The following is a 265,528-nucleotide window of genomic DNA, read 5'->3' on the forward strand; positions in this document are numbered from 1 at the left end:
TAGATCAGTTCAATGTCAAGTTCAGTCCAAGCCATCGAGAAATTGGGAATAAAAACGCTAATAAAGAAGTGGCAAAAAATGTTGGTGGTGAATTTGCATTTTTTTGCCAAATCATTATTTACCGCATTTTTGAGATTGTGGATAAAATCTTTGCACTTGATTCGGATTCTCACTGTATAGAAAGCTGCAGTGATGCAATTTGTGTTTGTTGAATTTTTTTGCTAAGAATCCGGTCTTACATATTCCGGATTCGAAAATTTTTCTATCATTCTTCGTCTGCGTGTTTAGTGATATTTAAATTTCACGGAAAATAATACTTTTCTATCTTACAAATTGAATGTTATAAAATTGATATTTTTGTAACAATTATAACTTCAGATTCAGTAGTTATCATAAAAAATATCCAGAAATTTTATAACCTCACTAAAAGACTTAAGAGATAAAGAGTAATTGCCATACAAAACGCTATTTGAATTAACTTATAAGCTTCAGAAAAACACAGTTGTTCAACTATATTATATCGATAAGATAACAGAGAATCCAATAGTTTCTGTAATCAGAATCAAAGTAAATATTGTAACAATGTAAATTGCTGAGCAAACGTCAGATATTACCATATTTCACATTTAGAAATTTTTAACAAGATTGAAATTGATTTTGATGTAACGAAATTTACTTGTATAGTAACAAAAATTGACCTAAATAGCAAAAGAGGCAAATTTTAAAAATTTCAATTGAAAGATCCACCCTTTCTTCATTACAAAATGGAGATCCACCCTTTGTTCATTACAAAATGGAGATGTGATTGAAATGGAATTAAAACGCAAAAAAGAATTCATTTAATATTGGCTCGCATTGGTTTTATCAAAGCAGTTTTTATAACAAAAAACGCACCGAAACAACCCACTTGTTCGTATCTTTCCATTCATTGGTTAGATGACGAAAACTGTTGTTTATTGGAGAGATTTTTGAGCTAATTTAGTTGAACAAAAAAAAACGCATAAAACGTAACTTTTCATTGGCATTTGTTGATTGGATGGAGGAGACAAAATTCATATTATATTTGGCACTAAAAAATCGAATCTTCAAACCACCGTCTATCAAACTTTAAAAGTTTTATGAAAGATTGGCGCCACCACGCTGCTATTTTCTCCCAAACATGAATCAATTACATAACGCCACATGTTTTCTCTCACCCATCAACTTAACGGGTCACCAACAATTGATAATAAGATTATCAAGCATTTGTAATGAAACTTTTATCAGCACTTAATCCACACGTTACGTCATTTACAACAACCTCGACCCAAGCATATAAATAAAAGCCGGATCTTTCACAATTCATAACATTTGCAAAATGGAAGCCCTTCGCTATACCGCCAAGTCCAAAAAACTCCAACTTTGCAAAGTCGAAGTACCCAAAATCACAACTCCTGATGGTATTCTAGTGAAAGTGTCGTACTCTGGGATTTGCGGTACTGACTTGCATATCATTCAAGTGCGTTGTTGTTTGTTTAACCTTGCCAGTACTAAACTCTGTTGATAGGGAGAGTTCCCGTGTAATCAAGAGAAGACTTTTACTTTGGGGCACGAATTCTCAGGTACTGTTGTTGAAGTAGGAAAAAACATCAAAACTTTCAAAGCAGGCGATAGAGTTTCTGTGGATCCCAACAGGTAAGTCAGTAGTACCACTTTCACCATTACAACGCCGAGTTTCAGTGGATGTAAATGCTGTAATTTCTGCCACTCGGGAAAACCCCATTTCTGTAAAGTTGGGGGGATCAACAACACCATTGGAATCTACAGAGATGGAGGGTGGGCAAACTACGTCGTTTGTCCGGAAGAACAAGTCCACAAGCTCCCGGACTCCATCACTTTGGAGCAAGGTAAACTGAACAACCCCCTCAAAAAAAACGTACAAACGAATACTTTTTAGCGGCGCTCACTGAGCCCCTTTCGTGCTTGGCCCACGGCTGGGACATCATCAGCCCCATCCACGTCGGAAATAAGATCCTCATCACCGGAGCCGGCATCATCGGCAACTTGTGGGTCTGCGCCCTCCACCTCCAGGGTCACAGAAACGTGACGGTTTCCGAGCCTAATTCTGCACGACTCGATATGCTGAAAAAACTAAGTCAGTGGTACCAACTCCCTCAAATTCAACTAATTGTGGTTTTTTAGACACGGGCTTCAATTTGTTGACACCCGACCAACTGAAAAAGAACCAAGCTGCGGATCCAAACTACTTGTTCGATGTGGTTATTGATTGTAGTGGATTTCCCCCCGCGATCGAGCACGCAGTCTCCTTGTTGAATTCTGGGGGAAAATTGTGCATTTTCGGGGTGGCACCCCCTCATGGACGGATTAGTATCGCCCCGTTTGATATTTACATGAAAGAGATGAAGATCTTTGGGGTTAATATTAATCCGTTTAGTTTCCCGAAATCGCTCGGCTTTTTGGAGGCTATGGGCGACAGATATTTGAATTATGGAAATTTGGGTATTAAGACGTTCTCTTTAAATCAGTACCAAGAAGCAATTGAACATTTGAAGAAAGGTACCATCGCTAAGGCCATTTTCAAACTGTAAAGACCGGAATAAACAATTTTTAACAATCTAGTCAGTTCACATCATCTGTCACCACCACCATGAACGCCCTCAAATACTCCTACCAAGAAAAAACCCTTGAGTTGTCCCGATTAGAAATCCCTGAAATCAACGACCCTACGGAAATTCTTATTAAAGTAGCCTTCACTGCGATATGTGGTACCGATCTCAATATTCTTGCAGTAACATGTTTTTACCCCAATTCTCCTTCATGACCCCTGAATTTTAGGGTAACTACCCTTGCAGACAGACTTTGGATACAGTCACTCTCGGCCACGAAATCGCGGGAGTTGTCGCGAAACTCGGGCGCGACGTCATCAACTTCCTAGTAGGAGACAGAGTTATTATCAACCCCAATAAGTACCTCTCCAAATAGTTAATTTTTCTTAAAGAAAGTATTTAGCGGGTGCCAGAAGTGTGCTTTTTGCCAGGCAGGAACTCCGCAGTTTTGCAAAATCGGATGTCTTGAGAACACCATCGGGATCTATAAAGATGGGGGTTGGGCGGAGTACGTGTTATGTCCCGAAGAACAAGTCTACAAGTTAACATCAAAAATTCCTCTGGAAATTGGTAAGGTTAAAGCACCACTCGTGAAGTAACTATGGTGGATGCGCCGGGCGATTTGCAGCAGTCCTCGCAGAGCCTTTGTCCTGTTTGATCCACGGGTGGGATGTTATAGCCCCCGTTTCTGTAGGCTCGAAGATTCTTCTACTAGGAGCTGGAATTATGGGGTATTTGTGGGCGTGCGCTCTTCACCTTCAAGGACACAGAGATGTGACCGTTTCGGAACCGACTGAAGCTAAATTAAAACACATGAAGAGACTGAGTATGAGACTTAAATTGTACTGAATTTTGTCAGATTTAGGTTGTAGATACTGGTTTTAAAATGGTGTCTCCGAGTCAATTGGAAATGAATATAAAAAATGATCCAGAAAAGTACCAATTTGATGTGGTGATTGATTGTAGTGGCTCTCCTGAAGGGATGGAACAAGGGATGTCTGTTTTAAACTTTGGAGGAAAGTTTTGTGTGTTTGGGGTGGCGCCACCGAAGAGTAAAATTAAGTGAATTGAATCGTAAAGAGTGAGAGTTGAAAGTAACAAAAATTTTCTAGCATTAAACCTTTCGATATTTTCTGGAAAGAACTAAAGATTTTTGGGGTCAAAACAAATCCTTTTACTTTTAAAAAAGCGATCGGGCTGTTGGAGGCGATGGGGGATAGGTAATTCATTATTCTGCTTTCCGTTTGCAATTTTAACGAAAAAAAATTTGGCCGGAATTTTGTTCTTACCGAATTTATTTTGTTTCGTTTTGTGTTTCATTTATCGCACTATAAAATCAGTTCTTCTAAACCCTTCAGATTCTCTCTATTTGCAATTTTTGACATTTTTACCTCATTTTTTAAACAGTCCAAATACCCAAAATGTCAAAGTCCAAAAGACGATTAAATTTTTTAGGAAGCAGACATTTAAGAACTTTTAAACTCAGCTCATTTATGTATTTTAAGTCTCTCATTTTATTTTAAAACGGTCAAAAGACTGTCTTAGACGAAAAAAAATTGCTTTAAATTGTATTTTTGCTTTTGTTGCCATAACTTCAAAACCATATATTCTAAAAGCTGCAAAGTTTGCTCATTTATGTATTTTAAGTAGGGATTTTTATTTCCTTCATTTTCATTTTCAAGCTCAGAATGTTTCAGACAAAAAGAAAAATTTTTATTTTCGAATGCAATTTTTTTCTCGTTTTTATTTTATTATTTGTCACAATTTCGAAACCAGGCATTTTAGAACTTCCAAAATTTGCTCATTTATCTATTTTGAGTTGGTTTTTTAATATTTGAAACAGTTAAAAGACTCTGAGTGCGTCAGACAAAAAAACATTTTTTATTTTAGAATGCAATTTTTTTTTCATAATTATTTTTGTTTCATTTGCCCTAATTTCGAAACCACACGTTCTAAAACCTCCAAACTTCTCATTTATGTATTTTGAGTTGCTATTTTCATTTTTAAAACATTCAAAAAGCTCAAAATGTCTCCAATAAAAAGACAAATTTTTATTTAAAATGCAATTTTTTTCGTTTTCATTTTGTTTCATTTGCCATAATTTCGAAACCAAACATTATAGAACCTTCAAACTGAACTCATTTATGCATTTTGAGTACCAATTTTTATTTTTGAAATAGTCAAAACCCTCAGAATGCCACAGACAAAAAGAAACATTTTTATTTTAAAATGCAATACATGTTTTTTTTCTTTTGGTTTCTTCTGACCTAAATTCGAAGTCAGTATTTCTAAAGCCTTCAAACTTCACTAATTTACGTATTTTGAGTAGTTTTTTCATTTTTGAAACAGTCAAAACATTCTGAGTGCTTTAAACAAAAAAATATATTTTATAATGCATTTTTTTTCGTTTTCTTTTTGTTTCATTTGCCATAATTTCGAAATCAGACATTCAAAAATCTTCAAACTTTACACATTAATGTATTTTAAGTTGCTATGTTCATTTTTAAAACAGTCGTGCAGCTCAGAATGTCTCAGACAAAGAGACAAAATTTTGTTTAAAATGCATTTTTTCTCGTTTTCATTTTGTTTCATTTGCCACAATTTCAAACTAAACATTACAAGTTTCAAAATTTGGTCATTTATGTAATTTGAGTTGCTATTTTGTTTTTTAATACAGTCAAAAAACTCTGAATGTTTCAGACAAAAAAAAACAACTTTTATTTAAAATGCGATTTTTTTCGCTTTCATTTTGTTTCGTTTGCAATAATTTCGAAACTAGGCATTCTAGAACGCTCAAAATTTGCTCATTTATGTATTTTTAGTAGCAATTTTCATTTTTGAACTAGTCAAACGGCTGAGAATGCCACAGACACAAAGAAACATTTTAATTTTAGAATGTAAATTTTCTTCGTTTTCTTTTTGTTTCATTTGTTATAATTTCAAAACCAGACTTTCTAGAACCTTCAAATTTTGCTCACTTATATTTTTTGAGTTGCTATTTTTATTTTTGAAACTGTTAAAAAGCTCAGAATGCCACAGGCAAAAATAATATGTTTGTTTTAAAATGCAGGTTTTTTTCATTTCTTCATTTCTTTTTGTTTCATTTGGAAAACCTTCAAACTTTGCTCATTTATGTATTTTGAGTAGCAATTTTTATTTTGAAATAGTCAAACGGCTCAGAATGCCACAGACAAAAAAAAATTAATTTAGAAAGTATTTTTTTTTTCGTTTTCTTTTTGTTTAATTTGCCATGATTTCGAAGCCAGACTTTCTAGAACCTTCAAACTTTGCTCACTGAAGTATTTTGAGCTGATATTTTCATTTTTAACACAATTAAAATGCTCAGAGTGCCCCAGACGAAAAGAAATTTTTTTATTATAAAATCCAATTTGTTTTTTCGTTTTCTTTTTGTTTCATTTGTCATTTTAAATCCAGACGTTCTAGAAACTTCAAAATTTGCTCATTTATGTCTTTTGAGTTGCTATTTTCATTCTTAAAACAGTCAAAATGCTCAGACGAAAAGAAAAAAATATTTTAGAACTTTTTTTCAGGTACCTCAACTACACCATTTTAGGAATGAAGACCTTCGGCCTGAGCGAATACCAAGAAGCCATCACCAGCATGAAAAATGGAACAATAATAAAAGCAGTCTTCAAAATAGTTTAACCAATAATAAATAATTTATTCAAAACAGAAAACAATAGAAATTAAACAATTTCGTCTAGAAGCCCTTAATCACGTCTTCACCATCTTACTTAGCTTCTTATGTTGAAAAACATGTCTGCTGTACGCTTTTTCATTAGAAAGAGTCTTCATACAATACACACAAAAATAAACCCTTCTTTGTGCAGACACCCTATATTTGAGTATATCAGACTTCTTATATTTTTGTTTCAAATTTGCACTTTTGTGGGCCCCTAATTGCACTGCAGGTACTTCAACACCACACTGCCCACAACGACTGGTATGTGTGTTCAGATGGTTGTTCAAACAAGAAGACGTTAGAAATCTCATCGGGCAAATACAACAATGCACGTCGTTCTTAGTGGTGTGGAGCATCATATGTTTGTTAAAGCTAAATAAATTATCAAAATTATATCTACAAATATTGCAAAAGTGCTCCGAATTCAAGTAGAAACACGCAGGTTGATGAGCCAATGAATAATTATGTTCCTTAAGTAAGTCTTCAGTCTTGTCCAAAAGATGGTCTATAGGCCTCACATAGTTATGGTCATTAAGATAAAAACCACGAAGATCACAGATGGGGGGTGCTAATTTTTGAATTAAATCCATCTCTATTTGTTTCTCGTTAAATGTTACTCTATCTAAGACAATGTAGTCAGGTACATCAAACTGGACAACAACATCTGGTAAGTTCTTTATGATAGCGTCCACAGACTCATCTTTCTTTATGCAATAAACCTAGAAACAGCGTGGAGTTAAGTGGAAAACTCCAATCACACTCTGTTACATTCTGTGGGAGGTTGATGCTGGGGACCCAGTCTGTATCATAAACACACTCTTGCCTTGCTGGGTGACCTAAATAACCATCAGATTTTTGGTACTGCACCTTTACAACGTACCTTTGACAAAATGTTTGGAACAAATCGTGTAACTCCTCGACGGACCGTCATCTCGGTCAGATGCCTGTATCAATTTCAACCATTCAAGTCTTCGAGTGTTTTGAATGGGGTCGATCACCCCATTCGCGTATTTACTAGGAAAACTGTAAAAATGTAACTTCTGTGACTTTGTTGAATGTGAGTTGCAACCCGGAACACAACAGATTTTCATCGTGTGCGGAAAAACTACTCGGGGAAAATGAACGTGTTTTTGTGGTCACAGCTGATCATTTTTGAAATGTCAAAAGAGAAACGTCAACCCAAAGGAGGCGGGGGATTTGAAATTCAAAATTTATTTCACGTTCAAAGGGGTTTTCAGCAGCACACGATTGAAGTTGAGCACAAGAAGAGTTACCAAATCGATCTCAATCAATTGCGCGTCTTAATAAAAATAATTTAATTAATTTAAAATTAATGGTTTGAAGGTCGCCACCAGGTAGCGCAAGCGTTGCTGTGCACGAAATTTGATTCAAAATTCGAGGTGGCTTTGGGGCGCCATTTTAATTTAATTGTTGTTTGAAGAACAAGTGGCGTTGTTGTGGTGGTGGTTTAGTGCAGACATTAAAACAATGCGTAAAAAGTGCGTTTTGGTCTTCGGGGATGAAAACGGGCGCAACGGGAAGATCCTAACCTATTTTAGGACGCATCAGTGCGGGGGGTAAGTGTTTATTTTTAAGATACATTTTCAAACCCAATTAGTGGTGGACGATAGAAATTTGCACAAAATGGCGACCAAAATCGGCAAACGCAAATACAAATATAATGAGAATTTGCCCCAAAATGGCGATCAAATTCGTCAAAATTTCCTTTTTCAGGACCAGATTTCAAGTTAACTTGCGGCAAATCACTGTGCGTCATGTTACTCCAGCGCAACTTGAAATTAGCTTAACTCAACGAGATGTTTCAGTTTTTCCTCATAACATTATAAACTGCCATTAACAAACTACCTAAAACAGCAAGATTTATAACAAATTTACCTCACCTTTTTTTTATTCTTTCGTAATAAATAAAGTTTTATCTTACAGTGGATATGAGACAATGACTAACATAGATTCAAAAGCGTCTTCACAGCTGCGACTACAATAAAATATGCATGACGTCATTAAAGGAAGTACAGTAGGGCCTCGTTAATCCGGAGAGGCAAAAACAAGACCCTTTCCGGATTATCGAAGCGTCCGGATTATAGTATGCCATATTTGACGGTACTAAAACACATGTTTAACTTTAGTTTCTTTAATCAATTTTTAAATGAAAGCATAAAGACAAAAATGTACATGTTCATGTAGAAAAACAGTAAGTTAAATTACATAAAACATTAGACTTTACATAAACAAAAGACTGACGACGCATTGGCTCATGGCAGCCCGCACCTACACCCGCCCCCGCCCGTCCCCCCGCAAAGCTCATTGCCCGGCCGGATTACAGCGATCACCGAATTAGCAGGAGTCCGGATTACCGAGGCTCTACTGTATTTATAAGACGTTATTTCCGATTGAACGGCAAAACATATGAATATTTTATTAAGCAAGGAGCAGAATTTTTTTCAAGAAAAGTCGTTAATAAATCTTTAATGCACATGCCTACTCTTACTTTTAATTACAGTCTTGTAATTTGTTGTTAAGAAAAATAAAGTTGTTTTTTGTTTATTGACTGCCGTCTGATCTAATTCAATTTCAGTTTGAATCTTATTATACCACCTGCGACTTCTGAAAAAGCCAGACTAATGTTATCTTATTACTTATTGTACGGCTACGTTTTGTTTGTCACGACGACAGCTTGAGGTTTGAGTTTTACAATTTTTATATGTAATGTATCGATGTTTGTCTGGGCGCATCCACCATTTCTTGTTGAATGACAGCAGCGCATTTTACGGTGTGTGTTCAAACTGCTGTAATATTTTTAGCAACGACATCTATACGTAAAGTACACTTTTATTTACAGTTTTGTTCCAGTAGATAAAAAGGTTTACTGCAGGAAAGAAAAATCGTTTATCTGAAACTGTTGTTTTTTTTTTAATTCTTCAGGTTCAATTTTACTGATAATAAGTCATTATTTAAGAACTTGTGACTCTGAGATGAGGAATATATGACCGAATCATACAAAGTAAATTTAAGCATCCGAGATTTTTAAAACCGTTACTAAAAACTGAGGAAAATCGAAAACAAGATCAATTTCGCACGTGTAGAAAACAAGACTTCTACAAATGTTAGTTGAAACATAGAAACCCACATTTATAATGAGCGGCAAATTTCTTTGACATTTCATAGCCACCCTTGATGCTAAAAACATTTATAAACACCTGTAAAACGCCTGTTTCGTCAATATTGTATATATTTTGGGGCTCAAAAATATGCCTTTCCATAACTGTTTCTAGTTTTTTAAAGAAGTTGGATACGTTTTCTCTATTAAAATTCATGGCACGCGAGAGGCTAGTAGCTTCTGGAGTACGAAGAGTTTAACTAGGGTTGCGTTTTATGAAAGCCACAAGCCAATCTTCACTTGCGTATTTAGTTTCGTTTCATTTTTCTGGATAAGAAGCTTTCTTTGCAAATTGAAAGGCTAATTTGCACAGATCCTTTGTGCTAAGACCAAAATATAAATCGACACATTTATATTTTATATTTTATATTACATTTATATTAAAAAAAAAATAAATTAGGGGTTGATTTTACAAACGCGCGCGACGCCAAAACAATCAGTGATAATAAACAAATTTTTGCGTCAGATTCTAGAACTTTGTCGACTATGAGCGACGCAAATTTTCTAAATTTTATCTTTAAAATTAAAGACGATTTTGGGGGTGGACATAAGTGTTGCCGGATTCTGTATTTAACGTCAAAATAAAAGATTTAACGAATTGTTGATTTTAAGGATTATCCTGATTTTAGTTTTAGCAGTTTTTGTTAATAACAAGCAACTCAAAAAAATGCTATTTGCCCAAACTTCATTGCTATAACATTAAAATTGCCAGAGTCAAATTTAAAAAAAAAATTGTTTCGGGCAGAAAATTTTGAATTTCAAAATGTTTAACTCTTCATATCTCCGAAACTACGACAAATAAAAAGGTGCGACACTGTTTTTCAAGCTGATATATTCCTAACTCAAAAACTCGTTTTTTTTTAAACAATTTCAGTTTTTTGATTACTCACTTTCTTTCAATTGTTTCAAAAATATTTGGTGGATGCGCCGGGAGAACGTTATTAAGAAAAAGTCTACTTAACTTGTACATAGTGAATTTATTTATTTTGTATGTTTTTATAGTTAAATAATTTTAACAAATTTTTTTTAGTGTAATTTCAAGTATGTTCTAGTGGTTTTCTAAAACAGCCAACAACGAATACGACTTTTTCAGCACCTGAAATAAACTTTAGTCGCATCAAATTAAAACAATTTTAACTTACTTCTGTAAATGTACTGAGCGATAAATCAAGCAATTTTCCAGCAGTCACAGTCGTAGGAACTTTAGCACGTTCCATGAATATAAGTAGAGCTTTTTGTGATTTTATATCGTACTCATACCATCGCCCCAAATACGCAGCAGTGGCCAAAGTGTTACTCTAAAAGTACAAGTGACTTCTTGTTACTTGTTAGAAAGTAAATTACCTCTTCGTATAGCGCCGTACCATAGTAGCAATACAAATAAATTTGAGTCAGTGCAGAAATGAGGTAAAATGACGCTAAAAGAAAATTAACACTTCCTGGTTCGGCCTAAAATGAGACGTAATCGTGTGCTCCGATTTAGTCGTTTTTACCTGGCTCGGTAGAAAACAACACAAACAGATGATAACGATGCTTCCAAAGAACTGACTAAAGACGACCCATGAGAAGCAGTCTTCGATCTTTTTAACAAAACTACAAAGAAATAGTAGACGAACAATTTGTTTTTGTTTTACCTTATAATATGCTGGTGGTGCTGGCTACACTCTCGAATCTTTTGGAAAATAACTTCGTCACTAACTTGGGGGATTTTCATTTCCGCGTAATCCAACAAAAACTCCAAGTTGTCTTTTAAGATTTTTATTTGACCAGCGGCATGGAATACCAATCCACTAATCAAAGTATCCACGGAAATATTTGTAAGCACTGTATAAATAGCTCCTGAAAAATATAATCATATCTGTAGAATCTTGCAGTGATATTTTACCTATTACTACGAAGAAATAAACACAGTAGAACATCACTCTATGAGTCTCTGGGTCAAATGGTACCCACACATCCATGGGAAACTCACGTTGCGGTAAAAAGAAAGGACGAAGAGTCCATGGTAAGTTGTCACCAATTCCACAGACGATGAAAAGGCGGAAGTTTCTCCAACAGCCCCAGATGCAATCCTCGATGATGTTCTTCTGTTTGTTGTTGAGAGTGACGTTGAAGGAGATATCTAGGTCGTAAATGCACTCGTTGATTTTTTTACCATTGGCGATAAATGGTAGCATCTTCGGAATATAACCTACCATGGCAAATATTAAAACGAGATCAAGTCCAGCATCCATCAGAGTTAACTCTTCGTTGCGGAGGTAATACAGTGTACCAAATATTGGATCTAATAACAGAGAAGAAAACAGAAAGATATATCCGTAAATTAGATACAACTTTGACGGATTGTTTCGAGGAAACATGGTCAGATTCATACTGAAACTGCGTTTAACTAAACTGTTCATGTCTTCGCTGGGTGGTAGCGAATGACTAGTTGGATTCTAAAGAAAAAGGATTTTTTATTTACTGACAGGTGGTCTGTAATTATAAAGAATCAATTAATGTTTTATCAAAGAAAAAATGTTATTGAAAAATGCTGGCTTCTTTAAATATTCATGTCGATTGCAGTTTTCAGTTAACGAGTTTCTCATGCATTCTTTAATTATAAATTTTATATTAAGATTGTGGTTCCGGGAATTTATTATTGGAACTTTACCGCTTACATTTTTGTTTCAAATTGGCGATTTGGATTAAAACAGATTTTGATTCCGAAAATCAGTCAAGCAGGGCCTTTGTATAATCAAAATCTATCGCCTGTGATATGAGCATCGGGATCGTCTGAGTATCGTCGAGATATTTCTCTAAGTGTTGAGGAAAACATAATAGGACCAACAGTTTAGAACTATTTTGGAAACTCCTCTACTTCTAGGTTGAGGACACAAATTTAAGTTTATAAACTCGTTTCAATTTCGCACGTTAAAATTGATTTGTTTTGTGATTAAATTCTAAAAAAAATATTCAAGTGGTATTTTTCTTTCTTTGTTCAATTCAATTTTTTTAAAGTCTTTTATCAGTTATCCTTTTTTTTAAATACTTAGTAAAATTATTTTTTTATTGGCCTAGATTGTCTATAAATTTTCTTAATAAAAAAAGATTTATTTTATTATTTATTTTAGATTTTTTCTAGGTTCTCTACATTATAATTGCTTTTTTAGATTATTATAAAATTTTCTGTTCTATTTAAACTTTTTAGACTGCTTAAATTTTTATTCTTTTTATTCTTGAAATTTCCTAATTTTTTTTTGAATTTTTTGTTCATTTAAAAATTTCTATTGTTTTATACCTTCTTTTAGGTTTGTTAAATTAGCATTTAATTGTTTTATTTGACTTTAAATTTTTCTCAAATTTTTTAAATTGAAAAGATAAGATAGGAATAAATAAAATAAGAATACTTAATCAGATATTTTTTATATTTTGCTTTTAAACTTTTAGATCTGTTTATATTTTCTTGATTTTCTAGATTTTTCTAGAATTTCTATACTTACTGCGTACAAAATTATTATCATTTTTATTAAATTACATTTTTTTAAATTCTTTTGATTTTTTATTAATTAAAAAAAAATTTAAAGCACCGTCGCAAGCAAACAATTTTGGTGGATTAGTATCGCTGATTTGACAAGTTTTTTGAAGACGAAAATATTTAGCGCCTGCGATGTGTTTTATTATTGTTTTAGTTTTGCAATGTTTTTAATTATTTTTTTAATTTAACTTAGATTAGATAAATTTTTAATAACAATGTTTTCCGGCGCATTCACCATTTTTAAACACGATATTTTAACGAGATTATTGTAGTGCACTTTGCGGCAAATATTGGAATATAATGGATTTTTTTCTAGGTTCTCTACATTATAATTGCTTTTTTAGATTTTTATTAAATTTCTAGACTTGTTTTTTTAATTTTCTAATTTTTCTAAATATCTTTTTGACTTTTTACTAGATTTTTGAATTTCTATATGTATATTGTCTTCTTTTAGGCTATTTAAATTATCTTTATTTTGTTTTAACTGACTTTAAATTTATCTAAAATAATTTCAAGATAAAATAACATAGAATAAGATAAGATAAAAATGTATAAAAATAAGAATACTCTATGAGATATTTTTTATATTTTCTTTGAATACTTTTAAATCTGTTTAGATTTTCTAGATTTTTTAGATTTTTTTATACCTATTTAGTACGCACAAAATTATCATATTATTGGATTGAATTTTTTTATAATTTATTTAAATATTACATGATAAAATTTTGTCAGTTTGTAGTAAAAAGCTTGTAAATTATGAATGTAAACTTTTTCAAAATCTGTCTAGAACCAATTAGTCACAATTACCGAATTTATATTGATGTGTCAAATTTTGGCCGGATGCAGATGTCGGGTTTTGCATTTAGGCGACTGATGTCTTCCGGCGCATTCACCATTTTTTAACACGGTTTCAAAATATTGGAACCTAATGGATCGATTTTAGTGGCGACATCTATTGGTACATTTAAGGTCCGGTTTACGTGTCGTGTTCTGGAGGATTAGAAAGAAACTCACTGTCTTCTAGATGCTTAATTGACGCCATTATTATCTAGTAGATCATATAATCTGTAATCACTAATTTTTGGTAATCTTAAATAGTGAGGAACGAAATAAAAACAATTTTATTTACAAGTATTTTTTATTTCTTAGATTATTATGATTTTAGTTTCACCAGTGTTAACATTTTGTATTCAATTCTTAACATTCTGTATATGTAGTTTTAAATACGGGAACAAAGAAAATTCGCGGCTTTCTAGATATCTAATTGACGCCATTATTATCTAGTAGGTATGACGACACCACCCGTCGTAGCATCAACTGTAATCACTATTTTTTAGTAATCTTAAATAATGAAGGAAAGAAAAAAATATTTATCTACAAGAATGATTTATTTTTCAGATTAGTTTTTGGCAGTTTTTAAATTCTTTACTTTCTGTGTAACCAAACATTAAAACTAGTAATTTCTTAACACAGCCAACAACGAATACGACTTTTTCAGCACCTGAAACACACTTTAAACCTGTTAGTTACAAACACGACAAACTTACATCAGTAAAAGTGGTCAACGACAAATCAAGCAATTTTCCAGCAGTCACAGTCATAGGAATTTTCGCACGTTCCATAAACAGAAGTAGAGCTTTTTGTGATTTTACATCGTACTCGTACCACTTTCCCAGATAGGCAGCCGTCGCTAACGTGTTACTCTGGAAGTCAGGGTGATACTTTTAGTTACATTAGACTGTGCTTTACCTCTTCGTAGAGTGTTGAGCCGTAGAAGCAGTAGAAATACATTTGAATGAGCGCGGCAGTGAGATAAACGCCTAGAATAAGAAAATTGCTGCTTCCGGGTTTGACCTAGAATTTTTGGTGATCAAAAAATATTTTTTCATATAAGAACTTTAGATTTTTTGTAATGATTCGCCCTGTATATTTCCCATGTAAATTTATTTTTTAATAGTCAACTTTAAGAAAAGACTACTTACTTTGCTAAAAATGATTATAATTTAAGTTTTATTTACCAAACTAAGCTGGAAACAACACACGCAGATCATGAACGTACTTCCAAAGAACTGACTGAAGACTACCCACGAAAAACTATCTTCAATCTTCTTAACAAAACTAAAAAAGAGCGCAATTAAATTGTCAGAGCCACTGTTAATTTTACCGAAGAATCTTATGGTGGTGCTGGATACATTCTTCAATCGCCTGGTAAATAACTCGGAACTTTTTACATTTATCGCTGGTCTCTGGAGGAATTTTTATTTCAGCATACTCGAGCAACAACTCCAAGTTATGTTTTAAGATTTTGATCTGACCAGCTGCATGGTACGCCAATCCACTAATTAAAGTGTCAACAGCCGCACATGAGAGCACCATGTAGGTAACTCCCATCGCCACAAAGACGTAAAAAAAAATAGTAAACTACGTCGTTCTTTGTTGGATCGAATGGTAACCACACATCCATAAGAAACTTTCTTTCTTCTTCAGGAGGAGAAAAAAATGGTCGACTTATCCACAAAATATTGTTCAAAACGGTTAAAAACAAGAAGCATCTCGAGTTTCGTTGGCAAATCCAGACGCTGTCTTCACGAATTTCTTTCTGTTTACCTTGTAAAACGACGTTGAAGATCTCGAGGTAAAAGATACACTTTTTGATTTCTTTGTTGTTGATCAGAAATGAGAGCATTTTTGGGACGAAGCCCAACATTACCACCATCATGAAGAGATTAAGACCAGCGTCCAGAAGAGTTAGTTCTTCGTCTTGAAGGTAGTAAATTGTGCCAAGAATTGGGTCTGGTATTAGAGTACAAAACAATAAGACGTACCCATAAAGGAGATAGCACTTTGACTGTGACTGAGGATACAAGCCAAGAAGACGTAAAATTTTTATGTTCACGCTGAAACTACTTTTGACTAGACTCATTTCTTCGATGGCTAAAAAGCGAATGACGCATCATCAAGAAAAAATTCTTACGTGTAATTAAAAGGATTCATGAAATTTTAATCAAAGGAATGTCTTTCCGGAGGAAAAAATATTACTAGAAACTTGGTGGAATAAAATATTCATGTGCTTTGCAGTTACATTCATTTACCGCTCTGCACTCTTTAATTAAAACATACATTTTTTATTGCGATCAGTGCTTTCTTAGAGGAATTATTTATATTAAGTCGTTGTTGTTGAGAAACGTTTGCGGTGGTAAGATCTGAAGAACCGGAGACAAATGGTTTCAGTCATGAAAATTTGATTCGAAGAGTTTTTTGTTCTGATTTTCGTCTAGAACTTGTGTGGTACTTTGTTCTAAAAATAACTCTTATCTAGTGTTGGCAAAATAATCAAAATTAACAATTTTGACACTTACAATAGAAGTATTGCTGCATTTTTGACAAGGTGCGAGAAAATTTTCAAATTATTTTCTGGTGTTGGTTTTATCAACGTTTTTCTTTTGATAATTGTTAAGACTGTCAATTTTCTTCCTCCTTAGCCTCGCTATCTCTTGTATTTCTAGTTCGATCATATTCGCTTCTTGCAAAACTATTCTCAGCATTAATCCCATTTTCTTTATTGTTTGTTCTATTTTCTTGATTTTTTATCTTCACTTTCTGTTTATTTGTCTTGTTTTTTCCTGAACTCTGAATTTTCCGAAACTTCAAATTATGACAAGATGCGATTTATAGCATCGTTTTTCTCACGCTTTTGTTATGCCAGGCTCTGGCCCGATCTAACTTTTACCAAAGTTAAAAATTCAATTTATTTGAAAAAAAATGTTTTAACTCAAAGTATGTAAATATGTATTGGTACTTATTTTACGCAGAATTTTATGCAGAATTCAACACATGCATTACTTTTAACGTGCGTCAACAAATAAATGTATTCGAACCGATTGAAGTTTCGAATTGTGAATTTTTAGTTCGTTTTTCTCGCGCCTTTGTTGCTAAAATCCGCTCTCAGATATCCAAAATTCAATGGTGGATTTTTTATGGGAAAAACTCAAACGATGACAAATTTATTTAATTTATGGTTTTTTGACCGTTATTCGTAAACCATTAGAATTACCGATCTAAGATTTGGCCAGTAGATACTTCTTGAGCCGCTCTTTTCATTGATGTAAAACTCAGGTATTCAACGCCGTTTTCATCCCAAAAAAGTGCATTAAAAATGCCCTAAAATGACTCTGAAAACTTAATTCGATCAATTTCTCATTTATTTGTAAAGCAACTCAAACTCAAGCAAGCTCAAATAACGCTGAATGTCACACAGAATATAAAACTGTGCAATTTTTTAGACTTATAAGCGTTTGAAGTTTTGGGTTATCCCTACAGGGATAAAATTTGAAGCTCTTGAATATTTAGTACTCGATATTTCCGGAAATACGGCATATAGAAAGATAGGGTTTTTACCATCGTTTTCTTCGCGCTCTACTATCCGGGCTGAATATCATGATTTTGAAAATAAAAAATATAACTCAGAAGGTGCTTACTTTACGATTAGGTAGATTTTTTTCAATATTTGAAAAAAATGTGTTTTTTTTTTCAAACGTCACAAAAAGTAACTATTTTTTAGTCGTTTTTAGACAGTAAAGTAGGCAATTTTGTTGTAAGTTATGAAAAGCGCTCGTTGACAAGGAATTGCCTAGGCAGAAAAAGTACTTTATGTAGCGGTTTGGTACTATTTGAAACCAATATTTTTCACAATAAATGCCATCAATAACACCATGCATAACCATCTATGTTTATAGTTCAGTTGCGTTTACTCATTGTCGGTCGTGGAACTGAATCTTTCGTTTGGAGAAAAAGTAGTATTTGTTACTTGGCCGAAAATAGGTTTTTGCTGTCTTGCAATTTTGCATACGCTTGTCTAGCTACTACAATTTAATTGCTCGCCAAAAGGTACCACTTTTCTGCCGTATAACAAAATCTACTATTCTAAATCTAGTTTTGTTGATATTTTGTTTATTTGCGGAGCAAACGTCAATTATTAGTGCTCCTTGTACGCAGACTTTTAAGCAAAATCTAAAACAATGTGAATTTTTACTAAAGGTCTACAAATAATTGAATTAGAAGCGATCAAAATTCTGATTGTCCCCAGAGGGCAAAAATAGTTGAGTTTGGGAATTTTTTGCCTCACATTTTTAGAATTACAACAGATCGAAAAATAAAGTTTAAACTATTCCTTTTCTTCCATTTTTTGTTGAGAATTTTAAAAATTTTAATTTAATTTTTGGTGGATGCGCCGGGACACTGGTGAAAGAAAACAATTTTTACTGGTATGTAATGAATTGATTTATTTTGAATAATTTTACAATTAAGTCATTTTAAGACTTCAGTGTAATTTAAAAGCACTATCTAGTGGTTTTCTAACACAGCCAACAACGAATACGACTTTTTCAGCACCTAAAACAAACGTTAATCACATTAATTAAAAACAATTGAAACTTACATCTGTAAATGTACTGAGCGACAAATCGAGCAATTTTCCAGCAGTCACAGTCATAGGAACTTTGGCACGTTCCATGAATACAAGAAGAGCTTTTTGTGACTTTAAATCGTACTCGTACCATCGCCCTAAATACGCAGCAGTCGCCAAAGTGTTACTCTGAAAGTAAAAGTAACTATTTGTTATATGTTAGACTTGTGAATTACCTCTTCGTATAACGCCGTACCATAATAACAATAAAAGTAAATTTGAATGAGTGAAGAAATTAAATAAAACGTCGCTAAAAGAAAATTAACACTTCCTGGTACTGCCTGAAACGAAATTTAAACATAGGCATCACTTTAGTCTTTTTTACCTGGCTCAGATGAAAACAACACAAACAGATCATGACGGTGCTTCCGAAGAACTGACTGAAGACAACCCACGAGAAGCAGTCTTCGACCTTTTTAACAAAACTGCAAAGGAAAAATAGACAAAAAGCTTTTTTTGTTTTACCTGATAATGTGTTGGTGGTGTTGGCTACACTCTCGGATCTTTTGGAAAATAACTTCGTCACTAACTTGAGGGATTTTCATTTCCGCGTAATCTAACAAAAACTCCAAGTTGTCTTTCAGTATTTTGATCTGACCAGCAGCGTGGTACATCAATCCACTAATCAAAGTATCCACGGAAATATTCCCAAGCACTGTATAAGTAACTCCTGAAAATTACAATCGTATCTGTGGAGTCTTGCTGTGGTATTTTACCCATTGCTACGAAGACATAAACACAGTAGAACAACACCCCATGAGTCTCTGGGTCAAATGGCACCCACACATCCATGGGGAACTCACGTTGCGGTAAAAACAAAGGGCGAGAAGTCCACGTTAAGTTGTCAATAGTCACACAGAAGAAGAAGAAGCGGAAGTTTCTCTGACAGACCCAGATGGAATCTTCGGTGATGTCCTTCTGTTTGTCATTGAGAGTGACGTTGAAGGAGACCTCGAGGTCGTAGATACACTCGTCGATTTTTTTACCATTTGCAATAAATGGTAACATTTTCGGGATAAAACCGACCATGGCAATCATCAAAATGAGATTAAGTCCAGCATCCATGAGAGTCAACTCTTCGTGGAGGAGGTAGTATAGCGTACCAAAAATCGGATCTGATAACAGAGAAGAAAACAGAAAGACGTATCCGTAAGTTAGATACAACTTTGAAGGTTTGTTTCGAGGGAACAAGCCAAGACACCGCAACGTGGTCAGATTCATACTGAAACTGCGTTTAACTAAACTGTTCATGTCTTCGCTGGGAGGTAGCGAATGACTTGTTGGATTCTAAGGAAAAAGGACTTTTTATTTTCAGATAGGTGGTCTGTAATTATAAAGAATCAATTAATGTTTTATCAAAGGAAAAATTTTATTGAAAAATGCTCGTGGCTTTATTAAATATTTATGTGGTTTGCAGTTTCACAGTTAACGAGTTACGCCCTCGTGCACTCTTTAATTATATTATTAATTTTATATTCGGGTCGTAGTTCTATGGAAATCTTATTTGGAACTTTACCAATTACGTTTTTGCTTCTAACTGGCGAATGAGATTAATACAGATTTTGAATTCGAAAATCAGGTACCGCCTCCATTGTAGAACTAAAATTTAGTGACTGTGACGTGAAAAGTTTCCAAAAATTCAGAACTGCATAATATTTTGGATTTCACTCGAGTTCTAGATTGGGTAGGAAATTTAAATTTATGAAATTCATTTCTATTTCGCACTTTTTGCTTGAATTCTTTTCAGTTTGGATTCTAAAAAAAAATTAACAAAGTGGTTTCCTTCTCTGTTCAATTTTTTTGAAATTCTGTATCGGTTATTTTTGAATTTTTTAAATAGGTAGTTTGTAAAATAATTTTGACATTTACCTAGATTTTGTATAATTTTTCTTATATTTTAGAATTTTTCTAGTTACTCTACATTTGAATTGGTTTTTCAGATTTTATTTAATTATTGGTTGCACTTAAAATTTAGACTAAGCTTACATTTTTTCTTAGAATTTGTTTTAAATTTTTTTGTGCTGACTTTGGTTTCCGATTTTTTTGGTATAGTAGAATTGTGGCTGCTGCTCTTTTTCATTTTAGAAAACTTGAAGACTGGTTATTGAGATTTTTTTCGCGAAATAATTTCATTCGTTTAATTATGACAATAAAAACTAAGTAATTCGGTCACGTTTTATTTATCAAAATTGTGTAAGTGCAGCACTTTTTTATCTATTAATTTCTAATTGCATCATTTCATTACTTAAAACGTTCGAAGGAAACATAAACAACTCCACTTAATATCTAATTAATTGCCGTCAATTTTTTACCTTAATTCTTTTTTTTGCGATTTAAATATGTGGTGTTCAAAAATTCTTGATGCATTTTGCGCAATATTAATGTTTATACCTTCGCTTCATTATAAAGGAATTCAAAAAGTTTTCGCTGTTATCTGCATTGCTATTATCACCCCTTTTTCTACGATTTCTTGCTCAACAGAAACTTCTGTCGCCGTGAAAATTACATCAAAACGATTGTGGTGTTGGCTTCTGAATGTTCACGTTGTTATATCTTCGTGTTTCTCCCAGCGAAAGAAATCGAAAAAAAAACTGAAAAATGTCCACACAATGACTGGGGAAAACAGTTCGAGAATAAGCTCAAATGTTGTAGCTTTCATTGTAGTTTTTCTCCAACTTTTGATAATTACAGGAATGATCATTTTCTGGTTACGAAAATATGGATTTAGTTACCATTTTATAAAATACAACGTGCAGTATTTGGAGCTCGTTTTCTTCTGCATTTATGGTGGTTTTCTAAGTATGGTTTTAAATATAGTTCTTCTGCAGTACAGAAATGTGAAGCGTCAACCTATTCAACGATATCTTTGGATGGCCTCTCTTTTTAATTAGGTATAAAAAAACTCAATTTTGACTTTGATTTTTAGGTTCATGTAACAACTCCTCTTCTCTTTTGCGATTGTATTTTTAAAGAATCTCCCAAAATTTGTGTAGAAACTCTGTTGATCGTTACAAAAAGTGGAATTTGACAATGGTTGCACAATAATTTTGAAAAAGTTTTTTGAGATTGACAGATCAACGGTTTTGAAAATTTTAGAGACTGTGGTTGGGTTTTTTATTGTAATGACTCAAGTTCGATCGGCTAAGTAACTTTACTGGATTCCAGTCACATTGCGAATCCAGTCAACGTAATCGTAAGTTCTTGTAAATCCTGATGGTTCCGGCGTATCACATCCAAAGTGACTGATAAAACTTGCAATGCCCATGTGAGTTGTCCGAGGACCATTCGTAACGCGAATTAACGGAATACCATTGTCGCCCTACAAATAAAATAAAAATCAGAAAGTTGTGGTACCGTTTTAATTACATGACAAAAGCCTTCGTCTAAATTTCCAGCAGCACAAACCATTGTGTCTTTGATTTGATCACCGAAACTTATTTTGCACTCCTCGTTTGAAATTGGTAGCAAAAAAACGTACCGCAGTTCATCTTCAAGACTTGCAGATTCTAGGTACAGAAATGAGTACTGGTGTTAACTGAAGATGTTTTTTTACCATCACTTGTTTGTCCCCAACCCATAGTCATGATACCACCAGTGTTAGGCAAAAGCTCGTAAGTTGGTAAAGCGTCAAACGGTTTAATGTAATCTGGAAAAAAGTAGAAATGGTTGAATTCAGTACCATTTTGTCCTACCCGTGAATGATATTGGCATGCGAAGTTTAATGAGACCGATATCATTGTCTAACACGTCTGGATTGAAATCTGGATGCACAAAATAAGTGTCAGTTGCTAATTTTAGACTGCCTGGATCTGGATTTTTCACATTGGTAGTACCTAACAAAATTGTAAATAAAGTGGCACTAAAACCAAAAATTAAAAACTGAAAGTATCGTACGAAATTTACTTATAAACGCAATTTCCTGATGTTATTATCCATTCGTTGTTCAGAAGACCTCCACCACAGAAGTAGCTACCATCGCTGGTTTGTTTGTAAATAGCAGCTATGTAAGGAAATTGACCAGCGTTCGCCTTCTCGCCCCCAATAATACGAATAGAATTCGGCTAATAAATTCTTTGAGATAAAAACCATCCGAAGAAAATTAAAGGTACTTTACGCTTTTTGAAGTACTGATGGACACAACGCCGAGTAAAACCAACAAGACGTGAAGATTCATAGTAGGGCAAGAAATAGCGCAATAGTACTGCGGTTGGTATCACTTTTCAATTTGATCAATATTATCTTTATTGCCAGTAAAACTTTATTTCCTGTCATTTAACTGCGAGGAGAAGAGTACGCTTATCTAGAAAAAAATTTTGTAAAATATAATTCAGAAAAATGACGATGGTAGGTACAACATAGAATTTTTAGTATAAACACAATGTCTAAAATAAATAAAAGTATACGCTAAGATTTGTAAAGTACTGTTCAATACAACCAACAGGAAAATGTTTTTAGTACCGTCTTTTCAATTTATCAATATTATCTTTATTGTTGTTAAGCTTTTAAATCCTGTCATCAAACCGTCCAGCATTTATTATTATTTATTATTATTTATTATTATTTATTAAGGTTTCGTAGGTACTTGACTTTTCGTCATTTCGTAAATTTATGTAGTACCATCATGTAATCTCCAGAATCACTGATAAAGGCAATAAACAGAAAAAACAAAACAAAATTTATAGAAACATTCGATTATTAACTGGCGAAGTCAAAGTGTGTGTTAACAATGAAGATTCTGATTTTTTTCAGTGCGGTACTGGTACTGGTACTCTCTAAATCTGTAAGCATATCTTACTTTTATAGGTATTAAATAAAAATAAAAATTTCAAGACAACTCGCATTATTGGAGGAGATCCAGCCTTCGCCGGCCAATTTCCTTACATAGCTGCCATTTACAAGCAAACCAGTGATGGTACCTACTTCTGTGGAGGAGGTCTTCTCAACAACGAATGGATCATAACGTCTGGAAACTGCGTCTATAAGTGCCTAGTTCCATAAGTGTTCTGCATCAAACAATTTTTTTTTCTTTTCAGCGCGACTTTATTCACAATACTGTTGGGTACCACCAACTTGAAAAATCCAGATCCAAACAGTTTGAAACTGGCGACAGATCAACATTTTGTACATCCAGAATTCAATCCCATTACTTTAGAAAACGATATTGGTCTAATAAAGTTACGCTTGCCAATAACGTTCACTGGTAGGTTCAAAGTAGTACTGTTTCCTCTACTGTCTTATTGTTCCAGACTACATAAAACCCATTGATTTTTTGCCCAGTTCCGAACTTGTACCAAATCAAGGTGGTATAATGACCATGGGCTGGGGACAAACCAGTGATGGTAAAATTGTTTTTTTGTATCAATTGTATCAAACTAATGTCAAAAATGTAGAATCTGGCAACATTGAAGATGTCCTCCACATAGTCCATCTAATCCCAATTTCAAATGAGGAGTGCAGATTGGCTTATGGTAGTCAAATTAAAGACACAATGGTTTGTGCTGGGGGGAATTTCAATGAAGGATTTTGTCATGTAAGTGTGGTAGTACCACTATGTTAGTACAGGTAAAGTTGTAGGGCGACAATGGTATTCCTTTGGTACGATACAGCAACGGACCTCGTACCACCCACGTGGGTGTCGCTAGTTTTATCAGTCAGGCTGGTTGTGATACGCCGGAACCATCAGGATTTACAAGAACCTTCGAGCTTGTTGACTGGATTCGAAATGTAACTGGCATTGTATAAGTGAGATTATGACACTTGCAATAAACATAATTTCTAAAAACTAAAAATAATATTTTGAGTGAATGTGTTGCCTATACAAACAAAATGTATAAGAAATATAAGAAACTAAATAAAAAAATACGATTATTTTATTAAACGACAAAATTGCATATTCTTACACTTTCACATACGTAGCCATCTCAAACTGCATCATCGTAATAATCGCATTGACCACCGCCCCCAGGATATCTAAAATCGTCGTTCTACTAACAACAAAAAACCTCGCCGCCGAAACACACGGAAAATTAGCCAACACATAATTTGTAAACCTTTTCAAAACCCTCAACTCTTCTTTATTATGAACAAACTCCCTCATCTCCAGCGACAAACTCACAATCTTCTCCGCTTCTTTCAAAATTGAATCACACGAGAAAATCATCCACGCTGTGCTGCCCTATAAAATGAATAAGTAACGTCGTGTTGTTTTCAAAGAAGCTTACTGTAGTTGCAGACAAGTTTAGTACATGGGAAATTTGAACTTTAAATCGGATGTGTTCTTCGTACCAGGCGTTTTCTCCAGTCAACACGAAGTAATCTAAGTTGTTCAAAATGGTCAAACCGTTCAAGAAGCAAATAAGGGCGATGGGCCACCCGAAGAGGTCGTTAAAAGTGTTGAGCGTGCCTTTAAGAATGTTGACAAACTTATGGCTTCTTTGTAAAACGCGACGAAGACTTTGGCTTGTTTTGGTTTTCAGTTTGAGGTTTTCCAGCTGGAGATGGAGGACCGTGTTTAGAAGCTTGTACCGCGAGAGAAGAATATTCATGATGAGACACAGAAGGAAGTTGTACAAATAAATAAAATAGAACTGTAAATAAAGGATTCCGTAGCGTTTCATGTAGTTGAAATAGGTAACAAAAGACCAAGCATAAGCATTAAAACTTACTACAAAAATGAAGTTAATTTGCCACGTCACAAATCCGAGGTAAAACGGAATTTTCTTTTTTCTCGTTTGGAGGACTGCCGCCTGTTTTAATTTTACAATCAAAACCGACCATTGCTCCGTTTTTAGAAAGTTGGGCGAAAGGACGATGTACACGTGAAAAAGTACTAAACCCGCGTCGACCAACAGACATAATATTCTTTTCAAAAGAATGAATTCACGGTAGAAGTCTCGATCGCTTATTCCCATTGCGATGCCATAAAACATGAGAAGAACTGTTAGCAATGAGTAGATTTTTTGCCAGATGGTTATTCTTTTACTCTTTATTGACAAAGGAGTTATTGCTAGCAAACTGCAGAAATTGTAAACAATATTGAGGAGCCGGAAGCTCATTTCGAAATGTTTGCGTTTTAGTTTTGTTCTCGTGACAAGTAATAATTAATGAAACTTTACTTGATTGATGATTTTTCTATTTTTAGAATGAAGGTACTAACAGATAAGCAAATAAATGCAATTTATTAATTTATTAAATATTTTAGTTAGGTAAAGACAAGTTTTATATAATTTTATTTGAGGATCCACCCTTTCTTCATAACAAAATGGAGAAGATGATTGAAATCAAATTAAAACCAAAAAAAAAAACGGATTCTATTGGCTGGCGTTGCACTTATCGCTGCAGTTTTTATGGCAAAAAATGCACCCAAGGAACCCACTCCATCGTAACTCTTTGTTCATTGGTTGGGTGTCCGAAACTGGTATTTATTGGATAGATTTTTCAAGAATTAAAAGTGATGCGCAGAAAAGAATTAATTCATTGGATGATGGAAACAAAAACGCACAAAACAAAAGAAATGGTGCTCTGAATTTGCTGTGCAACTGTGTTTCTGAGATGAAAAAGACAAATTTGACGTGATTCTTTGTGTGAAAACAAACGAACTCAGATTATTATGGTACCATCGCCATTTTACTGAATTATATCTTCCAAGAATTTTTTCTCGATTTATTTTCTTCGCATTTAAATGACAGGAATTAAAGTTTTAGCGACCATAAAGATAATATTGATAAAATTGAAAAGTGGTACCAACCGCAGTACTGCTCTATTCCTTGCCCCATCATGAATCTTTACGTCTTGTTGGTATTACTCAGCGTTGTGTCCATTGGTACTTCAAAAAGCGTAAAGTACCATTAAATTTCTTTAGATTTTTTTTATCTCAAAAAATTAATTAGCCCATTTCTACTCGTATTATTGGGGGCCAGAAGGCATACGCTGGGCAATTTCCATACGTAGCTGCTATTTACAAGCAAACCAGCGATGGTAGCTACTTCTGTGGTGGAGGTCTTTTGAACAACGAGTGGATAATAACATCCGGAAATTGCGTTTATAAGTGAAGTTCGTACGCTACTTCCATTTTTTAATATTTTGTTTTAGTGCCACTTTATTTACAATTTTGTTGGGTACTACCAATGTGAAAACTCCGGATCCAGGTAGTCTAAAATTGGCAACTGATACGTATTTTGTACACCCGGAATTTAATTTGGACACGTTGGAAAACGATATCGGTCTCATAAAATTGCGCATGCCTATAACATTCACAAGTAAGAAAAAAACGGTACTATCGCCAAAAATTTGATTATTTTCCAGCTTACATTAAACCCATCAATAAATTACCAAGTTCCGAGCTCGTGGCTCATACCGGTGGTATAAGAGCCGTGGGATGGGGACAAACGAGTGATGGTAAGAAAACTGATCTTTCATCATCATAACACGCACTAATTTCTGTACCCAGAATCTAGTAGTATTGAAGATGCCCTTCACTATGTTTTATTGGTACCAATTACAAACGACGAATGTAAATTATTTTTTGGCAATCAAGTCAAAGATACGATGGTCTGTGCTGGTGGAAACTTCAATGAAGGCTTTTGTCATGTAATTATGATGGTTCCTGGATTCTTATGGAAGTACCTTTTTGTAGGGTGACAATGGTGTTCCTTTAGTACGACTTACTAATGGTCCTCTGACTACAATTATGGGTGTTGCAAGTTTTATCAGTCATTATGGATGTGATACGGCCGAACCATCCGGATTTACAAGAGTCTTCAATTATCTTGATTGGATTCGGAATGTGACTGGGATGCCATAAACGTATACTTTTGTTTTGTTTTTTTTTCAAATTATTCAGATCAAATTAAATCAAAACAATTGATTGAAAATTAAAACAGGCTCGTTTTTCCGTACGCTTTTGAACCATTTTGAAGGTGTTTATTTTTATTGGATTTGTGGTAAGGTTAGGTACTAAACAAAAAACGTACAAGAGAGTTTGGTGTAAACTGTATACATGCATTTATCATTATCAGTTTGTTTTTAACCAAAACATCCGGTGTTGCGGTTTTCAATTATTTATTTTAACATGTAACGATAACATTTTTACGTGACCAATTTCGCACGAGCGTGAATGTAGATATTACACGAGTACAAGAAAAACTTTCCGACGAGTTAGTACACTATTTTTTTACGACCTTCCATCATCAGAAAGAAACCATAAGTTTCGACAATAGTTCATTTTATATCTATATTTTTTTTTTATTTTCTACGACCTCATTTAAAAGTGACGTATTCCACATAGTTAGATGGTAATGTTTTCGTACATCCATTTATTATAAGGCCAGAGACAACATATTATCTCTGCTAATACTCAATCAGTACTGGGCTCGATTTCTCGGTTCAACATCCTGCCCCCTCCTGCAGAATTATAATTTTAAAGCCACAATTAATTCAAGTGATCGTCAGTTGAGTTTGTGCTTCAGCGTGGGAAACATCAACATGAATCTCGTAAGTACCATTGCAGTTGATAAGAAATGCAGGTCAACGATTGTGCGGATGCGCACTGGTTTTCTCTTCCTCTGTTTTTGAGCCATTTCTTGCTTGGTTCTCGGGGTGTTGACGTCGGTCCGGTACTACCAAGTACTGCAGTTCGGTAGCGTTTTCTCGCACTTCGCTTCAAGTTCGTGGACCTGTATTTAGGTACCTAATTTTGTTTCAAAGACTTCTAACATTTTTTTTTTAGTTTTTTGTCGGTGAAGATTTCTCCAAGTGGAATCCTCTTCATAGAGCCGCGTATGAAGGAAAACTAGACGAGGTGATAGCCTTAGTGAAAGAAGGGGCCGATGTGAATTCCATCAACAGCGGAAGCTATCTTTATAGAACTTTTACGCCTCTGCACTGCTCTTCTTGGAACGGCCACTTCCCCGTCACAAAATATTTGCTGGACAACGGTGCCTATCTAAACGTTCAAAACGAAAAAGGCTTCACTCCTCTAAACGGCGCCATCTGGAACAACCACAAAAAAGTTGCTGTTTTGCTTTTGGAACATGGCCCTAATATCAATCTATGCAACGGTCAAGGGTACACCCTGTTAATGTCCGCTTGCTTGAAGGGCGATTATGAAATCGTAAAGACGCTGTTGGAAATGGGAGCGGATGTTAACAAAGTTGCACTTAAGAACTTCGAACAATGGACGGCACTGCATGCGGCTGTTGAAAACAAAGATTTGGAGGTTTTGGTCGCTGTTATCAAAGCCGGAGCTGATTTGGATCGTTGGGGGTTCAAACTTGTGGAATATGCTGCGTTAATGGGACAGAAGCAACAAGAAGAGTTCCTCAAGGGGATTTTGCAGACTTCAGTTAAAACAGAATTATCCACTAACTAAAATTGGATAATTGCTCGAGTACTGTAGCACCCATCAATAGCTATGGAATATTTTTAGAAATAAGAGAAAATTCCTTATGTACTAATAAAATTCCTTTGAGTAATTTAACTTTTTGTTTTTCTGCGGGCTGTGAAAGTTAACCAGTCTACCACTTTTCAAGGCTAGGAAGGTTCTTCCTTCCAAGGTCTAAATTAATTATTATCTTGATCCGATGGGCTTGTAGGGCGTTGTTTCTTTTTTTTTATTTGTATGTGTTTCAAAGGGTGTTATCAAAAACCATTCAACAAAAATACTTTTATTTTTTAAATATATACAAACGGAGATTACATATAGTTTAAGCACCTCTGAAGTACTATATTGTGATGGTACGACTCTTGCATAGAAAAATTACATAAAAAAGAACTTACAAATTTCATCCATAAACAGATCAATCCGATTAAAATACGTCATCTGGGATACAATAAAATGATGCTTTGATATCACAATATAACCGACTTAAGTCTTAGGTAGTTTAAGTCATCAACGGCTCACGAGCGCCCCCTTTCCTGTCAAACGTCGTTGCATCCTCGTCTAAATCATTCGATAACAAAAGCTGACGTGTGCTTTTCCTCCCAAGGAACCTATAATTTGATAAGACACTGATAAGACGGCGATAAGAACTACAGAGGTATAAAAGTGCGGGGAGCAATGAGGTGAATCAGGTGAAACACACACAAACAATTAAAAAATAAAAACACACAGTATTCGTCACTGTAATTAAAACCAAATAAAAAAAAAAAAAATCACAGAATCATGCTTTTGATCAAAACTTACATCAAACCAGTTTGGTAAAATTATCAGTTCTAAGAAATTATAAGTTTATATAAGATAATCGTCGCAGTTTCTTGTATACCTTGATATGGATGGCGTCCCGTTTAATTGTTCCATGTCATCCAGACCTCTGTGGATGGAAACAGTGTCCAGTTCGCCGCTGTTTCTACAAGCGAGATATTCTTCGGTTTGGAGGTCCCTCATCGTTGGTTTCTTCCAGAGCTTGAGGAGGAGACTTGAACCTACGACGGAGACACTACTCAGGGCCATGGCGGCACTGGCCATCCACGGCGCCAACATAAAACCGATGAAACTGAACGCCCCCGCCGCCAGTGGAATGCCTACAAATCAAAAAGTTTTGATTTCGCGATGATCACATTGAAGCCACTGAAAAAGCGACACTCACCTAACAAGTTATAAATGCTAGCAAACATAAAGTTGAGCCGTATCCTATTGACTGTCTTCTTCGACAGTTGCAAACACGCCACCACGTCCAAGAGATCGTTCCTCATAAGTACCACGTGTGCGGCTTCCACAGCGACGTCGGTCCCTGCAGCTATGGCCATTCCAACGTCCGCTTGAGCTAGAGCGGGACTGTCATTGACGCCGTCTCCGACCATCGCCACTTTGATCCCCTTTGCTTGCAGTCTTTGTACTCTCGCGACTTTATGGGAAGGAAGAACTTCGGCATAAACTTTGGTAATGCCAACTTGCTTGGCAATATTGGCGGCAGTTTGGCGGTTGTCGCCTGTCAAAAGAATGACGTCCAACCCCATTTTCTTCAACGAGTAGACGGCTAAATGCGCTTCTGGTTTTACTATGTCTGCTACGCTGATCATCGCGACCATGTCGCTGTCGATAACGCAGAGAACTGCAGATCTTCCTTGTTCTTCCTCCGCTACCATCTTTCTGTTGATTTCGTCCGAGACGGTAAAACCGTTGCGGTTCATCCATTCGCGGTTGCCGATAATGATTTCGTACGTCCCCGCCCCTTCGTCACTATCTCCGCCCATTCCGATTAGTTGGCCGAGTTTGAGGGTTTGGTTGCTGCTGACTTCCACTTCGACACAGTTGAGAGTGAACAAACCGGAACTTCCCGAAGACACCAAAGTCATAAAGTTGTTCATTTCTTGATTGTTTTTCGCGTTCTTCACGAGTGGCCCCAAGGAGGAGACTGTACACTTCATGCCACACCCTGGCACCGCCTGAAAATTCGTGCTCGTCCCATTTAAATCCGAACCAATAGCGTCCCGGACGTACTTAATGATCGCCGAGGCAATTGGATGTTCGGAGTTTGTTTCGGCACAACCCACCGCCGCTAGAATCAAGGCGGGGCTTAACGAATCTTTAAGCCACACCCTCGTGACTTCAGGAACTCCCTTGGTTATCGTCCCAGTTTTATCAAACATGATCGCTTTGACTTTGTGAGCGTTTTCCAAAGGCTCAGCCCCTTTAATTAAAATTCCGTTCACTGCACCAATGCCTGTTCCGACCATCACAGCCGTGGGAGTGGCCAAGCCTAGAGCACACGGACACGCTATAGCTAGCACGCTCAAAGCGCACCGGAAGACAAACTGGAGGATAATTTCCGTGTTTGTAAATCCGTGCTTCTCGTGCTCGGCCACCGGAAGAAGGTCGATGTTAACAGCGCCGATGATGGACCACACGATGAGGGTGAGAAGCGAGAGGAAGACGACAGTGGGAACGAAGTAACCAGCGATTTTGTCGGCGAGCTGTTGGATGGGAGCTTTGGAGGTTTGCGCTTCTTCGACTAGTTTCACGATTTGGGAGAGGGTGGTGGCTTCACCGGTGTGGGTCGCTTCGACGATGAGGAGACCATGCTGGTTGATGGAGCCGCCTATAACACTGCTACCGATTTTCTTAGAGACGGGCATGCTTTCCCCGGTGATGAGGCTTTCGTCGCACATAGATTGGCCCTGAAAACGAAAAAGTTCATTGAAACTGAAGTAGCGAACTGACGGGAAGTACCTGCAAAACTTTACCATCGACTGGTACTTTGGCCCCCGGCACCACCTTCAGGACATCGCCCCTTTGTACCAAATCGACGTGCACTAGCGTCTCACTCGAAACTTCACCTTTCGAGCCCAACTTCACTAGCACCGCGTCTGTGGCTTTCAATGAGAGCAGCTTCGACAACGCTTCCGAAGTTTTTCCTTTGGCTACGTGCTCCAGCCATCTTCCCAAACTAATAAAAACCAACAACATAGGTGGCGTGTCAAAAAAAGTCTGTGGCGACGTCTTTTGTCTCAGGATCATGGCCACCACGACGACGATCACACTGTACGTGTATGAGATCGAAGTAGCCATTGCTATGAGGACATCCATGTTGGTTGTCTTGTGCTTGAGGGCTTTGTAGGCTTGCACGAAGAAGTGGCGACCACCGAGGAGGAGTACAGGAGTGGATAATACCCACATGATCAAATTCTCCAATGAGAGGCCTGGAATGACGCAGCACATGTCTTCGTGTGACATCCCCGTGGTCATGAGGGTCATGAAGTACATCATGGCGATCATGCATGGGCCACCAAAAGCGAGCGAGAAGAGGAAGGCGGTTTTCCAGCGTCGGATTTCTTCTTTTTGTTCTAAGTACTCGTTTCCGTGGTCTCTGTCAAAGAGTTTTGCTTCAAATCCTAATTTATTTATAGCCTCTATGATGTCCCGAGCTCCCGTGATTTCAGGATCAAACTTAAACTTCCCCCTTTTCGTTGTAAGCGCCACCTTTGCAGAAGCCACGCCCGCTAACTTCACCACGTTACTCTCAATTTTATGCACACAACTCGAACAAGTCATTCCTGAGATTTCTAAGTCCACCACTGACTCCCCCGCCCCTGCTTGCTGTAACACACTGGCCGGAAATCCCAGTTCTGTGATTGACGCAGCCACTTCGTTGGGCGTGATCAGGGAGGGGTCATAATGAATCTCCGCCCTCGCGGCTAACAACGACACCAAGATCTTGTGGCAGCCGTGGAGTTTTTGAACGTGTTTTTCGATGGCCGCCACGCAACTCCCGCAGGTCATTCCTTTGACGTGAAGTTGGCACTTTTCGAAGTTGATTTCTGTGGGCGGGGATTGGCGAGTAGGCGTGGATTTTGGCGATTTTGATGATGTGGGTTGAGAGCCTTTGACGTAGGAGTCGAAGCCCATGTCTTCTACTTGCGCGGCGATGTCGGAAGGTTCGACGAGGGCGGGGTCGTACTCCACCACGCCTTCTTTGGCAGAGAGATCAACTTTAACTGAAGTCACGCCTTTGTTGGTAGATAACATGCCTAAAAAAATACATTAGTCTTCGTCTACACTTTCAAGCTCCGCCTACCTTCAATACTCTGTACACACGACTGACACGTCATTCCTTCTATGTGTATCCGACACTGTTTTTTCGCACCATCGCCAGATGTTGGCAGTGACGCCTCGAAGCCCATATCGTCGATAAATTCGCATATTTCTTCCGGAGTCAACTGTTTAGTATCGTAATGCACCAGAGCCGCCTTTTCTTGGAGGCTCACTTTTATACTGTAGATACCTGGCTTGCGACTTAGATTGTCTTCAATGCTTCTGACACAGCTCTGACAGGTCATTCCAAGGACGTTGACTTTGATGGTGTCATCTTCAGCGATGGTAACTACCACAGCCTCAGACGAAGAGTAGTCGCCGGTGGGAGCTAACAAGGAGACAGCCTCACTTTCCGTTCGGTCGTTGATGAGGGGTTCGAAGCCCAAGGACTCTGTGGCGTCCCTGTGGAGAGAAACAAATTTATGACTTAAAGTTCTACAGTGCTCCTTCTCGGAGGTTAAATTTTGCTCAGGAGTAAAAAAGCTTTTTACGCCCTCGTTACATAAATAATTGTTCGTAATTATTTGAAACGAAAAGTAATTGTGTTACGCTACTTAAATATAGTGCAATTATGTTTTTTTTCTGTTGTGATAAGAAATGTGGTCATTATCTGCGATAGTTTTAACGAGATTGGTCAACTGTAGAACTTTTTGACGTGTATTTTACAAAAATTGTCCTCGGTATTAAATCACGTCTTCAACGTCCCATATGCATAAATAACAACGAAATAAAAATAACAAAATCAGAGTCATGAATATAATAAAAAATCAAACGAATAAAATGTCATCAATTCTGCTTCATCGAGATAAGAACAATAAACTAGTTTCCCTTATCTTACGTCATGCCCAGCATAGAATTACATTCGAATACCAGCCAAGAAAATACTTCTAATTATCGTCCTCCGTAAATACCTTCATTAACGATAACAACACACGGCACCTTGAAATTTTTGATAAAAAAACCTGAATACAAATTTTGGGGGGAAAAACGCCACAATTCCACACCACTATTTTCACGCACCATGACCTCCTCCGTGCAATTTTCTCGAACAACACTCTGAACGACATCGTGAAATAAACTAAAAACTTCGCGAAGATGGCAAAACCGACGACGAAACGTTGCATTCGGTCGCCCGTATGCATTTGCGTTTGATTATCGCTTTTTCGCAAATAATATACCCAACTCACCATTCATCATCCGATAATAAGAGCGCCTTATCGTCCATAATTGTTCACTTGTTTTTTCCGATCGGAAACAATTAGAATATTATTAAAATCACGACCGGGACATGTTTTCGGTATGAGTGACGAAGGAAGGATGAATTGTGAGGAGTGAGGCGAACGATAAGAATTCTTTCGTTGATAAGTAAACGGGAAGATAGTGGGAATTGAAGCGTGTGTTATCTGTGGATTTTGTTTGTTTAAATAATTCAATGTATGTAGTACCTTATGGTTCAAATGTTAAACGGGACTTTACTATTAATGGATTAAATCGATGGGATTTCCTGATTATGTCAGATTATGGAAATATATGCGGTTTAGCCAAGTCATTCTTAGTAAACGAACGTTTAGCTAATTGAAGGCAAATAGTAACTGTTACACAAAGTACAAGGTGTTTATAAATGTTTCTAGCATCAAGGGCGGCTCTGGAATTCCCGCCATGGACTATTTTGCCGCTTTGTTTTCATAGTGAACATAACTATGTACGATTTTGTGTCAAAGTCTTTGATTTTCAGGTTTCAAACCATAACTAGAATAGTTTTTTGTTAAAAGTAACTTTGCTCTATGATTGAGGTTGACTGCAAATGTCAGTTGAAAAATCTAAATCCACATTTGTAATTTGACATTTCATAGCCACCCTTGACGCCACAAACATTTATAAACACCTTGTATGTGTTAAATTAGGGGCATATTTGAAATCTCTTAATATTAGCCATTACTTCAGTTGTTTTTAATTATGATTATTATCACAAAGTAATTTTATCACCTTAGAAGATAACATGACAATCTTCTAAAGGCTACAAATGGTACCGAAAACAAGTCTAATCTCTAAAAAATCGTGCTCAATAATTTTTTTGTTAGATTAGCGGTAAATTAAACTTTTATGTTGGTATGCCTGAATAAAGTTGTTTCGTTGCTTGTCGTAATTTGCATTAATTAAAATTGATACGCGAAGTGCTTACGAGTACCAATTAAAATTGTTTCGGGCTACATTTGATTTTGAAACAGGTTGGTAGCCCTGTGTAAATGCGCAAATGTTTAACTTCGAAGTGTGTGCCTTGACATAACAGAGCTACCAACCAGTTTCAAATTCCAAAGTCTGCTTAGAGTAAAAAATGTTACTATTTAACTGCAAATTGTTACATAAAATTGGAGCAAAAAACTTGTCAATTTCGTAATATTAGTGCATATTAAGGCGCGTTTCACACGTTAAAATTCGTGATTCCGCGAGTAAAAGTAGAGCAGCAAAAATCGAACAAACGGTTGCAACAATATATTGATTAAATTGGTTATTATATGTATAGTTTTAAGTGTTCATGATAAGACTTAATTGATTAATTCTAATTGAATAATAAAAACGCTGAAAAAATTAGTCATTCTTTGTTTTAATAAACTCGGTAATGGACTTGCAATTGTTTGAACATGTCATTGGTTCCCAAGGTTGGTAGGTATTACAGTTTCGGCCATTTTGACCTTGACTGTTTTAGAAATACGTGCAGTGCAATCTCAGACATTCCAAAAAAAATTCAAAGCTCACCCAATCACTAAGTTTCACGCGTTCTCAATAGAGTTCCACAGACTAAAATAAAAATAGATATCTCAGTGTTGGCTAATAGTTTATCAATTTAGTTTTATTGATGGCAGAGCTTTAAAATTTCGAATATTTATGTATTAGGAATTGGACTTCGCGTTTTTAACAGAATCCTCAACGAAGTTTCTATTTTCTGTGAAATTTCATATGAAACTTTACCAAGAGTATAATTTAAATATCACCGACTGTAACAACGAATTTCTAAACTTTCATAAAAACGACTTTCTTTGAATTTATTCCGAATAAGTTCCAGATTTCAGCGTGAAACCAATAATAGACTTATCAATTAATCAACTAATGCACGATAAGAACTAAACCAAATATTTATCATGCGCGAGGTAGCAAAATCCATAAAAGCAACAATTTTAATTCCGTGACTCTTCTTTTTTTACCATGATTAGATAAGAAATGAACGTGTGGGCTCTCAATTCCTTAATTAGCCCGTTCATTGTTCCGATAAGCAAACAAAAAGGACTCACCAAAGCAAAACGAACTAGTGCCTTTAAAAGAACAAAACTAACTAACAACCAGCCGCAATTTCCATAATTTGACAAACAAGATAAAGTAACCACAGAACAAACAAGTGACCCTTAAAACAAAGCACATACTTCCTGAACCCAAACATTGCCATATTCACGCACTGCTTTCCATTCTAATATTTGCAGCAAACTGAGGTGAAAGTAATCAGATCTGTCCTCATTACTCTCATTAGAGGAAAGGAAAAAGAATGACCTCGAAACATTCAAGGCTACAATAGAAGACTTACAATTTAGATCGGATGTAACGCTGGAGCCACATCTCTGCACAATAAGAGCGGTAATGAATTTATTACTCAAAATCTAATCTAGGGATTTAGATTATACTTACTTTATTAAGTAATAGTTCCCTTCAGGTATTGTAACTTCGATGTACGATTGATCGGTGGGGATCTTGACGGTGCTCCCATCAATCCTAGCGATTTGGGCTCTGAGATTGTCCAGCTTTGTGGGGCTGCCCTTGTCACCATCTGGAAGGGTTATAATGACAGAATCTTATTGTTATTTCATCAAAAACCCTTACCTTTAGCCACGAAACGTACGACACTGTTCTCCATTGTTACACACACAAATCTTGATATTTATATCAAGATGAAAAACTCTTTGTTTGTTGTCACCAAGTCATTGTTTGAGCCCACGCCCCCACTCTCTCTAGTACCATAAATCACAGACTTACTTATCGAGACGGTTCCGAATTTTGATAAAATTTCATGTCAATTTTAAATTCTAATCTAAATCAATCAAAACATTGACATGCGATCAGCTGGCCGTAGTAATTTTCATTGGAAATGTCACACTGACAGTTGACAACTAACCTTAAAATTTAAAATGACGAAACTTTTCGAGTGGGTTGCACTATTCGCGACTTTGGGGGCCTTGTGGTTATCCCTAGTCACAAACAAGCTTGAAATGAGTTTTAGTAAGCAGTACCCAAACCTGATTCTGTGGTCACCTTTGATTTTCATCGTTTTATTCGGGGTAAGAAAAAGTGAGGTTATTTCACTGATTTACGTGTGTTTTTAGTTGTATGCAGCCACGGTGGTTTTGTACAGAGTGTTTACTTTTAATAACTGCGAAAAAGCAGCAGCTGAATTACAAGAGGTGCGTGGGGATGATTATACAGGGTGTTTTCTAACTTGTGTTTGTAGGAGATCAAAGAGGCACGCGCTGATCTAACAAGGCTCGGTTTCGATTTCAAATGATTCAAGACTGTACCGTAATAAATTTATTATAAAATTACACGCATAAAAGTATATACATCAGAAGTGTAAGTTCGGTAAGCAAGTACAAAATCTCTCATGCACCACCCGACACAGAGGGTGACTCTTCAGATATTTTTGGACCCCCTCGAAAGTCACGCTCGTGTAAGTGACATCGAGTAACTCCAAATCCAAGTCGTTAATATACCCCAGGGCAACATTGGTGATTTTTTTGTACCCCCGCAACGACAGCCTCCGCAGTGGTATTTTAACGTCTTTATGAATATCTTTGATGTTTTCAATCTGGACACTTTGCCAGTCTCTGAAGTAGATTCGATAAGAGGCGCTTCTTTCGTTGAGTGGGTTGTTCACAGCAACATCCGGATGAGGTGTGGGCGGTCTGTGCACAGGAGGCGTGTCTTCCTCCGAGTCGGAACTCGCTTGGTTGGCGTTGAGACCACTGGGGCCAGCCGCGGGGTCTTCAGTTCGCATTCTTTTCGTGGGAGGTTCTTCAGAAGTGTCGTCTTCTGACGAGGGGGCTCCCCCTTGGTGATAGAAATACAGTCTGAAATGATTCATTACTTGTTTGTTTGGCCGGGATTGTTACGTACTTGACCACAGATCGGTTGTTCTCGTTTCCATCCTCCGGTGGGGGCGGGGCTTCGTTTCCCCGCCTATTATTACCACGATCCAGATTCATACAGACCACATGACCGTTGTAAGACGCGTCGAGATTGGATTCGAACAGTGACATTAGAGCGCTTGAGGGCGTGCGGGGGTGGGGCATCCCTCGATTACAGTTTCGAATGTTGCGACGGATGCCGCTTGATAATTTGGCAACTTTCCGGGATAAAAGGCGAAGAGGAGAGTGGTCATCACCGTCGTCATCATCATCATCACTGTCACGAGGATCACTGTTGGTAAAATCGCGTTTTCTTTCAAAACCACAACTGCATTGGTTGTATGCATCCAAGTAGAGGACGCTCAAAGGCATCTTCAGGTCTTTCCCGTCGCTTTGGACAGAGAGGTAGTCCACCAGACCGTGGTCATCCAGAGTCCCGTGGTCTCCATGAGTGAAGCCGTTTTCTTCATTCGCGGAGTCCTCCAGATCGAACTCTTCGTCTTTAATGAAGAAGTCTCTAGTGGGGCTGCCTTTGAGGATCTCAATCTTGCGACGAAAGTAGTCTAGTTTGTAACTAATATCTTCGTTTTGAAGGTAAATCGCAAGAAGCGACTGGACTTTGTATATGGCTCGGACGAGGGTGTTGCCGAGAGCTAGAAAAAGGCGCAAAGTTGCGTCGACGCAAGTAAACTTGAAACAAATTAATTACGTGATAGTCTCGCGTCCAGGATTTTCAGCGACTTGAATCCTTGCCCTGATAAGCTCAAATACGCGATGGAGTTCTCCAGATTTCTGCATTTATAAATAGATAAGATCTCCAGACTCTTGTATTTAGAAACCGGCATAAATGCAATACTAGTCAACCAGTCACATTCATCTAAAATTAAGACTCTCAGATTTTTGAAATGGTCCCCTGAGCCTTTGAAAAACTCCAAGGAGTTGGTGACGGCAGTTTTCTTTAGACTCAGCTCGTGCAGTTGTGGAGGAAACGCCATAACGTTGTACTAAAACACAGAAATATTGTTGTTTTTTTTTTGTAAGTTCCTCAAAGGCTTACTTTTGCTCCATCGATTGCCTGGTTCTCGCAAGCTAAAACTGTCAGCTTCGAAAAAGTATTCAGTCTCGGAAAAAATGCAGAAAAAATGAGTAATTCATCCTGACTATCCCCCCGAAGGAGTAAAGAATGAGTCCACGTATTCCCATCATCATAGCACCGGTCTAAACAATACGTGATCTTCTCTGTGTTATTAGGGGCGCGGCGAGCATCAATACGCCTCCAGAGAGTAATGTCATCCTTTATTATCTCATCCAAACGAGTGCAAGTCCTGGAACACTTCCTCTGAATCTCCCCAAACTAGCCCCCATTCTTTACCTTCCCAATAAATACAAACTAGTAGCATCCAGGTAATGCAAAAGTGCACAAATAACCTCCTCGGGGAGATCGAGGAGGCTCAAGGACCCCTGCATCTTCGAGTTAACCTCAAAATTTGCTTGGCCCTAAAGCTGTTGGTTATCCATTGTGAGGACTCCTCCGATACTTTGCGGGTTTCAATGAGCCACAAATCAGACCGTGGTGGCTCAAAAATTGAAAAACCTGCTAGAAAAACATTATTTTTGTAGTTGTGGGTGTTGCCGCGATCGCGTGGTGGCAGCACTGGAGAGTCCGAAATGTCAAATTTAAATCAAAAAAATGAGGCGATTCTAATTAAGTTTTAGCCAAAAATTCACTTTGAACGGTTCTAGAAGAGCAATGCTGTTGTTTAAGACAGCGCAGCCCTTGATAGGGGGCCCGGGGCCAACAGTTTTCTTAGAAACACACTATAGTACTTTTTATGTCGTAAGGTTGGTACCCTTGAGTGTCAAATTATAAATTCGAAAAAGTACACATATTTTCAGTTCAGTGTGATGATAATTACTCGTCGTGTGCCTTTCTCAATTTGTGGAGGATCTGCTGCTTCCGGTAAAATAACGAAGATTTGTTGTGAAATATGAGGCTAAAGTGAGGTTATGTTTATTTTTAGCCCTATAACCTCAAACTTGGAGCTTCGCAAAAGTCCTTTTTCTTAAATATGGTTGATTTAAAGTGCTGCGTGTGCTTGACTTTAAATGAGAGCCTCGAGAAACTCTACTCGACAGATTTTAACAAGAATTGCTCTCTCATGAAGCTCCAAAACGTCGTCCCTGAAGTGGTAAGACTCAGTCTTTTAACAGCCCCATTTAGTATTTTTTTAATTTTAGGATTGGTCTGAAGACCATGTTATCTGCACCGCTTGTAAATCTCTGTTGGACCAAGCGTACGACTTCAGACTTTTATGTATTAGTCTCAACTTGGAGCGACAAGTGGCCCTTTGTCCCAAGCCCCCCATTGAGGTTTTTACATGTTTTCACTGCGATACGACTTTTACAAGCAAAGACACTTTGAGCGACCACATTGTTACACATCAAGAGAGGGAGCCCTCACTGACAAAATTTGATTGTGATTCCTGTGATAAATCCTACTCCACACAGAAAGTGTTGAAAGCACATCAAAAGAAATGCAAATCGGAGAACAAGAAGGTCCGGAAATTTTCTTGTGAAGTGTGTCAATTGGAGCTGAGACATGCAAAACAAATTGTGGAGCACTGTATCAGCGATCACTTAATGGATAGGAAGGTAGTGAAGCCATACACTTGTGATGAGTGTCCCATGCGGCTTTCTTCGTCGGCGAATTTGATCCAGCATAAGAAGTATCACAATGGAAGTCGCACTCATATTTGTAGCTTTTGTGGGAAGTCTTACATCACTAAAAGTGATCTGACTGTCCACGAGTATATCCATTTCAATAGAAGGAACTATAAGTGCGAGTTTTGTGATAAAGCTTTTAATACTAATAAGAATCTCCGCTCGCATATTCTGGTAGTCCACACCGACTCAAGTTTATGGAAATACGGCTGTGACCTCTGCAGTCGTCGCTTTCCGTTAAAATCAGGATTTGAGCAACACATGCGAAGACATAACGGGGACAAACAGTTCATTTGCCACATTTGCAGCAAGTCTTTTGTAAGCAGAAGCGAATTACAGAAACACATAGGCTATCATTCTATGGTAAAACCCTTTAAATGTGATCACTGTGATAAAACGTACCGTGAGAAGCGACTTCTCGACATTCACTTGACCAAGAAACACGGAATTGGTAATGCCAAAATACCACAGAAAACAAAGAAATTCGCTTGTCACGTTTGTCCAAACACGTTTTTTGATAAACAGAAGTTAGAGCGGCATTTACGTACCCACACAGGAGTCAAACCGTACACGTGCTCGCAGTGCGAGAAGAAGTTCTCGGACAAGTACTACTGGAAGCAGCATCTGAAGAACGTGCACAATTTGGAAGAGGACGATACGAATTTTAAGACGAATGTTTGAAAAGTCGCGCCTGAACTGTTACGAAAGCATCCGTTTCATTGGTGTTGCTATGACAACACACCACAGATCAAATTCTATTGGTTCCACTTTCCACCAGAGTTATTTTGAGGTGGTTGTTTTTGTCACTTAAAAGTGTGGTTCTAAAAACTCTTAAAATATCGTCAAATAACAACAAACTTTTTTTTAGTGGCGTGAAACGAACAGTATTTATAAAGACTGATGTTGTGATAGTAGGGTTATGTTAGATCAACTGTCCTCTGATGTTGTTTTCTCACCTTCATGATGGTTTTATTTGACTGAAAGTGCGCCTCAATCTCTCAAGTACTATTGAGAGTGTAAAAAACACCAAATTGTCTTGTAGTGTTTTCGAAAAGCCCCCAAGAATGAAATTTTAAATTGAGGTTATGTCTGAATCAAAACATGGGAAACTGGGCAAAAACCTGCAGCGTGTGCCTCAAAACAACTGAAGACTTAAAGCAGCTCACTTTGACTGATGGAAAGAACGTGTCGCTGCTCAGTAAGCTCCGATCCTGCGTCCCCGAAATTGTATAACCCTACTTTTTCTTGACTCTGTTTTACCCGTTTGTTTTCAGGATTGGAAGGACGAATTTTTGCTCTGTGTGCCTTGTAATGTAGATCTTGACTTAGTCTACGAGTTTCGTGAAAAATGTATCAGTTCTGATACTGTCAGAGCCCAAGAAGTGGTGGCATCAGAGATAGTCGTCCCTCAAAAGATCTCTAAAAAACCGCTCTTGTTCACGTGTGAACAGTGTAATGAGGGCTTTGCCACTAGTACTCAGATCATTTCCCATTTCTTGAAAGAACATAACGTGGAGAATTACAAGCCGTTCTTTTGCCACATTTGTACCAACAGATTCAGACGCTCTTCCAATCTCATGCAACATTTGAAGTACCATGATGGAAACCGTACCCACGTTTGTTCATTCTGTGGTAAAGGCTACATCACGAGAAACGATTTAAGTATTCATGAGAAGATTCATTTAAACAAGAAGGAGTACAAATGTGAGGGCTGCTCTAAGTCTTTTAACACTCATAAAGACTTGCGCTCCCACAAGTTGGTAGTGCATACAGACTCGAGTTTATGGCCCCACGTCTGCGAAGTCTGTTCCAAGAGGTTTCCGATTAAGTCGAATTTTGATGCCCACATGCGCCGACATAACAATGAAAGACCGTTTGCGTGTCATTTGTGTGATAAGAGATTTATTGATAAATGTGTCTTACAAAAGCACATTTTGAGACATTCCAACTTTAAAGCCTTTGTTTGCGAGGTCTGCAAGAAAGAATACAAGGACGAGCGAGTGATGAATATCCACAAAAAAAAGATTCATGGAATTGGAGATGTGAAACTCCCAGAAAGAGTGAAGAAGTTCTTGTGCCATTTGTGCGCAAAGTCGTACTTTGATAAGAACAAGCTGACGAGACACTTATTGAGCCACAGCAACGAGAGGCCCCTGTTATGTCCGAAGAAGTCTGCAGACAAATTTAAGATGATGAAAATGAATGAAAATAAGAAGACTGAGGGTAAATTATTTTATTTATTTACTGCGATCTTCGGGTTTTTTGAAAGGGTAACCAATACAATCAAAGATGTCCTTCTCTGAAGTGAGTTCCACCGGTTCTCCCGGAACTCCCGTACTCCCCACAGGTCTTAGGGTGTACTCGTTTAACGTGAACCCCATTTCTAGAGCGTGCGCCCTCATCTCCTTATTAAACATATCAGATCCCGTGAAGTACAAAACAGCGCAGTAATACTGATCCTCCGGTGTCAACCTAATATCCAATCTTCGAGTGATGGTGTCGAGTTTGCACGCCCCCATGAATTTCGTGTCGCCTAGAGACAGCGTCTCAGTGATGAGATTGCACTCCTGGAGTGTTGAAACGACCCGTTTTAGGATCTTCTTATCCTTTGACGTGCTGCTGTGGCTTGGGTGAGTGATGAGGGCGTCGATGTCGCCACTCTCTTCCTTTCCACGGCGGTAGCTTCCACAGATTGTTATCCGTATCTTTGGGTCTAGGATTTCGAGTTCTCTTTTGATGATTGCTTCAATCTGCTGGATTTCTTGTCTTGGGATTTTCTTCTCAAAATCCTCAAAATACCTGAAAAGTGAGATTGTTAACCCCGGCAATGTTAAAACAGCGTGTCACTTTAAGCCGATGATTTGGTGGTGGTTCAACTTGTCTTTGTGGTTCTCCAGCTCCTCTAAAGTTGTGATGCCTTCATTCACTAGACTTTGGGCTTTGGAAGGTCCAATTCCAGACACTCTGGTCAATAAAGCAATAGCCGCGTTCTTCGAGTCCCCGTGAATCTAAAACTCACATTTTAGACAGTTTCCACTTCGTTTTTTCCTGTTACATTTTCGAGTTTTTGTAGTTTTCCCGTTTCCAGAAACTCATCGATTTTCGTCGCAATTTTCTCTCCTATTCCGTTTAGTCTTTTGGATTCTTTACCGGAAGTTATTCGGGTCGGATGTGCAGATAATACACTGGCGGCTTTCCTGTACGCGTTGTATTTATGGATGTTTCTAGACACATTTTTCTCATAGTCTGCCAGCTCTAAAATGGATGTTATGATTTGTTTCAGGAGAAGAAGAAGAAATACCTAGAAGAAATTCGCAGAAGTCGTGATTCGGATTGTCTTCATCAGCGGGGGCTTTTCTTTTGCCCATTTTTGTGTGGAAAATTTGAATCTCACATAACCTCAAACGTCACTTTGACAGCTATATTAACCGTTCATCGAATATCATCACTTGCCTTGCATAGGATATCATCACTTGTCACCCAGCGGATGCTTGATCCTAGCGCTGCCTAGTCTTGTCGAACGTTTTGGAAGTCTGTTTTGTCGTGTATGTTTAAGATGTTTTAAAATGAAATGTAATATTTTTAATTACAATAAATCTTTGAAAATATTTTCCTTTTTTGTTCATTTTTAAAAAATGTTTTAAAGTTGAAATTTACTTCTGTTTTTTGTTTTGTTTAAAATTTTCATCGCCGACTTCATCTTATACGAAGCCTGTTCAATAGCTTCCGAGGTCTGTTTCCGCGAAGTAGATATGAGTATGTGAGGAGTGCGATTTTTTGATACAGTTTTTTTTTAATTTTATATTTCTGATTAGAAGCCGTTTCCGCGAAGAGAATGATCTGATTTCTTTATGTAAATTTGGTAAAATCACTTTCCTTGCATTCCAGGGGTCGTAATTTTTGATGAATTTACCTGACATACCTAACCTATCATTAGCTTAACTTTTAAAGTGACGGAAATGTCACCAAAATGAAAAAATTATCACCAGAATTTGATAGGTTTTCACGTCGTCGGGGTCGCTGGCGTACGTACGGCGAAAATTTAATCAACTTAACTGTACAGCTGTTAAATGTGAATTCGTTTCTTGTCTTTGCCATAGATTTGCTACAAAAATTATGTGTGCTGAGGGGGCCTAACAGGAAAAAATATTTTAACTCTTGAGTTTAGCTCAAACGATAAGAGAGATACTTTTTGTAGAGCTTTTTAAGTTATAGAAAATTAAACGTTTGAATTCTTTTTTTTGTAGCATATGTGAAAAAAATTCATCAAATTAAATACGTTTATTAAGTTCTAGTAAATACTTTCTACAATGTACTTGAATCGGCTAAATTCTAACATATATTTACATACATTAAAACATGTTGTTTAACAACATTCACTGAAGTTTTACATTAAACATACAGTTATTAAACTTACAATAGCAACATTGTCATATAAAATATAAATCAAACTTAATTGATAAATCTGCAAGTGTCACGTAATTTGGCGCTGACGAGGTGAATCCTCCCGCATAAAACATTTTTGCAAAAAATCACATCAAATTATCCTACAGTGATCGAGAAAACCCATCATAACTTACAACAAGAGATAAGGGTTCAGCACACAAAAATAAACAAATATTTTACTCTGTTAAAGGTACTCGCAATTACGATACGTTTCATTCAGGCACTACAGTTTATCTTTTTTTTAATGTTTGTTGATTTTTTTAAAATCTACACGAATCACCCGCCTTGAGGGGAAAAGTTCCCCTTCGATGACCAGTCCCTTGTTAAATATGTTACAACAGATAAACATTGAGGGTTTTCCGTTAAAATTGCCACACATCGGTTGTTTTTTTGTTTCTACATTAACAGCAACAATCGATATGAAAATACAAGTATATCGAAACTATCGCTATTTTGTTTTAAGCAAAAACACACAGAAAGACGGCGACGTCCAGCGCAAAATTTGATCCTCATTTGTCTTTGATGGTTAACCTCTAAAAATATTCTATACACATTTATTATAAAGCGTGTCTGTCGTTATACTTGTAAACATATACTTATCTTCTTTTAGAAATAATTTGAATTTGCCGCGCGCCAACATCACATCGATCACAGATCACGTGACCTACACCATCTGGCGGCGGGTTGCGAAAACAAGGGGATGTGTGCGAAATCGATGTGACGCTCGCTCCAGAATCCTAACAACTAATAATATTCACATGTACAACAGTATTAACGCTACATTTTAAGGTATCACAAAAAATACTTGTCGTTTTATTTTAATTTCGCGCAGTTCTAAATGACTTTGTGCTTCTGAAGTAATTGCGAAACTCTGGATTTGACGAGAGGGAGAACCAAGATGGCGGCCGACTCCATTTTCTTCTATGATTTATTGTCACGTGGTGGGGAAATTTTTGGAGGTTCTTGCTATGACCGAATTTGTTTGAAGCGAAAAAATGTGATGAAAATGTGCTGCGACTTCCCCTTTACTCGGGTTTAAGTCTGTGCCATTGAACGATGGTCTGTCGAGGCTTCGTTATCATGTCTTGCCAGTGCTTCGTTTCGGAGGCGCCGGAGCCGTTCTTGCCTGACAAAAAATTTATCAAACTCACCGCCTCCATTCTACTTATGACTGTTTGCTCACCTGCCAGCAGAATCCTGCCGATCAGCTCGTTCCTTCCGATGTTGTCAAAGTCCATAACCATGACATCCAGCGAACACTCCCTGATTTTCTCCCATGGCACGTTAAATGAGAACGTGTCGTTGAAAACGGGGTTGAGTGTACACTTGAAAATGGCCGTTTTGCGTTTCTCGATGCGTTTATCGCCGAATTGTAGCCAGACCTTGACGTAGGGATCTGTACGAAAAATCGTGCATTAATGACACTCATTAACCCATTAACGCCCGCTACCCGAAATAATATTTTCTTTTATAAATTTTACATATGAGGTTTAGTTTAGATACCTAAAAGTGATCCTACATAAAAATTTTGAAATTTTGAAAAAAATGTCTTCTATTTTTTGTAAGATAATTTACGACCTATTATTACTATATAAAAAGCAGAAAATATGAATCGTGTGATCAATATTGTTTGTAATCGAGTCAGCCTTGCAAATTAATTTGTCGATATGTCTTTGATAGACTCGTATCTTTTTGCTAAAAACTGAAACAACCATTTGATTGAAAAAAAAAAGAAAAGTTAAAAAACAGTAGATTATGGTAAAAATTAAAACATACAGAAAAAACAATTCTAAAGTACTTAAAAAAATTGTAAACTGACTGTCCTATATACAGGGTCCGGCAACACTTGTGTCCACCCCCAAAATCGTCTTTATTTCTAAAGTTACAATTTTGAAAATTTGCATACGCTCATAGTTGATAAAGCTCTAGAAACTGATGCAAAAATTTGTTTTTTATCACGGTTTGGTTGGCGTCGCGACTCCTAAAAAGTATAATTTTCAGCGATTTTTGAGTTTTGCCGAAATATTCGCGAATTCAATTTTTTTTCAACATAACTGTGATACAAATATCTGAGCTTTTGTTTTAAATCTAATGCAAATTGTGTTTAAAATTTGCGAAGAAAACGTTGTTTTATCAAGTTAGTTTTCAAAATTATAACAGCGCACCGACAAACTACGTTTACACCAAAATTTCACAAGTCACTTCATTCACTCTTATAAAGGCTAATTTTGATTAACACGGGCATGTTGCACTTTATGGACACCAGAAATCATTAATTAACATCGACAAGACGACAATTTTACCAAGTAAGACTTTTGTTACAATCTAAAGTAAGCCAAAGGATAGATGTCATTTGACACAAGATGCTGACAGATGGGTGTAAACGTAGTTCCCAATTTTGATGTACTGAAATTGGAAACTAACTTGATAAAACAGCATTTTTTTCTCAAATTTTGAAGACCATTTGCATTGAATCTAAAATAACAACTGAGATATTTTTAACACATTTATATTGAAAAAAAATTAAATTAGGGGTTGATATCACAAACCTTCACAATTAACTAAAAATTATATTTTTAAGGCGTCGCGACGTCAAAACTATTAGTGGTAAAAACATATTTTTGCGTCAGCTTCTAGAGCTTTGTCAACTGTGAGCGTATGCAAATTTTCAAAATTTTATCTTTAAAATTAAAGACGATTTTGAGGGTGGACACAAGTGTTGCCGGACCCTGTATAGTTAATAATGGGTTAATAGACGCTCACCGGAAACTACCGAATACTAACCAGATTTGCCGTTGATGTCTTTGGCTTTGAGATTCCTCGCTTTGAGCAATGTCAATGTTAAAATGCTGTTGCTGGGGTGATAACACAAAGAGGTTAAAAGTTCACCGCATTTGTCTTTAGCGGGTGGTTTGAGCGCCTTCCAGAACGCGGGTTTCTCACTCAGATCCACCTAAAACAAATGAAAACGTTAATCGATCTCTGAACGGAAATTGCAATCAGGTGGCGCTGCTATCGCCTTAATGGTACGAAAAACAAAGAACCATTTACATGGGGAAATAACGTCATTATCGGCGTCTTTTCCACCGACAGGTGATGGTTATTGAAGTCGTTGGAACATGGATGGAGTCTATAGCAGCTGCGGGATTCCCCGGATATTAATTTTGGAACTCTATTAATTTTTATTACAAGAAAGCGTGTGTTAAGAAAACAAGAAACTCGCTGTGAAGACGCAAAGTTGAATTAATGAGGTCACAAAGAAAATAAAACGGAAGGTCCAATCATAAATCGTTATTATGATAACAATGAGCGAAAGAATTAATGAAGCTTTCGTTGACTTTGTTTTGTTAACGCGTTTGTAAAGGGGAGTTACCTGACAAAGCGGCAAGAACACCTCCCCAATGGAATCATCCCTCGAGAACCTGTCATAATCGAAAACGTGCAGATGCAACACCCTCGACTGCAACTTCTGAATGGGGAAACCTTCGAAGTAGAACGTTTCGTTCCATCTAGGATTTAGCGTTCGCCGTTTGATCTTCGTCTCCAATCGGTGCTTCTTGTCCGGGAGGAGGGTAACACGGACGTAAGGATCACTGGTTCCTGATAGATCTTTAGCCGGTAAGTCCTTGCCCTGCAACACGAAGAAAAAGTCTTCACGATCGCTGGACGGCCCAGTTAAAAGGACAAGGTCGACGCGATGGGCCGAACAGAGGAGCGTTGGAGCGTGACTCATCGATTAGAGGATGGCCTTCGGGTTGCACTGGGATGGGGATGGTGCAAAAAGGGATGCAACCGGTGGCGGATGATGTTTCTATATATAGGTACAAGGGTTGGATTATTAAACATTTATGGAGGGCGCCATTTTGGGATTTTAGGGACAATTCCACTTCTGGCTACACGTGCACTTTCAGGTCCTCAAACGTTGGGCTATAGGGGAGACCGGGGTAAAATGATCCTTCGTGGTAAAATGATTCTGTTTGATTCCCAAACTGCCCTTAGTTCTATCTATCAATGAAATGATTAAATATGTTGCTGAACCTGCGGATATTGCAGACAAGCACCTGCATGCAGGTCGGTGGAAATTCAAAAAAAATTACAGCGTGTGTTTTTCTTTGGTTCGATATAAGCTAAGGCATTTTTTAATCAAGTGTATTTTACCTTTCAAATTAAAATTTTAAAATGACACCTGTGGTGTTTTAAAGGATTAACATTAAAACGATCACTTAGGTACTGGGCAAAACAAGCTGGGTATCATTTTACCTCTAATATGAATAATTGTATGATATTTGACAAAAGACAGTAATAAAAAACTAAAGCAAAAAAAAGAATCTTTTTTAGGCGACTTAAACTGAAAATGAAATTTTTAGGCCTTAAAATGAGTCTTTTCTGGCCGCAAACATTTTCGGCCGATCTATGGTGGCGCCATCTATCCATAGATTTGCGTATTACGTCAAGATACCGATATTACCCTCAATTTTATAATTATTTGGGTAAAATAAAATCGACAAACTGCTGTAAAGTGCAACAAAGACGTGTTGAATTATTGAAAATGAACATGTCTAGCAGTGCTTCTGCAACAACATTAAAAAACACATTAAACCTAATTCATACAAATTGTGAAGCTACACGTGCTGAAACTGCAAATGTAAATAAGGAAAATATGAACTTTTCTGAAGGATTTATAAATATTTACAATTATTTAGTTGTTATAATTGATTAAATCAATAAATCATAAATAAAAATTAATTAACTTGTAAATTTAATGATGTCGCCTAAAAAATCTTGTGTGTAACACGGCCAAAAAGTGCCATTTTGCCCTCGCCTTCTTTCTGGCCTCGGCTAGCGCCTCGGCCATTAAAAAAAGGCTCGGCCAAAAAAGAACCACTTTTTGGCCTTGGTACACATGTAGCTATTTAGAATGTATTTTTGTTGTAAAAAATATATTCACTCTTCAAAAGAAGAGGATTGGATTAGATGCAGTGTGTGCTAAAAATGAGCTCATGATCAATCTGCAAGGGTAGACGAAGAAAAAAATATATTCACTTGCAATTTCTTTTTGGTGGAATTAAAAATTCTTTTAAATCAGAAACACTTTTCGTTTTTACAAAAAAAAAATGTAACTTTTTTAATGTTTATTTATATATTCAATAAGAGTCTCTATTTTGTTGTCACTTCTTGTTATTTAAGTTTATTTTGTTTTTATTTCAATGCTTAAAAATATTCACTGTTTCTACTAACTTTTGCTTAACTTATAAAACTTTTGAACATAACACATCCTTACGATGGAAAGGAATCATTTTACCCCAACCAAGGGATCATTTTACCTCTACACCATTTCCAAGTGTATTTCAGAAAGCGTCAATTGTAATTCAAATTATTCAGTTTAATTTCAGAAAGCGTCAATTGTAGTTCAGATTAGTCACATTAATATTAGAAAATGTCAATTGTAATTCAGTTTGGTAAATTGTATTTCAGAAAAGATCACTTGTAATTCCGATTTGATATGATAAATTTCAAAACCTCATAACGATGCCGGTCCACGACGAAATATTGCAATGAAATCTCACTATAGAAAAATCTGTACTTTTTAAGATTATTTAAAATTTTATACTGATTGTGAGTAAATCAATTTGAAATTTGTTCATTTGACAGATGTTTGAAAAAAAGTCATTGAAACTCCGCAGACGGCACAATTGTCTTGTAAATTTATTGTTAAAGGTACAGACGCACTACCGAACTTGAAAAATTTCAAGTTTGCATGACGTTCTGGAATTTATTTGATCAAATCTGAAATACAAATGATCTTTTCTAAAATATAATTTATGGGAGAGGGGGGCATAGTGGGGTACCGGGGCATAGCGGGGCAACACTGCTGCTGCTCAAATCAAACGCCCTGAAAAAAGTCGAATAGCATGTTTTGATTGGTTGTCAGTTGACAGTTGACCATCTGTGTTTTATAAAACAAAGTGTGAAAACCTACAGTATGTCCCCGGATTGAGTTCACAAGAGGAAAAAAAAGTTTATTTTCCATTTTACAAAAAAACGACAAAGGAATAACATTTTTTGCTTATTTCAAAACAGATAAATCTGCAATTAAAATTTCAAAATTATTAGTTTCTACTCTTAAAATTAATTTTTTCATTATTTTTATTTATTAAATTTTGTAATCGTATTTAAATAATAGCAGGCTGTGGATTCACAATATCAAATAATGCGTTAAATATTAAAGAAAAATTTACCCAATAATGTGTAAGCATTAAAAAATTCAAAAAAAAAATGCAATGCAACCTTAACAATAATTGAGAAAATTCGAAACAGTCTTAAACAATTACGACTTAGAATTGAACTATGTGCTAAAACAGGTAATGGGTCAATCAAATAGTGAAAATTGGTTGAGTTAAGGAACAAATTTCATTCCATTGACATTTTTTGCAAAATTAAAAATAAAAAAGTTTTTCGTTATTTTTTGTTTTTTTTTTGATTTTAAGAACACAGATTGATAATATTAAAGTTTTAATTGAAGATTTATTTATTTTAAATTAAGCAAAAAATATTACTCCTTTGTCATTTTTTTGTAAAATGAAAAATAACGTTTTTTTTCCTCTTGTGAACTCAATCCGGGGACATACTGTATATGTTTTATAAAACAAAATGTGAAATTTAGTGTTTTCGTTAAAAAATTCGCGAAGTTAAGGAGCAAATTTTTTTAAAATTTAGTCATACAAATGTAGTGGCTAAAAATGATGAACCTACTCATTTATGTGCAATAAGCGTTGATAACTAAGTAATTTTAAAATGTTACTTTTTCTAAGTAAGTACACAGTTATCCAAAAATATGATTGCCCCATAGGGTACCCCACTTTACCCCTATATGCGGAGCAAAGCGGGGCAAATTCCATTTTTCAAAATAATGCTAACATGTCGCAAGTTTTTTATTGTAATAAAAAAAAGTACAACAAAAATCATTCGCAATACATTAGTCTATGATATTTAGTAAAAAAATTTTGTTAATTCCTATTATTTTAGGATGCGTGACTAATTGATTGTTAAGTTCCCCACTATGCCCCCCTCTCCCCACTAATCTGAATTACAATTGATATTTTCTGATATTAACTTGACTAATCTGAACTACAAATAATATTTTCTGAAATCAAGTTGATTCTTTCTGAAATTCACTTGGAAATGGTGTAGTCCATGAATAAAATGATCTTTCTGGAGTCCTGCACTTAATTAGTATTTTAATGAAAATTAAAAATTTCGTATGCATTTTTAGGCGGACTTGTAGTACATTAGTTGCCAAAGCTCCTGCATAAGTGGTGGATTTATCAATATAAAAGTTTTATAGCTATGGTGTTAAAGATTTTAGGGGGATCATTATACCCCGGTCTCCCCTATCTTCTCAGTATCAATCTAAATTTCCACTTTCCCGTTCAGAATCAGTCTCTATAATCCCTCCGAGTAATAACCTGTAAATTCAGTCAGTCGCGGCGACCACAATACATCGCGCTCATATTAAGCTCTCTAGTTCAAGTTCGTTAAGCTGTTCGCCGCCCTCAATAATTAATAAGTTCGAATCCAATCGGAAACTAGCATCCTAGCATCGTCGTTCCGGTTTAATAGTTGTAAACTAATTTCACAACCATCCGAAGGAATTTCCATCTTTTCGACATAAAAACTTTTAAAATGAAATTAGTCCGGGCATATGACTCAAATGAGTTAAATAGTTGAAATGTAATTTCCAAGTTTTAAAAGGAATTTTGAAAGCTGCGCGCCTCCCGTAATGATTCAATTATTTTCGCCTCGTTCCGGTAAAAACTTCAAATTTCGCGCCACTGTCATAAAAACTACATGACACAGTTATTTGACCGGAATTTAATTAACCGGCGATAAATATACTCTTTACCACTTCTTTTGATGTAACCCGGAACAAAATTATCGGCCCGGAACCCGGAGTCGCTTCCCTATTCCCCTAGTAACGGCACCGTCGCGACGCTGAAATATTCATGTGGTTGCTTCACCGTCTATCTAAAAGTATAATCACTCCTGTCGAAATAATTAATTTCATGGGCGGCGGCGTTAGGGGGGGAAACGTATGCCGGTGAAAAGGTGGGAGTTACTGACCTGTATTATCCTCAAAATGAGCGTTGTGTTCTGGAAATCGTACTCGAGGGAGAAGTGGATCTGGCCGACGTTTTCTGACGGTTCAGAGTTGTCGATGTACATGTCCACCAGAGATATAGAGCGGTTCTGCAGGAAGGCCATCTGAAACAGAGGTTGGTGATGGGGGCGGGTCGAAATGTGGCGGATGTATGTTTCAAGTGTGGAGATATGGGGCATTCTAAAGCTCATTTTTTAACTTTTTTAACTGCCTGTTCGAAGAATTTGGAGAAGCTGAAGGGGTTCATGGAATACTAATTTTATTAGAACGTCCTTGGGACCCTAAGAAAGAAGTGGAGAAATTCTTGGATTTTCGAAAATCCCAAAGAAAAATCCTAGAATGTCGGAAAATTTGATAGAATTTAAGAAAATCTCAGACCAAAGAATATAACAGACCTCCCAGCGAATAAAAATGTCGAAGAATCTTAGATAAACTCAGAAAATCAGATACAATTTGTGAAAATCACTACAGACAAGTGAATCTTTGAGATAATAAAAATTTTATAGAATTCGAGAGGGTTTTAGAGGATCTGGAAAAATCACAAAAAACTAGGAGTACAATAAATCTCAGCAAATTTTTGAAAATCCTAGAGAATTTTAAAGATTTTGGTATCAGAATGTTCGAGTTCTGGAAAATCTTAGGGAATAAGTGCGGAGAAGCCTGGAGAAGTCGGGAGAAGCTCAGGGAAACCCAGAGAGCGTTGGGGAATCTAAGAAAATCTCAAAGAATCACAGAGAAATTCATGGAAACATAAAGTATTTCAGAGAAATTCAGACAATCTTATTAGCGAAATTAGAGGGCACCAGATAATCCAAGAATAGTTTTTAAAATGTCGGAAAATCTTATAGAAACTCAGATACTGTCAATATCCAATAAAATTCCAGAGATAATACCAAAGTAGTCCAGAAAATCTTACAGAATCAAGGCGACATTAGAGAATTAGGGAGAATACAACATCATCCTGGAAAATCCTAAAGAATTCAGGAAAATTTGATCAAAGATTCACATAAAAGTCCAGAGAAATGCAAAGAAGCTCAAAGGTTCTTTAATAAACAACTCTAAAAACGTGCAGAAAAGCCTAATGAAGCCGACAAAATTCAGATAATCCCACAGGATACAAGAAAATTTTAGAAAACATGAACTTTCAGAGAATGAATGCCCATAGAATTTTAGAAAATCACATAATCTTAGGGACGTCCATATAATTGCATAAAGTTCGACACAATACATAATTCCAAAAAATCTCACTAAATAGGAGGAAATATTTAAAAATCCAGAATCCAGAGAATCTTAGAGGACTCCAGAGAAAACTGTACAAAGCCCTAAAGAAGATTAGAAAAACCTAAAGTTTTGGAAAATTTCACAGGATTCTAAATAAACTTAAAGAACAACTCATAGAATTCCAGAGAAATCTCGATGATTTTATAGAATGTTACAGAAACTCCATAGTCTAAGAGGATTTGAGAGAAACTCAGAGAAGCCCAGATATTCGAATAAAATTCGATAGAATCCTAGAGCAGCCCAGAGAACATTGAATCTTTCAGAGAATTCTCAAGAATCAAAAGGAAGCCTGCGAATAAGAGAAGCTTAGACAAGCTTAGAAAACTTCAAAGAATTTTAGAGAACCGGAAGAATGTCATCGAATCTTAGAGAATTTTAGAAAATCCAGAAAAAGCCCAGAAAATCGTAGAAGAGTGCAGGCAATCTAAAATGATTTTGAAGATACCGACCTAGGCAAAATCACTAAATAGCATTCAGAAATTTAGAGAATCTAGAAAATGTCTTAATTCCCAGAAAGTTTTAGAAAATCTCAACGGTATTTACCAATTTTCCAATTTCCCACTCAATAAGACAGAATCCAATGAGAAAGTTACGCAGCCAATCGCAAATCTCATTTTCTACGTTTTTTGTTAACAACCAATGAATTGATTTTTTTTCTCCACAAGTTAATTGCTTCGAAATGTATCCAATAAAGTTATCTAGCCAAAGAAAGGAGAGTTACAATCGGGTGGGTTGTTTTCGTGCGTTTTTTGTGGTAAAAACTATTGAAATGAAGACAACGCGAGCCAATGAAATCGTTTTTTTTGAGTGTTACTTCTATTTAAATTGCATTCTCCATTTTGTTATGAAGAAGGGCGGGGCTTTAAATACAAATTTCTAAAATTTTTGGATATTTTGACTTTTTTTTAGAAGACACCTCACAATTTTGTCGTGTCTAGAAGCATGAAAGTAGCATAGTCTCCAAATTACATTGCTTTAGCGGTAAAAATAAGGAAGTTCTGGAGTTAATCAGAAAACTCTTAGAAGCCCAATGATTTGGACCCTAGAGAATCTTAGGGAAGGTCGTAAAATTCGGGGAAACCTCACATAAATTTAGACCATTTCATAGAATCGTGGCTAACGTCAAAGGAGTGCAGATAATCCAAGAGAATCGCAGGCAATTCCCAATAATCCCGAAGGATCTTAAAGAATATCAAAAATATGGATGATTTTCCGTGGATTTTTGAAGCTCCACTAAATTATATAGAAGTACATTGGCAGCGTGTCGCTTTTTTATGGAATGCCCCATATGCAGCGATCCGTCTCCACGTGTCCACCACGGCAATTTCCACCAATCAAAACAATTTACACCATTTACCGTTTATCGTCGTGCATTATGCATGCCGGGATTTGTGTGTATATTTAGAGCAGTATCATTGTCAACGTAAGGTTTTAATTGATAGCAGCCGCGAGCTGTCTCTTTGTGTTTACGGACGGTGGTTGTGATTTCAGAGCGTCCTGTTAGCTTGTTCCACATTCGTCTCTTTGATCTGTCTTTGCTATTGTTTACAATGAGGGTTTCAACTAAAATCATACTTTATGAAAAAAAACTAAACTTGTTGCTTTGTAACGGAGCCGAGTGGGAGTTGTTACACAGCTTGGAGGTGACAACTGGATCCGGAGAAACCAAAAGACGATTTGCTCAAACGAATATTTATGACAGTTGTGAATTTTAGCGGGAATTGTCTACACAAGTCGAGACGGGGAAAAACCTCCCCTGTAAAAATTTAACGAGAGTGTTAAACCCGGGTATAAAACACACGTTCTCGCCCGGAAAGTCATTAACCCCGTCACTGTCCAATTTGCTCGTCGCTCCAAAATCACAGACCTTTAGAATTACCGTCATTTTTCGATAACGCGAAAAAATTCCGCTTTCCTGTTAATTTCGCGCTAATACTTCATCACTCTCCGAAATGACGGACATTTATCTCCGTTTCCAAACGTCCGATAAACAGTTTCTCTCGAACTCGACCCAACTTTAATTAAAAAACTTCATCCGTTGCGAATTTAGTTATGAAAACGCGCCAAAACCTCTCTCTCCGCTCGTTCGGATACATCAAACAACCATATCCACATAGAATTTACACGTTTTTTTTACCATGCAACGAGTAATTTGTTGGAGAAGTATAGAATTGCTCGAGGTTCATTGGACAAAGCTTTACTTTCCAACTTTACACAGTTAAGCCTCCTTCCTACAATCCGTTCTAGAGAGAACCGAATTTGATTTACGATGCAGTTGAATTATTGCACCATATTTTGCGGTCAGAAAATTTGCAAATCTTATTGCATCCTTGGTTTACAATCCTCTGTTTAATGACATTCGATGACAACCAACAGATTTAATTACTCCAATTCTTTTAATTTGAAAACAAATTTTTATTACAATGTTAATAAGATAAAAAACACATATAAATGTGGATTAGTTTTAACAAAGATAGCGATAAATAATGTAGATAAACCTATTTATTTCCTGCATTGAAATTTACAGAATCATTGTTTGAAAACAGGCGGGAATGAATGCAGGTAGGTGCGTTTCTTATCTCTGTGAGAGTAACCGACAGGTTTGGTCAGGAGATTTCAATTTTTATTTTGGTTCTATGAATTAAATCTTCTGAATTTTAATGAAAGTTAACATACCAGACATATGCACGTAATAAGCAACTTAAAGTACAAGGTGTTTAAAAATGTTTCTAGCATCAAGCGTGGCTTCGGAATGGAGTTCGGGCACTACCGCCTGTAAAGTATGCAACCTCCCACTCTGGAGGATCAACAAATCGTGTCGCTCCATTTAAATACCATTGAAAGCGTTGTTTGGATGCAGTATTTAATTATTTTTGACTGTGTTTTTACTATGGTTGGGTTGAAATCTTTTAATATGTATTATCTATACTGCCATTGAGTAGTAATTGTTTATTTTAGGACACTTTTGGCGTAATTAGTGGCCCAAAAACGCCAACGAATGACGACTTTCCAAATTTGATATTTTAAAAATCGCAAAAAAAAGTTACAGGCGTTTGTCGCGTAACGATGAAAATTAAAATAAAATTAAAATATCTGCAGATTAGACAAAAAAATAATACAGTGCTTTGTACTTTAAATGAATAAGCTTTTATCTTCCTTAGTTTTAGAAGAAAAAATTTGAAAATGATAGATTGTCCACGAGTTTTTTTTCCTTGGTGTTGGACATCTTCGATTTTTAAGAAAAGTTGCTCAGAATACATTCCTTACAAAATTTCAACTTAAAATTCTTATTTCGATTTTTTTTAAAATACTGAAATCTTTAAATTCGATCGTTAATTATTGATAATGAAATATTATTATTTTGTTCATTTCTGCTAAATAAATGATTTTGTTTATTTTTTAGTTCGCATACAATTATACTTAATGGGAACTGAAAATTTAAAGTTGAAAGTGGTTCAACATTGTATGTACTAAAGAACTCAAGGCTCATTGTGGTTGGCCAATTCTTATTATACAATGTATTAGTGCTTAAAAGAACTGTATGGGATAAAATAAAAATTGGAAATTTTTCGTTGAAAAACTCATTTGGTACAAATGAATTTAAAATTCGATTCTAAGCAACTTCTTTTAGAATAACACCTAACTTTTAGAGATATTCCTAACGCGAAATAAATTACAAGAAAATAGCGTTATTCAAAAAATTCTCATAGATTGAATTTGGCATATCTGCTGTATTTAGTATCGTCATGGATTATGCAAAGTTGCAAGTTGCATATAAATATCCCTAAAAAATAAATTTACGATTTTATCAAAATTTAACAAAATATGCCAAAAATTAATAGAGATAGCAGCTTGTATTGTGGCTGAAATTAAACATTTATTATTCACTGATCAAAATTATCATTAGGGCAATACATTTTAAGTCGTTGCAATCCAACTACAATACAAAAAATAATTAAATACTGCATCTGAGCGGCACATTTCTTTGACATTTCATAGCCACCCTTGATGCTAGAAACATTTATAAACACGTTGTATTAATAAAATGTAATAAATTCATGATCATTCTGAGCTGATTCAACTGAACGAACCATCTTGTCTATCTGAAATCGGTTCGGCGAACATTTCAACACAGAACCGAGACAAAACGCACAGAACCTAATTAATTTTTCTGAATTTCACTTGATGATTGGTGAAAAAGAAAGTTATTTTAACATTAATCCTAAAATCTAGCATATTCAATTTACTGGACCAAATAAAAAATTAACACTCCAGATAATAAACCAGAATAAATCCACAGGAATACAGAGGCCTGTCGGTTACTTGAAAAGGGTTAATCCACTTACATAGATAAGAAACGAATCTGTTCTTATTCACTTCTGTTTTCATACAATGATTTTGTAAATTTCAATGCAGGAAATAAAATAGGTTCATCTGTATTTATCGCCATCTTTATTAAAATTAATCCACATTTATATGAAATGATTCCCAAGCTGCCCTTAGTTCCACCTATCAATGAAATGATTAAATATATTACTGAACCTACGGATATTGCAGATTGCATGCAGTTCGGTGGATATTCAAAAAAAATTACAGCGATATTTGTGTTTTTCCTTAGTTCGATCTAAAGTAAGGCATTTTTAAATCAAATTGGTTATATTTTTGGAATTAAAATTTCAAAATGATCTCTGTGGTGTTTTAAAGGATTAACATTAAACTTTCAATTTTTTGTAGATTCAGTTGCAGCATTGCATGGATTATGTTCTTTGTTCTTATTGCTCTTGGGGTAAAACGATCACTTAGGTACTGGGTAAAACGATTCCGGGATCATTTTACCTCTAATATGAATAATTGTATGATATTTGACAAAAGACAGTGATAAAAAAACAAAAGCGACAGAAAGAATCTTTTTAGGAAGTATTTTTTGTTGAAAAAAATATATTCACTCTTCAAAAGAAGAGGGTTGGATTAGAAGCAGTTTGCGCCAAAAATGGGCTCATGATCAATGTGCAAGAGTAGACGAACAGAAAAATAAATTCACTTGCAATTTTTGTTTGGCGGACTTAAAGATTTCTTAAATCAGAAAAGCTTTTCGTTTTTACAAAAAAAGTAATTCTTTTTAAGTTTATTTATGTTTTCAATAAGAGTCTCTATTTTGTTGTTTTACTTCTTGCTATTTAAGTTTATTTTGTTTTTATTTTAAGGCTTAAATATATTCCGTGTTTCCACTAACTTTTGCTTAACTTATAAAATTTTTTGAACATAACACATCCTTACGATGGAAAGAAATGATTTCACCCCAATCGAGGGATCATTTTACCTCTAGTCCATGGATAAAAATGATCCTTCTGCAGTCTTCCACTTAATTCTTATTTTAATGAAAACGGGTCAAAATGTCGGATGCATTTTTAGGCCAACTTGTAGTACATTAACATTAGTTGTCAAAGCTCCTGCATAAGTGGTAGATTTATCAATATAAAAGTTTTGTAGCTATGGAGCTGAAGACCTTATAGGGATCATTATACCCCAGTCTCCCATACCTTATTAACATTATGATAAAAAATTAATGTTCAAATTAAAAGAATTGGAGAAATTATACCTGTTGGTGTTTCAACCATAGTGCATTAATTCAAACCCATCGTAAATCAAATTCGGTTCTCTCTAGAACGGACTGTGGAAAGGACGCTTTAGATCCGACAAGAAAGGACGACAATCAACAGATCAAGGCTAACAGAGAGAAGGGCGCGAGGAGAAAGAGGCGGATGAAATTACTTGATCTACCGCAGCGGTTAACGTGGTTGCGGCTCGCCCGTGATTTACCGTGTAGTGTCTTGTGTGTAAAAAGGTAATAAAACATTGATCATGCTTACATCCTGGCTTACCGATGGATGGTCCCCTTTGACATTTTGAAGGGCCTTGTTGGCGGGAGCCGTAGGCGTACGAGCTTCTGGTGGCAGCGCTCCTGCGCTGCTCCCGGCCGGCGACTTCGCCTGTGGACTTCCTGTCGTCCTGAAATGGACAATCACATAAAGATTTTATAGGATCGATTGCGAAATTATATGCAAGTTCGGTGGGCGGTGAGTGGAATTTCAATAGAAAAGAGAAATGTCAACGCCGTGGATTATTCATTTCACGGTTTGAGGAGTAGCGCTTTTCAACGTCGTTTTAATCTGATTATTTACGAGGATTTTCGAGTGCTAGTTCGAAGAATTTAAAGAGACATCTAAGCTATGTGTGTTCGGAGGAGGAGGAATATGCGTTATGATTTTAAGTGGAAGAATTGGGGTAATGCGGCGTTTAGTGTTTTTTTTACCGGTTGGTAGCTCTGAGAAGTTTGACATTTTTGTCAAGAAAATATAAATTCTAAAGTCTCTCCGAGTTGTCTGATCACATAGAGAATTTGGTTTAAAATAAAGTTTAAAATTATTTGAACTGAGCTAAAAATGCTAAAAATTCTAAAGAATCTTGGAGAATCCGAAAGAATTTCAGAAAACAGAGAATCCGTAAGGCTGTAGATTCGCAGAAAAGCCCAAATTTGAAAGAAAATTAGACAAAATTCGGGAGAACCGAAAATCACAAAGGATTTTAGAGAAACTGAATGAATTCCGAATAACAGGAAAAATAGAAGCACTCTAGGGAAATCTAGAGACATCAGGAGAAGCTCAGGGAATTTCAGAGTGTTGGGAAATCTCAGAGAATCTCAAAGAATTCCAGAGAAATTCAGAGAAACCAGAACACCATATAATCTTAGAAAAATTCCTAAAATACCAGATAATTTCTGAAAAGTTAATAGAAACTCAGATATCTCAGGATAAAATTCCAGAGAATATTCCCAAAGTAGATAGTCCAGAAAATCTTAGGAAATCAAAGCGAGTTTAGAAAATTGTGGGAGAAAATTAGAGAATCATACAATTATCTCGGAAAATCATATAGAATTCAGGAGAAATCTAAAGAATTCCAGAGAATTTTGAAGAAGATGCAGGGAATATCACAGAAACGCGAAGAAGCCCAAAGACAAAAAGAACAATAAAAATGTCCAGAAAAGCCCACAAAATCAAAAGAATCCCACAAAAGAATGATAGGGAACATCATCGAATTCCAGAAAATCTTACTAAAACCCATATAATTTTAGCGACGTTTAGATAATTGGATAAAATTCAACAAAATGCATATTTTCAAAAATTTCACTAAATCTTAGAAGAGATCCCAGAAAAAGCCAAATTATAGAAAACTCCAGTTGAAACCCACAGGACTCCGGAGAGTCTAAAAGAAGTCTCCAAATCACAGAATACTGTGGAAAAGGCTAAAGAGTTTTAAAGAATCTCACAGGATCATCATAAAATTCCAAACCGCTCTAGAAAATTTCATACAATCTTACAGAAATCTTTATAGTCACATTGAATACAAGATAATCTTAGAGAAACTCAAATGTTCTCAAAAGTAGAAGCGAATCGTAAAGAATCTCAGATAATAATCGGATGAAATTCGATAAAATAATTTCAGAGGAGGCCAAAGAACAGAAAATCGTTCAGAGAATTCTGGAAAATCGATAGAGAAACTTAAACAATCCTGGTGAGTTTAAGAGTATAATAGGTACTAAAAAATCTTAGATAGTTCTAAGAATTTAAAAAAAAACAGAAAATCTTGAAGAATCGGAAGAATGTCAACGAATTTTAGAGAATCCGAGAGGAGTCCGGGCAATCTAAGAAAATTTTAAAGATTCCGACACATACCTAGACAAAATCACTGAGTATTATCCAGAAATTTAGAGAATCCGGAAGAATCCTAAAGAATATCAAAGAATCCCAGAAAATTTAAAGGAATCTTATCCGTCCTTATTAATTTAACAATTTTCCATCCAATAAACACAAACCAATGAGAAAGTTACGCAACAAATCCCAAGTCTAATTTCTTTTATTTTGTAAGTTTTTTGTTACCAACAACCAATGAATTGATTCTTTTTTCTGCACAACTTAATTACTTATAAATACAGGAATTTAGCAAGAAATCTTGGAAACTATCTTCAAAATAAAAATTGAAAAAATCTGTCTCAGGACATAAAATTCTGCAATTTGGTCCAGATACCAAGAAATGGCTCATCTCAGTGGGGCCAATGAAGGGGAATTTCCAGGGTATCCCAGAGACCCAGAGAATATTAAAAAATCCCTGAGGTTAGGGACTAATGATAAATATAATAAGAAAGAATCCCAAAAAATTTTCGAAAATTCTAACAGACAATAGAAAAATCCAGGGAATACCTAAAAACAAGTGCGTAAAAACCCATAAAAGGTTAAGAAATCACAAAGAATTTTAGAAAAGTCCAGAAACGTTCAAATAAACGCAGGAACTCTCGACAAAAAATAGACAATAACTCAACAAAAATAGCCAAGAAAAGCTTATGAATTCCAGTCTACTCAACAAATAAAGAAATTTAAAGAAGATTCTTCGAAATCCTGCAAAGTTCACTTCGTATCCTTATATCTAATTCGCAATTTAATTAATAATTTTAACTAAGAATTAATTATGATGATGAGAGAGTCAGTTTCATTTAACTAATTAGCCGTTCCTAAAAGCTCAGTGCTCGGTCCCACTTTTTGTAATTGCATGCATGAGCACACACTTTTACACGTAAAGATTGTAATCTTAAAATTGTAACTCTTGCAGTCATTAAAAAGTTATGTCCGATTAGATACTTGTCGCGTGTTCATTTCGATTTGTTTTATTATACTCGTAGAATTAGTGTTATCATGTCAATCGCATCCTTTACTGACACTAAATCTGTTTTGTACTTACAATAAACTCCATTTATTTATATTCACTAAACATTGATCGTGTCGCGTTACAATATTCAATTCCTCGAAGATTCTTATCTTGGAATTCTTATTTTACCTTTCTACATTCTTAATGCACAGCGATATTAAATCCTCGCGTTGTTCACGTAACAAAATGAAGAAGCGAGCGTTTGTAAATTAGCTTCTCCCATTTCGGTCGGAGTGGATTTAGAGCTATTGGGATTTGATGGTTGTTTAACGAACAAGTGTGTTAATGAAGGTGATTAACATATGAGTGGGTTGCATTAAACGGGGGTAAAGTTTGGGTGTTTCGTTGTGAAGTAACACTTAACCTAAATTCTCTCTGAACGTACAATTATATTCAAATATTCCGTCAAATCTTGTTCCGCCATCTAAACAATTGAAAAGACAATATTGAATGTATGTCTCGTTTAACAAATGAAATGTCATTTTGAAATGGATGATGTGAGCAACGCCAGCTGTGCTATCAGTTTCAATAACAAAAAAAGGTACAGTGGGGATTTTAACAGCTCGATTTTGTAATGAATCAATATTCAGTTGGCGGGTCAGTGCTAAAGATAGGATTTATGTAGTTTTTGTTTGCGATGGACCGGACTTTTCCGGGGTTTAGAGAAATTCCAAAGTATTTATAAAAGAGAATTATTTTAAAAAATCTCATAAAATGGCACTTAATGTTAGAAAATCCACAAATTCCTCTTTTACAGATTTAAGAAAATTTCGTGGTTTTACAATGTCGCAATTTAGGGCCGTTGAACATGCTGCCAAATTTTCTTGTTTTAGCTTCAAAATTGTCAAATTTCGAAATTAAATGAAAATTGTTATATCGCTATAAAATAAAATTTCTTGCGCCAAAATTTTACAATTTTGCGAAATCAGTAATTGTCATCGAACAAGTAATTCTTCAGAATTTAGTTATTTTACCTTCAAAATTAAATAGAAACTTTTGGAAAGTTTTAATTGGTCTTGAAACAAAAATTTCTAAAATTGCTGTTAGTGGTCCTTAAATCATGTAGTTTTAAGAGGTCAGTAAACATCTCAAAAGAAGTAAGACCACTAAATTTTATTGTTTTAGCTTGAACATTTTTAAAGTCACGAATTGAAATAAAAATTTTTGAAAATTTTTGAAAATTTGTATGTCCTTGAAATAAAATTTCCAAAATTGCTGCTTCTTGTGCCAAAATTTTGCAATTTAGTGGGCTCAATAAATAACTTCGAACAAGTAATTCTTCTCAAATTTGTTATTTTATCTTTAAAAATTCTAAAGTGACGAAATTAAATAGAAAATTTTAAAAATTATTGTTGATAGACTATAAAATAAAAATTTCTAAAATTGCTGTTTGTTGTTCTAAACTCTTAAAATTTTAAGGAGTCATTATTAAACATCTCAAAGGAAGTAATGCTGCCAAATTTCATTGTTTAGCTTCAAAACTATCAAAGTTTCTGAATTAAATAAAAAAAATTTAAAATTTTTATATTGTTATAGGTAAAATAAAAATTCTTAAAAATGTTGTTTCTTGTGCCAAAGCCCAGCAATTTAGCGGAGGCAATAAAAATCACCGAATACGAAATATTTTTAATTTTATTATTTAATGGTTACCAAAGATTTAAAATTAATTAGGAAATTTCGAAAAATCTTAATTGGCCCTAAAATATAAATTTCTAAAATTGACAAATGAAGATGTAAAGCTTCCAAATTTTATATTGTCAAATGAAAGTTAAAACATTGTTTTTAAAAAGTGAACGTTATACAAAGTTTCAAAAATAATTTTGAACAACTGAAAAAACTTCTCAATTTAACGAGTAATAAGAACACTGCAAAGAATGAATTTAAAAATTAATATTTTAGACAATATTGAAAACTAATAGCATCAAAATAGTATTTTCCAAAACAAGTTGCTGGATAGCCTAATTCCAGCACGAAAGCGAAATTTGGACACGAGTGGCAAAAGGATTCCCCGCAAATTCCAGGTGTTCTTAACGATTTTGTTTCATTCTTACGACACAATAACTTTGTGGCAAAGTGATGACCGTTGCAGGAAATAATAAAAATGGAATTACTTACTCTAACTGCGCCCTGTTGATTCCAAGTCAAGCGAAGACATGAAAGAGAGAAAAAGACAACATTAGTAAAACTGAACTTTTCATACACATAATGGCGACATTTTCATTGTGAAAATGGCGGAAGTGGCAGGGGAGGAAATTCATTATTCAACGTTGTTTACGGTTTTTAATTAGCAATGAAAGGTTTTGTGGGTTAATTACATTTGAATAAAATAAAAGGTGATATTTGGAAGAGATAAAGTAAAAATAGCAATGAGCAACATGTGGTTTTAATCTGTGGTCGCCATGATTTATTATGTAATTACAAATATTTACGCGTTTCATTTATCATAACGGTTTTCTGTTAGAGAGCTAGAAGTAGTAAAATTAGACGCATTCGTACCACCTAAAAGCACAGAAATCCGATCTAGTTTACTGTTTTCCGATATTCGTCCTAGTTCCGGAGATATGGGATCCCGGAAATGGCTAGAAATCGAAGTTTTGAAGTTTAGAAGCGAAGCCATGTGGTCATCGCTGGATTATAAATTTCATCCTCTGAACACTTTCTAAATGAGTTTCTATATTACGGTTTTAGATCGACTTTATTTTAAAAGCTTTATTTTTAAATGGTTTTTAAAGACTTTCATTCTGACACCAAAAATCGTGCTGCATTGAGAAATCACTAGAATCTTTAAGGATGAAAATTATGTGTCGGGTTCATTGACATTCACTGACATTTGAATAAAACATGGAAATAAAAACCGGAATATTGAAAATATCGTAGTATTTAAAACTCGTTGCAGAGGCCAATCCAGCACTCGTCCGAATTTCAAACTCGTGCTGAAATAGAGCACGTTCTGCAATTTGTTTTATAATATACTATTCTCACGTTTAAAAATTTGCACCCCATTATAAAATTATGATAAAAATTAAAATTTAAATCTGGGTATACTTTAAACAAAATTCAACAAGACAAAAATTTACAAATTAAGCTTTTTCGAAAGCCCTAAATTTTCTAAACTAAAACGCGTATTAGTAAAACTCAACCACTTAATTTAATTTTTAAATTTTCTATTTTTTTAAAGTTATGCTCTTTGGCATAGTTAAAGAACATTTTAGAGATACGAATCTCCTCAAATTTCATTGTAACAACTTCAGAACTGACAAAAACGCGAATTTCAATATCAAAATGTTGAAAATATTTGGTTCGTCTTAAAACAAATTTTTTTAAAATCTGTATTTTTTGTTTTAAAATTTTGCTTTTTAACACAGTCAACGAACACTTTAGAATTAGTAACTTCCACAAATTTCATTGACATAACTTAAAAACCAACAAAAATACAAGTTTTTATAACGAAAAGGTTGAAAATATTTGGTTCGTTCAAATTTTATAAAATCCTTATTTCTTGTTCTAAAATTTTGCTCTTTGACACAGTTAATAAACGCTTTAGAAGTAACAACTTCCAGTAATTTTATTGCCATAACTTAAAAACTAACAAAGATACGAATTTTAATAAAAAAAGTTGAAAATTCAAAATGGAGAACAAAAATGGGGAGGGTGCAAGACGTTTGAACGTTAGTGTGTTTTAAAGTGATTCAAAAATGCAAATTTTTACATTGATTTAGACGATAAAAACAGAATTCAATCGCAAATCCGAATTTTGGAGATTTGAAAAATGGTGGATGCGCCAAATTATTTCTCATCTACAGAATTAGGTACATATTCAGTAAGATTAGAAGAAATAAGATCAGAAAGTTATAAAACAGATCTTTGAGATTCAAAATTTAAGACTGTCAGTGCGGAAAAACTGTAGCAGAGCGATTTAAAAGAAAAGCCGTCTTTACCTCAACAAAGATATACACCAAAGTATTATATTCACAAGTTGTTGTGTGATTCAAGATGATTTCCATCTTAAATAAAATAAAAATTAATTTTATTAGTGGTGCCATCTATTAGAATATTCAAAAATTACAAGTGACATTGTCAAAAAATTGTCAGATATATCACACCAACATTTTTAATTGAGTTTTCGAGGATTTATTAGCCAAAAAGCATTTAACAAATCTCGCAGTGTCTCTCCAGCAAATGCTGCCTTTGCCTTGCACTCGAGTCGTAAATTCTTACTGACGGTTCCTCAAACGTAAATAACTATTTCATCTGAAAAGTCTCAATTTCCAACACCGACGCCATTTCAGTGCAATTCCTTCTAATTGTACCAGCAGCGGAAATAGTAACGATTTTCTAAATTAAGCGTAATTACGCCAACTCTTGTTTATTCTCTCGAATATTTCAAAGAAACAACGTTTGGTGCTCACATTAACCGTATAATTTTAACTACGTCTGAGCCAGAGATAATTAGAGAAAGTAAATACGAAGAAAGGTGAATCCTCCTTAGAAGTGGGTGTTTGGCAGATTGATTTCCACTTTTTCCTGCGTAGGCTTAAATGGTTTTGTTTTAGGAAAATGTTTGGTCTGAGCTCGCTTAATCGCCAAATTGGATTATAATTCAGAATGTGTATTTTATAAATTGGAAACCACGCGAAGAAATTGATGAGGTGGATGAAAACAAAAATGGATTTTTTTATATACACGGTTTTAATTATTCCATCCCCTCCTGTTCAATTTATTTAATGTGCAACAATTTCCACTGAACATCTGCTTTGCGCCCGCCGACGCGACGACTAATAATTTATTCCTGTTATGATTTACGCACCCTCCGTGTTAACAAACATAATCCCATTAAAATAAATTCTCTTTCTAATTCAAATATGGAATAACCACTACAAACTACTACTTTCCACACGTCGGACTTTCCCTTTTACCGCAGAATTTTTAATTTTCACTCGCACAGAACACGATTTTCCCATTTGAGCTCCGGACGATTTACTCGAATCATCGCTCAGAGTCGAACGTTTTCTGACCTTTTCTCTCTCGCAATTAAAGGGTTGAGGGTGATGCACGAGTATCTTACTTTAGAGGGTTGAAAGCGAGGCGAACTTGTGCAGTTTTGTTCTTTCTTATGTACTTTTGGGCTTACGGCAGCTGATTAATGAAGCCAGAGAAGAATTTATTTCGAGGGAAAAGAGGAATTTGGCGTTGGCAAATATCGGCTAAAACGAGGGGAATTTAATCCTACATTTAACTGTTTTATACTGTTTTAAATTTGTGACCGGAATTTCATATTTGTCTGATTAGATATTGCCTCTATGTTTTATTTCCAGGACGGCTCTAATTTAAATGTGAAATTGCTGCGACTGATTGATTTTTATGAACGCATTTTAAATATTTTATTGAAATAATTGAAGAGTAAAAAACATTTTTTGCACTCTATTTTTCAAAATGTCTATTTTAGCGCAAATTAAAAAAACGGACCTGGCGCATCCACCATTTTTCAACAATGAAAATGAAAATTCGAGATTTTAAAAGTTTGTAAACATTTTGAGGATCTGAATTATTTACTCATTTTCTGTTCAACAAAACCACCCCCTCCGCAAACATCCCCAATTCCCGAAACACGTGACTCTCCTCCCTTGGAACAGCGACATTAAATTATCCTTTCATACGCCACCAACTTTGAAGGAACTGAAAAATTCCGGTTCAATTTCCGTCGCCGTCCCGACGCCCCTTTTAATCACAGGTGTCTGCGATTGTTATCGCCGAATTAACCGAACTGGAACGTCGTTCCGGTTCCGGGGTATTGTCCACCGTCGCGACGCCACCGAATGCATTTCCTGGCGCCGCCAGGTAGAAGCGCCCAAACTGATAAATCCAACTGTCCGCGTTTTGAAAAGTCAATTTTGTGTCGTGGCGTTTTCATTTCCGTGGCGCGTTTTTATTACGGATTTCTTGTGGTTGTAAAAAGTTTATGGGGCTGCTGCAGAGGGTCATTTTATATGCTTGAATATGAGATTAATTGAGATGGATGAGGTTGAGGTTGTGATAAGAAAATTATTTGGAAACATTGCAAAATTTCATTATATGGGTCCGTCATGCTCATAACTTATCGATAACATGGAGGGTTGTTCGAAATAACACCATTTCCCATACGTACGATTACGGTTTTACAATTTGAAATGTCTATAACCAGATAGGTAGATAGGGCTTTTGTTCGAAATTCCATTTAGCGCGACATCGAAATGTTGTTTATTTAAATTTATTGTTTGCGAAGCCTTACCTTGCCGAATAATACTCGAAGAAAGCGACGAGTATCTCGATCGACCTGGAGAAAGCCGCCCACATTGTCAATCATGATTGTTCACAACAGTTCCAAGTTTTCGACGATGCACTCTTTGTCCTGAACGGACGCCGTCATTTCCTTACATAGCGACTAAAACAAGGTTGCAATGCTAAAGGCACTTTTCAACGAGATTTGATTTGGTCGGGCTGTTGTTTTAAGCGGAAAGTGAGGACAGAGTCCATTTATCATTGCGATTTTGCGCCAGCTCAGACATTCTTAGCGTAATCTGACAATGCAGCGAGTGTGTGCTGGTGGTCGTAAAATGTAAAAACTTCGATATTCGAACCGACGGGAATTCGGGAAAATGGGGGTAAACGCACACGGTCTCAAAACTGACACTCTGAGAATTTGGGAACTCGAGAGTTTGAACATTATAAAACGGATATTTTGTCGAAATCGAGAAAGGGATTAATCTAAAATATGGGAATTTGAATCAAAAGTTTGACAGTCTGAAAATCAGGGATTTTTAAAAACATAAATTTGGATTCGGGGGTTTGAAAGATTAAAACCGTAAGTTTAGAAATGCTTAATCCAAAATTTAGTGAAAGTTCTGAAATTTAGAATTTCGGGAAAATGGGAGACCGATCTCAAATGAGAAAAATTCGGAAACTTGAATAAAAAAAATTGAGAATATGAAAGTTTGAAGATATGGGAATTCTAAAATTGTAGCTCTTAGATATTTGATCATTTAAAAATTCAACCATTCTGAAATCTCAAAATGTGAATAAATGTACAGAAAAATTGACAAAAGTTTGACGTTCAAAATAAAAATCTCATTGTGGTGAATTTTTGAGTATATGGGAATTTGGAAAAATTGATCTTAAAACTTAATATTTCAAGAATATGATTGACATTCTGAAAATTCGGGGATTTGGGAGTTCGAAAAATTAAAACTGTACGTTTTGTCAAAATGAAGTAAACGCTATGAATTTTAGGATTTCAGGAAAATGGGAGATGCAAATTGAATGCAAATATTTGAAACAATAGGAGAATAAGAAAGGCAATGTTTCAAAAATTTAAGAATATCAAATTTTGAAGATATAGGAATTATAAAATTGAAATTCTAAGAACAATAATCATTTGAAAATTTGAAATTTATAAAATCTAAAAAATTTAAAAAATTGACAGTAGTTTGAAATTCAAAATAAAAAACTCTTTTTAACATTTTTTCTTAAATCTGGGAATTCAAGAAAATGGGTTTTAAAACTCAATATTTCAAGAACTTGATTGTCATTCTGAGAATTCGGGAATTTGAAAGTTCAAAAAATTAAAACCGTAAGTTAACAAAAGTTTTGTTAAAAATCTGTACAATGTTCTAAATTTTGAGATTTCGCTAAAATGGGACATTGATCTTTAATACAAAAAATCGAAAACTTAAAACATTAAAATTTGAGAAACTTTGAATTTATGTATTGAAGTTCTAAAATTGTAGTTTTAAGAAAATTTGAAAACTTAAAGAAATATATAAAAAAATGACAAAAGTTTGACGTTTAAAAAAACTCATTGTAGAGAATTTTTGAATATATGAGAATTTGGCAAAATGGGTCTAAAAACTCAATATTTCAAGAACATAATTGACATTCTGATAATTCGGGGATTTGGGAGTTCGACATATTAAATACGTAAGTTTAGAAAAGAATTGTCAAAATAGAGTACACGTTCTGAGTTTTAGGATTTCGAGAAAATGGGAGATGGATCTTGAATGAAAATATTTGAAACAATAGGAGAACAAGAAAGTTATTGATTAAAAAATTTGAGAATATGAAAGTTTGATGAAACGTGAATTATAAAATTGTAGTTCTAAGACTTTAATCATTTGAAAATTTGTAAATTATAAAATTTAAAAATAAATAGCAAATTGACAGTAGTTTGCAGTCAAAACTCAAAAAACTCATTGTGACGGATTTATGAAAATATGGAGATTTGAAAAATGAGAATAAAATATAAAAATTTTTGAACTTTAGTTTACGCAGAAAAATTTATATTTGGATGGTTCGAAAATTTGGTAATTTCAGGATTTGAGAATTTTATAATTACGAAGCCAATAGACAATTTGAAGATCAATTAATTATAAGCAATGAAGCAAATTTTAGGAAATATGGGAGTTTGACAATATTGAATTCCGAAAAAAGGGGAATAACAGATTATAGCATTCGAAAAGCACTTTAATTTCTCCAAATCCCACTCAAATTCCCGAATATCTCTCGCTAATAGGCTACCGGACCGTTTTTTTTTTATTTCAAAAAATAAATCTGTCCAGTCTGAAAACATTAAAAATCAGTGTCCATTTTTTTTGTGCACTTTATTTATACCAAAAAAAATTATTTAAAAAATAGATAGTTTCAAACACGCGCCTTGGTGACGTAACAACTTCTTAGTCGACGCCTATTGGGTGTAGGTAATGCCGAGGTCATTGGTGAAAACGATGAAGTTGAGTTTGAATTGAGGTTATGAATGCATAAAATGTGTGTGCAGAACGTGAATTGCTGTAGTTTTTGTATCTTTCTTACTTTAGGGCTGCAATAATCGAAAAGCGAAAATGGACAGATGACGTTCGGTGCAGATGATTCCTGAGCTGACTTATGAAAACAAAACTTCTGATTGGTTGACGCAAGTGTGCTATAAATCGGAAACCAGTTAGGAATTATAACGATTACTCTATCTCACTCTCACCAATGCAACATTCCGTTGACGTATGCGTTTTCTCAATTCATATGCATAGAAAGGAGTTATGACGTAGTCACTAAAGACTTATTTAAACTAACAGCGCGAAGCTGGATTTCAAACGAATATTTAGCTAATAATTCCGACCTTTGGAGAACAAAAAATCTGTTTGGTAATTGATTCATGTGTATACGTAACTCATAAGCATAATAAAGTGCATCGATTTTTCTGGTGTCCGGTAGCCTATTTCTCTCATCCCAACTTCGCCCGTCTCCTAACTTCCCCACTTTCGAGACATATTATTATTACAAAGTTATTTAGAAGTTCAGCTCGATACAGCCTCCCGTAACAAGTCCATTTCAAACAGTTACCCAACTTGTCTTGATCAAGAAACAGAACTTGGAAATTACTCGAATTTCATGGTGCAACATTTTTCAGTTGGCGCTGGGGGTTGTTTCATCGATTATTAAAATGCTTTCATTAATGCACCCTCGACTTGTTGCTAGGTCACACACTCTCGAGTTTGTTAAGTCGACGTGGAAACAATCCACTTCGTGGCACCGGTCTGAGCCTTGTAATTAACCGGACGTTTCCGGATCCGGGGAATTATTTATAAGATGCGATATGTGGGCTATGATATAACACGAGCTTGTTTCGACGGATGGGATTGGGTTATATCGTTTGGGGTGTGAATATTAGAATAGTCGGCAAAGGTAATGGAGAATATGCTAATGAGGGAGGCTTTGGGGTAGTTAGCTAACAACTTGAATTGATGTTTATAGCTGCTTTGTCGGGATGAAAGCGAGCGCAGCGAGCTAATGCATCTCTCGGGGTGGAGCCTTACGTTTGTTATTATTATGCAATGAAATACGCATTTTCTTTTCGAGTGCACTTATAATTAGTTAAGGGCGAAAAATTTCTCTTCGGAAAATAAATTGGAAAAGTTACCGAGAACTGAACGGTTCGTCTAAATAAATATTTAATGTTACTCTGTATTCGAGAGCGCACTTAGTTTATTTAATTCTATCAGTACACATAAATTCTGTACGGGTTTACAAGTTACCTGAAATTTTCTTACTCAATTCAATTGAATAAAAACGTGATTTTTCTTCTTAATCGCCCTTAAATCGCATTACTCCTCCTTCAAAGCATCGCCTTGTTGATTTTTTAATCAAACTTTGGAACCCTTCTTATTAGTAGCGTAACTTTTAATTATCGGTTTTCGGTTTCTCCGCCAGAAGTGAACGATTTTTCGCACCCCTCGAATGCACCCTTGCCGCCCCACTATCATAATACACGTCGTTTTGTGTAAAGCGCCTGAGAACCCAAATAGCCCGGAGTGGAGCGCACAAATAAAGGGAGGAAGGCCCCGGCCGTCTTGATCGATCGCATCTACAAAAGCAAGCGGGCACACAGTCGAATATTTCGGATTTTTGTCAACTTTCCGCAGGGACCCCCACTTAGGGGAAAAAATCCGACCAAGAAATCGCCAAAAAAAATCAAGAGGCCCTACGTCAGCATTGCAACCGTGTTTTGTTTTTAGCGACCTTCAACCTCCACAAAACTGCACTGATCGTCGACTGTTAACACTATCGAGAGAGTCATCAAAACGCGCCACTTTACGCCGAGCGTCGCGACGCGCAACTGTCTGGCAAATGCAAAGGCATGGCCAACTACCACTTGTAGCGCGTGGTGGGATGCGGTGGCGCTGATGCCCGTTTTATACCGATCATCCGGGCAACGGCCTACTTGGTCGCTAAAAATGCAGTAAAACTAGAAACAAGCTCTGATTGGTCGATACCGCCTCGGTAAAAACCGAAACAGCCACTTCTCTCCACCGGACGCGCTCCCCTTTCAACAGCTGATTGTCCCTGCCACCCCCACCCCCAGCTAATTACGCTTAGTGTCTCAGGTACGGTATAAATGTGTAAAATGAGGCGTTAAAAGGAAGTAGACGCACACGAGTACTATGTTACTATGGCAACATCGACCTGGTTGCCGCCGCCGCTGCCGCCACCGGTCCGGGCTGCATGCAGCGAGCGCTAAACCGGCACCGGCAGCCCCCTTTGTTCTATAGCGACACTTTCTTCTCATCCTAATTGTAAAAACATGACGAGTCGGGTTTTTCAATTACTGACGACAGATTCGGGGGTGGGTGGAGGCGGCGCACATACAACCTATTCATGTGACGAAAGAACACTGACGAGGAAATTAAAATCGCTCTATGGACGCGGTGGTTATTAAAATTTTTATTCGAGCGCCAAAATTGCTAAAAATCAAAGAAAGGAGCGGTAATTCCGCCGAGATGACAAATTCAAGTTTCAAAAAGCTTAGAAGTGACAGTTATGAGCGAGGAAGAACGAAAATGGGCCGCGGGATATTCCTAAATTATTATTATTTGGGTACAGTAGCGCCCATTTAAACAGACCCGGTTCAATTACAGTTGGAACTACAGTACCTCTCCTCAATTAGCGGTGCTTTTAACGTCCCGTTAGCGTGCGACGGCCCCGTAGCCGCAATCGCATCAATTTTTTTCACATTTTTTTCCTGAAAGTATGACAAGGGTTGAACAACACGTGTGTTGTAATTGCGGTGTTTTATCGCACGGCTTAATAGGTCATGCGAGGGTGCATGTGTTTCTTACAATTAAAAATCGTTAAAAATATTGCGGACTTGGTGCGCAATATCGAAGTTTCCTAGAACTCGAGAATATGCATGGAATAAATGTCTAAATATTTGGCGCGGAAGTGAAGTTATAAATTGAAAAGTTTTGCTCGTTTTTTAATTTGAGTGGGAGAGTTTCGTTGTTTACATCGCCTCGAAATTGTTTTTGGAAATAATGAAACGCATTAAAACGCTCGTTGCTATAGTAAGGCTTTGTCGGAATGGTCAATATTGGAGTACAAGAGGAGGGTAATTTTTGTCAATGGAAACCTGAGGATAAAAGGACAAAAAGAGAAGAGGATTTGCTGTTCAAGTTACAAGAAATACACGGAGAGAGACTCTAAAACGTGGAGCGTTAATTTATCTTTTAAAGCCTCTCGACTTGAATCTTTTAAGGAAGTTTGAGAAATATTGCGGGAGTTTGTTCATATAATTAAGAGAACGGGATTTTTACAAGTCGGAGTTGCCGGCAAGCGACTAAAAATACACCTTAGAACTATCTAAAAACAGAAAGCGTCACCGTAAAATATGGGTTAATGATACCCCGTTATTGATTCTCTCATATAAACCTGTTGCTACCCGGAGCTTTCTTCCTTATTCGGACGCCACTGACAGTTTTATTGTTTTGCTTATATCTATGGTAACTGATTTCCAAGCAACATTCCGGAAAACGTCCTTTCACACTGTTGGCTCCGCCTAATAAAAACGGCAAGCTCTGTTGAATTTTTTAATTAAATTCGCATGTCTGATGTAACAGGTTGGAAGGACCAAATTTTTACGGACGACATATTCAGACTTGTCCGTTAATCACGCGAAAGACGAAGGTTGGGGGAGGAAAATGTTGTGAATATTTTAAGGGTTGTGGACAGAAACCCGAAGTGAAAATATGAAGAGTTGCACAATTGCGTAAATTTAGTTTAAATGAACGTAAACATAATTACTGATTATATTGTAATAAAAGAATTTCTGATTCAAATCTCAAATTGTCAAGAAACAAGAAACAAAGGCGTTCACGTTCAACTTAAGTGAACACTTTTCCAATGTTATCAGAACACTTCATTACGTTTTCAGGCTATTTCCATTGATTTCGCCAATCGCATGATGATCTAAAAATAACCTAGAAAAACACCGGTCCAGGAGCACGCTAGTTTTATAATACCAAATGGGGCCAGCTTCGATTTTTGGACAATTATGTCATGTAAAAAAAAAATCGAGCTCGGCGCGCTACCGCTCGCGCGTTGCTATTTTTAGTTCAAGGTGAAAAATACGATACTTCTTGGTAAGATGAGAGTGCTTACGATCGACACTTGAAACTAAACACGTAACTTTACTATAAATTGGCAGCGTAGCCTCTCATTCTAATTAGAAGTCATCATGAAGAGTATAATCGTCCTTTCCTTAGCAGCTGTCGCCACCTTGGCAGTTCCAAAACTTTCCCTCCGCGAACAATGGGCAGGATTCAAAGTAAGTTCGACTATTAGGAAAGGAACCCCTAAAATTGTTTTTAGGCCACCCACAATAAAGTCTACAGCAATGCCGTGGAGGAAGTTCGTCGGATGGCCATCTTCCAAAGCAATGTGGCGAAGATCGAAGCACATAACGCTTTGTACGAAAAAGGAGAAGTTACGTTCTCCAAAGGAATAAACCAGTTTGGTGATTGGACCAAAGAAGAATTCATGGAGTATGTCAACCGAGGTAAACTCACGAGGCCACAAAGCAATGAAACAATGGTACGTGCAGCACCAGCAGCTAAAAAGGCCACTGCCACTAGCGTTGATTGGAGAGGTACTGCCGTGACGGAAGTGAAAAGTCAAGGATCATGTGGGTCTTGTTGGAGTTTCAGTGCTGTAAGTACCCAAAACCATCTGGTTCCTTTCATTTTGTTGTCTTCATAGACTGGAGCGATCGAAGGCGCGCTCGCCATCAACGGAGGACGTCTCGTCTCTTTAAGTGAACAGAATTTGATGGACTGCTCAAGAGACTACGGTACTGCCAGCTGCAACGGTGGTTGGATGGCCAGTGGATTTCTCTACGTACAAGACAACGGTATTATGTCCGAAAGCGACTATCCATACGAAGCTAAAGATGACAGCTGCAGATTCGATCAGTCGAAATCTGTGACAAGTTTAAGCGGGTATTACCAACTTCCTGTGAAAGACGAAGCGGCAGATTATGCTGCTCAATACGGCCCGATTGCCGCCGCTGTTGATGTTACTGACGAAATCCAATTTTACAATGGTGGTGTTTTCTATGATAGTACTTGCAGTCAGGATACACTCAACCATGGAATTTTGGTGGTTGGTTATGGGTCTGATGGTGGTGACGACTATTGGATCGTGAAGAACTCTTGGGGAGAGGCGTGGGGAGATCATGGGTACTACTTTACCGCTCGTAACAGAGGCAATGACTGCGGTATTGCGACAGCTGGAGAACTTCCGTATTTGTAAAGAAATTTACCCTTACAATAATAAAAAAAAAAAATAAAACGTGCGGTATAGTTAGATTGACAACATATGTTAAGTAAATTTCAATCTAAGAATGACTGTAAACTAACAGTCAAAGCAACCCTGTTTAGTTCGGTTAGTTCATAAAGCCTAATGACGCAGTAATGAACAATTACGACCCATAGATTTAGTCAATATAACTCATGTCCTTAATCTGCAATTAGCAAACGGTGTAATTAATAGTATAAAAACAATGTCACAATTTAGAGTTAATACTTCTTTATTTCTCTGTGAACCAAATATTTTTCGGTGAATTCTTTTGAAAAGATGTAGTTAGCACGTCCAAACTTCTTTGAAGTTGCTCTGACAATTCTGGTCTGTGACCTGAAAGTTTCAATTTCCTCCGATCGATGATGTGTCGTATGAATTAAAGCAACTGGTAAAAAGTGCTTGGTCGAGTTTTTTATAATTTCAATAAAAGCACGTTTTTGCATCAATTTAGGTAATACCTATATAATTTTTTCATCTCAGTTTTCGAAAAATTGATGAAATCTTTATCGATTATTGCCACCAGATTCCCCGGAAAAAAATGAAGAAGCAAAAATAAATTTTCAAGAACATCTATATCTCAATTTCCCAAAAAAATCTGAACAATTCCTTTTCATAGACATCCAATCTCTAATTTCTTTTTAATCCATAAGCAAACTAAAAATTCTTCATCAAGAAGTTTTCTAAAATGTATTATTTTGCGCTGCGTTAACATTAAATTCACTTGAAAACTTATAGAATTTACGATTTTGTAAGCAATGGTATTAATTTTTCGATGAAATTTTTAACAAATAACACAAAGTTTTAATTTATTGCCGCTCGTTTTTTATAAACTTGGATTCGTGCCTTAAAATTTGCCTCATGAAACTCGGTGTTTTAATATACTAATTTATTTAGGACCAAGTGCGTAAAAGTGACATAACATCGCGAAACAGTGAGCAAACAAGTGCGTAAAAGTATGTCACTTTGACAGGAAAATTGTGTCACGTCTTTGTCAAGACCGTCACTTTTTATCATTAAATTTTGCATTTTGCTGCAATTGTAGAAAAAATCTTGTTTGTTACTCATGCAAAATGGATGTTAAGCACACGATGTATAGTTCACACTTGGTTACAGCCTCGTTGGGCAAACCACGTCTAGTGCGTAAAATATTGTCATTTCGCAACTTAAAACATAAAATTGCTATTCAAGGATAAAAAATACGATACTTTTAAGAACTCAAAAGGACGTCCAACATTCCGAATTTTAAACAAAATATAAAGTTACAAATCCTTGAGACGAAAAATAATTTTAGGGTTGGCAATAAAACGCGACCTGAGAACTATAAGGTTCTAACTAACATTTGCATTAAATTGATCCAGTGTTCACGTTATCAGTGATATCTCTTTAATGTATTAAGCATTTATTTAAAAAAATGACAGGAGATATTAAAATCATTTTGCCTTGTGAAAATATTAACTCACTTCTTTTTTATACATGATAGAAAATGTTTAAAAAAATCGCAAAACAGACAATTTAAATCTTCACAAAAAATCACTTAGAACCTTATAATTTTCACGTCGCGAAAAACCGTCAATTGTGTCGATGGTTGACTCCGACTGAATGCAGGGCTCGTTAATTTAATTAATAGTTATTTACAGTCGCGTGTGGTAACTTACATTTTACAGCGCGAAATCAGTTTGAAGCACGACGGCGTAGCCGGAGTGCTTTAATGATTGAGCGGTGTAAAATGGTTAACGCACAAGAGTTGTATTAAACTTTTTGGCCGAAAAATTTTAATTTAAATAATTCGGTTTTTCAAAATTCGTGAGAACTGTCACATCTGACATTTATAAATTTCATCATTTGTCAATTCTGTCAATTTTGTAGTTGGTGCACAAAAGTACACAAGATGGCGCTCTATAAAAAACGTTTTAATATGACTTTAAAAATAGAAATATTGTCTTAATTGAGCTAATAATTTAGGTAGATTCCACTTTGGTGATCAATCTTCATTATGGTTAAGTGATTTTAATTTATAAACGCATCTGAAGAGCAGACGATTTGGGCATTTTTACCGCACGGCGTGTGTAAACGTCCAGGGCGCTTGTAAATATAATGTTTCCAAAGATGTCAATAGAATGTTAATTTGACGTTTACAATTCATGAGGCCAAAAATAAAATTAAATAACTGAAATACATAAATATTTAATGTTGTGCTTGGTTTAATGAAAATTCTCCACATTTTGTAAGTAATTTTTATTTTATTGAGCAAAGTAGAAAAAATACCCTGTAATAGCTCGTTTATAATAAATTTTGTCGCACTTACTTTTTTATGGCACTTCTAAACCCGTGCGTGCGACAAAATGCCGATTATTACACTCTCGAATCATAATATACAAATTTGAAGTTTTATTAAACGAGTTTTTATGCTATTTTTTCGAATTTGCATAGTAACGAAGCTATTAACACATCCGATGTGTAAATGAGTTATTAACGCATTCTAAACTCTGTTATAGCAACAAATTAGGAAAAAAAATCTAAACGCGTTTAGTCGAAAAAACGAAATTAGAAATCGATCGAACATTTCAGTTTTTCTCGACGAAATATCCCGCCTCGACTCCGTCCCCATTAGAACGTATAAATCCGGGCCAACAAACGATTTCGCATCAAGCCCAAAACCCAACAAATCAAATATTTATTTAGTTTCACGAAAACTTATACCGGATCTAGCCAAATACCAGCTGGTAATTTGTAAACGTGACCTTTTCACGAGCCATCTATAACGAAAATATGACTTTGACATTTCAGGTATGTAAAATACGCACTTGCAAAGTCAAGACCAAAGCCTAAATAAATATTGGTACGATGGCAGAAGTCGCCAGTGCTGGCGTAACGAAATTACGGAGGAAATTACAAATGAAGCGCAAAAATTTAATATTCAGAAGCGTGTCAAGGGGTTGCTCGGTTTGTTTGTAGATTTTAAATGGCAGATAATTCGTTCGCTATTTGTAATAATGGAAGAAATGTGAATAATGCAAGTCGCAGGACCGGATTCGCCCGGCGCATCCACCATTTTTAAAGCTCGGAAATCGATGTCTTTCGATTAATTAAAAAACGTGGTACGGTGTAAGATTGTCCTCACACCCGTTCCTAAATGGAGTTGTTAAACTCCCTTTCATCCCTCTCACGGTAAGTTCAAAGCGCCACCAAGAATAATAGTAGCCACTTAGTCAGGATTGAAATTTCTTGTAATCTCGTCGATGCATTTAATCGGGTTTTAGTAGATAGAACGACTGATTTAATCTCACCCTCGTCTCTCTTTCAGGATTTCCAAAAGTTAAAAAATTACATCGAATTCACGTCTTGAAGCTCTAGAATTTACGTGATCAAATTAAAAGAAAAAAACGGGAAAAACAGACCTGAGAGAAATTTATCTATTTTTCGTAGACTAGCTTCGGATAAAACCGAACAAATAAAGCGATAGATCAAGGGTTGTTTACAGTTAAAACTTCGCAATTGGGGTTGAAGTTAGTGAAAACGTCGCATAGCCATCTGGTGGTTGATTCTGGAACTTATCGATTGGAGTTGTAGGTGTTTACGCTCGGACAACTTCGGTGGGACATAAACCAGTGGCGGAGAGAGGAATGCTAATAAACGTGGCAAGGGAAATGTAGTAATTTGTTGAGAAATACGTTTGGAGTTGTAAAATGACAAATGTTACGAGGATGGAGTTTTACTGTCTGAAATAAATAATAGGGTAAAGTGGTGAAATGAGACACGTTTTGGAACACGGCGTGTAGTCATAAATCTGCTTGTGCTCAGGAAAATTTCAGCGGTTGTGCGCAAATTTGAGAGATTTGTGGGCTGACAGTCGTCCGTTTTTACTCGAGCAAGGCTCTGGATTACAATTTAATCAAATTTATACTTTGAATTTTAAGGCAGTTTTGGGATGCTGAAAAACTCAGTTTCGTAGTTTTTTCGTAATTCGAAAAATCCATCGAAACCAAAAAAACAAAGAAAACAAAATTTTAAAGAAAGGGAATTAAAAAAAGACCTAAAAAGTCCGAAAAGTTAGAAGGATACAAGGAGTTAAATTAACAGAAAATCCAATGTAGTCAAAAAGCCCACCGAATAATAAGAAATCCAAAAAAAGAAACAAAAAATCTAAAACTTGTGAATGATCATAAAAATCGAATAAAATCTAAAAAAATAAATAAAAACAATACAAAAATTACAGATTAAAAAAAAATCTAAAAAAAATTGAAAAATCTTAAGACTCAAAATGCATATAAATTTAAAAAAAATTAGAAATATAATCCACCTCGAACTAAAGTAATCTAAAAAATCTACATAGAATCTAAAATACCAAAAAAATCTTAATCCAAAATTGCAAAAAGGAATCCAAAAACTGCTCCTAACTTCTCAACCTGAAACCTTATTCATCTAAAATTTTCGTTTCGTGGTACTGAAATCGTCATTTCTTGCTTCGCTTCCTCATTAGATATTTTTATATAAATGACGCCTACGCAGAGCTTTTATTTGCACTAAAGCGCCTACAGCGCCTGGTCCGGCATAAACTGTTTCCCTCATAAAATGTTTTTTGTTTATATCTCATTCCCAGCTCTCTTTATAAATTTAAACTGTCATTTATCCCTTAAAACCTCAAAGTCCGTCCGTGCTATTGTCCCATTGCTTCGAATAAAAAACCTTTCACGCAAATGACACCTGTGCGCGCTTTTACCCTCGATTTTATTCCTTTGATATTAACACGTCCGTTAATCGGGGAAAATTTATGGCCACAGCCATCTCGAATTGCCCCTTTTTACAACTAAACCACTCTCTGTTTCCCTTCGTCTTGAGTTTTTATTACGATCCTGCAGCGAATGTGCTTTTAAAAGCTCAATTGTCATCAATCTACCGTTAGAATTAGAAGGAAGACAAACAGAAATACGGCGAATCGGAACATTTGCATTTTTATCGAACGACAACGGACCGGAAGTGGAGAAACGAGGCCTTAGAACTTTTTTAAATTAGGTTAGGCGGCTTTCGCCGGCCGCTGAATTTACATGACGTTGATGGATGGACATGTAACGATAGGCGGCGTGTAAAATAACGAATTTACCACCATGTTGACATGGTTGTAATTGCAGTTTTTTGTAAGAGGAGGCCATGACACAACATTAGTACCTCGCGCCAGAGTGAATTTCTCGCCAGAAATGTCACACTTTCCAGCTCACTACGTTAAATCCTTTTTTCAGAAAGAGTTCGAAAATGACCCGTACATAAAATATTTATCAATAAAGCTGTACGTGCATCCCGTCCTCCCCGGAATGCCCCACATATTCCTGAAATAAACATAACCTTCATCCCTATTTTTCAACCTCTTCAAATATTTATACCCGCTCTAGTACACGAGGGGTCGATTTGAGTTGGAGTGGCCATAGATGGCGTCAAATCGATACCGAATAAACACATCGTCGAACTTTTATTCCGCCTTTTTATGGAATCCGGAAGATGGCGCAATTATTACGGTCGGAGAAAAATCCAGATGTGCCCTTAACTTAATTAAAGTGTCAAAGAAGATTTATTTAAAGTTATTAAGTTCAAAGGAGGAACGCCAGTTAATAATTAATAAGTACTACAGAGGCGGTTTTTTATTTTTTCCACGACGCGCCGTTTGAGATAAGATTCAGAACATGCTTCGCGGAGTTAACTTGGTTTCCATTAGTGGGCGAATTTTTTTATTACAGCGAAGCACGCGTGATTTCGTCGCCCGTGAGCTCAAATTTGAAATTCTACACTTGAGCAAAACTTTTCTCATTTCTCTATTTCGCCATTAACGTATCGAAACTCCTCGAAACTACACAATTGAGCTCAAACGTGGCTCTCCCAATGCAAATGCGCAGGCTACATTACGTGACTTGGCGCTTTTATATTATGCCCGAACCAATTAAAATGGTTATTAGGCTTCGTATGGAAAAAGAAATAAATTTCAGTTATTTTAAGGACACTAAACGACAGAACTTGGATCCTTTCCAGTTTTCCGAGCGTTATTTATTATGCCGAGCGTGGAAAAATCGCAAATTTAGGGTCATAATATAGATGGATATTTTTAATAAAAAGATTAGGATACAAAGGAAAGAAATGGAGTCAGCAGGTGGTTTGTTCCGAAAAAGGAATTTTTAAATTGCGGCTTGGAGGGAAATATGTGGTCTTATAAGGGACTGTTTTTTTTTACAGGTCTGAGTCAGAGATTATAGAAAAAAGTTTATCGGAGAAGAGAAAAGCTCATCAGTTTTATTAGATCTATAGACAAGTAAGAAGCTTTGGAGTTTGGAAAAGGCTCATTTAAGAACTTTATTTTTGTTTTAATTTCGTTACGGTGTTTTCGTCCATGCAAACAAAAATTAAAACATTAGAAGTGCAATGAAGCTAGAAACTTAAAACTTAAAGAACTTAAAAAATACAATTTTAAAAATAATTATAAAAATAATTAAAAAAAAAACATTTTTGGTCTCTTGAATTGTAAATCTCACTTTTTCGTTGAACAAATATCAATGTTAACACTATACTTTTGCATTGTCAGTATGGAAAATTTGTCGCAGTGCGGCAAAAACTCACATTACATTGGGTGCTCAGAGACATTTAAAAACAAAGCAATCTTTACTACAACAAAATATTATTTCAACAATTCGCTTATTAAGATGATTTTTCCACTTTAAAATCAAACCAGTTATTTGGATTACAAGGCCGAAAATGCTATTTTGGAAGTCACTGAAATTGCGAAGACGAGGCGAAGCCGAGTCGTAGCAACACGAAAACTTCTAAAAGCATTTTCGGACGTGTGACTATTTTTTAGACCAAAAAAATTTTGAAAATAAAAAAAATCTGTTGTAGTGACTTTTACTCTGCCAGGTTGGTCGTCTGGCGACTATGTTAGAAATAAAACAATATATTCCTCTTTAGCAGACTCCTGTCTATTGATAACAGTGCGATACTAACCGTTAAACAATAAAACTAATTAGCTTCCATTTTTGGAGGCCTAGGCCACCAAACGCCGTTGTTCGGCCTATTTACAAGTCTCCAAAAACGTTAAAAATGGACGGCGGCCGAAAAAATTAATTATATTGGTGACGCTATCTGTTCGAAGATTCGAAAATTGCAAGCAACGTTTTCAAAAAATTGTCAGATGTGTCAGATCCACATTTGTAATTCAGTTTTAGATCTTTTATCAATCAAAAAACTTTTTACAAATCTCGCATTATTATTTTATGTCTCTCCAGCAAATGCCGCCTTCGTCTTTCGGTCGCGAAGTAAAATCCCGCTTACAGTTGCTCGAATGTAAATAACTATTACAATTCTAGGAAAAAAGATTTAAAAAAAAGTACGAATCGAAAGAATGGCAAATATCCAAAGGACAAGAACTGTAAAATATTTATAGGCTATAAAATATAAATAAAATCGATTTAAGCTTTTTTGTAACATGCAGTAATGGAAGTTGCAAAATATATTGCTTATTTAAATACCCACAAATGTAGAAATGTTGTTATAAAGCACAAATATAAATAAAATGTACTGCAAAACAGAGCTGATAAATTCTAACTAATGGAACATCACAACGTTAAATTAACATAAAAGTGCAAAATAAACGAAAAATTGTTGAAAAAATTTAGTAGAAACAACCACTTCAGAATTTGCATCGCATTTACACATTTTTGAATCGATCCCGCTTTACATCAGAAATAAATTCAAACGGCGGTGTAATAAAACTCGTCTTGAAACATATCGTAAAAATTTCATCGTTTCAGCCGCACTCTCAAAAAATCAATAATCAATCCATGCACAGCTCTTATCTTCAAGCTAATTGGATTAAGTCCAACCCTCGAACTTCCATCATGCTAATCAAAGCTCTAGACGTGACAACTCTTAACATAATACAGCGAAAAGCTCAGCTTTTCAACACAATTTCTATTGAGCTTTTCACGTGACCTCGTTATTCAAGATGTGGAGGAAAATGTCAGCGACACACTTTCTGAGAGCTTTACCTTGATGATTTTATCTTTGGAAAGTTGGAAACTGTGAGGTGAGAACAATGACCGATGAGAAACGCAGCTTTTGTGCAACTGGTGCATTTAGAACGAGGGGGTGACAGTAAACATTCATATTTTGAAGGACAAAAGCGTGGGAATATGCTGACATTTTTCAATTAAAATTAAAATGGTTGCAGGGTGAAATGTTTATGTATTGTTTGTCGTTGGGAGGGTCACAAGCAGATTGGATTCTTTACAAAAAGATGCGGTTTTTATGACTCGGACGAGTTTTTGTGCTGTTTGGCGACTGAAACGGGACTATGCTAACGAAGGTTTTTTACTGGTTTGTTGGAAAGGGTTTTAATAGGCTCGTATACACAACTAATTGTTGGTATTTTTCAAGTGGCACCCTTAAAAATAAGTTATAAAAAATTCGGGCTATTATGATAGTATCCTGCACAGACAATTTAATTTTCCTAATTTGAACTAATTGACACAGCCTCAATCAACGTTACAAATAATTTGATGGCGCCCAATCAAACTATCACACTAGTTAATACAACCGAGCTAATTATAATTTATTTAATTAATTGAAATGCTCGTCCATTGTCAATTCCATTTCAATGTTTTTTTTCAGCATTTGGTACACAAAGTTGATATTTTGATTGATCATTTTAATTTCGAAATGTCATTATTTGTAAACAAAGTGCGTAAAAGTATGACATTCTGACAGGAATTGCAAGTAAGCAATTGTTTTGTTCATTTACAGATGATTTCTCAAATTTCAACCGTTAAATATATGTAAAAAACATCGAAAATGTGCTGAAATTCTGTCAAGTAAAGTGTAAACATCGTTAAATTTGGCATTTTGCTGCGATCGAAGAAAAAATGTTGTTTGCTACTTGTGCGAAATTAATGTTACGTCTAGTGCGTAAAATATTGCCATTTCGCAATTTGTTGCAAAAAAAGTTATTTTGTATTAATGATTCACGTTCGATAGATAGAAGTAACTAAATTTAGTAACTTTTATTTTTGAGCTGTGCAACTAAAGTTATAACTTTTCTAGTGTAATGCCTTGTAAAACAGATGTCATCAAAATGATAGTTTTTAGTTTGTCATTAAAGGTAAATAGTTATTTTCCAAACGAAAAAGAAGAAAATCATCAGAGCTCTGAATCAGATTCAACTAGTTCATCGATTTCATCTTCTGAATTTGACTTTGTAAGTGTTACAATGATTGAAGAAACATTGTCTCCAGCTGCGTCTCCCATGAATGCTAACCAGTCTTGCCAAATTAATTTTTCGCAGTGTGAAACAAAGTTTTTCCGGTTGTTTGGTGTGCATTGCGAAATTGATTTTAACCATAAATTTCTGACTTTCTTCCTTCCGATTTCTGCAGGAAAATATTCTGTTTTCTACCTTTTGAAACTGGTTGTCTTGTAATAGTTGATTCCATCTCGTTTTATTGTCAAATTTGAATGACAAATTTATTTGACCGACAGTGATGCCAATGTTTAATTCATAGTTATTTAAAAAATCCAACGTGGCGACACGAAAGTATCCGTTAGTTACTTCTACCGAACGTGAATTGCTAATATGCACCACTCTTCCTATCACAAATTACATAGTTTTCAGAAAACTAACATTTAAGTCGCTTCAAAAGTCATTAGAATATATTTCAAAATTCATGTTTGTAACTAAATCTGATTTTAATAACACTGAATTAAACAATAGGCGATCGTTTTACTGTTATTGAAACGCTAGAAAGTTGGTAAACATGAATGTTATGTCAGATATGAGGCATCAAAAATACGCAAAATGAATGGAGTTAGTTTGTAATTCAGCAGAATTCAAGAGCTATTGAAAAATTTAATAACAATGCTGAGGGAGATCAATAGCTATTAGTGGAATTTTTCAAATTCAGGTGGAAACTGGTGAAAATATTTAATCTGTACATGAAAACTGCAACTGTTTCATAAATAAACAACTTATTTTGGACATCAAATTTGCAACTTTTAAATCAGCAAATTACGTACTACTTTAAAGTAACTATTAGTTATTAAAAAGTACCTATTAGTATTTTAATAAATAGTTTAGCTGACTCCTTTGTTTCCACTTTTGCGGACTAGGACCGTAAGAAAAAAAAACCTCTAAACTAAGTTTTCAGACTACAAAGAGATTTCGGGAACTGCAGGATGACATCCAAACGGTTCAAGAAAGAAAATCTATTGCATATTTTAGCATACTAATTGCCTCCTTTTACATATTTACTTAGAGTTCCTTACTAATCGTTTTTTTACTTTCCATAATCTGAGTTTGAAGCCCCATCAATACGCCATTTTTTTAACATTGACCTCAAATCGATCCCTTTTTTCCCAGGGGTAGGTTTAACCACCAAACTACAAACCTAATCTAGAACGCACTCTCTTTTACATAATCTGATTATCTATTTAAAATTTAGCAACCAACCGGAAATCGAAAAATCTCCATCCCCTGCTTATCATATTTATTAAAAAATCCGATATGATCACATCGAAGAAATTCTCGCTTCTTAAATATTGATATAATTTCCTTGACTCTCATTTATAATCAGGTGTTTAAACAACCCCGGAAAAAAATCTAATTTATCACTAATACAAAGTTTGTAATTTTTTCCCGGAGTTTTAACCAGATCCGGATTTAATTAAGACCCTCATCAAACTTTCTTGTTTTGCTTTTTTTTAAAGAAATGCAACTTTGATTGAGCTCCATCGAACCATGTCAGGGAAAATGGAGTTGTTTGCTTTATCACTAATTAGGGATGTTCTGAATATGTAACAACGCAAATAGTGGGCAGTTTGTAATTTGCATTTCATTTAAAGAAAAATTCGATTAAGCAAACAAAGAGCCCGTTTTCGGTGGAAAGGGGTTGTATGTTCACCCTGAGGGGTATTTCCCGTTGTAATGAATAAATTTCCGGGTATGATAAGTTTAAGGGTTTGATAATAAAAAGAATAATTGAAAATTAAGTTAAACTTGACACTGTTATCCCGTTTTCAGACACGTTCCAGTGAATCCCCCGAAGACGTATCGTATTACTCCAATCCCGCTTCTCCCGGATATCAATCCGGGAATAATCTCGTCATTCGATTACACTTAAGCATGCGACAAACTAAAATCGAAACTACCGCGCGAAATTCGCTTCACGATAAAACAACAAGCGGATAATAATTGGCTCACCCTTCCCTCGTAAAAGAATTAATCACTTCGTCTGTCGTCTTCTCCTAATCCGTTTAACATAAAAAGCAACGAAAACAAACACTTTGAAAGGAAAACGAAAACGATCTTCTCGATTAATCAAATAAAAATAAACTGCGCCTATAACGAAATACTAGATCGACTTTTGTGTACATTAGAATTAAGGAAAATGGGAACTGCCGAGGGAAAATATGTGTTTGAAAGCTGTATGATTTATTTTTCCATTTTCGACGGAAATTACGTTTGACACGGACCGGGGAATTTGCGGATATGATTTGTATCGTTAAGGGGATGTTATCGCGCTCCGGGGAAGTTTTCGTTTGTTTTTTTTTTAACAAATTTTGAGAAGATTTTATCTGAATTTAAAGTTAAAAGTAGGTTAATAGAGTGCGTTTAGTTTTACGGGTAACGAAAACAGTTTAGAATGATTTATGTGACAGTAATAATATATTACGTAGCGAGCTGGAAAGTGTTTCATTTCCGCAGAGATTGGAGATGTAAAGCGTCGACATGAGGAGGAATGACACCTTTCACCCAATTTGAATTCTATTTCATCTACGAATATTGTCAAGGTACGAATCGCAAGCTTTTGGAACTAAAAAATTGAAAACATTGAAATTTCCAATTACTATCCGGTACAGAGGTAATTTTTCTGTACTTTCCGAACTACGACAGACGTTGCGGTTTCCGCCATCGTTTTTCTCGCGCTTTTTTTTGCTTAGAATCCGGAAAAATTCAAAAATCGATAGTCGATTTTTTGGAAAAAAATCAATTCAAACAATAAGATTTTTTTGGATTTTTGACCGCTCCTCATAAACTATTTGACCTACTGATCTGAGATTTGGTTAGGTGATGGATCACGAGTTGTTTTTTGATTGATGTAAACTCAAAGGTGTATTAAACGTCATTTCCGCCGAAAAATATCGTTATAAATGACCCCTCTGAAAACCTAATTTGATCAATATCTCGTTTATTTCTGAAGCAAGTCTAGTTATGCGTGCTCACTAGACGAAGAATTTCACGCAGAATCTAAAACTGAATTTTAACGTGCGTCAACAAATAACCGAATTGAAAGCGTTTGAAGATTTGGTTTGTCGCCAGAGAACAAAAATTCTAAAGCTCCGGACCATTTAAGGTCCGGAATTACGACAGGTAGAAAGATGCGGTTTGTCCCGTTTTTTTCTCTCAGTTTTTTTGCAAAGAATCCGGTTTTACATATCCCAAATTCAAAAATACAATTTGTTTAATACTCAAAATAAGGAAAACTAGAACAACGTCCTAATATAACAATGAGAAAAACGCAGAATAAAAGGCAGAAATTTAATATGAACCGAGTTGGTAAATCATAATTAATTTGCAAGAAAGAATGTAGAAAAATGTGCAAAAATCAGTGATTAAAATGAAACTTTATGAGCTACATTAAATTTAAATTCTTCATAATTTTCCCGGCGCCTCCACCATTTATCTATAACACGCCACTATTGCTTTAAATTGACTGGTTGCGCACATTGTAATTCTAAAAAGTGCATCGTACTACTCGTACTATCATGTTTCAAATTTACTATCCCAGATAATCAATATCAAACAGTTGAGAACAAATTTACGTAAGAGTGTATCATTTTCATAATTACATGACAAGAAAAAAAGAGTTTCGATTGCATCTTCATGAATTATGTAACAAAATTGAACATTCTCACATTTCTACGCTTTACTCAGGCGGTTGAAAACTATGTAGAAAAAATATTGTATTTTACACGGGGGCAAACGTTGATTTTCGCACCCTTCAGATTTGTCCTGTTATGAGATACTTCGTATCATAATAAATACGATCTTTGGAAGTATTTAATGGAATTTGAAAAAAATGGCAATTTAGGAATTTAAGACCTGGAATCTTGAAAAAAAATCAAAAATCTAGGAAATTTTGAGCACATTTGAAATTCAATAATTTGAACAGATTTTGGGATACGTAAAACTCTAGAATTTGAAAATCTGGGAGATTAAATTTCGGTCTTCTTTTAACTCAGATATACTAGGTATTGGCAAAACCCAGGAAAATTGTAATCTGCATGTAATGACAGTTGTCAACTTGATTTTTCTGAATCGCCGATTTCATAAATTAACAACCCCAACCGAATACATTAAAATAATTAGATCGGAAATTCTAAAAATATCTTTTGACCTCTGTCAACTCAGCGCCCTATTAGCTAAGTGCACTGCAGCCGCCTCCAAATGATTTTGTAACAAAATCAATATTGAAGGTTTATTGTAATCATGAATTATTGCCTACTGACACTGAAACCTTGCAATAATTCATATACACCCAGCGTCCCCAAGGAACTCCTCCAACACTCATAAAACAAAAAAAAAGACGATACTGACAGTTATAGCCCTAAATTAGTCCTCCAAAGGACTTCCTAATTGTCTTTCCCTCGTGTAAATATTTACCTCTTCAAGATACATGCGCTAACACCCCAAACTTGCACCACAGCCAATGTGGTAAATGAGAAATAAAAGTAAAATTATGGGAATTACCTGAGAATTTGCTCGCAGTTTTGCACCACACCGGTCATGAAATAGTACATGTTGTACGTTTAAAACCGCAGGCGTACCAACCGCGCGAAAATCTGTACATTCCCCGAAAATCCCGGATGAACAACTGATGTGGCGTCCTCTCCGGTTGGTGCCGGCGTCTATCCGCGACTTACGTCTTCGCTTGAGAGGACGCCGCGACGCCGTCGCCACACGGAATTTTCAGGACGCGCTCAATTAAGCGTTTTATGACATGGAGATATTCATTTTTGCGGCGTCGCGACGCTTTAGATTAATGAAAAATGTTACGGTTGATTGATGATGGGCTTGTTGACACGTGTAGGAAATGCGGAAGAGGGGTAGAAATAAAGTCATGTCACTTTTGGTATTTATCGATTTGGGGATGGGATGCAATTAGATGAATAGTGCGCAATGAATCAATAGGATATGGTGCATAGTTTTGCGAAGGGGTGAAAACCACAAAAGGTGAAAAGAGCAAGAACTTGGCTTCACATTTCGTGTGGTTTTTCGCCCTGAAATTCACCCTCTTGTTTGTAATTCCACGGATAACTGCGTTGTAACTCTATCTCGATTTATGATCGGTAACAAAACACCCTCAAATACACAACGTTAAAATCCGCTTAATGACTGTTTTTCATCGGGGGGTGTAAATCTCGAACAGTCCAGTCCTGCATCGCGTAATTATAACACGGTACTAAACCCTCTTAAATAATGGACCTTGCTCATTTCTAATGTACACGCAAAGGGGATAATTTCAACTTGTCAATTAAGAGGGTTGTTGTAGAGAAACAGCCCTCTTGATGCTCTACTATACGAGATTGATTTTCCTACGTGGTGTGTAAACGGAACGCAGGTGGTTCAAAATAAAGACGGTTGAAATCTTACAGGGGTGCATTTAAACGAAGGAGATTACGCGGGAAATTGTCTCAGATCCATCGCGATTCCGTCGCTCGTGAACTAACTTTTTATCGTCGAGTATCATAATAACGCCCTTATCTCGCACACGCGAGACAAAGACCTTCCATACCACTTCCTACCTTTCAAAGCCCATTCATAGCACCCAGGAACCGGACTTACCTGCAACAAAGACAAAGCACATGTTAAATATGAAAAATATTGAAACACAGACTTTTTGGTTTTTACGATCAAAGAAAATTAAACTTGCCGCATTGAAATGTTCAACAAAACAAACGAGATATTCTATCGATCGTTGCGGAATTCGAAATTTGAAAGCCTCTTTCAGCGCTGAGGTTTTGTGGTCGAGGACGTCATGTGATGGTGTTTTACATGAAGAGAAGTTTGGTGCAACAAGTTATGGGTGGAGGCATGGGGGTGGCTAAGTGGCGCAAACTAAAGTAGAGGGATTGGTTTTATTTATTTTGTTTTAGTTAAATTTGTGTCCAGGTCTTGGAGAAAAGTTTAAACGTTTTATCCTCCAATGTTGTAGTTTGGTTGCATATCCACTTTACTAGTCTAGTGTTGCATTTCGCATTTTAAAGATAATACAATTTCTAGAATTACCATCGTAATGGGCAAAGTACAAAAGTATGCAAAATAGGCTTTGCTTCATTAAAAACTGCATAATTTTATCTTGTGGGGCTTTGTAATCATGGATTTTATTTGAACGTCCGATGTGTTGGTTTTTTGAGAATGCGATAAAAAGACTTGCGCTGATGTTTCTAATAAAAATTTTAATTTCTGCTAAAAGCTTTAATTATAGGAAATGGCGGTATTTTCTTGTACATTTTGTCTGTGAGAAAACCAAGAATATAATATTTCAGATGTTCACAAAAATACACTCCTTTTATTACATTTTTTACAATGCTTTGATAGAAAACAAAACGAATTTATAGACATCTTAAAAAAGAACTCAAAGACATCAAAATTTCCAAGTTTCAATTTTTTTTCTTTTTCTGTATAAAGTTGTAATTTAGTTCTGTGAAAAAAAAACAAGTCAATGAAACTGAGTTCCCCACATGTCATTGCTGTTGTATTGAAACAACCGGAATTAGAAAAAGAAATAGAAAATTTTGATTTTTTTTTATTAGAAAATTTCTAAAATTTGTACTTTTTGCACTTTGAAGTTGGAACTGCAATTAAACAGTCAATCAAAAATAACAATCTCTCTAAATTGCAATAAATACAATAAAAATTACAAAGTGTAGAAGAAAATTTTTGAAATTTTCCTAAAATTGTCCCAAAAATAAAATATTTCGTAAAATTGAAACTTGGTGTAGTTAAAAAAGCAATCAAAAAAAGTAATATTTTTAAATTTTATTACTATGGCGTTGAAACTACCAGAATTACAGTGTACAAAAAATATACGAAATTTTGTGATCCTAGAATTAAAAATTTCTAAAAATGCGTCTTTATTTCTATAATTTTGCTGTTTGGTAATAAAAAGCTAGTCAAAAATAATATTTTTTTTCCAAATTTTACTATTATTACTGTAATAAGTATTAATATTACTAGAATAACAGATTGTAAAAAAAAATCTAAAAATAAAAATTTCAAAAGTTTTTTCCATGAAGTTGTGATTTAGTGCTGTAAAAATTGTAACTTGGTCAAATTTCATGCCTGTAGCGTTCAAATTAACAAAATTACAGAGTAAATAAAAGATTTTTCAAAATTGATACGTTGGTCGAGTTAAAAAATGAATTTTATGTAGTAAACTCTTCAAATTTCATTGCTGTTTCGTTTAAATTACCAGAATAACTATGTAGAAATTATTTTTTGGAAAATTTGTAAATTCTAAAAAATAAAGATATTCTAAAAAATAAAAATTTTCTAAAATTTGTGCCCTTTTTTTCTATCAAATTGTGATTCAGTTCTGCGAGTAATTAACTCAAAAAATGTAAATGCCCCAAATTTTATGACTAGCTTTTAAATTAGTAAAATTACAAGCTGAATTAGTCAAAAAACTAAACTATTGAATTCTTATTAAAATTTTGACTTTGTTAAAGTTTTCCGTTGCTATTTCATTTGTTTTACACAAACAAAATTAAGAAGCTAAAAAACATCAATAATAAAGTAGAGGCAAATTCAAAACTTAAACGGTCAAAACCTCATTTTTCCTGCAGAGGATTTTTTAGGCGCCATATTTAATTTTTTTTTAGTGGAGATTACTATCATTATATGTATTTTGAAATTTGTAAAAAACTTGACACTTGCTTGTAGAGCCATCTATTAAACAAAATTGCCTGAATCCACTACAGATATGTAACTTATCCCTTTAAAATCTTACTGATTTATAACGCAAAGTAAAGATGAGCTCGATAATTAGAGACTGTAATCCAAATTACATAATATGTAATCTGTAATAATTATTAATTAAAATTATTATGTTCACGTCATGCCTCAAATTACACCGCTCTCAAGTTAATCGATTACAACCGTTTATTTACACACCCTTTCGTCCACTAGTTAATCTAGAAGTCTTTTTAATTTTTTCTTCACTGCTCATTTTCTCCCCTATCCAGCCCGTCACAGATAACGAGGTGAGCTCCAACTTCCCCTACGAAATTAATCGAATCCTAAAAACCCCCAACCCAACCAACCACAATATTATCTAATTAAGCCATCGCTTTTGTTACGACACCGTAGGCGTCGGTAATTGCGTGTAAAACACCATCCGTTACGCCCCTGGATTCTCTCAATAAAAGAGCATCGCGAAACATAACAAAGCTTCTGTTGATTATAAAAGTTTTGGCAAGTTTTATATTATATTTACTTGTGCTAGCGAAGTGGAAAGCTATCTTGTGTACATAATATACAGTTCAGTGTGTAGATATAGGATAATGTATTGATGAGAAGGAAGCCATTTTTAATTAGTCTTCGAATGTTTGAGGGGTGAATAGTTGTCACGTGGTTGTATTTATGATGTTAGGTTTTTAAAGGTGATAAATTAATTCGGTTTTGAGCGCAGACAGCTGTCGGTTTGATGGGAGAAGGAATTAATGGATTATTTATTCAGGAAAGGAGGAACGGAAGAGGGGCGGTATTAAGGAAAGGTTTTTAAACATGTCAAGATTCAACGTGAAAGGGTCCTAGAATATTCAGAAGCGATCACCCTGTATGTTCCACGAAAAAATAATAATGTATATGGAAATTGAAAAATGGTGGATGCGCCGGGAGAATTATTCTAATACGGCTTTATATTTGTAAATTCAAATACAAACGACTGTAAAATGAGGTTTTATAAAATGCATTTCAAATGTAGGAACTGCAGACACTCTGAACAAGTCAGCATGTACGTTCAATGTAGAACAAAAAAAAATTTAATTTAGAAAAATAAAAAATGGTGGATGTGCCGGGAAAATAATTTTGCGAATTTAAAAAACCGAAGTTTTAAAAATTCAGCACTTTTTTTACTAAAGCTCCTTAAGCCCGAAAATACCGCCAATAAAAAATCAATACATTTAATCCTCCAACCGTAAAACAAATCCAACGTAAAATTACCGAACTGCCATAAAAAACTAACAAAATCTTCTTCTCCAGTCTCGGCAAAGTTCAAACTTTAATATCATATTATTAGCAATATTCCCAAAGTTACCTTTCAGAGCTTGCGACACCGCCGAGCTTCATTACTCTCCAATTTACTTCAAAAGCTCCCCGACATTGAAAAATCTAACATCACTGAAAACGTTGCAATTTTAATAACTGCATCAAGTCGAACATTGCTTCATGCACAAAAAGCTACTCGAGCTTTCAGACCAATGAAAATAATTAAAGCTCGGATTTTACCAATCGGAGCGTAAAAAAAGAAAAAGTACGTTTTCGGGTTGTCTACGTCTTTGTTCCTGATTTGAATACCATTCTGTATCGGGCGCTGATTGACTTCTTCGTCTTTCTGCTTCGCATCCGCTGCTATAATTATGATAATGAATCCGTGATTGCGTTGCGTAACGACCAAACGGATCAGAAGAGGATTTGAAGGATTTCGACTCGTTAGAGTGATACTGTGATCGTTCAAATTAAAATGACTCGTACATATTCCACGTATTATTACAATTCCGCTTTTTGCTTCGGCGTCGCGACGGAAATCCTATTTTAGAGACTTCGTTAAAATATCCAATTTTTTAAGGCCGCTGCGCACGTTCTCTTATCTTTTATGCAAATCATATTATTTCACACTCCTAAATTCTGACAGAACACAATATGTCGCGTGTCGTCACGAACTACTCTGGCCAACTTTAGATTAAGTTTTAAAAAATTATAATTAATCCACTAATTATTATGGATATCCATTGCGGTATTTCACCCGCAATTAAGTTAAGGTACAAGGCTAGGTAACGCGCAGTTATAAATAACTCGTTAATTAAATGATTGTGGCGATTAAAGTGAATTATATTGTAATTAAGTTATAATTAAGGTTCTCTGCCTACGGAATTTTAGCCACATCACTATACAGGTGTCCCAGAACGCTTGCATTTCCTTTTAATGAGGAATTTTCTATCAAAATCTGAGTTGACTGTCGTATCGCACAATGTTCAGACCCTTGCAGTTTTTGAGTAAAAAGTAGTTTAAGTTGGCCAATCAAAACCCATAACTCGCTAAATAGCATTCTGTTGCTACGTTACCAGAGAAAAATTTTCTTTAAATTGTTCGAAGATGCGCTGTGAATGGTCAACTTTAAATACTTGTTAAATTTTTGATTTTGCTACAAAAATTTACCATTAAAAAATGCGAGCGTTCTGGGACACCTATATATTCGATGTTCTTATTAAACTTGAGCGCCATAAATAAATCACATACAGGTCATTCCACGGCACTTTAGCCATCCTCGCGCTCTTAATGAAAATTAATAACATTTTAAGCGTCGAGATAATCCTAGCGCCACAGAAAATCATAAGCCCGCCTCGAACGGAATATGACATTCATGATTAATTATCTCAGTTTTAATGAAAACGCTTCTAAGTCCCGGAATTCTAGACTTTACACTCAAACTTATTCCTTCAGAACGTGTCTAAATCTCTGTAAGCGCCGATAAACATTTCAGACCTCATAAATGGTTTACGACTTTTAGCTTAGAAAAAGTCTTCCGTTACTCTGGTTACGTAACAACAAAATTCGGTGGAATGTCATGTGGCGCCATCTCTGAGCACTAGCGAGAGTAAATGGCAGGTTTAGGATGAGAGCGCCATCTGTGAAGCGGTTGCTGAAGGAAGCTAAAAGATCAATATATTGGTTCGGAGGCTTGTTGCGCCATCGGGCGGAAGTTCCGGGAGATTGGAACATTTGGTGGAGGTGGAAGTTACAGAGTTTCCGGGGAAGTTGGAAGTGTTATGTAAGTTTCGTTTTACTAGTGGGAGTTTAGCCCGCCATTTGCTCCAACAAACTTCTGGAATTTAAATCGGTTATGAGAAATAAAGGCGAATTGAACGAGACAACGAAGCATTTGAAGAAAAAAGCCAAAGAGAGACCGGGTTCAAAGGTACTCAAAATAAAATAAAAAAATATAGAAAAAAAGGTCATCTTTAGATTAGAATTTCCCATTTGTTTTAAAATTGCGCAGTTTTGTCTCCTTCGCGGTTTTGATACAGAAATAACATTATTTGTTATCACAGTGACTTATTTTTGTGTGCGGTCTTCAAAACAGATAAAAACGCGGAAATTTTTCAAACAAAATATTTATTTTCTAACCATTTTAAAAAACATTGACTGTTGTGGTTCAAAGATAAAAAACACCTATAAAAATGAGGATCTGCAAGCAGGACAAACAGAGTTGAACGTGAACTGTTGAACTGGAAAAAATGACGGAAGAAGTAAGTATTGTAAATTTTTTGCCCCTTTCTAAATTTTCTTTACAGAGCTTCTTGGACGACATCAGATCAGGAAACTTCGTAAACGTGATTTCGTACATCCCTAAATGTCCGGATATCAATGCCTTCATCACAGTTTTTGGAAATGGACAAAGGACCCCGTTGGGTTGGGCTTGTTACTACGACCAGCCAACAATTGTAAAAGTACTGATCCACCACAAAGCCGACGTAAATAGAGTTTTTGAAGATCGAAGTCCTTTGCGCGACGCTGCAGTTATCCATTCTAATCCAGCAATCGTTCTGGATTTAGTCACAGCAGGAGCTAATGTCAGTGAAGCAAAAGGACAAGAGAATCGGACAGTTTTAGAAGAAGCGGCGCTAAAGAAAAACTTTGAAATCATAAGAATCTTGGTGGATAAAGTTGCTGATTTTAGTAAACATAAGAAGTTTATCAAAATCCTCTTTGATACCAGCAATACCGCAATTTTGAACTACCTACATGAAAAGGGACTTGATATCAATAAAAAGTACGATGACATCGGGTCACCACTTGTCTATTGTGTCGGTACCAGTAATTATGATATGGTGAGTTGGCTTATTAACAGAGGGGGAAAATTGGCCATTCCTTCAGCTTTTATCAGAGCTGTGGAAGTCGGAAGATTGAGCATCATTGAAAAACTTAACGATAGAGGCGCTGATGTTAATTTACACTACAAGAATGGTACATCACCTCTGTTGTTATCTCTCCAACTGAATCGACAAGATGTTGCGCGTTATTTACTCGAAGCGGGAGCGAATCCAAACTTTGAAGATAAAGATGGCAACAGACCTTTGATCCTAGCAATTCAGAAGAACCAACCAGAAATCGTCAAAATGTTGATAGAACGCGACGTAGAAATTGACATCAAAGACCAAGAAGGAAACACTCCTCTAGCCCTGGCTCTAAAACTAAAGCAAGGAGAAAACACGAAACTGCTAATGATCGAAAACACAGAAGGATTGGTGCAGAAGAAAAATTTATTTTTTCTGTTTCAATTCATAGAACAGAAATGTGTTGACAACGTTAGGACGCTATTGGAAGAAAAAAAGATGAATTTGAATGGTTTTGACGATTCTGGATGGACTCCTTTAACCAAAAGCGTGGATCTTGGTCTAGTTGAAGTAGCAAGAATGTTGATCGAAAAGGGCGCTCAAATTGATAAAGCAGATAAAAATGGAAAAACACCGTTGAAGATAGCTGTGGCAAAATTTAACTTCGAGCTCATTGATCTTCTGGTACGTCACAGATGTAACACTGAGACGTGTAAGGAAGACATGAAAAAGCTTGCAGATGAAAACGAAGATTTTTCCTATTATCTCCAAAGTGTTATAAAATTTTAATAAAAACTTGAAGTACATTGTTGGCGGGATTTTGAAAATGTTTTGATTGGAGGCAACTATGTGGCGTTTGTTCAGTGTTTTTTTAATAAATTCTTAGTTCTCACTAGTCCCTCCTTCTGTTTACAGAGTGGTCCATTTTGACTTAAAGAAAAAATAAGAAACCTAATTTAATTCTAAAAATAATAATCGAAAGAGACTCAAAAAAACCCTAAAAATCAGAAGAATAAAAAAAAAATTGAAGTTTGAAATTTATAGAGCGAATTCAATGATGAGTACCACAACAAAACCCAAAAATACGAAAAAAAAAATTAACATTGAACATATTAAAAACAATAAATTAGAAAGATCCAAAAACATTAAAATAATGGAAATCTGAAGGATTAAAAAAAACGAGGTTACAAAAAATCTAAAAAAGTTGAAAAATTGGACTGAGCCAAAATATAAAAAAAAAGTAAATTTAACATTATTTATTTAACAGTATTGAAAAAATAGTTTCAAAAGAGACAAACAACAAAAATCTGGTGAATAAGAAAAACACGATAAGGTCTCCAAAAAGTAAAAATTAAATTAAATTTAAAGACAAAATTTATGATGCACTGAGAAAGTACTTAAATAAAGGTTAAAAATATAAAAAAAGATAAAACCTAAGACAAAAAATCAAGAATTGTAAAAGTAATAATCTAAAAAGAGACTGAAGGTTTAAAAAACAACGAGGACTTTAAAAAATCATAAAAAGAAACCAAAAATTTAAATTTAAAGAGAGAATTCAATGATAAGTACCCTAATTTAAACCAAAAATATGAAAAAATTATTGAATAATAAAGATAAAATTTTCTAAAAATAATAAATTAGAAAGAATTGAAAAAGACGAGGTTTTAAAACAATCTAAAAGAGTTAAAAAATTCAAAGATTGAAATTTAAAAAGAGTTCTATGATGGACTGGAGAAGTAGGTACCCCAATAAAATCCAAAAATATGAAAAAAATCGCAGTTAACCTAAAAAAAAGAAAACCTAGTGAAAAAATAATCTCAAAAGAAACTACAAAAAATTGGAAGAATTAAAAAAAAGACAACGAGGTCTCCAAAAAATCTAAAAAAGTTGTAAATTTTAAAAATTTTAATTTAAAGATAAAAGTCAATGATGCGCTGAAAAAGCACCTAAATAAAACTTAAAAAATATAAAAAACGACAAAACGTAAGATCAAAAACTAAGATTTCTAAAAGTAATAATCTAAAAAAATCTAAAAGGATTAAAAAAAAGACGAGATCTTCATAAAATCAAAAAAAGTTAGGAAAAGTAGAATCTAAAAAATAGGAGTAAAAATTTGTTGCCTGTGTTCAATTTTAAGCTATTTTAGCCAGAGTAAACAAAAGCCAAAAATTCCACATTTAAGCTCCCCAAAATCAAAACATCTTCGCCACCTCAACTTTTAATTCAGCGAAAACTTCGTCACGCCCCAAAGTCTTAATTAAAGCAAACGAACTTTCCACACGCTGCCAACTTCCCAATTAATAATTCCCAATTCCTAAACAAAAGCTAGTTGCGAAGATGGAACCTGTTGACGAAGACGCAACAAGCATAATAACGCACCATCACCAATTTATCTTGGAAGTGAGTTGGCATCGTGCCTATCTCGTCCGATGAACGCCATTAAATTCCTTTCTCTTTGATGACAGGACAATAGCCAGAAACGGTTCGCACAACAAATTTGATTAATCAAACGATTCTTCCGTCACTTTGGACTAAATTTGATTTGCGACGGCTAGAGAATGATTGATGATGTTCTTAATCCGAAGAGGTAACCCGACACCCGACAAACCAGATAAAGATCGAATGCAAATATTTGCGCACGACCCACATGGCGGCAAAACAGCGTTTTTGAGGGCGCAAGAGCAGATTTTCTTCATTTACAGTAAGGCCAAGCTTCGAAATAAACAAGAATGTTGTATGTCGTAAAATATGCAAATACCAATTCCGCGGAGCCAATTTAAAACCGACCATAACGAAGTTAGCTTCGCTGCAACTGTCCTGTGAATGTCAACAAGACAAGCTTACAATCCCGCATCTGCAAGATTCAATACTTATCTCACTGCTACGTGTCATTTCAAATCTTAAAAAGTTCAAATTTTATTAAAAATTCACGTTTCGCGAGTTTTAAACTACGTAACGACCGAAGTTCCCGGAAGCGATAGAAATATTGAATTGCATCAATCGCGGGTTTATTACAGTCGGATTTCGACAACGCTGACACGCGTGTTGTACAATTAAGCCGCGGAATTAGGTCACCCCATGTCTCCTCCACAAAACGAGCTTAGAGTTGATGCAAGTGGAGATCTCCTCTCCCGGAGGAAATGGGAATGACCTTTGTAACTTCGCTATTGTTTCTGATGGGTAGAAATCTGTTTAATGCACGGAAGTGACCCTCTTCTTCGTATTGTAATGATCGGGGACATTGTTTCGAAAATCGCAATTCCAGCCGTTACTCCAGGAATGCGCTCAATTTCCCCCGAATTCCCGATTATCGCGTGATAAACTAATACCGTAACGTTGCTCGGGATTTTTCATCAAAACTCCGGTTTTCTCCGGTCAACAGCTTCAGTGTAGACGTCGCGCATTGTGTCCATTGTTGGTACAGCCCTCATTTCGCTCTTTGTCCCCGTAATGAGGGAGACTATGAAAACTCTAACTCTTTCACATTTTTTCTTACGTAAGAAGTTTTCTTATTAAAATTATTCAGTGGGTTCAACACCGGAACGATCCGGGATAAACAAACAAACAATTCTATTCATCCGGAAACTCGATTTACAAACCAAGGTGCCCGGAGGTTAATCCCGGAACTGTGGTTGGGGGTAAACCATGTTTTTAATACTCTGGAAAACGTAATTAATGGAAATTAGAACCGGAGTCGCCCGGAAACGGCCAAATCGTCACGTAGATGTACAGACTTTTTATGGCAATGAAAACACTATTTGGATTATCTCCCGGATTTGAATGGTAATAAACAAAATCGCGTCAGGCTATAATTCCACCGTATCACAGTCTAGTTCATTGTTGCAGTTTTATCGATTACTCTTCTGCATCCGCTTAAACGCTATCAGTTCCTGACATGAATCCTCTGCGTGACCCTAATTAGAGCCCTGCTCTCGGCTGAAAAAAGGGGATTTTTATTGCCCCGTTGAGTGATGTTATAAATTCAGAGAAGAGGATTTGTAAGTGAATTTTGCTGGAGAAGAACCGAAAGAAGAGGAGAGCGTTTCAAGGATGATTATAATTTATGGAGGAAGGGAGGGAAATCGGTGTTTTATTCGCAATGCTGATCAAGGGTTGAATTTGGAACTCGAGGAGAAATTGGTGGTCGTTAGCGCGACAGACGTCGACAAGGGTGAAAAAACGACTAATTTCTTGCGAACTGATTCATTGCAGATGGAGAGACAAGAAAATTTTCCTAAATAAAGAAGAACCTCAGAAGTTAAAACAAAATTTCCCCAAATTCTTAGTTCTATTTGTAATATTAATTCTATTGGTAAATTTAGAATTTGGAACGAATCCTCCGGGTCGCAACTTCAGGGACTCCGGGGAAGAACTTTGGAGATTTCGGGTCAAAATTCCGGTGACTCCGAGTCGAAATTCCGGGGGTTTCGGGGAAAATCCATTAAAAACAAAACTACTAAAATTAAAAATAGTGTTTGGGAGGAAATGGTGGACGCACCGGAACTCGAAATGGCGGCCCGCGGTCAGTTTGTCGACTTCGCTAAATGTAAACATGTCTAGATGCAATTGTGAACTTCTTCAGCGACCTGAAAAAATTCCCGCTTTTCTTTCAACTAATTTTCTCCTCCACTAAAAGCTCAACAACTCCCTTTTTTTTCAATGTCCTCTTCTTTCCCGGCTCCCCACAATGAACCCTCTGAGCGCAATAACAATAAAACTAGTACTTACAGAGATTGCGACAGGAATCTTGAGAGAGTTTTGTGTCGGAGGCCGTCCAAGAACTCCATAAGTAAAAATCGCACTTAACATTCAAAAAAAGCACTTGGTTTTTATTATTATATCAAGTAAACAGTCTTTTTATATGCAGAATCACAGGATTGCTCGTTCTGTCAACAACCTGAAAAACCGTCTTGTTACCAAAAGCGACGCTCAACGACGGAGGAGACGCAAATCGCATTTAAGAGGTCACCAAACTAACAATTTTGGTGGTGCATATTTTACGCGCGAAACTTTGAGATGAATGAAGTTGCGAGAGCGCTGAAGTTTGATTTGTTTACAACTCCCTAAGTTGGTTGATACTTTGGGATAATTATTGGCAGTTTGATGAAAATGCAGGAAAAGCGTGGACGATAGAGCAACATAAAAATTTCATTTGTCAGACAGAGCGTCCATTAGCAAAACTCTCTTGGAAACAAAGCGATCGTCATCATTTTTCGACGTTTTCATGCATAAATAATCACTTTTTATGGCCAAGAGTGGGAATTTTTCCGTTTTTCCCCGCCACTACAATTAAATCTCCCCGATATCGTTAGCGCGAAATGTACATTTCAAATTATAATTTGCATGTACATTAAACGGCGGCACACTTTTCCGACATTTATCCACCGAGCGAGAGTTAAATTTTAATAATGTCACAGCTCTGTTTCTCTTTTTAATTAAAACCGGAATCATCCATAAATTCGGAAATTGTAAATTTGATTAGTTGTAATTCTACCAATTGGGAATCTCATCTACTTTTTTTGCTGTTTAATTATGTAATGTAATCAACTAATTACAGAACAGTACAAAGAAACAGGCTTGGTCGTCGCATCGCACGAAATAAGAGGAAAATTGCACATGTGCATTATTGAGAAACTTCTTTATTAGGAGTCTCAAAGCACGAGCTTTGCGGAATTTCATCACACTAAAATTTTAAACTTTTATAAAAAATATCGGAAACTTACTCGTCTTAAAAAAAATCCAAAATTTGTATTTTTTGGTCTACAATTTAGCAATTAGGTAGAGTTCAAACAGAACTCAAACAAAGTAAATTTCTCAATTTGTAGGTATAGCAGTAGCACCAACATTACGAAAATTTCTAAAATTGTATCTTTCGCTCAATAGTTTTACAATTTCGTAAAAATTTGATTAGTTATAATACCCCCAATTGGAAATCTCATCCACTCTTTGCTGTTTAATTATTCAACGCTGTAATAAACTAATTACAAAACTGTTCAAAGGAACGGTCTTTGTCGTCGCATCGCCCGAGATAAGAGGAAAATTGCACATGTGCATTATTAAAAAACTTGTTTATTTGGAGTCTCAAAGCACGAGCTTTTCGAGCTACCTGTAAAAAAATATCGGATTTTTATCACGCTTTTTATGGGAGCTTCGGTAATTTCAACAAGAAGCTAAGCTCTTCGACGATTTATTTATTTGAGGTTTGGTATCATATTACGTTTGTCCGAGCTTTTGAGCTGGGAGTTTATGGGCGGTGCTCGGAAGTAGACAAGTTGAGTTTTTGTAGTTTTTTGTTTTAATTGGGTAACTGAACCTGCCGAGTTCAAATTCCTTCCAATAAAACAAAAATAAAGTGTTCGAAAAGACTTTCAAAGGTTTAGTTTTATTGATTTCAGCTTTAATTTAATTGAAATAGCGGATTTTAATTGAAATACGAGCACAATAAAAATGCTTGTAATTATACAGTCGGATTATGCAATTTTAATTACATAAATATCAACCGAAAATTTAATAAAATTAAATTATTTGAAAATTTAATTGCGAGGTAAATCAAATTATCAAAATTCAGTTCCAATTGAAAGTTTAAAGATGAGAATACGTTGAACAGAATTTTACTGTGCGCGAAAAGAACTTCTTTTTGCCCTAGTTGCACAGAACACTGGGAATGACGAAGGTGCAACCGAACTCACATATAATCCACCAAAATTTCCGCTCCGCCTCGTCTAAATAAAGCTCTGCAAGCTCGAGCACTCCTTCAACAATTCCATTGTTCACTCTTTTGAGTTTTCAATTTTTAGAACGTCACAAAAACTCTGTTTATTCTTCGGTCAATATCTAACCCCCAACGACATATTAATTGGTAAGCTGCACTCCCACACGTCCTTTATATCTTCGTCGAGACGTGTCCAGCATCTTAACGCCCTTCTTTTAATATATCTCGTCCAGCGACGTGCTTTTTCAACACATTAAGATGAAATTGTTTAGATGGAACGTCACTAGAGGCCTAATGTGCACAATCTGCACATTTTTACACGTCTGCGGTTTGCATATCTTTTCATAAATTCAGCAGGAGAGAGCTTTTATCTCATTACTAGAAGGTTTCCTGCGGGTAATGATGTGGAGGAACGTGTTTATTTAAACATGACAGGGATGATTTAATAGAGTGATTTAAAACTTGGAACAGATGATAACATGTCTGCAAAAAAATTGTTAGTACCTACAGTCGTTTCATATCCACTCATAAAACCCAAGAACTGCAATTCCGGAAATGTTCTCCACAGTCGTAAACAACGCCACAATCAAAATTTACACTAAAACTCCACTTTAAAATTCTTATTATAGTTGTAAGTCGAGGATTTAATGTTCCAAAAAGACGCTGACGTAGACAAATGTGGGTTAAATATTCTATAGCGCCCGTCAGCCTCACCTACAATCATCTCCATCAAAGCCTGCAAAGTCTGCCGCTCGAGGACATGACAGGCCATTTTTAACGTTTTTCCCAAAAAAAGGAGTTTACTAAACGGTGAATAAAAAGCTCGTTTTACAAATGCCATGACAATGTAGGAAATTCATTGGACGGGTGACAACGTATGAGTTTTTTACTGCCAATTTTCGATGTTTATTGCCGAAGAACTGGAAGGTATGTTATCGTTATTGGAGTGGGTACAAGTTGGTTTAACGCTCATAAAGTGACAGCTAAATCGCGTTCGGGAGATTTAAAGGCTTTTATATGAAAACTAAAGCGATGATAAAATGGTGGTAGCTGTCTCTTATACTTCAATTTTTTTTAACTTTCGGAGTCTTCAGTTCCTTGAATTTCTGTCCTTTTAATTTTGCACATTGTTGAAATTTCCTTGCTTTTTGGATATCTTCATTTCTTCAGGAGTTCTAGCAACACTTTATTGCCCTCCCGATTCTTTCAATTTTACGAACTTTCTCAATTCTTTAGAACGATTTTTTTTTGTCTTAAATACAAATATAAATATTTCTAAATTTTGTCTCTTTTGCTCTACAATTTTAATTTAGTAAAGTTAATACACGATTCAAAAATAGTAACTTCATCAAATTTCATACATGTAGCACCAAAATAACCATAATTACGATTTTTAGTGAGAGATTTCGGAAATTTTTGGTTTGTTTTAAAAATAAAAACTTCTAAAATTTGCGTTTCCCTCTGAACAATTTTGCATTTTGGTAGATTTAATCACCTCAAAAATAGTAACTTCCCCAAATCTCATAGCTGTAGCACTAAAATTACGATATTTTTTGTGACGGATATCGATAATTTTTGTTTCGTCTGAAAAACAAAAAGTTCCTAAACTTGGATTCTACTATACAATTTTGCAAATTGGTAGAGTGAATATACGACTCAAAAATAGTAACTTCCCCAAATTTCATAACTGTAGCACTAAAACTACCAAAATCACAATTTTTTGTTGTAAATTTTGGAAATTTTTGCTTTGTCTTTAGGTATAATAAAAATTTCTAAAATTTGTCTTTTGTTCTACAATTTTGAAATTGAACAGAGTTAATTCACTACTCAAAAGTAGTAACTTCCAAAAATTTCATAGCTGTACCACCAAAATTTCCAAAATTACGATTTTTTTTGAGACGGATGTCGATAATTTTTGCTTCGTCTTAAAAACGAAAATTTCCAAAATTTGTATATTTTGCTCTACAATTTTGCAATTTGGTAGAGTTAATATACGACTCAAAAATAGTAACTTTCCCAAAATTCATAACTGAACACTAAAACTACCAAAATTACAATTTTTGCTGTGGATTTTGGAAATTTTTGCTTTGTCTTTAGGTATAATAAAAATTGCTAAAATGTGTGTCTTTTGTTCTACAATTTTGAAATTGGGCAGAGTTAATTCACTACTCAAAAGTAGTAACTTCCAAAAATTTCATAGGTGTATCACAAAAATTTCCAAAATTACGATTTTTTTTGAGACGGATGTCGATAATTTTTGCTTCGTCTTAAAAACGAAAATTTCCAAAATTTGTGTTTTTTGCTCTACAATTTTGCAATCTGGTAGAGTTAATAAACGACTCAAAAATAGTAACTTCCCCAAATTTCACAACTGTAGCACTAAAAGTAGCAAAATTACAATTTTTGCTGTGGATTTTGGAAATTTTTGCTTTGTCTTTTGGTATAATAAAAATTTCTAAAATGTGTGTCTTTTGTTCTACAATTTTGAAATTGGGCAGAGTTAATTCACTACTCAAAAGTAGTAACTTCCAAAAATTTTATAGCTGTACCACCAAAATTTCCAAAATTACGATTTTTTTTGAGACGGATGTCGATAATTTTTGCTTAGTCTTAAAAACGAAAATTTACAAAATGTGTTTTTTGCTCTACAATTTTGCAATTTGGTAGAGTTAATATACGAGTCAAAAATAGTAACTTTTCCAAATTTCCTAACTGTAGCACTAACACTACCAAAGTTACAATTTTTTGTTGTAAATTTTGGAAATTTTTGCTTTGCCTTTAGGTATAATAAAAATTTCTAAAATTTGTGTCTTTTGTTCTACAATTTTGAAATTGGGCAGAGTTAATTTACTACTCAAAAGTAGTAACTTCCAAAAATTTCATAGCTGTATCACCAAAATTTCCAAAATTACGATTTTTTTTGAGACGGATGTCGATAATTTTTGCTTCTTCTTAAAAACGAAAATTTCCAAAATTTGTGTTTTTTGCTCTAAAATTTTGCAATTTGGTAGAGTTAATATACGACTCAAAAATAGCAACTTCCCCAAATTTCACAACAGTAGCACTAAAAGTAGCAAAATTATGATTTTTTTTGTGGCGGATGACGATATTTTTTGTTTCGCCTTAAAAATTAATATTTACCAAAATAAAATGAAAAGTTGTGTCTTTTACTCTATAATTTTGCGATTTGGTAGAATAAATACACGACTCAAAAATAGTAAAAATTTCAACGCTGTAGCACCAAAATTATGAAAATTACTATTTTTATTCTTGGATATCCAAAATGTTTCCTTCGTCTTGAAAACGAAAATTTTTAAAATTTGTGGCTTTCGCTCTACAATTTTGCAATTTGGCAGAGATAATACACGACTCAAAAATAATAAATTCCCCAACTTTCATTAAATTTTCGCCGCCTTCAAAATACATTTTTTCATTGAAGTTTCAATTTCCTTGAACACAGTTTTCTCGTCTTTAAATTCCTGTGATAAAAATCAGCAAATATTCGTTTGGTTTAAAGACTTTGGCTTGAAGTATTTGAACTCAAATTAAAAAAAAATGAGAATATGCATCATTGATAAAACCCTTCCTTTGGTAATAATAATCCAAAAACAAAGCCTTAAAAGGGCTCATTTGCATCGAACAAGTTTGTTATCTCAAAATTAATTACCAAACTTTGTAAACTCGCATCCCCGACTCTAATACCGATTCCAAACACTTTAATTCCCTTAAAAAATCAAATCATCATAAAAGTCCGTTCAAGTCCCAGCTTTGTCCTTAAATTCGAAAGGTCGTCTATTTAAATACTTAAAAAGCGCATGTATATCATCATTTGCCGATAAAACGCCCCCATAAAAGTCCTTTACTGCCATCAACGTATAAAAGTCGAGCACGTCTATCATTTCAAAAATAATAATTCTCTAAAAACTCGCTTTTAATTTTACGATACTACTCGTAAAGTCCCGTTTTTTTCTCTTGACCGTTCAACTGAAATCAGATTATACTCAAGAAAGTTTCCGAAGTCGCAGGTGCTATAATGGCGGGGCTCCATTTAGCAAATGGCCGACAGCGGGCACATTTCCTGATTTACGTTTCATTCGGTGCATTAACATCGTGGTTTACCACTAAAAAGCTCCATCATTTCCTTCACAGAAGCATTAAGCGCTAGATTTCGATATCGGAGGAGTTTTTTGCTTCTGGCTGCATTGCTAGATTAAAATGTGCGTCGTTAAAGCCGGAGATGCCGGAGGATATGTGACTGATAGGCGTAGTATTGAAATTTTCTCGAGGGAAAAAACATCGATCATGAATATTCATGGAACGAATTTCAAAGCACGCAAAAATTATTTAACGAAGTTAATTTAACAATCGCAGTAATCTTCGAACAGACGCGTCGCGACGCCACAAATTCCCTCCTAATCCTGTGAACAAAACACGCCTAATATTCCATTCACAATCGCCTTTTTCTCCCAACTAACCTCGTTATTATAATCGGGTTTTCGTCAGTACTGCAGCATGTCGCCAACACTAAACTTTATTATCCTTTCATTAAAATTCTATTATTTATGCTTAAGCTTGTTGGGCCGTCAAAGCGTAAACGTGAGATTTAAACCGAGAAAGTTAAGTTGGTGCGGATTTTTGTCAACGGAAATGAGTGTGTCTAGAGACAATAAATCGAAATAAGGAGTTCTAGAGTAAAGTCGTGCTTGCTTCCAATATGTTTTCTATTTTTGAAACGATCAATTACTTCGATTATGATTCGTTTCGTTCATCTAAACGTTCAATTGGGTTATAATTTCATTGCAGTAGCACCAAAATGACCAAAATTATGATTTTTAGTGACGGATGTCGAAACTTTTAGCTTCACCTTCAAAATCAAAATTTCGAAAATTTGGGTTTTTGGCTCCACAATTTTGCAATTTGATAGATTTAGAACTCGACTCAAAAGAAGCAAATTTCATAAATTTCATAGTGTAGCACTAAAATTACGAAAATTACGAATTTTAGTGAAAAATTTCAAAAATTTGTGTTCCGTTTAAAAAATAAAATTATTTTATATTTGAGTCTTTTACTCTACAATTATGCAATTCTTTGGGGTAAATACACAACCCAAAATAGTAAATTGTCTAAATTTCATAACTGTAGCACTAAAATTACCAAAATTACGAGTTTGAGTGCAGGATTTCAAAATTTTGCGCTTCGTTTCTAAAATAAAAATTTCTAAAATTTGTATGTTTTGCTCTACAATTGTGCAATTTAATGTGGTTAATAAACGACTCAAAAATAGTAAATTCTCCTAGTTTCATAATTGTAGCAATAAAATTATCACAATTAAAAGCTTTCGTAGAGAATTTCAAAAAATTTTGTTTCGTATCAAAAATAAAAATTTCTAAAATTTGTGTCTTTTGCTCTACAATTGTGAAAATTAATATATTTCCTACTCGACTCAAAAGTAGCAGATTCCGCAAACTTCATAGCTCTAGCACTAAAATTACCAAAATTAGGAATTTTAGTGAAGGATTTAAAAAATTTTTGTTCCGTTTCTAAAATAAAAATTTCCAAAATCTGTATCTTTTCCTCTACAATTTTAAAATTTATAAAAATTGAGTCTTCCACTATACAATTTAGCAATTTGGTAGAGTTAAAACACGACTAGAAACGTTGTAAATTTTCTAAATTTCATAGCTGAAGCACTAAAATTATCAAAATTACGATTTTAGCGACAGATGTTAGAAATTTTTGTTTTGCTAATTAATGAAAATTTCTAAAATTTGTATCTTTTGCTCTACAATTTTGCAATTTGGTAAAGTTAATACACAACACAAAAATACTAATTTTTCCAAATTTTAAAGCTATAGCACCAAAATTACGACTTTAAGTAACAGATTTTAGAAATTTTTGCTTCGTTTTAAAAATAAAAATTTCTAAACTTTGTGTCCTTTGTTCAATAATTTTGCATTTCGCGTTAAACTTCTCCAAATTGGAATTTTTAGAAACGAATGTACCACAAATTTTTCTTTCATTTAAAAAAAAGTATGAGTGTGTTTTGAAACAAAAAATCCAAAATAAGTTGTACCAGAGTAAAGTCCAGAGTAAACTCGTGCTTGTTTCCAATAAATTTTCTATTTTTGAAACGATCAATTACTTCGATTATGATTCGTTTCGTTTATCTAAACGTTCAATTGGTTAATATCAAAAGTACCTATAGGTTACTTAATTGGATTCCCACGCAATTGTGGTGATGAATGAAATTATCTTATCATGACAAATACGTGAAAATGAATTGGATGCATTGCGGATTAGTAAACAATTTAATATTGCAGTATATTGTGCAACGATAGTATACAGAAACAATTGTAAATCGTATTTTTTTACTGTACAATCCAAATACAAAATTGCACAACTTTTATTAAATTTTCCCTGTCAGTCTTACAGCTTGGCTCAAATAACAAATTTCCCTGAATTTCCCTAATTAACTGGATTACTCGTTTTCGATTCACGAACAAAGCTGCTGCAAGAATTATTAACTCTAATTTACGTTTCCTCCCATTCGTATTCATCTTCAGTACACTTAAACCATATAAATGAAGCCATGCACTGAATTAAACCAAAACGATGCTATTTTGTTGAATTTGAAACCACTTCAAAATTAAATTAACTTTTCAACGACTAAGTTAATAATTTGCTCAATTAGCCCTCACTGTGTTCACAAAACTTTCAAAGTTTTCGTTTTGTTGTCTTAAGTTCGCAGCCTCCGAAAGACGGAAAGAAAAATTAACGAATATTTTATACCAAATTCAGAACTGAGGAGAATATTTAGATATACCTACAGACGTCTAAAAAAACGAGACTTAAAAAAAGCAAACAGCTCCGACTTTGTTATTTTCGCTCAAACTGTTTGCAGGTGTCAACGATGCTCAAGTTTGCTTGGATAGTGTTCGTCAAGTTTTAAATCAATATCTGCAGTAACAGTTTAATGGTGTTAACAGTTTTGAATTGGTTTAAACTAGCTGTAATTTTCATTTAAATTTCCAACTACATTCAAATGAAACAGAAAGAGAATTAAGTACGAAACTGATCTTTGTCTGAGTTTGCAGATAGTCACTTGCAGGATCGTTTCTAATAATTTTAATCAATACTGAACACAATAATAACACAATTAATGGAGTAAATGATGTAATTTCATTTGATCATAAATCGTTTATATTCCATCGTACACGGGGATATTGTTTTCAGTTAAATGTTTATTTTGTTTTTAATAACTGTCATAAACATTTATTATATTGAAACAATGGTATTAATATCATTTGATTAAAACTCTACAGGTTCCAATTACTCAGTTCTGCAAAGAAGGATTTTGAAAGACTCAAAGATCAAAGGTTCAAGAGTTGAATATTTCCCAATAATTTGATTCATATTTCTGTATTTTCCACTCTTTGATGTGTAACCAGGCAACTAAACAAACTACAACGGAAATAACAAGCAAAACGAAAACTACCCCCGCAACTAGATTTAATTAGAATTTTGAAAAACGTATGTGACATCAACATTTTTATAAAATTCATTGTTGGAAAATGACTCCAAACGCAGTATTTAACATTCATTTATTTCCATTTCTCTCACAGAGTGATGAACGTTAGTAAATATAAATGTGCCATTTTAATATATTCCCCAGGCAGAAATATCCCATTTCAGCAGAATGTTTTCATATAAATCCAGAGTGACGTGATGGTTTAAAAACAAATGACAACTTTTGACCTTTTCTAAGCAAACAGAAAAGTGGATTAAACTAAGACTCGAAAATCCGATTTATATGTTTCAATGAAAATGTTGTTTCATCGAGAAACGCCAACGTTTGTTTATCAGTTTTTATTTATCTAGTTAAAATCAAAATGTGTACAAATATGTAGAAAAAATCTAAAAAAAATAAAATGTAAAAATACGACAAAGAAAACACGCAACTCTGAGCTATATTTAGGTCCAGAAAAGGATGTTTTGCAAAGTTAAAAGAAGCTGGATAATTTTGGAAATCTTAAAAACAGAACTCAAAAGACTAAACCTAAAAAATTGAGAAATTCTGAGAAAAAATAGTCCCGAAACGAAGAAAACTGCAAGAAGAAAGGATATATAAATCTGAAAGTATCACAAAAATAAAGAAATAATTGAGTAATATCAAAAGGATAATTCAGAAAAATTCACAAATATAGTGATTCTAAAAACACTTAAAAAACAAAAACACGGCAGACAAAACTCTGAGCTTATTAAGAAATTTAAATATAGATATTTTGCAAAATTTAAAAAAGTCAGAAAATTTGGAAATTTTATGAAATTGGAGAAGCCAAAGAACTAAGCAGACTAAACAAGAAAAAAAACCGAAGAATTCAGATAAGAAGTCGTTCTGAAATGAAGAAAACAACATAAAGAAGAACAAAATAGACCCGAAAGTGTCTATGAACATTTAAAAGACAAAAATACAAAAACACCACAGAGAAAATATGCAACTCTGAGGTAACTCATGAATCCAGAAAAGGAATAGCAATTCTAAGATAGCAATTTTAGGAACAATTAAAAAAAAACATACAAACACACTCCTCAAATTTTAGTTAACCAGATTATAATAAATTCCAATTACTGAATTTATTTATAAACATCCCAGTTCAATTCCCTCATTAATAACCGCTCAAACCACACCAGAAATCACAAAAAACACCGCGATAACCAAACCAAATCAAATCTTATAAATTATTCATTACAATTAGTCACATTTGTCAAAGCAACGTTGTACAATTCGTGTTTGTGTTTATGTTCTCAGGCTAAATATCAAACATATCAGTGTTTGCTTTTCATTTCCAACGCGAACACGTACTTAACAAGAACAAACTAAAGTTTTTTAATTATTCCTCCGTTGTAGGTGAGATAAAAATTTTAAATGAGAAAAATATGAAAAGGTTCAAAGTTTTTTAGAGTCAAAGTTTGATGTGTTAAGTGTGTTTATTAAAGAACTCGACGGTCTTGACCAGAGGTGTTGTTATTGTTGTAGGAAGGTTAGAAAATGTAATCAATAAATTAGCATAATAACTGTTGTAAATGCTCGTCCTTGCGATTTTTAAGTCTTGCCACATAAATACCTGTTTTCATAGTTTATATTCTCTTCAACAATGTATTCATGTCTCGTGGTCATAAATCTTTAGAAACATTTTTATGTTTTCAATTTATATTCATCTGTCATCTCCCGCAGAGATAATCCAAATAAAATTATTTCGCACTTTATCACATGCCTGCTCAAACATTCTTTTACTGTCCAAACCTCAAACGATTCAGGAATTTAATATCCTTAGCAAGACACATTTGCAGGATTAACCAAGTTCGACCTCCACCACGATTGAGTTCAATCGATTCTATGAACTATGTAAAAGGAGTCGAATAGAAAACTTTGTTTTGAGGGGAGTTTTTACGTCCTCCTTGTTCGATCGAAGTTGTAATTTTTATTGACGGGTAAAAAGCTTCCTTGTCGTTGAAATGCGAATTGGCAGCGATTTTCCAGCTTTAGATGAAAAGGGAGAATTAAGGGAGATTTAAAAACAGTTAGAAGTTTGATGTTGCGGAGGTGGGTCACTTGCAATTGTGCGAGCGAAGCGAGCTAAACCCTTGAAATTCCGTTTTGGAAATTACTTAAGACATCTCACGAACCCTCCTCAGACAATTTTTTCTGGATAGCCTTTTAGTTCCCACATCACGATAAGCGGCCCACGTAAATTATCCCATTATCCGACCCTGAAGTCTATTTTTCACCCCGTCTCCTCTCGTTAAACCTTTGTTTTCCAAGCCAAGACGTCGCCACAAAAAACGTCTTCACTTCACTCCTCACCTAATTCCCACACTCTGTATATCCATTTCTAATTAACGGCACACAATTCCTGCGCCTCCAACATTGTCATATAATTTTCTCTATTGTATCTCGAAAATCCCGCGAAACTCGCAGGGAAAATGAGAACAGAAAGCTCCAGGCCAAAGCTCGTGCGTAGGAGCTTTATCATTCCAATATGTTATTCGCTTCCTTAACGCACTCGATAAAAATGACTCGATTGCTTCGAAATATTATCAGAAGAAGTACGACACGTGATATACGAAAGATGTATTGAAGGGGGAGAAAGCCGCCCCCGGTTTTTATTTAGATGAAATCGCATTGAGCCGGATGTTTTCTGAATACAAAATGAAGCTTTTTCCGTATCCAAAAAAAAAATGTGGCAATATTGTATGTATACACAAACACAGATTAATCAAGTCGGCCGTTGTAACCCCAGCCAACTAAGATTGTCTCAGTCTCTTGACCATTAACAATGTCATTTCTCAACACGAGCTAAGTTAGTAGAAATTCCACGTGTTAACAAAGTATTCACTGTAATAATTCGTGGTCCTCAACAATCCACAAGCCGTCATCGATCGCCGCCCTTTGAGAACTAAGAAATTCCTGCCGAAGCAGCAAGTCCTGCCCTTGTTGCGTCAAGCTGTTCCACAACGCCAATAAATATTTTCCAATAAGAACGATGGAAATTAATCTTTCCGTTTGCGTTCAATTAAAAAGAAGAAAGGATCGAAATCCCGCGGTGAAAATGTGTTTTTCCATGAATTTCACAAATACAAATTCAATAATGCCGCGTTCAAATCCGGGCTCAAAATCCGGAAAAATACGACTGGTGTTAAAAATTTTACGGGTTTATGTCTAAACAGGGAGCAGAAGGGTTTTGAGCGGAATAGGCGCAATTTAAACGGTGAAATATCGAGGTTGGAATTCGATTTTCTGTTATGGAATTATTTAGTTATTTACAGTAAATACTTTGATCTCTCAAAAACGATAAATCAAAACTAAGACAATTAATTAAAATTAGATTTAAAAAACACGGCGATAGTAGTGATTTCAATGCCTGAAATTACATTATTTATTGGTATTTTTCCATTTTTGATTCCATTTCCGCCCATTTAAGTTTACATTTTTATGTGAAATGTATCTAGAAATAAATAAATACGAACAGATCAAGAGAAAATCACCGAAAATTATGTGAGCGGCTTTGAAATAAACTGATAAAACGGTCTTAAATTTTACTTTTTCCAATCCTCGGAACTGAGTTTACTAGAAGTAACATTTTAACTTAATAATGTGTTATAGTGTAACACTTGCTAGTAATCGTCACAAAAATGCATTTTTTTGTAGTAATTGCCGAATTATGTATGTAGGCTCAAAATCAGATGCACAAATTGTATGAGAATGTGTTAAGAGTTCAGTGGTTCAAATAACATGAAGGCCGAAGGCTGTTCTTTCAGAGTTAGATTAATTTCGGTATGTATTGTGTAGGTATAACAAACTGAAAGTTTGTTGAGAAATGTTTAAAATCTAGTACACCTCAAAATCGATGAAACTTACAATTAATAGGTCAAAAAAAAACTAAAAATAAATTGAGAAATTTAAAATTCTAAGATATTAAAAACTTTAGTTCTTTAGAAAATCAGGAATTCATCAAATAAAACAATTACAAAAAGAATTATGAAGAAAAAAATCGAAAAATTTAGTTGGATTTCATTAGGCGTGTTTACCAACTATTTCCAAAATTTTAAAACAATAAACAAATTTTTTAGACATCTTTATTTTGATGACGAATCGGAAATTTCAACATTTTTAAACAGTAAAAGTTGTAGATTTTATTACTTTGGATTTGTATTTTGTCAATCCATACAAAATTCCAAATTTTAAAAGCCAAAAACAGAAATTTTATAAATTCTCATTTTGAAGACGAATCAAAAATTTTCACCTTCTGTCGTTAAATTTGGTAATAGGTTCTGTCGTAAAAATGTTTACGTTTTACTGCTTTAAAATTGTTTATCAACTGTACAACATTAAAAAATTTTGAAGCAAGAACATTTTAAAGACAAACTAAAAATGTCCATCACTTTCTTTGAAATTTCGTAATTTTGGCAGTTTTTGTTTTAACCCGAAAATTTTATAGGTTCTATTGCATTTGCCGTGTTTATTCTTTTTTTTAGAAATTTTTGGTTTGAAAACGAACCGGAAATTTCTACTTTTTCTATTGAATTTCTTAATTTTGATAGCTTTTGTTCTAAAACAGTACAATTTGTAGATATTATTACTGTGAACTTGCTTTTTACTTGTACAAAATTTCAATTTTTAGAACCCTAAACAATTTTTTTTTAAATTTTTATGTTGAACACGAACTTTGATAGGTTTTGCACTAAAACAGTAAAACTTGGGAAGTTTTACTTATAATTGTTTATTATCAATTGTACAAAATTACAAAATTTTAGAGCTAAAAACAAATTTTTTAGAAATTTTCATTTTGAAAACAAATCAAATATGTCCACCACTTTCTATTAAATTCCGTAATTTTTTCAGCTTTTTGTTCTAAATTAAATATTTTGGAGGTTCTATTGCATTTGGCGTGTATATTAACATAAATTCATTTTTTTTAGAAATTTTCATTTAGAAAGCGAACCGGAAATTTCTACTTTTTCTATTCAATTCCTTAATTTTGACAGTCTTTATCTTAAAACGGTAGAATTTGTAGACATTATTACTGTAAACTTGTTTTTTACTTACACAAAATTTAATTTTTTAGAGCTAAATGCAGATTTTTTAGAAATTTTTGTTTTAGACACAAATCAAAAATTACCAATTATTCATTAAATTTGGCAACTTTGGCAGGTTTTGCTTTAAAACAGAGAAACTTGTAGGTTTTACTGGTTTAAAATTGATTCATCATTTGTACAAAATTCCAAAATTTTAGAGGCAAGAACATACAATTTTGAAAATTTTTCCAACCAAAAATAAATTTTCAAAATGAATAAAAAACTCGGAAATCTTAAAACTACTTAAACTAAAAACCTGAAAATGAGAAACTCAAATATGTAGTAAGAAAATTAAAGTACACAAAAATGCGAATTTCGAATCTAAAACTTCCTAATTTCATATCTGGAGATTCCAATTTCAAATTCCAAGCATCAATATTTCTGATCAGGAAGCCAATGCATTGTAAATTCGAAACTCGACATTCTCGATGGAAAATGAACCAGACGAACTTCAATTTTCAGTCCAAACGTTATGAATTTTCGGGAAACAAATTTACAAGTCAGGATGTGGAGAGATCAATAACATACAAAAATTACGTGCAGAGTGTTACGATTCTAAAACGGAATTGGATAAGACGTTCCTTTCGATGTTGGCAACGTGTTAAATTTAGTTTGCAACTTTCTTTCCAAATTGAATAATAAACGCATTTTCGTATAAAGAAATGTCCCATGCGGGCTTGTAAGATATATCGTCCATAAACATTTTTTTGAGTTTTAAATGCTGTTTTATAGGGTTAACATTCGCACTTTTATTCGTAAACAACATTTTTAAAAGAAGATGTTTTGTTTATTTACACGCCCATCAAAATTTTAATTATCTAGTAGAATTGTTTATTCCTATCCGAAGGTTTGAATCTCCATAATTCGATAACGAATGCCAAAATGTAACCGTGTCAATACTTATTAAGTCAAGTACCCAAATTCCCTTCGGGACCTCTAAATTTGTATTCCTGCCACACCACGCTGATAATGCAATTGAATCTCGACGTAAACACGAAAGACAAACGGGACAAGCAACTTTACTACTTTTCACCGTTCCGCTTCAACATAAACTTAAAAATGAGGTCCGGCGATTCACCTTCCACCACGCGACTCAAATCCGCAAGGTTATAAATAAAAGCGTTTTTCTGTAAACACAACAGTAAAGATGACGTCCTTCGTGGTGTTCTGTGCGATCGTCGCGGTTTCCCAAGCAGTGAAGCTGCGTAAGTTTGTTAAAAATCACAATCTGTGGCTCTAACGCGATTTTTAGCTCCAAATTTCAAGACATGTAACCGCAAACAAGACAACTTCAACAGTTGTTTGGTGGAGGCGGCGCAATATGCGGTCACCCAACTGGACCGCCCTTACAAGTCCTTGAAGATGCCGAGTTTGAACCCTCTGGTCATCCCGAAGATAGAAGCCAGCGTCGAAACGCCTTTGGTCAACATCTCCGCAGAGCTAACCGACTGTGAATTCCGAGGCTTCTTAGACACGAAAATCCAGAAATTTGAGTAAGTTTAACTCACTTCTTGAGGAGATAATTGCAGGAATTTCTCTAGAATCGACTTCGAGAAGAAGAGTCTTTTTTTGGCGGCGTTCTGGCCAGAATTGAGCAGCCGCTGCAGCTACAACACAAAGGGACAAATCTTGACAGCCCCCGTGAAGGGGGAAGGTCCCAGCTCCGCCACTTTCAGTGAGTAAATTTGAAGTAAAAACGACTGTGGACACACGTTTTTTAGGTAAATTTTCGTGGACCTTCAGCATGACCTACGAAGAAGTCAAACGCCGTAACAAGACCTACGTCAAACCCGTCACAACCAAATTCGACGGGAAGCCCGAATCCATCAGCATGAACATGGACGAGCTCTTCGGCGGAGACAAAGAACTCTCCGCACGAGCCAATAAAATTATTAACGACAACTGGAGCGAACTTTACGACGACGTCAAAGTTTACTATTTGGACAATGCGCGACAGACGTGGCTGCAGATCATGAATGGTTGGTTCGCAAGAGTGTCTTTGGAGGAGGCCTTCGATAATTAAGTGTGTTAATTAGTGGCCGTGATCTTAATAAATTTGTGTGGATTAAAAAAACCGCTTTCTTTCGCCAACCTTGTTGACCCTTGAATCAACTTTTTTCGAGGATAAATTGGAATATTAAAAGACGCAGAAGAGCACAACAGACGTTTGCTGGAATTTACGTTCGCAGGCGTGGGATCCTTAGGGAGATCAGGCGTTCATTCGAGCGGGAATACGTTCAGGAATAAAAAACGGGAAATATAAACTCGTGCGGAATATTCAGAATTACAGTTTCTGTGCGATATTTATAATGAGGACGATCAAAGCGAAGCCAAAATTAATTGCTGCGGTCAATTAGATTGAGAGAAAAGTTCAATGCATGGGCGTTAGAATTGTCATTCAATATTACTGGTATTGGCAATGCGAATTTATAAAATCAAACTAATTAATCGATTTGAAAGCCAACAATTTAATGAATAAAAAACGGGAGATATCAAATTTTCATTTACTGTTGGATTTGGGAAAAAAATGTCATGTCGTAACTAACACCACCCCAGCAGTTTTAACGTATCAAAACTGAAAATGTTTGAAAGATTTGCCCGACATACGTCGTTCGAAATTCATGGCCTGCTTAAAATCCTATACACTGTAGATTGTAAAAAAAAACGTTAAGAAATTTCTCAAATCATTCAAATGCTGATAATCCTGTCTTGACAAATAAAAAAAAACGTAAATTTTTTTGACACTTTTGTGACCCGAGCGTTGGTATATGTTGCCGAGATTCGAAAGATTGAGGGAAATTAAAAATCGAAAAACAATAAAATAAAAGGCAATTTCACAGTGCGAAAGCAGAGAAATAAAGACAAGCTCCAAGTAACTAGTAAAAAGTAATAGTTATTTGTGTATCAAGACCAAAAAGTGTTTTTTTAATAGCAGAGATGATAGCTGAAGCCAGAAAGAAGGCGAGGGCAAAATGGCACGTTTTGGCCGTAGTACACACAATATTTTTTTGGCGACATTATTAATTTTGCAAGATAATTAATTTTTATTTACGATTTATTGATCATCTAATCATTTATAACAACTGAATAATTGTAGATATTTATTAATCCTTCCGAAAAGTTTAAATTTGCAATTTCGGCACGTGTAGCTTCACAATTTGTATGAATTAGATTTGATGTGCTTTTTGATGTAGTTGCAGCAGCACTGCTAAACATGTTCACGCCTTTGTTGCACTGTTGCACTTTACAGCTGTTTGCCTATTGCATTTTACCCCAATACTGATAAAATTTGAGGTATTGTCGGTATCTTGATGTAATTTAAAAAATTAAATGTTTAACCCTAGGACGGACAAAAATGAAAGCGGCCAGAAAACGGTCATTTTTCGTCCTCATTTGAGAACTGAAATAGTTATTTGTTTACCAAGACCAAAAAGTGTTTCTTTTTTGGCCAAGCCTTTTTTTAAGAAAGCGAGGGAAAATAACACTATTAAAAAATATTTGGCTGTGATACACACAAGATTTTTTAGGCGACATCATTAAATTTACAAGTTAATTAATTTTAATTTTAGACTTATTGTTTGAATCATTTATAACAACTGAATAATTGTACCTAAATATTTATAAAGCCTTCAAAAAAGTTCAAATTTTCTTTATTTACATTTGCAGTTTTGGCATGTATACAGGGTCCGGCAACACTTGTGTCCACCCCCAAAATCGTCTTTAATTTTAAAGATAAAATTTTCAAAATTTGCATTCGCTCACAGTTGACAAAGCTCTAGAAGCTGACGCAAAAATTTGTTTTGTATCACTGATAGTTTTGGCGTCGCGACGCCTTAAAAATGTAATTTTTAGTTAATTGTGGGAGTTTGTGATATCAACCCCTAATTTCATTTTTTTTCAATATAAATGTGTAAAAAATATTTCAGCTGTTATTTTAGATTCAATGCAAATTGTCTTCAAAATTTGAGAAAAAAAATGCGGTTTTATCAAGTTAGTTTCCAATTTCATTACGTCAAAATTGGGAACTACGTTTACACCTATCTGTCAACATCTTGTGACATCTATCCTTTGGCTCGCTTTAGATTGTAACAAAAGTCTTAATTGGTGAAATTGTCACTTTGTGGATGTAAATTAACGATTTCTGGTGTCCATAAAGTGTAACATGCCCGTGTTAATCAAAATTAACCTTTATAAGAGTGAATAAAGTGACTTGTGAAATTTTGGTGTAAACGTAGTTTGCTACTGCGCTGTCAGAATTTTGAAAACTAACTTGATAAAACAGCGTTTTTTTCGCAAATTTTAAACACAATTTGCATTAGATTTAAAATAAAAACTCAGATATTTGTATCAGTTATGTTGAAAAAAAAATGAAATCGCGAATATTTCCGCAAGAACTCAAAAATCGCTAAAAATTATACTTCTTAGGCGTCGCGACGCCAACCAAACCGTGATAAAAAACAAATTTTTGCGTCAGCTTCTAGAGCTTTGTCAACTATAAGCGTATGCAAATTTTCAAAATAGTGACTTTAAAATTAAAGACGATTTTGGGGGTGGACCCAAGTGTTGCCGGACCCTGTATAGCTTCACAATTTGTATGAATTAGGTTTGATGTGCTTTTTGATGTTTTGCAAGACATGTTAATTTTCAATAATTCAACAAGTTTTTGTTGCACTTTACAGCAGTTTGTCGATTTGATTTTACCCAAATAATTATAAAATTGAGGGTTATATCGGTATCTTGATGTAATATGCAAAACTATGGATAGATGGCGCCACCATAGATCGGTCAAAAATGTGTGTGGCTAGAAAAGACTTACTTTTAGGCCGCTTTTGAGGCCAAAAAATTCCATTGTTAGTTTAAGTCGCCGAAAAATTCAGTTTCTAGTTAAGGTCGCCTAAAAAATAGCTATTTGTGTACCAAGGCCAAAAAGTGGTTCTTTTTTGGCCGAGCCTTTTTTTAATGGCCGAGGCGCTAGCCGAGGCCAGAAAGAAGGCGAGGGCAAAATGTCACTTTTTGGCCGTGTTACACACAAGATTTTTTAGGCGACATCATTAAATTTACAAGTTAATTAATGTTTATTTATGATTTATTGAATTAATCAATTATAACAACTGAGTAATTGTAAATATTTGTAAATCCTTCACAAAAGTTCATATTTTCTTTCTTTACATTTGCAGTTTCAGCACGTGTAGCTTCACAATTTGTATGAATTAGGTTTAATGTGTTTTTTAATGTTGTTGCAGGAGCACTGCTAGACATGTTCATTTTCAATAATTCAACACGTCTTTGTTGCACTTTACAGCAGTTTTTCGATTTGATTTTACCCAAATAATTATAAAATTGAGGGTAATATCGGTATCTTGATGTAATATGCAAGACTATGGATAGAAAAGACTCACTTTTAGGCCGGTTTTAAGGCCTAAAAATTCCATTTTCAGTTTAAGTCGCCTAAAAAATATTTTTGCAAAAGCGAGCATGTGCTTCAGAAAATAACCCCATGACGTCACAATTTTCCCTAACCACTGTCGGCTCTCCAAACTTTGTAGACAAAAATTAGTTCTATCAGCTTAATCAGAATTCAAATTTTTCTAACCATAATGTAATTACTTCATCCCACTCGCTGCCAGTCCGCGTCCAATTAAAATTTTGTTCACCGATGAAAATACATAGTAAATTAAATTTTGACGTTAACTTCGACGTTCTCTTAATTACAACCCCAAGACTCTTCGCGCAACAATTTGTCCTAACAACCCCCAACTGGGATTAGTCAGTCTAGACCCTTTTTCTCATCCTGTTCTTGAGACTTTTAAGCAATCTCAAGTATCCAAGAACACCACAGAACCACAATCGTGCATTGTGATTCACCCCGTTACGAAAATAAACCCCCTTTGAAAGGATTTCCATAGCAAACAGATCTTGTGTTTTTGACATTTTTGTCAATAAAACGAACATCATCCTATTCCCATTTGTACCTCCCAACAATAATTTATCACATCGTACATCGTGCATTTATTTATACGTCCGTTCCATTTTGGTTCTCGGTCTAATAAAAAAATTGAGCCCGATCGATACACTAATTATTTACTCTGGTTATCAGTTGCACTGCTCTAAATTAAAAACGCAACAAGCTTATTGTTTCGGGTTAATTGAATGGGATAATTCAGCGTTTTTATAAAAGGGATGAAACATCTGTAACGGGTCACATTTCTGAGATTGCACAATCAGATGGAAGAAATATAAATCACAGAGGGTGTGTGATCCGTCATTTTATTGGTTCGTGTGTTATCACGTGAGAAAAACGAGACATTTGGGGTTGTTTGATACGGGGCTTAATCTGAATTTATGGAGGGTGGCATCGCTGGAGACGCGATAATTGAGAAAAGTTAAGTTCGTAGTTGAACAAGTTTTATTGTAGTGCAGGAATTTTTGTTAAATTTAATTACGCTAAAAATCGAACTCGATTTTGTTGAAATGACGCTTTTAATAATCAGTTTAGTTGTCCAAAATTTAATTTAGTCTTTTCAGGTCACAATAATTCAATATTTACATAAAACGTAAATTCTTTTTATATAAATTTAATACTCCTATTAAATTTGTTTGCTATATTCCACTCTACTTTCAGTTGGTAATGAATTTCGATGAGAAATTGCGATAATTATTATCTATTTGTCTCCCTCAAAAATCCCCGTCATAAATTTCCATTACAAATTCCCTCCATTAACAAAGTTTCCATTAAAGACCCTAAAACACATGCAATCTCAACAATAATTAGTCACGTTTTTCGCCCTTCGTCGAGATTTAACTCGAAATTTCACGTTCTCCTCACGTTTCCACTTATTTGTCCGTTTCATCCCCTAGATACAAAAAGTCGGTCAAGCAAAAGATTAATGATCACAAGAAAAAAAGACAACAATGTTTGCTAATGAAACAAGTACGTCACGTCGCTACTCATCTCATTGATTTTTCCATTTATCTCGAACTTGTTGCAGCAGCTTTTATTGATAACAATAATAAATATTGATGTTGGGACTGTAAATTAATATCGATGCATTCCGGAACAGGCCCGGAATTAATAGGGTTGTAAGGGGTGGTTTCAGTTCCTAAGATAATATATCTTGGAAGTTTTAGGGGTTGTGATTTTTGTTTAGTGATAATTACGCGCACGTGCAGCCGTAAAATTCAACTGGAAAATTTATACGTGCAATGGAAATTTTTTCCACCTTTTGAGAAGCCCTGGAAGCCGTCAGTTTGCATCTGTTGACCCTACAATTGTTGCTTCACAAACAAAATCGATAAAAAAGAGTACGCATGAAGAATAAGTCACGAAAATGCCGATTGATGAAATTCCGTTCTGTCAATCAAGAGTACAAAAAATCAGCGAATTAAGTTTAATGGATATTTGATAAATTGTGAAACATTCCAGAGGTTCTCAATAGTTAAATTATAATTATAATTGTCCCCGAGCTTCAGTTTCGCAATTAATTAAATTTATAGTAATTAAACTGTAAGTTTAGCGTGCAATGTAGTGCAATGAATTGGAATAGTTAGCAGAAATTTGGATAGTGGCGGGACCCTTTCAACTAGAAGAGCATTGCCAAGAAATTCTTGGCAGATGAACATGTCAAATTAAATGCACGTTTATGACAAAAACTGAGAACTAGAAATAAAACCGTTCAGAATTACTTTAAAAAAACAAAGTCGAAAAGTAAGTTCGCGTTTTGTGACTCCCAATTTCCTGACAAACTTAGAAGAAACTAATTTAACTGTCTGTTAACATTTGTTTGTCGTAATAGACGCTGATAGAAACTCCACTTCTTTATTTTCGGATCAATTCATGGAATGAAAACGTTTTTTATTTCTTTTAAAAACTGTTAACATTCAATAGCACTGCACGAAGCACGGTTTGGTGTTGGACGTTTAGTTATTTACAACGCTAAAGTAAAAAAACTATAAAAACTGAAAATGCCATTAGAAGGAAATTAATTTTTCACACGCAAATACGTGATGCAAAAGATTCAAAAAAGAAGATTCAAAGATTCAAACAAATCGGAAATATAGCCGATTTAGCGCTTCAATTGTGGCCAGTCCGGTCCTGCCCCGATTGGGATTGATCCGGAGGTCGATTGAGTCAATTAGCGTATGAAGTTTGATCACGCAAAGCAAAAATTAAATTCTCCGGGAAAAAAATTCTCAATTTCACAGCAGTGAACTCAGCAACGTATTGACATTTTTAATTAAATAACTTGAGGCCCTGAATTGTCCAAACTATTGCCACCAAATTTGGGTAATATTTCATTTTAACGGAATTCTCCAGATGGTTTAGAACACAATAAAATTGGAGAAAATTGGATTCAGAAAGTGCACCACAAAATCAATAAAGTGGGCAATTCACTTAGCTTTGTTGTAAACATTTTATGCGAAATAATCTGTTTTATCTCGGTCTGTGAGCTCATTTCATTTCTTTCCAGAAATAACTCTGTTCGGACTAATTTGTCTTAATTTCCTTCAAACTATCATAAAATCCAGTCATATTTTCAGGTATGTTTCGTTTACAACACATTTGCCTTGAAAGTTGGAGAATTTACGACACACAATTCAGCTCCGGTGATACGAAGCACAAAGAGAATAAACGAAAAAGTTTTATTCAAAACAGAAAAATAAAGTAGAATGGACACAAGTTCCGGAAACTCAAAACTTGGGCCGCTGCTTTTAGAGCCAGTGTCGGGTATTATGCAAAGTTGCATTATTAGTTATTTTTTACGATTAGCCCTAAGCTCTTAAAAGCTCCACCTGATTTACTAGAAGTGACCGGATTATTCCGGGGAAATTATACCGTAAAGGACGTGCAGCTCATGGAAAATGGATAAGATTCCCTGGCAAATTACGCAATATTCACGAAAGCTCGATAAAAAGCGATGTGCGTCTCCGGTGTAAACAAAGCTCATACCAACCTGTCGTATATCGTCAACAATTCAACACTAAACAAAACAATTCAAAAAATATCAACAAGTTCGATTTTTAAAAAAATTTAGAACCGCGTTACGTCATAAAGCACGTTTCGGGGGTAATTTGGCACGATTTGACACTCACACACACATACACAAAAGATTGAAAAAGAGTGAAGATCGAAGAGCGCGTTGAAAATTTTGTGAAAACAGACGACAGTCGAAGAAGTACTAGATGCTAGAGGATTTTTCGAAAATCCCAGCTGAACGTCAGCATCGTGCGGCCAAAACTGAAATTTCCGCGCACAGCGTTCGAGAGGCGGCGAAGTGGGGGCGGCGTATCTCGGTGGTGGGATGCGAGTCCGGGCACTTATACCGATGCACACGGAAAGATAATTACGGTGGTCGCGGTAGGCGAGAAGACAAGCGTGACCGCAATTAGACAAAAGAGAAAAATCGCCGAGTGATTAATCAATCAGGGTTTGAATGGTTTCCGAAAGCAATAAAGTCGAGGATTAATCATTCGAGATTTCGGAAGAAAGAGGGTCAAGATCGGAAAGAAAATCTAAATGAATTAAAAGGTTTATTGAGGGTGAAATTGACGTAAATACCTGATAAATACGTTCGAATTAAGTAATTAATTAGTCTTAGAAAAAACTCGACAGATAAAAGGAAATATGGAGACTGGCGATGGCGTTGGGAAAATCTTTAGAAAATCGAGTTAGAAAAATCTAATTAAAACTTGAAAGAGAAAATGGGAATAAATGATGAAAAACTCCTCACTAGAATCAACGGGAAGCTTCGATGTATTTACGTCTCTAGTTAGGTAATTAATTTTTTCAAGTGTAAGATCAAACGTTACTTCTCATGTTCGAGTTCAACTTAATTAGCATTTTTCGATGATTGGAAACAATTTCTATAATCGAGAAAAATCGATGGAAAAAGAACCACAAAGATCAATAAAAAACGTTAAAGTAAAATGTCTTTTAGCACTGAAAAATCAGCAAACATCTTTTATTTTGTGACAGAAAGAAAGCACTTGTATAACTTGTATAACCTGAGCATTATTATATTCCGAGATCCAAAGGACTGAGAACTGAGAACCAATGAAAAAGAACCATAAGGACTAGTATTACCATTCTACGTCAAAATGAAATGTGTTTTTGCACTAGAAAATAGATAATCAACATCTTATAATTCAGTGACATTTCTTAAGCTAATGGTAAAACAAAAATTTCGACCGTAAAAAGTTTTGATCCGTTTCTAATTAGAATTATAATTAATTAGACGTAACATACTAATTTGAAAAAAAGAATACATATTAAGACGCAGGGAAAAATAAAATAACGTAAAACTTACGATTGGGGCGGTTGGAATCACAGAAATGCTCACCTGAAACAAATAACAAAATTAATATCAATAATACAAAAATAAGTTCGCATTTAGAATAGTCTCGTTGCAATTTAATTAGTTCAAATCCCAATCTCAAAAGAATGGAAATTTCTTAATTTCGAATTTCATTATCACCTCAGAAACCTAACAAACTAATAACCCAAGAAACAAACATTTCATTAACTGAAACCGTGTTAGAACAACAAACTTTTTCTCTTTTCAAAAAGCTATTTTAAGATCCAAGGATTAAGTTGGAAACTGTAATGATGGAAAATAAAGAACCTCTAGATTTACATGTGTACGTTTAATTATCGACCGTTGAAAGGTTAATCGAATCTGTAAATTGAAGGCGATGCACTTAATTAACTTAAACTAACTTAACTAGAACTTGAACGCAATAACTGGCAACAATTACCAGGTTTAACAACTCAAGTCTCAGAACCCTTTGATCTACATCGGCAACGCTTCCAAAGTTATGAATATTTAATATTCTTTGACATAGTTAGGTGCACTAAATTTGAAATATTCATTCAAAAAAAGCAAAAAGTTTATTCCAACTTATTGGTTTGTGTACAAGTCCACTAATAACTTTAAAATCGATTTCGAAGTTTAAACCAAGCTCCGTCTGCTCTGAAGAAAAAAGTCGCACAAACCACAATATCGGCACCAAAATGTTTTTTCGAAATTTAGAAGGCACAGCGCGTATCGCGACGCGATTGTTTCTGACTGCTAATGAAAATAAGAGTGGCGGAGTTGAAGAGTTTTTGTGGTGTGTTTACAAGAATCGTTGCGTTTTTGCTTCTCGCTGATAAAATAACAATTTGACTAGTAAAACGACCTTGTCAGGGTTTGTTGTTTTAACAGATAGGCAAAGAATTCTTGACTCCAAATATTAACCATCGAAAGATGCTATAACCAACAAACAAACCGTTGCACTAACCCAAAAACTCAGACACCGATAGCCTAAAAACCTAAAAACCCACTCAACTAAAACTCCATCAACAGAAACTCGTTTTATTTAAAAGAGCTGAAAAATACAAGTTGTAAAATTTTAAGAGAAAGCATTAAAGTCCCGCTCTGTTGGCTTAATTGCAAGCTCGCCTCCAAACTATTTCAAATAATATATTCCTCGTTCTCATGTACTTTCATTAACAGGTTTTGTAGATTTTGTGGTTCCGAGATATGAAAAAAGAACGCAACAGTCTCATGTAATAGACTTGCTTTGGAAAGCTCATCAACTTGTTGTTAAGCACAACTTGAGAGTTTTTGTAGTTTGTTTAAACCTATCAGTCTGGAACAAAATAGTCACTATTGCTTTGCAAAGTTTGGCACTTCGTAGCTGACGTTTGCCCTTCATGAGAAGACAAAGTAAACAAATTTAGCTGGAGAGTGTTAGGAAGGGTAATTTCAATGTTGGAATATAGAGTTTATATTCTCAAATTACGATTATTATCTGCGTTAAATTAAATGCTGTTATTTTATGGCGAGATTAATATTAATACTCATAACTCATGAGTTATAATGAGCTTTGTTTGCATATTTTCATCAGAAATAGCAGAGGCGGTTTATCATCGAATTTGCATCGAATTTTTATTCATAACTTTAAGATTTTTATCGTTGCGTAAAAAAGGAGTTTAGTTTAATCATCCCTTGCTAAGGAAATATTGAATGTTGGGGAGAACTGTCTTTGTATCTATGATGTTCAATTTAATATTTGTTTAAGTCATGGAAGAAATTTACAGCCACAGTTATGTTAATAAAATTAAGTTAAAATCCAAACTTGAGATCGGGGACAACATGGCAAAATTGCAGATTTCTTTTACTAATCTATTTAAGAAGTTACAATTTTTGAGTTGTTTATTAACTCTACTAAATTAAAAAATTGTCAAAAAACACAAATTTAGAAATTTTCATTTTTAAGACGAAACAAAATTTTTCGAAATTGTAATTTTGGTAATTTTGGTACCACAGCTAGGAAACTTAGGAAAGTTATCATTTTTGAAGCGTATATTACCTCTACCAAATTGCAAAATTATATAGCAAAAGGCACAAATTTTGGAATTTTTAATTTTTCAGGTGGAGAAAAATTTTCCAAAATCCTTCACAAAAAATGTAATTTCCAAAATTTTGATCCTACAGCTACGAAATTTGAGGAAGTTATTATTTTTCAATTGTGTATTGACTCTACCAATTTGCAATATTGTAGAGCAAAAAACACAAATTTTAAAAATTTTCATTTTTAAAACGCAGAAGAAATACAGGGTGTCCGGAAAGACCCGCACTACCGTGATACTGTATCATCGGACAATGCCATAGATCACCGGAAAAATGTTGAAAAAAATTCATGTCTTCCATTTTTCGAGATATGATGGACTGAAGAGAAAAAGTTTAATGCCAAAGTTAACGATTTCTGTGCAATTGTTTTAGGTTTAAATGAATTTGTTACCTAAAGGACATTTTGCGCAAAGGCATAGTGCAAAAAAATGGGAAAAATCTTTTGAGAAATGCCTGAAAACTGTTTACAAAATTTTTGAATCAACAATGTCGATCAGTGTGGCATCGTTCACTTGAAACCATAGTTACATTACTCGTTCATAAACCGACCTGACTAACGTCAACAATACAGTAGCAACGTTACTATGCCTTTAAATACTAGAAATTTAAATTATTAGGGGAACAGTTAAGCAATGTTGCCATTTTCCTAATTTTCTTTTGGTCCTCCTGCAAAAACAGAAAGTCCGAAATTTTTTTTAACATTTTTTGGTACTATGGGGGATCACCCAATTACCCTCTTTCAAGATGGTGCGCCACTTTCCGGACACCCTGTATATTAGACTTACTAAAAATCGTAATTTTTGGAATTTTGTTGTCACAGTTATGAAATTTAGAGAAATTACAATTTTCGAGTTGTGTATTAACTCTACTAAATTGCAAAATTGTAGAACAAAAAACACAAATTTTAGATATTTTCATTTTTAAAACGCAGCAGAAATATTATTAGACATCACTCATTAAAAATCGTAAGTTTGGAAATGTTGGTGCCACAGCTAAAAAATTTAGAGAAGTTACAATTTTTGGGTTGTGTATTTATTCAACTAAATTGCAAAATTGTAGAGCAAATAACCCAAGTTTTAGAAATTTTCATTATTAAGCCAAAGCAAAAATTTTCTAAATCGTAATTTTGGTAATTTTGGCGCCCCAGCTAATTACATTTAGGGAAGTTACGATTTTTAAGTTGTGTATTAACGCAAGTAAATTGCAAAATTGTAGGAGCAAAAAACACAATTTTAAAAATTTTCATTTTTAAGACAAACCAAAAACTTTTGAAGTCCGTTTAAAAACCGTAATTTTGGTAATTTTGATGCTACATCTATAAAAGTTAATTTTTTTGAATAATTTATTAATCTACTTTATCTAAAACTACCCAAATAGAGATTAAAACAGTGGAAACACGAAAGTTTACAAAATGCACTCCTTATCAACGTTGAAAAAACGGTTTTACTATTAAATTATGGTAACGAGCGTTGTCCAAAAACAAGTTTTTACTCTATGTTGATACGAGCTCATTGTTTTTGCTCCTCACTAATAACAGTTTCATTAAGCAACGTCCTCGTCGAAATAATAAATTTATTACCATTTTAACCTGGTAATTTGATTTAACATGAACAGCAAAAAACAAAAACTTGCCTTGTTTTTGCAAAAATTTCCATTCTCATTGAAACCACAAATTTCCCCGTTTGATCATTATTTAGCTTCAAACGAGCTCTCTTAAATAAATAATTAAAAATCATGCCAAGCATGTACATCCATTTTTAACACAATTTAGTTTCCTGTTCCTGCTGAAAGCTCCCCACAATATTACATATTCCCTAGCAACATTATAAATACAGAACAGAGGAGTCAAGATCCATCTCTGTCGCCGATATTAATTTCGCCAGGAAGTGGTAGTTTTCAAGCTACTGCTTCCGGTGGTGTAAAAGGTAATGATAATGTAACGACTTTTGATCTGCGTTTTTCGCGATTAGTTGGGTACGAAATCGCGTCGTCATCCATGTCACGACATTTTCGAATTAGCACCTGTGTTTGCCTTCCCGAAACGTTCGGAGAATACCAAGTCGTCCGTTGTTAACATTTTATGGCTGTTTGAAGAAGTTTTTCTTTTACATGATAATTTAGTTGTAACTTCCATTTGTTTTAATATCTCTGCGGGGCTACCACACTCCGAAAATCTTCAATTTATTTCCTCCAGTAATAGGAGTATTATACTAAATAGTTTGAAGCTCCCTCGTTAGTGGAGCCTGCTTGCAATTTCATGAGCTTTGTGTTAGTTTTTCAATGTACCTTGCTGGTTTATTGTTTGGTTTTTACAGAGTTCGTTCGACTCTCCGAGAATTCTATTATCTCATTTTGTTGTGTGTTTTAATTTAGTTTGTTTGTGTTCATTTTGTGAAAATTGAGTCTTGGTTGGATAACTACAAAAACCGACTGCATTTCCCGGGATTTTACTGTCGCTCAAGTCAGACTGTTGCACGTTTCAAGCACAATATTCCTAACGTGTGACACTACAAAATGAACTCAATTGTCAATAAATCAAATTTATTCAAATAACAGCGATTTGTCGCTTTCAATTGACTCTGACATTTACATCAAAGTGTTCAGTGCATTTGGGAACTGCATCAAACACCAATAAAATCTCACAGAAAGGAAGCGGACGACAAAGAAGAGAGTTTCGGCTATTGTTGCGAAAAATTGGACGGTAAATCTGCGATATGGGGCACTTTTAGTGCTTCGAAGTAGACGTTACTTGGAAACTTATCTCCGTGTTGTTCTTAACGGAGTTTTAGTAAAAATTTTCGATTTTTTTGCTAAAAAAGTCAAAAAGTTCACCCGGCGCCTCCACCATTTCTAACAAGGCCACAAAAGTCTCAAATTCCGCAACTCAACTTCTGTTAACTTTAAGTTCCCCCGAACTTCCTTAAGCACCTCAAATCCTTACCTCCATAACTTTATCCAACTCTCACTTGACGTCTCCATTGTGAACCGTTTCCTCCATACTTCGAAAAGTTCCTTTAATTAATTTAACCCTTCTATGAGCACTACATTAGTCCAAAAAACTACACTCCCTCTCAATTGAGAACTCTGTAATGAACACCTGTTTTAGCACTTTGACCTCCTCTAACATTTCCCAGTCGGCTTTACAAACAATTATAACACAACCCAACATTAGTAGTCCATTATACGCACTTTATGTGAGTCGTACGCACCTGTAATTTCAATATTTACAATCTGAAGCCCCTACTTTATTAAAACCGTGATAAATATTTGTTTTGGCTTGTGATAGATGTGGAGGAATTTATAGCCGCTGTGGCCTTCGAGGACCTCAATAATTGTCCTCTTGAGAATCGATGCGTAAAGTTAAATGCGATTATGAGGTTTATCGATACCTTGAACCATGGAAACAAGAATCGGAGAACAGATGGGGCATTATTACGACTATTATCAGAGGGTGGACTTCGAGCCGGAAATTTATTACATAAGGGTTTGTCTTAAAGCAGGAATGTGGTAATGTAAACTGAGAAGTAAGAAACATTTCAACATTGCACTGAGATTTTACAGAGAGTACCAATAAATTGTACCCAATTTAGTATTCTGCAAATTATGGTGGAAACCGCTGGAAGAATTCCCCCGAAAGCGTTTCCGCAAAATTCATTCGTGCGAATTTTTGTCCCATTCTCCCTCAACTACGTCGTTCTTAGCGCTTTGATCTTCTTGATACCTCCTTTAAATTCCAATCGTGTCTGCAAACTTCACCTAAATCGTTACAACACTCATACTTCTTTAATATAAAAATTATCTGTTTGCTCTCGTAATCTAAATTCTCATTTTCGCAATGTGCATTACGCTCATAATCGAAATGTTGCAAACTGTGCAACCACTAAACCTATTCAAACAACCCCTGTCAATTACACTAACATTAGTGTGTGAAATTTACGATCTAGTTATTTAGTTTCTGCAAAAGCAGCTCTGGACCTAGAGATTAAAATGAAGCAAAAATTACCGACATTCGTCTCAAAAAATCGTAATTTTGGTATTTTTAATGCTACAGCTATAAAATTTGGGGAAGTTACCTATTGTAAGTATTGTAATACATATATTTACCAAATTGCTAAATTGTAGAGCAAAAAACACACATTTAAAAAAAAACATGTTTAACACGAAGCAAAAATTTTCCACTTCTAATACGTAAAATTGTATTTTTTGTTCTACAACAATAAAATTCGATGAAGCTACCATTGTGTATTAACAAATTTAAAAAATGTAGAGTGAAAGACACCAATTTTAGAAATTTTCATGTTGAATATCCGTCACTAACAATCGTACTATTTGTAATTTTGGAGCTACAGCTATGAAGTTTGAAGTAATTACCTACTATTTTTGAGTTGTGTATTAACGCAAATAAATTGCAAAATTGTAGAAAAAAAAAACTCAAATTTCTGAAATTTTCGGTCGTCAAAATTTTTGGCGCATTTCTTATTACGGTTATTAGGTGAAAATTCCGCCATTTGAATAAACCGTTATGTGCCATGATTTCGCAAAATATTATAGATATTCGTATCATTAAAGAGGGTTTTCAAATAGTTGTGCAAAATTTTCTAGGTATTTATGTCTAGATTCCAATTTTTCAAAATGTTTAGGTATTTTGTAGGTTTTTGCAAAATGCTTTTGGTCTAGGTTTTAGAGTACCTTAAGGTTTTAGAGTACCTTAAATTATCTGCACATTTTATAGAATCCGGAAATTTTAGAATCTTCTATATTCCGTGAGATTTAAATCACAAAAATTGTAAACTTTACAAATGCGTAAAAGCAAATCTTTCCAAATATTACGAAAAATTTCATAAAAAAAACTTGGATCGCCATGTTTCTATTTGACAGACCTCACAATAGCAACGGGAATGTCAAAAATTCAAAAAATCTTCTAGTGATGATAATAATTTTCGGTTGGTTAAGACATCATGGATTATTCTATTCTAATTTTGCTCGGTAGGGTTATAATGTTCCACTCTTATTTTTATTAAATTATTAAAAAAATACCTTTCAGGGTTTCTTTTAGTGACAGTCAACCACGTTAACGCTGCACCATCAGTAAACGTCCGAATCGCTGTAGGTAAAGCAGTTACCGACAGGTCAAAGTTTGCATATCAGGTAAAAGAGCTTCAATTTCTAATTTAATCTTGCATTGAACTTTTAGGCTGGTATTCTTTACAAAAAAACTACAAAACTTTTTTGTGGAGGATCAATAATTCATAAAAGATTTATTTTAACAGCGGCACATTGCTGCTTTAGACCCGCCCGAGTTCAAAAACCAGCTTCCACACTACTTATAGAGGTTGGCCATATAAAATGGAAGACTGGCATTCTTAAAGACGTTCAATCTGTGATTGTTCATAAGGATTATGATCACGAAATGCAATATAATGACATAGCGTTAATGGCAGTAAGCATTCCACTCATTATTCTAAGAGGAGGTATTTTAGATTATTATTTTTTATTTTGAACAGATATTTGGAACATTTGAACCTTGGACCGAAAAGGTTAATCTAATTTCTCTAAAAACTAGCCCAACTCTTGATGGAAACTGTATTCTCTCTGGATTCGGAGCAACTGATCCTGTAAGTACATAAAAAATAGAGCTAATGCATTTATTGTAGAGGTCCTTTAATTGCATATTTCACAGGACAATGACGCTTCGCCTGTGCTTTTGTATGAAGACGTTACTGTAGTAGACCAGATCACATGCAAAAAAGCATTTGATGAACTTCCTGATAATACTATTTGTACACGCAGTGACGCAAGTGCTTGTTTTGTAATAATATAGTACAGTACGTTATGTTAGTATTTAACATGAAATTCACAGGGTGACTCTGGAGGTCCTTTAGTTTGCTCTAACCAATTAGCTGGAGTGGTTTCTGTTGGTGACCTCATTTGTGCTACTGACGTATTACCTAACATTTTTATGGAGGTCGCCAAATATAAAGACTGGATAGACTTCCATATTAAGAGCACTGCTTTTGGTGCTAAAACCATTGATTCTACTACATCTCCACCATCTTCAGCAGAGAGAAGAAACTTGTCATTGTTCTTTTTATTAATTACAATCGTGCCTTTGCTCAGATTCATTCCTATAAAACTTTTGTAAACCTGAATTCATGATAAATACTCTATATTTCTCTTGGTTTATTTATTTTATTCCTAGAATTTTTTTGCAGTCTTTTTGATTCCTGGGCATTACCTAGAATGTTTTTAGGATGTTTTAAGATTCTTAAAGATTCTAGACTAAAAACTCTTAGAAAGAAATTTTAAAAAGTGTAAAGAATGAAATCAACTTTGTTATAAATTTGTTATAAATTTTGCTTTATAACAGGCTGTTGGATTTACATGCAAGAAAACCAACACTTGTTCAGTACTCCCAATTATTATTATTATAAGATAATATCTATTAACTAAAAAAACTAATTGATTAACTAATTACTAATTGAAATTAACATAATGTCACTCTCAAGATTCGGAAGACGTTTTTGTGTTGTTAGAACACTGAAATGAGGTTTCACATGAATAAAATTTTCATGATTCTTGTATGAATTCGTAAATGCATAAAAACAGCAGTGACACTAGCCATTAGCTTTGTAATTTAAACCAAGCATTGCTTTGGTTTTTCAATAACAAAATTTTTCATTTTCCGACATTCGTCACTAAAAATCGTATTTTAGATAAATTTAGTGGTAAAGCTATAAAATTTATAAAAAGTTACTATTTTTTAATGTTATATCAAATTTACCAAACGGCTAAATTGTAGAACAAAAAAAATAAATTTTAGAAATTTTTATTTTTAAGACGAAACAAAAATTTTTGACATGTCAGTAAAAATCGTAATTTCGGTTATTTTGGTGGTACTGCCATCAATTTTCGAAAAGTTACTGTTCTTGAACCGTGAAATAACGCAACTAAATTTCAAATATGTAGTAGAGCAAAAAGCAAAAATTTTAGAAATTTTTCTTTTAGGACGAAGCATCCACCACATCCAACGCGAAAAATCGAAATTTTCGTTATAGATTTGTGCAACATTGGTTTTTATCTCTAGATTCCAATTTTTTTAATTTTAGAAAATTTGTAGGTTTCTGCAAAATGTTTTAGAGTAACTTAAATTATCTGGCAAATTTTTAGGCACTTTCTAGAATTCGGAAACATTAGATTCCTCTAAATTCCGAGGATTTAATGTGACATTAAAATCACAAAAATTGTAATCTTTAAAAATGCGGAAAGGCAAATCATTCCAAAGTGTGTTTTAAAATATCACAAAAAATTTTATAAAAAAACTTAGATCGCCATGTTTCTATTTGGCAAACGTCACAATAGCAACAGGAATGTCAAAAATTAAAAAAATCTTTTAGTGATGATAATAATTTTCGGTCGCACGTTGATACATCATGGATTATTCTCTTCTAATTTTACTTGGTAGGTTTATTATGTTCAACTCTTATTTGTATGAAATATTTATAAAAACTTCCTTTCAGGGTGTATTTTAGTAAAAGCTAATGTTAACACTACACCATCAATAAACTTTCGAATAGTTAATGGTAAAGCAGTTACCGACAGATCCCAGTTTGCATATCAGGTAAAAGAGCACCAATTTCTGATTTAATCTTGAATTGAACTTTTAGGCTGGTATTCTTGACAAAGCCAATAAAAATTATTTTTGTGGAGGAGCAATAATTCATGAAAGATTTATTTTAACAGCGGCACATTGCTGCTGGGATGACTACAAAGTTGTGAAACCATCAGCTAGACTAGTTGTAGAAGTTGGCAATATAAAAATGCTTAGTTTTTTAGATACTAACGCCATTTACAAAGACGTTCAATCTGTGATTGTTCATAGGGAATTTGACAACGTTGAGTACACTAATGACATAGCGTTGTTAGCAGTAAGCATATTTTATTGTATCCATTATTCTAAAAGAATTTTCTATTATTATTTTACTTTTTTACAGATATATGGAACATTTACACCTTGGACTAAAAACGTTAATCAAATTAATCTAAAAACTAGCACCACTTTTGATGAAAATTGTATTGTTTCTGGATTCGGAGCAACTGGTGATGTAAGTATACATATAAAAAAATTAATCTAATGCGTTTGTTGTAGAAGTACTTTAATTGCATATTTTACAGGACGATTACACTAGGAACGAGCTTTTGTATGGAGAAGTTCCTGTAGTAGACCACGATACTTGCAAAAAAGAATATCCTGAAATTCCTAATAATACTATCTGTACACGCAGTAGCACAAGTACTTGTTTTGTAATAATTTGGTACAGTACGCTATGTATGTATTTAACTTAAAATTCACAGGGTGACTCCGGAGGACCTTTGGTTTGCTCAAACCAATTAGCTGGAGTTATTTCCGCTGGTAGCACAGATTGCAAAAGTGAATCAATTCCTAGTATTTTTATGGAAGTCGCCAAATATAGAGACTGGATAGATTTACATATCAAGAACACTGTCTTTGCTGCTAAAACCATTGACTCCACTACATCTCCCCCATCTTCAGCAGAGAGAAGAAAGTTGTCACTGTTCTTTTTACTAATTTCATTTGTGCCATTGCTCAGATTCATTCGAATAGAATTTTTGTAAACCTTGTAACTTCGTAATTCATGATCAATGCTCTACACATCTCTTGGTTTATTTATTTTATTTAAGTATAAATTTTTTACCAGTCTCTTTGATTCCTAGGCATTATCTGGAATTTTGGCAAAATGTTCTAGACTAAAAACTCTTAGAAAGAAATTTTAAAAAGTCTAAAGAATGAAATCATAACTTCAAAAACTTTGCTTTATACAAGGTGTTTATAAATGTTTCTAGTATCAAGCGTGGCTTTGGAATTCCTGTCGTACACTATTTTGCCGCTTTGTTTTCGTGGTGAATATAACTATCAGCAAAATTATTTATAATGTTAGTTACTTCAATGACGTTTTAGTTACGGTTTTGTGCCCAAGTTTTCGATTTTGAGGTTTTAAACTACAACTAGAACAGTTTATTTCTTAAAACTTACTTTGCTTCATGTTTGAGGTTAACTGCAAATGTCAGTTGACAAATCTAAACCCACATTTGTAATGAGCGGCAAATTTCTTTGACATTTCATAGCCACCCTTGATGCTAGAAACATTTATAAACACTTTGTATGTGGATGTTGAATTTACGTGCAGAGAGCTTCGAGATGTTTCTGTGTAGTTTAAGCCAAACTACTAGTAAGGCCCCCTCAGAACACAATACGTTTTTAATACTTTTTTAAGAATTTGCCCGGTTTTTCAGTCACCCTTTTAAAAAAAAAAGTTACCATTTAAAAACACTTAAAATACGTTTTTAGCCCTGTTTTTCTGTTGGGCCACTTCAGCACATATGAATACAATTTTGGTCAAGCAAATTAACCTGTGAAAACGTTTAAAAAAAAATAAACAAAAAATAAATAAATTATATTACTAAGAATCAATTTATTATGGCCATAACTAAAACTATGATATATGATTAATATTGCGGTTCACTTGGCGGCTGTAGCATCGCCCTCGTCCGTTGAGGAAATGGACGTTTCAGACCCATCTGTCGAGAGGGACCCAGTGGATTGAGAATTGTCACTTGACTCGGACGAAAGACTTGACTCCAACGAAAGCTCCGAATCAGGTGTGCCTAAATTCCCAAGGGCTCTTTCGAAATGACTTCTGTCGGCAACACTCGCAAACCTGATTCTGACGAAGAATATGGTAGTTATTACAATTTGCACTGTTCTACCATCGATGTTGTCAATGACTTGCTCTGGCAGTTGAAAGTTCGAGATAAGGGCAGAAGTTATTGTCAGTCTTCCATGGCTAACAATGATTGTCTCTTCTGATTCCCACCCCTGGTTTATGGAAATTAACGCACGTCCCTCAAACATTTTCTTCGATTTCTTCTTTCGATTTAATTGGCACGATCTCAATTCTTCAACTAAACGGATATCAACTCCGAAACGTTTTTTTTGCCCCATTATTTATTTGTAACTGATAAAGAAAATGTATAAAAAATTGTGTATCCAACCAGGTATAAAATAGGACAACTCCTTTCATGGGTTTTGAATTAAATAAACCACAGAAAAAAAAACATGAAAACACACAAAATTAATAACAATTCTTACCTTATTTTGTTTTCTACGATAAACTAATGTTGACCAACAGATAACAATACTGAATGTCAAAAATAAGATCACGTGAACAGACAGATGCGCACAATCACATTCTTGACTTTCCGAAAGAGGCAACCAATTTAACACTGCTGCATAAAATTTATATATTTTTCAAAATGCAAAATATTTATAACTTCCCATAAGTAGGTTAGACCTTTACAAATCTGCAATTATTATTTGAATATTAAATTTTCAATTTGTATTTAAAAAGTAATATGATGAAATAAAAACGATACGTAAATAACTAGTTCAAAATTAATTTTTTTGTATTTAATGTGCCTCAAAAACTATAACAAGTTAATAATTTACTGTAAATAAAGAATTAAAATCCAAACGGTATTGTTTCAAAGTTTTCTAAAATAACTCTTTTGTCATAAACAAAATCAAATTCTTTTGCTTCTATTTTATTTAAGAGTTCTTTAGTTTTAGTATATCTGGTAATTCGATTATATTGTGTACTGATTTTACAGACTTTTTTCGGCTTTGACTATGAACCAACTCTACTGGACTTTTCAAAAATATTATTTATATTTCTCTAAAGATAAAATGTACCTATTATGAATTTGATAATATTTCGAATACATTAGTTAAATCTGATAAATTTGACTCGACAGTTTTTGGATTAAAATGTGGGCTTATCGATCAAATAATAAAACCAATTAATCGTTTGGAATCATTTTCATATGATTTTTTCTAATAAATCACAGAAATAATTAACTGTAATTATGATAACTCTTATTTTTAACTGTTGAAGAAAAATTTTATTTTAATACTTCATTCATATTCCCAATATACTTAGGTACTTTGGAACAACAAAAATTTTATTAAATGAATTGGTTTAACATCGTTTCTTAATTAATTCATTTCCTACAAAAATTTCACAGGACAGTGAATTCGGTTTGCTCATGAGGGCCAAAACCGTATACATTTTTGTTCTGAAGTAGCCCAACAGAAAAAACAGGGTTAAAAACGAATTTTAAGTGTTTTTAAATGGTAACTTTTCTTGGCCGAAACCGTATTCACGCTTGATAAAACAGGATATATTTCTTAAAATTTTGACTTTTTAAAAAAGGGTGACTTCGAAAAACCGGGTAAAATCTTTTAAAATTTTAACTTTTTAAAAGTTACTTTGAAAACCAGGCTAAAAGTATTAAAAACATATTGTGTTCTGAGGGAGCCTTACTAGTAGTAATCATGCACTGCTTTGATTTTTCAATAACAAAATTTTTCATTTTTAAGACGAAGCAAAAATTTTTTGACATTCGTCACTAAAAATTGTAATTTGGTGCCACAGCTATAAATTTTGGGGAAATTACTATTTTTGAGTCGTAAAATAACTCTACCAAAATGCAAATTTCAGAAATTTTTATTTTAAAGATGAAGCAAAAATTTCCGACATTCGTTACTAAAAAATTTTAATTTCAGTAATTTAGTTGCCACAGACATGAATTTTGAAGAAGTTACTATTTTTGAGTCGTATATTAACTCTGCCAAACTGCACTAAACCTCTTCAAACAACCCTTGTCTATTACACTAGCATTAATAGTTAGTTTGTCCAAAAGCAGCTCTGGACCCAACATACGTAAATGTTTACGACACGTGACATTTAAATTAAGGGTTGAAATTCTTAGGGGTTTGTTTATGTATGGTCGTCGCTATGTATCGATTGGGGTGCATCTAGTTGCTGCTGAGATTAGCATCCAGTACAAGTTTATCTGAAATTTATGATGTGATCAATGGGGTTGAATGGCACTTCACCCTCGATTGAAGGGATAAGCGCATCCTGCAACCTTACAAAGACTGTCAAGAGAAACAAGAAGTGGTCAAAAAACAAAATTAGTCTTAATTCTCGATCAAATAAATAAGAGGGTTTTCAAAATTTTGTAATGCAATTTTTTAAAAAGTTTTAACTCGTACAAAATAACTACTCTTTGGGATGCCTATAAAATTAGATATTTTCCAACCAACTTATGATCGGGTTACAAAGCGGTCAGCTACCACAAAACCCGCCCCATTGTGCAACCCTCCTAACTAACCAAATTTACATACCTAACCCGAATTCGATCACGAAATTTCACCCTGTCACCCCTTAATAAATCCACTCCTTTTTCCCTGACACCCACACAGCAACAAAAATTGGAACGATTCTATCCAATTTCCATCGATAACATCACTCGACATGTAAAGGACAAAGACGCTCTTCAAGTGCTCTCGACAGATTGAACCTTCCCTCCTCTCCAAATCCTCCCACGAAGAATGTTTATGGTTTAAGCCACCAACGAGACGTTTAAGTCATCAAGTCCAGACAAATTATCCTTGAAGAGTGAAAAAAGAGAGGAGTTATGAAGGTTATTTAAATTTTCGGTGCTCGATAGGGTAATTGTTGGGAATGGAGAGGGTGGTGCGATTTATGAGGCACTTGCCGCAATTTATGAAATGTGTTGATAATTTATGGGGTGGAGCGTGATTTCTATTATCAGCGTCTAAACCGCGCGTTATGTATAGCTGCTTCTAATTAAGCTGATGAGCTTGAAGAGCTTTAAGGAAGTTAGATTTGGAGTGGTGGAAACAGCACTTTCTGCATTCTCCCGGTTTTCAATAAAATGAAACATAGTTTGGTCCGAAATAAAGCCGTTTTTTTAAATAAAATCGATACCGGAACTACTTCCTGGGGTAATCTCTTTCTGTTTTCATGCGCTCGAGATTGGAACAAGAGAACTATTTATTGGTCGCCAGTATTCTCTTCAAGTGAGAAATTACTCTCTTGAGCTTTTGCTATTTCGATTCATGTGCAAGGTACTTTATGTTGTGTTTAAACTAGTGGCGTATGTACTTGACAAGAAAGCAATTTCTGGCTTTTATTGAGACATATTTCTAAATATCAGTCGGAGCAGGTCGTAAATCTGGGAATATGACCGTTTTTATAACGATTTTTTAGCACTAGTTGTAAAACATATCGTTATTTATCAGTTTCGGGGCTTTGGGGGAGAAAATTTTATCTGGATGAGAGGGTGCTAAAAGTAATCTCTACGACCAGAGACTCCAAAGGATCCAAAAAAATCTTAAGCATTTAACCAAAGCCAAAAAAGAACACAAAAAATACAATATAAACAATTAAAGAATTAGAAAAACGAAAGAACAAGTCGAAAATTTCATCAAATCGATCAATTTTTTTTAATTAATTTTTTGTCCCCCTATGAATAATTAACCTTTCATATTTTATTTCAGGAGTTTAATTCAGCAACTTTTAATGAAATAATTAATTCTCAAAATTCGTTAACTGCAAATTCGCCAACTCTAATTATTACATTCTGAACTCCCCTGTGGATCGATGCTCGACTGTCAAAACAAATATCATCAAATAATGCCTAATTTAATTACATCCCCATTCCCATTTTCTGCACAAAGCCCCATTGCAGCCCCACCAAATGAGCGTTGTTAACACAAATAAAAACGTTGTCTTAATTATGTTTATTCGAGGTCCAGTCGTGCATTTGATGTGTTATTGCGCCGCCCCCGACGCTCTCAGTCACTGCCACCGCCACAGCAGGATCAATACCGCCGCCCTTGGCGCGGGCCACACTGCACCCTCTGTGCCTCCAAAACTCAAAATTTCTTTTATTTTTCGTGAAATTCTACCCCTTTCGCCGTCTCCAACACCGCCGCTTCCATTAACTCTGCTTTGAAGTCCCATTAAAACAACATCTCGAGGCGATGCTAGGGTCAAAGGAGCGACAATAGTGCTCTTGCGTTTGTGACTTACCCGAGTGTTTTCGTCGATATTAGAGGCGTCTTCAGGCTCAGGAAGCCGTTGAGCCGCGACTTCTTCTCATGAACTGGTTCGACTCGGCTGTTGGTGGCGTCCGGAGAGTCCTCATCGTCGTCTTCATCGCGCTTACGGCGGCGTTTGTGGAAGAAGTAGCAAGCGGCGCCGATCCCGGCGATTAGGATCAAGGCGGCCAAGCTCGAGAAGACGGCGGTGAGGACGATGTCGCGTTTCTGCATCATCAACTGGAAAAAAACAAAACGTTAGAATAAAGATCATTCTTTCAATTATTTGCTCGACGGTACGGTGACAATAAACTAAATTTCAGTGGCTTCAATGTGATCATCCATTTCATTATTGATACATATGGCACTGTCAAGCAATAAATCTAACTTCCTGACCACCTCCGCCACTATTTCGTGTCATTTTTCATTGGCTTCTGCAGGGCTCCACATAATAAATTTTATCGCCATCATGTCGCTCATGCAAACTCGGAAAATAATTTCGTTATGGCAATTTTAAACTCGTTAAGTCTCATTTCGCCCTTCGTTTTATAATGTTTAATGATCAACACTTGATTACCAGACATGGCGGAGAATTTGGTGGATTTCATTTTTTACCAAAACTAAAATACTCATTATAATAATTATTATTGTAGTTATCACGCCAGATCCGTGTCGTCTGATTACACTGACTGGTTCCGCTCTGATGGTGCTAAACATGTATAAAACCACGGAAATGGTTGTTGTAACAAAAAATGAAGCAATTGGTAATTTTCACCAGTGCGTTGGTACTAGCAACTTTAATTGAAGTGAGTTGAACCTGAGGCTTAGGAGTGTAATTTTAACAGTTGTAGGGAGTTCCGCATGGACATGGACATGGTCCACCTGGGGGTGGACACCCTCGAGGGCCACCACCAGATGGATTTCCGCGGGGACCACCACCAGACGGCTTTCCACATGGCCCCCATCATCCGCATGGCCCTCCAACATCTACAGACGAAGCAACAACAGAAGCCGCAACGGAAGCTGCAACCACCGAAACCGCTACAGAAGCCGCAACAGAAGCCGCAACAACGGAAACCGCAACAGAAGTCGCAACAACGGAAACTGCAACAACAGAAGTCGCAACAACGGAAGCCGCAACAACGGAAACTGCAACAACAGAAGCCGCAACAACAGAAACTGTAACAACAGAAGCTGCACCAACGGAAGCTTCCTCAGAAGCTTCAATCTGAAGAAAATAAAAATGCACGTGATTCGCACTATGTCTTCTTTCCCTCTCTCGTTTTACGGCCAATTTATAAATACGCTCCGCTCCGCTCCGTTCGGCTAATTTCATTCCATTACCTGCGCTCAGCCCGCGCAAAAAATGAGACGTATTTTTGTCATGATGGCTGGAGTGGTAATTGCAGCATCTACTCAGGTAATTAAAATTTTAATCAAATGCATGATATAATTACGTTGCGTTAATGCAGGCACGACATGTCTTAACACAAAATGCCATTGAAAGACATCTGATGGATTGGAGTTGTAAGATGATGTGGCATGGTATTTGTCTGGATGAAGCTGATTTTAAGTTGAAATTTGGAGGGTTTAACTTGAAGCAAAGTTCGAGTGATTATGAAGATGGTGGAAGTTGGAACTACACGTCTGGTAGTTTTGAGACTGAGTCAGCTGTTGATTCGTAACGTTTGTTGATCAATAAAAAAGAGGAAAAAATAAAGAGAGATCTGGTGGCTTAACGGCTCAGTGCTATGAGACATAAAAGGCGTTTTGAGATTAACTTGAGAAATAAAACTTGTCGTCTTTGTGTTGGGGAATGTGTGGTCATTTTTCAGACGAACTTAACTGCAAAGTGGGGCTCGGTTTCGGTATGCGGGCCTAGCTCGCTGCGCTCGCGGAATGACTCCTGCTAAGCCCATAACACGTTGAGAAATAGGCTAAGTTTCAGATTGACATGAAAAACTAGAAGCAGTTTATCTGTTTTAGATTCTGCTGAATTGTGTGGGCTTTTAAAATTTTTAATAGTTAAATCCTGTAAATTTTAAATGTACAAAAATCCTAAAAACTCATGAAAACGAAAGAACTGAAAAGATCGTCATAATCCCCAGTATCAATAAAATTCTAATTTTATTAAAAAACTTGAGGAACGGATCTAAAGAACAAATTGGAAAAAAGTTCTTATAACTTTTTACCATCTGAAGAACCAGGCTCATCAGAAAATGAAGAAAAAAATAAGCATAAATAAGACTGCGCGACAAATTCGAATTAATTATGAGTACCTTTTTTGAAAGTTGGTGTTTTGTGATCTAAACAAAGTGTCAAACAATATTTTAACCTCAAAAACTTCGTATCACGTATCATTTTTTGTTATGTCACTTTGAAAAATAGTTAAAAAAACATACAAAAAAACTTGTTTTTTAGGTCTATTTAAGATATTAACGTACTTATAGTCATAAATATTCAAAATTCAATCCAAAAAAAAATAGATGAAAATCTTTACAAATCATAATTGGTTTGGACCGCCCTACTTTGATGCGATTTTTTACACTCACAAACATTCGTACTTTTTACACTAATTTTGAATAAATTGTACTTGAGCTGTGTAATAACTTATTTTAAAAACAAAAAGGTTTAATACTTGCAATATACTCATAACTTACTTGATTTAAAAGTGAAATTTAAAAATTGGTATTTTTAAAAAGACATCCCCATAACTTGAGACTTGCGGTAAACGGCATTTGTTTTATAAAAATGTGGGATACTTATTGCATTTTATACAGTTTTGAGGGTACCAAAATCTTGCCACGCAGTAAAATTCAATAAATATTAGTTCTAGTAAAAATGTACAACATGTAAGAGAAAATACTTTTCTGACCCAAAAGTCAGTTACTACCGAACCCAAAGAATCGAGAAAAATTAAAAAAGTAGAAAACTTTGAGGTCAAGTAGACAAGCCTCAAGGTATAAATGCCGTCAATTGCAATTGTTAAATAAAAATTTCTATCCTAAAACCGATAAAATACCTTAATTTTTGACGTATAAACCGTTGTTACTATAGGCAACCTAAAATACGTTTTTCTCTATCTACTTGTAGGAGAGAAATTTATTTACAGTTTCAAAACAGACAACATAATTGATATGTTCTTAAATTACTAATGAAAAAAATGAAATATTTTGTCAAAATTGGTAAATATTTAATATAGTCCCGGCCAAACGTCATTTTTTCGACATTTTAAAAATTCTACGCATTACTGTCATTTTTACATGTGTAACTCAAACAATGTTGTCAAAAGTGACAGTAATAATAAAATAAATAAAGGGTGTCTCACACTTTAGCACAATCAAATAACAATGACGTTCAAAATCATTTTGACCGGAACTGTATTACATAAGTAGTATTTAACAATTTGAAAGCGACATGATTGTTTAGACTATTGTTGGATTTCTAATTCGCTCATTTATCCCCATTCATAGATCATAAAACCATCGCCAAAACACTATTAAAAACAAAAAGCTTAATGCACAAATAATAGCGCCAATAAAAATCCACCTCCTCATCATTGATGCTTCAACCACCATGAAGTTCAAACTTATCTACTTTTTCCTGTTTCTCATCCTTCTTGATTTTGTAAGTTGTTTAAACATCGCCATCACTTTCAACCCTTTCCTTTCCAGTTCGTTGAATGCGCTGCAGCAAAAAAGAAGGCGAAGAAAAGTAAAGTAAAAAAATCAAAAAAGTCATCCAAGAAACCGGCCAAGGCCAAAAAGCACGCTAAGAAGAAAACGAAGGCAAAGTCAAAACCGAAAGGACCAGCATTAGCCTCTCAGCTACCGCCAGGAGCTTATGCATCAGTACCTGGCCCTATAACGGTCGGTGATTTTCCTCCAGAGTTCAACGAGACGGACGCCTACCCTACACCACCCCCAGGATACTTATTCCCAGATTATGTAGATTGTGATGAAGATTCAGTGTAATGAATAAACTTTGACGTAACAAAATGTCACGATGAGAGGTGTCGCTGTTATTTTACTCCTCGTCTTCCCCATTTTCATCCCTGTAAGTACTGCACGCTTTCCCCAGTCTTCAATACACTTTTCAGGAAACGAACCCTTTGAAACAGTTTATGTCCAAAAACGCCACGGTTATAGAAGGAACTATTAAAGGTAACATAGAGAAAGGGGTGTCCCATGGACAGACCCATCGCTCTCATGGTCACCACGGCCATGGAATCAGACATGGACAAGTCGAAACAGCGATAAGAAAAGCCAACACTCCACGGAATTAATTCCAGTTGGGTCGCTTGTTGAAATTTCGAATAAATTTGATTAATTTATCAATTTGTGATATTGCAAATGGAGCGAACTCACGCGTTCCGTGTATGTTACAATAATCCTTTGTGCCTTAATTGAGCGATAAATTAATTTGAGATGCTCTAAATTTCCCTCGTGATTGCTAATCTTTGGAGGAGTTAATTGAGACTGCTGTGAGGGATTTTCGAATAAATGTCTGCAAAAGGTGTTCCATTCTTAAAAAGAATTTGACGCTAATTGTGAATTATTACATTTATCAAGTGAAAGAAAGATAAAAATAGAAGATTGCTATTGACACTTTTTTGGAATGTTCCAAAAGTTATGTACTTAATTAAATTATTTAAGAATCTGGAATAAAAAAATTGTGGAAACCCCCACACAGTACTCACCGGTATTGTAACATGCTATTATTATTACAATAATTATTATGCAATTTTTTCTGCCAAATTATATTGTATTTTGTGTCGCTCGTGCATCGAATTACAAGAAAAAAAAAACTAAAATCCAATCGATGTCAACTACAATTTACCCAATTATCCAACACATCCGAGAATTCCACCTCCATAATTATACTAATTAGCATCCCCAGTTGTTAACGGAAAATAATAATTTATGACATTATGATATGTCAGTTATAAGTATAAATAGAATCAAAGTGACACCAAAAATTATAATATAAGCACCATGAAGTTTGTTGCAGTGTTACTTGTCGCATTTTTCGTCGTTGCGATTTCAATCCAAAATGTAATTTCTAATTTCGTTGTGATTTTATAATTAGTAATTTCTGTTTTAAGGTTGAAAGTGCTCCGTGTGATAAAACTGAAGAGATGAAAGAAAAGTCAGGGCCAGTCGCAGAAAAAATTGTCCAGGAAGAAATGGCAAAGGGAAAAGGACCGATGGAAAAGGCCGCGGAAGAAATAGCGAAAGAAATGAAAAAAGATTAATGAATATTATAAATTATGCAATAATGTAGGTAGTAAATAAAACTAAGCAAATTAACACGTCTCACAATTAATTCAAAACATCCAAAGAATCCTTCAACGTTTCAAAAAAATCGAAAGAGTAAAAAATCAAAGTAGAACCTAAACAATCTAAGGTAACTGAAAACAAAAAGAATCTAAAAGAGTTAAAAAAATCGGAGGAATCGGCCTAAAAAAGTAAAAAAAATCAGAAACTTAAAATAGTAATTATAAAATAATAGAGAGAAGACATTTTTATAACCCGAACCTTATTATTTTCCGAGATCTGGAGGATCGAGGGCAATTAGAAAGCAAGAAGAAAGTTGGGTTCAGATAGAAAAGCTTTAAAGTATATAAATTTAATATCCTCATTTGCAATTCTAACCTAAAACCAATTAAACATCTTAACTTTTGACGTATAGATGACGTTTTTTCCATCCCTACTGAATATTTAACTTGATATAGGTAACCCAAAATACGCTTTTATTTATTTACTTGTAAGAGTACAATTTAATTTCGCAGTTCAAAAGCACACGACATAATGACATGTTCTTAAGGTAATAGAGGAAAAACAAATTTATATGAAGTCAAAAAAACGAGTCAATTTTTTTTTTGACAATTTAAGGTTATATCGTGACACTTTCCAGGGCTACCAACATGTAAAAATTGTTAAGACGCCCGAACAGCAAACAAAATTCCAGTCGCTTCAAAGTGATAATATAATTCAGAAATACATTTCTACTAATTTATTATAGTTTGATTATTTTAATTTTTTGATTAGATTTATATTATCTTTCATACAACGTTGCAAAATAACTTCATTAAGAGAATTTTAAAGTCCTTTTTTGCCCTATTATGTTGATCAATAATAAACACTGCATTGTCAGACATGACGTCAAAAAATCTAAATAATTGTATTTTTAGTCATAAAATTGCAAACTTCCCATTAAAAATAATAAAATTTATTATTATTATCACGCCAGTTCCGTGTTGCCTCATTAACAGACGAACGCACAGTTGTGCTCTGTTGGCTTTATAACATATATAAAAGCGCAAACAAATTTATTATTTTAATCAAAAATGAAGAATTTTCTGATTTTGCTCAGTGCCTTGGTACTAGTTTCAACTGTGGTTAAGGTGAGTAAAAGAATTTAATCTTTGAAAACTTATATGTAATTGTAGGGAGTTGCATCTCAACGTGGAGGTCCACCTGGCGGCGGTGGCGGCGGTAACCCCCAGCGAGGTCCACCACCCGGTGGTTTTCCTAGAGGTCCCCCACCAAACGGCCCTCCTCCGAGTACCAGTACAACCACGGAATCTACAACATAAAAGTAGCCCATGCCTTGCTGCTTTGCTCGTTGTACGGAAATTTATAAAAAATAAACAATAAAAATTAAATAACACTTTCGAAAAATTCGTAATGCGCAAGATTGTTATTTTTATGTCTGATATTTTACTGGATCGTAGAGATACAAAGAATAGAAAAAAATTCAAAAAATATACAAGAAAAGAACAAATTACAATAAAAAAAGATAAAACTGAGAATTTTAAAAATCGAGAAGAATGTTGCTAATCTGCACTGAAAAGGACAAAATCAAAACTGCATACGTTTCCATAATTTTATGACAAATGTGACAAAAATTGCATCGTGTAAATCGGACGATGCCCACGAAAATTATTTGCAAATTAAACATGTAGCATAAAAAAAATCAGAATGTTAAAAACTGAATAAAAATCTAAAAAAATATTTAGACAACTTACATTCTGTAAACTTGAGACTCCAACAAACAGAGAAACTGGATCTTAAAAAAACAACTGAAAACCCGACTTTAAGCACAGAAAAATTTGAATTTAAATTTTGAACTGCTCCATTGTGAACACTAAACGACAAAACAACATCAAAATTACCCCCAAAATTACAAAAATTACTCTTTCCGGTCCTGCTTTATAAAGCACGCTCCGATTTTATCATGTTCAGTCAGAATGGATCTGAAACAAGCTTTCATTCTACTTTTTACTCTCTTCTCTTCCGTAAGTAAACCTTTTTAATAAAAAAATTCAAAATTTTTCAATTTTTTTCATAGATTTTTGAAAGTGATGGAGCCACAAAAAAGAAGAAAAAAACAAAGGCCAAGAAAAAACTAAAAACAAAAAAGAAAGTGAGCAAAAAGTCAAAAAAAACAATGAAAAAAGTAAGTACGAAAAAGTCAAAGAAGAAAACGAAGGGAAAACCAACAAAGAAAACTGCCAAGAAAGAATACCCGAGTATTTATGACAAACCTAATATTCCACGTGATCCCCAAGGTCGTCCTCTTGGCCGCTCTTTACCATCATTTCCAAACTTTGATTATAATCTTACAATGCCCAACTCTACAGATTGGTTTTTGGAAACGACGAATTCGACAGACTTTAACATGACAAATATGATGCATAGTTTGGCATGAAGTACAATTTTTGGTTTCATTCATTAATGTCAATACAACAGACCTCTCTGAATTAAAGATTTCGTTTTTTACCTTTTCTCATAACTTCCCACTAGAATAAAAAAATTGAAACGAAACAACAACAATTGATACACTTTTCAGTAATTTCTTGTTGTTTCCGGTCCCATTTTATAAAACCGCTCTTATTACCTGATGATTTAGTTAGAATGAAACTAAAAGAGCTCCTCTTGTCATTGATTACCTTCCTGTCGCTTGTAAGTTAAAAATTTGTACGTTTCCGAAAACCGACAATTTTTCGCAGATCTTCGAAAGCAATGGGGCTACAAAAAAGAAGAAGGCAAAAACCAAGAAAAAAGTAAAAACAAAGAAGAAAGTTAGCAAGACCAAAAAGAAACCGAAAGTTAAAAAGAAAACCACCACAAAAAAGAAAACACAGAAAAAATCTAAACCAACCAAAGATACAGCTCCGAAAAGTTATCACGATATTTACAACAAACCTGGGGCTCCAAAAATAAATGGAATGCCAATTGGTCGTTCACTACGTTTTATTCCAAATTTTTCGATGGAAAACGGAACGGAATTGTCAACGGAAAGATGGAATTTCACTGAGGCTAATTCGACAGAGATTTGGTACAATTTGGAACAATTTGACTTGATGGATTAAAATTTGTTTGATGTTATTAGTAATAGATGTTTCAATAAAGTGAAAAAACAATCTTTGTTGGATAAAATATCCAAGAGCAAAAGAGATTTAGCGCCCTCTTTACAAAATATACCAAAATACGTCAAATTTTTCTACATTTCCGGTTTTGCGGTATAAAACTACTCCAAATCTTTGCCAAACTGTCAGTATGGATCTGAAACAGATCCTCTTCCTACTTTTGACTCTCTTCTCATTCGTAAGTAATAAATCCATCGTAAACTTCAACTCAACAATTTTAATAGATTTTCGAAAGTGATGGTAAGAAGAAGAAAAAACATAAATTTAAAAAGAAACGCAGATCAAAGAAGAAGAAAGGTAAGAAAACTTTCAAAAAAAAGAAAGCTAATAGAAAACGCAAAGCAAAGAAGAAAGCGAAAACAAAAAAGAAAGCCAAAACAATGAAATGGAAGTGCATTAAAATTGAAGAGAAATTTGACATTCATAATAAATCTGGTGTGAATGATACAGGGCGACCGTTCCCAGTTCTTCCAGATTCTGAAATACATCCTTGGGTACCTAATTCTACAGAGTTGTCAATGGAAGTGGCTTTAAATGTTTCAGCGGAAATATGGAATTTGACAGAGGAGAACTCGACAGAAGTGTTGTATAGCTTGGAAGAAGATTACTATTAATGATTTAACGTTGTAATAAACAATAATATTAAAAAACTTAAGTTACTTCAACCCTGCAAAAAAAACGATAACAATAAAATAAATACAAGAATCAGAAAAGTTTTGACAGAATCATATAAACGTGTTTTTATCAATTGACAGAACCATTAAAACTTTTTTTATGTTCCGCTTTTGCCTCTATATTAACCAAAATTTTGATAGACCTCGACATTCGACAATGAAACTGAAGCCAGTTTACTTCTTCCTGATTATTCTAGTTCTCTCCTTAGTAAGTCTCACCCATTAAAGTAGTCCCTACAAATTAATTTTAGGTTTTCGAGAGCGATGGAGCTAACAACCGAAGAAGAAAAGTAAAAGGAAAAAAGAAAAGAAACAGAAAGAATCACAACAAAAAGGGAACCAAAACGAAGAAGAAATTAAGAACCACAACTATAAAACCATTCTCATCTGATGAAGACATTTTTATTGAATCGGTACCAGTAATGCGTTTTGCACAAAGTTTGAACTCATCGGACGATGTGGGTTTCTATAATTTTACTTTGTATAACTATTGATAAATGATATGGTAATTGTGACTCATATTTATTGCTCGCAACTGTATTAAACTCTCTTTTCCCTGTTTTAATCAATTTCCTTCATATTTCTTAATGTAATCACATAATAAAAATAAAATACAAAAGTATTTATGTAACTCCAAATGTTGCTTTATCTGCAAAGTATACAATATTGATTTTATGGCAGATTGGAAAATACTGTTTCTATTTCCTCAGTAAACACTTTCCAATACATTTAAAGCAAACAGCAAAGAAAGAAAAGGATGAATTCTCTTTAAGCGCCGTAATATCCATTTTCCATTCAAGTGGTGTCTAAAATATCGATACAAAGAATATAAATTACATTCCAAAACAATCGAGTCTGAATTGTTTTTACACGACTAGTCCGATAAAGTTTTGTCATAAATCCATAATGGACTATTTCCCTAAGGAAATTACTTGTTATTGCCGTGTTTTATGCATAAAAAAAAACATATAAATTTGGTACTACTGCAACTGGAAAATCATTCCACAAAAATGGATTTGAAGGTCATCTTCTTGTATCTACTTCAGCTGCTGTTTTCACTTCAAATTCCTGTATTAAGTGCCAAACAAAAGAAGAAAAACAAGAAAAAGGTGAAGAAAAAAGTATCAAAAAAAAGGACGAACAAAAAGAATAAAGGAAAAAATAAGAAAAGTAAGAAAGTGAAGGCGCACAAGAAGAAAAAAGAGACACCAAAAAAAGAATCTGATGCCACGATTAAAAAAACTCCATTCATTAGAAAAGGACTGCTTGGTTCCAATCCTTTTGCCGATGGTTCACCTAGATATATGCCATCGCCATCCGTACCGAATTTTGAAAATGGTAGCGTCATCCCAATTGATTGGGATTACAATTTCACTGACACCAGCGAAATTGACAACATGAGTCGATCATATTTAGAATAGATGTATTTTTTGACACCCTGTATAATAGATGTATAATAGAAAAAGAAGTGTTTTTCTAATGTCTATAAGCCTTCTTTGTGAAAAAAATTACTCAGATCAGAAATAATATAAAAGAAAATTAACACAAAGGTCACGAGACAGTAAATAACCAGTTGCAAATTGGTCTATTATTTGCCCATTATCCTGCCTATAACAGCTCACACCTCTCCACCAACCATTACAACCATGCAATATCTCTTAGCAACCATACTAATTCTATGGATAATTCAGACAGAATCTAGAAGCCCCAATTACCTAATTTCACGCAAGTTAAATCCTAAAAACTCCTAATTAAAGTAACTAATTTGGTTTCAGATGATTCAAAAAATGAAAAAAAACCGAGCTGTTTTTGGAATACCGCGACGAGACCTTTGACCATCATCATAAGGAATGTTGCTGCTGCTACCACCACTACTGGTAAGAACAAGAAGAAAAATATAAAAACTAGTTTGTTTTTGAAGCACCCACGACGACCACGGAAGAAGAAGAAGAATACGAAGATGAGGAAGATGGAGATGAGGAAGAAACCGAGGAACTAAGACGGCTGCGCCGGAGAAGAATACGAAACAAATTAAGGAAGAACGGAAAACTTAAACATAAGAGTAGGAAAAAAATTAACAACAATCAGATAAAAAAACGGAAGAAGAAAAACAAGAAGACAGTTATTCTGATTGATTAACAGTTTTTTAAATAAAAGTTTGTTTTTTATAATTGTCATTATTTCGTCATTAGTGGTTAGTACTTATAGTACCCCCGAAAACAAGTTTGGCGGTAGAATCATGTTGCGCTTTCTCATGCTAGCGGTGGTTCTAACATGGGCCCTCCAAGTCAACTGCCGAAGTTTTGATCTTATTACCAGTGAGTAACACTCAAAAACTGCTTTTCTTAACTTTGTTGAAATAGGAAATTCCGGACGCCAGCTTACACCAGCTTGTTGGGGCTCTGAGACTAGAGGTAATCGTAGAAGAACACCTCCTCCTACTGCTACTAGTACCACTTTTGCACCCTCCCCAGAAACAGAACCTTCACGTAACCACCCTTTTATTTAAAATAAAAAATTTGAACTTTTGTTACTTCTAGTACCTTCAGCAACTGAAGAGAGTGAAGAGTTTGATAGTGAGTTCGATGGCGATTATGATTTTGACGAAGACCTACGGGCTAGTAATAGGAGGAGACAAAGATTGAGGCAGAGGCAGAGGCAGAGGCAGAATCAGAAGAAGAAGATGAAGCAGAAGGCACAACGTATGTTCGGTCAAGCAGGTCTGTTGGTAGCACTGCTTGCAGAGCTGTGAAAAAAGCAATAAAAAGGCAGTACTACCAACAGATTTCAAGATTCAAGGCCTGCTTCGTGAGTATTACGGTTTGTCTGTTTTAGAAAAGCAACGTTTGGCCAAAAAGCAAGTTAATAATAAAAAAAAAGCAAAGAAGAATCAAAGAGTGAAGAATGTAATGCATATGTAAACACTGTTTTTAATAAAGAAAAATCTGCAATATTTTTAGTTTTTTTAGTTGAAAATTAAAAAAAAATAGAAAATGTTAAGAAAAAGAAAAAATTAAAAATATCTAATACAGTATTCAAAAAAGTTTATAATTTCAAAAAATCGAAAAAATGTAGAGGAGAAAAAGAAAGGACAAAGTGCAAAAGTTAAAAACTCCAATAAATATATGTGTTCTAAGGGAAAATACCAAATATAAAAAAGCATTAAATTATATTTAGAACTAAACATCTACAAAAAATTCAAAATGTATAACGATATAACACCGAAAAAGTGAATTAATTCCAAAAAAATTTAAAACTCAAAAATTCCGACAAATCTAAGAGAAATACATACATTTTTCCCATTTAGAAAAGTTTCAATAATTTAATGAATAACGAATACAAAAAATCAAAAAGTTATGAAAATCCAATAAACTAAGAGAATATAAAGCCATACAAAAAAATAAAAATTAAAGAAAATCGAAAAGCTTCAAGAATAAAAATAAAAAAAATTGTTTTTAAATTATTATGTAACCTAAAACTTGATTATTTTAGAAAACAACTCATACAATCACGGAACCTATTAAAAAATCTAAATACTCAATAAATACCTAATAATTTTGCTAGACGCATTATTTTCAGATCAGCTATTCCAGATAAAGAAATTACACGCTTTTGTCAAAAACCAAACAGCGTATAGTTGAAATATTTAATTTAATGTCATTCTCGATTATGCTGGTGACAAAATATAGTCACGCAACAATTACCAAAACAAAAAATACAATGACAAATGTAACAAATTTAAATCAGATTTAAAAGTAATAAAAGCTAATTTACACTCAACGACGACCATTCATTACCCTATCTAGATATATAAAGCCGAAATGCGATAATCCGAGTATCACAATGACAATGATGCGCAAATTGCTATTATCATTATTTCTCGCCACACTGGCTGCTCTATCTCAGGTGAGAATTAATCGAACGAGAAGGGTGGAAACAGCCCTTAAAACTGGTACTGAAAAATGTATTATTAACTAGAGTTTTTCAGTATAATGTTGAATTAAAATAAATTTGATTTTTTTTTCAGTCAAGTCTGACAAATGAAGGCAATCCTATGCTAAGAGCGATACCACTGCCTCCAGAAATGGAGCCGAACGCGGATGCGGATTCGTTCGACATTTTTTTAACTTTTCCGAAAGATACGAAGAACATAGAAAACATGTATTTGAAGTGTGAGTGGTACGAAAATGAAAACGACCAGGCGACACTGAAGTTAAAAAAATGAAAATTTAAGTTTGACAATGAATAAAACTTTGAACTAATATTTAGTCGCTTGTTCACACCTATTTTTCCTATCCAGACTTATTTTTCTTCTCAGTTTTCGATTTCTGGTTTTTCTCAGTTTTTGGCACGATTTAATTTGTATTATGTTCTTGCCAGTTTGGAAGCTTTTCCGCTCCCTTCTCACTTTCGTCTTGTTTTCTTTTCTTTTTATTATTTCTTCTTATTATTTTTACTTTTTATTTAAAAAAAAGAAATAAAACCTGGCATTTTCATTCAAAAAAAATTGTCGGGTTGTGCTGCCTGCATTATTTTATTCAGAATAAATTATTTTGTTAAAAAACACGGACAAAAGCAATTTGGACAAAAATCTAAATCCCATTTGGGGGCAGTTAAATGTAATGTATGCAAAACAAAACCATTCATTGCTGACAATATAACAATATGAATAAAAGGACAATAAACTCATTATTTATACGTAACAATATGCGAAAAGAATAAATATTTAGTACCTCTTTACCTAGGTATAGGAAAAATGTCATTCAGAAGCCTTTCGATTTTATTTTTGAGTTGGTAGCCTTGCTTGGCTGTTCACTCAGTATTTACTAAGTAGTTACAGTTAGATAAGAGTTAACCATGAGAACAGCACCAATATGGCGACACTTCTTTTGGTTTTTCACAATTCTCATATTTATTTCGATGTGTCAAGTAAGAGAAAATAAAAACTACTTCGCACTGTTGAAGATTTTCTTTCAGTTAATCTCAACAAGTGATCTCCTGTCAACAGGGCCGCCCATGGAGGAAGAATTTGACGACTTCGAAATCGAACTTTCCTATCCAAAAAACACGCAAAATATTGGAAAGATGCGGTTGAAATGTGCTTGGTACGAAGACGAGCCTCTGTCTGAATAAAATTGTCACTTTTTGTATTTTTCTGAAATAAGGAAATAAAATCGTTCTAAAAACAAGACAAAGGCAGTTTTTTTAACACGGCAAAAACTCAACGAGCCGTAATGAGTTGGTATAAAATGCTGAGCAAATCTGCGGAAGCTATGAAAATGTTTTTGAATGGCATCTCACTTTTTGTTCTGTCAATTTTATCTCTCGTAATTAATTAGTAATTTTCTAGCTTCTAATCAACTTCTATGGTCTTTTTGTAGATTTACAACTCCGATGCAGTAAAAAAGAAACAAGCTAAGAAAAATAAAACAAAGAAAAAGGTCAAAGTTAAGAAGAAAAAGAAAGTCGCTAAAAAGAAAGTCAAAAAGAAGAAGACCAAGTCGAAAAAAACTTCCGCAAAGTCTAAAAAGCCGAACAAAAATAAAAAAAAGAAAGCAAGAAACCTGGAGAAAGAATTAGATGAGATTTTTAAGCATGGAGTGGGACATACTCCTCGGTCTTTGATACCAGAAGAGTTTTTGCGAAATGAGCAAAACATGTCGTACGGATCGTTTCCTTTTATGGAGCTACCAGATTATAACGCAACCGATTTTCTAGCTAATGAGAATTCTACTCATTGGGCTATAGATAGTACTTAATGAAATTAAATAAATAATAAACTAATTTGATTTGCTGCTATTTTGCCTAATTAAAATCGATACAAAGTAATATTTCCCCGACAAGACCATTTTTATAATTAAGTACGTAGACAGATTCTACTGACAAAAATAAAGTCATAAAACTCATGCCGCTCAATTTTGCTGACATAAAATATAAACTTTATGGCAGCATAAAACATAATCGTAAATTATATTTTCCATAATCTGCACTTTTTATTATAACTAATTTGAAAATTAACTCGTAAATTGAATGTCCAAATTGTTGGATAATTAATAACGCGTTATCAAAATTGGACGCTTTACTATAAATATTTCGAAAGCGCAAATCCGTAACTAGAGCATTTCAACAATGATAGCCAAATTGCTGATGCTCGCTTTATCACTGGTGGTAATTATGTGCAATAATGTAGGTGTCAAATAAATTAAAAATGACGTTTAAAAAAGTTTTAAAATTTAGAAGTACGTTGGTAATACAATTTTCTTTTTTAGCACGAAATTCTGTACTCCCCTGGTGCTTATCCTTCTTCAGCAGGTCCTACCGATAAACTGTTTGATAATCCGTTTCAACCTAGCAACAAATTTTATTTGTATTTGCCGTCTCCTGGAAATATTAACTCCTCTCAAGCTTCTGTAAGATGTAAATGGGAAACATTTTCAAGATGAGTTCAATGTATTAAATTGTAAAATAACGGCCAATAAAAAGTACATATAGGCATTTAGTCACGTGTCTTAATAAGAAAAAAAATGTTAAAGACAGAACAAAATGGTTAAATTATCAGCAAATTTACCCATCATTAACTTAAAAAATACGCCTAACAATAACTATTATAATATCACAATAACTGGAAACGACCAATTTTACGTAATCCAAGTTTAATTATCAAACTTTGGTAGGTATAAATAACGAGGTTTGTATTCCAACCACAAAACCACAATGCTCGCGAAACAGTTGGTAACCCTGCTGGTCATTGCAACTTTCATAACAGTCACCCTGGTAAGTCTCACTGTTATAATTCTCAATTTTAATTAATTTTTAGTCAAATTCACCACCTGTTCTTCTTGACTCCCCCATCCCCGACGACGTCGATGACGATTCCTTCTACATCTACCTGGACTTTCCCGAGAACACCCAAAACATAACCAAAATGTACTTAAGCTGTCAATGGGTCGAAGACACCGATGACGCAAACTAATCTTTACTTTTGTCGTGTAGTATAATGTAGGTCCGTAACTTGTGTAGAGTAGTGTAGCTCAATCAATACCGTTTTGACACATGCGCACGCCGGAAGATAACAGTTCTCCGCCCGACTCAGTCGATAAGTTTTTGTCAAACAATTTTTTGAAATAAAAAACACAAAAAAGCGGTTGTTTCTTTTAAAAAAGGTCCCAAAAGGCGCCCACGATGGCGAAGGTGATAAGCGAAGAAATTCAGACCGGTGTCAGGGAGTTGATTGGAGAAATTACGCATTACGAGGTGATGTAACCTTATTTTTTGTTTTGTATATCGATTTGAATTTTAGGAAGGCACCGACAGATTTGAAAACCTCGAAAAGCGGATTTTAACAACAGTTAGAAAGTCAGACACGATGTATTTCCTCAACACTAAAGATATAAAAAAGGAAATTTGCAGCATGGCCGAGAAATTCATGTTTCATGGTTTCTTCAAGCATGCAGACTATTTGAAGCAGTGCCATGACAAATACATTGATGGCAACCTCTCAGAGTCTGATTTAACCCCACGTTTGAACGTCATCAAGTTCTTGTTGTGCCTCTCCCAGCAGCCCACTGACCACTTCTGGAAAGACCCTGATAAATTTGAATTTATCAACAAAGTTTCTGAAGAACCAGAAGTGGAGGACTGGGGGGCTTACTTGAACGAGGGGATCGAACGGTGGTCACCCGTGAAAGACGACAGTTCCCAAGAACAGTCGGACTCTGAGGATGAGATTGATCTGGGGGGAAGTGCCTCAGAAAGGGTTACTTCTACCCCTCTGATAATCACAGAGAGTCAGAAATTTGAGCCGTACGATTTTAGGGAGTGCCGAAAGCAACTCCTTGAGACTGTTCAGAATGGTTGGTTTAACAGAGAAAATATTGTCATGAAGCCCCCCAGTGAGTGGTTTGACGCCAACGTGGGGGTTTTATGGCACGAACATCTCAAGAGCGAGGTCAAGGGGTTGGTTGAAATTGACCCCATAACTGTTATTTCTGAATACAAAGTCATGAGGGAGATTCTTTGGCAGATGTGGGGGCCCCACAGTTCCACCGTTTTTGAACTTACTGGCAATACCTTTGGTCCAAAAACAAATGTTACTATTTCTAGTGTCTGCGCGGTGGGTTGGTACGACTGTCTAATAAAAGCGCTAAATTTGAATTTGAATTTTCAGATGACTTTTGAAGGATTTATAGACGTTTTTGTGCCTTACATTAAAATCCTAGACGAGTTTCGACAATTTTATCGATCTTTAGAAGGTGGGAACGTCAGTGAAACCTACAGGAGCTACGGGTGTGCGGTGAAGAAGATCCTTGAACCGGTTTTCCGGGAGCTGATCGCTGTGGAAAACGAAATTCGGGAGCAAGGTACAAAACCAGAAGCTTTGGTATTCGAACTATGTTGGTAACCCTGTCTCGCATTTGACAGTTTTGGTTCAAGGCCTACTGACATCAAATGAAAGAAGCCTTTTGTTCCAGAGACCACAATGACCCTCCTCAAACTCGCAGAGAAGTTCGAAAAAATCTTCAAACCGGTCCACGTCCTCAAAAACATCCACACCGAAGTCGTCCTCGAGAACTTCCAAACTTCCACACCCCTCATCTGCGCCCTGAGCCTCTTAACTCGCCTCAGAAGGTCTCTGGAGTTCACCATCGACAAACTCGAGCAAGATATCCGCCTAACTCTCTACCTAGAATCTCTCTTTTATTACCTCACGATGACCAACGCCTGGTTCCTTAAAAACGATCTCTTTGACCACACCGAAGAGTTCATCATCTTGAAGTGAGTCCCTCCCCCACGTAATCACTCAATTTATTGTTTTTTTGTAGTAAGAACCAGAAGGGTCCCCGATCTGACCAAAGCGACATGAATTTCTTCCTCCAGGAGAACGTGGAGGAGTTTTGTTGTGAAGATGGCGTCGTCAACATCATCGCAGATCAGGTGTTACAAATCGGGCGTAACATCCACTTGTTACGTCTGTTACGAAAGTACGACGTCTTCTCCAAAGAGACCGAGACGATCCACCAGGAGTTCGTGCGCAGGTTTTTGGAAGAATTGTGTTTTTACTACGGCTGTGATGTTCCCGAGAGGAAGGAAAAGATTTCGAGGACCCAAAAGGTGGAATCGGCTTTTGATATCAACCAAATGGGAGACTGGACGCATTTTGTTGACATGTCCGATGGCTTCTTGGTGAAGGCTTTCGAGGAGTTCCATTACGAAGAAGTTAAAGACAAACCGGAAGCCACGTTATTTGAAAAGTATGTTCTTTGTGGTGAAACGTGATTTTATGTCGTTTTTCTAGGATTAGCAACGTCACCACGAGCCTCTTTCCTCTGCAGAATCTCCCGGAGAAGGTCTTCTCGAAAATTTTGAAAGACCGCTTCACGATATCGGGGCTTATGGTCAAGAACTTACTCATTGAGAATTATAATTTAGATAAACAGTTTGAGTTCTTGAATCATATTTTTCTCTTCTGGAATGATTTGATTTTTCCTTTTTATCGCCGCTTCTTTGAAAAAGTAAGAATTCAATGAAGTTAACATTTTTTAGTTGTTTCTTTAGATGAATTCCGCGACCAGCAACTGGGGTAATAGTGTCTGGTTGACCTCCCATCTCCAAGACCTCATCATGGATCTCTACCCCAATTTCTGCGAAGAGTGCACAGTCCAAGTTAAAGACTACTGGAGGGAATGTCGCGACTCTTTAGAAGCATGCACTCTCATCTCGATGCAATACGAAATCAAGTGGCCTTTGAGTCTTATTATAACCAAAGAACATACTACGATGTACCAGGAGATGTTTCAATTTATCCTGAAGATAAAATGGGCGCTTTACACCATCAATCACTTATTTTTTGCCGGTGAGTATTAACAAATTAACATTTGTTCTGAAGACTTGAATGTTCGTCTCCCTGAAGACTTTCAAGTTAATCTCTTGGAATGAAGAGCGCCGAAACTTTACCTCTCAAGAGTTTAAGGAAGTTTGCAAGTTTGGAAGTCTCACGAAATTGCGAGATATTACGAATCTGAGTTGGGGGAGTTATGGAAGTCATATGCATGTTTGGTCAGTGGTTTCGAGGTTCTGATCACTAGGAGAGTTGTGCCCTCTCTCGAGGTTCCGTTTATTAGAGTTTGCAGCTTTTGAGGGTCGGGCGACAAAAATCTATTTTTACAATCTCGCATGGAAATTGCTCATAACAGCGTAAAATTATTCGCAATTACTTCCTCAAACTCTGATGCAATAAAAGAACTTTTTTGCCCACTCAATTCAGAATTAAAGTTTTATTTAACTTCTCAAACAAGTTGAATTTTAATAATTCCCTATTAACATTTTTTCCAGATCTCGAACCGAAGAAGCCGCGTTCGATAAAACGACTAAAGTGGCTGCGGTTTAGCCTCATCAACATCCTTAATACCATCCAGCATTATTTATTTGGTTTTGTCTTTACGAAATCCAGGATACAGTTTGAACTGGATTTTGAAAAGTCCAACGACCTTAAATCGCTAATATCATCTCATGAAGATTTTATCAAATCCATCCATCGCTCCATGGTGGAAATTCGGGATAAAAAAAGTAATCAAAGTGGATTTTATACGGTAAATACTCGTCCCTAGTCTCCCACAGGATTTTACTCTTAAATTGTTCCAGCTGCTGAAGTGCGTGAAAATGCTAAAGGTTATGTGGAACGATTTGAATTACGCCACCGCTGAAAACCTGGAGAAATGTCACGGGATGTACAAAGAATCGTTTGAAGTAATTAACGAAATTGTAAATCCATTATTTGTTTTTGATTATTAAAGATTTATTGAATTATTCCTAGTATTTCCCTGATTTCCTTAATTTAATTACAGCGGGACGAAATGTCCCATCGATTCTCCAATCGCAATCATGTCTTAGGATAGCAGCGCTTTTTATTGGATGTTCTGGGATTTTATGGCGGGGTAACGAGGTTGATGTTGCGAAAGAGCGAAGGCGGCGAACATTTAAATGGGTTTGTAGTTGGGATTGGAAGTTATGGCTGTCAATAGGTGCTCCATCAAAGGGATAATTGATTAAGTTTGTAATTATCTAGGGGTAGTTCAGAATTCCTGGTTGGACGGGTTATAAATACCAGTGTTTAATTAAGGACTGTTAACATTACGGGATAATCTGAGGATGATCACTGTGAGATATGTTAAAATAAAATAATGTAAAATGGTGAAGGCGCCGGGAAAGAAATTCTAAATTTTGCTGAGACTAAGTTGAACTGAATTAGATTTGAATAAATAAATTAAATTGCTCCATTTAAAGGATATAAATCGGATAAAATTTGGACAATCCCGCAACCTACAGTTCAAATATAAATTTGGACGACTTTCATCTTGAGTGAAATTTTACAAACCTTCTGATTTTGCTCAGTTGAAATAAATTAGAATCTTTAATCTTAGACGATATAGAGTTTTCCTACGTCCCCATATGAAAGTAGCATTTTCCACACGGTTAAATGACTCCGAAAGTTGATGTTTTCGTACATCCATTTCCGAAAGTAAAAGTCACTAGTGTGATATGAATATATCCGCACAGATCTGTCAAAATTGACAGTTATTTTGAAATACAAATGTAACTCTTGAATTTTTGTCTCAAATATATAGACGATTCACTGTAAAACAACATGCATAATGATAAAAATGAGTTATTTAGGTCGTTTCTGACAAATCAGTTTTGCAGATCTGTGCGGATATATTCATATCAGACTAGTGACTTTTACTTTCGGAAATGGATGTACAAAAACATGAACCATCGAAATATGTGGAATACGTCACTTTTTTATGAGGTCGTAAAAAATGACATTTAAAATAGATAAGAAATGAATTATTGTCGAAATTTATGGTTTCTTTCTGATGATGGAAGGTCGTAGGAAAAATAGTGTACATAACTCGTCGGAAAGTGTCTTTCTTGCACTCGTGTAACATCTGCACTCGGCTGACGTCTCGTGCATTTACATTTACACTCGTGCGAAATTGGTCACTTTCCGTACTTGTTATGTAAATATCTATAAGACTGTCGTAGTTCCGGAGATATGGAGCTCTGAAAGTTCCGGAAAAAATGTCACCAAACTAGATTGACGATGGAAAAATGCTGGTGCTACAGCTACGAGATTTGAGGAAGTTACTATTTTTGAGTCGTGTACCAAATTGCAAAATTGTAGAGCGAAAAACACAAATTTTAGGAATTTTCATTTTAAAGTCGAAACAAAAATCGCAATTATTGTAATTTTGGGGGTACAGCTGTAAAATTAGGAGAAGTTAAGAGACTGCTTAAGAGTCGTGTATTAACTCTACTAAATTGCAAAATTGTAAAGCAAAAGATACAAATTTTAGAAATTTTGATTTTGAAGTCGACGAAAAAATTTTCGTCATCCTCCACTAAAATTCGTAATTTTGGTAAGTTTAGGGCTACAGTTGTGAAATTTGGGGAAGTAACTATCTTTGGGTCGTATATTAACTATACCAAATGATGAAAATGTAAAGGAACAACTTTTAGAAATTTGTATTTGGAAAAAAAACACCAAAAATTTTTGACATATTCGACTTAGATTTGTAATTTTGGTGATTTTGGTGCCTAAGCTATAACATTCTGAAAAGTTACTATTTTTAAGTCGTGTATTAATTCTACCAAATTGCAAAATTGTCGAACGAAAGGCACAAATTTTAGAAATTTTTATTTTTGAGACGAAGCAAAAATTTCCGACATCTTCCTCTAAAATTCGTAATTTTGATAATTTTAGTGCTATAGCTATAAAAATTAGGGAAGTTACTATTGTGGAGTCGTCTATTACCAACACCTAATCCCTAAATTGCCGAGCAAAAAACGCAGTTTTTAGAAGTTTTTATTTTTAAAAGGAAGCAAAAATTTCAGGTTTCCGTCATTAAAAATCGTAATTTTGGTAATTTTAGCGCTAGAGCTATGAATTTTGAGGAAGTTACTATTTTTGAGTCATGTATTATCTCTACCAAAATTCAAAATTGTAAAGCAAAAAACGCAACTTTTAGACATTTTTATTTTTAAGTCAAGGCAAAAATTTGCGATTTCCGTCACTACAAATTCTAATTTTTAAAATTTCGGTGCTAGAACTATGAAACTTAGGGAAGTTACTATTTTTGAGACGTGTATTACCTCCACTAAATTCCAAAATTGCAGAACAAAAGACGTACATTTTAGAAATTTTTATTTTTGAAAGGAACCAAAATTTCGAATTTTCGTCATTAAAAATCGTAATTTTGGTGCTGGGGCTATGAAATTTGCGGAAGTTACTATTTTTGAGTCGTGCAATACTTTCACCAAAGTTCAAAATTGTAAAGCAAAAGACGCAAATGTTACAAATTTTAAGTATTAAGATTAAATTTAAGGCAATAATTAATTTTGAGACGACTAAAATTCCACTACATTTGTTGAAGTAGTTGTAACATTTAAGCGAAACCAGTAACATAAGTTTACATAGTGTCTGTATTTAAAACCGCGTTCGGACTAATTTAGAGAGACTATAAATTTTGGGTTAAGTATATTTGACTATCTGGAATAGCCTAAATTTGGACAACGTTAGAAAGAACTAAAGTTGATAACAATAAACAGTTTGGACTATTTTAATTGGACTAGTTTAATTGGAAATAGAAGTAAATTAGCTAAATCTGTGTCAGTAATTAAATTTGGTCTATTCAACACCAAATACGCAATTTTCAGCACAAGAATAAATAGAATTCAGACCACAAATTAGTCTAAATTATTAAACTGCGACTCTGGACTATATTTAAATCAAATTAGATTAAAATAAACGAAAAAAAAACTTAATTTAAGTAATAATTTAAACAATGTTTAATTGAATTTTGTTTGAAAATTTTTTGGAAAAAAAATTAAGCAAACCCATTCATTCCCAACCAAATATCTAAACTCGTAAATAAACCAGATAACACACAGAACAGTTGCCCCGGATTACCGCCAAATTGTTACAGAAACTTCAACCGGAATTATTAATAACTGTCCAAACTGACACGGAATTGATCCAGGGCACCTCTCAATCGAAATTAAACGCACAGAGCGTCCAGCGAATTAAAAACGAGACGATTTACTGCAGAGCGGTTGATTTAATTTCGGATTCACTGGCTGGAAAAATGTTTCCATAAAGCTGGGTTGCAAAGGTACAATTACGCTTTGGAAATGAGATTCTACATTGGTTGAGTTTCAAAGAGTTGGAAAAGTTAAATAAAAACAATCGCTGAAGATATGTGAGACATGCGAAAACTAGTTTGGCTGCTAGTTTCAATGATAAGCCAAGATTAGTTAAAACTTCGTATTCTGATGGATTTCAAAAAGGATTTGGCTAGCTCTCCGCAAATTAATTGTTTTGCTCAGTGACCGCGAAGATATTTCCATTTAACTCTCTGTGTTCATGAAGTGGTTTTCTTGGTCCATTTCACTAACGCTTGCAACACCCAAAAAATGAAACAACTTCGATATAATTACATTAAAATGCGAGCATAGTTCCTATAACGAGATATCCGCGTAGTTAGCGAACAATTTTGTGTTTCCAACATCAAAATCACAGCTAATTAGGTTGAAAAACAAAAACCGAGTATAATACGTTATGGCAAATTTGACTTTATAATGACTCATTCCATTTTCTCGTCATGAGTCAAGCAGAGACTCAATTCCCAACCACCACATTTTGTGTACATAAACAAGATCCGAAGCGCCATTAATAATTCGTTCTTAGGAGCTCGAATTATCTGCAAGTCTGATAGTAATTAAGTCCTCAATCGGATTTGTGACGAGGGCGAACACTGATTGCTCTCTAAAAAGGGAAAAAAAAAGAGGACGGATGTTTTTATTGTATTGTAATAGAGGAATTAGTTCACAATGGCTAATGTCAAAATAATGGTGCATTTTTATGTATAAAAAGGACCAGGATGAATGGAAGCTTCAGTTTCAGAAAAATAGCAAAATGAAATTGATAGTCCTGGCGTTGACTGTGCTTGTCGTGGCTGCAGCCATAAGTGACGTAAGTTTATTTTTTATTTATTTACTTCTTGACCTTTCCTGTCTTAATTTGAAGTAATTGTGACTAATTAGTATGTTATTTCATCGACTCGGATTGGACTAAAATTAGTCGGTGCAAGAAATAAGCGAATTACGAGTTCTAAATCGGTTAAATTTGGACTAAATTAATCATCACTCAGCTAAGTGCACCTCGAAAACTAATTCATAGTTTACTAATTTTGAATATGTAATTTCAAATTACTTAATCTAAATTAAACAAATCAAAATTATGCTAAAATTAACATTATCTACTTATAAAGAACATCAAATTGACTAATTTAGATAATTAATTGTGACTGAAATTTGACAATTGAGCAGCTAATGTTGGATTAAGTAAGACTAATTTTTATTAGGCAAAAAATTCGCATACTTATTGTACTGATTTTTTTTGTTTAATTATTTTTGCCTACTAGGTGTCGGCCAAGAAGAATAAGAAAAACAACAGAGAAAAACCAGAAGAAGCAGGAGACGAAGATGTGTTTGCCGACCCTGGATCCCACACTAGCCACCGATTCCGCGGCAAAGAGAAACCAAATTCAGAATTTCGCGAATTTCATAAAAAAGGTTCAAAAGGTGGAGCTGAGAAACAAGGTGAAGAAGTTAAAGCTTGAAATAACACAAGTGTAATAATAATGACTAAAAACTGAATAAACGTAGCATTCCAATTTCAGTTTTTTCTTTCTTTCGTTTGTTATATAAAAATACATTCAACCGCTTATCCCTCTTTCAATATCAATAAAGCGGTTGCGCTCTTACAACTCCACCAGTCCTCTTGCAAAATATTTTAAATAGAACTTCAAAGATGTACAAAGACGAGATTACACTGAAAAGCGTAAAATCTCGAGCTGGAAAATGTGTACCTTGAATATTTAATTTTTTTAAATATTTCCCTCTATTTATCTCATCCAGTCGTACAAAGACTTTCCTGCGTGGATAATGGAAGAATTTGCGTCGACGGAACGCATTTATCAAGATTTAAAAAGAATGAGAACGTGCACTTTGCTGTTACGTTTCTTAGGGTGGTGTTGCGTTTCAAATATGGCAAAAGACGGAAATAAAAAGTAAATTGGTATACTGTGCTGAAAATAGCTCGGCGATTTGTCCTTTTACATCACAATTTTTGGGATGACTAGTTCATAATGAGTCAATTTCCTGGTGCGGTCCGACAGGGACAATAATTACAGTGTGGCAAAACTGTCAACGACAAAGCGTGTTATGTTCGGAATTTTGTTAATTGTTAAAATGGCAATTTCAATCAATCTGGAGCGGTATTCGTTTATTTATGACCGGGAGAATGTCAAAATCAAATGCCATTAATTCAGTTGCATCGGTTTAGGTATACAGTGTACGATTCTCGAAATCTTCTACAAAATTGCAAAATTGTAGACTATTAGCGCCCAATTTCAATCGGCATTGGAAATCAGAGTTGCGCCTTAGCTACCCCAATAAAACTGATGCCACCTTAGCAACTCATCAACGCAAATTTTGCGTCACTGACTTGAAATCTAGCGCAAATCTTACAGGCTTTTGAATTTTCCATCAAACAAATTCAGATTCACAAAGGAATTAAAATTAATTAAAGATGCTGCCAGGTGTAACGGTTTCGATTCCAACATTGTTGATAAAATTGTTAAAAAATTTAGATTTAAGAAATTGTCAATGAATGTTCTACTTTTCAGAAAACACCTGAGAAGACTTCTTTTGTCACCATCCCTTACTCACCTTCAGTGACAAAGGGACTGGAAAGAATTTTCCAAGGTTTGGATCTCAAAGTAGCTTTTACTTCGGGTCCAAGCCTCTTGGAGTCTTCTTGGTAGTCCTAAAGACCGAGTAGGAACAACAGAAAAGTCGGGGACTTTTCTGAAATTTTATGAAATTAAATGATTATGAAATTAAATGTAAAGATTGTGATCTGAAATATATTGGGCAAACAAGAAGGTCAATTTTAAAAAGGTTCAAAGAGCATCAAGCTCATCTCAAATTTGGAAGGTTTGAAAAATCAAGCGTTGCCCAATATGTTGTTGACAATGACCACCACATTGATGAAAGTTGTCTTCGTTTAATTAAAAATGTAAATAATTGTAAATTTCTAGACATTTATGAAAGTCTAGAAATATTTACGAACAAAAATGTAATAATGAACTCAGACAACGGCCCCATCCCCTCCTCCTCCCTCTACTCGCTTCTACCTGCGCCAAAGGGTGCGCGTCGACAAGCTTTTAGTATACAGGGTGATTTTTTAAAAACGGCAGGCGTTGTAGAATTTTTATTTATGAACCGATTTCAAAAATTTAAAAAACAAATTAAATGGTTTTTAATTTCCTATAAACTGATGATTTAAAAAAAATTCTAAATGTCTTAGTATTTTTTTGCGATACTCGTCTTTCTTATTTTAAATTGGCACCCATATTTTTTTTTTCATAATTTGGAATATATTAATTTTTTGATTCAGAAATGTGTATATGTTCTACTTTTACAAGAAATATTAAAAAAAATATATCAAAAATGAAAAAAATTAGGCAATAAAAGTTAATAAAATCTAGGTGCATGGTGTCAAATAACACAATAATATCGTTATTGTAATGTCAAAAAGCAGCGAATAACAGAAAGAACCAGTTTTCTTTCAACAAGATGGGGCTACACCTTACAATGCACAATGCATTTCTCGTAGGTGTCAATTGTATTTTAATTAAATTTGGTAGTTGTGTTTTCTGATTTGTAATTATTATTGGCTTTTGTTATTAATAATTTCAAAAAAAAGAAGCCAATCCTTTCTGTTATTTGCTGCTTTTTGACATTACAATAACGGCATTCTTTTATTTGACACCATGCACCTAGATTTTATTAACTTTTATTGCTTGTTTTTTTTCAATTTTGATAATTTTTTTAAAAATATTTTTTATAAAAGTAGAACATATTACACATTTCTGAATCAAGAAAATTAATATCTTCCAAATTATGAAAAAAAAATGGGTTCCAATTTAAAATAAGAAAGTTGAGTATCGCCCAAAAGATACTAAGACATTTAGAAAAATTTTAAAATCATCAGTTTATAGTAAATTAAAAACCATTTAATTTATTTTTAAAATTTTTGAAATCGGTTCATAAATAAAAAATTTACAACGCCTGCCGTTTTTAAAAAATCATCCTGAATAAGGACGAATTTTTTGTTAGTTTTTAGTTTAATCATTGCTCTGATGATGATAGCATTGCTATCGAAACGCACGTCAGCATTTTTTGTAAAAATTTGGTGTTTTTTATTTCTAAAATCAAGCACAAACTTCATATGTCCGTCAAACAAAATCGTAATTTTCGTAATTTTGGTCCAACAGCAATGAAATTTAAGGAAGTTAATGTTTTTGAGTCATGTATTATTCCTACCAAAATTTAAAATTGTTGAGCAAAAGGCGCAAACTTTAGAATTTTTTATTTTTAAGTCAAAGCAAAAATTTGCGATTTCCGTCATTAAAAATTGTAATTTCGGTAATTTTAGTACAAGAGCTATGAAATTTATGGGAGTTACTATTTTTGAGTCGTATATTAACTCTACTAAATTTCAAAATTTTAGAGCAGAAGAGGCAAATTTTAGAAAAATTTATTTTTAAGACAAAGCAAAAGTTTGCGATTTCCGTCACTAAAAATCGTAATTTTAGTAATTTTAGTACAAGAGCTATGAAATTTATGGGAGTTACTATTTTTGAGTCGTATATTAACTCAACTAAATTTCAAAATTTTAGAGTAGAAGAGACAAATTTTAGAAAATTTTATTTTTAAGACAAAGCAAAAGTTTGCGATTTCCGTCACTAAAAATCGTAATTTTAGTAATTTTAGTACAAGAGCTATGAAATTTATCGGAGTTACTATTTTTGAGTCGTATATTAACTCAACTAAATTTCAAAATTTTAAAGTAGAAGAGGCAAATTTTAGAAAATTTTATTTTTAAGACAAAGCAAAAGTTTGCGATTTCTGTCACTAAAAATCGTAATTTTAGTAATTTTAGTACAAGAGCTATGAAATTTATCGGAGTTACTATTTTTGAGTCGTATATTAACTCAACTAAATTTCAAAATTTTAAAGTAGAAGAGGCAAATTTTAGAAAATTTTATTTTTAAGACAAAGCAAAAGTTTGCGATTTCTGTCACTAAAAATCGTAATTTTAGTAATTTTAGTACAAGAGCTATGAAATTTATGGGAGTTACTATTTTTGAGACGTATATTAACTCTACTAAATTTCAAAATTTTAGAGCAGAAGAGGCAAATTTTAGAAAAATTTATTTTTAAGACAAAGCAAAAGTTTGCGATTTCCGTCACTAAAAATCGTAATTTTAGTAATTTTAGTACAAGAGCTATGAAATTTATGGGAGTTACTATTTTTGAGTCGTATATTAACTCAACTAAATTTCAAAATTTTAGAGTAGAAGAGGCAAATTTTAGAAAATTTTATTTTTAAGACAAAGCAAAAGTTTGCGATTTCCGTCACTAAAAATCGTAATTTTAGTAATTTTAGTACAAGAGCTATGAAATTTATGGGAGTTACTATTTTTGAGACGTATATTAACTCTACTAAATTTCAAAATTTTAGAGCAAAAGAGGCAAATTTTAGAAAATTTTATTTTTAAGACAAAGCAAAAATTTGCGATTTTCGTCACTAAAAATCGGAATTTTAGTAATTTTCGTACTAGAGCTATGAAATTTGGCCCAGTTACTATTTTTGAGTCGTGTATAATCTCTAAAAAAACTGTAGAGCAAAATGCGTAACTTTCAGAAAGTTTTATTTTGAAGTCAAAGCAAAAATTCGAGATTTTTGTCACTAAAAATCGTAATTTCGGTAATTTCAGTGCTGGAGTAATAAAATTTGGCCAACTTACTATTTTTGAGTCGTGTATTAATTATCTTTATTACATTGTAAAGTGGTAGACCAAAAAACGCGAATTATAGAAATTTTTATTTTTAAGTCAATACAAAAATTTGCGATTTCCGTCACTGTCTCTTTACTGTTATAACGCAACTTTAATTTCCAACGCCGCAACTGAAGTTGAAACTAAATAATTTAAAATAAAGCGCAATTTAACATGGATTTTCAATTTTCCATTCACTACATTTCCTCCTAAAAATTCGAAATTTCATTCCAATCAGTATATTTAAACACGAAAAATAAAAAAACGCACTGTCAACAATTTCGCGCAAACCACCCCAATTTTAATCTCCCCCGACTTTTCCCTCTTTTTCCCCATTTTTCATCCTTATCTTCCTTATTATTCTAATCCGAAATGTTTTTACATCTCGAACTGTTGAACATTCTGTAAACAGATTTTGCATTCCCGGCAATTTCCCTCGCAAAGAGTTGTTTTCTATTTGCGCGTTGGCTTCGTCTGTTTGATCAGAATTCTGAAACCACCCTCAAAACGTCACAGCCCTTAAAACATATTAAAGAAACTCCACACCGTCGCGTTTAAATTCGATTACACCAAAGAAAAATATATGACGCCTCACCCACGTCAGACGAAATCTCGTTACAAATTACGCGAAAATACCTGGCGATCTAATTTTAGATTATTCAATCGGTGTCACCCTTTTGCATAATTGGACAGAGGAAATAAGCGTTGGGGGCTAATTGAAAAATTTAATGTGGAAACTGGGGCGTGTCCTTTAATTAAATTAGTGCGGTGTGTAAAATCAATCGATTACGATCCTGATTTCGGAATGGAAATGTTTATCGAAGGTGGCCTTGCTTGATTAGTCGCTCAAAAATAAAAAATGACATCCCAAGAGAGAGGATCATGACCGAGTACTCTCCATAGCCTATTTGATTTCCGCCAGACACAACGATAGCGTCATCATCGTCATCATCATCGTCGTCGTTTTCTTGAATTTCCTCGAATCTGTATCTATTATGGGGACGAAATCGATGTCCAACGTCTGTTTCTTTGTTTACTGCTGAAATCTTTGTGCGGATGTCAAAGCTTGGGTTCTCAATAGAGGTAGAAGCTTACGTGTACGCTGACGGCTGCAAGGATTACTGCCAGGAACAGTAATAATTTCATTTTGTTACAATGAGACTCGGTACAATACTGGAAAATTAATATAAAATTTGTGCGCATCAGTTTGAATAGAATTAGTTCCGTTTCATGGAACTTCATAAAAAAAGTGTTTATTACAGGTAATGGTAAAATTGGTACCAATGGTAATTGAACACCGGAAATGGTAAAATGATTTTAAGAAACAACTGGACGAAAGAAAATAAAAGTGTAGGATCTGAATAAAAATGAACAAAATGATACATTATAAAAAATAAGAAGCAAAAACAAGAAGAAGAAAAAGAAGACGAGAAATAAAGTAGTAACGAAATGGATGCAAATATGGTAATTTCGCACTATACGTGTCAGTTTTTCGTCCCCATAAAAGCTAAAATAAAATTTATTGTTGCGCTGGTAGATCATAAAATGTGTCCTCCAGGGAAAACTAGACCATGCTCATATTTAATTCCAACTTTGATGAAATATTTGACGACTTTGCCGGTTCCACTTTGTAAAATATGAAAATTCCCACTTGCTGCTTTCAACATTTAACAGTAAAAGTTCTTCCGTCGTGAATGTCACAATAGTCTCCGACTGGAATAAAACTATCGATAAAAGTTGATGTCCGCATCTAAAAGCACAAACATGAACTGAATTTCGTCCTGTCAAACGTGACAAATCCTGTGTAAAAATTATAGACACTTCCTATTTTATCACCAATCTAAAAACAGCAATTCAATTGTAATAGTATATTGTATAACAAGTGTTGAAAATGGAAGATTTGACACGAGTTTTGCAGAATTGAGCCACGAGCCGTAGGCGAGTGGTTTAAGCAAACGAGTGTGAAATCGAATTTTCAACACGTGTTGTACACGGTATTTTTTCGACGACCACAAAAATCGCAGAGTTAATAATTATTTTTTTAATTAAATTTAATGGTTTATGGTTTACGCTTTTCCACTTGCTAATAACGGTGCAAAAACCCGTCAAGTTATATCTGTTCAAGTTAAAACTTAAAATGTCGTTCGGCAGAGCACATAGCCGCGGACAAAATAATTATGCCGTTGCGCCGAAAGTTAGATACCGAAAATGCCCGATCTGCGTCAACCTGTGTGCAATATAAAAACACACAGTTGTCGGCCAATCAGAGATCTCAAATTTTTCATTGCACACGGGTAATGTGCTTCGTTCGTCTTCGCACTGAAATTGTTTGCAATTTTAAATTTTCACTACGAGAAAACTGTATGAAATGTGGCATATTTTATAGGGGTCGTCGGAAAAGAATTTAGTGTGGTCTAACAAGGAAAAATTAAATGAGAATGGAAGTCAGCGCAAAACTGTGTTAAAACTTTAAAAATAGAATTAGGAAATCCGTGCTTGCTGTCATTCGAAACATTTACACTGTTCCCAGAAATTAAACGGATTTGAAAATGGTGGATGCGCCGGGTCAGTTTTTTTTTATCTCGGCTCGGAAACTTTGCAGGGAATACCCAATTTAGTTTGTATCAAACAAGTTCGAACTTGGCACTAATCCACAATTGGCCAGACCTTGTGATAAAGCTCCCACCTCCGTCCAATCTCGTCAAACTACCAATAGAAAAAAAAACCGAGATTGCCTCCATATTTCATGAACGATATTAACAACGACGCGTCAGAAGTGATAACAGAAACAATACCTTCACCCTGTAAAAAAACTTGATCTGACGGTAAATTTTTTATTCTGAAATTAGCCGTTTTCAATCATAAAAATTCAAAGGGCCGCACTCCACAAAAGCTTGATTAAAATAGGATTAAGTCCGTCACCGTGTTCATCACTTTTTTTCTTTTTTTAATTAAGTTCGTGCACACAAAGCCCCAACTAATTAAAATATTCTTCGGATAGACGAACGAACTTACCACAATAGCGAAGACGATTTGGTTTGCAAATTGCGAATAAATAGCAGCTGAGTAAACAAGAATTATGTCAAATCGGTAAAATAATGTACTATTTATCCTCCTTCGGGAATTGAGCGTTGTTGGGATTTATAGAGTTGGGGATTGAATTGAAATAGTGTTTTGGGGGTTGTAACAAGCTCGTCAGAGTTGAGTGGAAACCGGAAGAGATATGGAGGGTTGTTTAGTTATGTAGCCGGACACGATTTATTTAATTAGTTCCGGGAGAATTTTTAAGGGTCGTTTTATTGGGTTGAAGCACGTTATTTCTGGTATATCTGGAGGGTGGCGCTACCAAAATAAGTAGTTTCGTTGGGCTTTAATGTAACAGCTGAGGACATTCTGCGTTGACCTTTTGGAACAAATTAACGAAATTGATCGAGATAAGAAGGTGGAAACGGAGTAAAGGTTTTCAGGATTTAAAAGGAATCATTCTGTAATGGTAAATTTCTTCTAGGCAATTTTCATTAAATTTAACGCTGTAAAGACGAGTCAACATTCGTCGCAAATTATTGTCGCTTGCGCACAGTGGTCCCGATCGCAAATCTAGCTGGGCAAAAATTATTACTCAACAAAATTTCGTCAATTTTTGGAGATAAATTTTAAAATGTATCAAACTTTTTTTTTAAGGAAAATCTATAATTAACTCTTGCAACATTGTAAATAATAAGTACAGCCTACTGCGATTGTTTTAATGGGGTCGTTTTCCAATATTTTGCTTCACGTTGAAAATATCAATAGATATTATCAAGAAAAGTTGCTTAGAATAATATTTTAGAATTTTAGACCAAATTTTAGTCGAAAATTCACATTTAGTTTTTTTTTCCTTTTTAAAATTTTAAATTCGATCAGCAGTTTCATTATTAATTTATCTACTTTTGTTGTGGATAATTTTTTTGTTTTTATATGGTTTATTGCTCCCCAACTGTATTTTAATCATTCACGTTGATTTTCATTGAAAAAAACAAAAATTGACGATGATATGAGGTTGTATTCATTTTAATTGCAACCGCCATAGTTGTACAAGGTCCGGCAACACTTGTGTCCACCCCTAAAATCGTCTTTAATTTTAAAGATAAAATTTTGAAAATTTGCATACGCTTATAGTTGACAAAGCTCTAGAAGCTGACATAAAAATTTGTTTTGATATCACAGTTTGTTTGGCGTCACGACGCTTAAAAAGTATAATTTTTACCGATTTTTGTGTTTTAGCGGTAATATTCGCGAATTCAATTTTTTTTCAACATAACTGTGATACAAATATTTGAGTTTTTATTTTAAATTTAATGCAAATTGTGTTTAAAATTTGCGAAAAAACGCTGTTTTATCAAGTTACTTTTCAAAATTATGACAGCGCAGTGGCAAACTACGTTTACACCAAAATTTCACAAGTCACTTCAAACACTCTTATAAAGGTTAATTTTGATTAACACGGACATGTTGCACTTTATAAACACGAGAAATCGTTAATAACATCGACAAAGCGACAATTTCATCAAGTAAAACTTTTGTTACAATCTAAAGCGAACCAAAGGATAGATGTCTTTTGTGACACAAGATGTTGACAGTTGGGTGTAAACGTAGTTCTTAATTTTGCCGTTATAAAATTGAAAACTAACTTGATAAAACAGCATTTGTTCCTCACATTTTGAATACAATTTGCATTAAATCTGAAATGACAACTGAGATATTTTTAACACATTTACATTGAAAAAAAAATAAATTAGCGGTTGTTTTCACAAACCCTCCACAATTAACTAAAAATTACACTTTTAAGGCGTAGCAACGTCAAAACTATTGGTGATAAAAAACAAATTTTTGCGTCAGCTTCTAGAGTTTTGTAAACGATGTGCGTATGCAAATTTTCAGAATTTTATCTTTAAAATTAAAGACGATTTTGGGGGTGGACACAAGTGTTGCCGGACTCTGCATATGGTTGAGATTTTTCGAATGCGTACTCTTTAATGGTTCTTTAATAAACCAGAACTAGAACTATCTTGAATCAAATTTTAAAACTCTAGTTAAACTCTATGTTTATTTTAAACTTAGAAAGGAAACTTCAAAAAGCAATATTATTTTTTTCTAAAGCATATTCTGGGAAAAAATGGGTTTTCGGGTAAGTATGTACTCTCAGTTGAATGATCAATGTCACAAATTTGCAAAATTCAAAAACAGTTTTAAAAAAAGCTTGCATGTAGAGGCCCGATAATTTGGCTGAAATTGCAATGCAAGGGAGTGAAGTGGTTTTGCTGGCTGATATACGCACAACAGTTTGAAGATTTTAAAACAATATACGTTAGTTAGAAATTCAATTCATAAACAAACTTGATTTTTGATTTGCCATCGGGACCACTGTGTTGCGTCAGCGCAATTTCCAACTATTGTAGCAGTATAGCGCATAAATAATTTCTGTCATTTAAGTTAATTAAATTAATCTGATCCGATCTTCGTTTCAGTTCAATGACATCACGAAACGTGAGACGGAAGCACGAGAATTACCACCGATAATGTCGTTTAGACAGCATTGAAAGCTCCTCATTATTATGCAAATTATTCATCCGTCGACATTAGAATTATTGGTATTTTAGTGAAAATTGGAGCATTTGGGGCATAAAGTAAATGTTCGGAATAATGACAAAAAATCGTGTGCACAATAATTTACAAATTACACTGAACTTAACCATTGGAAAGGGTAAAATATCGATTCCGGTTGAAGTGTGCCGGAACATAATTATTCCAATGACAAACCTACTCCCCGGAATATTAAATATGTGTCAACATTGCAGGGAACTGTATTATTGATAATATTCAGTACACACAAATCGAAATTCCGTTCTTAAAAGAACGACCAGTAAATAAAACTGACCATTTTATAATCATAACCAACCCCCGAATCATAAAGCGCGATCTTCATTACGACCCTCATTTCTCATCTCTCCCCAATTACCGTCCCTCCAGACTTTAAAAAAATCATGAATATTCAACTCCCCTCATTACATTAAAGCCCACCCCCATCCGCTCATAAAAATCAATCTCTGCTGTTCCCAACTTATCGAGGATGAAGCAATTCGCCTCGATTACCACCCCCGCCCCTCGATCCATTACATATTCATGAAAGTACGAACACTATCCGCTTTAAGATCTAGAGCACTTAACATTAACAAAAAACTTACGACTTTCTTCGTTTCAACCATGACATCTTCAGGACTTGACGGGAAGGCCTTGCCGCCCTCGGCGACATATTGGCCGCCGAGTCCGAGGTGAACCATTGCTCACTAGATTTTCGCGGAATTATTCAACGAACGAAGTGTGACACATGTTGCATCTGCTGGGGTTCCCGAGGGAAAAAAGGAACGAGGATTATGCGAAAAATTCATGTCATCCCGTCTGCCCACGATATTCTCTCCGAATTAATTTCCGGAGGCTTTTTGCGTTATTATCCTTGGTAAGGACATGTTTGAATAATAAACCTCAGCCCGAATTAGATGGAGGCGTTCGGACATTGAAAAAGCACTTCAATTTCGTTTGATTTAATATAAAGGTGCAATAGTGGGCCAAGGGCGAATACTTCGTGATTCAATTGTTGATTGTAAAAATGGTGGAGGCGCCGGGACGGAAAAACACGCAACCCTATTAAAACGTGCGAAAATGAACTTTCTTTGTAGAAAAATTTAATGCGTAGCTCTAAGTAACTTTCAAAGAGTTACGTGATATCTGATACAAAAATTATGGAAATCGCTGAACGGTAGATTTGAAATTAGCATAACTTTGAACCGACAGGGAATAGGAGGTTGAAATTTCCGAATGAATATTTGCTTAGGGGATGCGGGTGTGAGATGTGTTCAGAATTCACTGTTTTTGGGGGAATTTCATTAAATTAAAAGTGGAAAAATATTTGTTTAGTGAGAACTGCAAAGTCGTGTGATTGTTGTTTTCATAAACTGAAGACCGGACTTTTTATAACACTATAAAAGCGTTCCGATTTGGCCGTTCCGCTATTTTATTTCCGTTCCAAAAACTCTTTTCACGATTTCCGCTGAATATTCAATAGACTTATTTCCACAGTTCCGCAGATCCGATTTCATTAAATCAGGATCTTCGCTCCAAGTATGCGCCATTTTCACGAAATTATCCGCGATTTTTCATTCATTCTTGTTTCTCTTTTTTCATATTGTTCAATTTTTTTCGTTTTCTTTCCTGCTTTCTTTTCTGAGTTTCTCTTCAATTTTCTAACTCTCTATCGTTGTTTTCTGCTTTGTTTCATCATCTGCTTCTTCTAGTCTTTCTCTTCTTTTTCGTCATCTGTCTGCTTCTTTCGTAAGTTTTTCAATTAACATCTCTTAGTTCCTTTTTTGTCCTAGACAAAGAAACCGAAAAACTTCATCACCTGGAGAGCCGAAACACCGCAAAAACGCCAAGAACTCCCCTAAGTCAACATCATCCCCAAACATCGACCACTTCCGCTCTAAGCTAATTCCCTTCCATCCTAAAAACCCTTTTCACAGCCACCTCTGATCGGATTTCACCAAACATTCAATAACTACTCTCCACCGCATTTTTACAGACACGTCATCGATCCACGCCAATAGACGTCCTCTTCAATTTTCCTAAACATCATTGTCCGCTCAAATAGCCGGTTATTTTTTAAGACCCTTAGAATAGGAAACTTACAACATTTGATTTCGAAATATGAGCACGGCGTTGTTGGCGTGGGATCTATTTTTATATAACATTGAAGAGAAAAGGTTGTCGTAAAAGGTAAAGTAGGCGTCGGAAAGGGATTATTATCGTACGCTAAAGGGTGTTAACTATCTCAAGGTTTCGAAGGTCGTATATTATCTGCATTAAAATGTCAAAAGGGAAGACATGCCGAGATTAGCGAAGTTTTGACGAAAAAAAATTATATTACCCCAATCACTCTGTTGTCATTTTCACGCCAGACACCCGTTTTCTTATACAACCCTTCACTAATCAATAACCGTGACGTCACTCTTTAAGACAATTGAAGCGCGACGTGCTCTTGTTTTCGCAAAGCCGCCTGATAAACGGATCGCAGTAATTAACTTGTTGCCGCAAAGTAATCAGTAATCAGTTATCGATCCTTTTTTTTTCTTTGATGGCATTAAAAGAGCGTTCACGTATTCGCGCTGTAATGAATTCCAAGAGACACTCTCTTAAATCTTTTTTTTTAAGTTGAAATTTATTTCGTGAGCGTATTGGGTTTCTTTCAGGGCCGACGTCAGAAGGTGGAGACTATAAATTTGAATAATTTATAACGTCGTCGACGGCGCGTTTATTTTTCTTGTTTCATGAGGAAATAATCTCGGCTAATGAAAGATGCTTGAGAGAAGTCTTAAATAATTCTTCTGAATTCTGTTGGACCATTAGAGATAAAACGCTGGAAGGTGTGCAGAAATACTCAAATAAAAAGGGGAAAATGGGATATACCTAAATAGTTCAGTCTGCGTTTGATCTTCAAAAGAGATTTCCAAGAGGTTGTTAAATCTAGACGTTATAATATCTGAGCTACAAATTTAAGATTTAATGAGTCAAAAGTCGGAGGCTTAAATTTAATAAAACTTGTAACAAACATCATGAAACACCCCAAGATAATAAAGCATTGGGAGACGATTTCCGCAAAGAACCAGAGATTGTTATTTACACAGAAACAAGACAAAACTCCGATCACGTACAATTGACTCTCACTGCAATTTTCCAAGAAGCACCATTTCCAGTTGTAATAACAAAAGTGGCTCAACCCAACTACCAACATAAGAAAACTGAAAAATTCTAACTTACAACCTTTAAATAAACAACGTCAAAGCTACTCGAATGGAAAGGTTTTCATTTTATCTTAAAAGCATTCTTGAGATATTTGAACGGAGAAATAAAATTGTTTTATCCTTCACAGCAGGAATTCTGAAAAAATGTTTCAGCTGCGTCAATAGCGCTGTTATTTGTCATATGAAAAAGAAAGATATTTCAGACGCAATATTAAACCGTCAGTTGCATTGTGGTAATGAACTTTAGAGTAGTTTACAGGCGGTCATGAAATTATAAATGGGCGCCGCTACCATTAAATCACCGGAAAGTAATCAATTTCAGTATTTGCAACCCGGCGCCTCCACCAATTTTCTTATAAATGCAAACCGTGTACTTAAACTTTTTTTGTCCGGCGCATTCACCAATTTTTCGCCCGGTTTTTTTTTAGTGTGATATTAAAATCCCCACAGATGCAACACGTCCCAATCCCGGCACTCACCGTTTTCACAACGCGATCTAGACACCACTGCAACTGCACAAGGATAACAAATAAAATCGTGGCCCGCCAAACCAGGACTCCGTTTAAGATCGTACTAGTTCGGCCTCCCACGAAGTTGTACGAAATTTTTTAACTCTTGAATTAATCGCACACGCGAACCATCCGATTGGTGTGTTGGAGAAACTCGCAAATAACTCCAATTGTTTTCTGGGTTTATTTTTAGAAGGTGCTTTTCGTGATCTTTTCTTAAGACTGTGGGGATTCTTGTGGTTTTCACAGGTTTCGTGATTTGTGGAAATGAGTGGGAGGGCAAGAAAATTGTTCTTTCAGTAAATTTTGCTGCGAATTTAATTAGTTGGCTAGCACCTGGTCGTTCGTTCTAATTCTAAGCGTTGTGTGTAGTTTCTATTATGAGTGGAGGATAATGTTGAGTCTGAAACCTCTAATTAAAATATATGTAATAAATGGAAACTCGTGTAATCCTTTGTTAAAAGCAACTTAGTTTTGTTGGTACAACTAAAAAAATTCCTTGTTAAATTGTCGGAGAAGTGGGCGCAACTCTTTGATTTTTTGTCTAATTAAAAGTTCCCGGAACTGTTACGCCTACCCATCTAAAAAGTGGTTTGATTGGGTTGAACAAAAAAGTATAGACTCGGATTGGATCGTAAACTCGATAATAAACCGCGACAATTATAAAGGCTAAGCTGATTAGAGAACCCTACAACAAACTAATTAAAATCGGAACGATTGGTTTAAAACTTTTGTTTTATTTTTATGGGTTTTTAATTGGTTGGGATTTGTAGCACTGTTTTCAAATCAACCAATAATCGATGGCGCATTTGTTGATTCTTACCGTTCGGTATATCAGCGGTTCTCAAATTTTTGTAATAGAAAGATTTACCTGAAACAAAAACAAGTTTTATTAAAAATGAACTGTAAGAATTTATGATTAAACTAGTTTTCTGAGGTGAAGGTTTTATTAGCATTACATTAAACTACCATTAAATTGAAGTCAGAGCAAACTTAGTTAACATTTATAATTAAGCAGGGAGAGGCAAGACAAACTGACGTGGAAATTTAGCCATAAACTTTGATTTAAACCGAGAGCCAACGTCGTATAAAGGATTAATTTTGGGCAATATTGTACCGGAAATTGAGAAGGAAAATTAGCGGTAGGTAGAGTGAATTGAATTTGTGGGATTCATTGTAGAAACGAATAGGAACATTACTTTAATCTAAGAATTTCCATTTCAAAAATATTTGTCTTCTTACATTTTTTCTGTCAGTTCCACGTTTTCCCAAACTTTTGTACTTTTAAATTCTCAGTTTACGACAAAAATGTAAAGAAAAATCAAAAGAAAAAAACCTGACAGAACAAACCAGACACAATCACAATCAATGTAGAATTTGAAAAAATTTAAAAGCAATTTTAAGAAAATCTTAAGGAATTCAAAGAACACTCAATAAGAATACAAGCGCAATCTGGAAAAAATTAAATAAATCAAAAACGTAATGAAATTAAAAAAAAATATAGTAGAGAGACTATAGGGAATTTAATTAATTAGATAATTGTAAGAAAAATCTAAAAATCTAAAACAATTCTCAGGATGTTTCACAAAAAAACTTCCTAAAGAGGATTTTGAAGTTTTGGTCCTAAAGCATTTCGTTTATATGCTAAAGCTCCCTCAAAATGACAGCGAAATGCGTTAAAAAAATAAAATACACATGATAAATGATGGTAGGTTTGTCAAAAGTAAAATTTGTCAACTTAGAAACATCGGATCAGTGCCGCCGGAAGGTGCATAAAAAGGAAACAACGAGATTATAAAAAGATGCAATAAACCAAAAACCTACAATATGTGCATATTAGTATAACAAATTTTTAATGTGTCTTTAAACTATCCCAAAATCTTAAAGTCTTTAATAAAAGTTTGCTAAACACCCTGCGATGCGGTATCTGTCTATTGGAAAAATTTTCATTATATCCTCGAACCGCTTGCTGCTAAACAATTTTCATCCACTTCACCATAAAGTAAAAGCGTGTCAGCAAACTTTTGAAATGTATTTTAATCATAAAGGTTTAGATTATACTATTTGGTGATAAAAATTACACAAACTGCACTGATTTTACTGTCATTTTTAACGTTTTAAAAAAAACTGGTAATTTATTCCTTATTTTACAATCCGTGCGATAGTGCTTGCTCATTGGTCAACTTAAAGATCTTCTAGTTCCTAAATATATGACGTTAGGACAATCTATTAATTTCTATTCAAAACACAAGCAAAATTCAAAAAATCCAGAGGTTCCAAAAATCTACAAAAATTTTTCAGACAATTTACAGAAGGTTTAGAAAATAAAAAAACAATTTTGAAAGAATGCAACAAAAATGCAAAAGAAAATCTGAAGAATCTAAAAAATTTGAAGTAATAAATACCAACATAATCGCTTCAATCAAGGCTTCAATATTCTTTCATGCGGTCAGGCCTTATTCGATTTACTCCGCCTTTGCAGTTATTAATAACAAAATTATGAAAATATTAAACATCGCAGAATCATCAGCCCGCTGAAAACAACAAAACTTTAACAAAAAAAAAAATATTTAGATTTTAACAGTTAGTAAATAATAAACATGAAAATACGCTTTTAGAGTTTGTTAAAATAAACATTTCAGGCGTAATTAAAGCCTAAAATTTTATTATGAATAAATAGAATTTTCAAACGTGATAAATTTACATTCGCTTCGAAGATCGCATTACATTTTTTTATCCCAAATGCTCGTAATTCTTTCTTTCTTATTTATAATTTCTTCGCAACAAAACCAACGAAATATTCTCATTTTATATTCTTTTATTAATGTCTCTTGAAACTTCTCGACAACTTTCTTTATAAAGATTTGTAACATTGTATTACTTGTGTCCAGACCAACGTTAAGCGCCGTGCTTTTATTTCCCCTGTTGTTAAAGAAATGAAGTACATCCAACCTCTACATTTTCCCATCTAAGAGAAATTTTTTTGGAAAACTACCTCGTTAGTAGAAGTCTAATCATAATAAATAAAAAACTAAAAACATAATGAATATGTCCTCCAATCGGAACGCCATAATTAGTCCCAACACCAATTTTACAAGCTGATTTGAAAATAATTTCCGAAAAAAAAAAAATTGTGCTGGTGGGTATATTATTGCCTACATCCAGCTCTCAGTTGATTTTGCTACCATGAAGTGTGTCATTCTGCTGTTTGTTTTTGTTGCGGTCGTCATCACCGAAGTAAGTCATTTTGTTCATAGTTTTGCCATAAAAAACAAATTATGTTTGCAGGAGGTAGCTGAAGATGACAACTATGGACAAGTATATGATTGTACTATAATGAACGACTCAAAAATAGATGAAGATGAACCTGAACAACTCAAAAATCAGGAAAACAAAAGTCCTGAAAGTTTCGACATAGCATTCCTGAGTAGAGCTAGAACTTATAAGTAACTCATCGAAACAAACGCAAAAAGCATATCTCCCCAACAATTTCTCAACCAATAATAAAGCAGTAACTCACAACCTGACAGCACTTCATTTTTTTCTCGTAAACACGTAAACTATTCCGCTTTATCTCCTCGCCGAACATTGTTAGGAGCTCGTCCAAACTCCACGAACATAATTTAATAAAATTTCGCTTGAGAAAACCAGGATACGTCTACCTCCCAATGGACAAGTTCACGAACCTATGAAAAGCAAACAGCGATTTTTCCTTCGCTCGTCTAAAAATATCTCAGAGAGAGATCTATTATGTGGAAATCGAGGTACTGTTCGTAATTTCTAATTACTTGAGCGAAATTAATTTTACCTGTAAAACGTATTGTTATGAGCAACAATGAAAACCGCGTTTGAGTGAACAAAAAATATGTTTTGTATCGAGTTTCCACCGCAGAAAATTGGTGGAAATCTTGTTAAATATTCTATTGGCACAATGTGGATAGAACGGGGATTAATTAAGCACGGATTAACTGTCGCTTTTGATTCATTGTTAAGTTGTTAGGTAGTTTAGACAATAACTTATTGGAGAGAAAAAACTAGACGTGAAAGCGCACCACTTCATTGATTAATTTAGTTTTAGTTTAAATGTCAACTCAAGTTTAGTAGTTCAATCGCAAGGTCGTTTTTGTAGTTTTCAATATATTAGAGTTCTTAAGCTTCAGGTATAAACAGTTTTATGTTTGATTGGAGTGTAAAATACTCCTTACAAGAGAGTCTTGAGGCCGTAAAATTGCGATTTATAAGACTAGTAAAATAAAGTGACTTCATTCACTAGATACGTACAAACATATCCTACCAACTTCATTATTATTACCAATGCCAAGGTCTCCACTCCTTTTCATGTTGTTTTCGATAGTCGACACAAAAAGGAACAGTGTGATTTATATTTTCTTTACAAAGCAAGAAGAAGCTACTTTATATACGAACTTTATGGAGCTTGCTTAACTCCCACCACTTAGATCTATTATTTACTACATCCTCTAAAGCTCGTCCACTTTCTTAAGACAGTCACAATAATTATTGCGTCACTTTACAGCCATGTTTGCACAAACCAGACTTTGACTTTTCTTCTTTCAATCATTTTCCTCCGAAATAGCACGACCTCTAAACAATTTCTTCTTATTACCGCAAAGTTAGTTTCCGCGTCTGTGCTTTCTATTTAATTTCCCAAACGACAAATCACTTTTAAAATTACCCGACTGGAAAATAATTTCAACAAATTACTTTAATACGACTTAAAGGTTAATTCAAGGAAAAATGATGTCAACACAATGTTGATTCCAGTTGCCCACGTTAACTAAATAAATCATCATAAATTGAAATGAAATTGTAAACAAAATTGGAACTGCGTCGAAGAGCGAAATTCCGGATTTAGAACACGCTTGTATTTATTTAAAGTTATGCTAAGCTTTTATTCAAATATTTCGAAATGGATAGTCTTAAAAATGTACAAAGACAGTTTAATATTTCATGGAGTCGAGAGTTGTGGACTTTCAGGCATTGTTGGACTTTTTCGTGGTGAAACTTTAATCGAGTTGCGGAAAAACGAAACACAAAGAAAGTTCTGGAAGTTGTCACAAATGTATATTTAATTAGCTGCATCCCCCATAATTCAGTAATTTAAAAATTTCATTAAATATTTCAATTTACTCGTCCTGAGGGCATCGAAGAAAACATAAAGAAATCATCCAGTTCTGCGGTCGGTTCCAATTAGTAGTAATAAATGCACAACTTTGTAATATTTAAATCCTAATCCGGACTACTCCACCCCTAACCTACCCCACCACCGTCCATTCAACCCTCATGACGTCAACACATAAACGCAACAATTTCTCCGCAACGCGCACACACGGAAAATTCCAACATCAAGTCCTTTGACCCTCCCTATTAAAACCACCCCCAACATTCTTAACCGGTTCTCTCGTCTCCGCCACATCAATGTCTCCAATTCAATTCCTGTGCGATACGTCCCGGAGGAATCGTCCTTTTCACAAAACATAAATATAGAACGAAGGGAATTTAATCCGGATTTGAGAAATGGACGAAAGAATGGTCGAGATATAGTATTTTGAACAAAAAGGAGAAAAAACAAACGGCGATTGAAACGGAAGTGTGTTAAATGCATGTGAGAGTAGAGGTGGATGTAAATATTCATAGGTGGTACACGGGGATGATTTGGTATTCTAGCGGGATGAGGAAACGTGCTTCAGGAAATAGAAGGGATGGAAAGGTTTATGGAAAATAAGAGGAGGAATTAGGGTAATGGAAGGCAGAGTAATTTTTTTATACGTTTTGACGATCTGTTCCTAATAAGACAATTTCCGTACCCCCGTCATTAACTAAGTGCAAGCTAACTCGACCCGCCACCGCTAACGACCTCCAAGAAGACCATTAGAACATTCACCCCTCCACTGTCCTATCATTAAAGTCCCCCCAACTTTACGAAGTTAGGACCTACTAAAACCCTTGTTGCACCCCAATCGATATACGTGACATTAGCAGAATACATGGTCAAGGTTAACCTCAGACACTCCCTCGATTCCGACGCCATCTGGCCGTCGCGACGCCGCTTCGCCCGAGCAAACTGCGTCGATCCATGGCTGACTAATGGAGGCGTCACAGATGGCGCTACCAAGGACAATCTTCCGATAAGAAAAGTAGGTAACTAGATTGATGAAGAATGGAGGAAATGGAGTGTGGAGGTGATAGTTTTACCAAAGTTTTCTACTTTTGGGGTTGGGAACTGTCCAGTGGAGACTTTTGATCTTCCACACACGTACTTCAATTCCCGTTATAACCGCATCAGGCGTCCCAATTGACGGAGACGTGAAAGTCGTTTGAAAGTTTGCTCTTTCCAAATTACAGGAAAAGAACAGTTGGGTCTAAAAGCGGGAATTTTGGAATTGGTCCTTAACGATGACGACGACGCTCTGGAGAATTCCAATCGGGCGCGTCTTATAACTAAAACTAGTTCATTACTTGCCGAAAATCAATCGGTGCTTGTTCAAAGACGAGAAGAATTTTAATGAACTTGGAGAGAAACAGTCGATACAGGGTTGGAAGGGAATTACGAGGGTTGATTTGTTAAAGGAGAACCTAAGCGCAAAAAGACAAAGAAGTTAAGGATGCGCTACACTCATATAAAATGATTATTGGAACAGTGGAGGAAATACAAGAAATTAAAACAAGAAGGAATTTGCATAGGAAATAGAACTTGCTTATTGTCTTGACAGAGTTGAATCGTTTAGAAAACAAAGCGTCGTTACCACGCATTCTCCTGAAGATGTAGAAGAGACTGAAGTCAATGATCCTTCGAGGTAAAATGTTTTTCTTTAATTCCCAAACTCCCTTTAGTTCCATCTATCAATGTTGCTGAACCTGTGGATATTGCAGACAAGCACCCGCATGCAGTTCGGTGGATATTCAAAAAAATTACAGCGATATTTGTATTTTTCCTTGGTTTGATCTAAGGTAACGCATTTTTTAATCAAGTGCATTTCACCTTTCGAATTAAAATTTCAAAATGACAGATGTGGTGTTTTAAAGGTTTAACATTAAACTTTTAATTTTTTGTAGATTCAGTTGCAACATTACCTGTTGTAAATTTATGAATTATGTTCTTTGTTCTTATTCCACATGGGGTAAAACGATCACTTAGGTACTGGGTAAAACAATTCCGGGATCATTTTACCTCTAATATAAATAATTAAATGATATCTGAGAAAAGACAGTGATAATGAACAATAGCGACAGAAAGATTCAGAATGTATTTTTTGTTGAAAAAAAATTCACTCTTCAAAAGAAGAGGATTGGATTAGATGCAATGTGTGCCAAAAATGAACTCATGACTAATCTGCAAGAGTAGATGAAAAAAAAATATATTCACTTGCAATTTTTGGCGGAATTAAAAACTTCTTAAATCAGAAAACCTTTTCGTTTTTACCAAAAAAAATGTAATTCTTTTAATGTTTATTTTTGTCTTTAATAAGAGTCTCTATTTTGTTGTTACTTCTTATTATTTAAGTTTATTTTGTTTTTATCTTAATGTTTAATAATATTCACTGTTTCCACTAACTTTTGCTTAACTTCTAAACTTTTTGAACATAACATATCCTTACGATGGAAAGGAGTTTTATCCCAATCGAGAGATCATTTTGTCTCTAGTCCATGGGTAAAATAATCTTTCTGCAGTCTTGCACTTAATTCTTATTTTAATAAAAATGGTACAAAATTTCGAATGCATTTTTAGGCGCATTTGTAGTGCATTAGTTGTCAATGCTTCTGCATAAGTGGTAGATTTATCAATAAAAAAGTTTTGTAGCTATGGTGCTAAAACGTTATACCCCGCTCTCCCCTACCTTACAGAATTGTTCGAAACGACTAAGTTTTCAAAAAAATTTATTAGGAAGGAGTGTAGTAATTCGGATATGGAGGCAGCATCCTGCGCCTTCCTTGGTATAATATCCGTCGCCGCTCCAACTCTTCCAAAATATCCAACGCTCCAAGAGAATGGCTCCTCTGCAAAACGTCGCTATACCTCTCCTCAAATTTTCTATCTCTGGCCAGAGCAAGTGTCTTCATTTTCTCCGCCAGGTCCGCATAGTTATGAAAACACACTCGAGCATCATCCATACTCAGAGTGTATATTTCGCACGGTTCGAGTGCGACTACTCGGTAAGTAAAAGAAGTGTGTTGAAGCCCGGCAACAGAGGTCCAAACGTTTCCGAAAGAGTCTCCATCTTCCACGTGTAAGATTTCGGCGTTGTCCATCAGCTCGACAGAGCAGGTTCCGTACAAGATGAGATGGCATTCTTTGTCTTCGCCGTCGGAGGACATTACGACTTCGCTTGGGAGATACAATTCCGGTTTGAACAGAGTGAGGAGGATGCCGACGTGTTCTCTAGACAAGCCTTTCAAAGCGTGTAGAGTCTCGACGAGATGTTGACTGCCGTAAAGAACAACTTCCATCCGGAGGTGTTCCGTGATTCCAGTCATGATTTTGTGTTCGTTGAAAAAGCGGTTGTTGTACTTGAGGTTGTAGTATTTGAGGATTTTCCGGCGAAGTTTTGTCGGGTACTGATTAGCAATCATGAAGTTTCTGGTCTGTACGATTACTTCTTCAAAAGCCATCTCAGAGATGTTGACCAACGTGAAGAAAATAGCGATTTTTGCGAGGCCGTAGATGTAGAACAACATGCCGTTGATCGTGATTATCGCGAGTATAATTCTTTCAAAAGCATCGTTGGTCATAAGCCTACTGGTCGTTGCCCCAAAGAAGTGACATATTACGACGGCGAAGTAACAAAAGTATTCGTGGAACCCAGCTAAGAAATCAGTTCGTCTCTGTGCTTGTAGTTTCACCGAAGCTGCATGAAGGTCGTTATGGATTTTGTCCAGCAACGAGTTATCGTCATGATACCACTCTACTTCTAACGACACCATTGTGGTGAGCTTCAAGAAACATGTCCACCAATGCACTAAAAGAATTGCCGCGAACAACAGCTTCCAGCAAGTCCGAGTAGCTTCGTGAAACCGAAGGAGTTTCATCAAAAGATTCAGATTTCTTAACAATGATTTGATCCTGAGAATCGTAACCCAGATAAGTTGAAAAGTGAACAACCTCGCCCGTCGACTGTTCAATTCGTAATCCAAAATAAGAGCAAACAGAGGGATAAAATCAATCAAAAAGTACGTCTTGAGGTAGTGCTTCATGATGGTTCTTTGATCCAAGACGATTTCCTGCGTTTTCGGTACTTTGTATCCCACAAAAAAACGCATTATTATATCACAAGCAGCGATGCCACGACATGTCAACAGAACAATTTCTCTAATGGTACGAGTATTGCTATCCAGAAAGTCGCTGGTGCGGAACGCTCCAATGTAAGGCCCCAACGTAAAAATTAAAAACCAAACAATCGCCATCACGAAATCCTCCGTTAGTGCTATTAAACTGAAGGGGTGGACAGTCCATTGGTTGCCGCGTGGTCCAATATGACGTTTTCTTTCACGTTTCATGGCAAAATTGCTTCGAAAACGAGCCGAAGAGAGAGTGTTTTTGAACACTGTCCGGTATTTGGAAAAGCGGTCACACCAGCGACTAAAGCTACTAACGTACGGTGACTTTTGGTCATCTTCGGAGATTAGGAGTTCGCAGTGGTGTTTCAGAAAGAAGGCTCGAGACGGTGCACCGTTTTTCGCGGACATGTCAATTTGACACAGTATCAAGAGAACACTTGATCTGATAGAACCGGCAAACTTTTATGTTGAACACACCTCCAATCTTATCCGATAATCTTAACACGCAACGACTAGCCCTTGTTTGTTATTATTTTTCGTTGTTTCCTCCTTGATCCTCTCTTCCGTTGTCGATTCATATTCAAGTATTTCCCGGCGAGCTTTCTGTCAGAAATAAATTAACTTGGCATATTTTCGCTGTAATTCCATTTTCCGCTTGGAAACACAATAAGGAGCCATAAACGGCGATCGGAATTTTATTCTTCTTGTTGCGGGAACATAAGTCACGTATAAACACCACTCGCCTTCTATTATGATTGATGATGATGGCTTGAAAGCATTGTCAAACGACTTAATGGCTCAATAAATATTAATGTGGTGGCGGAGGAGTGATCCTTTTTGCTTCCTTCAAGTTACAATTAAAAAAGGCTTTGCCAACAGGAGAGAACAAAGTACCATTTCGCGGGAGAAAGGAGTTGAGACGTGTATTTACTTTGAATTGCGGAGCTTTGAAGGAGATTCTTTTGAACGCTTTCAACGGCAGTTAACAGATCTTTTGCAATTCTGTTTACAATTAGAGGTAAAGTCGAAACTGTTTTAAATTTTAAAGGAATTACAAAAGACGTGTGGGTCTTGAAAACGCAAGCACGGCCTTCGGCCGTGCTTTCGTAGTCATATAATTATTTGCAATTTTACAAGGAACCAAGAGGGGAATTTAGAAAACATGAACAAACAAACAATAATTTAGAGTGAGGAAAATAACTTCGTGCAAGAAAATAACATAATCATAGGAAATAGGATTGAAAAATCAATCATTATAGATTACTTTCAATAAGTAAACACAAACAGAGGGAGAGGTAAGAAGACCAGTGGAGAACAACCTAAAAACAAAGTAAAAATGAAGAAAAAGTAAAAATTGGAATAAAAAAATGAAATAAAAAGAAGTAAATAACACAGAAGATCAAGTAAAACAATAGAAGAAATACAACTTTCTGGGCAAGAGGAGAATTTTATTCCGAGCTGAACAGATAAACTTTAACCGAGACAACTGAACGACCTGCTGAAAAGCCGCACTTTTTGTATAGAAAAACTGTATAAAGACGAAGATATTGTCTTAATAACCCTCCAAAGTCACAGCGCCGTGCCTCTTAACCAAACAATTTCCCGCTAAATTCCCTTCTCATAAAACAAACAACTTCTTACCTTCAACATTCATCACATTTAATCACCCTCAACTTGAATTAATTAAAACAGCGATTAAGCCAAGCGCATTAATTAAAAACCAAACTTTTCGGCCCTCTTTGTTAAAATAAAAATCCCCTTGAAGCAAGAAAATACAATAAATAACAGAAATCCAGGTAAAATCCTCTTACAACGGACACACCTCATTAGTGCGAATATTTAAATACAGAACCCGGAACGCTCTGGTCCAATTCCGGTGCGCAAGATAATTGATAGTGAATATGCAGGATAGCCGATTCTATTGTTAGAACTCGCCGAAATCATATCGATTTGACCCGATTAAAAATGTAGGCGGATGTTGGTTATTCTCGTATGAACAATAAGTTGTAGAATCTCAACCCTCCAGAGGGTGCAGTTACAATAATAAAACAAATAGGAAGCTGAGAGTAATGTTCTATTTAACTTTCGAAACGGACGCGTTTCACAAGAGACGATTTTAATTTTGAGATGTTTTCTCCAGGCACGTATTCGACGGGATTTTTTAAGATGATGGAGTTGGGGAAGTTTTTCGCGCGTGTTTCTTTTGCTTTTTTATGTGGATTCAGTCGGTGGTAACTACAAAAGTTTGGGGAGAAAAAAGAAGGCATAGTTTCCGGTGCGGAATTCAAAGCTGTATTCATAAATTGGCATTTCGGGATGAATAATAGAATTGGGGTCAGGGCTAGTTCTATCGATAAATTATAAAATTAAAATACCCAGCCGGAAATATTACACCCGGAATCAGCTTAATTTTTAAATCTAAAAAGTTTCCTGTCGATGCTGCTTGTAGTAATATTATTGATCCGTAAGAAAACATTTCAGGTCAATTGGTAATTCTTCTTCATGTGAGAACGAACAGAGAGGCGCTTTTTCATTTCTTCCTGCAGTGAATTTGAAAATAAATATATCTAAGAGTTTCATTTTTCTTCTCTCTGCCTGCGTACTGCAGATTGATTATTTAAAGTCAGACTAAAAAGATGTGCTAAAATATGTGCTAAATAAAAAAAATAGTGCTAAAAGGATACAAAAGAACAAAATATGAACAAAAAGGACAAATTATAGAAGAATCAAAATATGAAAGGTGGAAAATTGGAAAATAAAATTTAACGATTGGAAAACTAAATTAGGCAATTTGAGAAATCCGCCCTCCAAACCGCAATGTTCAAAGAAACCGGAGCAAATTACCATTATCCCCTCAAAAAAAACTACTTCCGTTGAAAAGATATGAAAATGCGAAAAATCATAAAACGAAACGGCAAATTCCTGAATTACGACCGTGCGGTTAAACCAACTGCTACAAATCGTAAATCAATGCTTTAGAGATCTAATCATGACAAAATACGAGTATCCTTACTCAAATTCAAAACGTTTCATAACGCAAAAGGTATAATAAAATCATAAAGAAAACGCTCGAATACAGTTCAAACTTCCGGACGTGACTGTCTTTTTAATTTTTTTTACATATCGACTCACTTCACCTTTTGGAATCGTTCCGCTCCTCTGAATCTGATCAGTTTAAATCCCTAGCTCTGACATTAACTCCTCTTCACGCAATCAAAGAATTTTTATAAGTCTCTCGATTTTCACCATTTTCCGCCTCTCAACGATGCGAACCGCCACACTTGCGCTTTTAAATCGCATACCCATGTCAGTAAAATTGAAAATGAAGTTGTCAAGCCCGAGCATTTCCTCAGCAAAAAGACCCTCGCATTTTAACTTTGCTTTGATGTGCCGCTAACATTTATAATTTTGTGAGGAAATTGCAACGATGAATTGATTAAGGAAACAAGGTGGAGGTTGTTAAAACGGCAATAATTTTTTTATCGGCTATAAAGGTTTATTGTCAAGTAGGATAATAATAAACGGGATGGAGGAAATTATTAGAAGGTGAAAGGAGCGACTAGAATGTTGGGTGTTGTCCTCGAAGGCGTCGAAATAAACAATTCAAAGGATGCACAAATTAAACATTCTTGTGGTGGAAGGGGCGTTGGAATTATGTATGTTTGCGTGTGAAATGGACACGGGATGTGGTCATGAAGGCAATGAACTATCAATTTTTTATATTTCCACGCGCTCAAGAGTTCTTTTACCCAAAACTTCCCGAGTTTCTTCAAAGAATCGTTTCTGTTTCTATTCACTTCCTTTTGAGGTGTTCTGCTTCTTCAAATTTTCTTCAATCATTTGATTCCTGTGACGACATGTAAACATTTTTTTATTTAAAGTTAGTAAAAAACAAATCCGACACCACAATGTTATTCCTTTGTTTTCTGTGGTTCCTCAAAGATTAAAAAATACACAAATAATCTAGTTTGCTGTTGCGGTGGTCAATATTTTTGTTCCTCGAGTAAGAAATATATTTTTTCCTGTGGTCTAAACGGCTCTTTTATAACAAGGATGTCTCTATAAATACCATGAGAATGCAGTGGAAAAAACAGTACCGAACAGTTTTTAGCAGTAGTCAGAAGAAAAAAAAACAAAATGGGCGAAAATGAAGAATGTTATGTGAGTACATACTTGAATTAATTAATCCAATGTTTATTTCACGGTTCTACAAAATTTTTAATTTCTTTTGGTAAAATGGCTTTTGGACAATGGCGCCAACTTTTCTATTCCATCGGCTCTGCTAAGGGCTGTAGAACGAAGGTCTATAGACATAGTCAAGCTTTTTCTTACTAAAGGAGCAAATTGTAATTACCATCACAAAAATGAAGACACACTTTTAATGAAAGCTATCAACTTCCCTGATTCCACCATTGTGAAAGAACTACTTACTCATCAAGCAAATCCTAATGTGAGTTCCAAAGACATTTTACCTTTGATTCAGGCTATAAAGAATAAAGAAATTGAGATAATAGAATATTTGCTTGACGGAGGAGCGGATCCGAACTTGGAGAGCTCGCAAGGAATTTTGCCTTTGCTCCAAGCAATTGAACAAAAACGGGAGGACATTGTTGCATGTTTGCTAGAAAAAGGTGCAAACCCAAACTTGACAAACTCTAAGGGAGTTTTACCTCTCGTCCAATGTATAAATCTGGAAAAACTCCAAATCATAAAACTTTTACTTGAAAGGGGTGCAGATCCAAATTTAAAAGACGGAGATTTCACTCTACCGTTGATTAAATCCATAGAGTTGGAACAAACTGACATTTCCAAAATTTTGCTGAATTATAAGGCGGATGCAAATTTGGCCGACAAAGACGGTAACTTACCACTAATTCAAGCCCTCAACAGCCTACAATTTGAAGTTGTTTTGCATATGCTGGGTAATGATGCTAAAGTGAACATTGTCGACAAAAACGGGAATTCACCTCTCTTGTTATCTTTACGTTTGAATCAAAAGGACCTTGCTCTTTCTTTACTGGACAGAGGAGCTGATCCTAACTTTGCAGACAAAGATGGTAACCTGCCTTTACTAACCGCAGTCAAAAACAACCAAGCTGAGATTGTCAAAAAACTGCTTGAATTTGGAGTAGACACTAGTGTAACAGATAAGGAAGGGAAAAGTCCTCTAACTCTCGCTGTGGAACTAGGAAGAAAAGAAGTCACGAAATTATTAATTCTGGGTGGTATCACTACGCCTTTTGATAATTTGACTCTTTTGTTTAAATGCATTGAACAGAAGAATGAAGCCGCTGTTAAATTTTTGATTACAAAGAAAATCGAAATGGATTCTTTCAGTGACTCTGGGTTCACACTTTTGACTAAAAGTGTGGAAATAAGTCATTACGAAATTATACAAACCATACTGAAAAATGGAGCGAAAGTTGACCAAGTGGATGGTAATGGCAAAACGGCTTTGATGTTAGCTTTGAAGAAGGGTAATTATGAAATCGTAAATCTTCTTGTTTCTTCAGGATGTGACTTGGAACAGTGTAAAGAAGAATTGGACAAATTTGCTAAGGAGGATGAAGATTTTGCTTGTTATCTACAGGGTGTACGAGAAAAAAACAAGAAGAATTAAATTTAAGTATGATCGAATGAAAATGTAAATGATAGTGGTAGATAAACTTGTAGACATTGAGAACAAAAATAATAAAAAAAATCACAACTAGAAAACATGTTATTATTCGAACTGTGAAATTATATCTCTCTTATAAGTAGACAAAAAAAACAAATTTTGGGTTGCCTATAGCAATTATATACCAAAGGAAAAAAAGTTCACTGGCTCTCGCTTTCTAATTTCCCTCGATCCTTCAGATCTCGGAAACTAAAAGCATTCAAGTCAGAAAAGTCTCGTCTTTTCCTCTCTACAAATCCAAATTAGTTTTATTCTTATTTAAAATTAAATTAACTGAGACAAACAAAAGTTTATAAAAAAATGCTATTTTTTTTATTAAAAGTCAGATAACAAATTCAATGTCACATTGTTATTTTTTGTTGCTTCTGTGGTTTTTAAATGATATAAATACATAAACACTGAAATGTTTTTGTAACTCCTATAAAAATAAATATATTTATTTACTTCTGTGGTCAGAACGACACGTGTCACAAAGATAAAAACCAATATAAAAACTCAAGACAACTGTTGAAAAAAAAATAGTACCGAAAAACCATTGCAAACATCCAGAAGGACGAAAAAAAATGACGGAAAATGACGTAAGTATAAACCATTTCCAATTGTTTTTTATTCTATTTTAATATTTCTTCTAGATTCAATCTTTATTTAAGTCTATTGAAAAAGGGGACTTAACAGAGGTAATCTCATCCCTTTCCAAATGTGATAATATAAATGCTCTTAGAGAAGACACTACCCAGAAAACACTACTGGCATGGGCTATTTTTTCTAAAAAACCCAAAATTGTCAAAGCATTAATCTACTACAAAATAGATGTCAATGAATATAGTGGTATTGCAACACCTTTGAGAATGGCAGTGGAAGCAGAATCTGAAGAAATGGTCCGTGATCTACTTGCAGCAGGTGCGAATGTAAATGAACAATTAGGATGGCATAGTTTGACGCTTCTAGAAACAGCAGCACAGAAGAACAATTTTGCTATCATAAAGATGTTGATTGATCATGGTGTAAAAATCATTTTAACTCCATCTTTAAGTAAAAGTATCATTGATGTCAACAACATGGTTGCTTTGAATTATCTGCATCAGAATGGACTGAATATCAACGAAAAATTTGATGGCAATAGAACCCTTCTTTGGATTGCCGTCGCGTATAATAACACTGCAATGGTAAAATGGCTTTTGAACAATGGGGCCAAGTTTTCTATTCCTTCAGCTTTTACAGTGGCGGTGGAAAAAGGTAACATGGAGATAGTACAACTTCTTCTGAACAAAGGAGGCAATGTCAATTTCCAGTACACAAAAGCAGACAACCTTTTAGTGAAAGCTATCCACGGCCAGAATCCTTTTTATATTGTAAAAGAACTGATGGCTCACAAAGCGAATCCTAATCTAGCTTCTCAAGGAACTTTACCTTTGGTTGAGGCCGTGAAACGAAGCCGACTTGATATAATAGAGACTCTTCTTAAAGAAGGTGGAAACCCAAATTTGGAAAGTTCCAAAGGAGTTTTACCTCTGATTCAAGCCATCGAACAAAACCAAGACAATATCGTTGCATGTTTGTTAGAAGGAGGTGCCAACCCAAATTTGAAAAACGCGCAAGGAGTTTTACCACTGGTCAATGCTGTCGAACTAAAGCAAGCCGAAATCGTCAAACTTTTACTTGAAAAAGGTGCAAATCCGAATGTTGAAAATCCCAAAGGAGATTCGCCTTTGATGCAAGCCATCAAAGATAAACAGGAAAAAATAGTTGCACTTTTGTTGGAAAAAGGTGCAAACCCAAAATTGAAAGACAAAAATTCGACTGTACCGTTAATGAAGTCTATAGAGTTGGAACAAATTGAGATTTCCAAAAATTTGGTGAACCATGGAGCGGATGTAAATTTAGCCGACGCAGAAGGTAATTTACCACTAATGGAGGCTCTTAAGACCCAGCAATTTGAACTTGTTTTACATATGCTTGACAAAGGTGCAAAAGTGAACATTGTCGACAAAAATGGAATTTCCCCTCTATTGAGAACTTTACGTTTGAATCAATCTGATGTTGGTCTTTCATTACTAGGGAAAGGAGCTGATCCCAACTTTGCAGATAAAGATGGTAATGTGCCTTTAATAACCGCAGTCAATAAAAACCAAGACCAAATCGTCACAAAACTGCTTGCGAGTGAAGCAGACACCAATGTAACAGACAAAGAAGGAAAGGGTCCTCTAACTCTCGCCATCGAACTACGAAGAAAAGACGTCACAAAAGTGTTAATTCTGGGTGGAGTTACAAAACCTTTTGATCACGAAACTCTTCTCTTTAAGTGTATTGAACAGAAGAACGAGGATGGTGTTAAATTTTTGGTCAATAAGAAACCCAAAATGGATGCTTTTAGTGATTCCGGTTTCACACCGCTGACCAAAAGTGTGCAAATGGAACATTGCGAAATTGCGAAAATCTTAATCAAAAACGGAGCCAAAATTGATCAAGTGGATGGTAATCAGAAAACGGCATTGAAGTTAGCTTTGAGGAAAAATAATATGGAAATTGTAAATCTTCTTGTTTCTTCAGGATGTGACTTGGAACTGCATAAAGAAGAGTTGGATAAGGCCGCTGAGAAGGACGATGATTTTCGATTTTACTTAGAAGCAGAACGAGAAAAACGCAAGAAAATTTCGTCCGAATAAATTGAAACTCTCTTTAAAATGTAATTTTACAAATTTATAAAAATTCAATGCAAGGTTCGAACTGTAAAAAGTCCACGTTGCTTTTTTGCCGTTCGTTTCTCTTTACCAATCATGGCACTAAATTGAATTTCCTCTTTCCCCGAAAACGAGCAAAATTAGAGCCAACTCGTGATATCAATAACAATAAAAACCCCTATACAATAAAGTCTCTTCCCTACTTATCTACAGTGTGATATTCTAAACATTTTTCGCCCTTCTCAACAAATTTTTCTCCACAGTCTCGTTACCGTGCAAATAGCCACCCAAGACCTGGAAAAAGCGATAGTAAACTAGTAGTTATCTTTATTTGTACGTATCATTATCGTGCCTCTGTCTTTCTCTTTCCGTACCGACAAACAACAATCAAGGAAGGTCACGCTAAATTTCTCCAATTTTCTTAGGTTGATTAAACTCCACAGATATGTGCTAAAAATAAAAAAAATCGCTCGGAGTATTTTTTTATAAACTTTCCTTGATTTATTAGAGTTTGCAGCTCCGTTTCCCTCTCACATTCAAAAGAGTGTGGCCACGCTCATTGCAATAAATAAAAGAAAAAGATCATTGGAAATCCATAATGGAAACTTTTCCACCCTCCCTAAAAGTTATTTTACACCCCTCATCGCACAACAACGACTCCTTCATGTAATTGAGTCGTAACAATGAAATTGCAAAGATCCCAATTTAAATCAAGCCCTAAACTGTTGACTTTGTGTACTTAGAAAGGGTAATAAAATACGCATTCTTGACATTTTCCAGTTTCGCTTGCCGACTTGTTTGTCAACGTTCCTCCTGTTTCGTAACACGAGTCCATTAAAGTAAAATCCAGGACCGGACTTGGTGGCGATAAATCACGACAGATGTTGAGGAAAGTTGGTACAATTTTTACTAAATTTACATTTTGCCCAGTTGACTCTTTTTGATGATGTGCGCTGTTTGAATATAAATTAAGTTGGGTGGATATTTTAATTTATTGGTGAAGGGTTAAATGTGAAAGGTCGGCGGTGGAGACGCAATATGTAAAGATAATCGACGGTGTCCTTTGGGTAATTTAATCGGAACTGGATTTCCATGTCCAAAAAGGACGAGAATGGGTCTGTGTTTGTTTAAACGAAATTTCTAACGTATCGTCAACTGACAGTAATTTTTGTGCTACGTCGCCAGCGTTGTAACAAAATTTCTATTAGAAGAATAACAAAAATATGAGTATCCCAGCAAATACTTTATGCAAATAGAACATGACAAAATGCATGTTGTTTCAAACTAATTCAATATTTAAACTACGCTATTGACGCAAATGAAATGATATAAATCCTAATATATCCCGATCATTGCTACCAACGTCATCATTAAATAGTTCTGTGTATCTTAATGCAATTAATTTCAGTTGAAGTTAAATGGGAAAATCAATTAAAATGCCACAAATATTTTAATAAAATCTATTTCTCACTCGTGTGGGAGAGAGCGCCCTCGGTTCAATCAGTGAAAAAACTCCACATCAAACCGTCAAAACCAGAACGAGGTAGAAATAAAATTTGTCTTTATAAAAATTGAATTAAAATTGAATTTGCCGACTCTCTACTAAAACAAAATCAAATTATGAATCCGCATATGCTTCGAAAAAAATTTCTCATCCTGTTTCCTTCGTAATATCTTAATTAAAACTAAAGGCCGATTAAGCCGTTTAAGAAGATTTCCCGCTCAAACATCTCGGAAAATTTTTAACAAGCCGAGATAGAAGAAGAAAAATGAGAACGCGAGCTCGGAGTTTAAATTACTCGAGAAAATATGCGCCCGGAACAATCCGGGAGGTCTCACTTTTTAATAATATTAATAAAAATCTGCCGGAGTTATAAAACATAGTTGCAAGTTCTAATATTAAAAGCGCGGAACTTTTAAGATCAACATTTTATCAGGTAAATCCGAGATTAACATCCATTTAATCATAGAGCTGCCTGTCTTCTCTGCAACATAATTTAAAGTTTAAATTGATGTGGTACCCCGGAGTGTTGTTTCAACTCATCCAAGTTTTTCGTTGTAAAGGTATTTTGTCCGAAACTGTGTCACCATGTTCGCTAATTAAGAAAACTTCATTACCGACGTCTTAACTAGCCCCTGTAAACAACCCTTAATTATGTAAGGTGGGGAAGTCCCTCGAGAGTCGTTTCTACAAACTATTCCCCTTCAATTTAACAATGTTAATAATAATAACGTTAAATAAGTAAAAGTGTGACATTGTGAAGTTCGCAGCGCCCTCTCATAACTCAATTTGACTCGCTTCCCATTATCGGCTGCCTTTGATGAAACCTCACCTTTCTCATTGACAAATAACGCGATCGTGTAGTCTAATATCGCTCTGAATGTGATTAGTCTCGAACTAATTACATAATGTAATTAAACGTACCGTAATCAAGCCTTTAATTGCTGGTCGCTAATGTTTCCGTTGACGTAAAGTGATTAAAGGACACCAGGTGGGTTTGATAAAAAATCATTTTTTCGGTGAAAAATGAAACGAGCCTTCGCGGATTCACCACTGGTGGGAACAAAACCGGACTCAAAGCTCCATTTTCAATTTTTTAGCCTCCCCCAACTGACCATTTATTGCACTTTTACTATCCCATTTCCGCGCCATTTACCCCAAATCTCAAAATTAATATCACCCCTCAAAAAAAAACAACCGCTTTACACAGAACCCCTGAAACCCGTACAAAGCTACAAAAGACCCTGACCACCCTCAGATCGCTTTGTATTATGGTGTTAACTTCAGCCATTGAAAGCCTAACTTTTCCACTTGACGTCCTCTTTATGAAGACTTGTTAATTAAAGTCAGTCTGGGGTGCTGTTCTCGTGTCATTTGCATAACAGTGAGAATCAGCCTCGAAAAAAAAAGAAAATCTGCAATGCGCCACTTAATTGGCTACTGTTTGGACGAGGGTTGATTCAATTTATTGCTATCAAGGGTTGTGCGGTTTCGATTAAACGGGAAAATTCTCCGTGTTGTTGCGTGTGTTTTATTTCGGGGAGAATGAGGTGTTTGGGAATGTGTGGAGAAGAAAAGGGGGAAAATTATTTAAACCAGAAGAATAAATAAAAGTACCGTAAATCTCTACGAATCTAAAAAAAATTACATATAAAAGACACAAATTTAGAAATATGGATACGCTGATAGTTGATCAACTTAATAAAATTTAAAAAAAATTAAGTTTTATGCATGTTGCAATTTACCTAGGTAAGCAATTTTAAACTATAGAAAAATTTTGAAAATTTTTGTTTTAAAGACAAACTATTTTTTTACTTTTGTCATGATGGAATAACACATTATTTCTTTAAAAATTAACATATTAGAACATAAAATTGAATTTTTAATTTAAAAATAAACCTAAAATTTGCTCAAGTTTCTATTAAATTTCGTATTTCCGGTGATTTACATCCCAAAACAGTGAAATTTAGAGAAATTGTTCCTTTCAATATGTTTACAAACTGTGCTAAATTCAAAAATTTTGAAGTAAAAAATTCTTTTTTGGAAATTTTCATTTTGAAGACAAACCAAAAATTTACTTTGTTTTATAAAAAAATCGCAACTTTGGCAGTTTTAATCCTAAACTAGTTCAATTTCGATGATTTATTATATTTCACATGTTTATTAACTCTGCAAATTTTCAAAAAATTAGAACATTAAACAAAAGTTTTGAAAATTTTTATTTTGAAAATGAGCCAAAAATTTGTACGAGCTTCTATTAAATTCCGTAGTGATTTACATCCCAAACAGTGGAATTTGAAAAAATTGTTTCTTTCATTATGCTTACAAATTGAAACTAAATATCAAAACTTTCAAGAAATTTTCATTTTGAAGAATTTATTTCGTTTTACATAAAAAATTGTAACTTTTTCAGTTTTAATCCTAAACTAGTGAAATGTCGAGGTTTAGTAGTAGATGGACAAAATATTAGAACATAAAATAGAATTTTTAGAAATTTTTATTTTGAAAATAAACCAAGTTCTAGTAATTTCCATCTCAAAACAATAAAATCTTGAGAAATTGTTCCTTTCAGCATGTTTATCTACTGTCCTAAATTTCAAAATTTTTGAGCAAGAAACAGAATTTTTGGAAATTTTCATTTAAAAGACATTTACCAATTGCACTTGATAGCCGTCGCAACACTAAACTATCAGTGACAAAAACGTATTTAGTACTGTTAACAATAAACATGTAGTAATTTATTTTATTTTTATTTTAGAAATTAAAAACGATTTTAGAAATAGCCACAAGTGTTGCCGGACCCAGCAGATAACTTTGAAATAATAGTAAAATAAACTTTAGTAAGTCGGTTATGATTTTCAGTCGAAATTATGGTAACGAGCACCAGAATTTGCATTTTCCACAAAAAAATATGCTTCTCTCAGCAACGAGAAATCGAGATCCACAGCGGGAAAGTGTAAATTTTTAATAAACTTTCAGACATGTCCCGTTACAACGAAAGAATATAAAAACAGCTAAAACCAGGTAAAGCTTTAAAACAGATGAAAATATATCTCATTTTAAACCCCCGAAGTGAAGACACAAATTTTTGCATAATCCAGCTCCTTTTACATGATACAAGATGCAGCTTTGCACTTTGTCCGTTCATTTGACTGGCAAACAAACTTCCAAGAATTTATTCTTTAACATTCATAAAGGGTAGTGAAATAAATCCGACAATATTGTACAAAATTAGACAACAAAGCACGTAGTGTTCCTTTTTCCTCAGTTGACACGGTATAATTTATAATCGAAATAAAAATGTTGGGAAAGTTGACGGTTGTAGGGAGGGCTATAAATATTCGTTCCCCTTTTTTTCAGCTTCGAGTAAAAACTAAACACAACTCTTAAAGTCGGAAGAACAAGATATATCGATCGCGAAGGGACATCTATCATCATTAACAACATTGAAGAGTGCTAGAAATTCGTCAATATACTCAGCTTCCACTATATTCTAAACTACTCGTGCTATTCGCTCAAATCTCTTGTAAAAACAGCCCATAATCGACTTATCCGACTTAAGCTGCTCCATACATCTTTTCCGGTTTCAGCAACACACTTTCCTTGCAGATGGCGCTCTGTCGTTTACTTTACAAGATTTATCGACAACGGCTTTTCAACAACCCGAATTTATGTGATTCGTCTAATTTAAACAATTGATGAAATCACGAGCGAATAAACAGACGGAAAGGGAACACTTTAAGTAAATTGGAAGTGCGGCGAGAGGAATAATTGGCATTCCGCAAATTTTAATTGGTTTGTTCGAGCAATTGGGGGAAATTGGAAATTAAGCGATTTGTTCGGTTCTGAAGACGTTGAAAAACTGTCCCGCGTTTTTCTCCTGTTTTTATCAAATTTTCCGATGTTCTGATTGTTGAACGCGGTAAAATTTACCAATTTTCCTATTGATCTACAAATGAAGCGGGAATTAATACCACTTTAAAACACGCACGTAACAAAACACCATTTTGTATAATGTAATTGTTAAATAAACATTCGATATTGCTTATAAAACACGAATTGTACGCAAAAACAGGTGAAAATAAACACGAAATAAATGTCGCGCCGAATAACTGATAAAGTTGATTTTGATATGCGATGGTTGTCACTTTTCTTCTAAACCCCAAAAATTGAAATTAACCATCTCGTTCTTTTAGGCTCGCAAACTGAGAAATTTCCCGCCATCTGTTATAATTACTCATAATTCTTACATCATTTCCCCCCCATAAAACATCTCCATTCTCTCTTATCCTCCGCCTTCTTTGCTATCGATTCAGCCATGAATTAAATAGAAATGTGTCCATTTTTTCTCCATGAATTTTGTAAACCGCCATCAACGACACCACCTTCAACCTTCATACCACATTCACATACACATCGACTGTCTATAAATTAATCACTCGGTTCGTTTGACTTTTCAGCACCAATTAACAAAGTGGCTTAGATGAAACTGTATAAGGGATGGGGGATGTTATTTACGTTCAACATTGCCCATCTCATTAGTCAGATTATGAAAGTGGTCGAGGTAGAAAAGTAGAGAGAAATGGGTGATAATTAAAAGTCAACAAGACGGGGTTAAACTTTTTGGAAAGTAAAGTTATATTGATTAAAACAAGGAAAAATAAAAGGAGGAACACGAGTGATTATGAATTATTTAATCGGTTCATTATTCATGGTGTAGTGGAGTTCGAACTTTTCTTATTTTCGGAAAATTCCGGCCTGAGTTAAACATTTATAGGGTGGTCAAATATATAATGCTATTTCTATTCAAATATTCAATTTCATAATTTACCGCGTTGGTAATAAACGAACAAGGAATAAATCAGAGGAAGAACGTATGCTTGCTTTTCAAGGCACTTTATAATAAACTACCCTCACTGCATGTCGCATAACGTCCTTTTTACCAGACGCACATGAAATCCCAGAGGACCCCTAAGGGCTTCCGCTAAAACATGGCTATATGTTAATGTTACATGAAGTATGCGACTAAAAGCAGAACGAAGTCGCCTCTGAAGTGGAAGAAAAACGGAAAACAACCAGCTTTTTTTAATGCCAGAGAAAGGTTTTTTTGCTATTAAAAAAGCATAAAAAACATTTTAAATAATTAACAAGTATTCATAACATCATAAGTTTAACGAAACTCGAACGAACTTTTAATTAAGCGGATTTTAGAAGTCAGTCTGTGGATTTCTAAATGACATTGAGCTGATATTAAAAAATAAACAAATAAAAATTAAAGAAATTAAGGGAGAGATTATTAAAGTTAAGCTAAATATTTACGTCAAAAATAAATGTTTTATTAATTTTAGGTTGAAAATTCGTGCTCAATGTTTTATTCGCTTTCTAATTTTCCTCGATCCTTCAGATCTTCGGAAATAATAACGTTCGGGCCCCAGATAAGTCTGATCTCCATATCTTTTTTTTGTAAATTTTCATTTTGAAGACCAAACCAAAAATGTACTTCGTTTTACATAAAAATCGTAATTATGCAGTTTCAATCGTAAAGTAGAGAAATTTAGATAATTTATTACATTTGACATGTTTATTAACTGTGCTAATTTTTGAAATATTAGAACATAAAAGATTTTTTTTAGAAATTATTACTTTGAAAATTAATCAAAAATTTGCACGATTTATGTTTTCGCTTTCTAATTTCCCTCGATCCTTCATTCAGGTTTCTGAAAATAATAACGTTCGTAAGTGTAATATTTTCCTAGGCATATAATTACAATGTTTTTGAGTGTGCTTTTTTCATTCCGTTTGCGCGTTCATTTGAAAGCATGAGAACAAAACGAATCCCGCAAGAAAATGCTAACAAGTTCGGAAATTCGCAACAGCAAATAATGCAAAACCGTAGCGCAGCACTTCTCATGTAAACACGTTAGATAAACAGACTTTTTAGATCACAATTTGACGAGCAATGTGCTGCTTTATTAAGATGTGAAAGCAACATCTGCTTAGGGCTATGTAAATTTCAAATTACGAAACAATAAAAATTAAAAGTAAAAACGAAAGAAAAAGTTTTCATTTACGAAACTGAACGTTTTGATAAATTAAGCAAAGTGGTTTTTCGATAAAGGAAAATACGCAGCGGGTGAATGCAAAAGTTTGTTTTCATATTTTCTCTCGTTATGAACGCCGTGTAATAGAAAATGACAAAAAGACGACTTTTCAGTTATGTTGCGAAATGTGTAGAAAGTAAATTATGTAATTTAGAAATGTCAAAATTGTAAATAACCAAAATAAAACAAAGAAATTGAACTTTAGCAAATACATGTTCAGTCGTAATAATAATAATAATAATAAATGAAACAACAAGTAAAACCAGTGGTTTTAATGTGATCATCGGCGATAATCTTTCTTTCAAATCGTTATCATTTCTAAACCAAATTATCACCATTAATATAATCACCGCAATTTTTCGTTATCGATTTCCCCCATCTCTTTTTTCTTCGATTATCAATTTCACGCTCATCAGCCCGTCCGATCAGACTTAAATTTAGTGCGAAATCGGGACATAAATAAAAGCCTCCAGCAGGAGTCTAAATCCGGACTAATCCTTTGAATGTTGTCCGGATGGAAGTCTTAGTTTGGGGTGGAGTTAATGTTGCAAATTAGTCCTTGGATATCGAAGAGAACCTGAGTGCATTCGATTACAGTCAACCAATCACGTAGCGAACATACATTGAGGAAACTGCGTCGAATTGTTGATTGGGTTTGATTCGTATTCAACTCATATTTTATGCACGCGAGGTTTGGGGTTTTTCGTTGTTGTGAAGAGAATAAATTACTGGGACTTTGAGAGGAAGGTTTTCTACAAGTTTTTTGAGTGTCACATTACTGCCGCCTTCCCTCACATTCCCATTTCAAATTACTTTGTTATTCAAACCTCTTTCATTTCCCCGCTTATGAATATTAATCTGTACAAATTCTCACTTGGATAAAGTGTTAAAACTTCGTTTAATTCGAACTGCTCCAGCAATTTTCTCTTTACAACGAACGAAACTTTCAGGAAACTCTTCAATTGAAGCTGTTAAAGCCGCAATGAAATTATGAGTTTAGAAGGTGGCGACTAATTTGATGAAACACAAATTGAGTCTCATATTTTCTAAGTAAACAAAAAGCTGTGGTACATACGAATTTAATTAAATTAACTCGCAAATGCGATCCTGGCTCTGTTGACCTGATGAGTGATGATGAGCGGAAAAAACTGGACGGTGTCAGTTACTTTCCGTGTTTTTGTAAAAATTAGGCTAATTCAAAATTATAGGTGGTCGAGCGAATTTCGTTTTACCTTTTAATTTTAAGTTCTTATTTTAGTAGTACGAATTATAAAAAATATAGTTTTAAACAGGAGTCCCCAGGAATCCAGATATTCCTAAAATCCCAAGTTTTTTCTTATCATTTTCTGTAAATTTGTTCCCAACACAATCCCATATGTTTTTTATTTGCAGGTAAGATTTTGTCGTTTCTTTTACCCTATTTTTATCTACTGCAACTTCAAATTGAGTTAACACAAGTCGAAGATGCAACACAGAAAGTTTTAATTCAATTTTTCGCCAGTTGGACGTGCCAACCGGAATTTAATTTAAAATTTCCAGCCGGGCAATAAAATATCCAATTATTTATTTAAGACTGTAACAGTATTATTACAGGTTATATCAACTGTAATGCACGATTTCATTTTTTCTGTTTAAAAAATGATGGATGCGCCGGGCTAAATTTCTAAAAATAATTTCACCTGTTTCATAAATAATGATACTGCAGTAGGTTTTAAATTACTTGTGTACCCTCAATCGATAGTGGAGGAACCTATAAACTTTCTTTGATCACTTGAAATGTTAAAAGCGTCTTTTCCCCGAAAGTTTCTGCGTTTTCTATTGCATGACCAAGTCAAAACATGCGACGAGACGTTTTAAAATAATCTAAATTTATAATGTTCCATAAACAAAAAATCGATAGTTTTTAGACAGTCTTCCTTAAATAATTCACCCCAGGAAATCGTTAATTAGGACCGAAAATCTGGAACTTGTCTGAATAATTCATAAATCACGTTAGGGACGCATTTTTCTCCCCTAATTACCCTCTTAAAACATCCCTTTCGGAAATTATTTATGGGTGATATAACGTGACCGGGAAATATAACAAAGCAATAAAAATAACGAGATTGTTCTGTTCGAATTTATTTACTAAAATCGTTGGCGTGAAGTGGCGCATTCTTACATGCTAAATCAATTTCCAGCAGTTGCGGTGCAATAAAGATTTTAGTGCTTGGGGGTGGTTTGATTTTTGCTCCATAAAATCGTATGGAAATCAGCTCAGTTCGTTCAAAAAAACTACTTGAATCAATACGTCAGATTACTAATTTAATTACACGTACCTCCATCACCGTCGCGACGCCCAAAGCCAATACAAAAATCATATCCCCCACTTCACTGACACTGCAAAAAATTCCAAAATTTCCGTCCAAATTAATCCCGAGATTGCGTTTCCGCGAATTAAAACTGGCACCTCAGCGTTATCGAGTTTTTCCGCGCTTTGAATTTCCGCCTTTTCTCGCCTCCTTCTGATCCAATAAATGCGATCGAGTTGTTGCAAAGGAGTTTACAAAAGAAGCTGTCAACTAAATAAAACAAAATTTTTCGGAACGAACGAACGCTCGAATAAATTAAATCTGTAAATATTTCTGCTTATCTGATGTGCGTCAGATCTTGACACGTTTGAGATAACTTTTTTTCATTAAGTCCTTTGTCATGTTTTCGATCGAGGTAATTTTGATGTTAAGCGCTGGTTTTGGTGGAGTGGGCGGCGAGCTTAGAAACAAAAGAGAGACGTTATTAACGCCCACTTTATTACAAATCGCTCGAGGGGAGGTGAGGATTACTGAATTACTATCTAAGTTAGGGTGGGGAACAAGTGAATTTCGGCAATTAAATGCCTCGCTCCCAAGGGGCGGCTTCATGTAGGTATCAAAAACATTGTTAACCAAAAATAACTGTTATAATATAGATACAGGATGTCCGGAAAGTCGCGCACCACCGTGGAACTGTATCATCGAACAATGTCATAGATCACCGAAAAAATGTTAAAAAAAATCCATGTCTTCAATTTTTCGAGGTATGATGGATTGAAGAGGCAAAGTTTGATGCGAAAATTAACGATTTCTGTGCAATAATTTTACGTTCAGATGAATTTGTTACCTAAAGGACATTTTGCGCAAAAGAAAATCGGAAAAAGCTTGTAAGAAATGCCTGAAAACTGTTAACAAGATTTTTGAATCAGCAATCTCGATCAGTGTGGCATCGTTCAAGTGAAACCATAGTTACATTACTCGTTCATGAGCCGATCTGACTAACGCTAACAATACAACAGCAACATTACTATGGCTTTGAATACTGGAAATTTAAATTATGGGGGATACAGTTCTGCAACGTTGCCATTTTCCTAATTTTCTTTTGGTCCTCCTGCAAAAACAGAGAGTCTGGAATTTTTTTTAACATTTTTTTGGTACTCTGGGAGATCACCTAATTACCCCCTTTCAAGGTGGTGCGCCACTTTCCGGACACCCTGTATTTACATAACAAGTGCGGAAAGTGACCAATTTTGCACGAGTGTGAATGTAGATGCACGAGGCGCCAACCGATTGCAGATATTACACGAGTGCAAGAAAAACACTTTCCAATGAGTTATGTACACTATTTTGCCTACGACCTTCCATCATCAGGAAGAAACCAAGTCTTGACAATAGTTCATTTTTTGTCTATTCTAAATGTCATTTTTCTACGTCCTCATAATAAAGGGACGTATTCCACATAATTAGATGTCAAAATTGACTTGTCGAAAACGATCTAACAATTCAATTTTAACATTATGCATGTTGTTTTACAGTAAATCGTCTAGATATTTGAAGCAAAAATTCAAGAGTTACATCTGTATTTTAAAATAACTGGCAATTTTGACAGGTTTGTGCAGGTATATTCATATCACACTAGTGACTTTTCCTTTCGTAAATCGATGTACAAAATCATCAATTTTTGGAGTCATATACATAAGAAAAAATAGCATATAAAACTCGTCTTATAATATACCAATTAAATCACTGAAAAAAAAAACTGTTTTTAAGAATAAAAAATTTAATTTTACGACTTCTATCAATTACTCCCGTCCACCCTTCTCAAAAATTCCATCAAAGTCAAACACCCTTTCCCTTATCCCCAATAATTTCCTATAAACGAGTCACGTCAGGTAATCTCCCGGATTCCGCAGTCGTACAATGAAAATTGCATCCAAAGTCCCACAGCTAGCCGCACGATTACAAGCTACTGCAACTCACCTTTTTATCCCTCTAAGCTCCACCAAAAGACATGGCCGATTGATATCCTTTTTTTTCCCCAAATCCTTGCGGATAAAGCACTACACTTCCACCACTTGACGCGCGGTTAACATTCTCACGACACTCGAATACACCGAACACAGCGAGGCGCCAATGAACAACCTGAAACAAAAACAACAATTATAGGTTGGGGTAAACATCTAGAGGGTTGCGAGATGATGAGATAAAGGGGATGTTATGTTGTTTATAAAGCAAGAGTGTAGTGTTACTGAGTTGAGATTGAGAGGGTGTGTTAGATAAGATCGGGTTTTAAATGTGTGGTTAATTTAAGATCACGTTTTATCGTATCATCACTAAAAATACGTTCGGGAGTAAGAAAAGACATAACTGCACGTTTCCAACGCCCATTGTAATTTCATTTTTAATTTTTATTTGCAAATTTTGTATTAAAAGTGCCAAACGTGCGGCTATAAACATTACCAAGCTAAACTTTATTACCTGTTTAGTAATAACGACGTTATAGACTGGTAAATTATGTAGCAGCAAATTGTGGTGTTTTGTATGGCAGCCATGAAATAAAATTTGTGATGTACATTACATTTCATGGCTATGAACAGGTTAAAACAAGCTCGTAGATTATAGAATAGTAGATTTTCTCTCTAGAAAATAGATCTCTGGGAATAATAAATAAATAGGAAGGAACGTAACGTGATTTAACTTGTTCTGTTAAATTATTCGTGGATTGTAGCTATTTATATAACAAGGACAGCAGGAATTGTGGTGGACGATTTATTGATCTTTGGCAAATTTAAACGCTGAGATTTCTGATTGTCCAAGACTAACAATCTTAACAAATTTTGTCTAAAACTGGATTTAGCTGCCTTTCGGTCTCTAACTCAGGCCCGGTCACTATCTCGCTTATTTATGACGCAATCTTAAAGTATTCGTGCTTATTTTACGCAGAATTTCACGCAAAATCCAAAAAAGCAAAATTTGTTAAGATCGGTCTACAAATAACTGAGTTATGAGCAATCAAAGTTTCGGATACTGAATTTTGAGTTGGAAAATTTTTAAAGCTCAATATCTCCGAAACTACAAAAGATTTTGAGAAACGGTCTGCACCATCGCTTTTCTCGGCCCATTTTACTTTAGAATAAGCTCTCAAAAGTCAAAAATTCGATGGTCAATTTTTTGGGCAAAAAAATTTTGCGACTCAATCGATAAAACATTTTCAAATTTTCGTTTTTCGATCGCCCCTCGTACACTATTCGTTTTATCGATCTGAGATTTGGCCAGTAGACAGATTTTGAGCTCCTCTTTCGATCGATATACATATAATTCAATAATATTAAACCCAGTTTTTGACCCAAAACAGCGTCTTGAAAATGATCCTAAAAACACCGTCTGAAAATCTAATTCGGTCGATAGCTCGTTTATTTGTTACGAAAATTTGGGCTGTATGGGCTAATTTTACGCAGAATTTCGCGCTGAATCCAAAACTACCTTCATTTTTCTCGTCCGTCAACAAATAACTGAATTAGAAGCGTTTAAAATTTCGAGTTGTCATCAGAAGGCCAAAATTTTGAAGGTTCGAAACCGATTTTGCTCAATATTTCCAGAGTTAGGGCGAATATAAATAAACCCTTTTCAAATTCAATTTTCTCGCAATTTTTTAGCCTAGAAATAGATCTTTGATAGTTCAATTTCGAATTTTTTTTTCATTGTAGAAGTTCAGATTCGGTCGCTATCTCACTTATTTATGAAGCAATATTAAAGTATTTGTGCTCATTTTACGCAGAATGTCACGCAGGATCAAAAAAATAAGATTCGTTAAGATCGGTCTACAAATAACTGAGTTATGAGCGATCAAAGTTTCGGATACTGAATTTTGAGTTGGAAAATTTTTAAAGCTCAATATCTCCGAAACTACAAAAGATTTTGAGAAACGGTCTGCACCATCGCTTTTCTCGACCCATTTTACTTTAGAATAAGCTCTCAAAAGTCAAAAATTCGATGGTCAATTTTTTGGGCAAAAAAATTTTGCGACTCAATCGATAAAACATTTTCAAATTTTCGTTTTTCGATCGACCCTCGTAAACTATTCGTTTTATCGATCTGAGATTTGGCCAGTAGACAGATTTTGAGCTCCTCTTTCGATCGATATACATATAATTCAATAATATTAAACCCAGTTTTTGTCCCAAAACAGCGTCTTGAAAATGATCCTAAAAACACCCTCTGAAAATCTAATTCGGTCGATAGCTCGTTTATTTGTTAAAAAAATTTGGGCTGTATGGGCTAATTTTACGCAGAATTTCGCGCTGAATCCAAAACTACCTTCATTTTTCTTGTCCGTCAACAAATAACTGAATTAGAAGCGTTTGAAATTTCGAGTTGTCATCAGAGGGCCAAAATTTTGAAGGTTCGAAACCGATTTTGCTCAATATTTCCAGAGTTAGGGCGAATATAAATAAACCCTTTTCAAATTCAATTTTCTCTCAATTTTTTAGCCTAGAAATAGATCTTTGATAGTTCAATTTCGAATTTTTTTTTTCATTGTAGAAGTTCAGATTCGGTCGCTATCTCACTTATTTATGAAACAATATTAAAGTATTTGTGCTCATTTTACGCAGAATGTCACGCAGGATCAAAAAAATAAGATTCGTTAAGATCAGCCTACAAATAACTGAGTTATGAGCGATCAAAGTTTCGAATATTAATTTTGAGTAGAAAAATTTTCAAAGCTAAATATTTCCCAAACTACAAAAGATTTTGAGAAACGGTTTTTTTTCATAGTTTTTCTCGAGTTATTTTACTTTAGAATCTGCAGAAATGCAGAATGCAGAAATGTAGTAATATATTCCAGACATCCACAATTATAAAAAATCTAAACTGTGCAAAAAATATAGAAAAGTATAGAAAACCAAAAAAATCAGAATTCTTCAAATGTAAAGCGTCTAGAAAATATGAAAGATTCAATGACTATAGGAACACAAAAATCTCTAAATTATTCTAAAAATTGTCAGGATATAGAAAAACATCTACAAGAGAAAAATTAGAATAAATGAAGATACATAATAAACAAATTCAAGACAATATTATAGAAAAACCCAAATTTAGAAATATTGCAAAAAATTCGGAATACCTAAGCAAAAAAATGAAACAAATTGAAATTATGAAAACGAATCTAAATAATACAATTTTCAGCTCTAACCATGAACAATATTTTCCTAAAATTCCATTACTCTGTTCAAAACTGTTACGATAAAAATTTGCAAATAACACTGAAAATAATAATAGAATTTAATACCATCGATAAAATCATAAATTCTGCCATTATCAGATTCCATTGATCAAATCTCAACAAAGGCCAAAAACAGGCGGCAATAATTACCACTGATTTATACCTCTCACAATAAATTAATATTTAAAAGCAATTCCGTTTATGCCGCTCCATACATAAATTTAACAGTGAAGGTTCAAACACTTCAAACGTTACCAGTATTTTACGTCATTAATTATTTTGTTACAATTTGGTTTAATGTGGGTTTAGATACATTAATGTTAAATATGTATAAACAATTATACACGTTTGTTCTAAGAAAATTAGAAGTGACCCGGCGCATCCACCATTTTCTGATATAAATTAAAGTGTGTTCATATGAAAATAGAGTTCGCAAGAATCGAGAATTTTCTAAAAGGAAAAACGAGCACTGCCGCATTATTTATGACTCGTTTACTGCACTTCCATCATCGCCTCAAGACGATCAATAAGAATTGACGTTTCTCATCAACAAATTTCCTCTCCGCCTTATTATTATAATTTCAATCATTACATTTATGGCTCCATTATTTCGATACACTTCTATAGCACCGCCTATGATTTATATCGTCATAAAACGCCTCATGACACATATGGCAGACTTTACATCAAGCCATAAAATGAGATCGATACAAACTGACAACAATCTACTAGAAAAATAAAGTTAGTCTAGCACAGATCGTTGAAAGAGAATTTTAGAGAGAAGCAATGAAAAATTATGGTTTTGTCATTTTTAAAGCTTGTCCGGGTGTTAAACTCCCCCGGGAAATATCTTGTTTGGTAGGAAAAGCGTCATGCATTATTTGTCAATTGACGTTTCCAGAGAAGGCTCGGTTTGCATTATTTAGTCATTTTGGCGAATGTCGTCTGAAGAGATGTGAACTTTTTGGAGAAATCGCCTCGTGGTTTGGAGCTAGTTTTACAAAATAATTTTGCTTTGATATATAACACGGTTTAATGGCTCCGAAAGTTTCTGACATAAGTCAGTTTTGACAGGTCTGTGCGGATATATTCATATTGCACATATAACTCGTAAGAAAATAACATTGAGGATAAATAAGAAATATTGACTATTGTCGTCGAGGCTTAATGTTAGTCTTAAAAGAAAGATCGTCAGAATAATGTCTTTTTTGCATTCGTGTGATGGCTGGCGCCTCGGGCATCTACATTCCCACTCGTGCGAAATTTGTCACTTTCCGCACTTGATCCGTAAATTTCTATTTTCGTGAAATAGAATCTAAGAAATTACGTATAATGTATGTAATTCATATTCTAAGCACATATTAACGTAGATATAGATATATAGATAAACGGTAGCGTTTCAATTGTTTGAAGTTGACTATTCGGCCACAGTTAGATTTATGACTGACACAACACAAAGCAAATAGTATCTGAAACATTAATTTCTTGTTAATATTAATAGTTTACAAAATTGATGATAGTTTGTGAATTTAGTTCATATAAATTCAATTTAGTTTAGTACTTTAGATACAAATGAAACTACAACTTTGCGGAATAACAGCTCGCCCAAAGTCTAGGGTTTCTGTTGTTGCAGAAAACAAATAATATTATTTCAGTAAATGTATTAGTACACAGTTCAATGCAATTTCATCGAAATTGGTGAACGAGAAACTGGCCGAATTTCAATAATAAATTCACCACGTCGGTATTTCTCTTCTAGTTTTGATCAATCAATGGATAATACAAGCAATATGTTATTTTTAACGCTTCAATTTATTGTGTATTGGTTTGCAAATAATAGGTACTAACCACAGAATGATTTTGCCTCAAGTGAACTGTTATTTTGTAATGTATTGTGGAGGACTTTTTGGATCAATTGGGGAGAATAATAAAGTTTCACGCGGTCATAAATTTTGCAATAAATTTGTTATAAAGGCGGAATTCGAATTTAAAGTTCGCCATGATTAATCAAAATAAAATGTCATATTTACTGGTGTTTTATTTTATAGCTCACTAACAAACAAGTTGGTTAATAAAAGCGATTAATAATAACCATAGAGTTAGTTACAAAACTTTTCCGCTGATTGAATATTGAAAAATTCACCAAAAAAAGAATTGGTACCAAAGGTGGTTATGCAACCAAAAATACAAAATCAAAGTTAGGTTATGTACAAGGTGTTTATAAATGTTTCTAGCATCAAGGATGGCTTTGGAATTCCTGCCGTGCACTATTTTGCCGCTTTGTTTTCATGCTGAATTTAACTATCTTAAAAATTATTTATAATTTTGTGTTAAACTTTTTGACTTTCTAGTTTTAAACCACAACTAGAACAGTTTTCTTCTTAAAACTTACTTTGCTCTATGATTGAGGTTAACTACAAATGTCAGTTGAAAAATCTAAACCCACATTTATAATGAGCGGCAAATTTCTTTAACATTTCTTAGCCACCCTTGATGCTAGAAACATTTATAAACACCTTGTATATTATGAATGTGCCCGATGTGTACGCAGGTGTCAAATTTGAGTGGAATTCCAAACGATGTTTAAAAATCGTCGTTTTCATTTGGTATTAGTAAACAAATAGTAAACAAACAGATCGAGGGCCTTCAGAACCGCGTCTTCAGATCATTATTGAATTTATTGCATTACGTGTGTAATTGGTTGCCTATAATAAACACAATAAATCATCCGTTAATAGCCCACTTTAATGCATGATTTTACCCGACAAATCATGCATTAATAGAACCTAAAAATAAACGATCGCCGGAAAAATATTTAGACGTTCTAGATAAATTGTTTAAAATCTTAAGAATTCTACTCTCATACCTACTTGTTTCTAATTTTTTACCTTTCAGATTGACAACTTGTTACCTGAAACGTGCATCTAAGCAATACCGAAAACGTTTCCACGTTTAACTTTTGATTCACAAGACAACTTGTACACCTCGGAGCAAAGCGTCGCAACTTTACGAGCAGTCTCCTACTTTATCGACGTTTTTACGCGCAACATATTGTTCATGAAATATTAGCACAAGAAACTGTTTAAATAAGTTAAAATTTTATTAAAACTAAACTTCGAAAGTCCATGTATAAACTAATGAAACAAGATGGAATCATCCCTGCAGGCAACTTATTAATATTAACAAATTTAATTTGGTGGAGGCGAAACGCTGTCAAAATTTGTGATAGCACTGGCTATTTTTAGTGATGTTGATCCGAATCTGATCATTCTTATCAATTTCCGATAATTGCCTCGTAAACATAATTTTCGAGAAAATTTGATCCATATCGGGAAAATCGATGAGTGGGTAAACAGAACGACCGACAAAAAGTCGGGTTTATCAATTTTATGACTGCATTTTCCATGCAAAATCAATACAGATGGTAAAAATTGAATCGGTTGGATTTTAGTATTTTTTCTCTACAACCTTGAGGACGTCATTATGTCGTCTGCTTCCGAACTGTGAAATTTAATTTCGCTCCTACAAATAGACAAAGAACTAACGTCATATTTTCGTCAAAAGTCCTATTTTTATTGGTTCTCGCTCTCCAGTTTCCCCTCGATCCTTTAGATCTCGGACTTAAAAAGTGTCTTCTCTCCCTTGGTATATAAGTTCTCATCATTCCAATCGTTAAATTTCAAATTATTGACCTTGTCAGCCAAAAACACAGTTCCATTTGTTTCAATTAATCAAAACACAACCTGAGAGTGAATTAATTTCGACTAAAAGCCTTTCTATTATCTGTGACATCGATAATAGAATCTGTTTTGAATCAACGTTGATTCAATTAGCAACTATTTTTTGGGTGTTCGAAGTTACAGTAAATGGATTTTAACAGAAGCTTCGTAATTAAGATATGTGAAGTTTAACAATGAAAGCTCTTAACTTATGATGGGAACGTGTCAAGAGCTTACTCTATTAGTTCCAGTGTTGAAGAGGATCAGTTACTAAAACGACGATGTACAGAATGCAGTGGTGCGAAAAGAGAGACTAATTAAAGCGGAATTTTGTATAAATAAACACGACGTTTCTACGTGTTATAAGAAAAAAAAATTAAAAACTAAAAAATAAAGAAAAAAAAACAGATTAAACCCAAAAATAAGAAATAGAATTTAAAGAATACAAGAAAAAATTGAAACAACCCAAAAAAGAATAGAACAAACAAAAATTAAAAACAAATCATGAGAATATTTATCCAACTCTTCCCCTAAAACTGCGTCAATTCCCCTCAAATTCTCGCCTGCAGAGCGTCGCCATGTAATCTAATTATTGACCTAATCATTCCGACACGTTCCATGATGTAAAGACTGTCCGAATAGGATAGAATGAGCAAAAGCCAGCACTTGTTGGACCGTAACAAATGTAATCTCGGCTTAACGGCGATGGGCATTGTCCGACCGAAGTGGTGTTCGCTTTTCTTCAAGTGGTTGGAGTTGGGGTGTTTTATTCAGGGGTGGGTTGTTCAAGTTGGGAAAGTGATCGTTTTATTTTTAAGTGCCAACGACGTTTGACGGTTTAAGAGGCTCTCAAGAGGTGGGAGATGTCTGTGGTGATTTTCTCCGCTTATTTGATTTTTGAGAGGGAATCTTTCAAATAGTTGCGGCTTCAAGTTTAAATGAAAACGTTCTAAGAATTGTGTCTACAAAGTTATATTTCTGCATACAATTATAGACGGAAACTAGTTGCAACGATTTTATGGTTCTTGCGCCATTTCGCGCTGATTGAACATAAATCCAAACGACGACATTAGATTTTCTGTAGTAAAGAAATTTCAAGATTAAAATTAATAAAAACTCGAGTAATTAATTAGTTTCCATCACTGATTGATAGTTTTGCCCCAATAATTCGGCGTTAAGCCCATTCTGGATTTGCTAACGCGTTCCACTTAATCTTGCAAATTCTCTTTTAGGAAGAATTACTCTTAACACCACAAACTTTTCCCATCATATTTCATACATTTTATCCGCGCGTTTATCACCACTTCGATTAATTCTTCGCATCGTTTCAACTTTACTAAGTTTATAAAACAAGAGAGTCTTCATTTATATCCTGTGTTCTTTTTGAGGCGTCTCACTAATTTCGTTAAAAGTGTTGTGGAGGAGGCGGCTGGAAATTTCTTTATCTAATTATTAGATGAGATGGAAGTTGTAATGCAATGACGGCGGGGAAAGGGCGTTGCGATAAAACATGTTAAAACATTGGCTTACATTTTTCGAAAAAAAATTTGGTCTCTATCGTTGGGTTTTAGTGATAGGCAGGTTAGCCAACATAATTCAAATTCCAGAGCCGCCCACACTGCATTATCTCCTCAACAAAAACGGCTCCTTGCAAAAACCCCAATATACTGAATTCTTCTTCGCTGATGCGAGAAGTTTGAAATTGACCCATTTCTGGAAAAGACACGTGAACCATGTCGACGATACCGCATGTAATTTAAAAAATAGTTTGTTCTTGAAACGAATGGAGGGATCAATAGTAGTGGATTAATTGGGCGCGAGCGCTGCGATCAGCTATCGAATATTTACGTTCAGATCGATTTTTGCGCTTTTTGTTAAATTTCTTCAATTACAGTCAAGCCTCGACGAAGGAGAGAACTCAAGAGAACTTGCGTGGTCAAAATTAGAGAGTAAATTAAAAAAAAGTCAATACTTCGTTTATTTGTGATGCAAATTCAAATTATTAGTGCTCATATTACGCAGAATTTCACGTAAAATTCAAAATACCCCAAATAACTGAGTTCGAAGCGATTAAAGTTGGGGACAGTAGATTTTGAGTTCCGAAATGTGCTCCATATATCCGAAATTAAAACAGATAGAAAGATGTGGTCTTCGCTATAGATGATTTTTTCGTAGTTTTGATGCTTAGAATTCCCTTCAGATATCCAAAATTGAATAGTAGTTTTTTTGAGAAAAAATCCGATTCAAACGACAAAATTTTTTGAATTTTTGCTTTTTTGACCTCCACTCGTAAACTATTTGACCTATCGATCTGAAATTTAGCCAGTTGTTAGACCTCAAACTACTGTTTCAAATGATTGATTAATTCGAAAATGTACGAAAAATCGTTATTTAGCATCAAAATAAGCGGAATTCTCTACGAATTTTGCAGATTTCGTGAAGATTTCTGTTGTTTTCTCGCGATTTGACCGTTGAATTTTAATAAAAACTGGTAGTTTTCTAGATTTCAAGCTCTACTCTGCAAATCCTACCCAGAAAACGGCTAGAATGTACAATGTTCCAATCAGCTGATTACAGCGCTCGCACCCAATCAAGGCGGCTACAAATATCAAAGATTAAAATGAAAGAGTTGCGAAGAAATTGCAGTTTTTGTGGTGAACTTTCAGCGAGTTCTTTCTCTTCAAATAAATTATTAATTTTCATTTATGTAGTCGAGTTGCCATTCATTTTTCCAATTACGGTGTGCTTTAGTCACTTTATTAAAGGCGAGGCAAGGGGTGCATTTTATAGGAGCTGGAATGAACAGAAAACTGCGCTGTGATTTGTTCGCAACATAACGAAGTCTTATCATCAGTTTTAAAACTCGCATTATCATCATATCGATTTCCATCGAAACTATCAATTCGCTTCACGTAATCAGGTTAACCTGTATAACAATGCGCCGCCAGTTCAGCAACCTTTGTTCAATTTTTGATATTTTTGACATTCTCTCTATTAAAAAACCACCAATACACGTTTCATCAATTTCGTAAACAATAGAAATTCTCGCCGCTTCCCTCGTTAAAACAAAAAATCCGTTTTATCCCGGAATTACACAACCAGTGATTTTGTTGTATAAAATGCTAATAGAGGGATTGCCTTCAATGAAAAAATGGAGTTAGAGCCGGTAAATTGAGATTTACGTACCTAAATTAAATTCTTTTGCAGCTAATATGAAAAAATGCGCAAAATTTCGTTTGCTGTTGTTAAGCCCTCTCTGATGATGACAGATCAAATACCGTTGTCGGGTTTAATTTAGTTCCTTAAACTCAGTCCTTTGTGTTGCGTTTTTATCAGTGTTTTCAGTATAACAGTGTCGATGATTCTTATTTCATCGATTCGGCGATAAATTTTTTATTCAGTGATGCATAATTTCGTTGTATCGATACGCAGTGCGTATTTTTATGTTCCAAGTTCTGTATTTTAACTTTATCAAAAATAAAATTAAAAAGTATGAACCTTCTTAAGTTTCCGTCTAGCTTGAAAACAAAATATATTTTCTAAAACTATTTCCTGAAATGTTAAATTCATTTTAACAAATTCAAGTTATTTTTCTCTTGCTTGATTATTACTTGAATTGTATAAACGTGAAGCTGAGTTTAAAAGTAATTAAATCTTTTGAAGCGACATTTTATAAATTGCTATTTTCCTTCACATTTGTCTCTCCCCTCCCAAAAACAATAAAAAACTAACGCAGCAAATCCGGAGATTGATATGTACGTTTTTGTAGAAAAAACCAATGAATTGGTTAAACATCTAGCCAATGAAAACTTACACCTAAAAAAAACGGTTGTTTTGTGCATTTTTTGTTATAAAAACCACTTTGATAACGACAATGCGAGCCAATCGTTTTTGGGTTTAATCCGGTGTCAATCACCCTCTCCATTATTACAATAAAGAAGCGGATCCATCTATAAATCGGAAGAAAACCCATTTTTTAACCTTCCACGCGTTGGCGCTCTGAATTTGCCTTCAAACTAAGCCAAATTTCAACAAAGAAATGCAATAGAAATTTAAAAGTCAATATAAATATGAGAGCTACACTCAAATAGGCAAGTTTTCATCAAATCTCCATAGTTATTACAAGGGACTCAAACTTTAGTTAAAGGCATGTTCGTGAGTTTGTATCCTTTCGAACATGTCCCACACGCGTGTTCTATCGAATGCAAATGCGAACTGGGTAACTAGTAGCTACATAATTACGCATTGTATGCCATGGAGGGTACCCATTAAAATTTTGGTTTCAAGATAATTTAAATAGTTATTGACGCCACAAATTAGTAAAGTGTATGTTTTTGCCACCAGAAAGAAATTATCAAAATTACAATTTATTCCCAAACACCAAATTTTGTCAAAAAATGCTGACGCGCGTTTCGATAGCAATGCTACCATCATCAGAGCGATGATTAAACAGTTTAATGTGATGATTAAACTGTTTAATTGATCCAATAAATTTTCTTACCAGAAAAAAGATTAGATGCGCGAGTCGGAGGAAAGTGGACAAACCATAAAAATCAAAATTTTGACAAGCAGAAATAACGTATAAACTGTCAATTACTGTGTGAACAGCCGAAATCAAAGCACATTATTGAACCTAAAATACGCAAAAATTAACTTTTAATTGCCAAACTTCCAGTTAAACAAAGTGTTCGATTAATAAATCATTATTAATAATGGTCGCTATTATTCTAAATATTTCATTTTTGATTAAGAGCGTGTCAAAACAAATTACGCGAAGAGGAGTTCGGCTATTGTTAATAAATTAGACGCTATTCATCAAATTCTACAGTAGATAAACAAAAAGCTTAATAAGTAGCAGTCATAACATGGATAAATTGGACAAAAAATAAGTGGCTCTGAATGTTATTTTGTAAATATTTGTAAAATATGATGCGTAGGTAAACACAAAAATGCTTTTGTTGTTATTATTAAAAATACTGAAAAAATCTGTTTGCTCGGTCTAATAGATATTGCGTATGTTACATTTTATTCAGTAAAGAACACAATATTTTGTTAAATAAATACACACGAAGATAGTACAAGATTTTATCCAAAATTCCTGTGAGCCATTAGAACAATAAAACAAAGCCATGACTTTACTTTCAAGTTATTACGACAAAAACGTTTTCAATTCCAAGAATTATAATATTAGCTTCCTTCACACAGCTGCTAAAAATAATCTAATATAAAATCACATTGAAGTATTTATCTTCAATTTTATATCACCCGTTGTATATTTAATTCTCATCGACCCCTCAAATCGATAAGGTTTCTAATTTTCGCTGTTTATTTTTAAACCTGAAACTACACAAATCCCAGTTTACACCCAACTCATCGCGATGTTCCCAACTTCAATTAAACGGATCGCGATAAAAACCAAGTGAAATAATCGCGACGTAATAAAAATAAAGGACCGCACGACCACTAGATTTGTTCAGAGAACTCCAGAGGCCAATAAAATATACACCCCTATAGATATAATAAATATAGCTGATGTTGTAGACTCGTCAGTTTCTTTGGTCGAAAGTTTCCTTTTGCTGAAGGGTTTCCAATGTAATTTTAGCATCAGGAGATGGCTATTGTTTCGTTTTTCTCTAGTGTTTTGTCCTGGTCGCGCCTCATTTCGATCGTAATTGATATCGACAGATGTCCAAGTCAGTGGCCGTCTTGGGGGTGGAAAATGCAAGGGTCGGGTTACATTAATATATCAGGTGATTCCAAATTGTGTCGCTCGTAAACTAAACCCGACGTGCGATATTAAACATAACATTCCGGCATGACTATCACTCTTTGCTTTTCAAGTTAACATGATAACGTATCATTCTGTCATAATTTTTTTCAAATCAATAACGTAATTACCTTCAAAATTAAAAATTCCTGTCATTTCAAATTCGAATTTTTATTGCAAATACAAGCTTGATTTAATTAATTTTTATGGGAAATAAATCCAACGCAATTTTATTACAAAACCGCATGGATTCGCTGTTTTAATTACAAGAAGCGGTGTTTAATTATCAATTAAAAAGTTGCTCGCTTAAGTGCGTAAAGTATGTTAATTAAGCGGTATCGCACTAGGTCGTTGCCAATGGAAAAATAAATTAGCGATAATAATACAGCGGGTCTAACATAAATCTCGCCAGAAAATTAATCCATAATTCTCCACGAAACCGTCAAAAATGATAAATCCTTCCAATTAGACACTCTAATTTCACCCTTCCGTCCCTTTAAATGAACGCCGGTTCACCTGTCAAAATGTCAAACTACTAGGAAACTTAACCTCAACCTTGAGCTTTCAAATCAGCGCACTAGATTACAGTTTGAAGCTATAATTTTGTAAGTTGTCATAAAAAAAAAACAAACCTGCAGAACACCGAACTTTCCCAAACACTGACTGAAAATCACACAAAATCCACAAAATGTACGAAAGGAAATGAAAACTGGCGTTGATAACGAAAAATCGGACGCACTGTGCCACTGATAAAGACACGATAAAGCGCTCGCAAAGTGAACAAGTGTGCGTTGGAGACGCGTCGGGTTGGCATCGGGACGCGTGCACGACTGGCGTCGCCGCCTCCACGGGACGGCGGCGAGCACGCAGGACAAAAGTACGGTGCATCTTAAATGGGAAAGGTGGCGTAAACAAAGAGAAGAATGAGGAGGAATAAATTATGAAATGATAACAAATGAGTGTTTTGTTTTTGTTTGGGAGAATGCGGGGCAAAGGACAAAGGAGGCAATTTTTGCATAATTTACGCGATAATCAGAAGGAGAATGAATGAGTAATAACAAATTGGATTTAATTGGTTTTTCGTGCCGGAAGGCATCTTTTCAAGGTTGCACGTGGCACGTGGTGGCGGATTTTTGTGGGGGAGGAATAATAATCGATAGAATTCCACGTGGTATTTTCACATATTTTTTAAGTTCTTAGGTTTTGCAATTTTTCTAAATTCAAATTTTTGCCAATATTTTTCTGCACGCTCCGACCAGGGTTTGTATACTATTTTATTCACAAACATAAAAAAAAAACAAAATTCGATAATAAATTTTGTTAAATTAAAAAATCGAAATTGGGATTAGCAGAAGTATAAAATAGACCGTTAAAAAGGAGAGAAAAAATAAACGCAACGAAAACTCCACTTCATATCTTCCACTCCCTTGGAGTCATTTATTCCAGAACTTAATATTAATCAATTTCCTCTTCCTTCTCCCGTTTCATTTTTATTAACTCATTTATCTGAAAAAAGAAACGGTGACGCCGGCGATATTTTTCGCCACTAAAGACAAACATAAATCGTTATTTAATTTCCAAAAAAAGTTCAATTTCGTCGTAATCCAAACAACTCCACAGGAAATAAAAACTCATCTCCGCGTTCCTTTTCAAGGGCTCTTTTCAAAAAACTGTTAATATGAAACACCTGCAAACTCCCTTCAGCGAATAAAACCAGCTCGGAATTAAATCCTTGGCTCTTTTGCTGTCGAAGAGTTTCTTTTAGCCGCCACCAGGAGAACGACGTGAAGTGTTGAAATTAACTGGTCGCGGTGGGAAAAAGAGATACGTTCTGGGATTACAATGGGCTCGTTTTCCTCGATTCCGGTTCTGTTTTATGATGGGAATGCGGCAACGGGAAGAATATTAGGACTTAACTCGGAACGGAATTATTTTCACTGCGTGATTCGGCACAGATGTGAAGAGGGCAAGAAGGGGGATGCAGATGGCGCTGCTGCATGCTGTGGTATACATTACAAATCCTGAAGTTGCGAGTTTGCACAATGGAGTCGCGCGGTTTTGCACCGGCTATACTTGAAGTTTTCATCATTTTTTACGACAGCCCCCATTTACGAACACTCTGTATTAGGACGGCTTTTCTTCGACTTACCAAGCAGTTATAAAGCAGCTCGAAGCCAAATCAATGGCGAATAAATCCGTGCGTACTTATAGAATCCGCCTCTGAGCTTTGGTCTGAGCTTTTTGAGAAAATCACGTGGGTGATATTGAACGTTATTATCTTTATCGACAAAGACAGGATTGCAAACGTTTTATTAAAACTTTTGCAATTAAAAAAACGTGGTTTGAGTACTTCAAACTTGAAAGCTAGCGCGAGTAATTCTCACCCGAGAATCACTTTAATTAATTAGTTTTGAGCTGGAGGTGCAAATCGAATAGAAAACATCCAGAGAGAGACTCTTTATTCTCCACTTAACTTGATAATTAAAAGATTTGAACATTATGATGCGACTGCACTGGGAATACAGAAATGGCGAAACAATAAAAGAACAACAAAGAATGAAAGCAGTGCAATTTTGAAACAAAAAACATCGCAAAAAAGTGGAAGAGATACAAGAATGAATTGCTAAACGTTATTGTAACAGACTTTCTTGATCGAGCACTAAATAAATATCAAGCGTCGTTATTGAACTGCGTCTACACGATTCCTAAGTCGAACCAGACGCTTTCTACCGAGCTTTTATCATCAAAAGTTCAAAAGCAATCATACAAGAATAATGAGCGCAAAGCAAGTTAGTTGGAATTATTTCAGATGACTGGGTGCCTTTAAAGACAGACATATGAAACAGTTATGTTTATGAAATCTTATCTAACTAGAGAATTAAACTGTCGTAATCCGCGTGGCGGAAGAGTGTGAGCCAAGCGAACGAATTTGTGACCTATGAAAAATGGTGGAAGATGAAAGTTATAGTTTACCTGTCGTAAATTCTCATATTTACAGTTTGTTTATATCTCAAAGTATGAGTGCAATATAGTTATTTATCTTACAAATACCTAATAGTTATTTGTGTACCAAAGCCAAAAAGTGTTTCTTTTTTGACTGAGCCGTTTTTTATTGGCCGAGGCGGTAGCCGATTTTTTAAGCGACATCATTAAATTTACAAGTTAATTAATTTTTATTATGATTTTTAATGTAATCATTTATAACAACTAAATAATTGTAAATATAAATAAATTCTTCACAAAAGTTTATATTTTCTTCATTTACATTTGCAGTTTCGGCATGTGTAGCTCCACAATTTGTATGAATTAGATTTGATGTGTCTTTTTATGTTGTTGTAGCTCCCAAAAACACATTTAAACCTCTATGGTTAATTACCACTATAGTAACTATTAGATTGTTTAAAAATAAATATAAAAAATGACGGTTTTTTGCAAAAAATGCAGAATCCTGGAAAACATTACCCAAAACGTAAACAAAATTTGGTTAGATTTACTTAAATAAAGTTGTTTATTTGTTGTATTGAACCACAATGCTTTATTAATTATCGTGACAACTTTTTGAGTATTGAGTCCAAAAAGACTCATTTTAGGGACGTAAATGAGTCCGTAAAATAGCTATTTTAAGAGCGTATACAAAAAATATTATATTTGACTAAAAACTACTATTTAGTTAGTTAAACAAACCGCCGACATTCACTATAAACAAGGGTCATAAATTCATAACCCACAAATATTAAATTAACAAATTGTACAATTTCTCAATTAAAATGTCACAAAGGCTCTCCAGACATGTTAAAACAAGGATTCTGTGACATCAAACACGTCCTCCTGTCTTGTTACATGTTTTTTACATTCATTTTCCGATGTAGACAAGCACAGTTCATAAATTTCATGAGCTTCAGGAATGTAAAATGACACAGAACTGCTGCATAATAGAAACTAACCAAATATAAGTTATCGACTGAATTTTGTAGCAGTCGTTTTCAGTTCCACAAAAGTTGCCAGTAACTCGTATAATTGATCCCTTTGATTGGAAATAATTCATCGACTGTTTACTCGCATTTCATGGTGTTTGAAGCTAACATTGGGTGCATTGTTAAAAGTACAAGACCTGAACAATGGGGAAATGTTTTGTGTTGGTTGTATTGTCCACGAACAACGTTTGAGTTATTGCTAAATAGTGAGGGGCTGTGATACAAAATTTACAAATTTACATGTGATCACGTAATTAGTTTCAAACTGTTTGTTTGATTTTGTTTCATAATTTGGTAACACTTATAAAACAATTGAAAAACTTTGAATGACATATGCGTAACCTCCAATGACTTTAAACGTCAGTCATCGATTAACATTTTGTGTTACCAAAATGTCATTAAATGTCATGACCTGCTGATTTTTTTTTAAATGCTCACCCAGTATAATGAAAGTGTTAGAATTAATAAACGAGAATTAGAAAACTCTAAAAGCCTCACGAAGGCGTGTAATTGCCCAATAGGCTAAAAATAGAAGCATTTTTCACTCCACAAACGAAAATTTCAATTCGATCTCTGTGTAGTCATCAAAGACCGAAATCGTTTCACTAGTTAATTTATACACCCAATCGATTCTGAAAACATTCAAATTACAATCAACTCGAAATAGCCCGAATAATTGTTTATAGAAACTTCTGTCAATGCTAATCCGCAGATAAAGCATTAGTTAGACAGATAGATCAATTAGTCTATTTTGTACATTCTATCAAACATAACACCTACACAGTAGTTCTAAAACTACACGTTGGAATCTCGGTCAAAAGGTCAGATCCACCTTCAAATTTCCCGCTTTTATCCCAAATTAAATTAGGAGGTTTTAAAGCTACTGCTACACTAAACGCTGCTTTAATGACATCAAACTAACATTAATCACAGCGGGGCAAAAACTTGGCTTTTATCGAAGAATAGCGCCATTAACAGAAAGTCAGTGTTCGTTTCTTAGATCAGTGAGAGGGTTAATATAAAGGGATGAGATATTGAGAAATGTAATTAATGGAAGTTAGAGGTTTGGTTGTGAAATCCCCGAAAATACGAGCGCGAGTTTGTACAAAATTAAAACACAAAATTGATTTTCGTCCTTGATTCACAAACACCTGGTTAAACAAAATTGTCATACTCCTACCGGGCCAACTTTTCGGCGGGATCAATAACTGCTGAATTTCAAGGGCGCTGAAGGATACAAAAGGGATTCTTCTCATTGTTTTTATCACGACGATTCATCCGTTACCGATAAACTCACCTTTATTTTTTCTGTTTGCTTCGTCCCATTCGTTGTAAACAGAACGGATTTGCCTATGGGCTGTTATGAGAGGGAAGAGTTGTTTTATATGGCTTTTCACGGATTTGGGTGTGTTACGTAACAAAATACTCTTTTGAAGAGGATTGGAATTTAACTGGCTGATGGGGATGATATGATTGGAAAGCGATGAGGGTAATGAAGGGCGATTTCTAATGGCGGGGAGTGGGTAGCTCGTATTCTATTTTAGGATTATTCTAATATAATTCTAATCTCCACTCCCTGCAGTTTTATTGTCTTGAGGTTCTTAAGTTCTTCTTCTTCTCAATTTGACAATATTAAATTCGAAAGGCTATAATTTCGTAAACTGTACATGGAATATTTGGAAAGTAGCCACATCTAGAAACGAATCTTTTAGCTTTAAGATAAGCTTTATCCCATTAATTTGAACGTTTGGCTTTGAAATTACAAACAAAAATCTGCAAAATCGCAATTTTGCAGTCCAAATTAGACAATATTTAATTCGCCAGGCTTCTTCTTCTTCTCAATATTTCTTGTTCACAGATTCTTTGATTTTTAACATTTAAGATTCTTTAGATCATCTTTAATTCTTAAATTCTCAGATTTGTTTTTACATTCTCAAGTTGTAAACCATCCAGCCATGAACTGTATGAACCATCCCTCGTATAGCTAACAACATTATCAATATTTCTATGGTTATTCATTACTCGGCAAAGCCCCTCCAATTTGTTTCGCGCAAAGCCCTCGGTTAACCCCACAGTTCCCGAAAGACAGCACGCTTATCGTAACAAGAATGGTGGCGGATGGTAAATTTTCTCGTAACAGCGTTCTAAAGCCGTTCGTTAGAACATCAACTGCAATGAATGGTGTCGTAATTAAGATGATAAAAGCACCGTTCCCTTTAAGACTTCTATAATAGACGAACTGATTCCATTTGCTTCTCATTTTCTAATTAAGCAGACGACTTCCTATCAGGCGTCGGGACGTCGACTTACGCACAATGCGGGACACTAGAACTGGGTCAAAGAGATTTTTTTCGATTGAATTTTTTACACAGAATCAATGGCGTAAAAAAGCGTGATCTTAAATTAAAAATCGAGTTTTCCTTTCGCACTCATTTCCGGAGAGATTGATGCATTTCGGAAATGCTCGTGGAAGTGGTGATTTATCAAAGTCACCTTCATGGGTAAATGCAGAAATGTCACTGTGTCAATTCCGAGGGGGAAGTTTCGACAAGATCGATAATGAGAAGAAAGTAAACGATTCGACGATTCGGTCAAAAGAATAGAAAGACAGAAGAACAAAAAAATGAACAAATGGTGGATGCGCCGTGGAAGAAGCCTCGTTTTGGCGGTTAACTGCAAGTTACAACTTTAGAGCAAAAGTCGTTAGTTTCAACTAGTTACAACCAAGTAAAACAGAACAAGTTAAAATGAGGTTACGTCATGGTTTTGAGATCTTATTCGTGGGGCGCGAAGTTGCAATTGGACACCGAAGAACGTTATCGATTCAATTTTCTAATGGCATATTGTCAGGAGAAATTCTATGCATTTTGAAGCAGGAACGATTTATTAGATTGATAGGCGACAATCTGTTATCGATGATTCTATCTTCACGCTCTTTTGTTGTGTTCCCCCATTGTCGTTTTATCTACTTAATTTAGTTTTTCTAATGTTAGTAAAAAACTATTTTAAAGCACCGCACGTATAAAGAAACTCTAAACTTTCCCTTGTTTTTGTAACAATCTGAACGGAAGAGTCTCTTGACTCCCTTCCGGTAAAAACATTTGAAATCTCCAAGATTCTATCTCGGCTCTGCCCGAAGCCAAGCTTTTATAACATCAAAACTCCTCCCAGCATTGAAGTTTAAACGTATTAAATAAAATTTCTCTTGGATTCTATCAAATCATTTTTTTCTTTGTGTAAAGAAAACGCTGATGGGTTTCTACCATCATAAATTAAAATTTTCCAATTTCGATAAAAAACCTTTCGACAAAGCGCTTTGTTATTTCGGTTTCAACAAGTTCTGATGAAAATAAATCAGGTTTGTTACAATTAAAAAGAGGATAAAGGTATTGTAAAAATGTAGGAAAATAATGTTAAAATCGATATACGAGTATTTGTGCGCTTTTTAGTTGATAATGCTGACATCATCTATCTGTTGAATGTTTGCGCGTTTTAGATTACGAAGTGTCAGACTTTTGTAAAGTTGAAGAGCGAGAGACTTTCATTTGCAAATGATAATATTTTGAATTGAAAAGAAATTGACAAGTGTTATTATTCCGTTAATTTTCCGACCCAAACGATGAAAAAGTTTGAATTTTTTTGTATTTTGTTTTTTGACCGTTTTTTTGTATTACTTTTAATAGTATATTATGTAAGTTTTATAAACGCTACTGTAGTCCTGAGCACATTTAAGCACGAGCGGAGTGTTTAAAGTACAAGTGTGTAAAGTAGTTTATAAACGTGTTACATACTATATTTTTTCTACGACCTCAAATTGCTGCCATAATAAATATTGAAACTAGAATGTGAAATATTAACTTTATCAAAATTACAAAAATTTTATAATTAGTGACTAAAACGCCACACACAAATTCGGTTAATATATCGTTTATTTCTTGAGCAAACTTAACTTATCGGTGCTCATTTAACGCAGAATTTAACGCAGAATCCAAAACTGCAGAAATTTTTAACTTGCATTAACAAATAACCAAATTAGAAGGGATTACAGTTTTTTAAATTAAATTGAATATTTATTAGTGTTTGATATCTCTGGAACTACGTCCTTAGGCCGATAAGAATCCAGTATTCACATTCCGCATTAAAAATTTCAAAATTTTCGAAAAACGTCAAAAATTCCCGAGAATGTTGTTGTAATCATTAATTAATTAACCAAGAAAATAAAGAGACTTTTCTGGCCTGAGCGTTATTATTTCTCGAGATCCAAAGAATAAAGGGAAATTAGAAAGCGAATAAAACATTAAATAAAAATTTCTAACCCAATAAAACAACGTTCTTTTTGACATATATGTATATATAGGGGTACACGATGTTTGTGTCCATCCCTACTAAATGTTCATGTTGTCATAGGCAACCCAAAATACGCTTTTTATCGACTTGTAGGAGAGAAATTTAATTTCACAGTTGAAAAACATTTTTCAAAACAGTAGTACAAAAACATAAAAAAACCCTTTTCGAGGCGTGGCAACAGACATGATTCGATGTTTCTTGTTTCCTTCGATAATCTGACAAATAAACATTAATTTCCACAACAGTTTGATTACAATCATCAAGATAACCGCCACTATTACATAATTCACAACATGACAGCCTACTGATAATAATGTAAATATTCTGACATCGTAGATTATACAAAACATGTAAAACCGCAAAAATTCCATGTATTTCTGCAGATCTAGAAAAATCGTCTGTGATACAGCAGCGAAGTCATCATCGTAGTACGTGATATGAGAACCCTGAAAAACACGTAATATCGACTATAACCCACTTTACAGTCCCACTGCACCGTTCCTAAACCCTTTATCTTTAGTCTAAATACGGAGTATCATAGTTTGGATTCTACGTCATTTCCTGGGTTTGCAGCTACTGCGCCATTCTGGGGGCTTTATTGCTCTGCAACCCCCACGCAAACTCCGCACTCTTTCTGCAAAATTACCTCTCCATTGCTTTTCCGCAAAATTTGGAAAAATGCCCATCAATCTGCCTGTTGCGTTTTCTATTTTTCTACAACCGACGAGTGATCGTATTTCATTGTGTCGTGGCCATTTACTTCCGTTATTTTCTCGAGTCTGTTTATACACGCAATTTCAGAATAATAATATCAATCATAGAGCAAGAGGGAGGAAAATCTTTATTCTCGGAGCAATATTGAATCATGAAAGTGTTAGGTGCAGAATCGATGCGCCTGATTCAATTTCTTTTTGTCATCATCGTGTGCTTACTTCGTTTTCTTTTTATTCTTCGTTCAAGGTGAAACGATCTTGTTTCGGTGCTATCAAATTGATGAGTAACTTAAATATAGATAGACGTGCAAAATTAGAGGGTGCGGTGGACACCAAAAACGGAAGTCGGGTCAAGGGGCTGACGTCAATAAGAGACAGATCAAAATTATGTGGTTATTGGAAAATTCTATCTTCCTACGACCTTACATAACAGTGACATTTTCCACACGGTTAAATGACTCCAAAAGCTGATGGTTTCGTACATCCATGTACGAAAGTAAAAGTCACTAGTGTGATATTAACACAGACCTGTCAAAATTGAAAGTTCTTTTTTGGCCTCATGAATTGTAAACGTCAAATTAACATTCAATTGACATCTTCGAAAACACTAGATTTACAAGCGCCCTGGACGTTTACACACGCCGTGCGGTAAACATTGCCCAAATCGTCTGCTCTTCAGATGCGTTTATAAATTAAAATCACTTTACCATAATGAAGATTGATCACCATAGTGGAATCTACCTAAATTCTTATCTCAATTAAGACAATATTTCTATTTTTAAAGTAATATTAAAACGTTTTTTATACAGCGCCATCTTGTGTATTTTTTGTGCACCAACACCAACTACAAAATTGACAGAATTGACAGATGATGAAATTTACAAATGTCAGATGTGAGAGTTCTCATGAATTTTGAAAAACCCAATTACTTAGATTAAAATTTTTTGGCCAAAAAGTTTAATACAACTCTTGTGCGTTAACCATTTTACGCTACGCCGTCGTGCTTCAATCTGATTTCGCGCTGTAAAATGTAAGTTAAGTACCACACGTGACTGTAAATAACTATTAAATACAAATGTAACTCTTAAATTTTTTTCTCAAATATCTAGACGATTTACTGTAAAACAACTTGATTAGTGGTAAAAATGAATTAGTTAAGGTGGCTCGGGAATAACTCTGAAATTTTTAATTTCATCACCAGCAATACACTGGGACCGACCCAGATGGTCAGGTCAGATGGTCTGTCATGACCATAATTTAAAATCCCTCATAATGAGGGTCTATTTATGATCTTCCACTGAACTCACATCTTGGAGCTAAACTTTCCCGAAAGGATTCGTTGAAATTGTGGAATTGGCTTTTAATGAGTTTAAAGAGTTCTATTCTAATCCAATTTAGTAATTATGAGTAAGAGTTCTAATGAATACTGAAACGCGTTTGTGCTTCATATGAAGATCGATTGTAGTGGGCATCTGTAATTTTGTATGTGTTATTGTAATGTTTTTTGAAACAATTCCCGCAAAAGAAAATCGAAAAAAAGTTTATCATCAATGTCTAAAAAAATGTTAAAAATGCGCAAATTTCCGTCTACTAATGCGCGTCGAAACATTGTAAGTCCAGCTAAGGTGGACACTTTTTAAAAATCGTCTTTCGACGAAAAATCGAAAAAATATCGAAAAATCGACTTATATTGTGCCCCAGTATTTCTCGACACTTTTTGAAAAGCTCTTCCACACTTGTCTTGGTTTCTGATTCGATTTTTACCTTGATTTTTGCTTGGCTTATATTTAGGACAACGTTTTGATTTTCACACTTGTTTAATTTCAAACGTAGCAGATGTTTAGCAAAACCACTTGCAGCAAGACATAGATTTGGCATTATACAACCCAAATCCAAAGAAATTCTGTTTTTGCGTAAATTGGCATTTAAAACGTTTTCGAATGGTAGGTCTCAATTATGTTCTTGCACAAATTAATTTGCAATTTAATGTCCATAATTTCCTTCTCCAGTACAATTTTAACAAAAGTGGAATGAAGTCATGTTATACATACTTTTACATTATGCTATCAAAACAATTTAAATTATTTGGAAGCTTTGGGAATTACGTTGGTCATTAGGTACCTGCCTAGCAATTTTCAAAACCTTTAATTGACATCCCCCTACATTTGCCCACCCACCCCATCCCCTGCTATTATAAATAAATATTATAAATAAGCGAAGGTACGGATTTAGTTCTTTTAAATTTTTGTTTATGACTTGTTCATACTGAATTTACGATTTGCGATTTTTTGTGTTTGGTCAAAATAACTCTCTTGCAAAAAAAAACTGTAGCATTTAATAAATTGTATTCCATTTTTGATTTTATTTAAAACTGATTTTTATTTAAATTACAAAAGAATATGTCACCACTAAATTTGAATTGATCAGTAATATGTAGGTACGCCACAAAAAGTATCTTTTTCAAAAGAAAAAATGTGCTATTCGTCTCAGTAAATTAGGAGTTCATAAAACGATTATCGTTATGGTTTTGTGAACCGAAGCAGGTAATATTTTGGGGTCCGCAAACTTCCAAACTTTTCTAGCGCCACCAACGGTAAAACAGGCGAACTAACAGCTCAAATAACTTTACAAACAATCATTCATAATAAAAAAAGAACAGGTTTATAAGCAAAAAATTGAAGTGGATTCAACGCAGATATTTTTTTTCTATTTATTTACCTAAAATTGCACGCTTTTAGGTATTTCTTTCGAAGATATTATGCATTTTGTAAAATAATTAATATTTAAACAAATGTAAAAAATTACAATGATTTGTCAAGTTAGTGCCCCTTATATTGACATATCAAATGTTCATACCAATTTTTGTGACATTCTATGAAGATTTAGAGTATAAATTATGAAAAAAACATTAAAAACCTGTTTTTGCTTTAATTACGATACAAAAAACTGAACCAAGTTATAACATAGCATCCTCCCTACAAAATGAAAAAATACACCTTAAGTCGTTTCTGACAAGTCAATTTTGACAGGTCTGTGTGGATATATTCGTATCACCCTAGGGACTTTTACTTTCGTAAATGGATGTACGAAAACATCAACCATTTAAGTATGTGGAATACGCCACTTTTATATAAGATCGAAGAAAAATGACATTTAGAATAGATAAGAAATGAATTATTGTCGAGACTTAGGGTTTCTTTCTGATGATGAAAGGTCATAGAAAAAAATAGTGTACATAACTCGTCGGAAAGTGTCTTTCTTGTACTCGTGTAATATCTGCACTCGGCTGACGCCTCGTGCATCTACATCAACACTCGTGCCAAATTAATCACTTTCCGTACTTGTTATGTAAATATCAATTCCGATATCGTACATACGAAAACTGGACATAGTAAACGAAAGCACAGCCTTCGGCTGTGCTTTTATAGTTTTATTGGGTCAATAGCGTCGCACTGACCCCAATTACTTCAATCATACCCATCCAATTAGCAAAATTCTGGTTCTGGTAAATTGATTGTACGCCCTTTTAGGAGATCCCCGAGCCGCGGTTTCAACGGATTAGCACAGCAATAAAGCCGTTTTATTGCGTTTACAAAGTCGTTAATTCGATTAGAGAAATAAAACGGGTTCCAAACACATGTGCACTGCTAATGGCCATGTAAACATTGCAGCAAAAATAGACCGTTTGGGCGATTCTTGGCTTCCGCTTCTAAATTAAATATTTTCCTCCGAAAAACAATCGCCATGAGGAAACTAATTCAATTAATTTATTACAAGTGGCGGAAGATTAAACAAGATGAAGTTTACTGTTCATTCAGTACTGTTGCAGTGTTACCTGAGCGCCACTCTGTAAATGGAGCATCCTGATAACCTGAAACTTGTCTAAACAAACTTGTGAATGCATTCATGGCAAAGTTCCGAAAACTCCAATCTTGGAGGGCTCCAGGTTCGGTTTATTTCTTTCTTATTGGCAACAAATCTGGTTAAAATTTTGCACGTTGGTTTCTGAACGAATTTCTAGAAATTCTCGAGACTGAAGTAACCCCACCGACTACTGCCAAACGTATTTTTCTTCTTAGTTTTCAAGCCAATAATCAATAGACTGTTGGCTGGCGGCGATAATTGTTTACTTCTTCGAAAATATTAAAATAAAAGCAAAATCAATACCAAAACACGAAGACACAATAAATGCAACATTACTTGTGACCCAGTTTATGTCAACATGCAATTAAACCCACCATCCCTAAATCGAGTTTTTTGTAAAAAAACTACAAAACTGCATCAACTGTATCCCGATAAAGCTACATTGGGAAGCGCGTTTTGCTCGGGTTGTAAACATAAAATGACGACTGCACTACACGGCTAGAAAAGCACAAACATGTTCTCTTTGATGTCTTTTCATGTTCTATTCGAATACTGACAAATGTTTGTAAAGATTCACAAATACTTTTGGAACGTGCAGTGCAGAGATTATACAAACACAAATAACTACAATTCAAAATTTGTTAAACACATTTTAATGAGGTACTTTAACTATTTTAAATCTCAAATAGTAATCAAATCTTTAAATCTGACGGGTTTTGACTTGAAAACCAGTCCTACCACCACACTCCCATTTTTAAAGTCTCTACATTTAAGTTTTGGAGAGTGTGAAGTGAAACCAGTGACCAAAAAATGGTCAAATCAATCAAGATTATCCCTAATTCCGTCGTTTTTGGTATTTTAAAGTCAAGGGACACTCAACATACAAGGTCTAGCATCAAGGGTGGCTGTGAAATGTCAAAGAAATTAGCCGCTCATTATAAATGTGGGTTTAGATTATTCAACTGACATTTGTAGCAGAGCAAAGTAAGTTTTGAGAAGAAAACTGTTCGAGTTGTGGTTTGAAACCTGAAAATGTAAAACACTAAATCGTAACTAAAACATCGGCGTCGTTGACATTATAAATAATTGTCAAGATAGTTAAACCACTATAAAAACAAAGCGGCAAAATAGTGCACGACAGGAATTCCAGAACCACCTTGTACGATCATTTTGGGTCATACCACCCAAAAAATTGTCATAGCCTCCTCAATATACAAGGTGTTTATAAATGTTTCTAGCATCAAGGGTGGCTATGAAATGTCAAAGAAATTTGCCGCTCATTACAAATGTGGGTTTCGATTTGTCAACTGACATTTGCAGCTAACCTCAAACATGAAGCAAAGTAAGTTTTCAGAAATAAACTGTTTCAGTTGTGGCTGAAAACCTAAAAATCGAAAACTTGGGCACAAAACCGTAACGAAAACGTCATTGAAGTAAATAACATAAATAATTTTCATGATAGTAATATTCACTATGAAAACAAAGCGGCAAAATAGTGTACGGCAGGAATTCCAACGCCACGCTTGATGCTAGAAACATTTATAAACACCTTGTATCTAATCGCCTACTAAGACAAAAATCCAAAAAATTCCAAAAAAAAAATATAAAAAACGGGGCAAAGAACAGGGACTGGACTAAAAATCAAAAGATTTGTTGTCACCAAAAAAAATGTAAATTTAACAAAACTTTGAAAAATTATTGTAAGGCTACCCCTTTCGTTACAAGCAAAATGGACCGGTCCACTTGCAATTCAAATCTCGCAAAATTTAATCACAAACCTTGAATTCGCCACATATTCCGACTTCGGCAGATTCAAAAGTAGCTCTATGAAGCAGAATAACTGTTGCAACTACACTAAAATCAAGTTTTACTGAGTCAGCAGCGACCATTTTAAATCACGCCACTTGCAAAAACAACAGAAGCACAGCCTCCTTAGTTATCTCAAACCTCATGACGCCACCAAAATCCGAAAAAATAGCAAAAATCAAAGAAACAAACTGTTTCGAGAGCTAATGTTTTAAACAAAATCGAATGATCGAATGTTTTTACCAAAAAATCCTAAGAAGTCCAAACAATTTTGAAAATTACGAGTGCGGCCTCTCCTTTCATTGCGAAGAAAATGGACCGGTCCGCATGCGATTCAAATCTTGAAAATTTTCGTAAACTAACCTTATTAAATTCATTGGTACTTGTAGCTTCAAGCCTTTGAAACACTCTCAGGGGCACTTTGAAGCACTACACTTGTCCGAAACACACAAGAAATTAGTCTTTTTCGAAATTTGAAACACGCACGACGCATACTGCGCACACACGTCATCACAACTATGCAAGGTACCAACTTTAAGAAGCAAAACTTACTACTCGAATTATTTATTTTGGATTTCTTCACTTTGATTCGAAGCGTGTCGAAAATTATTAACGGAAAATTTATCAAGTAATTAAAAAAGACAAAAATTCACAATTGAAATAAATATGCAGGTAAGAATTTAGTTTTCTTTTATTAGTTGTACGAGCACGACCACCAACCCATAAAACAAAAGTAACTGAAACGGAATATGAGAAGTTTAAATTTGGGTGTTTACACATCTCTTTATTTTAATTAATACATTTTTGGCAAAACGCGACGTGGTGTAACCCCCAGGCTAACAATTTTTTTGTGTACGTTATGGAACGAATGTTTCATCACTGTTACGTCACAGCTTTAAATAAAGTGAAATTAGAATCTATTGTTCCTTTTGTAACATGTTTACCAAAAGAACACGCACCGTGGGGGCTTTTAGAATCAAATTCTGTAAATTTCCTTGTTGTAACGTTTAAAGGTTAATTTAATTTCAGAACATCCCTCTGGCGCGTAATTTATTTATTTAGTCTGGGAAATAAAACGCCGATTCGCTTTTCCACTTTTTTTTATTTACTAAAATATATAATTTTGATAAAATCAGTTTGTACTAGTTTAAAATACAGTCTAATATTGTCGTTTCGATACAGCTGCCTACCTTCCTACTGTCTTCCTATCGTATTATATACAGATTAACATAATATAGTACAAACGCAGTAAAATTAAACCTACAGAACAATACTTCATAATCATGATGGAGATGTAAGCAGTCTTCACTAAATGGAATATGTTAAAATAGCAAAAACGAGTGGTAGAAGTGGCTCTAAAACAGACCAAAACTTAATATCAATAATACAAGAAGAAAGGAATGTTAGTCATCTGTCCCACTCCTATCTTCATTTAAAACTTCTCGGCTTGTGTAAGGAGGCGGCGGCTCGTTCAAATTCAAACGATCGGTTTGAGCATGAATAACGTCGAGATATGAAGGTGGCTGGTCCTCTTCAGTGAAAAGAAGAGGATCAGAGACATCACAATTATCAATGATATGATTGGTAGGAGGTAACCTCGTATTGCGATATGGATAAACAATGCATTGATTATTTAAAGTAATGTTTTCAATAGTGGAAGGGGTGGCCACTGAGTGACTTAAGTCGGTTTTGCGCGCCATGAGCACCACGCGAGAGGCGAGAACTAAGAAAAGTAGAATAACAAAGAGAATACAGAGAGTGCAGATTGTGATGAAAAGATAGCGTGCGCCGTTGTGGCTCTGGGAGACCGTGGGGGTGCCATACTCCATTTCTTCATAAGCTACAACTGATAATTATAACCCAGCAGAGCCAGAACTGCTTACCATACAATCAGAGAGGTCCTGGCAGCACTTGGGGCGGTTGGTCACCGTGCAGTTGGGGTCGTGATGCCGGTCGCAACACCAACTCGTCGGGATACACCGCCCATCGTCACACTTCAGCTTGTCTTTGCAAGGGTCCCCATTGCACGTCTCCAGGCTCTCATCAGACCCATCTTTACAATCCGGGATCCCATCACAGATGTAATGATGGATTATACACACGCCGTTTGAGCACTGAAACATCTGATCGCTGCAAAAAATCGTTTCTTGCATCATCGGCCGGTCGTTATGGGGCGGATTATCGTCCCTCACAATAACCTCGACGGATTCCAACAAATTGTACTTTAAACTGACGCAGTAGTATTTTCCGCGGTCTTCCGGTTTCACCGGCTCAAAGCGCTTGACTGCCTTATTCAATTCACTGGGCTGGGAGACTGAGTACATTTTTCTCGCGTGCGTGCGATTGCTATCGTGTTCATGCCAAAATCTGGAAGACAACCCTCAACTGGGGGTAACGCAAGGGGGTACTGACCTTAAATCGCTTGGCTGCTTGACCCATGTTACTTGAAAGTCGTAGAAATTTCTGTTAGTTTCGAAAGGCACTAGATCACAGAGTAAGGAAAAATTCGCCCCTGCCCTTTCTTCCACGACCGCGGAAGAGACAGGAGTGAAGTTATCACCGGAGCATTTTATTATTTGTAAGCTGAGTTCGCTTGGATTACCTAAAAGCAAAATTACATAACCTCAAACTTCGAGCACTTGCAACGCGGCAATGGGGGCTCCCCAGACCGTACTCACATCTTAAACAACTAAGGAGACTTAAAACTAAGAAAAACACCAACGATGGATACATTTTTACGCATTTTTTTTAAATTTTCTCGGAAGCCATTTTTGTGTCACTTTGACATTTGAGGCATTTGTTTTTTTAGGAGGAAAATGGCGGCGGGAAGTGGTTAGAGTCACAACAAATTTATTTAAAAAATTAGATTTACATTAATTTCTGGCCGTTTTGGCGTTTGCTCTGTACCAATCCGCGCTTGCCTTTATCGCAACCGGAAACGGGGTGAACTGGAAGTCCGGTAAATACTTCCGGAGCTTCGCATTGCTCGCGGTTTTTTTGTACTGCCCGTCAGCTTTAGTGACATCAAAGACAATTTCCCCCTTAAAATCCACAGCCTTCGCCAACTCCTCCGTCAATTGTTTGATGGAGACCTCCGCGGACTCGTCCACTGAAAAAAAAAAGTTGACATAACCCCACTTTTTCACCACATCTCACCAGATAAAATAATGGGGTCCACTTCATTGTACTCGCGCAGCACCCACAAAAACAGTCGCGCCAAGTCTAAGGAGTATATGAACTGGCGGAGGGGCTTCCCGGTGCCTAAGACTGTGAACGTGGAGCCCCCCGCCTCGACCACATCGTGTAGTCTTCGAATTAGACCGGGAATGACGTGACTAGACTCAAGATTGTAGTTATCATGGGGGCCAAAGACGTTACAGGGGACCACTGAAGTGAAGAGACACCCGTGTTGCTCATGGTAGGCTCTGTTCATAACGTCAATCATACGTTTGGCGTAGCTGTAACCGAAATTTGAAGGATGAGGGGGCCCGTTGTGGATCATCGTCTCGTCGATCGGATAAGTGGTTTTGTCGGGGAAAATGCACGTGGAAAGACAGGAGACGACTTTTTTTACCCCCAATTCGTGGCTCACTTGCAGGACGTTACTGTTCATTTCCAAATTGTTTCGCTAAAATTGTAAATACCGGCGATTTTGGTGAAGTTAAGGGAGCCTTACCAAGAAGTCCAAGTTGTGAGACATGTTGTGAAACAACCCCCCGACCATGGCAGCCAAGTGGATCACATGCGTGGGCTTGTGTCTCTCAAACAGTTGCTTGGTGGCTTGGAGATCACTAAAAACTGTCTTTAAAATGACTTTGGGTTATCATAAATTTACCATAAATTGGCGTCTTTGCTGCTGACAAAAACCCATGTTTCGTCGGGGCGCTTCTCCTCCTCCACCACAGTCTGAATGGCTTTTCCAACAAGCCCTGCGCCCCCCGTCACCAGAATCTTCTTAAACTCCCCCATAATCCCAGTCCACGTCTCAAAACATTCAAACTGACATAAATCATGTGACTGGCAGTCGTACCAATTTAGTTACCTTGACCCTGTCAAGTTGGTGCGATCTGTCAATCTGTCACAACTGTCACTTTTGACACATTCTCATTTTTGTGGTTAGGTCGTGAAACCGGCACTTTTTGCCCCTAATCCCGTAAAATCCACAATGTCGGTGCACACGATTCTCCTGGACTTCTCAGTGGACCCGTCCGCAGTAAAAAATGATTCTCAAGTGTCAGTTGTGTGTTCAAATATCGAAAACGTCCTCCGCGAATACCTCTCGAATCTCAAGACCCTTACCACGATCCCATTCGAGACAGATTTACTGAAATTGTATTCGAGTGATGGTGGTGTCTCGGCGACTCTTCGGGTTTTCAAGACGGGACTTATCACTCTCAACATCGAATATCTCAAAGTGGAGACTCAGGAGGCTCAATTGAGTTTTGAGGTAACGGAAGAGTGTGATCGTGTGACTTTTGTACAGTGTACTTGGTAACATTTTTTTACAGCGGACCAAAGTTTTAGAGCAGAAATTACGAATCGTTTTAAATTGTTACCGATCTAAACTGCTTCCTCCAATTAAGAGAGGGACACACATTGATGTGTATATTCTTAGCTCAGGTTCGAACTAGTTTTAGGAATAAAGGGTATGTAGGTGGGGCCATTTCAACACGCTTTAAAGACACTTGAATAAAACGGAGTTGGTCGCATTCAACACTCATGTGGTTCAATAAAAGTTGCTATATTTTGTTGGCTTTCGCATAACTTCCTATTGATTGATCAAACGATTCTAATTTTAAAAATTAGCGAAATCCTCAAGGTTTGGAGCGGTGTATACTTGGTTGTCTATCTTTATTAGCACAGCCGACTCGGAAATTTGAACTATGTTGGTAGCACTGCTTAACTCAAAACGTCAAAGATTTACCACTTTTTCAATTCGGTTTAAGTTAGATTATACAAGGTGTTTATAAATGTTTCTAGCATCAAGGGTGGCGCTATTTGCCGCATTGTTTTCATAGTGAATATAACTACCTATTTTGAAAATTATTCATATTGTCACTTACGTCAACGACGTTTTTTGATTTTTTGGTTTCAAATCATAAGTAGAACAGTTTTTTTCCCAAACTTTTTTGCTCCATGATTGAGGTTAACTACAAATGTCGGTTGAAAGAATCTAAACCCACATTTATAATGAGCGGCAACTTTCTTTGACATTTCATAGCCACCCTTGATGCTAGTAACATTTATAAACAATTTGTAGCACATTTATCTAACCTATTTTTTTATGTGTACAAAATATAGCTTCTTTCGTAATTAAAAAACTTATAATTTTACTGCGGTGAAGATAACCTCGTTTCATCATTCATTTTTTGTTTCATTGTTTTTGCTTGTGATGTAATAATCTAAGGGACTAAAATTAAACTATTAAATGTTTCATAATCATAACTTCATATTGTGTTCTTTTTGAGTTTTTATTATGAACATATTAGGCATGGATTTGAACTGTCTTGGTGTGTACAGTTGCAAACATTTTTTCTCATAATTTTTTGCTATACAGAAATATCTTGTTCACTTAATAAATTGAATTTAGAAAAAGTAGCGAAAGTGGGTCAATTTCCACTTTTTTTCAAAATTGCGAGGGCTAAGAACGATAAAGAATTTTGATTAATTCAAAGAGTCGAAGGAATTAAAAAACTAGAAAGAAGGTAAAGAATTCATAGCGATAAAGGAATTCGAAAGAATGTAAAGAATAAGAAAATACTCGGTATTTCAAAATGATTTTCATCTAGTGCTTTTCGATGTAAATTAAAAAATGCCGCTTTACGCAGATAATGATTAGAACGTTGATTGCATAACCTCAACATACTCTTCAAAAATAGGGGTTACGAGGACAATTCAACTGCTAAAGGGATAAAACTGACTCAGTCTCTGTCTAATTTTGCGGTTTGTTGTTTATATTTCTTGCTTTTTACAATTTTGACGTTTGACAATTGCCACAGTGCGAGCGGCACAACAAGAATCATTTTGAAATACGGTGTATAAACAGTTAAAGAAGCTAAATAAGAGACCTGAGAAGAGTCAAATAGAATACCTAAGAAAACTAAAAAAACAAAACAGTTATGATCAAAGAACGATAAACGAACGAAGAACGATAAATAAGAATGAGGAATTGAAATAAATGTAATAAAAACGGGAGAAAGAGATAAAAGAATTAGAGAAAAACAAATACAATTTCTGCATATTTTGTTTTCTTATCTTCACCGTTGTTGATCTCCCCTCTTGCCACCGGTTGCAATGGCCCCCTTTTCCGAGTACCGCCATTTCGAGACATTTAGGTACTCCCATTTGCTTGTCATCTAGTCTTTTAATTTTTTTATCGTATGGCTTGTCCCCCGTTCAAGCAAGGCTTTTTTTATGTTTTGATGCATGCAAATTTTTAGCGTTGCAAGGGAATTAATCGGGACATAACAGAGCGTGTCGTCGCAATCCAAAGAAGCCAATGTTTGGTGCCTATCAAGAGGGGCACTTTCAAGAGGTACTACCCCAGTTCAGGTTCGTAAAAAGCTAGTTTCGATGCGAAGAGACGCTTTTGCACGCTCACCTTCTTTCACCATTTTGACGAGGAGTTAGTCGTCGGACTTATGGGAGTTTTCTTGTAGATGATCGGTTGTTAGAGTACGACATTGATGAGTTGGTGTTCGAGGAACGCACTCCGTATCAGAAGATACAAATTGTTCATTCCAAGAGCTTGGGGAATATGTTGGTACTTGATGATCTACAAAGTAAATATTGTTGTGCCTTAACTCCAATACTTAAGTCGAGTTGTAGATATCTCTGAGGCTGATCTGATCTACACCGAGACACTAATGGGACGAGGAATCGAAGACTACAAAGACAAAGAAATTGTGATCCTCGGCGGAGGCGACGGCGCTCTTCTCTACGAACTCTTAAAAGAGAAACCAAAGGAAGTCATCATGCTTGAAATCGACGACGTCGTCATGAAAGCGTGCGCGAAGCACATGAGGTCGATCTGCGGCGACGTCTTGGACAACCTGGAAGGACCCAACTACCAAGTACTCTTCGAAGCTTTCACCACTCTTTCTTATTTTTCTATTCTAGGTCATCGTCGGCGATTGCATCAAAGCCGTCGAGCAATACATCAAAGAAGGAAGAAAGTTCGATTATGTCTTCGGCGACTTGACGGACGTTCCTCTTTCTGAAACCCCAACTGGTGAACTGTGGGACTTCATCAACAAGATTCTTCAGATGTCGTTCAAGATCCTCAAACCTAATGGGAAATTTATGACTCATGTGATTGGATCTGCAGCTTGTGACGCCTTGAAGATGTACGAAAAACAGCTGATGAAGTTGCAGCCGGCGGTCAAGTTTACCACGTCGCATGCTTTCATCCCGTCGTTCCTCGAAGATTGGGTTTTCTATCAAGTGTTCTTTGAGAAGAAGCAATAACGGATTCTTCTTTTTAGATCTATTAAATTTGTTGTTTGTAGGTAGTATTTGCATGTATGTTACCAAAAATCTATGAGTTTCTTTGTTAGTTAGTTTGTTTTTCATATTGAGTATTTTTGTAACTTCTTGGATTGATTAGAATAAAATAGAAGTCCTTAACGGTTTTTCTTTTACCTGACACCTGTTTGGTTCATCGAGAAGAAACTAAAGAGAATGAAAGAAGAAAGAACAATATTAAAAAAAAAGTTGAAATAAAATAGAAGGCCCTTCAAGCTCTCCATGGCAACTCCCGTTTGACCTGACAAATTTCACGACAGTTTAGACCTCTTTCAAAATTTTCCGTTTATCGCCCCCAACGACACCACTTCCATGAACCACTAGAAGAATGCAAAAGAACCGGACAAGCCATGAATTGTCAAAGAGGACCTCCACAATGTAACCTCAATCCATGCAAGATTCCTGCAAGACGCCAACCATGCTGTAACCCAAACACGAGGAAAGGTCCGTGTTACTGTGAAAACGATCCATGCTGCCCTACAAAGAAGAATTGCCAACGAAGTCAGAAAACCGTTCCGTGCAAAAAGAAAAATCCTTGCCAGAAAGTTGACCCATGTAAGACCCAACAACCTTGCTGCTGTAGTAAGCAAGTGGATCCTTGCCCAAAAAAGAAGAGAGTTGATCCTTGCTGTAAGAAGAAAGTTGACCCTTGTTGTCAGAAGAAAGTTGTTCCTTGCTGTAAGAAGAAAGAGCAGCCTTGCTGCTGCCCGCCTCCTAAAAGGAGTACTGCTGATACTTGCTGCCCCCCCAAGAAAGCAAATCCTTGCTGTCAGAAGAAAATCGATCCTTGCTGCGTGAAGCCAGTTGGGCCGGTCTGTTGGACTAATGTGAATTCTTGCTGCTCAAAATGGTAGCGGAGGCCCCAATTTTCAATTAAAAACAATCTAAAGTACGACACGTGTTTTATTTCTGAAGACTCCGAAATAAAAAAGTTTTAAGCGAGATCAAAATGAATAATAGAAGGCGTAATTTTGTATTCATAGCAACTCCTCTTTCAACTCTGTCAAAATTTTTTGTACAAAATTTTCATCATGAATTTCCTTTCGAATTTAGGCCGGATTTTTAAAATTCCCAGTTCTTTGGTCAGAAGGGGCCTCCATGAAGCTCCTGCATCGCCCAAGTCTACGTTCCATCGCACCAGCATCTACGAAAAAGCGCTAGAAGAATGTAAGAAAGCGGGAGAAACCATGAAGAAAGTTACCGAAAAGGCAACAAAACCTCCACCGTTTCAAGTCAATCCTTATGCGGATTCTCTGGTTTCCGATCAAATCGAATGGATGCAGAAATTTATGGTGGGGTTCAATAATTCGTTCCTTTGGAGCTCGAAAGAAGTAACTGAAGATAAGTTCAAGATTCTTTCTAATCTGGAGGTGTACTATTCTAAGTTAAAAGATTCGTGTTATTGTAATGCGTCTGGGTCCAAAAATAAAGGCCCTTACGATCCCTGCAAAAGGAAGGAAAATCCTGGTGACAAGAAGAAAGACCCTTGCGCAAAGAAGAAACAAGATCCCTGTGCGAAGAAGAAACAAGACCCTTGCGCAAAGAAAAAACAAGACCCTTGTGCGAAGAAGAAACAAGACCCTTGCGCGAAGAAGAAGGAAGATCCTTGCGCAAAGAAAAAACAAGATCCTTGTGCGAAGAAAAACGCAGGAAACTCTTCCGGCTCAAAGAGTAAAATAGAACCTTGCCCCCAAAGGAGTGGAAGCAAAGGACAAAACTCTCGCGGTTCACAAATGAAAATAGAACCTTGTCCTCAAAATAGTGGAGGGAAAGGACAAAACTCTCGGGGCTCAAAGACGAAAATAGAACCTTGTCCTCAAAATAGTGGAAGGAAAGGACAAAACTCTCGGGGCTCAAAGACGAAAATAGAACCTTGTCCTCAAAATAGTGGAGGGAAAGGACAAAACTCTCGCGGCTCAAAAAAGAAAATAGAACCTTGTCCTCAAAATAGTGGAGGAAAAGGACAAAACTCTCGCGGCTCAAAGAAGAAAATAGAACCTTGTCCTCAAAATAGTGGAGGAAAAGGACAAAATTCTCGCGGCTCAAAGAAGAAAATAGAACCTTGTCCTCAAAATAGTGGAGGAAAAGGACAAAACTCTCGCGGCTCAAAGAAGAAAATAGAACCTTGTCCTCAAAATAGTGGAGGAAAAGGACAAAACTCTCGCGGCTCAAAGAAGAAAATAGAACCTTGTCCTCAAAATAGTGGAGGGAAAGGACAAAACTCTCGCGGCTCCAAGAAGCAAATACATCCGTGCCCTCAAAGTAATGAAGACTCTCGCGGCTCAAAAACAAAAATAGATCCGTGCCCACAAACCAATGGAGGCTCTGGCGGCTCAAAGAAAAAAATAAATCCTTGCCCCCAAATGAAGGGCAACTTTAGCGGCAAGATGAAAGAAAATCCTTGTGGGAAGAAAAAGGAAAATTTTTACGAAAAGAAGAAACAAGATCCTTACGGAAAAAAGAAGTGCAGCAGCCTTGAAGACCGCAAGCGGATTCAGGAACCTTCTAACCAACCACAGAAACGTTGTAAATCGTATCTACAGATCAATCAGTCTCCACTGTTGGCAAAAGTAAGATGGCAGCGTTCTTTGTCAAAAATCTCCAAGACAGTTGAACCTCCTAAAGAAAAAAACAAAGGTTGTTTTCAAAATGTTTTCTCTTTTTTAATTTTTTTAGATTTTAGATATCTTTGAACTTGTGGATATAGTTGACTGCGAGAAGAGTAAGGTAGTTAACGAATCAGGATGCCAGTACCAAAATAAGGAGTATTTTTCGTACAGTAAAACTGCTTTTTACGATTTAGAGGTGTTTATGGGTCCCCAACGAACCAAGAATAAAAAGTGTAAAGAATAGTGTTAATATTTTATTAAAGTCGACCTAAAGTAAAAAAGAAGTTTTTCATTCTCAGTAAACCAAATAAAAAAAACAAATTTGATGGTACAGTGGCGGCCAAAATAAAACGGTACAAGTTTTGGATCATAATATTTTTGTGTAATAAAGCAGGGGTTTTATTTTATGTGGTGGCTAGGTATTTCTTTTGGTTTTGGAATATATGGCTACCAATGCGGTAGGGATCACTGAGCACTAATATTTCACAGATTGATTTTATTTCTAACAAATAATTGTGAAATCATGCCAACAGAGTACAAAAGGCGAAACACAAATCGTGGAAATTATAGTGAAAAAAGTTTGAGAAACACATGCGAAAATTATGGTAAAACTGCATTTAAAAAAAAAACAAAGAAGTGACCATTAACTGGTCATTATTAGTTGTTTTATGAAAAAGTTTGGAAGTTGAAGCTGTTTTCATATGTACTATTTTACTATTAATCACTATTGTAAACTCTCCCTTTTTACATTGGCCAACTCACCCAGCTCAACGGGGATAAATGGCCAAATGCAACTTATTTTTCCATATATTAAACTTTCGGTGTTATTTTTTGTTCACCTATTGACACAATAGTTGAGCAGTTGTAGAAAAATAATAACACGAGCTTAGGCTTACCCTATCAGCAAAATGCAGAAAAGAACAAAAAAAAACTTTATTCAATAAATATAAAGTTACATAAACATAAGAACATAAATCAAGCAAAACGTGAATGGTATAAAAAGTTAGTGAGCTGTAGAATTCTCAGAAGGAGCTTCGGCCCAGCTTGGAAACGTTGAAAAATCCCAAATAATTGAACCCAGCCAAGGGAAAATAGCCAGGAGCATTGCAAACGAAATAACTTGAAGACCCGAAGCACATTTAATCATCTCCAAACTTCTCATGTTGCACGGAGCTGCTGCTATTGCATTTGGAGGCGTAGAAACTGGAAGACAGAATGCAAAAGAGCACGTTAGGCCCACCGGCATCATCAAATACATCGGATGAATTCTTGCTTTCTACAAATAAGCTATAGTGTATTTCCATCACAAACTCTTCAATCTTACTCTACAAATACTGGCAACTACTGGCAGCAAAATGTTAGCAATAGCCGCATTGCTCGTAAACTGGGTCACTACCATTATAATCAGACAGATGATGATCATAATGACCATTGGTTCGAGTGCGGTAACTCCTTCGAGTTTGACAGCGACCCAGTCTCCCATACGACTGGCTCCAATTCCATCAGCCAACGCAAAACCGCCTCCAAGAAGAAAAATTAGACCCCAATGCATTTTCTGCTGGATGAAGCGCCAGGTGATGAGCGGGGGAGATGGATACGATGGTCTTAAGGTTTCGTCATTGCTAAACATGTGGATGAAGTCCCATTTAGCGGGAAAAACGAAAAACAAGACGACGACGATCATGGCAGCAGTCGAATCTCCAACCTTACAAAAATGAGAAGAAATTGTGTATTTATGTGAAATCTTACGGGTGTTTTGGTTAGTAACTTTGGCCACCCTGGCATAAATCCCGGGCTTCGGAAGAACCACAGTAAGACCACGATGATGAACAAGATGCCCACTTGTATCTCATGAGCGCTTAACGGTCCCAGAGCGGTCAGTTTATCAGAGAGGACTTTTCTGGTTATCTGATTTCCTTCCTCACCGACATCGATAGCTTCGGCGTCTTTGGAATGCGGTCTGCAAAGACCCATGAACCAAAATTGGAGCCATATCCAAGATGGGTACATGATGGCCAACATAAGAGGAAAATTACAAAAGAGCCAACTGTTGAACTCAACCCCAGGACTGTCCGGGAATAGACCTTCGTAAATCCCTTTGAGTACCAAGTTGGTACCACTGCCAACAACACAACCAAGACCACCAATACCCGCGGCGTAAGCGGTACTTATATAGAAGCACATGGCGACGTTGGTCGGGCGTCTGGCCATAGGATCCACTTCCGCCGCCGGGTCTTCTTCAGGTTCCCACTTCCTCCCCATACCTTGCGCTTCGAGTTCGGTCAAAACAGCGTCAATAATTGGAATCATCATCGCCGTGGCAGCAGTGTTAGAAATCCACATTGAAACCAACATGGTCAAAGTCACCAGGCCGAAGTTCAACCGCCGGAAGCTGCAACCGATCTAATCCAAGCGTTATAACCATTCAACCACCAACTTACCAGTTTGATGACATGCAAAGAAATTCTCACGTGAAGATTGCAACTTTCCACGGCCAGGGCTACAATCAAACCTCCGACGAACATCATATTGGCTTCTTTGAAGTAACTCAGCGAAGTCTTCTTAGTGCTCAAGATGCCCATCGTCGGAAATAGGACGAGGGGAATCAAGGACGTTATTGCTAGAGGAAGAACTTCAAAAACCCACAATCCACCCATCAAAGCCACGACGTATAAGCAGCGCATGTGGACGACATTGTCGAAGACAAAAATCGGCAGGAGGATGATCGGGTACACGATAACGAAGATGGTCTTCCAGTAGATTCTCGCATTACGAGCAATTAGTGCACAAGAACACGCCATTTTGGAAGTGTCACTTTTTTGGAAAAACGAAGCCAACTTTGCATATGAAAATTGACTCTAAGGTTGCTTCAACTTTAAATAAATACTCCAATAAAAAATATGTACAGTTTATTAAATATTCGCACTATAAATATAATACAGCGTCATTGAACAAATTAAAAACAATTACACGTTTACATCAGAGTTAATTACCCTGTGAGGTCAAAAATAATCCAAAAATAATCGGCGATGATATATTTCCCTTACCGACAAACTGATACCTCTAGAAGTAGGATAATTAGAAAGGTTCAGCCATCGCTTTTCGCGAACCTTCTTTGGTAAAAATTCAGACTTACCCATTCTATATTCGAAAATTCGAAAATTATATGATTCTATTTCGGTCGATATCTCGTTTAATTTTGAAGCCATCTTTTGTTGTTTTGGCTCATTTTACGCAGAATTTCACGCAGAATCCAAAACTGTGTTAATTTTTCTCGTACGTCAACAAACAACTGAATTCGAAGCGCTTAAAGTTTCGAACCGTAAATTTTTACTTCCGAAATGTTTAATGCTCCATATCAAATTTTGAATTTTTGATCGCCACTCGTAAACTATTTTAACTACTGATTTAAGATTTGGCCAGTTGATAGATTTCGAGCTGTTCTTTCGATTGATGTATAACTGAAAGATATCAAAAGTCATTTACGCACTGAAAAAGTTCGTTAAAAATGATTCCGAAAAGACCCACTGTAAACCAAATTCTGTCAATACCTTGTTTATTTGTAAAGCAAACTCAAATTATTTGTGCTCATTTGACGCAGAATTTTACACAGAATCCAAATCTGTGCGGATTTTTATTGTACGTAAACTAATAATCGCATTAGAAGCGTTTAAAATTTTGGGTTGTTTCCAGATGGAAAAAAATTTGAAGCTCCGGAAGATTTACTGCTCAATATCTCCGGAACAACGACAGATAGAAATATGCAGTCTTCGCCATTATTTTTCTCGCTCGTTTGTTGCTTAGAATTCCTTCTCAGGTATCCAAAATTCGATGGCAATTTGTTGAAAAAAAATCTCATACGATGAAAATTTCTAAATTTTTGTTTCTTTGACCGCCACTCATAAACTGTTTGACCTATCAATCTGAAATTTGACCAGTTGATAGATCTTGAGCTGCTTTTCTGACTAATGTATAATTCAAAGTATTAAACGTCATTTTTGCATCGAAAAAGTTTGTTTAAATTTGTGAAGTAAACTTAAGTTATTGGAGTTCATTTAACGCAGAATTTTACTCAGAATCTAAAAATGTGTAAATTTTTAACCGACCCCAACAAATAACTGGATTAGAAACGATTGAAATTTAGAGGGCAAAAATTTTGAACCCCTGTAATATAAGCGCTCAATATCTTCGGAACAACGACAGATAGAAAGATACAACCTTTGTCACCGGTTTCCTCGCGCTTTTCTTTCTTATAGAATCCGCTGTCAGATATAAAAAATTCAGTAGTCAATTTTATTGGAAAAAAAATGATTCAAACGATGAAAATACTCCAATAAAAAATATGTACAGTTTATTAAATATTCGTACTATAAATATAATACAGCGTCATTGAACAAATTAAAAACAATTACACGTTTACATCAGAGTTAATTACCCTGTGAGGTCAACAATAATCCAAAAATAATACCACGTGTCTTCGGCGCTGATATATTTCCCTTACCGACAAACTAACAATACCAATAGACCGAGAAAATCTCGCCAGTCTTAAATTTTGTACTTTACGTGTCCACCCAACCTGGATACGTGTCTAAATCCGTGTAAATCACAGGCGCCAGAAATGGGAAGATGGCAAAAAGAACCAGAAGACTGACTATTGCCACCCCAAGTCCCGCTTTGCACATTTCCGTGGAGGGCATGTTGCAAGGAGCCGCTGCTATGGCGTTTGGGGGCGTCGAAACCGGAAGACAATACGCGAAGGAGCAGCAGAGGGATGTCGGCAACATGAGGTACAATGGATGCACCTTTCCAACCTAAAACTCATTGTTAAATTAAGAGTAAAAAGTTCTTCCTCGTACCTTCGACATCTCGGCCAAAACCGGAAGCAACACGTTCGCCACAGCCACATTACTGGAAAACTGCGTCAACAGCGTCGCAAAAAGACACGAAATCGCCATCACAGCAAACTTCGGCAACGTGGCGATCCCATGGAGATGATGGGCTATCAACTCGCTCATCTTACTCTCCTTCGACGCCTCAGCCAGAGCAAAACCGCCTCCAAGGAGGAAGATCAACCCCCAAGGCAATTTCTGTTGTACAACTTTCCACGTGATGAGAGCCTGTGATGGGGCTTTCGGCCTCTTTGCTTCGTCTTTACTGAAAATATACAAGAAGTCCGGACGAGCTGGGACGATAAAAAGTAGAAGGACCACAATTAAGGCAGCAGTGGCATCTTTCACTTTGTGTTGGGTGATCATTTCGGCCCAGCCTGTGATGAATTGGGGCTTTCGGAAGAACCATAGAAGGACCGAGAGGATGAAGAGGGCAGCTACAGCGGCTTCGTGGAAAGACATGGGACCCATTTCTTTGATTTTGTTGCGGATGAGTTTGCGAGCGACAGCTTCGCCTTGTTGGCCGACGCGGATTTTTTTCGCGTCCTGGGAGTTGGGGCGGAAAAGACCCATAAAGATGGTTTGGAGCCAGACGAGGGAGAGGTACATCATGACGATCATCATGGGGACGTTGATGAACATCCATTTGGCGAACTCTGGAAGTTAAATTGACATTTTCAAACGGGACAGCTTATAGACTAAATATTTTTAGACAGACGTAACAGTTTCTGCTTCATATATTATTTATAACTTTAAGATAATATTTTCTTAGAACCCACGTACTTTTGTAAACATCAGTTTTGATGCTCGTTTAATGTTTTTCTTGTTCTTCGTAACTTGTCAAGAATTTTAACATTTTTTTCTGCTTTAATAAGACGTAATTGTTATCTTCGTGGGAAAGACATTAATTAAATATTATTAAAAGAGATAATAAAATTATAATTTTTTGTAAGCTCTGTTACATATTATGGTTTTTCAAAGGCCATTTTTTGTACGGTAAAAATAGATCGCGTGTTAGAAAAGTTTAAGATCCTGAAATGAACCAATTATGACTTCATTAGCAAGTGTTAATCTGTTTATAAATAGATCGTAGAGTACCAAGTTCTATTTTTAGTTTTATGTGCAATGTTTCATTTCCACAATCATTATAAAGACCACATTTATTTTATGAGAAGAATCAGAGAATGAGAAAATAATTCCATCGAAAAACGGAAATGAATAAAGCAAACAGAAAGTAGAAAAGTCTGTAGCAAACTGAATATTCAACAGAAATTTTACGACAAAAATTCAATTATCGGAACAGCTGCAATAACGTTTTTCCATTTAATTTCTCTTTTGTTAAAGTTAAATGACCCATATCTAAATGAGTTTGCACGAAAGAACAATTAATTTATGACTCGACCATAATTACAACCAGTTCGCACCGATTAACATTCATTTGTAGTACCATTGTTCATTTTTTGAACGTTGGTAGAACTGTCTTATTCTATGATATTTACCTACTCCAGGGCTGTCGGGGAATCTCGTCTCGTAAATCCCCTTGAAAGTTAAGTTGGTACCACTACCAACTATACAGCCCATTCCCCCAATACTGGCAGCATATGCGGTACTGATAAAATAGCACATTGTTGTCTTCGTCGGTCGTTTGTTCTCAGTGTCTGGATGAGGTTCAACTTTGCCATCTTCCAAAGAATTGTTTTCGTACATTTCACCAATTCCTTGCGTCTCTAGTTCTTTCAAAGTCGCTTCGATGATGGGAATCATCATCGCCGTAGCCGCTGTGTTGGATATCCACATGGAGACGAACATTGTCACTGTGACTAGACCGAAGTTGAGTCTCCGGGGGCTGCAGCCCACCTTGGGAAAAAACAGAAAAGTTTTCGTCTTGGCTTGAGTACCAACTCACCATTTGGATAACATGCAGGGCCACTCTTGTATGTAAATTGCAGTACTCCACAGCGATCGCAATTACCAAGCCTCCGACGAACATCATGTTCGTTTCTTTGAGATAGCAGAGGGAGGTGCGGTCCGAATCCAAGATGCCCATCAATGGGAACAAGACCATGGGAATGAGGGATGTTACTGGTAGAGGTAGAGCTTCGAAGACCCAGTACCCGGCCATGAGGAGGACCACGTAGAGGCAACGAAGCGCTGCCACATTGTTGTGGAGGAAGATCGGAAGGAGCACCAAGGGATACACCACCACGAAGATGGCCTTCCAGTAGATGCGGAGGGCCCTTAGGAGAAGTCGTGGGGCACTCGCCATACTCTCGCAAGTCTTCACTGGAAGAAAAAAAATCTCTTGTTTCTTCATTTCAACATCTAAACCATCTAAACCACTCAAAAGCGCGCCGCAAGAAGCCACTCGCGACCCTCTCCTTCTCCTCAAAAATACGTACTTTTGTTTTTCTTCGATTTTCTTTTACCAACTCAATCGATCGTGATTAGTTTGGTGGCAACGGCACATGTTTCGCGCGCACTGGTCAGATTTCTTCTCCTCTGCACGTTTATATGGAGTCGTGTTATCGACGCACTTTGGGTCTTGATCGAAATCGTCTTGACCCGAGAAAGGGGGGTCAAATCTGGCAATCTTTGTTCCGTTCGGGTTACCGGACCGTGGAGGCTCGTATTGACGTGGTGTGACGTTTTACCCTATTTCCAGTCTAATAGGTGCCGACGCTTGTTTGTGGTGGTTCTGTTTAGACGAGAAGAAGCTCGTGGCGTGATTGCAAAAGTAGTTGCAATTTTTACTTCTTGTGAAAGAGGACGCGAGCAGGACGGAGAGTTTTGCGCTTTGGGTCAAGCAGTGCTGGCGTGGTTTCAGTTTCAATTTCAATAGCAAAATTGACGTCGGATTTGACAATGAACTTGCAGAGTTTAATGAATGGGAATGTCGCAAGCAAAATTTGCACTACTGCGTGCTGCCAAATTGCAGAAAAGCGTAAATTTTTGGAAAATGCGGCATTTTCAAAACATGATACCTTCAAAAGTAGGATAATTAGAAAGGTACAGCCATCGCTGTTTGGAAATCTTCTTTGATAAAAATTCAGACTTACCCATTCCAAATTCAAAAATTTGAAAACTATGTAAATCTATTTCGGTCGATATTTCGTTTGTTTTTGAAGCCATGTTTTGTTGTTTTGGCTCATTTTACGCAGAATTTCACGCAGAATCCAAAACTGTGCTAATTTTTTTCCTACCTCAAGAAATAACTGAATTAGAAGCGCCTAAAGTTTCGAACCGTAAATTTTTACTTCCGAAATGTTTAATGCTCCATATCAAATTTTAAATTTTTGGTTTTTTAATCGCTACTCGCAAACTATTTTAACTACTGATCTAAGATTTGACCAGTTGATAGATTTAGAGCTGCTCTTTCGACTGATGTATAACTCAAAGATACCAAAATTTATTTTCGCACTGAAAAAAAATTTGTTAAAAATGATTCCGAAAAGTCCCACTGTAAACCAAATTCTGTCAATGTCTCGTTTATTTGTGAAGCAAACTCAAGTTACTTGTGCTCATTTAACGCAGAATTTCATGCAGAATCCAAAACTGTGCGGATTTTAAACGTAGTCAACAAATAATCGAATTAAATACGTTTGAAGTTTTGGGTTTTCCAAATGGAAAAAAATTTGCAGCTCCGGAAGATTTAGGGCTCAATATCTTAAGAACAACAACAGATAGAAATATGTAGTCGTTGCCATCGTTTTCCTCGCGTTTTTGTTGCATAGAATACGCTCTCAGTTATCCAAAATTCGATAGCCGATCTGTTGAAAAAAAATTCCGACTCATACGATGAACATTTCTGAATTTTTGCTTCTTTGACCGCCACTCATAAACTATTTGACCCACCGATCTGAAATTTGGCCAGTTGATAGATCTCGAGCTAAGTGTTAAACGTCATTTTCGCATCGCAAAAGTTTGTTTAAAATGACCTCCGAAAAAACTCTCTGAAAATCTAATTCGATCAATCCTACCTCGTTTATTTGTGAAGTAAACTCAAGTTATTGGTGCTCATTTAACGCAGAATTTTACTTAGAATCTAAAAATTTGTACATTTGTAATCTACCTCAACAAATAACTGGATTAGAAACGATTAAAATTATGGGATGCCACTAGAGGACAAAAACTTTGAAGCTCCGGAATATTTAGTGCTCAGTATCTCCGGAACAACGACAGATAAAATGATGCGGTCTTCGCCATCAATAGTCGATTTTGTTATGTAAAAAAAATTCGATTTAAACAATGAAAAATTTTAAATTTTTGTTTTTTTGACCGCCAGTCCTAAACTACAAGGTGTTTATAAATGTTTCTAGCATTGAAGGTGGCTCTGGAATTCCTGTCGTGTTCTACTTTGCCGCTTTGTTTTGATAGTGAATATAACTATCTTGAAAATTATTTATAACGTTACTTACCTCAACGACGTTTCAGTTACGGTTTTGTGTCCAAATTTTTGATTTTTAGGTTTTAAACCACAATTAGAACAGTTTTCTTCTCAAAACTTACTTTGCTTTATGATTGAGGTTAACTACGAATGTCAGTTGAAAAATCTAAACTCACATTTATAATGAGCGACAAATTTCTTTAACATTTCATAGCCACCCTTGATGCTAGAAACATTTATAAACAACTTGTATTTGACCTACCAATCTGAGATTGGGTCAGTTGGTAGATCTCGAGCTGTTCTTTTAGTTGATGTACAACTCAAAGTTATTAAACGTCAATTTCGCACCAAAACAGTTGGTTAAACATGACCCAGAAAATACCATTTGAAAACCTAATTTAGTTAATATCTCATTTATTTGTAAAGCACCTTGAGGTTATTGGTGCTCATTTAACGCAGAATTTCAAGCAGAATCTAAAACTGTGCAAATTTGTACCGTACGTCAATAAATAACTGAATTAGAAACGATTGAAGTTTCGAGTTGTCACCAGAGGACAAAAATTCTGGAATATTTATTGCTCGATATCTCCGGAACAACGTCAGATACAAAAATACAGTTTGCGGCATTGTTTCTCTTGCATTTTTTTGCTAAAAATCCACTCTTACTTATTCCTTATCTCAAACTCAAAAGTTGATTTTTTCGAAAAAAAAAATGACTCAAAGAGCTAAAAAATATAATATTTTCGTTTTTTTCTATCTATTCTAACTTATAGATGCCAGATTTGGTCCACTCATACACTTCAATCTGCTCTTTCGATTGATATAGAATCGACTTTTCATTTAGGTCAAAGTTAAAATCACCGGTTTAGGCCGTGATAAGAATTTTATTTGTGGTAAGTGGGCTCTCTATCTTTAACCTTTACAAACTGTAGTTTTGTTTAAAAAAAACCTTGTGGTTACTAGGTGAATATTTGCAAGCTTGTAACAACAACGCGATAAAATAATGCTGTGGCAATAGTCCAATGCAATTCTTGATTTGTTAGAACTACTAGTAGAATCACAGAAATAGTTCTGGAAAGTTATTTCGAGGAAACGACGTAAAGATGGGTCTTTGATTTGCAAAAATGTATGTGGTGGACCAATAAATAAACGAAACTGCCACTAAAATTTCTGTGACAATTTAGTAAGTAACCATAAGATAATCGTAAAAAAATTCCCACGCATCATCTTGCAGCCGAATGACATAAAAATATAAATCTTCTTAAATTGCCAATGTTTGTATTCATAATACAGATAAAACAACATTTAAAGTTACATCATTAAATATTATCGCAATGAATATTTTTATTATCTACATTTTCATTTTTATCGAAAAGGCGTACGTGGGCTCGTCGTGTTAATTTCGTATCTATTCAACGTTAATAAATTTCTTTTTTTGTCAAAGTTGGTGTGGTCTTTGCATGGACAACACGAGACATGCAATTATGCATAAAAAATGGATTTAAGACCTCTGGAATGAATCATCTCCGACCTACAATTTTATTACCGAAATTTTTAGTTCAAACGTAATTATTACACTTCCTCTTAGCCTCAACGAGCTTCCTTATTAAAATTTATCTCGAGGTGCATCGTGGAGTGCTTTCAATACAATTCGGTCATCGACTGCTTCATTAAGGTCAATGTTAAAATCGCAGGTGGGTGGCGAGCTCTTTATTTAACTTTTAAGAATTTATGAAAAGCGAAATGACAAAGTGGCAAAGCGCCAGTGCAATATTTGATTTCATAAAAATTCTAGAATTATAGAAATAACTCTGGAAAGTTATTTTAGTGAAGGACGCAACGATGATGGTCTTTGATTTACGAAAATCTGTGTCCAAGCGATATAAAAACATTCACAAACAAATTAATTAGTTGGGAAGTTTCACAAATAAATGATAAGACACATCTTGAGGGGAAAATACCGAGAAAATTACACAAAATTATAAATATGTACAGATAAAAGAATTGCATCATTGGCAACTTGCATTTGCTTCTATTTTAATTTTTATCAAACAATGGGGTTTTACGATTCTCTGTGGGCGCGTTAAATTCATTCCATTCAATGTTTAATGCATTTCTTTTTCGTTAAACTTTTATGGCATTTGCATGAATAAGCACCAGTCATACAATTATGCAAAAATCAGGAGAATGTAGTGACGCACCGTTTCAAAATTATAACATTTTACCTCCTTTAACATTATAGAAAAAGGAAAGAAAAAATACTCCCGCGGCAACAACAAACTGCAGTTCATTGAAGACCAATAAATCACATAAATAATAATAAAATATAGCCATGAAACAAACCGCTATCAGTCCAAATTAAAACCAATTAAAACTACATTAAATGACGTGATAGAGGTGACCCCACAGTCCATTTCGACAAATCAGGCGATTTTATTCCACACTTGCAATTTTTCGAAATCGATAAGTTCAATGAGAATTAAATACAATGGCACTCCTGTACGACCCGTGACGGAAATGCTTATATCCGGTCAGTTTTTACCACACCTGTGACCGGTAAAGCACAGCGCCATCTACTTTCACTTCACAAAAAAAAACGAAGAAAAATACGAAAGTTTCTCCCGGTTTCACGTGATTTTAGCCGCTTGGAATTGATGGTGAAATGAAAGAAAACTTACGCGAATCGGTGGGTTCTGGAATAGGAAATTTGGGACTCTGATTAGATAAAAAGATTGGTGGCGGTGTGGATATAATAAATCTGCAACTGGTCGATTAATCTGATTTATGATAACGTGGAAATTGTTTGAATTTCGGGGACTAAAAGGGGAAAGTGTCAGTTTCATTCTTTCGTTCTTCAACGCGGTTGAGCATCTTCTCCATGATGGTCATTGAAAAATGGAACACGAAAACGAAAGTAACGAATGCAAGAAGTAAATGTTTGACGGTAATTATGCACACGTGTGCTATTTATCACATCTTGTTTTGCGGATTCATGATAACCTTGTGGGTTTCATTTCAGACGCCAAGAAAAATAATTTTTGCAACATTTTAGAATGGTCGCGGGTTAAGTAATTTTTTTCTATGTATAACGCCGGCGCCAGGTAGTGGTTCACTTCTTGCATTTTTTATAGAGAAAGACAAATATAAGCAAATATTTTTCAAAATATATTTCTTTGAATTTATTCTTTTTATTTTGTTACTTCAATCCTTCCGGAGCTTTACGCGAATTTTTAGATTCTCTGAATTTTTTCCTCATGTTCCCACAGGACTCAAAGGACTCCCTAAATCTGGTTTTAATTTTCCTAATTTTTCTTATTTCTCGTATTCTGTAAATGCTTCACATTGTTCAGAACCTTTTCTTTCACTTCATTCGATGCTTCATATTCTTAGAATTTCTATAACCTTTTTGAATTATTATAATTTATATTTGTTTGGCTCAATAAATGCTATTTTTTCATACTTTTTGAATTCTTCTTCTGTCCGCAAACTTTCCCCTCTCTAAATTTGTCAAATGTTCCCTCATTTATCCCCATTTTCGAAGTTTCTCTCATTTATCGAATCCTTTGAAACATTGCGACTTATTGTATCCATTAGATTCTGTCTTTCCACAAGACTCGGATCTTCAAAATCTTTCATTTCTTCCGTTCTTACAATTCCAAAAATAAGTTCTACAGATTACGATTTTTTTCGATTCTTTCGATTTTTCTTTTTTAATTATACAGTTAATTATGTTTTCTATTATTTTCTCTCAAAATTATTTGAGCTTCCCTTTTTAAATTTATCAAATTCTCCGAAGTTCCTCTTATTGATCGAATTCTTCCAAACATTCGTTCCCATGGGAGTCTTCTTAACATTTCTCAAGTAAATTCTACAGATTCTTTTGCTATTTCGATCCTTCATACCCTTAAAATTTTTCGATTTCTTCAGATTCTTCCAATTAATCTTCTTGAATTATATAATATATTGTGTTTCCTATTATCTTGATTCAAATTATTATATTTTTTTTTGGACTTCCTTCGTCTTTTTTCTCCTCACTTTGAGCTTATCTCTTCAAATTTATCAAATTCTTCAGATTCTTCCGGATTTCCCGAAGTTCCTCTCAATTATCGTAATCTTCAGAATATTCTGGATCCTACAAATTCTCTGAATTTTTGCCAACATTCCCACGGGACCCAGATGCTTCAAAGCTTTCGTTTTTTCCGTTCTTATAATTCCTAAAGAAAGTCTACAGATTTTTTTGCTTCATTCAATCCTTTATTTTCAACTCTCTTGCCTTTTTTAGATTCTTCCGATTTTCCTTCTTAAATTTCGTAGCATTATGTTTTATATTAATTTGCTTTAATTTTTTCTGACTTTCTTCTTTTTTCTCCCGATTTCTTGAGTTTCTATTTTCAAAACCATCAAATTCTCAAGAATCTCCCCAATTTTCCGAAGTTTCTGTTCCTGTTCTTCGGTACATTGCGACATTCTGGATCCTACAAATCCTCTGGATTTTTTCACATTCCCACGTTACTCAGATCTTCCAAATCTTCCGTTTCTTCGGTTCTTAAAATGCCTAAAGTAAGTTCTACAGATTTTCTTGCCTTATTGGATCTGATTTTCTAATTTCTTTAGATTCTTCTGATTATTCTTCTTGAATTATGCAGTTTTATTGTATTTTATATTACTTTATTGGATTCTAAATGATTTAAAGTTGTCAGACTTCCTTCTTTCTCCAGACTTTTTGAGGTTACTTCTTCAAATTTATTAATTTTACATATTCTCCCGTATTTCCCGGAGTCCCTTCTACATCCTTATATTTTGTGGATAATTTTTTCGCATTCTAACAGTACTCCAGGATTCTCTACACATTATTCCTCTTCCCACTCATTAGATTTCATCAAATTTCTTTATTTTATTTATATTTGGATTCGTTGAGCATTTTACATTCACTGAATCCTTTTAATTCCTTCAAATTAAATTCGACGATTTTTTTAGATTCTAAAATTATAAAATTCTTGTCATCAATTTTATTTGTCCTATCCATGTTCTTTTTTTTCGTTTTTTTTTACAATAATTATAGCAATAAAAAGTTAACGGAGTAAAGTATAACTGTCCTTAATTTTTAATTGGAGCGTTTAAAATCTCCACTTGTTATTTATATTACAAATAAAATTAAAGCAAACTCGAAATTGACTTAAGTAAACAATATCGATAATAAACAATTGAAATATGCGAAGTATGCAAATTGAACATGCGTTAAGTGCAAAACAATCCAACATAAATAAAATCAGTCAGAAAACGTAAAAGAGACAATGACGTAAATGAAAAGGAAACAAGACAGACTATATGAGCATAAACATTAAACAAATTAGATTAAAATAGAACAATCAACACACGAGAAATAGATGAACTAGATCTAGCAAATATAGGCTGTTCAATTATTGAACACAACTGGAAATTAATTAAAGCTTTGCGAAACAAATATTTGAATTGTTTTATGGCAAAATCTTGTCAATTAGAACACGATTTCTTCAAATTTATTTTCTTTTAGTGTTATTTACGCATTTCTTGTCATACTTTAGCGCACAATGTAATATCGAAAGGTTTTATTAATTTAGCTATCAGTTTGACTAGATTATTTTGTCAAAATAGTTAATAAACGAAATTCCCGAGATATTTTTAGCTCCACAAACAATAATTTGATTGACTTATATCATAAACAAAGTCGGAAATCTATTGAAATCTAAAAATACTTTGTGAATCAAGGATGTGAAGAAAACTATTTCGTCGCAGACTTCGTATCAACAACCTTCACCCAGAATCTGACTTTGTAGGCGTGCGTTATCTTCGTGTTGATATTTTGGCTTGAAGAGTTTTGCCGCGTTTTGGCCACAAATTCCACTTGAATTGCGTTTTATAGAAAGTTTGATCTCTACAAATCGTCGCAAAAATGAACGGGGCAAAGTCTGTCAACGAAGCGACAAATAAATGGAGACATATTTTTCTGTTTTTATTTTTTCTGAACATTTATAGAGGAAAAAAATGTTGATACTCATATATCACAGCTTCGTGTCGTTACCCTCAAGGCCACACTTTCTCAGCAAATAGAAAAAAAAGTTTCCTACCTTAAGCGAAACCGTGCAACACAACACCGCGCGACACTTCGACTTAAGTCACTGTAACTGAAAGCGCACAAGTCCTAAATT

The 265,528-nt window shown here is 35.1% G+C and overlaps 40 protein-coding genes and 8 long non-coding RNA genes across 58 annotated transcripts; 31 read left to right on the plus strand and 17 right to left on the minus strand.

Moving 5' to 3' along the window:
• The first annotated feature begins 1,319 nt into the window (after nucleotides 1–1,319).
• On the plus strand, nucleotides 1,320–2,618 carry LOC148177534 (uncharacterized). Its single transcript, XM_088032057.1, has 5 exons — nucleotides 1,320–1,498; nucleotides 1,547–1,674; nucleotides 1,720–1,886; nucleotides 1,937–2,134; nucleotides 2,182–2,618. The coding sequence occupies exons 1-5, from the start codon at nucleotides 1,358–1,360 to the stop codon at nucleotides 2,586–2,588; spliced, it is 1,041 nt and encodes a 346-aa protein (XP_087888183.1). The 5' UTR covers nucleotides 1,320–1,357; the 3' UTR covers nucleotides 2,589–2,618.
• Nucleotides 2,619–2,647: 29 nt separating this feature from the next.
• LOC148177535 (uncharacterized) lies at nucleotides 2,648–6,272 on the plus strand. Its single transcript, XM_088032004.1, has 7 exons — nucleotides 2,648–2,788; nucleotides 2,836–2,966; nucleotides 3,010–3,176; nucleotides 3,235–3,432; nucleotides 3,479–3,668; nucleotides 3,719–3,826; nucleotides 6,158–6,272. Exons 1-7 carry the CDS (start codon nucleotides 2,648–2,650, stop codon nucleotides 6,270–6,272), a joined length of 1,050 nt encoding a protein of 349 aa, XP_087888130.1.
• LOC148177536 (uncharacterized) lies at nucleotides 6,265–7,486 on the minus strand. Its single transcript, XM_088031998.1, has 3 exons — nucleotides 7,190–7,486; nucleotides 7,078–7,145; nucleotides 6,265–7,028 (listed from the first exon to the last, which is right to left on the minus strand). The coding sequence occupies exons 1-3, from the start codon at nucleotides 7,398–7,400 to the stop codon at nucleotides 6,342–6,344; spliced, it is 966 nt and encodes a 321-aa protein (XP_087888124.1). The 5' UTR covers nucleotides 7,401–7,486; the 3' UTR covers nucleotides 6,265–6,341.
• Nucleotides 7,487–10,535: 3,049 nt separating this feature from the next.
• On the minus strand, nucleotides 10,536–11,889 carry LOC148177537 (odorant receptor Or1-like). Its single transcript, XM_088033362.1, has 6 exons — nucleotides 11,373–11,889; nucleotides 11,122–11,326; nucleotides 10,981–11,080; nucleotides 10,832–10,936; nucleotides 10,630–10,785; nucleotides 10,536–10,583 (listed from the first exon to the last, which is right to left on the minus strand). Exons 1-6 carry the CDS (start codon nucleotides 11,887–11,889, stop codon nucleotides 10,536–10,538), a joined length of 1,131 nt encoding a protein of 376 aa, XP_087889488.1.
• A 2,568-nt stretch (nucleotides 11,890–14,457) lies between these two features.
• Nucleotides 14,458–15,927, minus strand: LOC148177538 (odorant receptor Or1-like). The gene is made up of 8 exons (XM_088033363.1): nucleotides 15,463–15,927; nucleotides 15,169–15,425; nucleotides 15,064–15,122; nucleotides 14,987–14,990; nucleotides 14,902–14,926; nucleotides 14,754–14,858; nucleotides 14,552–14,707; nucleotides 14,458–14,505 (listed from the first exon to the last, which is right to left on the minus strand). The coding sequence occupies exons 1-8, from the start codon at nucleotides 15,925–15,927 to the stop codon at nucleotides 14,458–14,460; spliced, it is 1,119 nt and encodes a 372-aa protein (XP_087889489.1).
• Nucleotides 15,928–18,347: 2,420 nt separating this feature from the next.
• LOC148177539 (odorant receptor Or1-like) lies at nucleotides 18,348–19,719 on the minus strand. The gene is made up of 6 exons (XM_088033364.1): nucleotides 19,185–19,719; nucleotides 18,934–19,138; nucleotides 18,794–18,893; nucleotides 18,645–18,749; nucleotides 18,442–18,597; nucleotides 18,348–18,395 (listed from the first exon to the last, which is right to left on the minus strand). The coding sequence occupies exons 1-6, from the start codon at nucleotides 19,717–19,719 to the stop codon at nucleotides 18,348–18,350; spliced, it is 1,149 nt and encodes a 382-aa protein (XP_087889490.1).
• A 1,851-nt stretch (nucleotides 19,720–21,570) lies between these two features.
• LOC148177540 (brachyurin-like) lies at nucleotides 21,571–22,740 on the minus strand. Its single transcript, XM_088033365.1, has 7 exons — nucleotides 22,717–22,740; nucleotides 22,583–22,669; nucleotides 22,372–22,529; nucleotides 22,161–22,327; nucleotides 22,022–22,114; nucleotides 21,835–21,974; nucleotides 21,571–21,787 (listed from the first exon to the last, which is right to left on the minus strand). Exons 1-7 carry the CDS (start codon nucleotides 22,738–22,740, stop codon nucleotides 21,620–21,622), a joined length of 837 nt encoding a protein of 278 aa, XP_087889491.1. The 3' UTR covers nucleotides 21,571–21,619.
• A 63-nt stretch (nucleotides 22,741–22,803) lies between these two features.
• Nucleotides 22,804–24,210, plus strand: LOC148177541 (brachyurin-like). Its single transcript, XM_088033366.1, has 9 exons — nucleotides 22,804–22,812; nucleotides 22,878–22,990; nucleotides 23,103–23,183; nucleotides 23,218–23,227; nucleotides 23,272–23,450; nucleotides 23,502–23,668; nucleotides 23,715–23,807; nucleotides 23,859–23,998; nucleotides 24,043–24,210. Exons 1-9 carry the CDS (start codon nucleotides 22,804–22,806, stop codon nucleotides 24,208–24,210), a joined length of 960 nt encoding a protein of 319 aa, XP_087889492.1.
• Nucleotides 24,211–24,216: 6 nt separating this feature from the next.
• LOC148177542 (uncharacterized) lies at nucleotides 24,217–25,397 on the minus strand. The gene is made up of 5 exons (XM_088033367.1): nucleotides 25,134–25,397; nucleotides 24,690–25,055; nucleotides 24,381–24,643; nucleotides 24,288–24,315; nucleotides 24,217–24,243 (listed from the first exon to the last, which is right to left on the minus strand). The coding sequence occupies exons 1-5, from the start codon at nucleotides 25,395–25,397 to the stop codon at nucleotides 24,217–24,219; spliced, it is 948 nt and encodes a 315-aa protein (XP_087889493.1).
• LOC148177543 (brachyurin-like) lies at nucleotides 25,396–27,271 on the plus strand. Its single transcript, XM_088033368.1, has 11 exons — nucleotides 25,396–25,407; nucleotides 25,479–25,531; nucleotides 25,610–25,616; nucleotides 25,739–25,885; nucleotides 25,930–26,039; nucleotides 26,172–26,304; nucleotides 26,358–26,515; nucleotides 26,560–26,726; nucleotides 26,773–26,865; nucleotides 26,918–27,057; nucleotides 27,104–27,271. The coding sequence occupies exons 1-11, from the start codon at nucleotides 25,396–25,398 to the stop codon at nucleotides 27,269–27,271; spliced, it is 1,188 nt and encodes a 395-aa protein (XP_087889494.1).
• Nucleotides 27,272–27,778: 507 nt separating this feature from the next.
• LOC148177544 (uncharacterized) lies at nucleotides 27,779–28,945 on the plus strand. The gene is made up of 2 exons (XM_088032051.1): nucleotides 27,779–27,960; nucleotides 28,196–28,945. The coding sequence occupies exons 1-2, from the start codon at nucleotides 27,952–27,954 to the stop codon at nucleotides 28,835–28,837; spliced, it is 651 nt and encodes a 216-aa protein (XP_087888177.1). The 5' UTR covers nucleotides 27,779–27,951; the 3' UTR covers nucleotides 28,838–28,945.
• Nucleotides 28,946–29,116: 171 nt separating this feature from the next.
• On the minus strand, nucleotides 29,117–37,005 carry ATP7 (copper-transporting ATPase 1). 3 transcript variants are annotated; one of them, XM_088031881.1, is made up of 8 exons: nucleotides 36,869–37,005; nucleotides 36,677–36,815; nucleotides 32,982–33,400; nucleotides 31,637–32,934; nucleotides 30,054–31,584; nucleotides 29,730–29,988; nucleotides 29,651–29,679; nucleotides 29,367–29,457 (listed from the first exon to the last, which is right to left on the minus strand). In XM_088031881.1, exons 1-7 carry the CDS (start codon nucleotides 36,900–36,902, stop codon nucleotides 29,652–29,654), a joined length of 3,708 nt encoding a protein of 1,235 aa, XP_087888007.1. In that variant the 5' UTR covers nucleotides 36,903–37,005; the 3' UTR covers nucleotides 29,367–29,457; nucleotide 29,651. The 3 variants fall into 3 exon arrangements, with proteins under 3 accessions (XP_087888006.1, XP_087888008.1, XP_087888007.1); XM_088031880.1 differs by lacking the exon at nucleotides 29,651–29,679 and having other exon boundaries at nucleotides 29,117–29,457; XM_088031882.1 differs by lacking the exons at nucleotides 29,651–29,679; nucleotides 36,677–36,815; nucleotides 36,869–37,005 and adding an exon at nucleotides 34,186–34,426 and having other exon boundaries at nucleotides 29,117–29,457.
• Nucleotides 37,006–37,124: 119 nt separating this feature from the next.
• Dpm3 (Dolichyl-phosphate mannosyltransferase subunit 3) lies at nucleotides 37,125–37,584 on the plus strand. Its single transcript, XM_088032047.1, has 3 exons — nucleotides 37,125–37,323; nucleotides 37,369–37,446; nucleotides 37,494–37,584. Exons 1-3 carry the CDS (start codon nucleotides 37,174–37,176, stop codon nucleotides 37,545–37,547), a joined length of 282 nt encoding a protein of 93 aa, XP_087888173.1. The 5' UTR covers nucleotides 37,125–37,173; the 3' UTR covers nucleotides 37,548–37,584.
• Nucleotides 37,556–39,734, minus strand: LOC148177547 (uncharacterized). The gene is made up of 5 exons (XM_088031929.1): nucleotides 39,539–39,734; nucleotides 39,224–39,491; nucleotides 38,876–39,170; nucleotides 38,156–38,819; nucleotides 37,556–38,109 (listed from the first exon to the last, which is right to left on the minus strand). Exons 1-5 carry the CDS (start codon nucleotides 39,631–39,633, stop codon nucleotides 37,605–37,607), a joined length of 1,827 nt encoding a protein of 608 aa, XP_087888055.1. The 5' UTR covers nucleotides 39,634–39,734; the 3' UTR covers nucleotides 37,556–37,604.
• Nucleotides 39,735–39,921: 187 nt separating this feature from the next.
• On the plus strand, nucleotides 39,922–41,568 carry LOC148177548 (uncharacterized). 2 transcript variants are annotated; one of them, XM_088031973.1, is made up of 4 exons: nucleotides 39,922–40,008; nucleotides 40,063–40,126; nucleotides 40,188–40,355; nucleotides 40,405–41,568. In XM_088031973.1, exons 3-4 carry the CDS (start codon nucleotides 40,236–40,238, stop codon nucleotides 41,566–41,568), a joined length of 1,284 nt encoding a protein of 427 aa, XP_087888099.1. In that variant the 5' UTR covers nucleotides 39,922–40,008; nucleotides 40,063–40,126; nucleotides 40,188–40,235. The 2 variants fall into 2 exon arrangements, with proteins under 2 accessions (XP_087888099.1, XP_087888100.1); XM_088031974.1 differs by having other exon boundaries at nucleotides 39,997–40,126; nucleotides 40,188–40,352.
• Nucleotides 41,569–41,607: 39 nt separating this feature from the next.
• Nucleotides 41,608–44,262, plus strand: LOC148177549 (uncharacterized). The gene is made up of 3 exons (XM_088031987.1): nucleotides 41,608–42,114; nucleotides 42,162–43,110; nucleotides 44,171–44,262. The coding sequence occupies exons 1-3, from the start codon at nucleotides 41,989–41,991 to the stop codon at nucleotides 44,212–44,214; spliced, it is 1,119 nt and encodes a 372-aa protein (XP_087888113.1). The 5' UTR covers nucleotides 41,608–41,988; the 3' UTR covers nucleotides 44,215–44,262.
• LOC148177550 (DNA polymerase beta-like) lies at nucleotides 43,106–44,275 on the minus strand. Its single transcript, XM_088031995.1, has 4 exons — nucleotides 44,189–44,275; nucleotides 43,943–44,142; nucleotides 43,735–43,895; nucleotides 43,106–43,686 (listed from the first exon to the last, which is right to left on the minus strand). Exons 1-4 carry the CDS (start codon nucleotides 44,253–44,255, stop codon nucleotides 43,125–43,127), a joined length of 990 nt encoding a protein of 329 aa, XP_087888121.1. The 5' UTR covers nucleotides 44,256–44,275; the 3' UTR covers nucleotides 43,106–43,124.
• Nucleotides 44,276–45,153: 878 nt separating this feature from the next.
• On the minus strand, nucleotides 45,154–226,056 carry Syt7 (Synaptotagmin 7). Of its 6 annotated transcripts, none has more exons than XM_088031961.1 (10): nucleotides 225,863–226,056; nucleotides 212,501–212,662; nucleotides 144,553–144,800; nucleotides 65,648–65,659; nucleotides 60,643–60,781; nucleotides 53,455–53,595; nucleotides 48,707–48,964; nucleotides 48,118–48,286; nucleotides 46,517–46,729; nucleotides 45,154–46,459 (listed from the first exon to the last, which is right to left on the minus strand). In XM_088031961.1, the coding sequence occupies exons 3-10, from the start codon at nucleotides 144,795–144,797 to the stop codon at nucleotides 46,359–46,361; spliced, it is 1,278 nt and encodes a 425-aa protein (XP_087888087.1). In that variant the 5' UTR covers nucleotides 144,798–144,800; nucleotides 212,501–212,662; nucleotides 225,863–226,056; the 3' UTR covers nucleotides 45,154–46,358. The 6 variants fall into 6 exon arrangements, with proteins under 6 accessions (XP_087888087.1, XP_087888085.1, XP_087888084.1 ...); XM_088031959.1 differs by lacking the exons at nucleotides 212,501–212,662; nucleotides 225,863–226,056 and adding exons at nucleotides 179,857–179,958; nucleotides 182,946–183,030 and having other exon boundaries at nucleotides 60,655–60,781; XM_088031958.1 differs by lacking the exons at nucleotides 212,501–212,662; nucleotides 225,863–226,056 and adding exons at nucleotides 179,857–179,958; nucleotides 182,946–183,030.
• On the minus strand, nucleotides 72,049–72,706 carry LOC148177552 (uncharacterized). The gene is made up of 3 exons (XM_088032712.1): nucleotides 72,537–72,706; nucleotides 72,212–72,482; nucleotides 72,049–72,078 (listed from the first exon to the last, which is right to left on the minus strand). The coding sequence occupies exons 1-3, from the start codon at nucleotides 72,545–72,547 to the stop codon at nucleotides 72,049–72,051; spliced, it is 312 nt and encodes a 103-aa protein (XP_087888838.1). The 5' UTR covers nucleotides 72,548–72,706.
• LOC148177553 (digestive cysteine proteinase 3-like) lies at nucleotides 76,566–77,835 on the plus strand. The gene is made up of 5 exons (XM_088032714.1): nucleotides 76,566–76,655; nucleotides 76,700–77,038; nucleotides 77,087–77,634; nucleotides 77,713–77,770; nucleotides 77,827–77,835. Exons 1-5 carry the CDS (start codon nucleotides 76,566–76,568, stop codon nucleotides 77,833–77,835), a joined length of 1,044 nt encoding a protein of 347 aa, XP_087888840.1.
• On the plus strand, nucleotides 98,141–99,728 carry LOC148177554 (uncharacterized). Its single transcript, XM_088031971.1, has 2 exons — nucleotides 98,141–98,245; nucleotides 98,291–99,728. The coding sequence occupies exons 1-2, from the start codon at nucleotides 98,234–98,236 to the stop codon at nucleotides 99,620–99,622; spliced, it is 1,344 nt and encodes a 447-aa protein (XP_087888097.1). The 5' UTR covers nucleotides 98,141–98,233; the 3' UTR covers nucleotides 99,623–99,728.
• LOC148177555 (circadian clock-controlled protein daywake-like) lies at nucleotides 119,271–120,255 on the plus strand. Its single transcript, XM_088032061.1, has 4 exons — nucleotides 119,271–119,386; nucleotides 119,434–119,674; nucleotides 119,723–119,856; nucleotides 119,903–120,255. Exons 1-4 carry the CDS (start codon nucleotides 119,329–119,331, stop codon nucleotides 120,202–120,204), a joined length of 735 nt encoding a protein of 244 aa, XP_087888187.1. The 5' UTR covers nucleotides 119,271–119,328; the 3' UTR covers nucleotides 120,205–120,255.
• Nucleotides 135,435–136,744, plus strand: LOC148177556 (chymotrypsin-2-like). Its single transcript, XM_088032715.1, has 7 exons — nucleotides 135,435–135,462; nucleotides 135,527–135,559; nucleotides 135,618–135,721; nucleotides 135,768–136,013; nucleotides 136,078–136,188; nucleotides 136,254–136,382; nucleotides 136,434–136,744. The coding sequence occupies exons 1-7, from the start codon at nucleotides 135,435–135,437 to the stop codon at nucleotides 136,713–136,715; spliced, it is 933 nt and encodes a 310-aa protein (XP_087888841.1). The 3' UTR covers nucleotides 136,716–136,744.
• On the plus strand, nucleotides 138,004–139,343 carry LOC148177557 (trypsin-like). The gene is made up of 7 exons (XM_088032716.1): nucleotides 138,004–138,031; nucleotides 138,091–138,191; nucleotides 138,238–138,498; nucleotides 138,565–138,675; nucleotides 138,746–138,874; nucleotides 138,926–139,203; nucleotides 139,274–139,343. Exons 1-7 carry the CDS (start codon nucleotides 138,004–138,006, stop codon nucleotides 139,341–139,343), a joined length of 978 nt encoding a protein of 325 aa, XP_087888842.1.
• On the plus strand, nucleotides 145,910–146,245 carry LOC148177558 (uncharacterized). The gene is made up of 2 exons (XR_015769788.1): nucleotides 145,910–145,980; nucleotides 146,033–146,245. It is a non-coding gene; the product is annotated as an uncharacterized LOC148177558 (long non-coding RNA).
• On the plus strand, nucleotides 148,118–148,569 carry LOC148177559 (uncharacterized). Its single transcript, XM_088032040.1, has 2 exons — nucleotides 148,118–148,187; nucleotides 148,235–148,569. The coding sequence occupies exons 1-2, from the start codon at nucleotides 148,137–148,139 to the stop codon at nucleotides 148,532–148,534; spliced, it is 351 nt and encodes a 116-aa protein (XP_087888166.1). The 5' UTR covers nucleotides 148,118–148,136; the 3' UTR covers nucleotides 148,535–148,569.
• Nucleotides 149,506–149,869, plus strand: LOC148177560 (uncharacterized). The gene is made up of 2 exons (XR_015769752.1): nucleotides 149,506–149,614; nucleotides 149,665–149,869. It is a non-coding gene; the product is annotated as an uncharacterized LOC148177560 (long non-coding RNA).
• LOC148177561 (uncharacterized) lies at nucleotides 150,832–151,158 on the plus strand. Its single transcript, XR_015769789.1, has 2 exons — nucleotides 150,832–150,966; nucleotides 151,012–151,158. It is a non-coding gene; the product is annotated as an uncharacterized LOC148177561 (long non-coding RNA).
• Nucleotides 151,812–152,330, plus strand: LOC148177562 (uncharacterized). Its single transcript, XM_088032036.1, has 2 exons — nucleotides 151,812–151,860; nucleotides 151,914–152,330. Exons 1-2 carry the CDS (start codon nucleotides 151,813–151,815, stop codon nucleotides 152,271–152,273), a joined length of 408 nt encoding a protein of 135 aa, XP_087888162.1. The 5' UTR covers nucleotide 151,812; the 3' UTR covers nucleotides 152,274–152,330.
• On the plus strand, nucleotides 152,452–152,957 carry LOC148177563 (uncharacterized). The gene is made up of 2 exons (XM_088032035.1): nucleotides 152,452–152,527; nucleotides 152,575–152,957. Exons 1-2 carry the CDS (start codon nucleotides 152,480–152,482, stop codon nucleotides 152,935–152,937), a joined length of 411 nt encoding a protein of 136 aa, XP_087888161.1. The 5' UTR covers nucleotides 152,452–152,479; the 3' UTR covers nucleotides 152,938–152,957.
• Nucleotides 153,820–154,162, plus strand: LOC148177564 (uncharacterized). The gene is made up of 2 exons (XR_015769790.1): nucleotides 153,820–153,876; nucleotides 153,920–154,162. It is a non-coding gene; the product is annotated as an uncharacterized LOC148177564 (long non-coding RNA).
• Nucleotides 155,315–155,807, plus strand: LOC148177565 (uncharacterized). Its single transcript, XM_088032721.1, has 3 exons — nucleotides 155,315–155,393; nucleotides 155,444–155,545; nucleotides 155,590–155,807. The coding sequence occupies exons 1-3, from the start codon at nucleotides 155,315–155,317 to the stop codon at nucleotides 155,805–155,807; spliced, it is 399 nt and encodes a 132-aa protein (XP_087888847.1).
• LOC148177566 (uncharacterized) lies at nucleotides 155,902–156,845 on the plus strand. The gene is made up of 7 exons (XM_088032722.1): nucleotides 155,902–155,986; nucleotides 156,032–156,157; nucleotides 156,209–156,370; nucleotides 156,504–156,585; nucleotides 156,629–156,636; nucleotides 156,701–156,764; nucleotides 156,806–156,845. Exons 1-7 carry the CDS (start codon nucleotides 155,908–155,910, stop codon nucleotides 156,843–156,845), a joined length of 561 nt encoding a protein of 186 aa, XP_087888848.1. The 5' UTR covers nucleotides 155,902–155,907.
• On the plus strand, nucleotides 157,508–157,932 carry LOC148177567 (uncharacterized). The gene is made up of 2 exons (XR_015769746.1): nucleotides 157,508–157,574; nucleotides 157,696–157,932. It is a non-coding gene; the product is annotated as an uncharacterized LOC148177567 (long non-coding RNA).
• On the plus strand, nucleotides 158,903–159,427 carry LOC148177568 (uncharacterized). Its single transcript, XM_088032723.1, has 2 exons — nucleotides 158,903–158,995; nucleotides 159,050–159,427. Exons 1-2 carry the CDS (start codon nucleotides 158,903–158,905, stop codon nucleotides 159,425–159,427), a joined length of 471 nt encoding a protein of 156 aa, XP_087888849.1.
• LOC148177569 (uncharacterized) lies at nucleotides 159,796–160,167 on the plus strand. The gene is made up of 2 exons (XR_015769748.1): nucleotides 159,796–159,854; nucleotides 159,938–160,167. It is a non-coding gene; the product is annotated as an uncharacterized LOC148177569 (long non-coding RNA).
• On the plus strand, nucleotides 160,369–160,787 carry LOC148177570 (uncharacterized). Its single transcript, XR_015769751.1, has 2 exons — nucleotides 160,369–160,442; nucleotides 160,486–160,787. It is a non-coding gene; the product is annotated as an uncharacterized LOC148177570 (long non-coding RNA).
• Grip128 (gamma-tubulin complex component 5) lies at nucleotides 160,839–164,474 on the plus strand. Its single transcript, XM_088031898.1, has 9 exons — nucleotides 160,839–160,922; nucleotides 160,969–161,781; nucleotides 161,836–162,028; nucleotides 162,140–162,443; nucleotides 162,491–162,919; nucleotides 162,964–163,180; nucleotides 163,224–163,521; nucleotides 164,001–164,257; nucleotides 164,310–164,474. The coding sequence occupies exons 1-9, from the start codon at nucleotides 160,851–160,853 to the stop codon at nucleotides 164,457–164,459; spliced, it is 2,733 nt and encodes a 910-aa protein (XP_087888024.1). The 5' UTR covers nucleotides 160,839–160,850; the 3' UTR covers nucleotides 164,460–164,474.
• Nucleotides 168,616–169,399, plus strand: LOC148177572 (uncharacterized). Its single transcript, XR_015769747.1, has 2 exons — nucleotides 168,616–168,696; nucleotides 169,148–169,399. It is a non-coding gene; the product is annotated as an uncharacterized LOC148177572 (long non-coding RNA).
• On the minus strand, nucleotides 174,380–174,922 carry LOC148177573 (uncharacterized). The gene is made up of 2 exons (XM_088032038.1): nucleotides 174,728–174,922; nucleotides 174,380–174,678 (listed from the first exon to the last, which is right to left on the minus strand). Exons 1-2 carry the CDS (start codon nucleotides 174,872–174,874, stop codon nucleotides 174,448–174,450), a joined length of 378 nt encoding a protein of 125 aa, XP_087888164.1. The 5' UTR covers nucleotides 174,875–174,922; the 3' UTR covers nucleotides 174,380–174,447.
• Nucleotides 190,875–193,923, minus strand: LOC148177574 (potassium/sodium hyperpolarization-activated cyclic nucleotide-gated channel 2-like). Its single transcript, XM_088033369.1, has 9 exons — nucleotides 193,911–193,923; nucleotides 193,748–193,854; nucleotides 193,661–193,699; nucleotides 193,534–193,588; nucleotides 193,442–193,469; nucleotides 193,147–193,370; nucleotides 192,907–193,037; nucleotides 192,780–192,872; nucleotides 190,875–192,728 (listed from the first exon to the last, which is right to left on the minus strand). Exons 1-9 carry the CDS (start codon nucleotides 193,921–193,923, stop codon nucleotides 190,875–190,877), a joined length of 2,544 nt encoding a protein of 847 aa, XP_087889495.1.
• Nucleotides 195,971–197,934, plus strand: LOC148177575 (uncharacterized). The gene is made up of 4 exons (XM_088033370.1): nucleotides 195,971–196,128; nucleotides 196,237–196,272; nucleotides 196,352–196,430; nucleotides 196,492–197,934. Exons 1-4 carry the CDS (start codon nucleotides 195,971–195,973, stop codon nucleotides 197,887–197,889), a joined length of 1,671 nt encoding a protein of 556 aa, XP_087889496.1. The 3' UTR covers nucleotides 197,890–197,934.
• On the plus strand, nucleotides 198,350–200,612 carry LOC148177576 (uncharacterized). Its single transcript, XM_088033371.1, has 4 exons — nucleotides 198,350–198,357; nucleotides 198,403–198,410; nucleotides 198,469–198,524; nucleotides 198,579–200,612. Exons 1-4 carry the CDS (start codon nucleotides 198,350–198,352, stop codon nucleotides 200,610–200,612), a joined length of 2,106 nt encoding a protein of 701 aa, XP_087889497.1.
• A 14,960-nt stretch (nucleotides 226,057–241,016) lies between the features above and the next one.
• LOC148177577 (uncharacterized) lies at nucleotides 241,017–242,747 on the minus strand. Of its 2 annotated transcripts, none has more exons than XM_088031984.1 (4): nucleotides 242,613–242,747; nucleotides 242,347–242,536; nucleotides 241,823–242,301; nucleotides 241,017–241,780 (listed from the first exon to the last, which is right to left on the minus strand). In XM_088031984.1, the coding sequence occupies exons 1-4, from the start codon at nucleotides 242,665–242,667 to the stop codon at nucleotides 241,338–241,340; spliced, it is 1,167 nt and encodes a 388-aa protein (XP_087888110.1). In that variant the 5' UTR covers nucleotides 242,668–242,747; the 3' UTR covers nucleotides 241,017–241,337. The 2 variants fall into 2 exon arrangements, with proteins under 2 accessions (XP_087888110.1, XP_087888111.1); XM_088031985.1 differs by having other exon boundaries at nucleotides 241,017–241,774; nucleotides 242,613–242,746.
• A 17-nt stretch (nucleotides 242,748–242,764) lies between these two features.
• Gmer (GDP-L-fucose synthase-like protein) lies at nucleotides 242,765–243,976 on the minus strand. The gene is made up of 4 exons (XM_088031999.1): nucleotides 243,770–243,976; nucleotides 243,611–243,725; nucleotides 243,091–243,562; nucleotides 242,765–243,043 (listed from the first exon to the last, which is right to left on the minus strand). The coding sequence occupies exons 1-4, from the start codon at nucleotides 243,901–243,903 to the stop codon at nucleotides 242,808–242,810; spliced, it is 957 nt and encodes a 318-aa protein (XP_087888125.1). The 5' UTR covers nucleotides 243,904–243,976; the 3' UTR covers nucleotides 242,765–242,807.
• A 9-nt stretch (nucleotides 243,977–243,985) lies between these two features.
• Nucleotides 243,986–247,560, plus strand: Sms (spermine synthase). 2 transcript variants are annotated; one of them, XM_088031989.1, is made up of 5 exons: nucleotides 243,986–244,381; nucleotides 244,443–244,554; nucleotides 246,594–246,716; nucleotides 246,763–247,007; nucleotides 247,054–247,560. In XM_088031989.1, exons 1-5 carry the CDS (start codon nucleotides 244,100–244,102, stop codon nucleotides 247,399–247,401), a joined length of 1,110 nt encoding a protein of 369 aa, XP_087888115.1. In that variant the 5' UTR covers nucleotides 243,986–244,099; the 3' UTR covers nucleotides 247,402–247,560. The 2 variants fall into 2 exon arrangements, with proteins under 2 accessions (XP_087888115.1, XP_087888114.1); XM_088031988.1 differs by lacking the exon at nucleotides 244,443–244,554 and adding an exon at nucleotides 246,375–246,486 and having other exon boundaries at nucleotides 243,991–244,381.
• Nucleotides 247,561–251,068: 3,508 nt separating this feature from the next.
• LOC148177580 (protein I'm not dead yet-like) lies at nucleotides 251,069–252,928 on the minus strand. Its single transcript, XM_088032056.1, has 4 exons — nucleotides 252,509–252,928; nucleotides 251,817–252,470; nucleotides 251,392–251,772; nucleotides 251,069–251,343 (listed from the first exon to the last, which is right to left on the minus strand). The coding sequence occupies exons 1-4, from the start codon at nucleotides 252,866–252,868 to the stop codon at nucleotides 251,071–251,073; spliced, it is 1,668 nt and encodes a 555-aa protein (XP_087888182.1). The 5' UTR covers nucleotides 252,869–252,928; the 3' UTR covers nucleotides 251,069–251,070.
• Nucleotides 252,929–254,401: 1,473 nt separating this feature from the next.
• Nucleotides 254,402–257,543, minus strand: LOC148177581 (protein I'm not dead yet-like). The gene is given in 4 exon segments (XM_088031933.1): nucleotides 254,402–255,612; nucleotides 256,456–256,813; nucleotides 256,863–257,239; nucleotides 257,356–257,543. Coding segments are annotated over 4 exon segments (1,722 nt in total). The 5' UTR covers nucleotides 257,357–257,543; the 3' UTR covers nucleotides 254,402–254,626.
• Between the last annotated feature and the right edge of the window lie 7,985 nt (nucleotides 257,544–265,528).

This window comes from Gnatocerus cornutus, chromosome 3 (assembly GCF_029298725.1).
Source record: "Gnatocerus cornutus isolate USDA-ARS CGAHR chromosome 3, icGnaCorn1.1, whole genome shotgun sequence".
Classification (NCBI taxonomy): Eukaryota; Metazoa; Arthropoda; class Insecta; order Coleoptera; family Tenebrionidae; genus Gnatocerus; species Gnatocerus cornutus.

What these genes read in the sequence shown, in the direction of transcription:
- LOC148177534 (XM_088032057.1), top strand. Translation starts at nt 1,358, where the DNA reads ATGGAAGCCCTTCGCTATACCGCCAAGTCCAAAAAACTCCAACTTTGC. An exon ending in CTGACTTGCATATCATTCAA is followed by an intron (nt 1,499 to 1,546) that starts GTGCGTTGTTGT and finishes CTCTGTTGATAG; the next exon opens with GGAGAGTTCCCGTGTAATCA. An exon ending in GTTTCTGTGGATCCCAACAG is followed by an intron (nt 1,675 to 1,719) that starts GTAAGTCAGTAG and finishes GCCGAGTTTCAG; the next exon opens with TGGATGTAAATGCTGTAATT.
- LOC148177535 (XM_088032004.1), top strand. Translation starts at nt 2,648, where the DNA reads ATGAACGCCCTCAAATACTCCTACCAAGAAAAAACCCTTGAGTTGTCC. An exon ending in CCACCGAAGAGTAAAATTAA is followed by an intron (nt 3,669 to 3,718) that starts GTGAATTGAATC and finishes AAAATTTTCTAG; the next exon opens with CATTAAACCTTTCGATATTT. An exon ending in TTGGAGGCGATGGGGGATAG is followed by an intron (nt 3,827 to 6,157) that starts GTAATTCATTAT and finishes ACTTTTTTTCAG; the next exon opens with GTACCTCAACTACACCATTT.
- LOC148177536 (XM_088031998.1), bottom strand. Translation starts at nt 7,400, where the DNA reads ATGAAAATCTGTTGTGTTCCGGGTTGCAACTCACATTCAACAAAGTCA. An exon ending in TTCCAAACATTTTGTCAAAG is followed by an intron (nt 7,146 to 7,189) that starts GTACGTTGTAAA and finishes ATGGTTATTTAG; the next exon opens with GTCACCCAGCAAGGCAAGAG. An exon ending in GCATCAACCTCCCACAGAAT is followed by an intron (nt 7,029 to 7,077) that starts GTAACAGAGTGT and finishes CGCTGTTTCTAG; the next exon opens with GTTTATTGCATAAAGAAAGA.
- LOC148177537 (XM_088033362.1), bottom strand. Translation starts at nt 11,889, where the DNA reads ATGAACAGTTTAGTTAAACGCAGTTTCAGTATGAATCTGACCATGTTT. An exon ending in CACCACCAGCATATTATAAG is followed by an intron (nt 11,081 to 11,121) that starts GTAAAACAAAAA and finishes ATTTCTTTGTAG; the next exon opens with TTTTGTTAAAAAGATCGAAG. An exon ending in GTTGTTTTCTACCGAGCCAG is followed by an intron (nt 10,937 to 10,980) that starts GTAAAAACGACT and finishes GTCTCATTTTAG; the next exon opens with GCCGAACCAGGAAGTGTTAA.
- LOC148177538 (XM_088033363.1), bottom strand. Translation starts at nt 15,927, where the DNA reads ATGAGTCTAGTCAAAAGTAGTTTCAGCGTGAACATAAAAATTTTACGT. An exon ending in CACCACCATAAGATTCTTCG is followed by an intron (nt 15,123 to 15,168) that starts GTAAAATTAACA and finishes GCTCTTTTTTAG; the next exon opens with TTTTGTTAAGAAGATTGAAG. An exon ending in ATCATTACAAAAAATCTAAA is followed by an intron (nt 14,859 to 14,901) that starts GTTCTTATATGA and finishes CAAAAATTCTAG; the next exon opens with GTCAAACCCGGAAGCAGCAA.
- LOC148177539 (XM_088033364.1), bottom strand. Translation starts at nt 19,719, where the DNA reads ATGAACAGTTTAGTTAAACGCAGTTTCAGTATGAATCTGACCACGTTG. An exon ending in GTTGTTTTCATCTGAGCCAG is followed by an intron (nt 18,750 to 18,793) that starts GTAAAAAAGACT and finishes ATTTCGTTTCAG; the next exon opens with GCAGTACCAGGAAGTGTTAA. An exon ending in CGCTCAGTACATTTACAGAT is followed by an intron (nt 18,396 to 18,441) that starts GTAAGTTTCAAT and finishes CGTTTGTTTTAG; the next exon opens with GTGCTGAAAAAGTCGTATTC.
- LOC148177540 (XM_088033365.1), bottom strand. Translation starts at nt 22,740, where the DNA reads ATGACAGGAAATAAAGTTTTACTG. An exon ending in CCATCAGTACTTCAAAAAGC is followed by an intron (nt 22,530 to 22,582) that starts GTAAAGTACCTT and finishes AGAATTTATTAG; the next exon opens with CCGAATTCTATTCGTATTAT. An exon ending in TAGACGAAGGCTTTTGTCAT is followed by an intron (nt 21,788 to 21,834) that starts GTAATTAAAACG and finishes TTTTATTTGTAG; the next exon opens with GGCGACAATGGTATTCCGTT.
- LOC148177541 (XM_088033366.1), top strand. An exon ending in TTAAATCCTGTCATCAAACC is followed by an intron (nt 22,991 to 23,102) that starts GTCCAGCATTTA and finishes TGTAATCTCCAG; the next exon opens with AATCACTGATAAAGGCAATA. An exon ending in TCTGGAAACTGCGTCTATAA is followed by an intron (nt 23,451 to 23,501) that starts GTGCCTAGTTCC and finishes TTTTCTTTTCAG; the next exon opens with CGCGACTTTATTCACAATAC.
- LOC148177543 (XM_088033368.1), top strand. An exon ending in TGGTTGGGTGTCCGAAACTG is followed by an intron (nt 25,886 to 25,929) that starts GTATTTATTGGA and finishes AGTGATGCGCAG; the next exon opens with AAAAGAATTAATTCATTGGA. An exon ending in CATGCCTATAACATTCACAA is followed by an intron (nt 26,727 to 26,772) that starts GTAAGAAAAAAA and finishes ATTATTTTCCAG; the next exon opens with CTTACATTAAACCCATCAAT.
- LOC148177542 (XM_088033367.1), bottom strand. Translation starts at nt 25,397, where the DNA reads ATGTTTTATGGCATCGCAATGGGAATAAGCGATCGAGACTTCTACCGT. An exon ending in TAAACTTGTCTGCAACTACA is followed by an intron (nt 24,644 to 24,689) that starts GTAAGCTTCTTT and finishes TTCATTTTATAG; the next exon opens with GGCAGCACAGCGTGGATGAT. An exon ending in ATGCAGTTTGAGATGGCTAC is followed by an intron (nt 24,316 to 24,380) that starts GTATGTGAAAGT and finishes TTTTTTATTTAG; the next exon opens with TTTCTTATATTTCTTATACA.
- ATP7 (XM_088031880.1), bottom strand. Translation starts at nt 36,902, where the DNA reads ATGGAGAACAGTGTCGTACGTTTCGTGGCTAAAG. An exon ending in TCGATGGTAAAGTTTTGCAG is followed by an intron (nt 31,585 to 31,636) that starts GTACTTCCCGTC and finishes TTTCGTTTTCAG; the next exon opens with GGCCAATCTATGTGCGACGA. An exon ending in TAGCATTTATAACTTGTTAG is followed by an intron (nt 29,989 to 30,053) that starts GTGAGTGTCGCT and finishes TTTGATTTGTAG; the next exon opens with GCATTCCACTGGCGGCGGGG.
- Dpm3 (XM_088032047.1), top strand. Translation starts at nt 37,174, where the DNA reads ATGACGAAACTTTTCGAGTGGGTTGCACTATTCGCGACTTTGGGGGCC. An exon ending in TTTTCATCGTTTTATTCGGG is followed by an intron (nt 37,324 to 37,368) that starts GTAAGAAAAAGT and finishes GTGTGTTTTTAG; the next exon opens with TTGTATGCAGCCACGGTGGT. An exon ending in CAGCAGCTGAATTACAAGAG is followed by an intron (nt 37,447 to 37,493) that starts GTGCGTGGGGAT and finishes TTGTGTTTGTAG; the next exon opens with GAGATCAAAGAGGCACGCGC.
- LOC148177547 (XM_088031929.1), bottom strand. Translation starts at nt 39,633, where the DNA reads ATGCAGGGGTCCTTGAGCCTCCTCGATCTCCCCGAGGAGGTTATTTGT. An exon ending in AGTTTGTATTTATTGGGAAG is followed by an intron (nt 39,492 to 39,538) that starts GTAAAGAATGGG and finishes GAAGTGTTCCAG; the next exon opens with GACTTGCACTCGTTTGGATG. An exon ending in AGGCAATCGATGGAGCAAAA is followed by an intron (nt 39,171 to 39,223) that starts GTAAGCCTTTGA and finishes TCTGTGTTTTAG; the next exon opens with TACAACGTTATGGCGTTTCC.
- LOC148177548 (XM_088031973.1), top strand. Translation starts at nt 40,236, where the DNA reads ATGGTTGATTTAAAGTGCTGCGTGTGCTTGACTTTAAATGAGAGCCTC. An exon ending in AAAACGTCGTCCCTGAAGTG is followed by an intron (nt 40,356 to 40,404) that starts GTAAGACTCAGT and finishes TTTTAATTTTAG; the next exon opens with GATTGGTCTGAAGACCATGT.
- LOC148177549 (XM_088031987.1), top strand. Translation starts at nt 41,989, where the DNA reads ATGGGAAACTGGGCAAAAACCTGCAGCGTGTGCCTCAAAACAACTGAA. An exon ending in GATCCTGCGTCCCCGAAATT is followed by an intron (nt 42,115 to 42,161) that starts GTATAACCCTAC and finishes GTTTGTTTTCAG; the next exon opens with GATTGGAAGGACGAATTTTT. An exon ending in TGAAAATAAGAAGACTGAGG is followed by an intron (nt 43,111 to 44,170) that starts GTAAATTATTTT and finishes GATTTGTTTCAG; the next exon opens with GAGAAGAAGAAGAAATACCT.
- LOC148177550 (XM_088031995.1), bottom strand. Translation starts at nt 44,255, where the DNA reads ATGGGCAAAAGAAAAGCCCCCGCTGATGAAGACAATCCGAATCACGAC. An exon ending in AACTACAAAAACTCGAAAAT is followed by an intron (nt 43,896 to 43,942) that starts GTAACAGGAAAA and finishes TGTGAGTTTTAG; the next exon opens with ATTCACGGGGACTCGAAGAA. An exon ending in CACCAAATCATCGGCTTAAA is followed by an intron (nt 43,687 to 43,734) that starts GTGACACGCTGT and finishes CTCACTTTTCAG; the next exon opens with GTATTTTGAGGATTTTGAGA.
- LOC148177552 (XM_088032712.1), bottom strand. An exon ending in GTTACGTCACCAAGGCGCGT is followed by an intron (nt 72,079 to 72,211) that starts GTTTGAAACTAT and finishes ACGGTCCGGTAG; the next exon opens with CCTATTAGCGAGAGATATTC.
- LOC148177553 (XM_088032714.1), top strand. Translation starts at nt 76,566, where the DNA reads ATGAAGAGTATAATCGTCCTTTCCTTAGCAGCTGTCGCCACCTTGGCA. An exon ending in AACAATGGGCAGGATTCAAA is followed by an intron (nt 76,656 to 76,699) that starts GTAAGTTCGACT and finishes AATTGTTTTTAG; the next exon opens with GCCACCCACAATAAAGTCTA. An exon ending in GCTGGAGAACTTCCGTATTT is followed by an intron (nt 77,635 to 77,712) that starts GTAAAGAAATTT and finishes ACATATGTTAAG; the next exon opens with TAAATTTCAATCTAAGAATG.
- LOC148177555 (XM_088032061.1), top strand. Translation starts at nt 119,329, where the DNA reads ATGACGTCCTTCGTGGTGTTCTGTGCGATCGTCGCGGTTTCCCAAGCA. An exon ending in TTCCCAAGCAGTGAAGCTGC is followed by an intron (nt 119,387 to 119,433) that starts GTAAGTTTGTTA and finishes CGCGATTTTTAG; the next exon opens with CTCCAAATTTCAAGACATGT. An exon ending in ACGAAAATCCAGAAATTTGA is followed by an intron (nt 119,675 to 119,722) that starts GTAAGTTTAACT and finishes GAATTTCTCTAG; the next exon opens with AATCGACTTCGAGAAGAAGA.
- LOC148177556 (XM_088032715.1), top strand. Translation starts at nt 135,435, where the DNA reads ATGTTTCTATTTGACAGACCTCACAATA. An exon ending in ATTTGACAGACCTCACAATA is followed by an intron (nt 135,463 to 135,526) that starts GCAACGGGAATG and finishes CGGTTGGTTAAG; the next exon opens with ACATCATGGATTATTCTATT. An exon ending in GTGACGCAAGTGCTTGTTTT is followed by an intron (nt 136,383 to 136,433) that starts GTAATAATATAG and finishes TGAAATTCACAG; the next exon opens with GGTGACTCTGGAGGTCCTTT.
- LOC148177557 (XM_088032716.1), top strand. Translation starts at nt 138,004, where the DNA reads ATGGATTATTCTCTTCTAATTTTACTTG. An exon ending in GATTCGGAGCAACTGGTGAT is followed by an intron (nt 138,676 to 138,745) that starts GTAAGTATACAT and finishes CATATTTTACAG; the next exon opens with GACGATTACACTAGGAACGA. An exon ending in GTAGCACAAGTACTTGTTTT is followed by an intron (nt 138,875 to 138,925) that starts GTAATAATTTGG and finishes TAAAATTCACAG; the next exon opens with GGTGACTCCGGAGGACCTTT.
- LOC148177559 (XM_088032040.1), top strand. Translation starts at nt 148,137, where the DNA reads ATGAAGTTCAAACTTATCTACTTTTTCCTGTTTCTCATCCTTCTTGAT. An exon ending in TTCTCATCCTTCTTGATTTT is followed by an intron (nt 148,188 to 148,234) that starts GTAAGTTGTTTA and finishes TTTCCTTTCCAG; the next exon opens with TTCGTTGAATGCGCTGCAGC.
- LOC148177562 (XM_088032036.1), top strand. Translation starts at nt 151,813, where the DNA reads ATGGATCTGAAACAAGCTTTCATTCTACTTTTTACTCTCTTCTCTTCC. An exon ending in TTTTTACTCTCTTCTCTTCC is followed by an intron (nt 151,861 to 151,913) that starts GTAAGTAAACCT and finishes TTTTTTTCATAG; the next exon opens with ATTTTTGAAAGTGATGGAGC.
- LOC148177563 (XM_088032035.1), top strand. Translation starts at nt 152,480, where the DNA reads ATGAAACTAAAAGAGCTCCTCTTGTCATTGATTACCTTCCTGTCGCTT. An exon ending in TGATTACCTTCCTGTCGCTT is followed by an intron (nt 152,528 to 152,574) that starts GTAAGTTAAAAA and finishes AATTTTTCGCAG; the next exon opens with ATCTTCGAAAGCAATGGGGC.
- LOC148177565 (XM_088032721.1), top strand. Translation starts at nt 155,315, where the DNA reads ATGCAATATCTCTTAGCAACCATACTAATTCTATGGATAATTCAGACA. An exon ending in CCCCAATTACCTAATTTCAC is followed by an intron (nt 155,394 to 155,443) that starts GCAAGTTAAATC and finishes ATTTGGTTTCAG; the next exon opens with ATGATTCAAAAAATGAAAAA. An exon ending in TGCTGCTACCACCACTACTG is followed by an intron (nt 155,546 to 155,589) that starts GTAAGAACAAGA and finishes TTGTTTTTGAAG; the next exon opens with CACCCACGACGACCACGGAA.
- LOC148177566 (XM_088032722.1), top strand. Translation starts at nt 155,908, where the DNA reads ATGTTGCGCTTTCTCATGCTAGCGGTGGTTCTAACATGGGCCCTCCAA. An exon ending in AAGTTTTGATCTTATTACCA is followed by an intron (nt 155,987 to 156,031) that starts GTGAGTAACACT and finishes TTGTTGAAATAG; the next exon opens with GAAATTCCGGACGCCAGCTT. An exon ending in CCCAGAAACAGAACCTTCAC is followed by an intron (nt 156,158 to 156,208) that starts GTAACCACCCTT and finishes TGTTACTTCTAG; the next exon opens with TACCTTCAGCAACTGAAGAG.
- LOC148177568 (XM_088032723.1), top strand. Translation starts at nt 158,903, where the DNA reads ATGAGTTGGTATAAAATGCTGAGCAAATCTGCGGAAGCTATGAAAATG. An exon ending in TTCTGTCAATTTTATCTCTC is followed by an intron (nt 158,996 to 159,049) that starts GTAATTAATTAG and finishes GTCTTTTTGTAG; the next exon opens with ATTTACAACTCCGATGCAGT.
- Grip128 (XM_088031898.1), top strand. Translation starts at nt 160,851, where the DNA reads ATGGCGAAGGTGATAAGCGAAGAAATTCAGACCGGTGTCAGGGAGTTG. An exon ending in ATCGCCGCTTCTTTGAAAAA is followed by an intron (nt 163,181 to 163,223) that starts GTAAGAATTCAA and finishes TTGTTTCTTTAG; the next exon opens with ATGAATTCCGCGACCAGCAA. An exon ending in ATCAAAGTGGATTTTATACG is followed by an intron (nt 164,258 to 164,309) that starts GTAAATACTCGT and finishes AAATTGTTCCAG; the next exon opens with CTGCTGAAGTGCGTGAAAAT.
- LOC148177573 (XM_088032038.1), bottom strand. Translation starts at nt 174,874, where the DNA reads ATGAAGTTCCATGAAACGGAACTAATTCTATTCAAACTGATGCGCACA. An exon ending in TTGCAGCCGTCAGCGTACAC is followed by an intron (nt 174,679 to 174,727) that starts GTAAGCTTCTAC and finishes ATCCGCACAAAG; the next exon opens with ATTTCAGCAGTAAACAAAGA.
- Syt7 (XM_088031958.1), bottom strand. Translation starts at nt 179,952, where the DNA reads ATGGTTCACCTCGGACTCGGCGGCCAATATGTCGCCGAGGGCGGCAAG. An exon ending in AGACATCAACGGCAAATCTG is followed by an intron (nt 46,730 to 48,117) that starts GTTAGTATTCGG and finishes TTTTTCGTACAG; the next exon opens with ATCCCTACGTCAAGGTCTGG. An exon ending in CGGCAGGATTCTGCTGGCAG is followed by an intron (nt 46,460 to 46,516) that starts GTGAGCAAACAG and finishes ATTTTTTGTCAG; the next exon opens with GCAAGAACGGCTCCGGCGCC.
- LOC148177574 (XM_088033369.1), bottom strand. An exon ending in CTCACTCTAAATTATTGTTT is followed by an intron (nt 193,371 to 193,441) that starts GTTTGTTCATGT and finishes TGACTACGAAAG; the next exon opens with CACGGCCGAAGGCCGTGCTT. An exon ending in ATAACAAACAAGGGCTAGTC is followed by an intron (nt 192,729 to 192,779) that starts GTTGCGTGTTAA and finishes TCAACATAAAAG; the next exon opens with TTTGCCGGTTCTATCAGATC.
- LOC148177575 (XM_088033370.1), top strand. Translation starts at nt 195,971, where the DNA reads ATGAACTATCAATTTTTTATATTTCCACGCGCTCAAGAGTTCTTTTAC. An exon ending in TTTGATTCCTGTGACGACAT is followed by an intron (nt 196,129 to 196,236) that starts GTAAACATTTTT and finishes CAAATAATCTAG; the next exon opens with TTTGCTGTTGCGGTGGTCAA. An exon ending in GCGAAAATGAAGAATGTTAT is followed by an intron (nt 196,431 to 196,491) that starts GTGAGTACATAC and finishes CAAAATTTTTAA; the next exon opens with TTTCTTTTGGTAAAATGGCT.
- LOC148177576 (XM_088033371.1), top strand. An exon ending in AAAAAATGACGGAAAATGAC is followed by an intron (nt 198,525 to 198,578) that starts GTAAGTATAAAC and finishes TATTTCTTCTAG; the next exon opens with ATTCAATCTTTATTTAAGTC.
- LOC148177577 (XM_088031984.1), bottom strand. Translation starts at nt 242,667, where the DNA reads ATGTATCCATCGTTGGTGTTTTTCTTAGTTTTAAGTCTCCTTAGTTGT. An exon ending in TCTCCTTAGTTGTTTAAGAT is followed by an intron (nt 242,537 to 242,612) that starts GTGAGTACGGTC and finishes TTTTGCTTTTAG; the next exon opens with GTAATCCAAGCGAACTCAGC. An exon ending in CTGCCAGGACCTCTCTGATT is followed by an intron (nt 241,781 to 241,822) that starts GTATGGTAAGCA and finishes TATAATTATCAG; the next exon opens with TTGTAGCTTATGAAGAAATG.
- Gmer (XM_088031999.1), bottom strand. Translation starts at nt 243,903, where the DNA reads ATGGGGGAGTTTAAGAAGATTCTGGTGACGGGGGGCGCAGGGCTTGTT. An exon ending in AGCAAAGACGCCAATTTATG is followed by an intron (nt 243,726 to 243,769) that starts GTAAATTTATGA and finishes GACAGTTTTTAG; the next exon opens with TGATCTCCAAGCCACCAAGC. An exon ending in GGACCCCATTATTTTATCTG is followed by an intron (nt 243,044 to 243,090) that starts GTGAGATGTGGT and finishes TTTTTTTTTCAG; the next exon opens with TGGACGAGTCCGCGGAGGTC.
- Sms (XM_088031989.1), top strand. Translation starts at nt 244,100, where the DNA reads ATGTCGGTGCACACGATTCTCCTGGACTTCTCAGTGGACCCGTCCGCA. An exon ending in AGGCTCAATTGAGTTTTGAG is followed by an intron (nt 244,382 to 244,442) that starts GTAACGGAAGAG and finishes ATTTTTTTACAG; the next exon opens with CGGACCAAAGTTTTAGAGCA. An exon ending in TGGAAGGACCCAACTACCAA is followed by an intron (nt 247,008 to 247,053) that starts GTACTCTTCGAA and finishes TTTCTATTCTAG; the next exon opens with GTCATCGTCGGCGATTGCAT.
- LOC148177580 (XM_088032056.1), bottom strand. Translation starts at nt 252,868, where the DNA reads ATGGCGTGTTCTTGTGCACTAATTGCTCGTAATGCGAGAATCTACTGG. An exon ending in AGTTACTAACCAAAACACCC is followed by an intron (nt 251,773 to 251,816) that starts GTAAGATTTCAC and finishes CATTTTTGTAAG; the next exon opens with GTTGGAGATTCGACTGCTGC. An exon ending in TAGTTGCCAGTATTTGTAGA is followed by an intron (nt 251,344 to 251,391) that starts GTAAGATTGAAG and finishes GCTTATTTGTAG; the next exon opens with AAAGCAAGAATTCATCCGAT.